Source organism: Eleginops maclovinus, chromosome 17 (assembly GCF_036324505.1).
Source record: "Eleginops maclovinus isolate JMC-PN-2008 ecotype Puerto Natales chromosome 17, JC_Emac_rtc_rv5, whole genome shotgun sequence".
Taxonomy (NCBI): Eukaryota; Metazoa; Chordata; class Actinopteri; order Perciformes; family Eleginopidae; genus Eleginops; species Eleginops maclovinus.
Window position 1 is genome coordinate 12627409 of NC_086365.1, and position 288358 is coordinate 12915766.

The following is a 288358-nucleotide window of genomic DNA, read 5'->3' on the forward strand; positions in this document are numbered from 1 at the left end:
GCTTATTAAACATCCATAGTCATTGAGTGTAATAGAACAAAATGCTAAATGAGTTTTAATACTTAGGTTTACAATATTTATTTGATTGGATAATTAGTCAAAATTAAACGTGCTTTACTATTAATTGATGTCAACAGAAATGACGAGGCAGTTTATCACAGATCCATTTAGAGCCACCCAAGGATTTAAATGACTCCTTCGTCTTGAGGCCATTTATCCTCATATTGAACAGAGTGAATAATAATTTGATGTTAACTAGAGCTAGTGCAGTTGGTTGATGAATAGATTAGCTGATCATTTGAATATAAAATGTGCCACAAATGATGGTTGCCTCTTTGTTGGTCAAATAAAATGGGCCCAGATTCCTAAAACGTGAATGAATGTATCTCTTAACCTTCTATAACAGCTATTATGTTTGGGTCTAGGACTATTGATTAGAAAACGATAAACAATAGATGATTAAATAAGTCATGATGGGGTCTAGAGTGTTCTAAATATGTCACAGACCAAGCAATATATCAAGTATAAAGGAATAATGTGCCCAAAACAGTGACTGTCAGTGGTCCCATTTTGAAAACAACACATATGAGTGGCCTCAAACAGGATATATTTTTAAGTGTTGGATTAGCCTTAACGATATTGTATCCTCATTAATTAGCAGGGAAATCTGTCCTGTTTGCTGGCCACCCCATCTGGTAAAGCCTTTCTAATCCTAGATTTCCACCAATGTAGAACAGCAGACAACATTACCACGATAATTATTTCTCTTTGTCAATGTGTCTCTTACGTCTATCATCAACCCTTACCAAATCGGATGATTCAACATCTTATTTATAGTCTTCTGAAAATGGAGCGGTGCTATTTTACAGGCAAGGAAAGCTTTTAACAGAAAAATATTGATCACAAAATGGAAGCCGTAGCCTAAAAACCTCCTCAAAGATACAATTATCGTTAATGGTAAAACAAATAACACAGACCCTGCCACCCTGTTCGAGCTAACTGCAGCGACTGCACAATAAAGCAACGCTATAACAGTTAACCTGACCGCATTACACTTCTGGTAATTGTGATTACTAAAGAGAGAAGCCAGAGCGAGGTGAGGTGAGAGCCAAACGCTGTCGGCTGAATTACAGACTCCGGCCTCTGTTTCCAGGGCGCGGATCAACTGCATGGCCCACAATGAGGAACCAGTGCTCAGGGAGGCCGGCTCAACCTTGTTTATCAGAATACTCTGGGTGCAGCTTATTAAAGTGCCCAGCGTTTTAAAAAACTAATACCTCCTGCTCTATCCCTCCAATGGACTCCAGCGAATGCTGGGGCTAGAGGTTGTGGAATGAACCCTTGGCTTGGCTTTGCCAGCGGGGCAAACTGCAGCCTTCCTTCCTTCTTGTATTTATTTATTTTTCCAACATCTCCCGTGGCTACTGATGTGAAGACTGTGAGGTTGATGAAATGAATCCATTTCTCTCTGTCCGTGTTCTCCCCCTTGATGCTTTCCATTTCATCCACTGTCTCCCTTTGACTTTTTCTGGTGATTTGCTGCGTGCTCTCATAGGCCCGAAATATCACAAGCACCATCGAACACATCTGTTCCGTAAGAGGCAGTTACATACGAGACATTACACAGTACACTTCAACTGAGAAGTTTCCGCCATAGATTGGAGAGGGAGGAACATGAATGATTCGATGGTAAAAGGGAGACTACATGAATAAGAGATATGTTAGTCACATGCAAGAGGGTGCAGCGTGGGTCTTTTTGAAATACAGCGTGTGATTCCTGTCTCAAATATGTGTCATAAACTTGTATGAAGATATTTATGGGCAATTCAATCCATATCTGTTCCTGAACAGCGTTTCATACCTTCGCCTCACCTTTGATAATGAAATGACAATGTGCTACAACTCCTTACCAGTGTTATTACCTGAAGTATATCCTTTTCCTACAATACTGGAAACAGTTTCTGGCTCTTTATCAATTGTAACTTAAACAAAACTAGACGTTGTTTATGTCCTAAAAGTACTTCTTATACCTAAGCAAATATTACCTGTATCTCTAGTTGACAGAGTTTTCCACGTTTAACTTTACAGTATGTTAATCATGAATGGATTCAAAAATGAAGTTGTCAAATATGTATAGCCCACGTATTCAGACAAAGGTTGTGCCCATATTTGGAGTGTGTTAATAGCACCCATTATTTAGTTGGACATTGTCAATACTAATATAGTGCCCTTAAAACAGAATGGATAAAGTCAACAGCTCTTTAACCACTGACTGCAAAGTAACTATATCATGCTAAAAAAATGGAATGAAAATGACGATGATTCATGAGTGCTGAAGTAGTGAATGAATGAGACATTTTCAGTCTGTGAATGTCATTTAGAAATGCCACAGTAAGGACGTGTGGTCACCTTGTGTAAATGCGTGTGTCCATAAGCAGTTATTTTTTCGTTGCATTTTGAGCCTTCGTGTGTACACTAACATAGCCGTTTAAAATATGCGTCGCCTGGCTGAATGCAGGACCTGTTTTTTCGATAAGTGTTAGCGTGCAGGTTGGTTGATTGCACAGATTAATTATGTCAACACGTTAATGTATTTTCGCTTTGTCGCTGTCGGTTGCTGCGTCCTCTGACAAACAGGTGCAAACTGCATCTGTGTCAACCGCTCCGTTTGTCTGAGACTCACTGCAGTGTGTGTTATTGCCTGCCCGTTTACTTGTTGCCATGGTGACTGACATATTCCAGTGTCTTTAAGCAGCTTGCCCTAAAGGCTAATGCTTAAGCCCTAGGATGTCTGCCATTTAAGAATATTAATAAATCCTTCTCTTTAACCAATAATAGACTCACTCGGCTCACATCCGTGTTGAATGCCATATTGTTGGAGCACATTGCTGCATCCCCAGAATGGAGTCCTAGAAGGTCAAGCAGATAAAAATCCGGGGTTTTATATCTTGAAAGGATCATGAACAAATGTCAACATGCGTCAGTTTTCCTATAACAAATGTCAATATGCCAAAATACTTCTCTTATGAAATTCCCTGATCACATCTGGTATCTGGTAATACTCACACCGCTTCTGTCTGTTTGTCTTACACAGGTAGGAATGGAGTGGGCTGCGGACTCTGGGAGCTAGTGACGACAATCAGTGAGGACGTCCATCTTTAAAGGAAGATTATCCATGGATACCTATGAGTGTGCTTAACCAAAATCCTTTGAAGTATAATATCGGCCCGTCTTCTTTTCCCTTTTTTCCACCCTCCCACCTTTTTCGGGTCTGTCTGACTGCAGCCTTGGCCCTCTGAACCCTGACACCCCCAGGCAGCCTTGAGTGATTGGTCATTACGTCCAAGGGCGTCTACACAGCAAGACAAAGAAACCCCAGGGAGCCCTGCTGCAGTTGGTGGTGGCGGTGGCAGGGGCGGTGAGTCAATCGCCTCAGCAGCTGCAGCAAATGATTCATTATTTGTGAAGTTCACAGCTCAGACCGCTTAATCTACAAGGACCAATTTCTAACTGGAGGGAATCGGTCCAATATGAAGGACGTGTCATTCGTGGATCGTCTCTTTGTCGGCTTGGCCATGGCCTCTTTTGTTGTGGCCACAGAGGAGAGGCCTGATTGCCCGAAGCTCTGTGTGTGTGAGATTAGACCCTGGTTTTCCCCGAGTTCGGTGTACATGGAGGCGCAGACAGTTGACTGTAATGACCTGGGACTCTTTAGTGTGCCGGAACGATTACCGCTAGGCACACAAGTACTATTACTGCAAACAAACAATGTTGTCAGGATTGACAAACCCTTGGATTACCTGGCCAACATCACAGAGATTGATTTATCGCAAAACAACTTATCCTCCATCAGCGACGTCCACCTGGGGAATCTTCCTCAGCTGATGTCCCTTCACTTGGAGGAAAATTGGATACGAGAGTTACCTGACCAAAGTCTGGCCAAGGTGGCTAACCTCCAGGAGCTATACATGAATCACAACCTCATCGCCTACATTTCCCCAATGGCTTTCCAGGGTCTCGGCAACCTTGTGCGGCTCCACCTCAATTCCAACAAGCTTAAGGCCATTAAAAGAGAGTGGTTCGACCCACTGCCAAATCTTGAAATCCTGATGATTGGCGAGAATCCTATTCTTTCTATTGACGATATGAACTTCCAACCTCTCAGTAATCTCCGCAGTCTTGTCCTCACCAGAATGAACCTCTCTCAGCTTCCTGACGATGCACTGGCTGGTCTTGATAACTTAGAGAGCATCTCGTTCTATGATAATATATTCCCAGAGGTGCCTCATTCTGCCCTGAAAAATGCAAAAAATCTCAAGTTTTTGGATCTGAATAAAAACCCAATTGCTAGAATACAGAGAGGGGACTTTGTGGATATGCTGCATCTGAAAGAACTGGGGATTAACAGCATGCCAGAGTTGGTTTCAATCGACAGCTTTGCCCTCAATAACCTCCCCGAACTGACCAAAATAGAAGCCACCAACAATCCTAAACTCTCCTATATCCATCCGAATGCTTTCTACAAACTACCGCGGCTGGAAACCCTAATGCTAAATGGCAATGCGCTCAGTGCCCTCCACAGGATTACCGTCGAGTCCCTCCCAAATCTCAGAGAGGTGAGCATGCACAGCAACCCCATCCGCTGTGACTGCGTAGTCCGCTGGATGAACATGAACAAAACCAACCTCCGCTTCATGGAGCCTGACTCACTGTTCTGTGTGGAGCCCCCAGAGTACGAGGGTCAGCATGTCCGACAGGTGCACTTCAGAGAGATGATGGAGATTTGCCTGCCACTTATCTCTCCCGAAAGCATGCCCGGGCATATTAAAGTACAGAATGGTAGCTCAGTGTCCCTCCATTGCCGAGCCTACGCTGAACCAGAGCCGGATATCTACTGGATCACCCCGTCTGGCACCAGGGTCCAGCCGAACACCGTGTCCGACAAGTTCTACATGCACCCAGAGGGGACTTTTGACATCTATGACATAACAGAAAAAGAAGCTGGTCTCTACACGTGTGTCGCCCATAATCTAGTTGGAGCTGATCTTAAATCTGTTTCAGTAGAAGTGAATGGATACTTCCCCCGACCTGCGAATGGCTCTCTGAATGTCATAATCAAATCAGTGGAGACAAACTCCATCTTGGTTTCGTGGAAGGCGAGTCGTGGCACCCTGGCTCCCAACATTAAATGGTACACGGGGTCCGATGCGAACCAGCCCACCACCGCGTTCACCACCAGGGTCCCCTCTGACGTCCAGGTCTACAACCTCACACATCTCAGCCCCGCCACTCTGTACAAAGTCTGTGTGGATGTCGGCAGCATCCACTACAACCATGACACCAAATGTGTCAATGTCACCACTAAGGGATTAGAGCTGGCAGCCAAGGACACAGAGAAATGGGACGCAGCAGTAATCACCGTCTTTGGTGTGCTCTTGGCTGTGATTTCAGTGGCCTGCCTGCTTATTTATGTCTCTCTGAGGAACCACCACCTTTACGGGGATGTAAGGAAATGCGAGTCCAAGGCTCCGCTGACACCGGCGGAAGCTAGCGGAATGCACTCTCCTTTCTTTACAAAGCTGTGGGTGTCGGGCAAAGGACTGCCAAGTGGAGTGAACGTGAAAGCCACAGTCATAAATGTATCTGACAATGCATTTTAAGAGGCGCAGCTTTGTAGAGCACCACACACCAACTACACTGAATGGACTAGTCTACAGGCAGGGGGGGACAGTTCTGTCGTACCGTTTCAAAAAGGCAAACCCGCTGCTGGTCCCCGGCTCTGGCAAATTCTTTTACTGGACAGGGATGGAACAGTTTGATATAGACTATATGCGCTCTCCCAGTTTCAACCCCATGCTGATGTGATGGCTTTGTGACATCAAATCAGGCGCACATCAACCGACAGGGGCATTTACTGCAAAACAATATATTTCACTATCATCCATACAGTGATGCAGGCAGAGGAAAAGGAAGCGGAAATGATGATGGTCAACTCTCTTGTAATTGACTGTTAAATGTGTTAAGAGTTGTGGAACTGTCCGTGTGGTCCCAAGCAATACCGTCTGTGCTTTGTCGAACATCCATAGACGAGTTAGAGATACAGTAATAACACCTGTCTATTATGGGAAAGGGAGATTTAGTAGAGTAGACAAATTACAGTGACTATGGTGTAAGCCTTTTGATGAAATATAAACCCCCTTTTTCTATTTAAAATGGATTCTTGTTTTTTTCATGGAAATATTGTTATATATTCTCTATTATGTTGATGTAATGACAAATCCTCTGTATCCGCACCGTTTAAATGGGTTTTAAATTAAGGCAAGGTGCAGACTTCTTTTGATTACAACGTCACATTAAGCTTAATGAAATTCAGCTTCAAAATGAGTATCCAGGGAGGACATTTGCCAAATGGCTGTTTATGCTGTGTAGTTCTCATTGCGATGGTGACTGGGAAAAAAAGAAAAAAAATGGACGAAAAAACAAACATAAAACACGTTGATTAAAACAGAGGAGATTCATGTGTCGTCTCCTCACGATGCCCTGGTAAGTGCCTACAACAAGAACTACATGAGGTAAACAGAGAAGACGAAACAGCAGAACATGGCCATCATTGCAGAATCACAGCTCCGGTACTTTTAGTGGAAATACTTCCTCAGTATTTTTAGCATACATATTTTAAGAAAACATTTCGTTGTTGCTTTGGGTGTAAAGTTAAAAAGCCATTTTTATATTAACTGTACTATATGTGATCAATGGGCACAACAGACTAATTAAGGAAGTGCTAAGAAAAAAATAAATGTCATTGTTTCTTTTACAAACAAGTCTACTTTTCTGCTCTGCTTTTTGTTCATATGTGCATTATTTCCTACCTAAATGCCCGGTGTATATACTCCTTTCTTTTCATTGTCTACCAACCCTGGGGTATTGTGAACTTTTATAAGTGACATTTCAACTGCAAGCGTGTACTAGAAAATATTTATTAATGACCAAGCACTACAGAGGGAGCCTTTCCAGTCAGACCACAGGGGAAAAGTCAGGAGACTTCAGCTGAATGGTTGAATGGTCGTCCTAACCCTGGGAAGAAGGAAAAAAAAAAACAGTAACAAAAGAACAGAACTCATTAGCCGCCTCATTAAGAACATGTTCGTCCTTTAGCTGGTCTGAATAACGTCCCTGTGCTGCAGCTATAGCTGTGCCTGTGCTTAGACAGGGACACAGCGTCCCTATGACACAGAGATAAAGTACAGTGCTGAAAAGTCAATGCAGGGTGGGACCGAGCCCAGGCTAAAGCTTTAGGACTCACATTTTATTTGTCTTACTGAATTATCCAGCACACGGAATATTTCACATGAGAAAGCCAAGCATGATGAATGGCTGTCAGGGCCAGAGTGACAAGGCGGATTTATCAAACGAGGCCTGGCGCTCATACATCAGGCCAGCCTTCAGCACCATGGACAGAGGCTTTTAGAGCCGGGCAATCCGTCAAAGACAAAGGGAGTTAAAATATGACGCCGTGTGCTCCTCAGGTAACGCTCCAGTCAAACCGGGTCTATCTCTTTGCAAATATGAGCTCAAACACAGACGCAGAAACAAGCCAGACATCGAAATGCAACCGTAGACAAACAAAAGCCATCATTTGTTGACTACACTGTAGAAGTAGAAACAACGTGTTATCACAGGGACTGCACAGTTAATCTAAATGTTGCAAAATCCTAATTGACTCAAGCACAATATTTGGTAGGCTTAATATTTGAAAATGTAATTCTTTAATTCTATAGCAAAACTTGATCATTTTTTATTGGGTATTGATCCGGATAAAAATAAATTAATGACAGTGATCATTACACAAATAATCAGTCAAATCATTCAAAAAGTGTTCTAAATCATGCAGCCCTAGTAAACACACACACACACACACACACACACACACACACACACACACAATGAGTGTGCATGCCTGGAGAAACCCAACATGACAGCAGAAGAAGACTCTAAATGAGTTTACGGACAAAACATGTTTCTGTGAGATTAAATCCTCGTGGATATTAGCCATATTGTCCTCCCTGTTTTTTTTTTTTTACCACTCATGATTTGATTACATACTTCAGTGGCTAAGCTGAATGTTATCCAGCCTATCCTACTGTCTGTTCCAATCTCATGCAATTCCACTATCTTGTTTTTCTAACCCCCCCCCCCCTCCGATCGCCGTCCACACTCTCCCTCCTCTGGCACATATTTTGCGTTGTGTAATAGCTTTTTGTTATTTTGTTTTAATTTGTGCATTCATAGCAACCTATATAAAAAGGGGAAAAAACCCCCCCCTCAGGATTGAACTTCAATCCCATATGAAAAGAACCAGTGAGCTGTCACCGTTTAATCCGCGGTGAGGACGGAAAAATTACGCTGAATCTTCAAATATTTCAAATATTAATACAGCACCTTGTTCTATTCAAAAACAGGCATCTGCTCTGAGGCGGATATTAAAGCGTGTTCTGTAAAGGCTTATATAGATGGGTGTTCCTCCTCGTTACATGTTCATTTGAATTTTACAGGATCATTGTCACAGGGCCTGACTGGAAGCAATTTCAATCGTGTATTTATTTATTTTGGTTTTAACAAAAGGCACTTATTAAGTCGGTGACTGGCAGGTCATTTTCCTTTTACATTGTTATGTGGAAATAAATACAGGACATGTTCATTTGTGAGCCTGCTCAAATGTGATACTCAGATTTGTTAAACACTCTTCTACTTGTCCCTTTCATGTAGTGTGTTATATAGGTTTCGTGCATGTAAATGGTCTGCAAAGGCAAAAAAACCCGTTTCCTCCAGAGGGTTTCTCTCCCACACACTCCCCCGCTACAGCACAGGTAGTATGAGACAAATAAGGCACTTTTTTGACCATTAAAGCATGGAAACATATCACAATAGAGGCAAAGAATACACATATCCACCTAAAAATGAAAAACAGAGCTCCTTTAAGCATATGGGAAGGGACTATTTACACATTACACAAATGGTCTTACTCAGAAAACGGTCGGATTTATTATAAATGTTCTTCTCTCACCTTTTTTAAAGCATCAATTAAACATTTCCTTTCTGTGATGAGACAATAAAAATAATAACTATAGCACTGCAAGGGCTGCAGAGAGCAAACACAGGTCACGCTGCTGCGGGCACTTTTATACGTTTGAATTATCAGCGTATTAAAGTTACAAACTTCCACGTAGGTCAGTGGGTGTAGCTACAGGCAGCAGCATTTAAATGAAAAGTGAAACGTCAACACGCATTTACAACCCTGCTGCCAGCACTATGTTTAATGGCGATGCTTGCTTTTAAGTAGCTACTGGAAGGAACAACAGGATGACCCATGGGTTGCTTTCAGTATAAGAAAGGTTTTAGCTTTTGGAGTTATATCGTCAACCTTTTCAATTAAAGCATTTTTGTTTTGTTTTTATCTCATCACCTCCCGATGCGTTTACACTGATGTGGCTCTTGATTGCAGGTGAATATCTCACACACACACACCACGTATCGTCAGCCAGATGTCCCCGGTGCATGGTCATTCCGAACATGCATTGCTGTGTATTTCTTGAAAAGTAGAGACAGAATGTCGCGACGGATTTGATACGGCTCGTCAAAGAGCAACCAGTCGAAAGCCATTTGTGTATGTGCGTTTCTGCTCTGCCTGGCCTCTGCCTGTCTCCATTTCCAGAGCAATCACTCCCGACGTGCAGCTAAATATGACAAGTATCGCCCCCGAGTCTCTGCAGTGCATAATCATGACCACGTGAGCATGCGCACTTACATTTATAACTAACCCCGACGCACACCCGATAGAGTGTTTGAGTTGAGATTCAACATTTACGCACTTCCCTTTGATTTACCACTTGGATGACATCATTATAATTCCAAATGCAAAATGAAGCCTCTCATGTTTATTAATCGGACATGTTGAAAAATAAGAGTCAATAGGTCTTAGACTGAATATTCAACATGGATTAAATGAGGAAATATTACACCACAAAGGGCTTCTCCGCTAATTGGAAGCCTTTTTCATCAATTAGATGATTGGTTTCTGTGGCTACTGATGGATTGCTGCCTCCCTTTGTCTCGGTGCTATTTCCCTTATGAAGTCATGCAGCCGATCGATGACTAATGACTTATTCACATGGATGTTCTCAAATTAATGACGGATTGGGATTGAGGGGAGAAAAAATACAGCATACGCCTAACGAGACAGGACATGGAGGAACACCCTTTTCTTAGTAGGTTTGGTAAAGCATCAACAACCTCGTGACACAGATGCAACATCAGAATCATTAGCGCTACAGACGCCATCGATATCCATGGCAGCGCGCATTAATCATAACATTAATGTGCTGTTGTGCAAAGGTGGAAGAGACACCTCCAGTTAGCGTCCCTGGGTTAGCGAGCAGGCTTTACATCTGTGAACATCCTGCTGCAGGCGGATTTGAGTTGGTTATACGTTGTTATTGCTGGGTACAACATAGTACAAATATTATTTTCAGAAGCACCCAGAAATGCAAATTTACTCACTGCTAATTACGCACTGGCCAAATTGACAGAGCATCGGTGCCAACAGTCACAGTTTTTCATAAAACAAGAGGAGAGTTGGAGAGGAGGATATGGACGATAACGGGGAATTAAAAAGCTTTAATCGCAAATGAGTTTGAAACAGTTTAATTAAAAATACAGAAACAACTGGAAGTAGAGGTTCTATACAAACACCTTTTATTTTTGCTGCCAACTCAGTACTATTTCATCTTGTTTTTGTCCTTAGAGGTTCTCATGAATCACAACTGCCAAAAATTGCAGCTTAAACGTTAAAAGGCTAAGGGGCGGGACATCTCTAAGCAGTTGACCAATCACAACAGAGCCGTCCAGCTAACCAATCAGAGCAGACTGGGCTCTGGTTTCAGACAGAGGGTGAAAAGAGGTGCTGCAGCACAGGCAGTATGAGAAAAGAGCTTTCTGAACATTAAAGCATGGAGACATGTCCCAGTAGAGACACAGGTTCAGTTAAAGGTTTGATTGGTTATTCTGAAGACTTTATCCATTACAAAAGGAAAATGAAACACATTGAACTCATATCATTGAATGTCATGGCACTATGGATACAAGCAGTACATTTTCATGGCAGCTGTACAGTAGTTAATTTGAAACATGGGAACCACCTTCAACATAAAATAAGACGGGACCGAACCCTCCGTAAAGCAGATTCATTGCACTGTTAAATTAAACAAGACATTAAATTGTATGATCGGTTTCCAGAAGTGAGTTCTGCTTTAAATAGTTTTCCTAGAATCCATTAAATGACCTCACAATGACAAACTAAATCTGATTAATATTTATTATTCATGTGATTGAATCAACTGTCAGAAACATTTTGATGGATTCATCTTTTTGCTATAAAATTGGCGGGGTTACTTTTGTCTTGATCTTGATGCAAAAGGTCACGGAAGAACAGATTTATTCCCTTAAAAGATTTATCATTGTGCTTGCCTCTATAATAGGAGAACCAGATTCCCCCCCTTCTCACTGTTTAACTTGTATACATCTGGTTATTGGTATTCCATATCTCTCTTCCCATCCTCAAGAAATGCAAAATAAAATACATTTTAGCTTCCCAGTCTTTGCTAAGTGTGTTCAGTACTACAGGAACGTGGCAGCACAATGACCGTAATAAAAAGGCTGCTCTTTCCTCATAACGGGTGGCCTTATTCTTTGATGTAATGATGGCAGCGTTGGGTGGAGAGAGGGATGGATGTTATTAGATGGGGGTCGAGGCTCACTAGGGGGCCCTTCGGCGGAGCAACACATCAGTGCAGATAAAGTGCCGTTCCTCTCTGCCTCATATGTTTGACATTACTGCTCATACCTGCGCACGCTAATTCACACCCACGACACTCCTCAGATTGTGCCTTCAGGCCTCCATGGTAAAGCCTTCTCTGTGTGCGTCTTCCCGCTGCCTGTCAGATCTGTTTACAACGATATTTTAAACTTGCTCTGAAATTGAACACACAAATGGCGGCGGTGTACCATCAATCATCCACCCATCCCCCCCGGTATGTGTGGATGGAGGCTCCGCGTGACGCCATACACTGTGGAGCAGCATGTGGCTCGCAGTAAGGTGACACGAAACAAGATTCAGTTCATTACATGCTTCCCTGGAAACCACAACAACAACAACAACAACCAAAGCCCTGTTTTTATTCTTCATTATCTTTTTGATTATTTTTTAGTTGATATTTGTGTTTCTGTCTCCCGTTTTCCTCTCATCTTCAGATAAAACAAATCCCCCAGTTTAGATGAGATCACTGCAGAACTGAATGACCGTTTCATATTGATGATAATTGTGTTTTACATAAATTAACCGTCTAGATTATTTGCAATTGAAATAAGGAGAGCGGCGTAGTTAACAGCCTGGCAATCTGCTCTTCTCCATAATGCACGCATCCAGAATGATGTTTCGACTGACTGAAAGCTGTTCATCTATGAAATAAAAGAAACCGAGTGACCTATTCTATTGTATTATGTTAATGGCGGAATTAGCAGCAGACTGTGGAATACCATCACATTCATTATTGTCCCAATAACAGATTATTCTCGAGGCCATGTTACAACATTTTATTCCCAGTGGGGGAAGAATTGTTTTGGTGAGGACCTTCTGTGGAATATGATAAGTTCAGAAAAGCAGAAAGTGTCAAGAAAAAGCTAAAAAATGAATGAATATGACTAAAAGTGCTTGAAATGTACTCTGTGCGAGGAGCTAGTAGAGATTTGCGCTATTTGTACCCGCTGTCAAAAGAATGAAGCGTTCCCCAGTCCTCTGAAGTACGTCCAAAAGAACATGGGCAATAACGAGGGCTTGGCTTCTCACTCTCATAGTCCTGGAGGCCATTAGCAGGAAAAAAGCTCTTCATCCTTTCGACGAAATGACTATCTTTGTCCCGATGGCCCTTTTTTTCCCCCTTGGAGACGCTTGTTGCCGAGTTTCTCCCGCTGGCTTCAAACAGAGGGTGTGAATGTACCAGCCGCTGCTCGTGACTCTCGGTGGAGGATTAGCAAGGTGAGGAAGTGTGAGGGGTTGTTGAGCCTGAGTCACAAACATGAATCAGACGGAGAGAATGAGGAAGGATCCAATCAAAGGAACGAGACTTCTCATAGAACAAAGTCAGGAAGAGATACTCTGATACGACTCAACCAAAGCCACATCAGTGTGTGTTTCAGGTCGGCAGCTAATTGAATGGATGCCTTTATTGTACGAGGTAAGACTCAGCAACACACTTATTCACCTGATACTTTAACATCCTTTTTCTCACACTCTGTTTTACCCTGAGCCAGTGCTTCCGCTCATCACTCATACAGCTGGTTGATTTCTTGTCATCTTTGCCCGCGCAGTGTATTTTCATAGTTCAACAGCCCAAATTGGATATTGTTTATGATGCATGATATTGAAAGCCGTCCTGAGGGACCGGCGACAGCCTCGTCGACTGACTGAACAAGCTAACAAACAGATCCAAGTGATTTCTGTTGACGCTCCGAGGCATGTAGCTCCCCGAGCACAACGAGGGGACATTCATTCTATATTTATGCCACCACTGAAGTGTCAGAAATATTGATGACCCAGGGCAGAAATTAGCCTGCTAGTCGAAATAGAATAGTGCAAATGCAGGTTTTTTTTTCCCTCTTCATCCCGCGCAGCGCTTTCAGTCTTTGCAACACTCATCAAGGAACCAGAAATTGTGACTGAACAAGCACAAAGCCCCGACACACTGGATCATTGTCAGTCTAAAATTAAACTAAACACATCTGTCATTGTGTGTCCCTAATGCACAAAAACGCTGCAAGGTTATAAAAAGTTACTCGCCTAATTGAAGTAACACAACTTGCATTCTGCTTCTGCCATTCGGGATCTGTCACTAAATAGAAAAACGTGGAAATAAACAAAGACTAAATTGACGTTTCTAACTGTGATTCAGGCGGGGGGAAATTGTTCAGGGTTCAGGCGCACCCGGCTGAGTTAGAGAACTCTAATTCAAAATCACTTCTCACAGGCCCCGGACATGTAAGTAAAAGATGAAAGCATTGATTCTTGTCTTGGATCGATTCCTTTATTTCCTTGACTCAAAGTTCAGCGTCGAAACTCTTAACCTCAAAACAGCCAGGCAGGGCAGAGAAAAACCATCAAAAAAATAACAACGAAAAACATCGGCGCCCCGGAGGAGACAATGGCAATTGATCAGGCATTCGGCGAGAGAGGTGGCATCCCTCCTATCAGATTCATTAGTTTTCCGGCCGGTCTGACATTTCCATTTGCACACTCCAATTGACAAAATAAAATACCCGTTCGGCTCTCATCCCTCAGCACCACGCCGGGTAATCACTCCTCCACTGCACCACACTCTCCCCCACCCCCTGCTGTTCCTCCATCCTTCAGAGTGCAGCCTCATCATGACAGGGTATGAAACATAAACAGAAAGTATGTTTTTTTTTTTTTGTGCAGAGGAGTCCGCATGCCACTGAGCATCCATTCAATCCGAGGTCACTTAAATCACCTCAGGGAAGGGCGCACTTCAACTTTCCATTTTGCTCCCATCACCACCTCTCGTGTCTCTTTTTTCTGTCTCCGTCGGCCTCTCTTGCTCATCCTGCATACCTAAACAACTCCTCCGAATTGCAGCCATCTCCTAGAATTATCATCAGCATCTCCCTGCCGGCCTATTGACTGGCCACACACTCGCGGGGAGTCTCTCAGGCATCCATTTCATTTAAAACGCAACTTTTTGACTCCTCCACATTAGGGGTCAAACAGGCTCCATTCAAAAGAGACTCGGAATGGAGGTAAATTATACTAATTGAGTGGCGGGAGTGAAGGGAGTGTGGCAGAGTCTTGGAGGCTCCGTGAACCCCGACAACCTCGGGTTTTCATAATGATGTCTTTGCTTAGCCACATGGAGACACATTGGCTGATTATGCAGCAGAAACGTCTTGGTCTCGCTTTTTCTTTTTAAATCCCATGCCCCTCAATCGCCTCCTCATCCTCCCAAACATCCGTCACATTGTTGCCTCTCCATTCTCCTTCGTCTCCTCCTTTCCATCTTACTCCATTCTAATATACATTCATCCTCCCTCCTCTCCCTCGCCATACATTTATCTTCCCACTTTCTCCGAACTCCAGCCATTCGGCGCAGGCGGTGGCAACACGCTGAGAGACTTTGGTCAGATCTGATGATGCTCCTTTCCAACGGTGGCATTTAATCAATCCAAATCTTATTTTGGGGATGAGCAGAGAGGAAGTTGTTTTTTTCATGAGCTGCTCTATAATGGAATAACACAGCCAGAAGGCCAGGTCCTTCCTCACCAGGGGGACTCCAAAGATTGAGGTGATCGAGTTATTCGAAGATGAATTTTGAATACTGCGTAGCTAGGCTAGCAGGCTGCTCACTAAGTCATCAAAAATTCGGTAAAACATAAATATGTCAACTTAAAATGTAAATTAGCACGGGAAATAGCTAATATTGCTTTGAAGCGGGGCTGCTTTGCATAAAACATATGAAGGGAATTTAAGGGATTGTCTTTCTGAGTATGAATAACAGTAAGCAGTAAGAGAAAAACACTGTTTATACAACTTTTGTTTTGCCGTTTTCAAAGGAAGGTATTTCTTAAAATATATCCTAGATAAAAGATAAAATATTTGGAGACCAGTTGACTGCACTAGAAGCAGGATTTGGGTTAAGCGAGCTAACTTCAGGTTTAACTCTGGGTCAGGTTATCTTCAGGATAAGAGATCAACTTGAGTAAAAGCACCGCCTGCTGACCAATCAGAGCTATGTGTAACGCAATTGTGCATTCACAAAATGTGCAGTAAAGAAGGATCCAAGTGTCCTATCTTTTTCCTTAGACTCCTCTCAGGGACAGGAAGATGGCGGAGCTGTGAGACTGCAGGATATGAACTCCGTATCAGATGCACTATCTGACAGGAGATGCAGCCTGATAGTTCTCTCACGACAGATGAACGGTGGTCAGGTGTCATACACACACCAGCACAGGATTCCTCTCACACACACACCCACACCCACATCCTCACACACTATGACTACAGATCAGTATCAAGAGCCTTTGCTTGAATCAAAGTAGCAGAAAATACTGTGAACCCTGGTGTAAGTTTAGATTATTTACAGTGTGTTATAAATGTAAACTATAAAGTGCATTGCATTTTGTGAACTTATTTCTGGGTTTGTGTGTAAAATATCAATATGAAAAGAAACTGCAGAAGAATGCATTGATTCAAAAGTGGAATTCTGCCTCTTTATTGCAGTAGGAAAAAGCAGTTAGCTCACTTTAAGCTGCAAATGTGGCATTAAATTAAAGTACAAGGAGTTAAAATGTGCTCGAAAGTGCAGTATCTGCTCATACTGAATGTATGTGCAACACTTTTACTTTCAATGTCAAATATCATCTGTATTCCCGACAATAAATACTAGATATTGGCTCTTTAGATGGGAGGCTTGGTTATTTCAGTATTATACTAAATCCTAAACAGTAGCCAAATCTAACTACACACAGGACACACACATCAGCATGCTCGGTATAAGGTCATACTCCTGCCATTGCCCCTGACCAAGGAACTGGCTTTAGGAAAGGTTTTGGTCCCCTCGCACTGCCACTGCTCCTAAATAGTTAGGACGGGTCAAAAAGCAGAGGACGAATTTCCCTAAGGGGGTTTAATAAAAAACTACTTGATACAAAGAAGACCAAAAGTGCAATCGTGCCCGTAAAGCTCGCACAGCACGCTCCCAGATTCACACAGTCTGATGTGGCTTTGACTGATGGTGATGATGATGACATGGCATTGGGCAGGTCATGAACACAGATGGTGGACACCTAGCGATTTCTCTGGCTCGCTGTGGCGTGTTGGATTAGGAGCCGAAGCCTGAGTCCTCGGGAACGGCAAGTTCAGAAAAAAGGGAGGGGAGAAAAAAACTGTAGCCCCACAGATTAACAGAACAGATGTTCTCACCTCCTCCATCACTGACAGCCGACTCATGATGACTGCAGAGGAAAGCTAAGTTTGGACTTGACTGACAGCCGTACAATGACTAAAGCTAGTCTGTGATTGTGTGAATCAAATGGAGTCTTTATCTAGATGGAGCTCCTTGAATTCCGGGTCTCAATGTAGCTGCATTCACTCTCAGCAGGGATCCTTCAGGCTGGCAGGCACCCAGCTAATAAACACTAAAGCATTACATTGCTCTCCCACTTTCATTTGAGGAATAAAAATAAGATAATAAATATGTGCAAGACTCTAACCCCAACAACTGTGTGCACGCTTGTTTCATTGATATTACGCCACAGAGTGGGGTTCACAGTGCCTGTGTTTTCTCAAGACACAGCGCGTACAGTCACCAGAAAGAATAGCAATGACCTTTGTTGTATCGATTCTGGCTGAGGTTGCTTTAGGATGGGCAGTGGCTTGTGTGTGCCTCTGTGTGGCACTGCTATTTGTGGCTTGGCCTTTTTGTTGAAATACAAACATTCCTTAAACAGAAATAGCCATCATACTTCTATTAGGTTGTGAAACGCTAGACAACAAGAGAAGCTCAGGAGAAGCTTTCTCCAAGTGTGGCCCAGGACTGTGAACAGTGACATTTTCAAAGAATGCTCACTTCAATTTATAAAAAAACTGCTTTAAAAAAAGGGGCAGCTTTCTCTCTTATGTCCATACTCTATCCACCTAGCAACACTGTAGGTATCAAGTCATTATCCTAATAGCCATTATCAAAGTTTCCATCCATCCAACCATTTATTCATCCATCCATTTGCCCAGGAACCCTCAAAGAACCAAGCTTTCTATTTTCCAAAATATCCATCCATCCATCCATGTAACCATCTGTTTGTCCATTCGTCCATCTATCCATCAAACCAAGGAACCATCTGTTTCGTCAATCCCTCCATCTATCTGTCTGTCAATAGGTAACCATCTGTTCATGAATCCATCAATTCGTCCATCTATGTATGTAGGCATCAGAAACCAACCATCCCAGTATCCATCCATCATCTATATGTCGACCCATCTACTTATCTTGCCATCTACTCCTCTATCCGACTTACACACCAACCTATTGGAATGAGATACACGAGCCATGATGATAGTTTAAGGGAAATGAAAGAGCCGCCATTAACAAACCAAGAAACATCTCAGTGCACATGAAGAGACAATAAAGACCATTACTCTGCTACTTTGCTCTTCTGTGATTATGCTGTTAATTTTGACGATCGCGATGGTGATGAATAACACATTACCATTAAACGCCGAGGCACACTGTACGATGTGATTCAACATCCTAATGACCTAGATAGAAGATCTGAATAAACCCAAACAATGAGGCAAAATGTTTAGGAAATTGCAGAATATCATGTTCAAAGTGGCGCCTTTTGAAATAGATTTACAGTGGGAGCAGGAAGTAATGAAAACAGTGGCAGCGGAGGTGTGTGTGGGGGGTGGGGGCTATAATGGGCTTCTCAGATGACTAACCAAAGGTCCCTGGCACTGTGCTGCTAATTAGTTTGATTCACCAGCCGTGCTTAAAGCATCGTGGTTTGTTGTTTTGCTATTATTTTTTTCCCATCTTGTGTTGGCGTCCACTCTTTGAGGCTCGGCTAAGTGTGCCATCTGAGGCCCTATGGAGAGGAAAATCAGAGCGGGGCCCACCCTCAGTCACAATAAATAATGTTGTTTTCTTTCCTCCGTGGTGTAAAAAGATTTCGGAAACCAGAGTAGCTTGAAATTAACTTTATTATAAGAAAGAAGACAAAGTTATCCCGTTTAAAAGGGAGTAAACACAGAACAGGAAGGGCCAAAAGAGACTGCAGGAACAAGATGTTGCAGAACACTTTTCCTAATAAGGACACTCTCAGAGCTGGTACACGTTGTCCCCAATGTCAGCGGTGACAAGGCGACAACAATTATCGAAAGAGAAGCGAAGGATTAAATCCATTATTTACTTTAAAAAAGGCAGAAACTGTGAAGTTCTGCCATGTGGACGAGTTCAATAAAATTCATCACCTTTGTCTAAAAGCGGGCTGTAAAATCAATGGGGTTTGGGCTCTAGGAGACTGGTGGTGGTTAAATACTGGAGTAATCAATAATGTAATAACCTTCACAGGGGTATGTAGCCTCAGTAAATACACAAGCCCTGTTTTTATACTTGTATTTAATGCAATATTGTGGCTTTTGGACAATGTGACAGAATAATTTAATTACTTTAAATAAAACTTCCTTTCAGTAAAAAGGAGATTACAAATATTTGGGATTCGGTTCTGCTTTGCACCCTTTCCCATAAACTAATAAAAGCTTTATTTGATTATGTTTATCATTTAAGCAATATGACAAATGTCATGTAAAATCTGTATTTTTCTGACAATCTAGGACTCGGATGTTGACTTAAAGACCGATGATGTGAAATTCCAGCTTTAAATGCAGTGTTATTCAATGAAAATAGACCCAAGTTTTTAAGAACAGTGGAGCAAAAAAGTATTTAGTCAGCCAGCAATTGTGCAAGTTCTCCCATTTAAAAAGATGAGAGAGGCCTGTAATTTTATCATAGGTATACCTCAACTATGAGAGACAGAATGAGAAAAAAAAATCCAGAAAATCACATTGTAGGATTTTTAAAGAATTAATTTTCAAATGATTGTGGAAAATAAGTATTTGGTCAATAACAAAAGTTCATCTCAATACTTTGTTATATACCCTTTGTTGGCAATGACAGAGGTCAAAGGTTTTCTGTAAGTCTTCACAAGGTTTCCACACACTGTTGCTGGTATTTTGGCCCATTCCTCCATGCAGATCTCCTCTTAAGCAGTGATGTTTTGGGGCTGTCGCTGGGCAACACGGACTTTCTACTCCCTCCAAAGATTTTCTATGGGGTTGAGATCTGGAGACTGGCTAGGCCGCTCCAGGACCTTGAAATGCTTCTTACCAAGCCACTCCTTCGTTGCCCTGGTGGTGTGTTTGGGATCATGGTCATGCTGAAAGACCCAGCCACGCTTCATCTTCAGTGCCCTTGCTGATGGAAGGAGGTTTTCACTCAAAATCTCACGATACATGGCCCCATTCATTCTTTCCTTTACACGGATCAGTCGTCCTGGTCCCTTTGCAGAAAAACAGCCCCAAAGCATGATGTTTCCACCCCCATGCTTCACAGTAGGTATGGTGTTCTTTGGATGCAACTCTGCATTCTTTCTCCTCCAAACACGACGAGTTGAGTTTTTACCAAAAAGTTCTATTTTGGTTTCATCTGACCATATGACATTCTCCCAATCCTCTTCTGGATCATCCAAATGCCCTATAGCAAACTTCAGACGGGCCTGGACATGTACTGGCTTAAGCAGGGGGACACGTCTGGAACTGCAGGATTGAAGTCCCTGGCGGCGTAGTGTGTTACTGATGGTAGCCTCTGTTACTTTGGTCCCAGCTCTCTGCAGGTCATTCACTAGGTCCCCCCGTGTGGTTCTGGGATTTTTGCTCCCCGTTCTTGTGATCATTTTGACCCCACGGGGTGAGATCTTGCGTGGAGCCCCAGATCAAGGGAGATTAGCAGTGGTCTTGTATGTCTTCCATTTTCTAATAATTGCTCCCACAGTTGATTTCTTCACACCAAGCTGCTTACCTATTGCAGATTCAGTTTTCCCAGCCTGGTGCAGGTCTACAATGTTGTCTCTGGTCTCCTTTGACAGCTCTTTGGTCTTGGCCATAGTGGAGTTTGGAGTATGACTGTTGAGGTTGTGGACAGGTGTCTTTTGTACTGATAACGAGTTCAAAAAGGTGCCATTAATACAGGTAACGAGTGGAGGAACAGAGGAGCCTCTTAAAGAAGAAGTTACAGGTCTGTGAGAGCCAGAAATCTTGCTTGTTTGTAGGTGACCAAATACTTATTTTACCGAGGAATTTACCAATTAATTCAGTAAAAATCAGACAATCTGATTTCCTGGATTTCTTTTTCTCATTCTTGTCTCTCATAGTTGAGGTATACCTATGATAAAAATGACAGGCCTCTCTCATATTCTTAAATGGGAGAACTTGCACAATTGGTGGCTGACTAAATACTTTTTTGCCCCACTGTATACTGGGTGTTGCAGCAGTTCAGTAAACACATCATTTTAAAAACAGTTTTTACTCTTCTGCTGACTTTGGAGTTTACCTTCCATTAGAAACTCTCTTTCACAGAAAAGGAAATGTGCTTGGTTAGCTTCCCGGGACAATGACAACACCCAAACTGATGTCAGTGGCCATGTTCGCCCCCGGAGCCCATCTCCACCAACAAGGACATATTAGAAATGGAATTCTGATGATTTGACAATCAGATAAAAAACGCATGCGGCGCAAAATAAATGCTCTATAGAGCCGAGCAGGTGATGTAGGGACTGCTGCGGTGCATTAAGCGACACATTTAGGGAAAGAGCTGCTGCATCGTATGTTTTCAGTATTCAGCGGAGTGGAGTTTGGTAAAAAAAAAAAACATATGTACCACCTGCCTGAGAAAAGGAAGACGCTGTCAGTCAGAGCTGTGAGGAAGAGCAGCCTGGGAATATACTCGCATCACTGAAAACTCAGAGCAGAATAACTCAGTTTGGAATATCTTAATTATATACAAAATCTTAATCAAAGACCGGCACTTTTTCACTTGACAAAGAGAAGAAAAAAAAGGAAAAGAGAAATAATTTAACTGAGTGACAAGATGAGGAATAAAGGTTTTTTATTTTGTATATTGGTTTCCCTTTTGCATTGCTACTCGTCGTCTATGACACAAAAGCTGTGTAATGAAAGGGTAGATGCTTAAATGGATCAGCAGGTGACAGCTCTGGATGTAAAGGAGGAAGGATATGATATGACAATCAAAATGATGAAACTGCTACGGAGAAAGAAACCAGGAATAATTACTATCGCAAATATTGTCACACGTTCTGATTTGTTGTATTGGAGAAGATCTGGCTAACAAGCACATTAGCTGCTGGCTAATGAACCAATCTCTTTTTGTCTAACTTTCCTAGGAAGACATTGATGTTTGATATTCCCACTTTTACCCTCTCCCCTTCCCAAACATCCCCGGCTGCTATGGGGGAATCTCATCTGTCTCTCTCTTCTCTTCACTGTGCAGTCATATCACCCTGACCTGACCATCCATCTTCCGCCATTCCCCCTCCATTACCGAGTGTTTGTTTGTGTGTTGGACCCTGAGCTGTCTGGCATCGTTGTATTTTCTCAGCCCGAGAAACCGTCCGTGTTTCCCCTCCGACAGGCCTTGAAAGCGCTCCAGATGCGCAGAGATCTCTGTCTGGAAAACGTCTGTTTGGTCTCGTGTAATGGAGGAACAGAGCGGGCCGAGAGCATCGAGAGGTCTGCCTCGCTTTCGGCTCACAGTTTATTGCAGTTGATGTATCTGAAGACAACCGCTGACAGCTCCGCAACCCTTTGAACCGCACATCAAAGGATGACAAAACGCTGGGCACTGTGTGGCAATTTGATGGGGTTGAAATGAGCCGCCGCCATCAGTGGACTATCACTGATCTGAAAGTCTAAAAGTTTATGGAAAGCCTCTTTTATCAATTGCCATTAAAAATCTATTTCAAAATATACTACTCAGTGACTCGGCACTCAAGAAGGGAATATTGCCACCCTATGGACAGTGACCTGTTTTGATTGAAAGTAGAACGTTTCCTTGACTGGCACAAACTCCAAGCACATTTGCATGATGCTAAGCCGTCTCACTTATCAGCTGCTGCACGAACGGCTGGATCTTAACTTTAATGGTTTTAAACGTACCAAGCACGCACAGGACGAAATCCTTTCTGGATCCCATTATGCAAGTGTGTGCCTAAACACTGCGGGGGAAATAAAAAGGTGCCAGAGATACGTCTTTCTGGCATTGTCAGTTGCACGGTAATCTATTCCAAACATTTACAGAGACGCTCTCGAGCTGCGGCTAAGCAATCATTTGCTCCAGCACACTCTGAAGGATGAGAATTAAGATCGAATCAGGATGAACAATATTATATCTTGTAGCATGTTTTTACTCTGCAACAAATCAGGGCAGTATAGCACTAGTGTATGTAATAAAACAACACTAGAAGAACTGACTGCGATTTTGATGATCCATTAATTGTATGGATTATTTAAGACAAAAAACTCTGTTTCATTATTTTTCTATCATCGTTAAATTAAGATGTGTTGGTTTTGGGCTTTTGGTGAACAGAACAAGCAGACTGTACATGTCCCATATGGTTTAAGATTGTATAAATGTTTGGTTTTTTTAAATTGTAATGGGAGAGAAAAAATATACAATAGTAAAAAATAAACTAAAACAAAAAAAGGTTTGTTAGTTGCTGAAACTGCAATTAAGGCAAATGAGGAAATGCAATTGTTCTTAGAAAGGACACGTCTGTGTATGTGATAAAAACCTACCAGATAGTAGGAAGTGGAGTTAGTGTACATTTGAAACTTTTTATTGAAGTCATAAATAGAATTGGCGTGTACGAGAGGGACCCATTGGGGATATTCTGCATTGTAAACTTGATTGCCATCTGCCAATTATCACATTTTTAACGTAGCTCTGTTTATAATGATCCTGCCAATGTGAGCATTAAACTGTCTGCAACAGAAACCTAGTGTTGGAAAGCCAACAAGCCTTAACATACTTGCATATGTCACGGTGAGACTGACTTTATAGCGGTTTGAACTCAAATGAATGCAAACTCCGATTGAAAATTCTCCCCCACTCAGCGTCTGTGGAGCATGCTAGCATACTTAAACTCCAGCGTGCCACATCATATATCATATCTCTGATGAACAAACAGAGATAAGCATACCTACCAGTAAACCAGGAGCTAATGCCTGCAGTGGGCCGGGCGCCAGCTATATCAATGTCTGTCTTCCTACAGTACATGTGATGCAGCTGAAGAGGTAGAGGAGCAAACTCTGCCTGCATGATCCTACCCTCCTTTTGTATTTACTTTGTGTATGTGTGAGAGCGTCCGTCCCAGGGGATATGCCGTCTCTTTATTGTGGGTAATCATGGGTAATGTAGGAGGACAAAGGTGCACAGTAGCATAACAGCAAGAGGACACTGACTTATAGCACCTTCATAAATACAGATGTGCAAATATCGTATTGACGTGCAAGCACAAACGCAGGCGCACACACACTGTTAATACACAGACGGATATTCACACAAATGTAAACGCTCAGTGGGTAAAGGAGGTGTGTATTACAGCTCATTGTGGGCCCTTCTGTAAACATACTCTGCTAGTCAAGCATGTTCTATAGCATACCATCCCATCAGCTGTGATCACTGTGAGACCTTTATGTGTTAATCCGAATGGAATGGAAATCAGATACTACACCGCATGTGTGTTTACCCTTGTGTGTACATACTGTTTGTGCTATCGCTTGAATGTGTGTGACGCCCCTCTTCGTGGAGTACCAGTGCCATCTCAGTGTGACCATGTGTTTGTATTTCTATCCAGCTAAGCAAAAGCAGTTCAGCCTGCTGGATGTAAAGCAATTATGAAACGCATATGTGCAAGAGAGCAGCTATGGAACAACAGTGGATGTCTTTTTTTACTTTGCTGATAATGGATCACCACGGGCTATTTTTCATTTTAACAAGGCAGCAGAACTATCCATCCATGAGAAGATACTACAAGAACATACACTTGTTTGCACACTAATGTAAATGAATACATGTGGTGCATGTGGTTACATCTCACTTAACTTCATGCATGCTGGTTAGCTTGGCTAAAGCAGCTAGCCTTGCTCTGAGCGGATGCATGTAATGTTATTCTTTAACCTGAGGAGAGCTAGCAAGCAGAACTATTTAGCTTTAAAAAAGGAGAGTATTAGTTTAGCTTAGCATACTGTAAAAGCAGGCAGAAACGGCTAGTCTTTGTTTCACCTAATTTCACAAAAATGTATCACAAGCATGTAACTCCTGATTCCTGCTGACATTCCTGTTAAACAAATGAGTTATAATGTGTTTATTGGTAAACTTTAGAGGTGGTGTTAGGCACATTTTAGAACTGAGACTTGTTGCACTAGTCGTTTTGGCCTTAATGCTAATCTAAGATAACAGGCTGCTAGCTATAGCTTCATATGTACCCTACTCCTATGAGTGGTATTCATCTTTGAGGCACAATGGGTCGATAAAGCTAACCTTACAGGGACACATAAAATGAAATTAAGAAGAGACCGTAATGTTTCCCCTGTCACTCATCATGTAATTTGCGCTTTACAGAAACACTGCAGGAAGTTCAACACCAACATCGAGCATGTCTGATCTGGCCATACAAAGAATAAGGCAACAGCGCTAAATGTACATCGCGAAAACATCTGAAGAAGAAAAAAAAAGTCAAATTGATTTCAGATTGATGGTTAGTGAAAGAACAACGTCTTATAATGTGGATTCGCTCCGTAAAAAGGTGACTATTTCACTCGTTTGCGCTTGTTTTAAGTGGACATTTACTCTCCAGTATCTAAACCCCATACATCCACAGCACAGGAAGATGATAATCCTTTGCCCCCCCCCACCCCACCCCACCTCCCCCCTGCATTTGAGGTAAGGGAATTCGCAGGCAGCCTCACCAGGGGACACAAAGCTCCCCAGGAATAAATCACACACCCACACAATTTTCTATCCTAACACCCCCTTCTTTATCCTTTTTTCTCCATTCCCCTTTCCATTTTCTCTCCCTACCCCGCCTCCCCCCTTTTCTTTGCTCTTCTGGCTTTGCTCCACTTCCTGTTTTCATCATGTTGCCACAACTCCTTCACTATTGCTCATTCTGCCTTTATTCTTCTTAACATGTCTCAATTTTTCTGGGTTTCCACTGTTACCTCTCCTCTTCCTCCTCCTGCTCCCTTTGTCTCCCTCGTCCTCTTTCTCGATCGCCCGCTTCCTCTTGCAAATTTACATCACACCATCCTTTGTATCAAACTGCGAGAGGGTGAGTAACCGCCTGCAGAGTACCGCATGGGTGTTGAAATTAAAGTCAAATTATTATTCACTGTTGATGAGATTTTGAGGAGAAGGGGTCAAAAGTGGAAAGAGACAAATAGGGGGGAGAGGACAAACAACTAGGATGAGCAGTCAGAATTATTTAGGAGAAATTACCAGTAATTGTGCGTGCGCCAAATTACTGTATCTGTCCGGATGCAGAGTGTATTTGCGCCGCATGTGTGGGTGTGAGAGTGTGTGAGGGTACTTCTGTGTGCACATGTGGGGCTTTAATTCCAGCCTCACCATCTAATTACTTAAATTGTGCTTACAGGCCTTATTGTACTGTACACTTTCCCTTGGAGAGCAATACCCTGTCTTCCTGCTTGCCTGCTGCATTAGCAGGAGAAATAAGCACATTAGGCAATTTTGTGCTCCATAATAAGTACTGCACCTGAGGGATGTTTTTGAGTAAAAATGTCTGGACGGAAAGGAAAACAGCTTTCCAGTCAAACTGCACGCTGTCTTTCTTTTCCCTTCTGTCCCTGATGGCTGGCACCAGCAGAGATGATTTTCTTGATGGAAAGGCCACTTGTTTTTGTGCCGGTCACCCCTCAGCGCTTACTGCTCTGTAATTTCACAATTATTAGTAGACAGGACAGGTCACCCTTCCAGGAAATCGTTTGTTTCAGCTTTCAGGTCAAATTGCTTCATGTCACCTAAAACAAAAGCACTTAAAAGAAAACTATGGGATTTGGGAAGCCCATTTCTATTTTTTACTCATATGGGTGTGTAACGATAGGTTTCCATTTCACAGTCATCCAGCCTTTTCTGCGCATTGGACCTGCAGCTCTAGCCGCATACAAAAAGTATTGACATTATTTAAAGACGACAGAGTATGATGCTCATTTTTAGGTTCATGTCAGTATTAAGCTGAGTTTAGAAGCTTTAAACACAAGGATTTTAGCCTTTGCTGACCATTTACATGCACAAAAACCTATATAAACACACTACAGGAAAAGGAAAACCCCCCAAGAGTATACTAGGGTTTAACTGACCCTGACTGTTGGGTGGAAATGAAATGATCCTTGGCTAAATGCATGCATTTGCCCCAAAACCTATTTTCTTTACTTATATGGCAATGATTGCTGCTGTAGAGAACTCAAGGATACAATTTGCCAATAAGCTAAGACATGCAAGCATAAAGGAAGGAAACAAAAAAAAGAGCTGATGAAAGCAGCACATGGGGACTGCAGCTGTGTCGCCGACAGGCAGTATCTCTAGTCATTTGGAAGAGAAATTCCTTCCCTGATTACCTATAAATTAGCTGTCGTTGGCCCATTTCCCTTTTTTACATAAAGAAGTGTTGTTTTTAGATTGCGTTGCCATTAAGTAAGATGAATATTGTCCCGGGAGCCCGTCGAAAGGAAGACCATTATGATGTGAAATATCCCATTCACACGTCTGGTAATCACCAGGAGCGCAGCTAACGATACTAGACACTTGAACAAACACAGAACTCGATGTACATACGAAATGTAAAAAGACATATTCAAGGGCCCCGCATTGCTGGGGGACTTCCACTTCATTAACTTTAGTAAGGGCCTCGGTTTGGGCGGGTTGTAGGAGGGAGGAGTGTCAACACGTCGTGGACGCATCTAATGAGGCGAGGCGGCAGGATAGAGAAAGTGTGTGTGTGTGTGTGTGTGTGTTTGTTTGCGACATAATCAACGGTCCCCGGGTAATAACAAAGATATGAGCTGATGTGTGGGTAAGGTTTGATTTTAACGTAAAACATTTCCTCATCAATATTTCTCTCAGCACCACGGTGTGTTGCGGGAACTTTCAGATGGGGACGATAAGTGTCTCTTTGTCAACACCTTTATCCAGCTTCAAAGCTCCTTAAGGGGAAATTTAAGAAGAACAACAGGAGCATTAGGGCTCAAGTGGTTAAACTAACCTTCAGCTTTCACTGTCAAAGTTACAGTCCTTTGGAATTATACCATCCTGCTGAATATGAAACGAGACTGAAATATAGGCACAGAGACTCCTCTTTCAGAAAAACTGCAGTTTGTATATGCGTGTCTGTGTGTGAGCAGAGTACGAAATTTGGCGTCGTCTGAATAAAACATTTCCCAGGGGCCTCTCTGCTTGGCGATTTTGCTGGGGGAAAGCCTGGAGCATCTTTTCAGTATCACCCCAAGAGAGAAGAAGAGCATTCATGAAAGGATTAAATGAATTTTCGCACTCTTTTCTCACCGAGTAACAAGAGGGCTCAGCACGAGGAAGAGACCGGGTGAATAGATGTGTGTGTGTTTGCGTATTACTGGCCAACGCTGCCTTCTGGATTGTAGCCATGGGGCAATATTTCAGCAAACACGTTACAGCATGGAGCTCTGATCAAACGTCTCAGTTTAGAAGTCGTCACAGAGGTATCTGAGCAGTCAGCTGCCTCGAGTAAACTGCTATATAAGTTGAGCATTAAAGACAATGTCTTAAACTAAATATCATCAAATAAACCACGAGTTTAAAAGGATGTTTCTCCCTTTTATTCCACATCAAATCATCCTCTCCCATCCATGTGCATTAGGAAGATCAAAGATAAGATTGAAGAACGACAAAAATCAAAGGAGAAAATGCAATATTTCCAAAGGGCATGTTTAAGGTTTTTCTGGCTTTTAACTTCTTTGCTAAAATACCATAAAAACAACCAGAGGAAACTACTTTGCTACTACTTAATACTGTAAAACAACACATTTCCAAGCAGCGGATAATCACAAAAGAGCCGGCCAGCTAACCAATCAGAGCAGACTGGGCTCTGGTTTCAGACAAAGGGTGAAAACAGGACCTGCATCACAGGCAGTAAGAGAAAAATAAAGAGCTTTTTGAACATTAAAGCATGGAAATGTTACAATAGAGGCATAAAATACAAAAATAAACCTGAAAAATAGCACAACATGTCGTCTTTAATGTGTGCTTGCCTCTTTAATGAAAACGGTTTTATTGTTTGTCTTTATCTGTAGTTTCTCTTTGCCGTTACGATGTCATTTCGCCTCTGAATTCTGATTCTGATCAGTTGCATCAGCTAAATGCTAGCATGGCAAAAATGGTAACATGTGGATGTTAAGCAGGACTAATGTTCACTATCTCAAAGTGTTAGCATGCTTACATTTGCTAATTAACACAAAGCACAGCTTAAGCTGGTGGGAATGCCATTTGTTTTTCCCGATTCCAGGATCAATTAATTAATTTTAAAACAATTATGGCATCAGAGGAAAAGCTAAGGGATTACCAATGGTATTACACAGCAATCCCAACTTGTGTCGTTGAAATATTTCAGTCTTCTAATGAAAAATAGACTGAACATGTGACACTGCCATCTGCATAGCCATGTCACCAGTATGGCCAAAAAGCTGCTTTTACAGCAAGAGTACCATATTTACTTGTATAACAGCTCCATTTGACGCCCTGACCAAATATATCACACAAATCAAGCAGTAAATTGCAATGTGCATTCATTGTTAGCATGGTTAAATGTGTCTGTACAAACTGAAGAGCATCTGGAGCTTTTAAAGACACACTGAGGTTAAACATTAGGTTTCAAATGACTTGCAGTTTGTCCAAAATTAAAAAAAGAAAGAAAGAAAGAGCAGATGGTTTTTACATCAGAGCTGAAAGTAGGATGCTGAGTTACTCCCTGTTGCGTGTTTAATTACAACGTGATACAAAAGACCTGCTGATGACACGAGGAAGAGGAGGAGGAGGAGGAGGAGGAGGAGGAGGAGGAAGTGAGGAAGTAATAACACAGGCGATAAAGCCATCCAAGCTCCAGTAAATGTTGACTGAGTGTCCTTGAGATCACGGTGGAAGGCAGAGGAGTGTGTGTGTTCATAACAGACTTTGTGTGAGCTCATGTGTGCACACACACAAGTCAACATGTGCCTGGTGGAAATGAGAGGCCAAGGAGGATTCACAGGCCACAGAAAGAGTGAGATTCAGATAATGGCGCTAAACAGGTTCAAAAACATCAGATCCCAATGAGTGACCCACTTTTCAACGCTGTCTTCAAATGTCTCAGTCAATTATTAAATCACGCTTCAACATGAAGTCTGAAAACATGTGAGAAAGAGATTTTAATTAAAACTATTGAATGCTTTTGTTCTACGGCTCAACCTCACACAGCCAATTAACCCTGGGAATGAAAACACTCACTGTAGGCAGCGCAGCTGGAGTAAACAATAAGTGTTTGTCGAGAAAACAATAATGTTTAAGGGTGAATAAAACTGCAAATAATATAAAGCTTGCCTGTGTTTGCTCTCTCACGCACACACACTCCACAACAACAACGAGCCTGCAGGGTGTGTTTACTGTAAGCAACTAACTAATAATCACTCGGCACATGTGCACATGCAGATAAATGAGCATCGGTGTTTGTGCCCAACATCCACCGCTCACTCTCAGCTGATCGCCACCTTGCATCTGTCCTGAAGGACCCTGCAGGAATACCTATGTGTGTTTGTGTGTGTGTGTGTGTGTGTGTGTGTGTGTGTGTGTGTGTGTGTGTGTGTGTGTGTGTGTGTGTGTGTGTGTGTGTGTATAGTGACAGGAGCCCGCCACTATGTTTATCCCATAATCCGCCCTCTAAGGGCGAGTGTGCTAAACACAGATTGCACTCCCCATGATATCTACAAGGGCATCGTCACCAGCATGCACATATGCAAACACACACACACACACACACACACAGCCAACCAGACTCGCACATTAACACACAGATTTAACCGTTGGGTGGCCTTGAGCAACATCAGGCAACTTTAAATCTACCTTATGTTCATTTTCAAACATATTGAGGATTTTTGGATTTCAACAAAAGTGAATTAAAGATAAAATAATAAACAGGAACAACTGTGTCACACACACACACACACACACACACACACACACACACACACACCTGGGTGGCCTTTAGCAGCATCTGATCGTTTCATTCAGCCAATCAATGCTCATCAGCCCAAAGGGGGTAGAGGGGAACATGTGCTTCTGACACACACATTTCCTGTCCCTCATGCACTGCCTGATTACACACACACACACACACACACACACACACACACACACACACACACACACACACACAAACACACACACACACACACACACACACACCAAAGATCAGGAGTAATGAGGGATTTATATGCAACTTCCTTATTCGGAGAAAAACAAAAACACAAGGGCATTCGAGGATCGCGGCTGTGAGCCTCCTTTTGAGCTCAATTTCAGGTGTTATGAATTCATTTTGGTCATTGTTCTCACTCGGGTTTCTTTCAGCTTTTGTAAATCTGGCCTGTTTTCGTTTTCAAACAGAACATAAAATGACTACACTTGTGCACCAAGATTCAATAGTAGTAGATCAGTCCAAATGGTGAAGAACGTAGTGCAATTAAAGTGTGTTCAAACTGAAAACTGTACTGTACATGTGGCCCGTGTGAGATTAATGAAGGCGTTTATAACCCCTACTGTTCCGGTATGAGATATATTCACACACGCACAAACACACAAGATGATAAGGAAATGTTCCTCTTGCTCATTAGAGCATCTCTATCCGGAGGTTCTGCCTCCTTGGGCCAAATGAGCTAAGGGTGAAAGGAAGTCTCTTTCCGTCTTGAAAAACCTCAAAAGCCCGGTCCATGTTTCCCACAATGCCCTCTTCTTCCTTAGTTTGTTCTTCTTTCCGCTTCAGCAAACTTCCTCCACCATGCCGTCGTCTGTTGATACATTAACTATGTGTTGTACAATGCATGAACCACTCAAGATTCCGTCTTTTCTTCATCTGAAGCCTTTCATCTGCGCCTTCACCTGCGGGGCCTCTGTGATCCCACAATGACTCAAACATTTACAGACCCCAGTTGGCCTAATTAGGCTAAATAGAATATCTCAAGAACAGAAAGGGGATGCTTTTGTGCCTACCGACCATAAAGATGCTTTATGAGTAGTTGGAGTTTTTCAAAGACAATTTACCTTAGGGCTGTTCTTTTCCCTAAAAAGGCCTTTTCAGCTGCGCTCAGAGAGGGCCATGCATCATCCTGCAGAGCTGCAGAGAGCTCCAGATGCCAGGAGGCTAATGTTATCTATCACATCACGTCTTTGAATCTGTATTATTGAAGTCTGTGCTTCATACCGAGACCCTGAGAGACCGCACTCCTGCAATACTGAACATGCTCACTAATGAGGGCTTCCAAACATCAGTGTTTTCTTTGCAGTTTCCCAAAGTTGACGGAGATGTACTGTACATATAGTTGGCTTGGAAATTACCCACTTTATTGTTGAGTGCAAGATGAAAAGATCGATATGCCTCCCTTATCTATACACAGAAACTGAAAGAAAAAAACGGCTCTTCAAAAGTTCTTGTACACTTACGCAGGATATCTGCTGAATACTCTGCCCATGTATTTGTGTTTATTATATACTCAGTTCTTTGATCACAGCGGGGCAAAGAAGGTTCAAGTGTATTTTTTCAGGTGAATCAAGCTCTGAAGAGGCTCCTTTTCTCCGTCCAATAGCAGTCCCAAGGTTAAGGATGACGAATCTACCCCAGATCGGCATTGTTAAATCCCATTCCCCCGAATACAAAGAACAGCGTGCCCCTGTAATACGCACAAAACCGGAGGCCTTCTGCATTGTTCAGCAGATACAAAAAAAGGTACAGAAAGACTTAGCTTGCCTTTTGTCCGATTGGTTAAGTGATTTTCACTTTCTCTGGAGGTCAACGAAAAGGCTTGCGGATGATCATTCACTAAAAATAAAGAGCGCTGACATGATTTACTTCTGATCCCCAATTACACGCACCTGTCTCTGCATGTTACGGATGTTTAATTGATGATGAGTGGAGCTTAGTTTGACGCATGCATAACAGAGGCTGTTATTTGGGAAGAGTAATTAACTCATGACAACAACAAGCACTTCTTCAGTGATCAACTCCGGCTGATACGAACCGCACCTGCTTCTCTTTCAGACTGTGTGAACCACGTATGCAATGTTTGTCAGTATGGAAGGTGCATAGCTCTGTGTCTATGGATCCATATGATTTATTTACACCAAATCCTAAAGCCTTAATTCGCTCCAAAGCCGGAATCTAGATGCAGCAAAATGAACTGAGCTAGCTACACCTCTACATGGGAGGTTATTCAAGAACCTTATCGTACTTCCATTTCTATTATTCGGTGGTGAATGCGAGCATGCTGGCAGCGGCTCCCACTCTTGTTTATTTGCCTTTATAGATTTTCTTCTCCCTCTACCTCTCTGCTTTCGCTTTTTTTTTTTTTGCCTCTAATGGAACCCGGCATTGTGCCACCTGCCAAATTGTGGTGGAAGAGAGAGGAGAGCAAAAATAAATACAGCGTGTGTGTGTGTGTGTGTGTGTGCAAAGGTAAACAAAAAGACAATGTGTCTGTATGTTGTGGACTCTCAGTGTGTTATTCTTTCGCTGCTGTCAAATGAGCTCAGTGTAGGAGAAAAAACCAAAAGAAGGCCAATCAGCAGGTCACGGCTTGGTTCTGGCGATTTGAAACAAAGCAAAGTCTGATTGAATTGTCTTGTCATGTCGCCCCAGCCTGGTGTTCTGTTTTTAAAAAAGTTTAAAGTGACCCATTGTGGCTGAAACGAAGCCATCACGATCAATTAAGTGCTTTTGCGTGCATTGGCTTGTTCGCTTAGCAAAACGTCCACATTCTCGGTGCTGAGAGATGACGGGGAGTGGAAGCAGGAAGCCTCAGCAACACAAGTCAGTGAGTTACAGCACAAAATAAATGAGTGCTCTGGGTTACATTTCACAAGATGTGGCAAGCAATTCTGGCATATCAAAACACTAAAACTGTGTACTCCTCCATAATGAATTCTTATTTAACTCAAATTAAAATATAGATTGGCTATACACAAATGTGACTGACATGAAGCTCAACCTTTTCACGCATTTAGTCTAAATTAAGATGTATTTTGAATGAATGTGAATGTTTATACAGTTTGTTATGTAGAATATGCTTTGATGTATTCGTTTTTTAGGTGATATTTGCACCATTATATCTATAGTTGTACTATATTCTGTATTTTGCACTGAATGGATTACAAAACTGCTATTTTGTTGAAGAAAAATTGAAATAAAATGTAAAATCAATGACAGAAAACAAGATGATATTTGCAAAAGAACTGCAGAGAGTTTTTCAGATCTCTTCCCAGAAATGAGTCTCGACATGTTGAACTTCACAAGCCGGCAAAACAAATATCTTCAGTCGGCCACTCCACTCCGCTCTCGTTATAATGAGTGCTTGTAGGGCCATCACCTCTCAAAAGTGACTCGCATCCTGATGACCACTGCAAACTGGATGGCCACTCGACTGGAGTACAGTAAATAGGGGGGGGTGAGTTATTTTATTTATTCTCTTTAGCCACGGAATAAAAGCCAATTATTCTGATACATCATTCTCTGTTTTGGTGCCATAGTTTCTTCTTTGGGGGCTTTGAAAGGGATCTGATTTTGATGATGCATTCAGGTACCCATGTGAGTATTGTTAAGCCCTTACGGATGGTGCGTCTTTTTTGTGAATTAGCAGTTTGTAAACCTTCATGGATGGTAAGATCAAATCACCGCACCGTTCCTCATTTTGCTTATTGTCACTTCATATCATGTACAGCGAGCAGTGTATTCAGAAACACTTTGTGAATGTGTGCTGAATGTACTCGTATTCAAAGCAGCAACATAATGCAGGCTCATTATAGCGCACCTGGGGCGAGGGAGATGTGAATACATACTCATTTGCCTTGTCTCTACGTGTGTCTTATTAGAAGTGTGTGTTTTTCTGTACAATGGAGGGATTGAAGGGTGTGATGTGTTTGAAGCGTCCTCATTTTGCTTTATATTCCCCCACAAACATCGTTGAAAATTGAAATACAAGGTGTACATTGTGTGCCATTAGTCAGAGTTCCTGCACACAAAAACAACAAATGGAAATCCAAGCTGAGGTTGTACAGTGGATGATAATAACTAAATCTAAATAGCATAAGTCTAAATATACAGTGTGCATTCATTAAACCTACTCTTCAGAAAGTTATACAGTATAGTTCTCTGCATATGCCATCGACTGTGTCTTAATGCATTATTCAATATGCGTTTCTCTAAACTCTACTTTCCCACTGGGAGCAATTTACATCAAGTATCTAGTAAAAACTTGTGAAATGACCGTGCAACTTTGGGTAATTGTTATATGTATCGTGATTTATGAAAATAATAAGTCTGCAAACAAGTTCATAATACAAATGTAAAGTACCATTACCAAGCCATAACCATAGTGTAGTCAATATGTCCGTTTCCACACGGCACAGAGACTATACACAATATTAGTGATTGCCGATACACTACCCACAGTTCATAGTCATTATTGAAACATTGACGTCAGATTTTTAATGTCTAGGTGCAAGTGATTGATTTTGGCAGTGCACTGTTCTCCAGAAGTATTTATCATCCTTAGCTCACTAGCTAATTAAGTTCACTAAGTTAGCTCCATGGTGAAAGTGCTATCTAGCATGCCTAAACACTCCAAGCTCGTAAAAAAATAACATCACACCAGCAAAGATCCAAATAGAAGTTGGGGAAATAAGAAAGCAGTTTTGTTCTTGTACATGAATGCCACAAGCTCACCAACCAGAGCTACGATTGTTCAATCCCTTACAGAGAGCGGACCTTTGGGCAGTCAGCCTTTTTCAGTCGTGCAGCACATACCTGGAACACTTAACCCACAGAACCAAGGAACAAAACATCTCTCCAGTCTGTCTCCAAATCTGTAAGAGAGTGGTTACTGGACAATCAAACATAAGGTCATAAACTGGGCTATAGGTCATATCATTTTTTTCATATTATCTGTGCCTATGTTTAGTATATAAGGGCTCTAATTTACTTACTACTTGAATACTGGCTGTAACTTTAATACGTAATACTCTAAGATTTGCTGCTGATTGCTGTGTCTCTCCTACGGTTCACATTGTTTTCTATTGTCCATATTTAATGCTGTTTTTTTAGGATTTAGCCTTACACTGTAAGACTCCCTTGCACTACACCATGGCACACATCCTCCTTGAGAACCTTAAAATGCACACTGAATCACAGGGTCAGGCCCTGCCACTGCAAGCCTCTTATGCCTATACTTCTTCTATTTACATTCATGTGGATTTTTATTGAGTGTGTTGTCTATAAGCTACTGGAGACCTTGAATTTCCCTCGGGATCAATAAAGTATCCATCCATCCATCCATCTATCTAATTGAGCTTATGTGCTTTAACATGAGTGCAATGGTGCGCATGTGTTTGTTTTGCCTGTGCTCTTGTATGTTTTCTTTAATGCCTCAACGTGCAGATGAAAATATGCGTTTAAGACTAAATCTGGCACATTTACTCAAGCACTCTTGTCGATAATGTGCATTGTCCCTTCTTCAATAAATACTTAAAATAAAATATCGTATTTTAAACATTAGCCTCGGAAAAAATGCCCGTTTGAATTACTTTACCTTTCAATGACAATTACCTATCTTCCTATACTGACGCACACATGGAGTGTTGATTAAATGATGGCTAATCAGAGAAAGTCATTAGGATTATGATAGAAGCTGCTTCAGGCCTTTCTGCTCAACAGATCTGAGACAGACATTAAAGTAGCCTCAATCTTGTCTTGCTGCGGTCCTATTTGCTTATCAGAAGACACATTCAAATCTCCAAATATGTAAAGATGTACAAACAAAAACAGAGAGATGAAAAACAAAGAAGGAGCGTTAACTTTCCCCAGAGTCGACAGGTGTGGATGAAGAGCAGAGAAAGCAATGAGGGTGGGGGGGTGGGGACCTTTAACCAGCCAAACAGATCGTATCAGAGCGTTTGCTTGCTTGCTTCGGGCCCTGAGGTGCCATCAGATAGCAACAGATAAGAGTGTGACAAGGTAAGGCAGCGTAGGTCAGGACATGATGGTAGGGGGGGCAACAACAGTCACTGCTGGGGAGGGAGATAGTTGAGGGTCAAAGAAGAAGTGGACCACCAAAGCTGAAGCAGATTTACCAATTCTGTGGCAACTTGCTAAGGAATTCTTGTATTTGATTCAATAGTGAAAATGTGAAAAGGGCGGAAAAGTGAAAGTGCATTTGAGCGGCAGGTTTCCTAATGCAACTTGACAGTTTGCTTTCTTTAAACACAGAAGCCATTTAAATACCGACACAGGATTTATGTAGGATTAAGGCTTCTACAATGACATTTCGGGGCAAGTCCTTACAATCCAAGGCTTCAGTTGATTGGTCTTCAATTGCCCTTCTAACGTAATCTTGATGTCACACATTGCTGCAAGGTCACAGGAGTTGCACTTTTAAGCCAATCCGCGCAGAGGCCGCGTCTCTGCCAAGCTGATTCTAGCAATCCCCATTACGCACACATTGTCATGCGTCGCCGCTCGGCCTAAATGAGTTACAAAGGAAGCAGGGGAGAGGAAACATTAGCAGCAGTCGGATGGACTGGATGCATAAAAATATTAGAGAGTGATTTATGGCTCATGTCCATAGCCGGTTCCAGGCAAACAGTGCTGTGTAAGCAAAGCCCCTTCCGGCATCTCTATCAACCATCGGGGTACAATAAGTGACAGATGGAGACTGGGAAGGCGTAATCTTTCAGCATCAATCAAGGGGAAAGTCTACCTGTGAGATACTGCCACTCACGGACACACTGCCAGACTTCAAAAGCTCCTTCTATTCAGGCCCTTATCTAAAGTCGGCAAAAAGCTCAAACAAAGGAGAAGTGAAGACATGGAGACCCCCACGAGAATAGAGTAGTGCTGTGTTGTCTTATTGGCTGACCCGGAAGTTAGCAACACAGTGAACAATGCTACATATTTTTTCGAGTAGGACAATCTTCACCTATTAATACCGTTTCATGTGTTTGGAGGCATTCATACATCACCAGAAGTCAAAAGCTAAAAGACGAACTACATCCCGGTCACATGACTTCACCTCCCCGCCGCCAAGCTAAAGGTGGCCAGTGTTCGGTGTGCTGGCGTTCAGTAGTCTCATTTAGTTGTTAGCAACCCCCTGTTTTTATGACACATTGAAGCTTTTGGAATTCATGGGCAGGGTGTTAACTGATGTATGTTATGTCGTAGGACAAATACCTCTTAAACCTTCGTGTCAAACCCAAAATATGCTCAAAAAACGGTTGGCTTGGATAGGAAGGGGAACAGGACTGGTAACATAACTCATTTAATGGAAGGGACTTGCCTGACTCCATAAATCAAAAAACCTGACATAACAAGAGCTTATGAGAGTAAGGCTTTATGGTAATGTGTGCTTTTACGAGGATTGAAAACGAATGTAAATCAAGGATTTTAACCTTCTTTTAGTGGAGTAAAAACAAGGGGTTTAGAGGAAAATATGACATGTCCAATGTTTCTCTCCATGTTAATTTGCAATTTTTGGTTCATTGATGGTAAATAACGATAAGAAACAAAGGGTTGCAGTGCTAGTAGCAGTGCCTGTAGCTACCTAAAGACCCTGAATGAACTGAATTGGTCAGGATGTTCAAAATGTTAATAATTGGCGGTTATAAAAGAAAAAGTCAATTACTATAATGACACTTTTGTCCTGTAGAAAAACAAATGAGTAAGTATAACAGTGATGACTGTGATTAGGTGCCTAGGAACCGCAGAGTGATTCATATGAAATGCACTTTGCAATAATCGGACACTCAGGAAGTCTGATAAACCAGCATTTTGCATACCTGTGATATTTAAACTAAATATTCCACCTTGGAAAGCCAATAATTGAACAACAATTCCCCCTTTCAGATCCGTTCCTCAGAAGGAGAGCTGCCTTGCTTCAGCACCATGCTCGGTGGCTTTGAATTGGGCTTTTCCCCACAACAGGTATGGTACAGAGTGACGGATGTCGGCACAACAGTCTGCCTAAAGCTATCCGTGTTGCACCCCGGGGGTAAAAGCCAGAGGCAGTGGGTGCTCTGTTGGTGACAGCTCACAGAACAGGGGTTGGATGGTTTTGTGTGGGACAGATTTCAGTTTAGTCCGCACCCTCTGCCCTGCTACTGCCTCCAGGCTGTAGCAGCAAGCCTCTTTTTGTTTTGTTTATTCCGCTCGCCTCCTCCATCTCAGTGCTGCCTACCAGTCTGCACATCCAGGCAAACAGCACACTGGCCCACCCTTTTGTTTCCAGTTGTATTTATTTTTTCATGACCTGGATAGTTGCTGGCATGTGTAAACGGGTACTTGTGGGACTCAAAAATGTCTTAATCTTCCCCCTCAATGTGGAGTTTTTTCAACTTGCTGACACTGAGCTGCAGACAGTGTCATCACAAGACAAGACCATTGAGTGTTAAGAGGAACAAAGTTTCCCGCCATACTCAAATACAAAAGTGAATATAGCAGTGTATGCAACCTTCCTATCTGTATTTCTTTAGGCACATCACACCTTCTTCACACCTCTGCGTTACTATGGCAACATTTTGTAGTCAAAGGCTTTACCTACAGTGCTATATGCTCTGGCCCTATCTCCAGGCAGATCCAGCCCTGTAATTGTAATTGCCCCTCAGTGCATCGGTCAGTCTTTGCACCCCGCGGCTCTGGGCCTCGAATCACTGTGCATATGCTCGCTCGCGCGCATATGCACACAAACACACAGTTATTATTAGTGGATGTATAGTCAAGAATAGAACTTCCAGGGAAGGAGCGAGTTTAAAGGAGGCATTTCAAGCTCGGTCTCAGCACAAGGTCACAGTCTGCAGGCAGCAGTAACGGCTCTCCGTCTCCCAGGCCCATTTAACTGACTGATGCTTTTTGACATGTCGGAGCAATCGAGCCAGTTCACCCCCAGGAGGCTTCAATTAGGACCAGGACTTAATGCGGCAGAGAACTTTGCAAAGCCCTGATATGAGGCTACAGCTGGACCCGAATCAATACGGAGAACATGGTTAAAGGCTGTTGTACAGAGCCGCTCGACAATTTGGGGCTGATGCAGATAACGTAATGCTGCTTGTGTCGGTAGCAGATGCGTATTTTAATCAGTCTCCAAGTTGTCTTTTGAGGACAAATGTCTGAAACCTTAAAGGCAATTAGATAATTCTCAGTGAAGAAGGAAGCAGGTGCGTGCGACTGCTCGAACATGTGCTTATGTTGAAAACACACAAATTGGACATTGCTTCAGCTGCACCTGTGATGATGACATAAAGGAGAGGAGCATGGAGTGACGACCCCCCCGGACAGGCCCATTTCCTTTTAGGAGGCACGTGGTTTAGCCGATGCTCCTATATAACTGCCACGGGCACCTTGCAGAGACGCTATGTACCTGATTTATGGATAAGATGCGTGCGGGTTTACACTCCCTCAGGGAGCAAGCCTATTTGATTTTGTCAGGGGCAATTAAACAGCCCATGATGGGTCTTTCAAACTGTGATCTGATGAACTGTGAAGGCTTCTTACAAAAAAGAAGCTTGAACTGGGATTTATGTTGAATGTAAGTATTGCACTTATTCCTCATATTTGCATCAGCAAATATCAAAGTTTTATCTTCTCCATTCTTGAGTATATATTACATCGCTTTCTGTTTTCAGCACTGCAGTGAGTCGTATATACGGGCAAAAAAAGTTGGTTTGATGAAAAACATCTTTGAAGCAGACAGACCTTGAGGTTAGCTGTATATCTTTCTCCCCCCCCCACCCACCAACCCCCTCACAGTGCGAGTGCATCATTGTCTGGGCTGTAGCAGTCAGAAATGACAACAGAGGGTGACACTGAAAGGTCCCGGAGTTCAGCTGCCTGAAAATGTCACAGGGCTGGCTCTGACAGAACGCCACACAGGGAGAGGGGAGAGGATGTGACAAAAACAACAACCTTAAAATGCTACAGATCTCCCTTTCTCTCACACACACACACACACACACACACACACACACACACAAATGTGCATATTCGCTTACTGCATCCATCGGTCAAATAAACAAACAGAGTTTCTACCCTTTGGTGGTGAAGAGTAAAGAACGGCAGGTTCTGTAGAGTGAATTTCTTTCTTATTCCTGAGTTAACAAATAACGTGCTAATTTCACTGCAGATTCAGATTCTCAAATGCGAGGATTTTCTGAAAAATAAAATCAACAGAATTCCTGAAATATGCAGAAACAAAGTGGCCAAATAAATGAGTTAACACATCATTTGTTGCAGCATGTGTTGGAAATGAGCACACATTAAGATTTTGATCAAACTACCAGCAACAGGGAAGGGTAAACAAAGGGAGCATTTATGAAATGATCAAAATCCTCTCTAGAAATGTCAACTGAGGGTGCTGTCCGAAAAAACAGCCATGTCTCCTGAATCGTCTGACAGGTTTATTGGCCGATTATATTTGAAAACCACTTTGAAGTTGTATGCTGCCACCTGTTTTGGAGTCTGTATTCACAGAGTGTTTGCCAGGTTGTGTTGCAAGAAAAAGGGAAGTAAGAATGGATAATCATGAGTAAATAAATGTTAAATGTAGAGTTAAAAACTTAAGAGACCCCATGCACAGCAGTGCTTCTCTTCTGGGTGCCAGCTGGTGCAGGGGAAACCAGAAGAAATCAAAAGTCACATCCTCACTGGAATCAAAACCATTTTATCAAAAACTGTTACAATTTAAAAACTGAAAAGGAGAAAAAATAGTTCATTTAATCAATCCTTTTTCTTTTTTAATGGGAAAAAATATCTATTAATTAGTTTTTTTTAGCAAGAATTAAGCCGCAATAAAATTAGCAAGCTTGTTACAATTCAATTCAAGGACTTCTCAAGAAATGTTCAGGCCTGCATCCCTCAAGTTTTTTTTATATTTCCAATCAGCCATTACTCGCATCTCTGTGCTCAAACTAGCAGTCACTAACTTTAGAGTGCACCCATAGTCCAGCTCAGTCAGTAGGGGCTTGGACTGGGAATCGTAGGGTCGCCGGTTCAAGTCCCCGAACAGACTTGAAATATGGAAAGTGGACTGCTTCTTGGAGAGGTCCCAGTTCACCTCCTAGGCCCTGCTGAGGTGCCCTTGAGACCGGGGGACACCTCCAATCCCCCCTCCCCATTGCTCCCCAGGCGCTGCACGATAGCTGCCCACTGCTCCTAGTACTAGGATGGGTTAAATGCAGAGTTTCACTGTGTGTGCTCTGCTGTGTGCATGTATGTGACTAATAAAGAGGGTTTCCATTTATCTATCTATTCTGAGCTTAACGGTAATTGCCTTTTAATGGCCAAGAATATATATACATATGACTACATCCACTATTCCTTATAAGCGGGTGTATAGACAAAATATGTGGCTGGAAAAAGGATACACTGGATACTATTCACATGTGTCCCTTAAGAATTCAGATATCCTACAAAATTGTGATTGCAATTTCTTCTTGATTGTGAGTCGCTGGGATTAAATAGAAAGACAACCTTTGGGTTTAAATAATATCTCATTTTGAACATTGCAGTAAAATGTAAATCTTGTAATATTAGGGGCTATCATGATACCAGATAGCATACGGTCAATGTAGCATCCTCTTTTCAATCAGCGGCTCCCTTCCAATATCCATAATGATGCACGATGGCAGATCCGTAAAAAAAAGAGAGAGAGACAGGAAACTAGTTTCTGATGGAATATTTAAATTTCACTCGTGCTGATTAACCGGGCCCAGTGAGAGGACGTGCCACTCCACCGGATGTATCTCTGAATGCACAGCAGCCCGCAGATTTTACAGAGTCTTAGTTCTGAGAGTAGAATCGTCTTAATAGTGGCTTTAAAAAAAAAAAATCATCCCTTCGAAGTGCACAAGCCTGGTGTATGAAACATGAGGATTCATCAGGGCTTCCAATCCTTTGATACGCGACTGAAGGAAGGAGAGGGTAAATCAGAAACATCTCTCCTCATTACACCAGCCCCCCCTCCTGCACCGCTGACAGAGTAACTCATGTCCTACCTCCACCAGTCGCCTCGCTCAGTGTGGCATCAGCACGTCCGCATGAGTAACTGTAGCTCTTCCCCTCAAGACAAAATCAGTGCATCCGATTGGCCACGCACGTCAGCATCACCTAGTGTGAACACAGGAGATAAAGCAGTCTGAAGTCTGGCCAAGTGTTGTTTTTCGACCACAAATATGATTATTAAGCGATTTTCCTCTGGGTGACGACTTTCTGTTTCAGCTCCGGATCTGTACAGGCTGTCGACCTTTGTCTCGTCCTCGTTGTTCCTCCAAATTTTGTAATATGAATGTAACTGCCTGAAGGGGAAGATTATCCTGCTCACAGCATGGAAATATAGAAACCTGCAGAATATCTTCCGGTGAGCTGTTGGATGTACAGACTTTGCAGGACCGTTAAGAGAAAGATTAGAATGCAGTTATAATTTTCATCCTTTTCATGCTCTCATTTCTTTCCAGATTAGACTTTTCAATGTCCCCTAGTCCCAAAATTGTAGTACTTTGTTATGCTTTGTGGATACATCGTTATGATGGATGGGCCAAACTATTTAGAAAATGGGAACCATGTTTAAACAAAGGGGCACTTTTATTCTCATTATCAGGATCATATTTGTATTTTTGAGCTTCTACTGTTATGTACACACTTTAATGTTAATGAGGGAACTTTGGGATTTAAGCCTCTGCAGACCATTTACATGCACTAAAACCTACAGGAAAGCAAAAGCACATCAAGGCTCCTTTAATTCTTTTTAATCAAATACCAATATATTCTCAAACTACGAGATCTGGGTAAGATTTAGACTCATATTTAAATAACACGGAAAGAGGACACACACCTTGCTAAATGGGTTATCAAATTTATCCTGGGACTTTTTTCCTCCACCCTCAATGTTTAAACTTTCAACAAAAGGAATTTATTAAGTTCTTACAAAGCTTTTGTTCTGGAGACACAAGCTAAATACACTGAGGAGGTTTAAAATATTATGGACAATGACAGGAAAGACATGTTCTAAGCTTTTAGAAGAAAAGAAACAAGACGGATCAGTGCAAAGAAAGGGCAAGAAGGGAATTAATAGGTTCGGTTGAAACTAACCAGGAAGGGCTGATTCAACCTAGTTCCACACGAAGGACAGGAAGCATTTCTGCTTTTCATTTTCAGTCCCTAAAGAAGAGAGGAACCAGAATTAGGTTCATTTTAAAGCATTTAAGTTAATATAAACAAGATGTGACCACTACACCTGAGAGGCAGTTTCACAGCAGACATTTTGACTCATCATTTACTCCTGTGACAACACTGAATTAGAAGGCATTTGTATACTTCATATTCCTATACGTTGGGTGTTTAGTTCTATTAATACTTAGCATTTTTCTATTTGTGTTAAGGCAGAGACAGTACAGTTAGGGGTCATATTGCTGTAGGTCTGCTTTATATTTTCACTAGACGCACATTCCAATCAGCCCAAACCCTGCCTGGAAGTACTCATGAAATTGGGTAGCAGGTGTATGAATGCAGCCATATATCCGGGATTACGTAAAGAGAGCCTCTCGCACAGATGCTGCCAGCTGCAGCTGCCTTTTACACAAGTACAAATAGACAAACACACTCACGAAACACACACACGGCTGAGAGGTTTCCCTGGTAACCAGAGGCCAGGAAAGGACTTGCATTGAGCGACAGTGTTTTTGTGTGTGTGACTATTTGACCACATATTGAATCTCCCTGCTTTAGGAATTGATCATTTTATCCTAAACAACGACCCTGTGAGCACAACGGACCGGGTCCACGCCTGAGGAGTAGCTACTGAGAGCTGGCCAATGGCCAATTTAAAGAAGATATGTATAGTGTACTCTCGAAGACGGTGTGTATTCAGCTTTCAATGTTAGTTAAATGATGTGTTATTACGAAGCGTTATTGTTTTACATTACATTTTTATCCAAAGCGACTTACAATAAGTGCAAGAAACAGAGAATCAAAGTCCGAACAACAAGGAAAGTGCAGATATATTCACTTCAAGCAGGTCCTAACATTGTAAGTGCTTGTGAATTTGTTAGAAAGGCCTAAGCTAACTCTATAAAGTGCTTTTGATTCTATTTAATAATAATAATAATAATTGACTTGCCCATGTGCAATCAAAACAGATGCGTTCAGGCAGTATAACCTTCAATACAGAGTGACAGTATTGGAAGGGGGGGGTGGAGCTTTGTAAATGCACCTCAGCTTGAAATACAAAGCAGACGGCCATTAGCTTTAGGGAGGAGCTTTACAATTGTTCACATACACTCTTAGTGAAGGGTAGGAAAACATTTAGTTGGATCATTATAAAAAGGCTCTCATATTTCTTCTCTCCATTAACTCTGTGGTGGTAATAGCATTAGGTTTACTTACCATGCATATTGAAGATATGCTTATGAGCGTTCTGATTAAAGATCTATCCCTGATTCATATTTGGTATTTTTTTATAGAGTTTTATTTTCTCCTAGGGCTAGGGTTTAAAAGATTAACTCAAAAAGCAAATTAGATATTTGTGAAAGTATAAAAAAACTGTACACTCTTGTATGAATCCAACAGCTTGAGTGCTTTATTTTATGATTACTGAGTTTATGATAAGCGCGCTTCCACAGATGTTATCTTCTCACGACACGGCAATGCAGATGACTGTCACAGCATGTGCGGGCTTCTCAGGTATCCATTTCCATAAAGACACATTATGCTGGAGTGATGAACAATCATTTGCACCCAAAGGCGCTGCGGTGTTAATTGGAAGAGCTGTTGCTATCCTGGAGTCATAACTCTGCCGCAAGAACAAAAACGTGTCGATACCGTTACCTTTCACAAACCGTCATGTGCTTAATTGTTAGCTACGAGGAAGAGCATGTGTCAGAGTGAGAGGAACTGAGGTTACAGGAAATGAACGTTAGCATAGCTGGAGTCTAGCTCTTGTTAATTTAAGACTATCAGGTTTGCTAATTGGTTTTAAATGAAGCCGTCTCTCATATGCACACACAGGTTGAATGAGTGCAGCGTGAACTTGGGGATAGAATCTCATCCTGTCGCCATTTTCTTAACGTGGAAGCCGAGCACAAGTCGTGAGCTGTCAACTCAATCAGAAGCTATCAGTCAGTGCGCCTCACGCTCGCTGTAAGGAGAGAGAAACAGCATCCCCCGGGGAGACTTTCACACAAGTGTGCTGAGTAGTTTTACAGTGCTTGCAAAGAAAGTAGGCTTAGTAACTGTATGATGGAGGTATGTACACGCTCAGATCCGTCAGTATGAACAGCTTTTTCCCAGAGGACTACATCCTTCTTGATAAAAGTAAAAATACATCACACAGTCATGTTATTCCAGCTTTGGATATCTGGTGTAAAAGCAGCTTTAGCATCACGCATTGACTGTTGGACCTCATAACAAATGCTCTTTTATGCGGTTAGCCTTCACAAACAAATGGGACCTTGAATTTCTAAGCACCAGGTTTAAGCAGCATCAAACACCCCGACTGCATGTCAGCTGGAACAGGCTTTCATCAAAGAGCAGGCATCTACAATGCACAAAGGGGAAGAACATGTTATTTTCCCTGCTTGAAAACGCGATTGCGCCATCTCTCTTGAAGTTATTTTGATGAAGATGATGGTAAAATAATATCAAAACGCCAGTGTGCTCTCTGAAAGAATTATGGCCAGATGTATTTTTCATAACCTTGGTGGTAGTGGGAAGCATCAAATCAAAGCGTACAGTCCTGATAAAGCTTATCACATCTGTAAACACGAGGCACGTTCAGAGCTTGGACTGATACTGTCAGCGTATGAAGATGTTGGAAAAGCACGCTTACATTATCTGAACATTTAAACCCCAGGTGAGAAGGGGAACATGCATTTACCATGGGGTTTTGACAAGTGCGGTGCTGGGTGTCGCTTCCACAAGTGTTCGGGATGAATGTCTTGATCAGAAAAAGGGGGAGGAACAGGAGGCTGGGAAAACAGCTTGTACAGCCGCTGTAATGAGCCCCAGCTTTGGCAGAGTGGCAGCGCGTTATTACTCGTCTAAGTAAATGTATAATTGAGCGAGTCACTTCCTCCCCCTGGTGCACTAGACTGTGCCGAGAAGACAGACACGTGTATTTGAACTGAAATCTCGTAAAAACCCAGATGAGTGACAGGACAGCTTGGGATACTGGGATGCTTCTAACCTTTAAGGCATGCAGAGAAAATGTAAAAAAGGGAATAAGCAGTTCTTGTCTGATTTAAAGTATATTTCCAAAAATCCTGAAAACTTGACTTCCCCTGAGGAGGGTATTAAATAAAAAACTGTGAGATCAAACATTCCCTGCTCTTTCAATTAGATGCCATTCCACTTGAGCCTACTTGATCTCTTGTGTAGAATGCCATGTGTTGCAATTAGTTTGGATTTAGTTTGTTTTATTAAAACATAGCCTGGAGGTTGCGTGGAGAGTCAGCGCATTGATATTCCCGCTGACTTCTATCTGGAAGTTAAAATCATTAAACTGAAGCTCTGAGCTGCGATCTGACGCTATGTCTCCAGCTCGATGCCAATCAATACTCTGATGGTACACAGCTGACATTAGGATGTGCAGTTTCCCCGCTGATGGATGAGGAAAAAACACAAGATATCTTACTCTTCATCACAGCAGCTTGAGAACTGAGCACCTCGACATTATGGAGAGGGGAACAGAAGGTGCTTCATTTCCACAGTGCTTTCTGCATCATTAACGATGGCTGTGATTAATGCTTTACATCCACCCAAAGCCCCACCTGTGAGAATGGCAATAAAGATGATCATTTGTCGGGCCGCAGCCAACTTTCATTCCTGCGCATTAGCAGAAAAAAAAGAGATGCACAGGGGGTTAATTTTCCCTCACACCTGTACTAAAGTCACCACTGTCGTAAATATTGTGACTTTCTAATCAGCAATTTGGGTGACAGTGCAGAAGGGGCACACAGTGGGCGTGTTGGCGGGGAAAATAGCCCTGCATCAATTCCCCCTTTTTCTGCAGACCTCTTCGCTGTTTGCAGTCCGCCCATGTAATCCATCACGGAGACATTAATTATGTACTAGGCTCTTCCAGGACAAAGACTCTAATGAAGGGCCTGTCAACACAGGCCTTTCCCGAAAACAGTGCAGTCACGGAGGTGTGTGTGTGTGTGGGGGGGGGGCGCTGCTGCAGCTGCTGCTGAGCCCCCCACTCTGATCTGATCTCCAAGAGGAAAGAGAAACTGCATTTTTAGCACCTGCGATGTGATAACTCATGCTCAGTGCAGACCTGCAAAATGCATACTCTAATAAACAGTAATGGAGGGGGAATAGTTACTACCAGACAGGATTCATAGTTATTACAGAGGAGGGGGGGTATTTTCCTTAGTATGTAACAAATTTGTCATCATTTTCTTTTCTGAAATGTATGTTACTAGATTATTTTGACACAAAGGCTGCAGCAGTGGTTGCTAGGAGTAGTTAAAATGGAACTCCACATGTATTGTCATGTTTTATAGTTTCTAGCTAGGAAGGCAGCAATCTATGGGCGGCAGTGTGTATAAGGGCGTGGACTTGGGTCCTAAGGGTCGCCGGTTCAAGTCCCGATTGGACCCCCCAAAAAAATGGGGTGAGCTAGTAGCTGGAGAGGAGCCGTATCCTCCTGAGCCACTGCAGAGGTGCCCTTGAGCAAGGCACCAAACCCTGAAACTGCTCCCTGGTGCCGGGTACATGGCAGCGTCCCTGCTCTGCCACCTCTCCTGCATGTGTGGTTGAGTTTGTGCATGTATATCCTCCCTGTGTGTGTAATGTGTATGTAAACGCAACAGAGTGGGGAAAGAAATGTCCCCGTACGGGATAAATAAAGTATATGTTCTTCTTCTACAATTTAGTATTTGTTCGATTATGTATCTAGCGGCTTTCAAACCGCACTCAGATTCATCATTTAAAAAGTTACAAGAGGAAATATCATTATTCTCCCCAGCTGTGACAGATCACCGAGAGGCAGTTCAATACTGATTTAACTGCTGCTGGTTGTTCAAATGGAGCGGATTCTATTACCTCAAAAGTTAATGAAACAGTGAGCAGCTCCAGCTTCATGCACTTCTATCCTCAGCTGCAGATCCAGCAAGACCAAACAGTTCTTCTTAACACCCCCCCTTTGTATGTCGCCACTTCTGTCTGCTGTCAGACACAGAACATAAATAACAGAACAATTATTGCTTTGAAATGCTATTATACTCCACATATTATATCACTTCATAAATACTTTACTGCAGAATTGGATTGCGCAATCATTTTTCTATCAACATTTGTATTGTATTTAAAATACTTGAACATTAAACAAATATATTAAACAGCATCGTCTCCAACAAGTCCCTCTTTTTATTTATATACAATTCATTCCACATTTTTAATTAACTGTTTGTTTTTGTGTTAAATGTACAAATTCTATAATGAAAAAAAGACAGAAGTAAACGTTTTTCAAGAGATCAAGAACCCTTGTGATGCTTATTTCTCAGTTAGCTTACAAATAAATAAGTCATCGCTGCAGAACTCTATGAAACAACAAACAAGGAACAGCAACAGGACACTTATCTGAAACAAAACCATCATTTAGGAGTGGTTGCTTTAACCTTGACTGACCTTATCAACAGTGTCTTAAACAGGATGTGTCCCTGATCTTTAAAACATTGGTCCCCTCCGTGCCTTTACAGGGCCGTTAAACAGCCTTGCTGGGGTTGAGCTACATCCTTGAGGGTACCTGGATGGTACCACCTGAGAATAGAGTTAAGCCACTTCACACTTCTCCCTTCAGCCACTGCCATGACGGGCTGTGACTCCGAGAGTCATCTAAAGCTGCATGCAGCAAGATTTTCTGTGTCATCCAACTCCTGATTTCTCCCGACGCCAAAAGGCCTTTCTCAAATCAAACTGCATCAAAGGGTCAAAACCACCAAAGCTCTCTTCAAGCTGCCGTTTCCCCCCCGAGTCTTTCTTCTCATCCTCTGCTGTAAATCACACCATCTGCATCGCAAGCACACCACCTGGAATTTGAAGCCACCTTGAAGAAGAACCCTTTACGTTTATTTGCCCAGAGGGTCTTAAGGAATATAGAAATCAGACGGTAGCAGATGGTCTTAAGGTTGCAGCTGATATGATTTTAGGAATTTAAACCAGATTGAGATTGGGATCAGTTAAATCTCCGGTTGCAGCTGCTATTGTTTTTTTCTTCCCGTGGCAATCTGCGCTCTGCAGGGACGGGAGGAGAGCTAGCGAGGAGAGGTTTTGCTCGAAGATAAATTGGGTAACCTTCTTCTGTCATTAGTAATACCTTTTCCGCTGGCAGAGGGGTGATGGAGGGGAGAGAAAGCAAGAGGGGCGGGATGAGAGCCAAGAGTCAGCGGTAATTAGCCATGAAACAAAAGCCCACACGGCTCGGTTATGGCTCTGGTTTCACACCTCGAGCCGTCTCTCCGTGCCTCCGAGGCTCGGAGCTCGACGTGGGCTGCTGCGAGGTGTCCAGCTGAAACGGAGAGCAAACCCGCAGCAGCGCCAGTTCAATCCATCACGCCGCCTCCGCACCACTGTCTCATTCTGGCCGACTGGCATGGAGGTGCTTTGTCTGGCTGACTTGTCGTGCCTGTCTGGGGCCACATGGATCCCACCAGAGTCATGAGTGGAAGCTGGTGTAAATCACAGGTGAGAACGACTCAAGTAGCACAGCACGGTTCCTTTATTTTGCTCATTTGTTGTGTTAATAGTTAAATAGAAAGTTAAGAAGATAAATAATTAGAAACAGATAGTAACAGATTTTGCAGAGGTGTAAATTAGTCTGCATATTTAAGCAGTAGTATAATATATAAGGATAGGATGGTAAATGATGACTGGACTTATAAAGCACTTTTTCCAGTCCTTACGAACCCAAAAAGCACTTTACAAACTACATGTGTTCATTCACACGTCATTCATACAGAGTAGTGCACCTTGCTTACATTCTCTCACACACACACACACACACACACACACACACACACACACACACACACACACACACACACACACACACACACACACACACACACACACACACACACACACACACACACACACACACACACACACACACACACACACACACACACACACACACACACACACACACACACACACACACACACACACACACACACACACACACACACACACACACACACCATTAGCCATTGGGAGAAAGTCAGACTTAAGCATCTTGCCCAAGGATACATCGACATGGGATCAAACCTTCTGCTTGAAAGTTGACAGCACTCCCCTCACAGTCACAGAGATGGCTAGGATTCTGGGAGTGGAAGGGATGCGGGCTGTAAAACGAGGGAGAAAGGCAAGCAGGAAGTGACTGACGTGTCCGCGCTGAATAAATGAGGAGCAGGATGTCCCCAGCTGTTGCAGACTAAACCCTGATTAAACTGTTATTAATCAGCTGAGCCCGGACGAGTCGCTCCGACATTCATCAGGTTTTACCTGCTCTGCAAAGGCCAGAGATACAAAACCACTCAGAAGACCGGATTAGAGAAGGTGGACCAATCAGTCTCGGTGTTAAGAGATTATTTCTAACGCGCATGTCGGAGGTCTTGAAGGGGTCGAACTATTACAAAAAAATGAATATTTGTACTACATGAACATAAGCAGTGTCTGGTGGAGATTTTCTTATGCTAATGTCATCTGCTGTCATTTTCTCCTCCATCATCCCTGGGCGCATGCATGTCAAACTGTTCAGTAGCGCACTTAATCACGACACTGTGAGACTGTACCTTCCTCTCTCCCTGCACCGGGGCGAGCTGTACGTTTAAAAACACCCTCTTGTTGTCACCTCTGTTATGTTCATGCCATTTATTTCCCCATCGAGTCCTGGTGAGGGTACACAAAAACCTGCCAGTTACTTCAGTGGTGCACAGAGACAGAAAGAAAGAACGGATTTATGGCAACAAGGCCGTTTTAGCTGAAAACACAGATAGAGCGATGTGGTTCGTAGTGATGTCACAGTGAAACGCAGGAGACGGGACGTACGGGAATAAACACGCTCGTGATGATGGCTTTACAAGGGTTGTGTGAAAGATCTATGAAGTGTGGCCGCGCCAATATGGACTTGTCCATAAAAAATAAACTGAGTGAAATTAATTCATGTAAATGATGGGTGAAGGTAAGGTTTAAGGCCCCTCGAGACGTGGCATTTCATCCATTTCTCTTTTTTTTGTGGGCACTTTGACATAATTGCGAGCTCTAAATCTATGATCGGCTCGTGCGAGCGCAAAACTCACAGTGGCGGCTGACATTTATGGAGGGTCACCTCCCGTGGTATGGTATAGAAGGGTGGGTAAAGGTGGTGGTGGTAGGGGGGAATTAAATCATATGTTGACCCGCTGAAGAAAGGTGAGGATTAGCCGGAGCGCATGGAATGAACAGAAAATGACAGGTTGAAGAGGATGAGCATATGAAAGTGAAGGAGCGTTTCATTAGAGGCTCTGCTATTGATTAAGCCGGGCAGAGGTGGGGTTTTCACGGGCTGCTTGGGCTTTTGTGGAGCAATTTATTTCGCAGCCGGCAGCAGGCGGAGAGGATCCATCCTGCAGAGAAATGAAGCTGTTGGCGGAAGAAACCCGAGATAAGACGGTGAGGATGGGGGGGGGAAGAGAAATGAAACACAGACGGACAGATATAGATAGGCTTTTTACTTACTTGCTTTAAACTTTACACAAGCAGCGAGGGGGCTTTTAACTTTAATTGACAGGAAAGAGGAAGGGGAATCAAGAAAACCGCTTACAAAAAAACAATAGTCACACTCCTACTTATTGTCCGTCAAACCGGTTATTGGCTGAAGCTTAACATTAGATCTCCTGGTTTTAATGTTCAATGAGTAGCTTACAGCAAACATGTATTTAAAACAAATTAAAAGCATTTGTAGGGTAAGAAATCAGCATCACAGCCAATAGGAGAGTGTGTGTTTGTGGGGTGGGGTGGTATGATGCTCCTGGCAGAGCAGTCTCAGCAGCTGTACAGTCTGTGAGCAGCAGCAGCAGCAGCATCTGTCTCTGCGTCTGTGCCCTTTAGTCAGCTGCACATTCGCTTCCCCCTCCATCACGAGGGTCCCTGTGACGAGGCTTAAATCTGTATTTTAACACACACACACACACAAAGGAGGAGTGTACTGTGGGGAGCTGATGGGGCAGCAGTGTTTATATCAGGAAAGATCCTTACATTCGTCAGGTTTATGTTTTTTTTTCGAGGAAACGGTGATTGGAATGTAGGTGGGTAAAGATGAGTACATATTCTGCTTAGTTTCAAGTTATTATTTGAATGTTGTGCCTCTACTGTGACATGTTTCCCTGCTTTGATGTTCAAAAAGCTCTTCATTTCTCTTACACTTCCTGTGCTGCAGCATCTGTTTTCACCCTCCGTCTGAAACCAGACATCAGCCGAGGGGAAAAGAGTGTAAACAAAAGCAAAATGAGAGAATCATGGGAACGGCAGGCTGTGACCCATTATTTTTAAGGTGCGCTTCGTGAAAAAGAAAAAGAATATCGCCCTCTGCGCAGAAGGCATGAACACAAAGAAGCAATCAGTATGTGGGAGGAAACATAAGGAGGAAGGTCTAGTGTTGGCATGCTACATGTTTCTCCTTTGTGACGGTTCCTAAATGTTAAATATTGATAGGAAAAAGCATGCTGCTTATCATGTTACTGTCATAATAGAAATGCAGCTCTTCACAATGCGCCAAACACTTGTTAAACTCTTCAAACTTAACCTCAAACATAATAATTCCAACAATAGCATGGTTTGTTCATAAGTGGTAATGCATATCTTATCAAAAATGCACTATCTTGTAACAGTCACATATTAAAAATAGCAGTGTTAACTTAAACGCAAGGGGGTACTGGCTCAGAAATATTATTGGAAAGGGAAATGATACAAAGAAACACACACAGTTGTTATGCTTCATTCATATTATTAGTGATATGGTTAGTCTTTCTGCCAAACCCCAAAAACATATACAAAGCTCAAAAGCTCAACAGAAATTGTCTTTAAAGCCCACTCCAGGCCCCCATAGTCCGTTGAAAAAAACCAGCGAACTGAAATGTGGATATTTTATAATCCACAAAGAACACGGAAAGAAAACGATCTTCGGCCGATCTCACCCTGTGTTGCAGAGAGTAGCTAGTCCTTTGATCTCAGCCCGATCGTCCTCTCCACCGCGACGTGTGACACGTGGGCGATGCAACATCCAGTTTAGTGTAGCTTCGTTTTCCGCATACACACGCACAGCGAAGAATGACCATTAGACTGTTGGATACCCGCACAACCACACTCACGCTTCCTGCTCCAGAGAAGCTCACAACCCACCCGTCTCCTGAAGACGCAGCCCCTTAAAGACTATTGGGTGCGCCGTAATAGGTGAGCAGGCAGGTGAGGTACCTGCAGCCCCATATACTCACACACCATTTACAAGAGTGGAAATTATCACTTCAGCAGCAAGGTAATACACAGGTACAATATTTCTTTAAATACCATAGTTTCACATGCATTACACATTTTTTCCTTGCTGCTCTGTTTCACTCCATGACACTTTGCTCAACGTGACAGCGTCACAAGCTCACGAGTGTTTCTTGGCCTTGGCACTTGTCTGCTTTGTGAATTAGCATAAATATGAGTTCTTTAAAATGCCAGTGTGAAATGAGGCCTCCTGATGAACTCATCCCAGGTTAGTCCATAACATTTATTATGCAGGCAGTGAGTGCACTTCACAACTCCGGGTTTGGCATGTGAGGCACGTCTGCATGCATCTGTCCTATAGAGGAGCCCACGTGATTCACACACATCTGTCCATTTGCATGTGTAGCATGTACACAGACATTTGGACCCATGTAAATGTGTGTGTAAGCTTGTTTGCAGACACATATTGCACAAATACCTAATGTGATAAGTCCATTAGTGTAATAGAAGCGGGGGTCAGAATGGTTTGAATGTGCATTCATGGATTTTCACTGCTAAAAACAATGTTTCCTTTAGAGGAAAAACATGGTAGAAGACAATAAATGATGCATCTGGTACATGCAAATCATCATTAAGCTGATAACTAAATTGGTTATTAAACAATTCTGTCAATTTAAAAGCCACATGTGTGGATTTCTGCTAAATCACAGGAGGTGCATGGTGAGAATAAGCTACATAGTGGCAAAATGTATGTCTCATTGCTTCTATTTTTCAGTGCCTGTCTCTATTGACTCCCTAGCCAGAGGGATTAATGGGTCACGACCCACCCTTAAGGCAGTTATGGCAGTCAAATTTGAGCAGAAAAAGTGAAGGGTTCAAGCCTCTCAAGACAGTGCTTATTCACAGGGTAGGATTACGGCCGTTCCTTGGGTTCTTGGGTCTGCCGGTCTCGGAGGGAGCCCGGGAAGAAGTGCTCCCTGGGTTAGGGTCAACTCGTGTTAGCAAATCCCCTTCTGTGGAGGTTCAGCTTCCTTTAATACCAGCTACACATTTTTTTAAAATCATATTAGTATATATATATATATATATATATGATATAAAGAGTCTACAGCCATGCTAACATGCTAACAATGACAGTGCTAACATGCTGATGATTACCTGTTAACCTCAAAAAAATATGTAGAGGTCTTATTAGTTTGAAAGTGTTTGAAGAGATTTTTTAATTAGAAGAAGTAATGATCATTAATTCCAAATGAGAGACCTAGAATCTAAATTCCGAATACACCCATCCTGAAGACATGGTGTTTATAGACTTCAAGCACTTTCAGTATGACAGAATTAAATGTAAAATGATTGTGACTTATTTAGAAAGTGACTGTTTCTAATAGTGAAATGGAAATGACACTGCTGATGCTGGATTCTTCATCAAGTAGATCTTTTAAAATGTACACACATCCTATTTTGAACGACAAAGCTTTAACCAGTAAGATATCTTTCCCCAGGCGGTATTTTTTGCAAGGACAAGGGTAAGCTTAGCAAAGTTCTCCCCCAACCTTCATAATTGTGATTGGATTAAGGAATACATACACCCTTGACATAATTGCTTTTATGACGAAATGAGGCTCCAGCGAGACTTGCCTGCTGAGCCGGCACAGCGTGGAGACGGAGCTCTGCCAAACATTCTGTTTTATCTGCAAATATGTCCAATTACAGAAGACCCCTTCAACCCATCCTGTCTCTGACTTCATACTGGTCCAACAATATTTGACTCCAGCTGGAGCCGGATCCACTTTGTGATCTGGATCACAGTGTCGGTGTTACAGATGTGGTGCTACTTCCTCTCCAGAGTCCCCCCTTTCTCTCACCGTCCTGCGCTCACTACCATGACAGACAGCTGCGCTACAGACGGAATCAGATCGACAGTGCGGTGTTGACACGGATGAAGGGTAGCAGTCACTCAAGAGCAAGTGGAACATTTTTCAAAAACTTGTTCTATGGTTTCACACGGAGGATTCTCACACACACACACACACACACACACACACACACACACACACACACACACACACACACACACACACACACACACACACACACACACACACACACACACACACACACACACACACACACACACACACACACACACACACACACACACACACACACACACACACACACACACACACACACACACACACACACACACACACACACACACACACACACACACACACACACACACACACACGATGTAGTGGTGCAGTGCTGGAGGTAGTGTTGGACTGAGTAAACATCACTGGCATGAATCATCAAACAGCATTGAGACAGAGAGTTTGCTAGAGTCTCAGTTGGGTCACTCAAACTGAAGCGCTTGGCGACAGCGTCTGTGACAAAGTGAGATCCCAGTGTTTTGGGGGAGTGTGTGTGGGGGGGGGGGGGGGTGGTGTAGCATCCAGAAAGAAAGATGCAGTGGAAAGAAAAACAAGAAGTAAGTACAAAGGGGTAGAAAGTAAGAAATGTTTGCCACTCCAAGGCATTGGGTTTGATCTCAAGAGGAGCTTCTCGCTAGAAACTAAACCACCACAACCCTTCCCCAGACCCTCCACCATGCAGGGGCTGAGTCAAACAAGGGGAAGGAGTGGGGGGGGCGAAGATGCAGCGAGGGCGAACCCACGGCAAAGTATGATTTATAACCACTTCTCTCGCTCCGGTTTCCACTCTCCCTGCATCCTGTTGCGGGGGTAAACATGGCTGATTCCTCCGAGGAAACGTATTCAGCCACCCTCCATCCATACCTTAACGCCCCCTCTCCCCCTCCCTCCCTTGTCTTTTAGCACAGAGATCTATTTGTGCTGACTCCTTAAAAGGCCTCGGGGGTGTCACTTGGACAGAGTGGATGGGCCTAATTGCATTTAGCAAAGTGGAAGCAGATCTGTACAAGCGTAAATGGATTGAGCGTTATTTTTTCTCTGGCTTTATTCAATCGTGCCAGTAATGCCCATCTGTCACTTTGTGGGCTTTCAACATTGTCCTTTATTTAAGCGAGTTCAACATGTATCGTATTGACTAGCAAATGCCGGCAATCCACACAGGCCGTTTAGGGAGTGTTTTAAACATCCTGGAGCCGGCCATTTAGCGGCTAGCAACAACATTTTTGACACTTTCTATTTAATTGCAGGGCTTTCATTCATTTAGTAGCGAGAGGAGAATCATTATGATTCCCTAATGTCTTTACTTTCACCGCCGCAGAGTGGCATTGTAAGCAGAGCAACAGACGCCCACTCCGAGCCCCGGTCTTGATTAGTGCTTTTCAGAATGGAAATCGATGTGCTTGATGTTCATAAACTGTATTTGATGATGTATAATTCCATCTGTATAGAAACTCAAATCTAATCAACCCTCAAACACAGGCTCTTTGTTCTAATGGTTCAATATCAAAGGTATGGCATCTGGCAGATCCCCCGAGGTCTCCCAGCTATTTACGCTACACAGAGGTTTCGGGTTATATGTAATCTTTATACTTCACGTGAGAACAAATGACCTCATGGAGTAAGGGTTGTAACTTAAAGCAGCAATCCTTACTTGTATCCAGACTCTGATGGAGCCAATAGAAAGAATGGTTTCCCTTCAGGGACGTTTATTCTCCTTTACCAGTGTGCATATGTTTAAGTTTGAATGAAGACAAATTAACATGAGCAGTGCATTAAGCCTCGTGGTACAATGCTATTTTAGTTTTGCAACGAAAAACTTGAGGTGTTGCACACACAATGTCAAGGTAGCCTAAGGTGTCTATCATAACACAATACAGAAGCTGTGACAAATGGCCATGATAACTCTTTTTTGTTTGGTTTGAGTCCTTTTCGAGGAATTAGCAGGCCACAAAACACACCATATCAAAGAGGTAAAAAACTGGTAACATAAAAAAATAGTACTTTATAGAAAGGCGTTTGATCTGACACGTCTATAAAATCACAAAGTTTGAATAAATATCTGGAAAAGAAAGCACCTCAACTTTGCTTTTCGGCCCGTTTGTTAACTTTCTGACGATTGTACAACACCTTAGGAGGCTTTTTGTTCACACAGTCATCCTCCCCTGTTGTTCCTCACCTGTCCACTAGTCGTGCCTGTTGAGTTTCCCGCCTCACCTCATCACCTGCCTAACCAGCTGCTCCTGCCCCCCTCAGTGTGTATGCAGGACAGATGTTTTAATGACCATCCGCCACCTTCCATCCCTCCAGATTCATTTCCCGGTCCTCTCCCTTTCTCATTATCAACTTCAATCATGCCTTTTTGACCTATAAAGACTATTTTCCCCTCCCAACTCTGCCTTTTTACTTTGGCTCTGTGATTCAGCATTGCACTTCCTCGTCCTATCCACCCCCCCTCTCCAGCTCCCCTCCTGTGTGACCTTTCATTGTGTGCCTTGGCGGTCTCCATCTTGGTGGGTGCCATTGCTCCGTGTGAGGGTGATAATGACTTTAAAATGAATGTGAGGAGGCAGACGGCGGGAATATATTACAGAGCAGAGTAAGGGTATGGCTGGGAGAGTAGAGGAGCGGAGCGGCAGGAATGAAGTTACAGTACACAGAAGATGTGTTGGTTAAATATATCGGTCAGCGAGTGATATTTTGAAAGGCCTCCTACCCGCTTTACAAGTTATCGACAGACAGTTCTTCAAACAATGGCTAACAGCGTGTGACAGCGGAGGTTTTGCCCAATATCTGACGTTTGATGGACTGACTGTCTGTGCTTTTAAAATATAATAAGCGCTTTAAAAGGATGGAAACACTTCCATTATGCCGTTCAATGCATCGTATGTGATTCTCTCTAGCCTCGTCTGGAATCCATTCGCTGCTCTTAGATCATTGGAGAGCACCTGTGAGTTCATGTGACTGACAGACTTGTAAGTGTTATAATAGCACAGAATTACTGCTTGCTCAACCTTGAATCGATACTCTTCCCCTCTTGAAACACTAACCAAAGCCATTAAAACGCGGACAAATCAAAGAGTACATGCTATGATACTGAAGCCTGCAGTGAGGGGTCAAACATTGAGCGGAGATGAAAGGTATCAATAATACATTCAGGAGGGATGATCCACACTGTCCCATCACATTGGGGAACAGGTGTGATGCCAAGGAGGCTCCTGTACCGCCGCGCAAGGCGGGTATATCTGGCATGTCCAATGAGCAGGTGTTGTGTATAATTCATCGTTTTCACATTTTCATGTACAGGAGCTGACGGGAGAGTGGGGTTTGAAGCCTGCTGGGGGGTCTCTATGAAAAAAGGATTGCCAGCCTTTTGGCTCAGTGTGGCGCAGGTCCCTCAGCGGGAATGTGTGTGTCTCAATGTGTGTGTGTAAGTATTCTGAAACGTGTCTAAAATGTCCAGTTTTGACAAGGACTTTTTGGACACAGTGGAATCTGCTTAAGTATGTAAATCACACTTGTCTGTTAATCAATTCTCCTTGCAAATGTCATCCTCAAAAAGGAACAGCTGAAGCCAAAAAAAGATGCACATAAAGTAGAATACTGGATTAATCCACAGCCTCGGGGGGGGGGGATGGGGTGTACGTGAACCCACTGCCAAACCCAGATATCAATTTGGTCTTTCCACCCAAACATTTTACTTTCAAATGGGAGAAAATCTGCACCGTCCAAAAAAAGAGGAGCAGATATGAAATGACAATGATACCACGTTACAATTTAAATGTGCTCAAGCCTCCATTGATTTGAATTATACCAGATTACATTTCGTCTTAGTCAGCAAAAATGGATTCAACAGCACCACTTGAGGGAAAAGCACAGAATATCTTGTTCACTTAATGGGCGATGTCTCCTTTAACAGGGATGAAACGAGTCGTTGATCTGCCACTCATATGCCTGGAAGCAATTCTGGACCATAATTGTTCGACTTGAGCCGTATTTTATGATTTCTTCCCAAGGTCCCAAAGCCACAGACACAATTCAGTGACGGTGAAATGTATTTTTCATGCGTGCCAGAGCAGTGCTAAAGCAGAGGTTTGATTTAAGCATTTAAAATGGATAATAAATATTGGATGAAACTTAAACGATACGGAATATTACAATGGGTTGTTTTTAGAGTGTAAAAACAAGTTGCTAGTAGAAGAGAGGATTAGAAGAATCTGCAGCACCCTTTGAACGTAGAGAGCTTAAAACACCTTGTGATTTTCAGTGGTTTCAGTCTCAAGCGTTATGGTTTTGGTTCACTGCTCTTGTGGTAAGGTTTTTGGGTAAGAAAAGCACCTAGCATCTAAATTAGCAACTAACTGGTGCACATATTGGAATATTCATCTGGTACCACGCAGGATATTTATGTTAGGAGAACAAAACAAAACGGAGCAAAAAGTTAAGTGAATGTTGACTCTGGCATTCACCAGGTGGTCAAAAACTCCAAATGGATGCTTTGTGTCTGAATGGATGTGTTAAATGGCCAACATATCATATTACGTTGAGGCAACAGTAAAGAGTCGGCCGTTACACACAGAGCGCTGCCATTAGACGTAAAGGCCAGTGGCTGTGGTAATTGGCAGAAATGCTTTAAATCCACATTTCAGGCCTGTGTGTTTTCTGCTGCTAACAAGATGATAATGGGGCACAGTGTGACAAAGTGGAGCTGACGTATCTTGAAAATAGAATCGCACTTGTTAAGATCTAATGATTGGCATAATTACCCCCTATTACGTTGTCCAAAAAAAAAAATCAGTCAGGCATACTTGGAAGATGTTATGGGAGTAGTAAAGGGCTCCTCAGAGGTGGTTTTTTAAGGAGATTCTGGCCTCTGCTGTGCAGAGAAAACGTCCCTCCTGCCTCAACGCCACACATTTACAGAGTTTAAAATAATTGGTTTGTTAAATCTACTCTCTTTCAGAATCCTCCAGTATCTATTTGAGAAGATATAGTGTGAAAAATCCCCTTATCATGCCTCTTATGCGCCTTAGTTTTGTGCAGATCCCGCCGAGTGATTTGAATGGGATCAGACAGCTACACAAACAATAATTAAAAGCTTGGTTAAGTTTGTTCTTCCTGATTACCAGTGAGGTTGTCTCCTGCATGGAGAGCAGCGCCTCCACAACAAATGTCTGTTGCTATGCATTTGTGATGATCAAGGCTTCATTCAGAAGCTGCCTCTGTCCTTCCCACGTCACGACCCACAGTCGTCCAAGGCCTCGATGAGTAAGGGCCAGTCACTTCACAGAGACAGATGGTAATAGTCTAGTCAGTCAGGGACTCACAGGGCCGTGTATTTGAAGTTCTCTGTTGCGCAGTCATAACAATATTCAGTCCAATGAGGTAATACATTTTGATTGGTGGACATAAGGAACATCAAGAGCCTGTCAGGGATGAAGCGCATCTTCACGAGGCCTACATCAGCCTCAGTCGTCTTTCATGGCTCTGGGTAACAAACGATGACAGTATAAGAGCAAAGTCGGTATAAATGCCAAAGGAGACATTTTATCTCCCCCCCTTGACCTTCCCCTCCCTCTTTCACTTGGTTAAAGCCTTTTTTTAAAACATTTATTCTGTAATTATTCCCTTTATTTGTTTGTAAAGTGTCTTTGAGCACCAGGAAAATCTCTGTAAAAAACACAATGTATTATTATTATGAAAATATATTTTCCTAAGGCCACTCGCATGTGTGTGTGTGTGTGTGTGTGTGTGTGTGTGTGTGTGTGTGTGTGTGTGTGTGTGTGTGTAATTTGTATCATTTGCAAGTTATTTCTTTACAAAAGTATTCACATTTTTATTGTTGAATTAAATATTTACTCACACCAATCCTTTCTGCACTATTTTTCTGAAAGGTTGTTTTTCGATCAGACATGTTTCTTGTTGTTTGAAGGAAAAGGAAATTGAATTTGCCAGCCACTGTGTCATTTATTAAGTAGATGAGATTACTGCCGAGTCACATTTGAGGAAATAAGCCTATTTTCAAGATTTTGGGCAGAAAGCCCATTTTCAAGGTGTTGCCAAAATCAAACAACCTAACAATTTGGAAAGAATAGCTTCTGCTGAAGGGGATCGTTTACTTTTAAATCAAATGTTGCTGAATTTCTGTCCACCAACTGGGACGTTACACAATCGTGTATGTAAAAGCAATCATGCCTTCTGTCTTTGTTGTTGTCCCGGAACAAGACATTGAACTCCTACCTGCTTAATCACACAAGCAGTAGATATGGATGTCAGCTTACTGTCTAAAATGTAAATATGCAGTGGGAGGAAAAGAGGGCCCGTAATCCAATAAAGCACAGTATTCTCATAACAGCCTACACTTAACGCTGATGCTAAAAAAGAAGACGAATAACCTATGAGGCAATTTCCCTTGGTATTTTTGAAGTCTGAAATCACAAACGGCTTGATAATTAAAAAGAGGAAACGTGTGAATCCTAATAAACGCGTCTTCGCCGAGCGTTACAATCCTCCTCCAGTTGTCCTGAATGTGCATTGTTCTGCCGTCATGTGGAAAGACTGCTGACGTATCATTGGGAGGCTGTATTAAAATAACAATGCTATCCAATTTCTCGGAATGATACACTGATCACTCTGTGTGTGGTCAGAATTGAACGTTTCTGAAATGGGATATTTGAGCTGACTGCATCGCTGTCAGTGAAGGCAAGAGCCGTTCATAAATCATTCCTTTGACATTGCTGCTTCATTACTCCAAACTCCCTCCCCCACCCCCTACCACCATGCTCTCTCTGTCTCTCATCTAAACTTCATAAACCCTGTCAAAGCTGTTTGGGTTGTGTGTTAAAAGTGACGCACAAACAGGGGGAGAGAAACCACAGAGGATGGGAGGGAAGGAGGAGAGTATAATCTCCTCAGCATGGAGCTCTGTTCCACTCACTCTTATGATAATTACCTCTTGCTAGCTTTCACCGGCTCCATGCCTGGGAGTATGCAATGGAACTAGCTTGTCATTTTAATGCCGCTGCCCTCTGTGAACACATTCAAAGAGCAGATCATTGGATTTTTTCGAAGCTGCCACCGAGGCCCCCCCCCCCCCCCCCTGTGTTCACCAGAAATGTCAGCTTGATGGATTTAAGTCAAGGTCAAATTTGAAAGCTCTGATTAAAAAGTGAGTGCTCGTATGGATCAAATGTTGGGAGGGGGAAAGCAACACAAGAAAAAGAGAGTAGCAGAGGAGAGCATAGCACTCCTTTTCAAAGACTGCTACATACTAAAACACCAGCTTCAGGCCAGCAGAAGGGAATGGCCAGTGGCTGGAGGACAGGAACAGATCAAGGAAGCAAGGAAGTATGAGATACTTGAAAAGCACACGTCAAAAGTGGGAGCCTCTGTAACACTGCAGGCATTTCACTACCTATGACTCACCCTCATCCAGGGCTGGATTAACCCTGAAGAGGATCCTCAGGCAAAGATGAGCTGTGGGTCCCACTTGAGCCCCCCCTCCACACACACATGTTGCACCGACCCAGTTTAAAGTCCTTGAAACTACCAAGTGTTTATAAAGAAGAGTTAGACATTTTCAGGACTGTTGGCCATTTGGAAAGTGTTGTCTTTGTTGTGGCGGTTCAGGTTGGTCCAAAACAACCATGGCAACTCATAAATAGGTAAGGTTGGGTGCTGCAATAGCATTGTGTTATACCAGAACCGGAGAGTAGAGAAAGGAACAGAACTCTGGGGAAGCTGGCTAGCACTGTCGAGGACACAGCTGCTTTGTCAGTAATGTTCAGACTCCAGAACATCAATTAGTTTATCTGCGATTTTGTCAGCAGGGTAGGGCTGCGTTTGTTACTCGGTGAAGATTGTGTGCCACTGTACTGCAAGCCTAGCGGTCAGCCACGTGTCGTGTGAAGTAAGGAGTCAGGTGTTAGCTGTAGACGTAGCAGTTATTTGTCGGCTGATAAATGCTACAACTCCTTAAGACCCAAGCCACGTTCCTGTGTGACCACTGCCACCTGCTGATTAAAGGGAAGGGGGTTAGCCCAAAAGCTAGCAACAACTCCAGCTTGCTTAAAGGGAACCAGCCATTTTTCTATTAATAACAACATGCTCCTCTGAGTTTTGCTCGCCTTTAACCTATTTTAAAGTATATTTTTGTGACAGTTTAACAGATAGAATTAAATATTCACCATTTGTATTATATTGTCGGTAAGGGTTAATCCTCACAAATTACAGGCAGGGGTGAAAAGCATTATTCTACTCATAATCTGCACTTACTGTTTATTGAGTTTACGTGAGGGGATTTAACTTAATAGGAGAGCTCAGCAAAACGAGCAATATCTGGAGTGTCCCATATCAACTTTATACAAGTTCAATCCACTGCAGGGATTTGCCAGCAGTAATGAAACAGCTCAAAAAGTTGTTATTTTTTAAGAGCCTTGGTGAGCCTGGAGGGGCATCACCACCGGGGTGTGAAAGCGCACACTTTGTCACTTTATAGGGTGGGCTTCTAACAAGATTTTAAGGCTGCCAGAGCAATTACAGGGTGTGTCGTTTGCCTAAAAGCTGTGAGCAGGCAGGAGGAGGGGAGCTGTTGTTGGACACGGAGGGAGAAGTTTATTTAATAAATGCACTACAGCTGAATTTTTGGTAAAGTAAAATGTGAATCAATACAAATGAGTTATGCACTACATTTTTCACAAAAAGTACATATCACGAGGGAAAGTAAGAAGCAATCCTATTACAGTGACATTTCAAAACCAGTGCGCTTATCCAGCACTGGCTATAAGTGATTCATCTCCTGGAGATAACAGCAAACAAATGTTGCCCTGATGGTAGCTGTCCATGGTGCTGAATATACCCATGGCTGCTTTCTCTCCCTCTCTTTTCTTCCTACCCTCTGTAGCTCTGCCTGTGTCCATTTGCCTGGGGCCCATGTGTAAGCACACATTGCCAATGTCACTCAAGCCTGTCAAAGCAAGGCTGCGGCGTCCAGCTCCACCGCAGAGCGACTATAATGTCTCAGTCGGGTGAAATATAGGCAATCGCTGTGTGCATAGTGTCACGGCTGGCAGTCAATATGTCCTTTTTACTGTTTCAATATAAGCCTTAAAAGTCTGCTGGCAGAAGACATACAACAACATCGCCCTGACCCTTTCAGATCCGTGTCAACATGGCTCACACCAGCGTTGGCCTTTCCTATCAAAGACATACATCAAGCCCTTCCCCTATCTTCATAGGATGTAGCGGCCGATGTGATTGGGTGTCTGGAAGCCGTTCAAGACAGTGGTTGATTGACAGCCCAGCAGTATGGCAATCTGGGAGATATACATCCCGCTCAACAGGGAACATCTTCCCCTCCTCCAGTCAAAACATGCCTGGGAAATGAAGACCAAGGAATAAATCTTGGAAATAGCCCCATGTGCAAACAGAGTAATAGATATTGAACACACACTCATTATGCACGCACACTCGAGACGTATGTGCATATGTAGATACTGCATACGCAAGTGCGCATGTAGATTTTATGACAGAAGTGTCGGCACACAGACACGTCGTCCCCGGAGTCGCGATGTTAGCATGGCTAAAAATATCTAAACAACAACAAGAACATATTATTATTTAAATTGATCAAAAAGTGTTTTTTTCCCTTCATAGCTCTGTAGAATAAAATGTCAAAAACCTCAACCTGAAACATAAATTGATGCAATCTTTGCTTTACAGAAAATCCCTTTCCCCGTGTTACGTGTTTTATTTCCCCCCCCATGATTGCATATTGTTTTTTTTCAATAATTCAATTTTTTCTAGCTGTGCGAGTACACGCCCGCTGTTGATTTTATCCACACTTATTCATTAACTCATCAAAGGCTCTGCTCTTTTATCTTCCGCGGTTTCGGAGGCAAAGCAGGCTCTTTGTTATTTCTAAGAAAATAATCCTTTGTATTCACGGCGTGGACGAACAATCACAACTAATGAAGTATTACTGCGCGAGAAGAGAAAAGAGAGAGATGATTTTAATTTAGAATGTGTCAACAGTTTTTGAGAAGCATGTCAAAATACAGCGAGCGGGCTTCTTATGGGTTGATTGTTTTTTCTTCAGCAGCAGAGGAAGCTGTCACTGTAATATTAAAGACTTCTGCTGCGTTTCACACGTCACAGAAAACATGGATCCCTCTTTGCTTATGGTTTCTTTTTTAATCTAGTACTGTTTCTAAGAGTAATTCAATGTCGCATTGCTCTAATAAGGACATTTTATGGCTTTATATAATATTAATTTCACACATTAAAGGGGGGGCCTAGGGCTCAGGACTGTTTCGCTGATTCTTATAGTGAGTTTAGAATTCTAATTCTAGTTTTCAGTGGACTAATTTAATCCTAAAATGCCCCTCTGGTATATTGACATCAATTAAATATGTCTGAAAGTTCAGCGCTCTGTCGGGTTAACTGTGAACGATACAGAAGCTGAGCGCTAGGATTGTCTGGGGAGGCAGATTGAGGGGGTCAAAGCTTTATCCAAGGGGGGGCAATGATTAAAGAAAATCCCTCTGGAGGAAACTTTGGGATTTAAGCCTTTGCAAACCATTTACATGCACAAAAATCTAAATAACACAGTACAGAAAAAGGGGAGAAACCCCAAAAGTAATTTATTTCCTCTTCAATAAAAGGAGCCTGCTAACAGCTTGGATTTCTCCTTGATTTTATGGGGGACAATTCAGAGAATAAAAGGTTTTAATGGCCAAAGATTTCAGTTTTATCATTAAGGATTTACTGTCAGTTGTTTAAACCCTCACCCAGCAGCATAACTGACAGTTTTATCAACCTATTCTCATGTGAAAGTATGCCTCTACTTTTTATATATCACATTCTCTCAAGGTAACATTTATCTCACAACATAATGCTCCATACCCAGATGCTGGTATTGTGAGGAGCGTGACATTCATCATCCGATCTCTCAGCAATATCAAAGCTCAGAGTGCCACTCTCTCTTCCTCTTTCTTCCGTTCTTATAACTTTCAGATTCAATGTCATGAAAAGCCTTTGCGATAAATTGAGAAAAAGGATTTTTTGGGAAGATGCATTTCCTCCCCAAGTCCCTTTAGGTAACATGAGAAATCAGCAAGATTCAATTATCTTCCTCTGAACTCGGAGCTGCCAAGGAGACTTTAACAAATTGAAGATGGCTGGGTTTGATTCAGGCAAATGGACTGAATTTCACTCAAGTATTTAGAAGAGGTGGTTGGAAGGAGACGGACTGTATCTTCCTCGTGAAAAGCTGCAGATATTATATATCACTGAATAGGATGAGGCTTTCTAGGCTCAAACTGTTTGCAGCATCAACGGTCCTCCTATCGAGGAGGGAGGAGCGCTGCATTTGTTCCACTGACCGCGCTTTACATTTTTTCTTCCCATGCAACATGACAGCTTTGATGTAAGGCCTCGTCTTCTTCCAGTTTAATAGCTCCGACTTTAATGTGGAACCAATATCTTTGTCATGGTGGATAACACACTTTCTGTAAAGGTAGGCTTTCCTGTTAAAGCTAAAGCACACGAACCGAGGATTTTTCATGGAAAACCCCCGAAGAGATAACCTCACACACACACACACACACACACACACACACACACACACACACACACACACACACACACACACACACACACACACACACACACACACACACACACACACACACACACACACACACACACACACACACACACACACACACACACACACACACACACACACACACACACACACACACACACACACACACACACACACACACACACACACACACACACACACACACACACACACACACACACACACTTCAGCAGGTGTCTGGGATTCTATACATCTAGGTCAGTTTGGTGACCTCAATAGAATAGGTGGAGATTTTCTGGGGTAAATTAATCTTTTTGCAGTGTATTCCAGTCTCACATATTTCGCTTCATGGATCTATGTTTCTACGTAGAGACTTGTGTATGTATGAATGGACACATGAGAAAGTTCCAAGTGTGCAGAGATAAATAAAAACAAGTGAAAGGCAGTGGAGCAGACAGCACTCTGTGTCATGTCGGATCCAGTTTGCTGCCGGGGCCCTGCTCCTGCGGGGAGCAATTTGCTTGTTTCCCTCCAGGCTCCGGCAGCGGTGGCATAGCCGACACCTCCTCTCGCCCCGAAATGAAGAAGCCTCTGCTGGGGAAATCACCTCTCAGTTTGGCCTCTCTACTCCTAGATCCCTCATCTCCTGCGCCGTAACCTCTGAAAGCACCCGCCGTGCGACCATTACCCAGGCACTGGGGCTTTAAGCAGGGGAAGATGGATCTAGAGGCAGTCCTTAGCCAAAGCCCCACACATCCCTCCTCTGTATTCCACACCATTACTTGTCTAGCCGGCTGCCTAGCTTTCCTGCCTCACTGATTTTTTTCCTTGTTTTGTTAGCCACTACAGTACGTGGAGTAAAAAGATATAAATATCTGGAGGCGTGAGCCACATCCAATAAAGCAAACTGATGTGAAGGGACTGTGACAGGCGATCACACCATTTGAGGACTGTGACAGCGATTTATCCGCTCAGTTAAGGCTGGTAAGGCCTCAAAGCAGTCCACTGGAACCAGAGGACACATCAGCACACTTCTGGGTAAACCTTTGTGTTTGGGGGTAAATGCTGCATCAGTTGCACAATCGTCCCTGGATTGTTTTTGACTCCACGGTACAATGTGTGACCAAGACAATGGCAGAAAAAGTTGGACAGTTGCTGCTGAATAAATCTGTCTTTTTCAAAATGACTTCTGTCACTGGCTAAGGCCAATTAGCGGCTAATACCTTGATATACATTCCTTGCGCAAACAACTAATTATAAGAAACCATGGCAAAACAAAGCATGCGGAGTAACTTTGATCTGCTTTGTGTGGAGAACCCAGCAGGTGGCCCGAAACAAAAAAAACAACCTGAAAGGGAATCGTTGCCCTTCCTCGCTATCACACAAACAAACCCCTGTCTCTTATCTCTCGGGCCCCAAAAAGCAGCTGCTCTGTGTGCGCTCAAAAGACGACACATCAAAACCACGCGTTTAAAGCGGACCTCAACGGTGCCGTTTTCAGGATTCTCTAAAGAACTGAAATGACTAAGCGTCTCACGCTGCGATTGTGCTTTTTACGTATTTTTGTAAGGACAAACTGTAAGAGGCTGCGATTTAGGCAGAGTTGTTAAATGTCAACACATCCATTGTTGAGGCACGACAACAGATTTATCCATCTGTGTGTGGAGGGATACAACGCTTTCTTTTGCTGGAATGGCTTATTTAGAGGCTACAATGGACTGACTGGAAGGTGTTTTTATTGCACACATCTCAATGCATATTGGCTTCTCCCCCCCCCACACACACACACATGACAGGACATATCACTCCTGGAAAATGGTTGAATTTGAATCATGCATAAGTGGACCTTTGGGAATGATCATAATTGCGACAATCCATGATCATTCAGTATCTCACACAGAGAGAGGATCAATTAAACTATGGAGTAGAAATGATCGACACAGGGGGCTTCTAATAGATATTCTGTGATGCAGTACCCACGTAATATAGCCATCACCTCACAGGGTGCTCCTTATGTAGGTTTCTAAACATGCCACTGTAGTCGTGTTCATGTCCTCTTATGTTCCAGTGTTGTTTGCCAGAATGTATAATGTGCTGTCCAGATTCAGAGGGGCCACAATAATGCAGAGTGGCCTAAATTATCCTAAAACAAAGAGCAGGCATTGACTCAAAAGCTCAGTATTCCATACAAGGCTCAAACAAAGAGGTAAGATTGATTAAATAATTATAATCCTTCAACAAAAAACAAGTAATTAAAATCCTAGTGGCCTTTTGTATGAGTGCACCAACACAGGCTGTGGTACAAGTGGAAGTAAACTCAGCATCAATGGGTGCAGTGAACGCATCATAGGGCACATAAGTATCTGATAAGACGTGCTGGAATCATTACAGAAGTGTGTGTGTGTGTGTGTGTGTGTGTGTGTGTGTGTGTGTGTGTGTGTGTGTGTGTGTGTGTGTGTGTGTGACACTGTACATTTAATAACACGAGACAACTGCTGATTTTGTCTCTGAACAGCTGATCTGCTCAGAGCGCACTGATCCCGTCACTCTCTCTGTTGCTTATTCACACTTTTCTTCAGCCACATATGACATAATGATGCTTTTGGACCAACTATTTTCAAACGTGTTAATTGCACTTAAAACACGGCCTTTAGCCATTTGCAAACAGTAGGGGACCCCAAAAAATGACCACCTGTGGGCCCTGGTTAAACCTATCATCATCACTGGATATCTGTGAGGGCAAACCATCCTCCACTCTTCTCTAACGTCTATTGAGGGGTCAAATAATATTACAATTACCGCTCTTCATTTATTTTTGTGGATGCCCATTAGACACTACAATGGTATCAACTACTCGTTGTGGCATGTGCACCATGCCTCTGTAACGCCGTCCTACCCGAGTGCTTTGAAGTAAAAAGCTAACGTCAGCACGCTTAATAACTCACAATGACACTGTTGTCATGCTGAGGTAAGGGTATGTAACAATGCTCAACCTTGCAGTTTAGCTTGTTAGCATGCCGGTGTTTGCTGATTAGAACGGAAAGCACAAATAAGGCTGATTAAAGAAGTCAATCGTTAACCTTCTGGTGGTTCAGGAGGAAAAGTCAGAGGATAAACATGTATAAGGAAACATTGACGTCTGGACCAAAGTGTATATTAATCAATGATGAGTAACATATTCCAGTATGAACCAAAGATGGAAACATTGCCATCTCTATAAGCAGCTAGAATGGCTCAAAGCCCATACTATTAAAGCTGTGACCTCCTCTAGGTAGGGTGCTTGGCAAACCTACAGTACTTTTGTAAGCCGTGGTTCACACCAAGAGTGTGTGTGTAAGGCTTGAAGTATGACTGAGCATGCAGAAGCATTGAGGAGGCTTAAAGCTGCACACAAAAACACTAATGAAAGAAGCCAGGTGGAAAGTGTAAGCACAGTAGTACTAATTGACCTGACAGACACCTCAAATGTGTCTCAGTGGAGAAAACGGGTTGCACTGCTGAGCTCAGGCGTGTGTGGCACCATCATTTGTCTGTCTGATGGCCTGTAGCAGCCTCTTTTTATTCCCCCTTTCGGTTTTGAGTCTTCAAATATTGCCTCTCCCCCTTTGTGTCCTTTTTCTCGTCTGCTCACCTGTCATTCAGTGCAGCCCCACTTCCATTTTTTAAACACCGAAATGCATCGTTCCATTTCAGAGGTTACCACTCAAACCAAATCCCAGCAGTGCTGTCCCAAAAAAGCCTCCTCCATCAGCGCAATCTAAGTGCTGGAGCGGATATCGGAGTGTGTTGCTTGACCCCCTAAAGTGGCAAAAAGCACGGTGGCAGCAGCACATAAAAGCAACATCAGCACTCTGGGCCACACTGGACTAATTCCTTAGCACAGCAGAGTCAACATTGGAAATAGCACTGAGAAAACAGGAACGAAAGGAGCCGTTCTAAGGCCGGGTGAAGATGGATGAATTTGTGTTTCCCGGATCATATTGAAGATGCAGTATTTAGATATCAACATCTGTCTAGCGTTATTTTTACATTAACATGTCCAAAACATTTTATATCAGAGGATTCCCCCTCAGCACAGTAACACTGAGGGAGTGTGTACTCGTGCGTTTGCAGCACACACCTCTTGGGGCATGGGGGCAATGAGCTGGCAGTAATTGGGTTTGATTTAATGCAGTAAAGTATCCAACGCAGCTGTCATGCTAAACAAGATTGTGCACACAAGCACTATCCATTTACCTCTGGCATGAATGCGGCATCTCCAACGTACTGCCTCATGCTCTCAATTAAAAGCTCCGGGAACGCACAAGTTGTTTGTTTTATTACCTTTCATTAACTTACAATATATTCATACTTTAACTGTAGCTACTTAATACATGCATGGAAAACATGTTATGTGATTTAGTAGGACAAAGATTCACGTGAATGTAGATTTCCGTTCGGGTACGTTTTGGATGTATCCAACAAGACACTTAAGGAGTCCTAATGCCACGCAGATCACATGGGAGGAAACAGCGCACATTAACTATGTTTTATTAACGTTTTTAAAGCGACTGCTATTTTGTTCAAGTCAGTTGGAAGTTATAGAAGAAAACAGCAAATCATTTGGGACTCCCTCTCCCTTCTCCAAATGTAAGCCAGCACTACATTAATTGCCTGATTAATCATTAAAAGAGAATCCACATTTTTATGAGAAACAGCGTGCAGGTTGTATTCAACTACAGCAGCTATGGAGCGGCAGGTCAGCTACAATAACATCATCAATGTCCATTCAGACACATTAGGATGTCAGAACCCTTCTGCGTCTCTCCCCTGTGAGCTGCCATGTTGAAGAATACATGTCTCCAACACGGCCCACTGTCATGTCAACACTGATGCTAGCATCTGACGGAGAAATGGATTAAAGTGTGCACACAGCCACAAAGACCTATGCATGCAATTTATTAGACATGTGAGCACAGAATAATGCAGAAACCCTATTGAATATTGTGTGTTTGTAAATCATGAAAACGCAGTGAGCGCAGGACTACACACATGTACACAAACAAGTATTTCTTTATCCAGCCGTTCCCGATTGTGCAGCTTGATATCCGCTCAACCTTGTAAATCGATCCACGGAACAGAATTTCATTTTCATATTTCACGTTTCAATGGGGTCAGAAGCCCCAAAGCACAAACAGTTCCCATCTACCTCACTAAACAGGTGCATACATCACGCAGTGACCTTTTTGTGGTCCAACAAGCAGAGGACGGGCGTAAGCTTTACTGTCCCGGGGCGTTACCGTGTGTGCGCGTGTGCACGGCTCATGTGTGGACCACAGACTTCAATACGGAGGTTTAAAAAAGTGTTTGTTTATTGATGCAAGTTTTACATTCATCTACAGACAAGATGTACTGTTAATGTAGGCTGCCAAAAATAACATATGCTAGTTTTAAATCTGTCTGAGCATCCCGCTTTCACTTGATAGAGGTTTTTGTGCATGTCAATGGTCTGCAAGGCTAAAATTCTCTCCCACACACTCCCCCCCCCATTCCTCCCTTCGACTTCTTTTCACAATGGTACACTCACACTTTTGTTGGACAGTGCTCCAACAAATTGTACGTGATAAGCATCTCTAAGCGGTTGGCCAATCAGAACAGAGCCGGCCAGCTAACCAATCAGAGCAGACTGGGCTCTGGTTTCAGACAGAGGGTGAAAAGAGGTACTGCAGCACAGGCAGCATGATAAAAAATAAAGAGCCTTTTGAACATTAAAGCACGGAGACATGTCCCAGTAGAGGTGCAGAACACCAATATGAACCGGAACATTTGCATAATAGGGCCCCTTCAATGCGGGACTCATTTTATTTGAGGAAATTGCACACTTTCCCTTTTACAAATGAACAGTTGAGTGCATTAGCAATAGAGACCCTCAGTGTTCTTGCTGCTACAACCTCACTTGAATGTGCAGGAGCTAACAAACAAATGTGTGACTCACATTACCGAGTCAGGGCTGAATTGATCATTATTCTATAATTAGCATTTTCCCAGAATTGTCATTTGTCTTACTACAAGTTACTTACTTTTGTCTTTAGTGTTGTTATTGTTGTCTTCACTTTACCTCTAAATATCCAATACATTTGGAATATTGTATTGACTTGGATGAGGCCTCTTCCTGCACACTTTAAACCTTTTATTATTCAGCCTCTTGTATTAGTGTAACTGCCCCAAACCTCTTTATTCTAATTCAAGACATTAGAGTCAGTGTTGATGTTTAACTTTGTTTAACCATCCAAGATGTGCCGGGCCCTGATGATTACAAATCCCTCTTTCATCACTTCATTCAATTATAAACAGCTTTAAGGTCCATTAGGGGATATGCAGAAATACAGTGTGTGACTCTTCACATCTTAAGCTCCTTATTTTTGTGAAGAGTCAGAAGCCAATTGCATAAAAAAACATTTGTTTGTTTTCATATTTTTAACCCTGACACAGCAATAAAGGGTCTGAGAGCTCATTTTATGGTGATGCTCTTACTATAAGCAATCAAATCTAACAAGATAACAGTTAATAACTTTAAATCAACTTCCTGTGTTTGTGTCTGTACGCCTCATGCTGGTATCTGGTTGTTAACTCAATTTAAAAATAGGATGTCAAATATTTATGTGCGCAGTTATGATTTAGTAATAGAGTTGCTAGGCGTCTGCCAATCAAATCTGATCAAAGATATAAGCTGAGTTAATAATAGACATTAGCACATAGCATATTCACTTGAGTTGTGAAACAGGGACGGTATACCCTTAAGTATAACGTGAAGATCTACACATATTTACAATCATTATTCATAATATTTTCCACAGCCATTTGATGCAGCTTCCTCTTCATTATCCATCTAATCACTTCATCACAGCGTTTGAGTAATAAAGACTGTAAGACAATCAGACTGATATAAGTGGAGGGCGTCTGTATGCACACAACACAGCAATGGAACTCGCATAATTATGAAAATACCACTAGATCCCAATCTCAAAACACCATTAATCATGTCCGTATGGTTAGACCGTGTGTTATTTCAATTTCCTCGTGAAGGGCTCATTTGAGAAGCAGAGCTAATCAATTGTGTCTCATTATCGCCGCATAGATCTGTCTGTGGCACTGCATGCTGCACGCTGATATTGACAAAAGACTGATACTTTAACTATTGAGTGCTTAGGGAGAACATCAGCCGGCTGGAATACTACTGCGCTAATTCAACTTCACCCGTCAATGGCATTGATAATCCAGGGTTCACCAAGCCGGGGCTGATTATCACTCTAATTCTACCCTCAAAGCCATTAGCAGAAAGTAGATAGTAGTACTCTAAGACTGTACTTAAGTATCATTTGGAGCTACTTCTGATTTCCCTGAGTATTTTCATTTTATGCTAATGCTACTATACTTCTACTCCAACATATTTGGGAGGCAAATAGTGTATTTTTTACTCCACAACATTCATCTCACAACCTCAGTTACTTTTTAGATTCAGATTATTAGTTTACACAAAACATAAATTAGGCATTTGAAGACCATTTACATGCATACAAACCTATAAAACCAAGGGGAAACCAAGAAAAGCTGAATGAGACCCCTTTTAGTGTGTTAGCTAGAATTTGCTTTGTAATTAAAGATGCCATTTTTTCAAATAAATGTGACTGTCTCTAAACAATTGGATACATAAGGAAGTGCATTAATCATCACGGCAACGCTTTAGAATTGGCTGTTTAAATTAGTCAAGAAAATAAACAGCACATGGCAGCAATACTAATGAGACTTACCTCTCGCTGGTGCCGGTATTTTAATTAGAAATTGTTGTTCAGCATGCTTTTAATGACCCTGTTTTAATAGAAAGCTAAATTGTGTACATATTTCTGCAAAGCCACGTTGAAGCAGTCGAGGGAATTGGAATAATGGAGAATCAATGGAGCAACATATTGCATGTAGATGTTCATAAAAATGGCTGTAAGGGAGAAACCGCCTTGCTGCTTGTCCATTCATTTCATGGCTAAGGAGCTTTTGTATTCATTGAGATTGTGTACAGTATGCGTGTGTACCCAAATTAATAACGCCTTTAATGAGAACTTTTTTCCCCCCTCTGATGCTTGATCAACAAAAACCTTTTGCAAAGTCAGTGACCTATAAACAATCAGAGGCTTTTCCACTACTTTTCAGAAAGATATTGTTATTAAAAAGTACTGTAGCTTAAAAGTCAAGAGTGCAGCGTCTAGACACAGGCTAAGTGAGATGGGGAAACTATTCGCATTTCCTGTCACAGTGGCTGGCAGCAGACACATTTAGGGCTCGTCTGCGAGACATGTCTAGCCCTTTATCCTTGGCACCAATTGCTTTCTGTCCACCATCCCCTGTGAGGGACAGTGATCCCATATTCGAATTAACATGCCATCCACTTTGGACTGCCTTCTGTGGAAAGAACAAAAGAGGCGGGGATGGGGGGCTAATTTAAAAAGCAGTGTGGTGGAGGGTGCAGGAGATGCATCGTTGTGGTGTTTATAAATATCAAAACAGGATCCTCTGCTCATCTAGGTAAGCCATCCTTGTGCCGCTCCAACAGGCTGTGAAGGATCATATTAGTGTGCGTCTGCTGCCTCTCATTTCACACCAAAAGCCGAGCAGCGATTGGATTTTGTGCCATTTAGAGTCAGGAAGTGCACAGACGATGAGACACAGTTGGCGCTGTTTGGATACGTGATCCGACAGGCGGAAAGGGAGAGGAAGTGTATTTACTCATGACACGGGCTGCGTGTGTTCAGCATGTGACGACCTGTGCACTTAACTCATGGGCATATTATCATGCTTCTGCTGGTGACAAGGTGTGTGTTGCCCACGGCTACGCAGCTCCAGAGGTGTGTGGCATGATGGGAGCTGGCTGACAGGCGGGTGGGTAGCCGAGCGTCGGGAGAGAAACCGCAGCCAGTCGTATCGGTGAGCGGGCGAAAGCCAAGGTCCAATCGGATTCCTCTGAGCATGGGGAGGGAAAGGTTTCGCTTTTCCAGCATCCTTCAGTCATGCCGAGGAACCACTTTCACACAAAAATGACAAGCTCTCTCTTCCACATTATGTAGACGGCACATGACATCCCTGTGATAAACAGACGTGCGTTATTGGAATCGAGAATGCTGCACTTGAGGTGTGTCACAATTTTACAAGAGATAAATCGATCCCGGTTGCTGCAGGAAGTTTATTTCTACAAAACTATTTTTCTGTTTATTGTTCGAGCAATACAACACATAAATAGTAAGTCAGCAACAACAGTTTTTTGACAAGTAGTAGTCCCCGAAATGGAGGTTTGCATGTTTGCTGATGTGCCGGTAATCCTGTTTCATGCTCTCATGGAGAGGAGTCGCACCATCATCCCCAGGCATGACAATCCCACCTACAGCAGTGTGTCAAGCAGCCTCCGCAACACCAGTATGACTGATGTGTTTACGCATGCTCTTATCATATTTACCCCTCGGTATCATCAGTGCATCCTGCTCAACATTTACAGGAAAGTGACTCAAACTGTCAAGAACAGTGGTGCATTATTTGAAAACGTGGGGGCAGATATACTGCTGCGGCTACATTTTTCTTCATAAAGCAGATATTGACTATAAACCCCACATCCGGGGTGTGAGGAAATAACATTAATGTGGTTTGAGGAATGCATGCTGCAGTTTTGGATAGTCGACTCTCTTCTCTGAGAGTGGGCCTAAATGATTCTGAGGATGGAGCGAGGGGAGAATTCAATCACACCTACACACTCCCATTGGGGCGAAATGGAGAATGAATGGTAGTGTGGGAGCCATCCCTTACCGCATGATGAGTGTGACTCTCGGTGATACATGAAAGCCCAAAAAATGTACAGCGGAGAGGTCAGCCTTCAGAGAGAGACAAAATGATGTAGGAGATATCAGCGACAGTCGAGGTGACACAAAGAAAGACAGAAAGATATCTGCCTAGGAGAGGAGATGGAGGTGGAGTGAGATAAAGAAGTGCGGGGGGGGGGGAGCAGTCTATTGATGCGGCTGCAAATTTCCCCCTGGCCAGCTCTGACAAAAATGGATGACTTTTATGAAGAACTTGGCTTTGTATCTCCCATCTCATATATCTTTCCTAACAACGGAAGGCCATCTTTGTACCACTCGTAGAAAGAGAGTGCTGCACTCCTCTTATTCTGAGGGGGGGGGGCTTTGAATGTGGGACATTTAGCATTAATGCTACAGTAACCATAGCGCACATTTTACCGGTGTTGTTCAAAAATGTGCTGTAAACCTTTTTCCTGTAAACTGATAACCTACAAATGCTTTTTCTTCTGAAAAAGCTCATCTCCTGTATCTTTATAAACTGGAAGATATCGCTCTATTTGCAACTTGCAGGAGGGTTGAATTTTTCCTCAATTAAATGTTGACTTGAAGAAAAAAAAGCTATGCTAATCATTTTCCCTGATAACCATAAAGGATCAAATCAACATTTTGTCAATTTATCTCCAAATACTTTGTGGTATTATAGTATTACTTTTTAAAAAAGGCACATATTTCCTTAACAGCAGGGTATGCTAGTCATTAGCAAACAATCAAGAGACAAGATAAATGTGTATTTTGCGGCACATTATTCGATTTTCAATGAGCTACTGAATATTTTTGCCTCCAGCAAGGGTAGCATTGACTTAAATACATATCATTACTAGAACACGTCTACCAATGTTTTACAAAACAATAAAAGCTTAAGGTTTGATGTGGCCAACTTTCTACAAAAAGAGACTTAAGATGGGCCTTGAAAAAGTGTCTAGTTACAATAAGGTTGAAAATAACATTACATTATTTATTGTCCTTGGAATATATTCAAATGTAGTCCTAAGAGAAGATGGAACCGAGCCAAGTTTGCTAAAATTGTTCCTAAATTATTAAACTCAACAAATCTAGCTACATACAAACTCACTATTAAGAGCTTTAAGTTATTAAAGGGGCCCTATAATATTCATTCAGGTTCATATTTGTATTCTGTTCCTTTACTGCGGCATGTTTAATATTTTAAAAAAGCTCTTATTTTTCTCATACTGCCTGTGCTGCAGCCCCTCTTTTCACCCTCTGTTTGAAACCAGAGCCCAGTCTGCCCAGATTAGCTGGCGCACTTTGTTGTGATTGGTCAACTGCTTAGACATGTGCCGCCCCTACATCAAGCATAATAGGGCCTATTTAATGAATACACCGTAATCCATGACAACCAAACTCTGCTGTGATAAAATGTAAATATGTATTTGCTTAGTCCTCCTTTGTCATTATTTACTATGAACAACATGTGTATTTGGACTCTAGTTTAACAAATGTCAAATAAAAAAGCTTGCATACAGACAGAAATACCTCTTCCTAATACCCTCTAATTATGTTGACTGTTTTACCCCCCACAATCAATACAGCTTGGACAAACTCTAATCTCTTTCCCCCACGCTGGATTCTTAGCCCTGGACGGTTGTACTCGCAGCCGGCAACCTCTGACCCCAACCTGCCACACATCCACCCCCCAGGGGACTGTCATGGCTCTGCTTCTCTTTGTACTACATGCTCCTCCACATCCCAATGACAGGCCCCATAAACCACCTTGGAAAACAAGATAGCCCGGCGCCCTGCTCACTGGAAGGCCTGTGGGATTGCCGTCAGAAAGCGAACAAGGGGCACCGGTCTGGTCATGTGTTGATCAATAATGTACTCTAATCACCATCGCAATACCTGTCACCTCTGTTTCTGAGAAGACAACAGAATAAATAGCCCAGCCTGGATTTGTTGCTCCCGATGATGGATAATGGGAGATAACGTCGCATGGCAACTGTTCTGAAGCGTTCACACACCGAAGGGTCTCCGGCACGAGCAATTCCTACTCTGAGCCAGGATGTGTATTCCTTTATTGACAGACTGTCATTGTAAACATCCTCCTATAGCTCAAACTGACAATAAAGCAAATGAAATGTTTCTTTTCTCTTCATGCACTCGTTTTAGTTTTGTGCACAGAAGCCATGACAAAAACTGTGCACACTATATTCCCCTTCGCTGCTGCTGTCAACATAGAGATCGCCTGACATTACAACACACTCAATTAATATCTGAGGCTTCGGCTGGATAAATATAATAAGTACTCTTTCTACATGCGGGCTGATTTGTGCAGCTGGTCACGGCATGAATCATTCTGTCCACCATCTGCGGATAAACAATTCATGCGCTTTGAAAGCAATGTAGGCATCGGAGACCTTGAAAGAAAAAAAAAGTCATTTATATTTAAAAGTCTTGAATACTTAAATGCAGGTTACATCATGCAGAGGCTGAATTCTCCATGTTTACAAAAGAGAAAACACACAATGTCTTTGACTACAGTGAAAAGCCAGGTGGAAGGCAATCTAAAAACACACATCTCAAAATCATTTCCGAGCTGCATCCCACCTGTCCTTCAGTGGTGTTTATCGAGTGTAAACAACTGCCACCAAGCATGTGAATATAGAGAAAGAATACCCAAAACACAAAAATGTCAAACAGCCGTACATCTAGAGCAAATCAAAACGGACGAGCCAAAGCAGAACATTTAGCCTCCTGTGGCTCTGTCTGCCTCAGAAAAATCAGTAACGGCCAACCATGGTAATGCTGGAGGGACTGCCTGCTGTCAGCCTGAGACGAGCACTCACAGTTTCTACCACGGGTTCCACGTGTTCTGACTCGCTGTACCCAAAATGAGCTTTTAGCTGCCCGCCTGTCGGACAGACGAGAACACCCTGTTTAAGAGCTGACAAAGAACTGGACCCCCAGCAGGAGACGAGAGGAGAGGCAAACATGGATTACTCCCAACATTGCTTTTACTGCACTAAGACTCGAGAGATATTTTGGGCTATTTAAGACAGAATGATATTTCCATTTGTCAGTTTGTCCTTATTAAAGAATCATTTGATTAAAGTAGGTCAACAGGAAAATCAAAAGTCGAAAGTATACAGCCATGCTAGCTTTGAGCTAAATGCTAATGGCAGCATGCTGAGATGCTCTTAACAACACCATGCTGATGCTTAAGATGTATTATGCTCACCTTAGCTCGTTAGCATGCTAGCATTTGTAAATTAGCAATTAAAACAAACACAGAGGCTGACAGGACACTTGGTTATGTAGGGTTTTTGGGGGGGTAAAGTGTTGTTACTGTTCATCTTGTGGGGCCCAGGGAAGTGTGAAACCAAATTTCATAGCAAAAACTTTAGAGAAATTTCTCTCAAAACCATTGATGAACCTAATGGTTGTGTAGACTGTATCCTCTGGGGATCATGAATGTCTGTACAAACCCAACGAACCATCTCATACTGCTCAAAATCTAGGTACATGTCATTATATATAACGGTTAAGGTATAGTAGAGTAAATTCAATGAATCAGTGGTTTTAAATAACCATACGGAGCTTCATCGCATTTGATTATGTAGGCTACTCCTTTCAGCCGCACCACATATTACCACACATTCATTTATCATAACATATTTGGACTAGCATTTCAAGTGTACCATGTTTTATACCAGCCTGACAAAAAAAAAACTAAAATAAAATCATACAAATTAATAACAGAGTAAAAAAGACACAGTTTTCCACAGGTTTTGCTTATATTTCATTTCAAAAAGCTGACAAAATACTGTACAAAAGGCACATAAGTTCTTCCTCCTCCTGGTTCAGGTTCCCTTGCATGGCAGCTGGAAATGCAAGATCACCATATGGCGAGTCCAAGGGACAAGATTAGTAGCGCGGTAGAAACCTTATTGCAGAACCTCTGGTCAGTTCTACTTTTGAATGGTTTATATTGTCATATCACCAGGTTAAATCAAAACCATACACATAAAAGGTAAAACCAACAGACCTTAGTACACTTCCAAACTGGCTCAAACAGAACTTTTGCAGTAAATAAAGAAAAGGAACGCCACTCATGACAAATTCCACTATATTGAACATTAGTAAAACACGCTCTCAGAGTGATTGGAAAGTATGTCATTATTAAATATCCTTTGTTGTTCAAACAGCTGCACCGAATTCAGATTTGCCAAGGAGAATGTATTCCTTGACAACTCCATTAAATTAATTAGCATGGATTAAAAACAATGGAAGCAGAAGCAGGGACTGGAACCCCTGTTGTTTTTAATAAAAGCCAAGTTGTACAGACTTCTTTCTAATGAAGGCAAAGGAGCGCACGTCTGTTCTCTTTGTGATGTGCATGGAAATGGCTTGCATAATTCCACTAACGAAAGTCTGCCGTTTAATTAAAGACAAAAAAAATACAACTGCCTCTTTTTCCCCTTTTATGACGGTTGAAAGGGTTTATAAAAGTATTGTTAATGAGCTCTAAATGGCCACGAAGGCCATTTTGGAGTTGAAGGAAAAAAAGGAAAGAAGTCACTGCCATGGCCGGTGAACGCCGCCAGGTAAAAGCCTCGAGGACCAATTACTGAGCGGGTCAGCTCACAGCAAGACACACAAAGGATGAGAGTCACACACACACACACACACACAAGTATCAGCACACCCTGCTAGTAGCTTAGGGGGACTTTTTTTATGAGCTGCTGTGTGGCCAAAGCACCAGAAGACCTGTTTCTGCGGGCAGTAATGTGCTGTGCTCAGATCTGCTCTGAACAGGCAGTTCGGAGCCAAATGGCCACGGGAAATATCTTCAAAACTCCCGACCGCAGTGGATGATAAGGAGGCTTTGTGTTTCAGAGCAGAGAGACTGTTTATGCTCTCTAATTGGGCTGCAGTCTTTAATTTCATCTCTCCCAGCTCGAGCAGTGTTTTACTAACAATTCGTTCTTAACGGTGCAATCCTTCCGAGTCTTGTACGCCACCCGTAAACCCCCCCTACTTCCCCATCCTTCTGCTCAAGGACAGCAGGGAATACGATAAAGCAGGGCAGGGGGGAAAAAAAGGACAGAAACAATGATGGCTTGAAAACCAAAGGGTAGAAAGGGGCTCCGAGGAAGAAATGGGAAAATGTAGAGAGTTAATAGAGGTTGAGAGGAGGGATTATGAAAGAACAGAAGAGAACAAATGAATTCCACACTGTCCATTATACCAGACGCTCTGTGGTGCAGTGCCACAAGCCAAATGCCCTATTTATCCCGGGCATAATTACACGGCAATGAGGCCCTGCTGATGCCCGATGCGAGGTTAAGTCGATAGGTGACCCAGATTTAAAGCAGCCGTGTCCTGTAATGGCATCTGCAGTCAAAGAGCCTTGCCTGGATTCCAATAACCCATCTCATCTGTCATAATAAAAATGTTGCTTGCAATTTGCGCTGCCCACTCTCTCCCTCGCTCCCCGCCTCTCATGTTCCCTATCCTCACCCCCTCTCTCTCTCTCTGACTCACTTTGTCACCTACACACTTGTGTGGACACACACAGCGGTTCAGTGCTAATACTTTATGTCACTGGGCTCGTATCGATTCCGGAAGAGTATCCACCGATTTAATTACCCAAGCTGCGTATAAAATACCCCACCGACCAATCATTATGCTCCGAGCAACACGAGCCAGCGAGGCTTGAGGTATCTTGCCTAACAATCCTGTTAAAGCATAAAGCTTTTAGTGCTTTTGACCACACTCCAGAACCACTTGTATCCTTGACCTCTTGTCTCTTTCTTTTTGCTCGCTCTCCGCTCCCTCTGCCTGCCCTTTATGTCCTCGTCCACAAACCTTTTCTCTGTCCAACGATTGTTTCCTTCTTTGTTATGATTCAGTCACATCAAAGAACTCCTCTGGTATTAGTTTAGTCATTTTGCTTTGTGGAAAAGGCAGCGGTTGGATATAGTGAAGAACATTACCTCCAAGTACTGTTGTTAAGTTCAATTTGAAGTACTGTGAGGGATAGAAAATCTCTGTGGAGGGAACTTTGGGATTTTAGCCTTTGCAGACCACCCCAAAAAACCTAAAAAAGGAATGTAAATTGAGTATTTTTACCAGAATATTTTGATGATTTTAATGTAGGCTTTCAATGGTAACAGTATGTTTTAGTTACAATTGAGTATAGGTACTTTTACTTGAGTTAAAACACCTGAGTACTTCTTCCATCTTTGGGAGAATGGTTCTCCACTTGTCATAAAATGTACTCAACCTCTGGCCTTGGGGCTCTGGATGGAGCTTTTAGAGAATGACAAAGTACACGTACGAGGGGAAGAGGATCTGACCAAAGATTACGTTGAGTAGCATTAAGGCAACTGGAGGACAGTGTTGTTTTTTATGAGCTTTAGCGATTTAAGGAACTGAAAATATTTGCCGGCCTCTGCTGTGTTTTTGACCTTCCGTTTCCCTTTATCTGTCTCTTGAGAGTCCCTCAACTCAATGACATTGGAAAGCTGAATTGCTGGAGTGGACCTTCAAGCCCAAAAAAAAGCCTTGAATGTTGTGATTAAACAGTAGGATTCCAGAAGAGAAATTAACTTATTCTAACATATCTGTTGTCCTTCAGTGTGCTCCTTTTGATGCTTTTAAAAATAAGTTATGACTCGCTGAAGAGCTGCCAAAAGTTGATCTAAGTCTTGAGTCATTTCTGTCACTTAACTTGATTTTTTAAGATCTATTTTAGATACAGGATTTATAGATGTAATTGTATTAAGTCTGGCATTCTTTCCTGCTGCCACTCTTCGTTGTAGCTGGATTGGTCAGAAATGAGCTATAAAGACAAAGGAACATGACTCAGAGGGAAGCATTATGTAAGGAAAAGAGCTCAAAGCCTTACGCAACCGCCCACACTGACCTACAGCAGTCAGAACAAAGAAGTTGAAGGAAAAATATGTGTCCAAATATCATTACCTGAAATGCAGGAAAACAACCCAATTGAATCTTATTTACCACAACTTTATCCCCGAGGTGATGGCTGTGCAATTTATCAGCCCGTCTGAGATGAAAGACAAAAGGAAAGTGACATTTGTGCTGTTGATTTTCATTTCTGTGTAATGAGTTGACCCGTATGTCTCCATTTGAATACATTGTGAAGGCTGTCTCTCCAGGGCCAGTGAGGGAAGGCGCATACAAACACATTCTTGCTGTTCTGCATCGGTCTCAACCCGTTCCCCTTTCTGTTGACGTAGATCATTTGGTTGTGACATTGTGATTGAAGAATGTGTGATAAATGTGATAAAGTATCTCAAATCAGCGCCGTTATAGTTTCACTGATTGACAATTCAAATAGGCCTCTTTGATGATTCAGACTCACTTTAAAGACGCTCCTCCTGACTCACCTAATACGACAAAATTATACTTAATACGATGCTACTATCAGGTTTTCTAACAAAAGTGCTCACGATTCTGCAAAAATCAGTTTCACTAAATACCCAGATTGTTCAAGAAGTTGTAATTATTTCTACGTGCTAATTATTAAGTTTTATAAACACCTCAAAAATATGTTTTCCTTGTTTTTAAGTCATCAGTGTTGGTACCTATCCTTCCTTATCTGGATTAAGAGCTATTTAAGTCTACAAAAAGGTTATGGAACAATGCAAAAGACGTATGTCCAGTAAATCTATAAAAACAATGATTCAAATAACTAAATGCAATATGAAAAGGGACACCAAGGGACAGCCAGTGACTACCATAGAGGTGCATTTAGCAGCTAAAGAGTCAGATATTTATCCTAGGAGTCAGTAAAGACCCATGTTGCTCTGCAACTGCTGGATGTGTAAATAAGTTCCCCATTTCCTCTTAAAATGTGATTATACGTCATAGTTACACCCACAGCTTGTTTCCACTGCTCCCAAGTGGCCCATAGAAAATCAGGTCTAATGCTGCCGTTTAATGGTCAGCATCATATATTTATTTAATGCTGACCATTTTGGCGGGGGTTTCATTAAACTGGCTGATACTGTGACAGAGGAATGGCTTCGAGCGTTACCAGGAACACTAAGCTTCAGGGGCCAATTTACTGTCATTTGACATCTGACAACGGTCCCCGTCCGCTGTAAGATGCAAAGTCATCACTGGCTAATTGGGCTGCAAACGGTAAGAAAGCTTATTAGGATCTATTGTCTAATGTGGACAGCCAGTGTTCACCGAGCTAGCCAAGCTGTGTTTGCGAAATCACTCCCATCAATCTCTCCTGAAACTCCACAGTACGGTATGTGTAGCAGGGAGAGGACAAGAGGAGAAGCACGGCCAAGTGGAGGTGGAGAATGAGGGAGGAGGAAGTGAAATGGAGTATCCTCATGTTGGATGCAAACCTTTGGAGGCTGCTTTAAACTGAATGGTGATTTTTACGGAATCCCAATATAGCTTTTAGCATGTAAATGAACACCGGAGTCTTTATGTGTGCATCCCACGCCTGCATCTTCATTTTTCTACATCAACATTAAGGTATTCCCGTGTGTTTCCCTGTCGTTTAAGGAAACAACATGCAGATCCAGCTTAATGCATTGCTAGAGAAAACCCAGGCTGAAAGAACAGATGTTAAAAACACAGAGGGACACCAATCTGCCAATCAAAAGTAAGGCAGTATTTCCCTCCCTCTGTTTCCCAGCAGTCAGTCTTTGCCATGCAGCGCTGGGGGAGTCATTGTTTGTGCCCATTATAAAAAGTTCCGGCCCTCACTAAGCAAAAACAACGCTCCTCAATCTTGACAGCAAATCTTTACTAAAAGCATAAAATAGGAAACCTTTGTTCCTGCACAAATGCCAAAATTATGCCAAACTCATGAGTAATGGAGGCAGGTTGCAGGACCCTGTCACTCTTTGATCAAATCCATTTTAAATGGTTGGCGGAGCAAAAGAAGGCTTTATTGGTGCATATTGAATAGTAAATGTGGTATTTGTTCTATTAAAACAGGGGTTAATTGGCCTGTCAGACCCTGGTGCTGACTTTGTTACAAAGCAAAGATTGTGCTGAGTCATGCCAGGCCATAACATTCACTCTATTCCCAATAAAATCTTTGACCTTTAAAAAAAGTAAGGACAATCACAGAGTAAACACTTCCTCTTTTTTTTAATGTAAATGTACAACAAACAGTGCTGCAGTCAGTTGTTCTTGACAAAGCAAGCCGTTTCACCTCGCTCATCCTTCTCTGCCTATTCAGCATGTGAGGAGGGGGGACAGCGATAAATCAAATTCCCCAATCCTGCTGCAGTGCTCCACAGGTCCAGGAGGACAGTGTCCACTTCCTTACATTAATCTTTTAATGGACTCTCCTTCCTTCTCTTTGGCAGCTGCACTTCCCCCGACAGGTCAGCAACGATTGCCGGGGTCATTAGTCCTCTGATAGGCTGAACGATAAGATCAGCAACAACGGGGACAAGGTGTGGGAGAGACAGCGCTGAGCTGGCTACACGGCTCCGGGTTAAAGAGGAGAGTCGTCTCTGCAAGGTCGTTTCCAGAGAGGGGGAGACAGCTGGAGTAAATTTAGCTCTGAAGAGCAGTGTCTGGGCTTGTGTTGCAGTGCTTCATTGTAGATAGATACTGTATGAAATGCTTTAAATAATTATTCTTCAGTGAAAGCCGTGTTACACTGTGGGGAAAGTTTGGATAGAAACTGAATAGATTCAAAGCCTTTCAGTCTGCGGCAGAATACTTAATGCATTAACTTTTCAAATCTGCAGTGCTGGCCTGCAGATGAAGGTCGTCTTTGAATTGTATGACTGAGTTCTCTGGTTCAGATCACAGCGGATAAGGCTTGAAAAGGCCAGATTTTTCTCTTAATGAGCCCAGAGGACAGCTTTTCATAAAAACAAAAAGGAAGAGATAAGAGGAAGGATGTTTGTTCTCCAGGAGAAGCTCTCCGGCTCGTCTTCTGATACAGTTTTCACAGTCGACCGCAGCCCAGTTAAAATTAACTGCACACACAAACAGCTCAATCCATATTGTCCGAGGGGAACAAATGGGCTGCAGTTGATGGGTTGATAGTGGATAAATGTATTCCTTAATCTACACTGGGTTGTAAGGGTAACTGGGTAAATGTGGCCCACTACTCACAACAAGTCCCTTGAGAGATTTTACCAATTGCCATTTCAGAAATTAATTCAGTGACCTACAGTAATGTGGATTTCATTTGCACACTATTTGCTGCCAGACAATTGTGTGTGTTCTGTATTTCCTCCGCCACTAAAGCAGTTGAAAGTATGACAAACATCCAAAAATGGACACATGCCAGCCAACAGAGTGTATGAATGATCTGTCAGTCCCTGGGCTTTAGGGCGGTGCATGCCGAATGTTTATCTGGTTGTTTAAAGCTTTTCTATCTGGGCAGTATTGGAATGTGACGCAGTAGATTTATAATGCTCAAGTAGTAACCACGTACATTTATTTAAGTACTATACATAAAGCTGGTGCAACTAAAGAGAAACAGTAAGCAAACAAAGCTCATGACTATTGTTAGTATTCACAGATGTTCGATTTAGGATATTCCTTTCTGCTTAGCTTTGTGAAAGACTGGGTCTGGGTCCGTATATAGACAGGCAGTTAAGTCGACCAATCATATCACGCAGGACGAATAAAAAATAATTGGAAGGTCGTATTACCAGCCAGCAAAGGGACAGATGCCGACATTCTACTTTCAGGCCAGAGCATTTTAATTATTGATTGCTGTCGGGATGTAAATACAGTTTTAACAGATTCAAAAAAATAATATCAATAGTGAAAATCCCGCTCCCCCCAGCTTTAATTGTCAATTTGACGCAGTGTACTTCTTTGAATATTTACATTTTATTCCACCTGTTTTCAGAAGTAAACACAACTTTTATTGGAAACTAGTTATATTGTAGAATAATTATAATGATGCTTCATTACATTACACAAGAAGGTACAATTATTTTCCTTTGACAAACTTCAGTTGATAACTAATAATAAGACATATTTAATAGTTGTAAACAAATAGTTAAATGATCCCTTTCACCATTCCATGTGACATACACATGTTTTAATTAAATGTCTGCCATAGGGTTCAACGTATTTACCCAGCATAAAAACAGACATGCAGCTTTTATGTAGACTCCATCCAAACTTAAATTCTGAAATTAGTTTTGCTAACTCCTCCCTTCCTCTGAATCAAGAATTTGCACAATGTCACCACATGCAGTTATTAATTGCCTCCAGATAAGGGAAGCAGCATGCGACCTAAACACGTCTTTTTGCACAAGATAACATTTATAAAGAATCTGATGATGTGCCTTCTTTTCCCCGAGTAATTATACTATAGCAAATAACCAAATTATGATATGGTTTCTATAAAAGCCAACCCAAAACCGCGCACACACACAACACACGAGTCAGATTTAGTAAGCAGCGTGGGCTGTTGAACCGTCACAGCTCGCTCTCATGTTATTATTTTAGAAGACACAAAACACTTGGACTGATTAGTTCTGGGAATAAATGATCTCTAATTAGGCTAAGTGCTTCAGTGGGAATATTTTAAAGGAAGAGAAGTCCTGAATGCTTTAAACACAGAAGTATGTTCTGTTTCTTGTGATAGTGAGAGGCAGAGAGACGGAGAGGGGCTGTGTGGGCGGTGTGGTGTGTGTAGTATTCAAATTAACTTCCTTTTGTAGTTTGCTTAATAAAGCATGAATGGCTCAACTTAAAAACTTATTGTGAAAGTGTGGGATTGGTAAGACGGAAAGTTTGAGGATTTGAACATCAGAAATGATGTAATAAAAAGGGCAGATAATATATACTACCTGGGAGATCAGCTTTCTCTCACATTGAATCACTAATTCCTGTGAATGAAAAAGACTGAATTCCTTTAATAATTAATTATGCTCAATTTAATCTTGGAAATCAATGCCTGGGATAATACACAGGAGCGATTTAACAGTAGTGCTTTGTACTGGCACGGGTTTGGGAATACGATACATACAGTGTCATTTTACACGGGTTATGATTGGATATGCTACGACATATTGTGTTACTGTTGGCAAAGCGTTGTTTGAGGGATGTTTTTAAAGTAAACACTATATGGAAAAAGTCCTAAATAAAACGAGTTTGAGTTTTTCTGTGCAATTAGAACATTGGGATGCATCTATTTTGCTTCGAACATTAAAGCACTACGAAAGAGGGCACATATGAATGCAATTAAAATAGAGTATTGAATCAGTTATTCCTTGCAGATTCATTAACATAAATAGTGTTTTTGAAAGTATCTCAAAACATTACATCACCATTTTAATAAAACGTTCTAACCTACATTGAGTTTTGCATCGACAGTTGCCTATAGATAACAAACCCTCCAAAGTTAACGTGTCCGACCTCTGACCTTCTGGAGCTCCAGAAGTTTAAAAATCTGCCCACTCCACAGCGCTGACTGCTTCTTATCAACACATCCAAGAAAAGACTTTATGTGGAATAGAAAAGGTGGATGTTAAGAGACCTGAATTTCTTACCAAACAGCTTATACTTTGAATGCACCGATTCAAGGACAGAAACAAGAGAAAGGACGTGCTGAGTATATGACTTGAGAACAGTATACCATACAACCATATGAATAGGAATTTTGAGAACGTATATGTCAGGGTCCACCATAGAAAAGACCTGATCATGGTAGGATTTCAGTTCCAAGTTTCCAGCTCCAGGCTGTTTGGAAGAGACAATAAACCATCAAGTTTTTTTGTCTGTATAAAAAACTTGCAATTCCGTTAAAATCCTGCATTAACAAGATTCTTTTTACTCTGATTGGATCACAAGTGACTAAACCGTGAGAACAATCCGTCCCAGAATACTGGAAACAACACTAAAGGCTTTTCCTGTTGCTTCTAATAGCACACGGCGTAAATAGCTGTCTCAGCAAGCCCGTGCTTTGCCAGCCTGTGATTTCTAAGGAAGCTTCCATTACACATCAAAGCGAGTGAGGGTGATTTATTTATCTTGTAAACACATGCGCATTACTAATTACGCCGCGCATCACCTTAAAAGAATTCCACCTCCATCAAAGTCACGACTGTTCGATAGAGAATGATTTCCCCTCTTTTCTTCTATTCTCTCGCCAGGACGGGATTAAAAGCTGGTTATCGCTCAATTCCTTTAATGTCGCCTCTCTCACCGCTGCCTGTTTCGAGCTAATTAAATTCTTCCAGGGCGACGCTGTATTGGTTGGCTGACAGGTAACATTATAAAGCGTGACCTTCCTGCTGTTGTTATCCTTCTGACAGCTTAGATATCCTGCTGCTGGGGAGCCGTGGGTTGAGGACAGTCCCCAACTTTTCACGCACGAGATACACCTTTCAAGTCGCGTCAAGTCACAATGTGTTTGTTAAGCAAATTAAATACAAATAAACTTGTTGGGATTTACATGAAATTGACAATAAGCTATTTTAGTGTCTGTCTTTGCATGCATATAATATACAAACATGAATATAGAGGACAAAATCTCAGCCTCAATAAGGTATTTCTAGATTGCTGACAGAATTGAGTAGGAGGCAAAAGGAGCTGCTGTAGAAGCTTCCATAACAAGCCAGGCGCGCGCGTGTGTGTGTGTGTGTGTGTGTGTGTGTGTGTGTGTGTGTGTGTGTGTGTGTGTGTTGTTACAACATGGTTTCTCTGTTGGTTACTCAAAACCTAAACAAGAAAAGCAGGAAAACACTGATAGGTAACTTATCCAAAAACAAGTGCTGTGAATTAAAATGCAATTGCATTAAAGACAATACAAATGTGCACCTACTCCCGCCTGACTGAACCACTCCATTGGACTCCTTTTGTTTACTTTTGCAAAATAGTGACATCACTACGTAACACTCGTGCTTCTACTGGCTAGCGCTCCAATACATTGTACGTGGGGGGGGGTATCCTAGCATTTGGCCAATCACAACAGAGCTGGCCACCTAAAAATAAAGCACTATATAAACATCTGTATGTAGACAACTCACAACCGTGGCACAAAACACACATGTGAAGCGTAATAGGGCCTCTTTACCAGGTTCAAGATTCATCGTGCCAGTTAACGTTGAGTTCCCAACCAAAAACCTCATGTTTCCACACCTACATCATCACCATTACCTCCGTCGACACCCATGCTGGAGTGTTTTCACAGCGATCTCCCCCCTGCCTCCTCCTCGTCGTGAGTGTTTGTGTTTCGGCTTGCCTGTGTCAGTGTTTAATGCATGAGTCCAATGTGTGAGGACAAGCGAGCTCCATGTTCAATTGTCCGTTCACCGAGCTCAGCGGGGTGTGAGGGCCCTGCGGCCAGACAACCCAACACTCTGACCGGTTGTCAGACTTCATTTCAGATCCTCAAATAATGTCTTGTTGTGCTGCTGTTTGCCAACAAAAGACCAGAATTTTAAGAGTGGTTATTTCGAGACGGGTGGAAGGAGAGTTCTGACTTGAAAAGTACACGTTGTTGAGATCCCTTAACATTTTTGGTAATGGTCTTTTCCAATACCAAAAATAAAAACCTTGCAGATCCTGACTTTGCATATTCCAATTTCCTTGGTTATACACCTATAATTGTGATGATTGTGTAAGTTAATACACACAGATTCACCAACATGATATGTATGCAGGTTTTTAAGAAGACTGTTCAAGAAATATTTGAGTTCGTACATGTCCATTAAGTGGAACTACAGGATAAAAAGGAAGGGAATCTGAGTGGTCTCCTCAATAAGAAGCTCCTCCTGAAGACAAACAGGCTGGAGCCGAGCATTCACATTATTTTAAAAAGTAACTTGTGAACCTGATGACTCGGTGTGACTGCTGGGTGAAGAGCGAAGAGGACAGAGTGGCATGCACAATGACGCAAAAAGGCAGTGGGAACCCAGAAAATAGAAGGCTGACTAACATTCTGACAGAAAACATTGCCAGGATTGTTCTCCCACTAAACATTTGTGCACGAGAACACGTCACAAACCCAACGTGCCAAGCTCTCCAGACTGGCACTGAGAAATATGGAAAGTATGAAATTGTCTTCATGCTTAGTTGCACATGGTTTCTCAAACCTCACAACCGAGGCTGCCTTTGAAAATGATGTTTTAGGCTTTTTTTTTTTTCAATAATGAGATGAGATTTTCCTACCCTTTTGAAAGAACTAACGTTAATTATTTCCAATGAATAGGAAGCAATTTATACCCTTGGGTGATAAAACAATAATACCGTAAACCATGAATTTACCGACTTTCACCTCATCATTGTGCTTCATTAAAATAGGAAACGGTCCAAATGCGTTGTGCAGTTTGGTGTGTGAGAGGTTTTGAAGGAGCTCCTGTCCTCCAGCAGCCAATAAAGCACTCAACCAATTTACGGGATCATTTTCCGTGACCTCTGGTGGCAAAATACAAAACATGGAATAACTGGCCTTGACACGGACCTATCTGAGCTACTGATTGTGGCCATAACGTCTCAGTGCTACACACCGAGGGTGCTACGCTAATGGCTGCTGAAGATCCACCAGCTAACTTTAATTAATCTAAATGGAGATAAGGTCACGGGCTGCGATAAAACATTTTTCTCCAGATGTAGAAAATTAGTTACCAAACACACAATAATATTGTGGGTTGCTTTTTGACTTTAACTACAGAAAAAAATGCTACACTCAATTGGAAATAGGCCGGTGGTGGTGATGAACTCAAGGGGAATTATCAACTGATTGCAATTCCCCTCTAAGCACCTTCCAGCTCTAAGTATCTTCCAGTTCATTACTTTGCTCGTATGCCACCTAAACAATCCTGAACTGAGTGGAAGGCAGCTTTTTAAAATCACAAAGCTAGAAAACAAACACTGTACAATCCCTCAAGACACTCCATTCAGCAGGCAACAAGCTAATGCTGCTTTATGTTGCCTTTAATAAACAGCTGATGTCCAACAAAGTATCCGTATTAACTTTGGATAAATGAAATGTAATATAATCTAATGCATCTTTATGAGCTGTATATGTCTTGGTTTGGTTGAGTGCCTGTTGTGCTGCTGTCAAGTGGTAAACAACTACTAATAAAACTAAATGATTTGCTGCTAATTTATCTGTAATTGCTCCCTTATGCCAAATAAGTGATAAGTAATTCTTACATTCAAATTGTTTATCCTCCATAGGTGGAAACATACAGTACATGTCTCAAGTGGAATGTAATTTGGGGCCATTAGTCAATATTTTTTCTTTGGCATAGGTTGTGTTTTCAGCTCATATTAGCCAATGTGTTTATTTTGAAAGAGCAAGGCTGAGGCTTTACCTATTTTTCCCTATTGGCCCCTATTCCTGTTCTATCAATGCTGGTGAAGGAGCTGCTGGTCGGGGCAAACTGTCGTCTCGTGTTTGCTTTGGTTTTCCCGGCCTTATGCTAAATCATGCTCACATTGTAGTGATCAGATAAGATCTGCGACAAAGCATATCCACTCAGAAACATGTTGTGTTTTGTAGACTCAACACTGAATCATTTTCCTTGAGAGCTAAAAGTGGAAAGCCTTTAAAATCTCATTTGTCATAGTCTTCCTTTCTTGAAGCACAATATGACTACTTGGCTACATATCAACACGGGTGGGTAGAACATATTGAAATGCCAAACACTTGCAGCTCACCCACTCTGGAGGTTTCTGAATTTAAAAAGGAGGATTGGGCCGGGGCTGTGTTTTGTTGTCGTTTTTTGATCTTGCCTGCTGTGACGCCTGGTACCCCCGACGGACTTGGCTCTTGTAGTTCTCTGCAAACTTCTCAACTTGGCATGATGTTTACTAATTAAACAGTTAGGTAACACTGGCTTGGAAACCGATGCTAAAAAAAACGGAGTCCTCGCCACAAGAGTCTGTCCGCGGAGAGTTGTGTGAGGAAGCAATAACAGCAGAACGTTTGGAACCATAGAAAGAGAGTGTGTGCATGTGACGGAGATATATGGCTTATACTCCAGCCTTGGAGATATGGTTCCATGTGTGTCTCTTCTTTCAAGTCAAAGCCTTTCAAAATATGTGAAATACCGCAACACCATTCAAGCACACGTTCCGTGATTTCTGTCAGATTACCACACACGGCGGCAGAAACACCATGTAGCGCTGCTGCATTCAGAGGCACTTGAGTTGACCTCACACACAAATTCACCCCACCTCCATTTTGCACCTAATGCGGTGCACTAAAGCTGTCTGAAAATCATTACCTCAGGGGTCTTACTATTTACAGTTGACTCTCTAACCCTTCCCTAACCCCCCTGCCATTCCTGCAACACAACTCCGGGATGCTCGTCTCTCCGCCTCTTCTCCTCTGCCGCCTATCTGCATGACGGAAACACTCTTCTGGCGGCGAGCTCCTGCAACACAATTCCTCCCCTGTCGATATCCTGCTGCCTCCGTCACACCTCCGTCCATCTGTCTCTCTCCTTCTGCCGGTCTCTCTCCCTGGCGGCACCTTTTTTAACTCGTCTCCCTGCGCCCCCCTCTTGTATCCTGTCCGTCCTTCTGGCCGGCTGATCTGTGGCCAGGATTGTTAAGCCACCCACCACCCCCCCACCCCCAACCCCCAACCCCCCACCCCTTCACGCCACAATCACCTTACACCGCTCCTTCCATCCCTCCACCCAGTCCATCTTCATTCTGGGCAATTTCCTTCGCTCTCTGCGGGAAGGGTCTCTAATGCAGTTTGTAGTGTGAATGGTTCTCACCCTGTAACCCCCCCCCTCCTTCTTATTGTCACAACCCATGACACCAGTCCTTCGCAGCTCTTCTCTCCATTTTTTAACTCCTTCCGTCAAGTAGGGGACGACACCTTAATCTCTTACAAGGATGCTGTTTTAATTTGGTGTTTACATGGATGGCTAAACATACACACACACTTTACACTCTTGGACGGCACCACACAGCAAGCACCCGGCAGCTATTGACTGGTGACAATGGCAATAATCACCTACACTAATCCGTTTAGAGCCTTGTCATTGTTGCTAGCATGGCACGGGGATTGAGAAGGATTGCGCTGGCTCTCGTCGATGTGAGAAATTCTCAGCGGAGCGGGCGAGATGTGTCAAAGTCGTGCTCAGAAACCTTGTTAAACAAAGCTGATGTGGCAATGGATTGGTCTAAACAAACCAGGAAGTAAACCCACCCCGCCGGTGAAACACTGCTGTGACCTGACCTTCTGCTGCTGAACCAGCACCATGTCAGACCTGACCTTTACAAAAACCTATGTAAAAAGGACACGGTAGTGTCTGATACCAGAATATACGGCTTTGGACAAGAGAACAAAATGACACATATTACAGAGACTTTACTGGTACAAAGTGAAATTCAATAAGCATGTTCCAACTGGTCTGCTGCTCTGGCTCTGATTGAATAGGCCTGCATTTAGATCATTTTTGATTTTGCAGATTGTGAACAATGCCTACAATTTGTTCGATTTAGCAAATCAGAGGAGAAAAGACGTTCCTCTGTTCAATCTCAGTTGAGCTGGTCAAACGCTGAAACATAAAGCAGATGCATGTATATATAGATCTATATCTATAGATAGAGCTATATCTATAGATATAACTATATCTATATCTATAGATCTAGATCTAGATACAGATATAGAGATCTATATATACATATATATAGGTATGGCAAACAGCAGGAAGCTGTATATATCAGTTCTTACGGTGTTTCAATATCTTTTCCTATATTGTTGAATAAACAGGATTGATGCTTTTAATTATATTCTATTTCAGTAAATGTAGCTGCAGAAAGGTGAATGAATTTGTACATTAAGTGCAATCTATTAGCGCGTTCACTACTTCCTCAGATAGCAGATGTTACTGTAGGTTTTCTTTACAATAATAGAAAATGTATGAATTCATGTGAATCATTTATCCACCAGCTTTCAAACCCACGTCTATGTGCTGCATTAATATTAAACTAGTATTCATACGACACAGTGGCACTTTGGTTCCCTAAGCGTACAGTGATATCGGTTTACAATTTCTAATTCAAAGGTTAATCCTTTACTCTTCCGTGTGCCCCATATCTTTTCAGTGTTGCCTCTGTAAACTTGATCAATAGACTGCCACAGGCTTTGTATCCATCAACAAATAACTATGCAAATAGAAATCAATGGTCCAACAACAGAAAATCAATGGCTCCACCAATTAAAGCCTGGCACCTTTCCTGCATGGCCCACAGGCACTTTCCGAAAGGTGCCATACACTGGAATAAAAAGGGTAAAACGTCTCAGTGTTGGCTCAAAGAATAGCATGCAAAGCAGAAGTATTTTACTCCTTTCTTGTGACCCTGATCGTTACATCACGATGATATCAAGAAATACAATTGCATGCTTGAAGGAATCAGACAGGCGTGATTGTTCTCCTGCAGGCAAAATGTGAAGCGGTGTTCTGTGCAGACAGGCTGTTCTTAGCTGCCTTAAGGAAGCCCTTATCCGTCAGCATGATCATTATCCTCATAATCCAAAAACACTCAGGTCATTGACCTTCTTATTCAATTGGTTTACTGTTTGAACAAATTATACAGCTCATACCCTTTCAAGAGGTTTCAAGCCATTGGGAAACCCTCAAATAATCATGCAGTTACAGTCATGCAGACAGGCGGTGGGCAGCTCACACACACACACACACACACACACACACACTGATACGCAGTTATGATTCAACCTGTTGCCCTAGCAACCACATGAAAAATGGCCACCAAGGCCTGTCATTTACAAAGCCCTGTGAGAGGTATTTCGACTGCTCGTCTGTGGTGATGGACAGTAGCTTAGATCTGCAGAACCCCACGGACACAAATACAGCTGCAATACTTCCTCACATTAAAAGGTGCAGTCCCGCAGCATTTCCTATTAATTACTTGGACTGTGGCGACCTGCCATAGAGTGATTTGTTCTGCCAGTTTCATAATGAACTGAAAAAAACTCACTAAAGTAGGCATCATGTGCAAAACACTGATTTACACAATATATTTATTCAGCAAATTGTATGAATAATATAAAGCCCATTTAATTCCAGTACAAATAGTGATAAAAAAAGAGACTATTATTAGCAATATTACATAACCGTAGATTTAACAAAGAGGCAGACTCACTAAACAAGATATACTGTGAGATAATTTACACCCAGCAATTACTCCACAGACTCCATGATGCTTTTATCACCACTGAAGACACACCAAGGACTTGCCGCTCAGAAGGTGTTTCTCCATATTTCACTGAGCTATGACAACTAATTGTGACATGCTCTCAGCTGCGGGCTGCAGTAAAACAGATGCCAAAGCAGCAATGAGAAGAGACGGAAATAGCAGCGTTTCACATCAGAGCCCGTCCCCGGCAGGCTGGAGATTTGAGATGGTTTTCAGAGATAGGCCGGCAGCAGGGTCTCAACCTCCCTCTTGCATTAATCATTGTAAATATCATCTCAGATAGGAGACCGCAGGTGGAGGCTGGGGAGCACGGAGGAGGGGAGGGCTGAAGGTGAAGGCTATAGGGCCAAGATGATGGAAGTTGGATGGGAAGGCGCTTAAAGGAAAGAGAAAAGGAGGAAAAGGGAGGGCTCTGATATTGAAGTGCCGGCTGAGGTGATGGGTAATGAGGATTGGGGGCAAGATGGTTAAGAGGTTTGGGAACCATGTTGCTCAGGGCTCGAGGGTCCTTAACCTATTTCTATAAGGAGAGGGAGCAGTCTGGAGCCTTGGACATAGGGAAGTGGAGGACCGAGTATAGATTTAGATCCATGTCCAATTAATTAAACATTATCCCTCTGACCCACACGTCAGGTTGTTGTAAGTAAGTGTAAAGAGAGGTCAGCACTTTGTGATTAGAAATAGTTAATTCCAACTTACAGCACAAAGAAATAAGAATGGCAATTAGAGAAAGGTCATCACCACTTTTTGAAAGGAAGAGAATAGCAGCGTAGCGCTATAGTTAGATGTTCTGGATAAGTGTCGGACTATACATTGAGATAAAACAGCTGCTATACTTAAAATGTGACAATTAACTAAGGTTAACATATTCACTTAATGAGAGTCACTTCTAGTTAACAATATTGACCAAATATCTGCTGGATGTGTAAAGGCTACTGATAAAGCTATGATGCATCCACAGCTTTGTTTCTGGCCAAAGTTGTCTAAAAAGCTGTTTTTACAGGTAAAACCAATGCATTTGTGCACTTTTATCTTCAATTATAGTGCTTCTGTTCTCATCAAGTCATGGATGATGCTGCAGTGTGGAATAATAAGTGGTAAATGCAACAATGTACTATGGTAATACAGTAAAAACCGAGCCAAACCAAGGATACCGCCTGCGGTCACATGGGAAGGATTGCAGCTTGATGGTGACTCTCTGCTTGCAGTCATTTTAATTATTGACAAAATAAAATCTACTTAGGGAATAGAATGTTTCCTATTCTACGACGACCATTAAAAAGTCCAAACTGGACAGTTTGTTGAGCTTTCATTGCATGCGTGTCTAACGATCAGAAAACAGGCTGCACAGACAAGCAGTGAGGAGAAAGGTCTGTAAGTGAATATGAGTTCTATTTGTTGGAAAGCTCTGTGCATGGCCCTCTGACACACACACACACACACACACACACACACACACACACACAGTAGCTTTAACAAATAGCTGTGGCCGCTGCTGACAATCCCCGCAGTGCAGAGAGGGAATAATACGCTGTGCATAATAACTGTCCCTCATCAGCGCTCACTCATCATAGCACTGTATCGCACACTCACTCCCCCCTTCCCTCCTCACATTCCCCTGAAGGAGGAGGAAGGGGGGTTACTAAAGCAGAGAGGGGCGAGCAGCGAGGCTCCCATGGGGGCTCGCTACAGGATGGAGCCATTATGCGGAAATAGGCTCGCACATTTCAGGGGCCAAAAGGGGGCATGCTTAAGCAAAGAATCCCCACTATTCACTTTCATAGCAGAGAGGCAGACATGGAGTCCTTAACAATGTCTCACACGCACACACACCAGCATGCACTCAAACTGTGCATTGAAACCACTGATATTGCAGCTCGCAAACCTACAAATTCCCACACACACATACACTGAGCAGGACAAAAGAGACCTGAAATACGCGCCCAGGTGTTTTACAGCCGCTATAGCTTCCCTTTATTCAGTGGCAAATCTCAAATTACCATGGGGTATTCTACTTCCTGTGCACATTTCCCTGCTGTTGAAAGAGTGAATGAATCTGTTGGGTGAAGGCATTTTCATTATTCAATGCTGCCGCAAATCAGAAACTGCCTCGGCGAGAGTATTATAATGGCATCGCTTCCCCGTTCCCGCTCTCAAACTTCATCGCTCTCAAGACCTATTGCCAACATGGACGGTTTGTTGTATTTTAAAATGAGGATTAAGATTGAATAATTTACGCAAATGGCTCGACAGCTCTTTACAACGGCACACACACACACGGAACTCGCTTCAACACACACTGTTACGCTAGATGGCTGCAATCTCTGACTTAAAATGGATCAAATGAATGTTACTTTACAGTTCACTTTGTTCTATTGGAGCCGCATACATCATGCATTTACTCTGACATGATGGGCAGTAATAAAGTCATGATCTACTGCGGGTAATGAGGCGCTTTGAGTGAAGCCACGGCTCGCTGGGTTCATTACTAAATAACCTGATGATACGAACGACTTGCATTTACTGGGATGCCTTACCCAAATACAGTCAATACACTATTGCTTCTGACCTTCTGAATAGTAAAGTAAATACGGTTATGGACGTCCCTGACAGCAAACCGGCCCTGTTATGTCCATTTTCCGGTTCATATTTGTCCCTTTACTTTGACCTGTTTAGTGCTTTAATGTTCAAAAAGGTCTTTATGTTTCTCATACTGCCTCTTTTTCACCAGTCTGCTCTGATTGGTTACCTGACCTGTCCGTTGGGATTGGTCAATTGCTTAGAGACGTCCCGCCCCAAGCATAATGTACTGGAGCACCAACAGAAGGACGAGTGGTCGGTAGTGATGTCACCATGTAGCAAAAAGTAAAGAAAGGAGTCCAATAGAGGCGTTTCAGGCGGGGGAGTACACACGGGGAGTAGGGAAAACCCCCCCAAAAAGCAAAATAGGGCCCCTTTAACACTTCCTAAAAGATCAAAACACTACAGTAGACTATTTAAGAGCCTGGAATTGGAAATACGATCTCTTGGTACGATCTGTTTGCCAAGTACAGAAATGCCCAGAGTAAATAAAATGCTGGAAATGCAGAACGTGTTGCAGTCAATACAAAAAAATAAAAAAATGTTAAAGGTTATTTTTTGCCAAGAGAGTTGTAGTACTAAGACAGATCCAAGAGGGTCAAGGACACGGTTCTGAGGCTGAAAGTTTTCCCACAGCATCTTAAGCAAAAGTGCCTGCAGGGAGGACTTTTCAGTGGAGCTTCATTTGAACCCAGGACATTTTTCCTTGTCAGAAGAAGAGAAGGCCCTATTTTTATCTTTCCTTCTTGTTCAATGAACCCACAGGGAGTTTATTTGCGCTTCCTTGATCTGGGCGGTATGGTGGGTTTAAAGGGATCCCTGTCTTTTTTCCAGAGGAGTCTAATGCCAACTTCAGAGCACGGCTGCTATTGTGCTCAATGTGTTCTGTAAGTGTACCAAGCTTTCAAAATATTCTTTTTTCTAGCCCTTTATCTTTAAGCTCACATATTTTTCTAGCTTCAGTTTCTTTTATGGCGTTCTCAAAGCACAATTGCATTAGGTCACCTTTAAATAGTCAATTTGTTAAAAAAAAGTCCCAAACAGCTATGCTGCTTATTGGTATAAACCTTGGGTTTAGAAGTAACAACGGGAGGGATGCAATTCAACATCAATAGAAAAACTAAAAGCTTTTTTCACAAATGAAAACACTAGCATAACCCAATCCACTGAACCGTGATGTGCCATCTCTAAACACTGCATCCTGTATTCACAAAGGATTTGGTTCACATTTTCAACTCCCCACAGTAGTTCTCTATTCCCATTCCACTCATCCCCCATCCCGCTATATCCCACTCAGTTCTCCCTAAGCTCAAGGGGGTATTGTTCTTCCAGACTGGAATCGTACTGGAGATTTAGAACTCGGTGGATTAGAGGAGGCAGTGTTGTCCCTGGCGGCTGTTCCCTTTTGTAGAGCAGGCCCAAAAATATAGGTCCGAAACCGCCTGAGGATAAAGGAAGCGATCCATCATACAGGTTGAGAATCCCACTTGCGGTCAGTTAAAAGTATGGTGTATCTGTATTGGTGTTGCGAGTCCATGGGCTTGAGCAGATACAAAATAAAACGTCTTTTGGCATTTGGCAATGTAATCTCTATTCATCTCAGAGGATTTAATGCAACACGGGCACAGATCCTCTGAGAATCGGAGAGGAATTCACACATGTCTGATGAAGAGCATAGAAAATATCACACCACAATTCTGAAAACATTGTTATACATGACCCACATGGCTCTTGAGTGCAGGTTTCACTTGCATTTGCGAGTCAAAACAGATGTGTGTGCGCTGCAAAATGTATTTAAGTACTAATACCTAAATTAGTGTTTACACTCAAGGTCGAGAACAATAGCGATAAAGATGGTCACTGCGCTGAAGCAATGCCACTGAAAAAATAATGGGATCCACTCGTCAGCACACAGGGTCCTCGACACCACTTGTTTCACAAAAGATAAATAAATATGCATTTCAGAAAGGCAGCGCGAGACCGAAACGAAAAAGGCCATGGCAAAATGTTTCTGTACGCTCCTCCACTGACGATAGGAAATATCATTTTAACCCACAGAGAACATTTTCATGGCTCATTGAAAAAAGGACAACTTTATGTACTGCAAAGGGCAGAATCAAGCAGGCAACTGTATCACGGGGAATCCTCAGCATTAAACGAGATGCAGAAACACGGTACATCACGAAAGCATGCATTGACTGTCAATTTGCTTTTGGACCATTATATCTTTTGTGTTTTCCTTCAGGGATGTCTCCAAGGCCACATTTGATGCAGGTTGCCCAGTGGAGGATGGCGGGTGGATGAGAGAGTGCGTGTGTGTCGTTCGGTGCAGACGGAGCATTCAATGGGGGTTTGATTTCCCACCTGCAGAGCGAGGCATGGTGCCATATAATCCCAAACCACTGTATGCCACACAAGCTCGTAATCACAACCAGTTATAACGCTTCCCTCGGAAAATAATAAAGTGACTGCTGCGAGGCGACAAAGTGTGTGTGTGTGTGTGTGTGTGTGTGAGAAAGTAAGAGAGGGAGAGAGAGAGAGAGTGAATTGTGTTGGAAGAAACTTGTTGGAGGAAGATTGTATCTAAAAATACATTTAAAAAAGGTGTTCAGGTATCAGGAATAATCCCATTTTAGTATAAACCAATAACATAGTGTCTTTAAATTGCATCACAATGACTTCATTTCATATGGAAATTAGATTATTATTCGTATCGATGTCACATGGTTTTCTTTTTATAAATATAAACTATTTTTCCTTTTGGGCAGCCCATGTTGTTCAAGCTTGGAAAATGTTCTCCCTGGGAATACAGTTAGCATCAAGCAAGTACTTCTTACTCTACAATGTAAAAACAGCCAACGCTCATCTTTGTTTTTTCTGGATCAGGGGTTCCCGCCGAACATCCGAGCTTGATGAGCTCCAGCCTGGTAAAACTATTTAAAGGGTTACACACATCACACCTAAAGGCTGCTTAGAGTAACCAGCCATCTCCTGTCTCCTGCAACAAAGCAGCTTTTCCGTAGCAGTCGGGGATTAAACTCTGACATATGATTTCCATGGTTATTACTCAGAGAGCATTACTGTTCTGACTGGTCCGACGATTGCAAATGGCAACCGTCCAGCATCCCAGCAAATTCGGAAACGTGTCATAAAATATATCTGTCGCTACAGTTTTAGTGACACGAGCAGAGAGGCTCTATGGCTGCGTATTTATCCAATCATTTCACACATTTTCTGTAAAACGAGCCATATAGCCTCACACGGTTGTGTGTAGACTATTTGGGGATGTTTACTGAATATTTACAGACTTTAAGAGAGAGCCTTCATGAGCACTAAACAGTCAATGTGCACACTGAGGATTGGTGAGGTATTTAAAAAAGGTGTAATATGGGAGTAGGGAATGTATATTTAACAACAACAACAACAAGAACTGTGTGAGAGGATACTGTGTCTGTAATGTACATATAGACAAAGCAGCACTGTTATAGTGGAACTTACAAAACGAAGAGACAGAAAGGAGAAAAAAGATTAAGACTTGAACAGAAATCATGTTTTTGTTGAGCTGAAACATCAGGCTGTCGAGTAGCTCTTATGGCACACTTGCACCTTGTTCAGCAGGATGATTGCATATTTAAAGCCCCCATACTGTTTTTATTCTGCACTACATAATACAGTTGTCGAAACACAACCTGCGGTTCTAACACTTTAAAAAATGTAAAGCAGCTGAGCTCATTTGCATCTATAGTTCTAGTAAGTATATTACTCCGCTTTTAAAATGGCCATGATGCTACATTTTGTGCCGTTTGTGGTTATTTGCAACAGACTTAGTACAGTAAGTACCCTCGTTTGTCTTCTTTAGAGTCACAGACTGTATCTGGTACAACAATCTGAGGCCACACCAGGGAAATAAATAAAAAGAAACAGGACTGACCCACTTAGAACACTCCGTTTCCTAATTTCAATATCAGATTCATCATGTGATCTGAATGTTTTTCATATGCATGTTTGTGTCACTACAGCATATCCAGCTTGGGCAGAATTTTTCCCACAATACCCTCCACAACAAGCCCTCAGACACCACCAAACAGAGAGGCTTCAACAAATATGCAAACAAACACAGGAAAAAACAACTGGAGGTGTCTGGCAGCGCACCGCAGGATGTGTGCACAGGGGACAGAGTCATATGAGGTGGCATGTGGGAAATCAAAAATTCAGAGAGAACCAAGTCACGCAAAGACAGACGCAGACATCACCACACCCATGATTCCCGCTGCAGCACGTGAGGCTAAACCCATGGAAAGCAGCTGAAAATGTGGTATGCAGCAGCATGGGGATGAGTAATGCATGTTGAAGGCCGTCTTTGGAAGCCCTTGGAAGGATGGATGTGTGGCAGCTTGAGGCCTGGTGATCCGTCTTCCACTGTCGAGATTTATAAATACCTGAGATCTGACAGGGAGGACAGCTCCTGGAGACCGACACTGCCTATGTACGATAACACAACAACAACACACCTGTGCTCAAAAACACACGCGTTCTGAAGAGTAAGTGTAAAAACACTCCACAAACACCTGCGCGCTGAGCTTCTGTGGCGCTCTGCTCAGAGGCACTTTTTATTTTAAGACCACATGCTTTGAGACAATCTTTCAAAGGAGATAGGGTTCAGTCATTCCAAATTGACTGATCAATCTTCATAAATGCCCTTCCCACAAAATCAGATGTTTCCCCCCCCCCTTCTCTCCATAGGACAGCTGTTAAAATGAGCGTGTCCTTATTCTCCACCATATGCAGTTACATCCAGAGTCGTTTGTTCCTTTCTAAAAATATAAGTTTGGGTCAGAACAGTCAAAGTCAACAGTCTTTTTTTTATTCTTATAAATGGTGCTAATTATCAGTTGATCTAAACTAATGATGTGGCACAAATTAAGAGGAATAATTACGCTTTTTTCCCCCCTCACCCGTTTTGCTCTCAATGTGTCAAAGCGGTGGCCTAGTTGTCTCATCAGTGTCTCTGCCGATGCCAGTGTGATGGAGGTTGTCCTTAAGGGTTTAAGTGTGTGTGAGGGGAATGGAGTGGAGAAAGAGAGTGCTCAACTAAGCTTTCAAAAAAGAAACCCAAACTCGGGTGCTTAAGCATCCATAGCATACCATCAAACTGCTCTCAAGCTTCAGAGAAGAGGAGAAGATCCACCTTATTGGCAGCGACAACACACTGTGGCGCTGATTGGTTGAGTCATGGGAGGAGTATATTTGAAAGCAGTATACATTTTTAGTTGCTGTAGACTTATAGAGGACCTATTCTGCTTGTTGTCAGGTTCATATTAGCAGTTTGAGACTTTACTGGGACATGTCTCCATGCTTTAATGCTCAAAAAGCTCTTTATTATTCTCATACTGCCTGTGCTGTGTCACCTCTTCTCAGCTTCTGTCTGAAGCTAGCTGTGATTGTTTTGTGTCCCCTAACTGTATTAAAACTCACTCTAATACAATATAATTTAACTGGATGGTAGTCGTGCCCATAACCACCTGCAAAAACTTCATTTGTTACACTTTTATTTTAGTATAAATTAAGCATCCTTTGACAATTAGTAAACTTTAGTAGTGGCACAGAGCAGATTTTGTACCAAGGTAAACTAACAAGGCTGCCGGTTGAGCCTCATATTCTTCCTGCGGACATGAATAGAACACATCTCCTTACCTGAGTCTCAGAAGGAAGCAAATAAGCTTGTATCCTGAAATGTTAAACTTTTTCTTCAAATATGAAGCTAAACCCAGAAGGGGAATACTCCTAAGTGCTGGTATTTTGGGATTTGAAATCAACAAACATATTATTAGCAGTGTTTGAGCTATACAGAACGTTTTCCTGGAGGTGGAAAGCATGGCAAAGAAGTGCAAAAGCAAATGGGTTGTGTAAGAGGTGTACATTTCACAGCAAGCATACAGTGGTTTCCCTTAGGGAGGGAGAGAAGTGGGCTTTGAGTGCCATTAGAGGGTGTGTGGGTGGCACAAGGTGGGGTGCCATCGGGAAGCCTACTGAGCTGTGCAGTGGTTATATGGCCATGGGGGGGGCTCAGATCTGTTTAAAAACGGTTTGGCTTATTCACCCTGTCCCCTCCACCATGTGGCCCGGCTGCTTATAGCCAAGTGATCTTTCTCCACCCACTCCACTCCACTCCGTAACACACTGTCCCCTGCAGTTTATTTTCAATTTCAGCCCAGTAGGCGTTCTTTCTGTCCATTATCATTTAGTCTAGCTCTTTTTTTTTCACACACTTCTTCTGTTGCCGGCCATGAATGCAACTTGTTTTGCTGAGGAGGCATTCAATATCCTTTGTTATCAAAAGCTTAATGTTTGAGGAACTGGCTTCCAAGTATACAGGAGAATAGTGTGTCCAAATCTAGGTTTATATACGGAGAACTGCGATAGGGGTGAGTTTACCACGCCTGGTTTCAGTCCATAGGTTCCAAGCAGCAAAGTGGAGCCACGTCAGACTCATGAGGCCAAAACTATTAGAATAACAATTGGCATTTGAAACCTAACAAGGGAGTTCATACTCTGTTGTAAACCAGAAATCAGCAGAATACTGTATCGCAAGGATCGGTATTTTCTATCTTTTTTAGCTCCTCTAACAACCAGCATCGATTGTAGCTAAAAATACTACACCACATAAAGTCGATTTTATACAATGTCATTACACTACATGGCTACACATTTGTGTAGTTGATTCGGTTTGTTGAGGTGCATTGATCTCAGACTAGTTTTGTCATTTTTTGTGGAATACTTTTGTATTTTATAACAGCCATGTACGCGTGCCTATGGTCACACAACTTGTTAAATACAAACAGATCAATACAAAATCAACACTGAAATGTTATATTTTTTTTTTGTTAATTGTCATGTAGTGTATCAGTTTTCTGTTTTTGGAAAAAATATATATCAAAATAACTGGAAACAGAAATGATTTGTCAGGATTCCACTTATTGTCCACTTTAGTGCGTCCCCATCTCCATTTCCTAACACTTACACAAACCCCACACACACACACACACACACACACAACCCGTCTTGCAGCCATTACTTCTCTGGATCTGATTCATGGAGTCTTGCCTCAGCTTCAGCTAGCCTTTTAACTCGGTGTTTTCCGGCCTCTCAGACAGCAGTGCAGTGCATCCACAGCAGCAGCACTTTAATTAAACTTGGCTACTAAATTGCTTACCGTCTCCCTAGACGTGTGTTCTCGTTACCACTTCAATACTCTCCAATTTTTAATATGAGGCCGTGGTTCCTCCCATGGTATCAAAAGTCGACTTGAAAATGAATGCCTAATATTTTCTGTAAAACTTGTAATCATTTATACCGTCCATATGACATAAAGAGCTGATGATATAGCTTGCCAGGTCTCTCGTAACTAAAGGTTAAATAAATTGAATTATAAGCGCTAAACAATGTATGTCATAAAGCAGTTTATAAGCTTGTAAAAAGTGTAATTGGGAAGTAAAATCATGGCAAGGCTTATGGAACCTAATGGGAGAGCTTGCATCATATCAGATTTTACTGTATTTGTGATGACAGATTTGCAAACTGGGTCTTTCACGTTTTGCTGCTTGCGCTTTTATTTTTGTTCTTGCACCGTGCACAGGTCTACCTCCGTAATATCCTTAACCCACACACCAACACCTCCAGGCATGGTATTTACGTGTTGACAGCCGTGTCAAAGCTCAGATAAACATTGAGACGTGAACCTGCATCCCAGCCCGAGAACAGAAACGGTGTACAAACGGATCAAGTTTCCTCCGCTTCAGGATGCTGCATCTAAACCCGTCACACATCGTTTATTGTTTCAGGGTGAGAGGAAATCTGCAATCTGAGCACACAAGCTCTCTTGTACTAAATATTTCATTGACAATAAACAGTGGTGTGATTGATGTGAAGCCGAGTCAGTCAGAAAGGAAGGTCGAAAGAAGAAGAAAGAGAAGACAAAAAGAGAGGAGAGAGGTAGAGCAAATTAAAAATACATAGACACAGAGCATCTAGATTCTGCTCTCCGTGTCGCTGCAATAATAGAGGTTTCGAGGTCAATGCATGCTTGAAGTGAGAACACTTCTTTAATTTCACACATTAGGGCTTGACCCTTTGACTCTGACTGCTTGTAATGTTAAAGAGGGGGCGGACATTACAGTACTAGAAGTGAGGACCAAGCTCTCACTCCTCCATACGGTTATTTAATTACTCCAATCAGATCAGGGTGAGCCCAAAACAACTCCAGATTTACAACCCTGCTAGGTATATTTAGAAACACAGATTTGCATATCTCTGTAGGGCGCCCTTCCCCCATGATCACCTAAATAAAGTCCTTTTTTTCCACCTTCTCTTGCTGTGAACGGACTGAAAGATGGCAGCATTTCAGAGACAGAGCTCCTCAGAGATTGAGGCTTTATCCCTCTCCTGTCGTCATGGTCACTCTCAAACCAGGGCTGAAATCCCCTTTCACTCACCAGTACAGTAAGACTCATGAATAAAATATACGGACGAGCAGGAATAATAACGCAGGGGCCACGACGTATTAATAGAGCCTTCGCATTCATCTGTGACTCGCAGTCGTCCTCCTAAGGCCGACCACAATTACAGTTGAAATTAATTCTTTCAGGAATTAGAACTTTTGTAATATCCTGGGGAAGAAACACCAGGAGTTTTTCATTTCAGTTCAATAGAGGTCCAGATATTAAAAACGTCCGCCGAGCAAAGGTCTTAACCTGATGTCATTACTGCGTGCCACAATCAATATCAAATATAAAAAACAAAATACATTTCTTTATCATTTCCACGTTGAACCTGTTGTGCACTTGGATGGAAAACAAATAGCTATCTTTACCATCTGAATAATTGATCAGTAAACCTACAAATTGTTCTAAAGCAGCCCTGCCCAACACATTCTGACGTAGGAAGCATGTCTGAGTGGATGCCAGTGCGTAGACGCAGTGTTCATCACGTGTATGCTCAGGGATGTGTGTGTGTGAGTGTTTCCATGTGGCGATCTCACCAGTCACAAGAGGAAGAGAGAAAGCTCTGGGACCAATTTCCCCAGTCTGTTCATTACTGGGAGCACGGTGGGGGGGAACAATACTACACAGCCCGCCAACTTTATTGGCTGCCATTTTTCTCTCAATCTCTCCCTTTCCTCTTGAAACACTACAGCGCGCCACCCCGACTTCCCATAGCGCACCACTGCACGCCTGTGAAGCCGAGATTGGTTGCAGTGGGCTCTCCAAGGCTCCAAAGCTGTCGCCGCCGCCTAGAATGTTTTCTCTCTGCCTCTATTTTTCATCTGTCATGTTTCTGAGAGTGGAAATAAACCAGACATCTCGGTTTGAGTTTTTTTACCACGGTATTGCATGTGGGTGCCGAGGGTTTGAAGTTGGCTCCGGAGAGTGGAGAGAGAGGGAGACAGAAAGACAAAAGCAGAGATACAGCAGGCACTTGAAGGATGCTAATGCACCAAGATAGCGGTAAATGGAACTTGAATGGACTCTCCTGTCAACGACTTGGTATTTTAAGTTTTGTTTGCCTGGTTGCTCATGCATAAATGTATGCATATACAACACAATGCATATTTCATTAAAAGCAATGACACTTAACAAATAAAAAACCCTGAAAATATGTCCGTGGTTATGAGCGAGACACCATGCAGTGAAGCAGAAGATGTGATTTGTATTTCGGAGGACACACAGCTTAAATTAGATGGCTGATGTACAATAATGATACTATATCAAGCCCATGCATGCAGCCTATGATGGATCCGAGCTGAAAATGAGATCTCATTTCACATTTCTTGCAACACTTATTCTTAGTGAGCGGGAACACAGACAAATAGAACCATCAGATGGAAATTGATCCTTTGCATGAATAAGTTTTACAGGCAGCTCACAGATGGGTGTGCTCACAGCAGCGTGTCGAATAAATCAGGTTTGTAATGGCCCCTACTGCAGGCATGACAACAAGTCTAAAAGAGGTTCGGTGCCCCAAATGGGCTCATGGAGCGACCGAGGACACAGCGTTTCTCTCAGTCAGATGCTGCCTCTTGAAAATGAAGGATATTTAGTAAGTTAGTCTCCAAGGACCCAAATGTTTCCTTGAACTGTTTGCTTTCAAGAGTGAATATCAATGATGTGTGGGAATTACAAGCTGCACTGGAAAACAAACATCTTTGAAATTGCAATGCTGAATAAGACACTTTACTGTAAAAACTTTTTCTCGTCTTCAAAAAATCGCACTTCTGCTTTTATGGACGCGAGAGATGGATTCCCAGGAGATCTGACTGTCGACACTCAATGCAAATTGTGTTGTGTTTCGTTTTTAGAAAATGTTTAACCTTGCATTAAATAGCAAATACAGTTAGTGAATGTCACACACAACACACAAGTCAGATTCGAGTCAAATGTAGCTTAATCAACACAAGTACAGGGCGATAATGAAGTCTCCTTTCCTGCCTGTTTGTATTTGCACACAGTGTTTGGTCTTTGTCTCCCCCAGCAGAGATCTTTAGCTGAATATTAGCCTCAGTGCTGACTGGGTGTTTGAGATTATGTCTAGACTTGTTTTCGCATTTCTGCCAAATGACTGTCATTGTGTTGAATGGCAGATATAGGGAGCTAATACACACCGGGTGAATTAGTATGCCCCTGCAGCGCTCAGGGCATTTTGTCAAGACGAGAGGTGATATAAGAGGGGGATTAATGTTGCAGTTTCCCACTGACCTGGGGCTCCACACCCCCCGCACAGAGACACACTGCCCCCTCCGGGCTGGTAATGGACTTTCAACAATTTAAAGGGTTTTTTCCAAGTGACTTATCTAGATTTGCAGTGATGTGGCAGGATCAAAGCTCTCGGTTCTGTTATGAGTATCATTAAAAGCCATGTGGGGGCTGATGTTAAAAAGGGATATTACGGCACCTCCAGTTCCAAGCAATTAACACCCTGATTACATGTTTAATCTGGATTTGAATACTCAGCCATGTTAACTCCGAAGCAGCGATCTTGGATTTGAAATGTTGAGGGTTTTTTCTGTCTTATCTTCTACTTCATAGACTCAATGATGAAATTAAAAACTGCAAATCATCAGAGCCCAATGTGCTCATTGTGACTTCAAGCAGGCTTACCTTAACCTGTCAATCTTTCCCTAAAGGTATCAAACATTGATACTTCAACATGACCTACAGGTGATGGGATTTTGTATCTTAAAAAAACTAATGTTCAAGGTTTGCTTTCTGACTACAAACGAATCATCCCTTTGCCACAGCTGTATTCGAAAAAGGTAGTGGATTGGTTTTCTTAAAAAGTAGGAATGCCACAGAAAGGAGGACCAGTGATGAGGGGCAAATTCTTCCTCTCAATACCTCTGGACCCCTGCCACAATCATTCTAACAAGGCGTGCATTGAGGGAGAGCAGAGAGAGGAAAGGTTAGTGTTGTTTAAAGGGTGGATTTTCCAGCTAACTTGAGTTAAAGGTATTCATAAAGTGCTCTTAATGCACAGGTTTTACACCCGATTACTTCACAGAGGACAGGGGGCATGAATAAAGATGAGAAGAGAAAAATGTTAGGATACGGGTCCTAGATTGTGTGTGTGGTTCCACTTTTACTACCGTAACCTAATGTTAATATCTTTCTAAACTTGGATGCTCCCACTACAATTCCCCTCCACTAAGAGGACTGCTTTGTCTTCTTGTTACACATCCCAGAAACATTGTGTAAGCCATTGTTTCACTGCTTTAGTTTTGGATAATAAACAGCTGTATTTCATGTACCGCAGGAACTCCTTGTCCCCCCAGGTCAGCAGTTTTAGGGGTTTTGTAGCCGTAAAACAGAACCTTTTCTGTACCATATACACTGCAAGTTAGCTAGGGGTCAATCGTTTAATGTGGAGGACAATTACGGTTTTGATTGGAGCAAAGAGAATGCAAATCCTTGTTTTCCTGGAACGGAAGTTTAAAGCCCATGCATCCAATAACCAACAATAATTGATTTTGGTTTTATTCTTGTTTTTTTAACAAATCAAAGCCAACCTTTTGCAGCGGTCAATGTGACTCATGCTGACTTATACCTCACATTGCACTTCAGTACACAACCTTGCAGCTGTTCCCAAAAAACAGAGACGTAGCAAACCTGAGGCAAGAGTAGACAAAAAGAACCTCTTGGAAGTGGATTGTTTTGAGTTTATCTAGTTAAATTAAACAATACAGAGAAATGGGAGCAAAGGAATATCTGCTGTCAGTTTCATTTACAGGAGAAAAACTAAAAAAATGCATACATTTTTGCATTTTTGAGAGTCAAATATGAGTTTACTGGCTCAAAGCAGCAAGGAGTGTGTTGTACCAGCTTAGGCTGTTAGTTTCGGCGAGCTCACAAGGTGAAGCATGTCTGTAAGCTACTGTAGAGTGAAAGTCTTCATTTTCCCACAACAAAGAGATCACTCTCCGTGTCCACCGATGCATGAGATGGTTTGGACGGTTTGATTGAGAGCACTGAAGGTGATTCAATACTTGCTTGTTTGCTTGCTGGCATCGTGGTGTATTAGAAACGGATATCGGGTGTTAAGAGATGACTCCTACACGAGCACGTCCCGACTTAACCTCCTCTATGAACATGGGAATTCGGAGAGAGCTGAGGACTGTGAGGTTTTTTCAGTTTGGAACACGAAGAGAAGGATCCTTTGAGCGAATGTTCCTGGGAATAAATCAAGCCTATTGGATATTATTCATTTGAACTAGGAAGAAAGGGATACCAATTGGCTCTGTCTTGTTTGGGTAACGATGACAAAAGGTCCATCGGATACCTGGGAAGAGCGAACGTGAACGGCTTTGATCCAATATTTAAATCTGTTTAGAATGCTGATGTTATACCTCTTGTGGTATGAGAAATCCAGCACCCAAGACACGTATTAGTGAGTATATTGGGGAATTTAACTGTGTTTTCAGCTTTCAAGTATATGTATGCAAGGGAATAAGTTGAGGAAATAGTACTGCATTGCTGCACACACCAATCCAATATCACCCCAATCACTCTTAAATAATTGATCATCCAAATAGAGCTTTTAAGTAAACTGGGGAAAAGTCCTGTATTTTCTTATATCGAAGAAAAAGAGATATTAAAATAGAAGTATTATCCCCGGTGTCATGCAGCTCTAGTATCCCTTTAATCTTAAATCATGTTATTAAAACAAAGTACAGTAGGCATCCATGCATGACGATCTTATACCTTGAAGTAGACTCATTTACCACAACTCAGCCGATAAGGACATTAAATACTATATTCCTTTACAGGGTTGTTTTCCTACAAACTTGCATACTGTCTGTCTAGCCTCATATTTCTTGGCCTTGCTCGGTCTGCAATTATCCCATTCTGAGTCAGCCCTGTCCATGTATGTCAGCCTAAGGGGCCTGTTTGTGGAAATGTGTGTGTGAGTGTGCATGCTTGACTTGTGTGTGTGTGTCTTACCTGGCACGTGCATAGTATGGCTCAAGACCCCTTGTGTGTGTGTTGGTGTGTGTGCTTGCATCACTCCATTGGTCTCCTCACATGGATCTGTACTACTGATGACTGAACCGCAGAGTGGATCTCTATGAGAAGCTACGTTTTTATCCAAACATATATGTCTAACAATGCTTTTAGGGATTGGAGGCAAACATATGGTGTGCTTTTCACGCGATGATCAATGTGTGCGAGAAATCCCACGAGGAATACCTCATGTTTGAAAAGAAATCAGCACGGAATGGACAGCCGGTTTCTATAGACTTTTTCCACCATGTCTTAGTCTTAGAATAAAGGGGAGACTCGTTGCCTATTTGCATTTGTGCAATTTAATATGAGCTACCTTTGAGCTATAATACATTTTAGCCTCAGACGAAGAGGTGTTTGGAGCAACACTCAAGAAGGTAGACAGCCAAGACGGTAGAATATATTATTTATATATACCAACACAGGCTCCCTCACAACAGAAGAAGAAAACGCTCTATGGACATTATTAACCCTACCTCCAAGGCAACAAAGCAAAATACACTTACAGATTTTTCTTTCCCATCATAACAAAATGTATAAAATAAAACCTAAAAAGCAAAAGAAAAACAGCTCAGACTGGAAGAACATTTCGAGGGTGCAGACCTCGGCTCGCCAAGGCGCAACGCCCTATCTCACAATGTTAACAAAAGTGTCAAATCATGTGTGCATCCTCCCCGTGATCTGGAGTCGCTCCGAAACATGAGGTCTACCATGACTTTTCAAGAGCTGAAGGTTTTCTGTACTCCCGAGGACAAATAAACAAACCTAACCTCCATGGCAAAGATAACAACAAACGATTATGACTCAACGATTGGATCAAATGGCTCGCATTTCAGAAAGGGAAATCTAGTAATTGTTCAGCCACTAAACCTGTGCTTAATGTGAAGGCAGAAGCCAATTACGTGGTTGTTCTTTTGGTAAACATGTCATGGAGAACCCGGTGTTTTTTGTTTCCAGAGAAAATAGTCCGCTCCTTCCAAAGAGCTGCTCCTTCTCATTTGGCTGTGCACATTTGTGAAAAGATGCTATTAACAGTTCATTCTGCCATTTCACCAAAGACAGAGGCCTTTAAACACACCTGCATAGCCAATGTAGACACAAGCTGTTTTAATTTGTAGGATATACATGCGTTTCTCATACACACACACACGAGCATACAACTGCTCACACCTTAACACAAAAGTGCGAACATGAGACTTCCCAGACCATTTAGATTATGCCTGCAAAGGAAGTGTTGACAGGGAGCTACCAGTGTGGGACCGACAGCGAGTTAATTAACAGGCACATTTCCAGCTCCATGAAGATAAACAACACCTGTAGGTGGAAGAAGGGGTGTGTGTGAATTCAAGCTCACACGTACAAAACTGGGGAAAGCTCAGAGATCGTGAACATGTATCCGAGTACCACACGGTTGATGTATGCAGCACTTGCAATATAATCGGCACTTTTTTATTTCCTGTATGCTATCGCTATCTTCTGGAGTTTGAAGTAAATTACAGGGCGAGATGATTCAGGGAGTTATTTGCAAAGTTGATTCTCTTGTGCTGTGCTTTAATGTATGCATTTTTGTGTTGGTGTTCATGATTTCCAAGAGGTCAACCAATTCTGGCGAGTTTAACTCACTACATTGGAGGCAACAAGCTCGAAACAAACGGATGCATCGAGAGCATGATTGCGCACAGCCAAAAACTACATTAATTGGTTACCCATCACACAAAACAATGTCAAGTCCAGAGGGTTTTGCTCCTTTGCAAATAAAAACCCAGCCTTTTTTTTTTTTGTACAAGTCACGGATTACAAATTGGTGTACTTTCCAAACTGAGATGTAGTTATAAATATAGGTAAAGGTTTTCACTTTAATTTCTGCCGTTGACTCTGTGCCCTCAATGTGTCTAATGAGAACAAACGAGCTGTTTCTCTGATGGGGTCAGTGTGCTGTGCCTGCTGCTCTATCCGGAGGAGAAAACACATCTCCAGATCCATCGTGAAGGAAAAATAATTGTAGCTCCTCCGGGTGTCAATTAATTTTGATGATGAATAACTGTGAATGTTTTGACACCGCTCTGTTCTGTATTTGAATGTGAAACCATCCTTAAGCCTATTGTTTCTTATGAAATATTGATTGCGTCCAAATATTTTTCTCAAAAATAAGGATGCTTATATTAAAACCAGCACATATCGTCAGATATTATTTTTTAAAAGGGAGCATTTGTATTTTTGATGCATAACAAAAGGAATTGATATTTCAATAGGTTTAAAAAAGTTCCTCGGAGTACGTTGTAAAGAATAAAGGACTCTACAAATGCAAATTGATAAGGCTGTGATTTTGTGGTGTGAATAGAGAGCCACATCACATTTTACTGTGAAGAAAATTGTTTATCGGCCCCTTTGCAAACAAAGAGCAGCTTATGAATGGGGGGAATTACAGGACGCTGCATTCAAAGCAATCAGGCCCTTTAGATGCAGACACCATGCTAAATGATTGAGTTCCATTCTTTGAAGAGTTCTGCTCCTCTGCCAAGATAACGAGGCCGAGCCAACGCAGTGTAAAATCTGCCCGAACATCAAAATCTATAAAAGCGCCACACTCATTTATTTCCATTTTCTTTTCCTTTCTCTTCATTAATGCAATTCAAATAGAACAAAAGAACCGCAATCCATCACACATCACTGGTGTTTAAGTGGTGCACATAGGCAACTGGAGTTTTAAGTCTTGTGAAACCTTACATACTGTGAAATCAGCATCATTGACAACAACCGCTCGCAGCATGACCCGGCACAAAGACAAATCCCGTCTGACATTACCTCTAGATTGGAGTTCATCGGTCTTTAAAAAAGGGGAAATGAGCCAGGCAGTGAATGTATTCATTTCTGCACCGCAGGTGGGGTGTACTATGATATGGCTTTCATTTCTCGGCAGCAATCAAATTTGAGAGTGGAAATAGCAACAAGCATCCAGAGCCTGCTGGTAGCAGTGTGCCTCGCAGACAAAGACGCCGCTGGTGCCCTGCAAGCCGCACGCTGCTTTCAGCGGCACATGATGCCTTCACTGAACGGGCATAATAAATCATCTGCTGCAGGAGAGATAGAGAGAAAGGGTTTAAGAGGGGGGGGGCATAGACAGTTTATGAGCAGGATGAAGGCAGGAGGTGTTGAAATACAAAGATTCAAAAGAAAAGCAATGGGAGAACATTTTTTAAATACAAAAGCAGCCCGTACGGGAGCCTTTATTCTCTGTTTTAGATTGGGCTAGATTCTCACCATGGCTGCTCTCTCATACTGTCCTCACCACACAACACTTCCGGGACAGCTTTTAGCTAGCAATCCCATCGCAAATGAGAATAGAATATTGATGGTAGAATCCAGCGGGAAGCAGTCTTTAATGTCATCTCTATGCAATGTAAATTAGCCCTGTTCTATTGGAGTGAGCGTGGACAGGAAGTACTGCTATATTTAGGAGGTAAGTTCTCTCCCATGATTCAACAAGAAGCAAAACAATTCACATTTTAAAAAGGTTAGCCCCTCCGTAGAGAAACATGCATGTTGTTTTCTATCGCCTCACATGAGGCAGTTCCTACTCTGCTTTGCGATGTCAGCGTTGTTTACTGCACATCTTCAGAGTTTGACACAGTTAGGATGGAAACAAGCTTAAGGTTCAGGGATAATCCCCCAGAGAGACACAAAAAAAGAGGAAGATTATGAGGGAATGATGAAAAACTGAGTAACATGCTGAAGGAAAGCAGTGTTTCGGCTGTGTTTCAACATAGGTAAGGAGCAAAAAAGCAGACTTCAATCAAATGCTTGAGTACAGTGGGTCTAAATAAGAGGGGGGTAAGCCTCTGTTGTGCCTGATCCAACTTTGATTGCATGCCATTGCCCTTGCACAGCTAAAAAAAACAAAAAACAGCTGAAACATGTAGGCCCATGGAAATTCTCTGTCTGGCTAGATCCAACCCAATTAGCCTATGTTGCTCACTGTCACTGTACGACTACCCCGGAGAAACAGAGGTGGGCAGAAGAGAAGCCATCTCATGTGTTAGAATGAGACCTGATTTAGAACCTGTCTTTTGTTCTCTTCCAGGCAGAGAGCCGACTATTCCCACTCGACGCTGCCGTACATATTGCACAACCTGCTCAGAGGGTAGCAGAGGAGTACGTGATTCCCTCTGCAGTTCGTCTTTGATTCACACCCAAATCTGTATCGACACATGCGCACAAAAAACGACTATTAAACATGCCCATAGCAGTCAGAATAAATCACAGTTAAATGGGCACTTCTCTAAGCCGTGCATATATTTACAAGACTTGTCACTTGCACTAGAGTTTAGTTGATGTGCATGAAACATAAATAGAGAGTTAGCTATGAAATACCATAAGTGCCTCATGGGCACTGTAAAATGGCACCTCATCCGCGCTACACGGCTGCCAATACTTGCAGAGCACACACGAGAACACAGATGTACACTCACACCTCCATTCGTCAGAGACACACACTCACAAATCACCATGAAAATGCCCTGCCATTACACCATACTGTACCACACACACACACACACACCCCTGGGCTCGCTGTCGACCCGGCCTATCAAGATGCTACACTGTAGGATGTGCATTGCTCGAGATGGTGGGCAGGACGTTTTCTTTTATTGGCCTGCCAGGAGATGTCATTGTGCTATCAGTATGAATTGCACTTCCGTGGTGTCACACATGCTGGTTTATTGTAGCGTGACTGCCAACGCTAGAGTGCATTACCCTCATCTCTCGCTGTTGAAAACATCAAGACCTCGCCAGCCACATGAAAGAACGGCAGCAGGTATATTTAATTATTTCATGGCGAATCAAACGCGTACGCTCCAGGATGGGTATGGAGTTGATGGCTGTTGATGCAACCACAATGGACATGTGTCTCCATCTTTGTCATGCAAGTACACAGAGAAAGATATCCCCAGTGCGGTCACGAGCTGTTGAACAGGTCTCAGTGAAGGGTATTTTATTTTAGTGTAGGTGAATATTGTTGCTATCATGCACATGTATGCATGACCTGATTGCACTGAGGTAAACTAGACAGTGAAGAAGGTACCTGAATCAAATATGGTCTCTAATATCAGATCCGTTTTTAAACTGGAATAATTAAGACTTAGTTAACGTTTCAGAAAAGGCACTCGAATGGAATAGTGTTTTAAATTGGAAATTACACTTCCTCGTCAAACATTGCTCTCACTTTATAGCACAAGCGGTGACATTAGCGGCTCTGTGAAGCAGTACTAGAGGAGCTTTTAGCTAAATGAAACTGCTAACCCATGCTGATGTAGCAATAGCAACTACCTGTGCAGTGATAAGATTTGGTTATTACCTTAGTTTATATATCATTTTTTTGCTCATTGTGGTCATAAAACTAAATATTGGAAACGCCAACGATCATTTCAGTTCATCTAGAGGGGAAAAGCCGGGGTATCGAATGTTACGCAATCCCTACAATAGTCTTCAAGATATTTCAGTGTGGATGAAAGTGGTTGACCAATCGGCTTAGAGAATCCATGCTGCTAGCATTGTTGAGCAGAAAAAAACAGAAGAGAATTTGCCAGAAAGCTTTCTAGTGTGACATTCCCACTACTTTTCCTGTCTGATGAAGACACAGCACTTAATCTACATTTGCTCACATGACAATACGTAAGGCAGAGGAAATAGAAAGGGCCGCTGGAAAAGACAATCAAAGGATCGGATCAGTACTGCACTAATCTCATTGCCATTTAGACCAACATTGATTTCCATAGGAAGGACTCCCGGCCTCCAGGCCTCCTCAGCCCCATCGTTCAGAGCCCACAGACTTATTCAATAGAGCTAAAGGCCAGGCTGGTGTTTATAAGCGAGGTAATTAACTTAGTGTCTCGCCATGCTAAGTAGCATCCCATTCAAATCAATCCAGTCACTGCGGCCAGCTCTACAGGGTCACCTTCCTGTTACCGAATGAGGGCAGGAAGTAGTAGAAGACGGTATTTGGCATACATTTTGACGTTATGCGTGTTGCAGAATTTGGTGGTGAATTTACACGGTTGAAGTGAAAGTTCAATAAAATATAGACAGATGGGTTGATGAGTGCCATTGGCGAGAATGTGAAAAAGGATTGTATGAGCCTCTCCATCAAACACTGAAGAACTGGCAACATCAATAACAATTGGAGTGACAACTGAAAATACAATTATTTTATCGTCTGCAGATTGTTCTGATCTTTTTGTTTGGCTCCATGCGGGAGAGGAGCCAAGCAGAGCAGAGAAAGACTTTTAGAGAAAGCTTTGTCAGTCTTAGAAAATAAATAGCGTAGCATTAAACCCACAGCTATATGATCCATCCATTTTAAAAGTGTCGCCTTTTCCAGTGTCAAAAACTAAACAACAAACTGATGTGCGCGGCCTTCATGTGCTCACGCTAACCTCTATACCCTGAAATATGAGCGATGCAGAGTCACAGACAAATGACACACAGTTTGATAAATGACCCGAGCAAGGAGGCCAGCAAAACCTCAAGAGAATAAGGAAAACGCTAGCAATAGTGGCACTTACAAACAATAATACCTTTAAAGACACCAGGTTTCTGTTGTTTCTATTAGAACTGGATGGGTTTTATGTTTATTCATCAAAACAAATGGGAATTGATGCAGGAAAGACCCAAGATCAAATGAAAGACAGAGGTTCATTCCTCTACAAATGGATGTCCACCAATTGTCTGTGCTCTGATTTGTTACAGGTTTGAGGAGTACTCCCTGTGATCTCACCCTGCATCTTCCCTCTCATTTGATTTAGGCAAGGCAAGGCAACTTTATTTATATTGCACCTTTCAACACAAGGCAATTCAAAGTGCTTTTAGGAACAATTAGGTGGTGAATTCGGCCATCAATGCCACGGGAAAAACATTTTTTACCCCACGGGATTCTGACACGCAGAGTCTAGAGATTCGACTTGCTCGATATCTCTCAGGTGTCTGCAACTCATTGGGACACCTGTCAGACCGTGCCTTTGAAAAATCACACACACAGGGATCAGACAGCGGAAATTAAGGGCTAAAATTGTGTTGCGTAAATGTACTTTACGGGCTGAAAGGTCCTCCAATCTTACTGGGTAACTGGCAGTACTGTAAATATGTCCCATTGGTGGGAATCAGTGTGAAAGGCAGCTAGCAGCTGGTGCTTAGCAGGGTCCTGCTGGCCCAAGCCCACAGCCGCCCCGGCTCACTGATGAAGACAGATGGATTGAGCCACATCCCCGACGCAGGAAACAGACCCCCGAGCCGACAGATTAGAGCCAAGCCTCCAATAGAGCCCTGATAGCCCACTGAGGGAGAGAGAGCAGACTGGGCAGAGGACTAATGCTTGGTACTCAAGCGCCTCTTCACATGAACTTTTGAACTAAGAGATGGTATAGAAGGAGGTCGGATCTACGTCAACGATTGAATAAAATGCCAGAAATTTAAGAACGATAAGGAAAGTAACAAGGTAAATAAACCTCAACCAATTTACCAAACCAATAGCTGATAGATAGATAGATGCTACTACATGTATAAATACTACCCAAACTATGGAACCTGGTTCAGTATGAATGTGATAAATCCTGATGTGTGTCTACTTGCCTACCAGAGAAAGGTCATTCTCAATAAATGCTATTATTACAATGAATGCACTTACAACAAAAGAACAATTTCAAATGGGCCGGTTTTAAAGTGTGGGTGAGATGTCCTCATTTGTAAGCGGCTATAGGAACCCGCTATATGTTCAGGGAAATGCAGTTTGTTTTGTCCTCAGGCTGATGGGTTAGCATCTTTCCGTTGATACTTTATTATCTCCGTTATGGCTCAAGATGCGAGTAGCTTACATTGCTGGCACTCTGACAACACCCAGCCGCAGCGCAGCTCATTATTTCTAAATGCACCATCTTCGCTAGCGTTGCTTTCTCTTGCTACCGCTGCTTCACTACCCTTCACTATGAAACAATACTAATATACACCAAGTACTCCATATGCATTGATGCAACATGTTATAGTGACCTTACGAGTTAAACATAAGGACAGCGATGCTAATTCATATGAAATGCAATAAAATAAGATATTAAAATGAATTAACCGAGACAGTGTCGACATATTTGGTTTCAAGTATAATCTCTACCAAAACAAGGCACTATTCCAAACAAGCATGCTGACATTAAGTGACCGAGAGGGTCAGAGGTGATGAGAGCTGCATTAGCCCGGAGAGGATATATTATTGATCGCTAAAGCCCCTGCTAGGTGTGTTACAGTTGGCTCTGGGGCGTCTCTGATTGACTTAGCGTGATGAGAGCATAATTAAGACTGCAGCACATTAACAGATGGCCGCAGTATCACACAGAGGGAGTTGGAGGGATAGTTCCTGGTGTGCTTATTATAGCATGCAGGACGACCTTACCAAAGCATCTAGAACCAGTGGTACAGTATCCATTTACCATAGAGGGTAAGCACCTTTGAAGAGGTAAGGAACACAAACAACAACCACTTTGTGAAGCATCTTGTGGGTTGATGCACACACTGAACAAACAGAGTAGTGTGCATGCATTCAGGTATTCAATGTGATCAACGTGCTGTTTATATGTACAGCTCAAATGGATCCACGCTGAGATATGGCACATTGGTGTCTTCCAATATGCCCGCCAATGTGTGGCCTTGACTGTTTTACCACAAGCGTTTAGAAATTACAAAATGCAGCGAGCTCACTGAGCGTCGCAGCATGATCTTAGAAAATGTGTCTTTAGCGGGCTCGACTACTACAATGTGTCTTCAGCAGGCTCGACTACTACAATGTGTCTTCAGCGGGTTCGACTACTACAATGTGTCTTCAGCGGGTTCGACGACTACAATGTGTCTTCAGCGGGTTCGACTACTACAATGTGTCTTCAGCGGGCTCGACTACTACAATGTGTCTTCAGCGGGCTCGACTACTACAATGTGTCTTCAGCGGGTTCGACGACCACAATGTGTCTTCAGCGGGTTCGACGACTACAATGGTCTTCAGCGGAGTTAGACTAAGCTCATAACAATGCTTCTCAGGGAGGCAGACTGCAGAGGCTAATGCTGGTACTCAGCGCCTCTTCACGATGAACTTTGAATAAGATGGTATACAAGCGGGTGGTTACTCAACGATTGAATAACAATGCCGAATTTAAGAACGATAAGGAAGTAACAAGTAATAAACTCAACCAATTTACCAACAATAGTGATAGGATAAGCTACAATGTATACTACCAAAGACTGGTTCAGTAAGGATAAACCTGTGTGTTCACTTCCTACAGAGAAGGTCTTGGCTCGAATAAATGCTTTTTCAAGCGAGCACTTACAACAAGAACAATTTCATCAGGCGGTTTAAGGTGGGAGAGTCCTCATTTGTAGGCTTAGGACCGCTATTGTTCGGAAATGCAGTTTGTTTTGTCCTCAGGTGATGGTTAGCATGTTCGTTACTTATATCTCGTATCGGCTCAAATGAGTCTTACGTTGCTGGCACTACTGACAAACTCAGCGCAGGCAGCTCACGTATCTTCTAAATGCCCTTCTTCGCTAGCGTTGCTTCCTTCTACCGCTGCTTCACTACCCTCACTATACAACGATCTATTCACAAGTATCCATACTGCATGATGCAAATGTTATGTGACTTCACGAGTTAAACATAAGACAGTGATGTATTCATATGAACTGGATAATAAGATTAACAATGAATTTAACGAGCAGGTCGACATACATTGGTTTCAAGACATCTCACCAAAACAAGGTCCTATACTCAACGACTGACACTAAGTGACCGAGGGGTCGAGGTATGAATGCTGCTTACCGAGAGGTTTTGATCGCTAAGCCTGCATAGTGTGTTACACGTTGGCTCGGGGCTCTACTGATGCTTAGCGTATGACGAGCATAAATAGACTGCACTTAACAGATGGGCCGACAGTATCACAAGGAGTTGAGGGGTAGTGCCGTGTGCTTAAATATGCATCGCAGGACGACTACCAAGGCATCTAGACGGGTCAGTACCATTTACCAAAGGGTAACCTTGAGAGGTAAGGAACAACACACATTGTGAACAGCTGGGGTTGTGCACACTGAACAAAAGAGTGTGTCAGCATTCAGGGTTTCAGTATACAAGTGTGTTTATGTACAGGCTCAATGGACACCTGATAGGCACATTGTGTCTTCCAATGCCGCGCAGTGTGGCTTGACTTTACAAAGCGTTTAGATTACAAAGCAGCGAGCTCACTGACGTCGCAGCTGACCTTAAAATGTGTCTTCAGCGGGTTCGACACTACATGTGTCTTCAGCGGGTCTCACTACTACAATGTGTCTTCAGCGGGCTCGACTACTACAATGTGTCTTCAGCGGGCTCGACTACTACAATGTGTCTTCAGCGGGCTCGACTACTACAATGTGTCTTCAGCGGGCTCGACTACTACAATGTGTCTTCAGCGGGTTCGACTACTACAATGCGTCTTCACATGTCTCTTTAGAAGCTGGAGTACGGGAGTATCGGGTTTCTGTTGTTCATAAAATATCCTAACAGGAGTATTCCTTTATAAAGAACTGAAGGGAGGACACAATACATTTCTTCAGCCCTCACATACAATAAACGTAATTACCGTGTATGTGGCATGTGATAGTACCACACGTGGAGAAGGGCTGCTAAATCAGGAAATAGACAGTAATGTCCGTTACATAGCCATGTTTGTTTGGAATTTCATTACATTAAACATGTGGTTTGCTCATATTAGCTGTCATAAGCGTTGATACACAAGATTCAAAAGGGCTAAACTATACATCTATAAACCAAGTTGTAACACCAGCTTTTAATCTCCCCGTCTTCCAGGGAAGGAACCTTGGGGAGCCGATGAGAAAACACAAGTCACGATTTAAACCACATACAAGTTGATGACATGACCAGAAAAATCAATAGGAATTCCTTCAGAGAGCCCCCCCCCCCCTCAGAGCCTCACCGACAGAACAAAGGAACAATTCAGTGCCGTCTAGCTGGAGCGGTAATAGCCCAGTAAAGTCATTCTCCTGCAGGAACCAAACCATGCGTGCTCAAGCAGTGCATTATCTTTCCCATGGCTAACCCCCTGCTGGCAGACGCCGCACACCCCCCCACCCACCACCACCCACCCCACATACCCAGGTGCTATTGTAAATCCTGACAGTGTTTTCTTTGGAAACACAATTTACAATTTGAGGGCAGTGTAAACAAGCAGTGGAATGGAAAGTTTGAGTAAAAGGCAAAAGAAAAGGAGTTTCTGCTCCACTTTTGGCAGCAGGTTAGCTGCTGTAGTTGAACTCTGCCGAAAAGTCATAACCACTCTGTAAATTTCAGGAGAGTTACATGCAGCTGCTCGTAGCTTTCCAGCTGCTGTTAGCTCTGATGTCAAGCTCTAAGTCAAGGGTCTGTATGCCACAAAAATGATAATTATTGGATACTAGTGCATACAATTCCTAAATATAAAAATCCATTCAGAAAAAAACCCTAACCCGTTTTACCAAACAGATCCTTTTCTTTAACCTCAATCTACAAATGGTTTTGATGGTTCGAAACAAATGTACACTGCAGTTTGCATTGTGAAACGTGCCGCCTATAGGTTCCACTCAACCCCCTTTTTTTTTGCATCTTTTCATGCAACTTCTAAATGACTGATTATTCTGTAGTCTGTCTGAATGCTGCTGCCTGGATAAACCCATGGCTTTTTCTATGGAGTTAATCTTCTTGTCAATGGTTTGTTTTTCTTTGTGGTGAAAAATGTTTGGTGCCAAATATGAAGGAACAATAACCAGTTTAGCTAGCACTGACATGGCTACACATTTTAAGTTAAAGGCTACCTTAACAACAGTAGAAACATGTCAAACAACCAAAGAAAAGCCCACTCCGAAACATTTACAATCTGTCACTGCATTCATCACTTTCATTTAGCTGACTTATTACCCAATATATTATGTTAGTCCACTGCGTGGGTAAATTAGACATGTTATACTGTGTAAAACACGGACAGACTGATGAGGCAGAAGTGCTCATTTTCTGAAATAAAATGTATGCATTATGCCACTGAGATCGTATGACAAATGATTGCGCTCTACAGCTAAATTACAGATTGGCTAGCAGACACCAAGGCAAGAAACAACATCCTACAAAGGTCACGCTCCCAGAGGAAGCTTGGTCTGTTCGTTTTTAACTTGGAATATTGTCCCAATTACATCACTCTCCACAGCGCAATTCCCCTTAAGCCTTTTTACTCCAACTCGAGCTTCTCCAGCACAAAGTACTTTATACTGACAGGGGTTTACTTCCCCACTGCCCTCAGAGTGCCATCCTTCCTGCCCTGAGCTGTAACAGCAAACCCGTACGGGGCCAACCCTTCAAAATCTCACCTGACCTTATGTGTATTCATGTGTGTAGGAGAAACCAGAAAGGCCTCTGCACACTGGAAACCACCCAGGCAGAACTAAGGCGATCACCCAGGAGAGCGGAGGCACACAGAGCCAAGCATTTAATTTAACATACACCCCCACAGACAATCAAGGTGGGTGACAGCCTCACGTTAGCTGAGGACAAAAGATTACCTTTTAGCAGGGGTCGTCTGATGCAAGTGTTGGTGCAGCTGCCCTCTGCTCCTGCTGGCAGACTGACGGGGGTTGGAGTTGAAGTCGTGATCGAGGACCCTCGGTGGGTACGAAGGCTTAGTAAACAGGGTCGCCACTTGCTGACCTTCAGAGGAGGAATCACTGAAAAGGAGAGGGTCGTATGATAATGTGAGAACTGCTGCGGAGTGTTTCAAGTGCTGGATAAGAGAGTCTCCAGACGCATACGGCATGGGCCGAGCATACAGAGCAATATTTAAATATTTTAGGAAAAATGCTGTTACAGGTACAGTCTCACAGAAACAGGAACAGGTTTGCATACAATAAAACACAGTTAAAGAACATAAGTTGTAAGAAAATGACCAAAAATGAAATAATTATTTAAAAAATGATGTTTAAAGAACCATTATACGATTAAAATATAAAGAACATAAAATATGAATATACCACCTGTGTTGCTCTGACTTTGCAAAGATGTAATCTGTTACAAGTACATCTAGATTATATACGTTTACACTTTATACTCTTTCTTAAACGTGTAAACATCTTTATGAATCTAAGCGTGTATATGCTGTACTGGCTATTATTGGATTGACAAAAAAGGGGCTTTCTGATCAGATTATTCCTTTAGCACCGGTTAGTATTTCTTTCTTTTGCAGTCAAACCTAATTGGCCAAAAAATGTGATAAAGGATAACTGCTTTTAACTAAAGTTCAACACCGTGCTACACTTTCCTGGACACAGATACAGGACCACTCTGCAGTAAGAAAAACAGTACGCAGTTCCCAGAATACACATGCCTGCATTCCCTTGATCGCTTTTTGTCTCGTACTCTTCTTCAGCATTCAAAGCATTTAAAAACTAGTCGTCAACTCCTCATTCAGCTGAGGCAATCGTCTTCCTCTAAGGACAGCAGGAGTCAAGAAATTAAACTTCACTCATCGTGCTATTAAAAACAACCTGGAGTATTTGAAGCTGTCAGGTTGAAACTCCCATAAGCTGCTGAACACAACAGAGCAGATATGCGAGTGGAGCAGAGAGATAAAACACGGCATCTATTCTTACGAGTCCTCTTTGAAACTTCTCCACAGTGTGCCTCTGAGATGGAGCTTCTTTACTCCCTGCAGAGCTGCTCCAGCATCTCCTCTCCCAGGAGAGATTTGCAGAGTGAGACAAACACCTTGGCTTTCTCTGCGGCTGTATGTTCTCCAAAACTCGCCCCAGGCAACTTTAAATTAATACCTAGCACTGCCTTTCCCCTGATAATTGTGCATCATCACCCATGAATGCTACAATCCGAGGATGTTTAGTGCTTTTTTAATAGGGCTAAACTGTTCTACAGTGCTGGATATAATGAATGCTGCATCTTTTAGAGACATCTCTGCAATTACAGGGAGCTCTGCAGGTTCATAATATTTACATGTTATTACAGCGCTGTGCCTTCCAGCTACGGTTCCTTTTGTTGTAAGCAAGGAAGCTATCTGTGCTTGCTTACAACCAGGACACGCTTTGTTTGCTACCACTACAAGCAGAACACCGCTCTTCTCTCAATAATGGGCAATATGACAAGCCTGTGAAGGTTCATAAGCGACAACAATACACCAAGGCTCGCTGAATGGCAGAGGCATGTCATTCCCGTCGCTGCAATATGCGCCCTCTGTTGCAAGGAGACTGCGATGAGCCGAGAATTCATTCCTGACATGATAATTGCTGTCAAATTACAGCCGTCCACCAACAATTATGATGGCTGCTGACAGGTGAAGTGTGCTCGCCTTCCAATCACCCCGCACCGCGTGTTCGTAGGCTGGAGACTGAGGGAATACACACACACACACGCACAAACACAATTTACTATTGTTCAAGGTCCCTCGGTCAAGCAGCAGTGTTCCATTAACACACAACTGTTGTGCTGGTTGGGTTTTTTAATGCTATGAGATGAACAGGGAACTTCTCCCTTGTGTAAATGTGTCTTCTTTTATCACAAACCAGTAACTCACCAACAGCGGCTGTGCCACATGTGCACCAGAGGGAGATTTCTACAGGCTTTAAAGGCATGGCAGTGGATGCCAAAAGGATGATAGATATATGAAGAGGAGCAGATTAACAATTGGGCCAATTACATCTTTATGTAAAAGAGATTTGTGGCGGAGTCTGAATACCATCTAAACGAAAAGGACATGAAAAGGGTCGCAATTGTATGTAAACCATTGTTTGGTGTGTATAAATAGTATCTTTGGTGCAGCATAACCCAAATACTTTGAAGTGTTGTAAGAGACTATTATTTTCTGACCTGAAAGCACACGCAAGTAGACCACATTGGACATTAATTATACAGTACATGAAGGCCAAAATAATATTTCAATAACAGGACATTCCCAAATTAGACATTTTGACTAGTGCTGGAAAAGAGCACAGGTGTTCCTGATTACTTTAATGAGCGGGTGACTAAATGCTAAACTTAATGGAACTGCGCCATCATTAATTACAAATGTGCTTTTCCTACTGTGCAGGTCCAAATGTCTACTGTGAAAATTGCCCATTTGTACCTTTATGTCATAGATATTGATCTTTCTTTCTTTCCAAAAACAAGACTACAGTCACAGTGTTCATACACCAAGTCCAGCTAGCTGCTCTGAGCGACAAAGGGATGCGCAATGCTCATTTCTAGCAGGTTCGTTAGCTTATCGTGTTTGTATCTTGTCTAAATTAAAACATGTTTGGGCATTAACCAAAGTTTTGGACTATGAAAATGGAATGTCAGACCGACATAGACACGGATTTATCATAGTTTTAAGTATAGCCTACTGCTTTTTGCAAAACAATAAACTTGTCATTCATAGTTTCCCTATCAATGTATCAAGTGGCGGGTTTTTTTTCTCGCCTATTCCAAATAATTTCTACACGTTTATTATTCAATGGACACATACCTGTTGTTCTCCTGCACTTTTACTGCTTAATTCCTCGTTTGTAAGCGCTGTCAAATAGCTCTCGACCAGGTAACACACAGGAAAGCCTCTCATGTTAGCCATGTTTTCCTGAAGAACCAATTCATTTTCATTCGGTTTTATTTAACGGTTGTTTTATCAACGTTTATAAATTCAAGCTTATGTAAAAGACAGCCTTTGTCATGGGTGCTGTGGAAGGGTGGACTGGTGTCGACAATTACTATCTTATTAAAAAGAGACACTTCGTCGCCCAGAAACTTCCGCCATCAACTGCAGTTGATGACAGCACCTGCGACGGTTACCTGGTAAACAACCAATCAGATTTCAGCTGACAGCAAGACCCACGTGGCATCAAATGTGTGTCATTCTAAGCCCCGCTTCCCTGGTTTGAAGAACTAACATAACATTTGAACATCTCGTTATTTCCCTGATTTGTGTTACTTGAATAGACCCTTATCCTGTTGTTAATGATTGCTGTTGTTTTTTAAATAATTGTGATTGTGTTTTATTATGTAAGATGTCATGTTCTATGCTGTATTTGCACCATGCAATGTTACAACTGAAAATAAGTGCCCTGGAGGTTTGTAAATTACTCCTGACTCCTCTCCTAGGTGGTGGAGAGCAAGGATAGTACTACTGTAAATCTTATAATTTCAAGTATGAAGAAACCTTTCTCACTAACGAAATGTGCTTTCAAATGGTGATGGATATACAGTCATAGGGTTCCCGCCCACATTTGCTCGTCCTTCTTTAAATCACTTTCTTTCTAGAGTAGAAGTGAGCCAGAGTCAAGCTATTTGAATTAATTACTCGGGGTACATTATTTCTTGTCCTTTATAAACTCTGCAGCACCGGGATAGTGATTTGAAGTGAACATCGAACACCTGATGAAATCACACAAATACTAAGATGCCAGGTCTTATAACGTAGAAATCAGTCCAGATGTATTACATAGGGCAGTTTATTGAACTTGTAAATGTGTTAGGTGTCATTATGCATGACCTTAGTTTTTCTACACTCACAAAACCATAAAAGTTTGAACATTTATAATAATAATTTGCTGCTTCAACATTACATTCAAAGCTGTAAATTGTTATAGCTACATTTTGTTAAAAACACAATATTTACATTAATTGTAATACACAAATTGTATATTTGGCATACTTACATTAATCTCATCATATAATTTACAGGTTCTCAAGTACTGATTAATGTGAATATTTAATCTCAAAAATTCACAACAAATCAAAAAGGAAATTAACCATACAAAAATGTAACATACAAACAATACTAAAGCTAACCCCCAACCCCCCCGCCCCAAAAGATATTGGTGCACGGAATAGATTTATGCCCTCTATTTTACAAAACAATGTAAAAATGTGCTTGCAACAGAACACTTACTTCACTGCAGCAATGCATTGTGGTTGACCTGAACAACTTCATATCGTACAGTCAACTCACGTCCATCTTTTTAATCAAACACAAAGTAAATCTCAACTGTACAAATATTTGACAATGATTAGTTTGTAAATATTTCTTCAATAGAGTGTCAGTCCTTGTGTGTTTAAGGTGACGGCTGACAGTGAAGACTCTGTTCCAATTACTGCTTTGTCAAATAGAGAGGTCATGATAACAGTTATGGTCACAATCTTGTTTGTGCTTGTCTCGTGTTACAGTTTAATTTGGACTTTTGGGTAAAAATGTGAATTCTTTCTTAATAAAGTATTTTTCCAATTGTGTTGATTTCAGACCCCAGTTAAAAAAAAGTTTCTTTACACCACATTGTACATTTTCCTTTGGCACAATACTTGGTAACCCCACCTAAAGATCTGTTGTCATGTACATCATGCAGGAGGGATAGGGTGTGTTCACATAAATTGCAATGGTCAAAAGGCAAAGCATGCAAATGCAACAGTTTTTCCTCGGTTTGGTCCTGACCCATGATTTCATTATTAATTGGGGACATTTTTGGTAAGTTTTAAACTTTTTTTCTAGAGAACAAAGGGCAGTAGAGTGGTTTGTAAAGGTGGCAACTTCCCACTGAAAACCTCTTTTGTCTTCTGATTTATATAAAACAGTGTGAAGTTAAATAAGCCTCAAAATTGTTGTTACTAAACTTTTAAAATTGCTGCTTGAAAAAGGTACTTTTGAATAGAATTAATTTTAAAAGATGGCAGCTTTTTTTCTAAAGGAATAGTAATTATTTGTACCATTGCTTACGTGGATATGACTATGGGAACACACCCGTATCTACTACACTTTACTGAAATGCATACTCGAGGTCTCTAGCACCTTTATAGCCATATAGTATACAAATGTACTGAGTCATAAAAAAAAAAAGAAAACGTGCAAGACTCACGGATAAAAGACTCTGTTTCCAATACTTAAGGCAAAAACAATTCTCATATATACCAATATACATATATTTGAGATTATTACATCTATCAAAACTGTGTTTTTCTAGTGTGTTCTGGTAAACATATGTTGCTTGGTGACCTATTATACATACTAGAGCTAAAAGTGCGGAATGACCAAGTCAAAGTCAATGCCCTCTAGTAAATACAAAAAGAAACTGTCCTTGTTTGGCAGTTTCTTCAGTCGTTCTTTTGTCTGCCTGTTAATCTGTAGGTCTTTTATTGGAGTGTAGAGCAGGAATGCCAAACTGAAGATCACAAATAAAAACAAGTGAGTGCCCAGTAGAAAAGTGCAAAATACGCCAGTGTGTTTCTTCTCCAGACCGGCCCCACCTATAGCTGGGACACCTTCCTGGGCAGAGGCCTTGGTCTGGGGACTCGAGGGTCGGAGGTTCCGTCCAGCTTCATGCTGCCTGTGCGGAGCTGGTGAGGCTTGGGTGGCAGGGCGGGGGGGTCCACCTGTGGGGGGATGGAGAGACTGTGGGGCAGCGGCACGGGCCTGCGGGGGTTGTTCCTCTCGTACACGCTGTAGGGGGGAGGCGTCTTGTTCTCTCTGCGGATGGGCTCGTCGGAGCTGCTGGAGACGGAGTTTGGCATGGTGGAGGGAGGGGCCAGCGGGTGGGGCAGGTGGTCGCCTGCAGGCAGCTCTGTGCCCGACGCCTCTGACACGCTGCAGCGACTGAGGGACGAGATGCCGCTGCTGTAGCTGCCCGAGAGCACGGGGGAGCTGGACACCAGGCTGGTGGACTGGCACTCAGTGGGCGAGGGGGTGAAGGGTGGCACTGTGGTCTGGTGGGAGAGAAACATGAAGATCAAATACTATTTCTTTGATTGTAGTAATTCACAACCTTTTTGACTTCTTACCCCTTAAAATGAATTATTATACATGTTTGTATTATCAATTTTTCAATTGAATAGATTCTAAAACGCTTATTTTTTGCAACCATTAAAGCCACGCGTTACTTGTTTCAAGATTTTCTCTGGTAACAGTAATGTGCTGCTTTTCTTCTTCTAACAGTGTCAGCAAACTCAAGCTGCAACGAACGGTTATTTTAATCATCGATCATTCTCTAATTACTTTTAATCAAATGGTCTGGTCTATAAAATGAATTGTGAAAACTGCACATAACACAGTCTGAGAGGGACAGACATATTATAAATGGTTGATGAATATAAATCCTTTTCAATCTTTATTAGATGTACAGAAAGCTATTTGCCTCAAAAGCAGAAACTAGAAAAATAAATGCTATTTTTTCCCGTGAAATAAATGGGGGATTTTCAATTCATGGAGTAGATTAAGCATTACTGAAAATGAAATCAATTGTCAAGCAGTTTTTTCTCAATACTCTGTAAGTTCTCTCTAAAGAGTGGATTTGTATTATTTTATTCTTATTATCTTTATTTTAGAGAAGTAAAAGGAACTATAATTTCCCCAAAAACACATCATTTAAAGCCTTGAAAAAAACAATATGGCATTATTGAAGAATCATGGAAAGCATGCGGCCATATTGTGCTGTCTCCAACATGTGTGCTGACACAGCCCTGCAGCAACGATAAATACTTCACCAAAGGGAGAGTCGGTGAACAGATTGAGAGGGACAGGTTTTTACACTCCATCAAGCGGCCCTGTGCACCGAGACGAAAAAACACAATATGCCCCCCTCAAAAACACCATCACTCATCAAAATGTTTTTCTAAGCAATTACACCATGCGGCCGTTATATCTGCTAAAACTTAATTGGATGTAGTCGAGTATACAATTGATCAGTAGGATTGTATTGTTCATGCTACGCGGGGCACGCATTAAGAGATGTATCCATTTGACATGCACGACTGGAGAAACCCTTTCTCACATGTGGGCCGAGCGTGATGGAAACCCATGTGTTTAATAAAGTGCCGACAAGCAGTTCCAAACTCCTGACCCAGTGCTCCAGAGAGAAGTTACCACTGAATATCGCTTCTACACTGCAGCACCATGTGTCATCTGCAAGTCCTGGGCTTTGTGGTGTGGTAATGGGCCCCCGGCTACACTGACTGTGTGTGTTCGGAGTGTGTGCCAGAACATGTGGCCTGCTGCAGGTCCACGGAGGACCCGTTTCTGGCTGTGCTCTGATGGGCAGCATGCTACCTCGCTCCAGGCCTCTTCTACTGCCATACACAAACGTGCCGACACGCACACTCGCACGAATCTGATTGACAGAGCATGCTGAGTGCTGAGCTGTCACTCAAACCTTGGTTTCCAGACTCTCACGCTCTTACACACACACACACACACTCTCCTCACATGTGAGAAGACACCGAAACGAAGCAGAGGAGCTTAGCATTGTTGCTTGTGACACAAACATGATAACAGTTAGCAGTGAGAAAGCAACTTTTTACCGGTTGTTAAAAGCTCAGTAAGCACCTGGTTAACCTTTCCTGCATGTTTTCTGCTTCTGTAAACTGGTATTAACCACAAAGATGCTTTTTAGAGACCAATCAGCGCTAGGAGACAAAGTGAGAGTAATCTGTTCAACTGCAAACAAATATTTAAATATCTTGAGGTCAGAGGTTGCCAAAAATTTAGCACATCTAAGTTTAGAGACGCTGAAGGGAACAATCAGTACAGCAGACAAGCCTGTCTCGTAGCAACAATACTAAAGGAACATTACAAATAGGGGTCAACCTTAGTTTGAGTCACTGACCAGTACATGGAGTGAAGTCGAATAAATCCACCCGTTTTTTAATCAATATTTTGGCGAGCAAGCCAGGAGCCATCCTCTCAGAGTTTGATTTAAGACTCAGTGGGTGACACTTGGAGCCTACCAGGTTTACATTTAGCTAATACGATGATAGCCCTCCAGCAACTTTCGTTTTGAGTGCTCTTTGGGAGAGCTGTGTCATAAAAAAAAAAACAGTGTAGCGGTTAGCAGCTTCACTGAACACTAATGCAAAGCTCCCAGGCCTGGGGTTGACACAGAGCGGGATAAAGACCCTGGAGCGGGCCGGTAAGATGTTAGCGGTGTAGGATAAAGTCCTCCCAAGGCTGTCGCTAAGCAAGGTCAGGCTGTCTGAGGGGAAAGAGAGAAATAAGACACTTCAAACGGACAGAGGAGGCGGGGGACAGCAACCAACCTTTTGCGGCGATCTGGAAGCGGAGACGGGAGACTGCGACCTCATGTTTTTAGCCGAGGAGCCTGCTGACAACCAGAAAAGACACAGAGGGGAAAGAAATTCAAATTAGGCAACCGTTTACTTTCCTTTCACCAGGATGACACAGCGTGAGTCATGCAAACATTCACACATAGAGCTGAGAGGGCCAGTGGCTGCCTTAAAGCATCCATGAATCAAATGTGATGTTCTGCAGGTCTGCCTTAAGCTGTTTCTACATCCAACAGCTGCTACTGCACGGTGGAATGAGGGCGAGAAGGAAAGTGTGCGTGGGGACTTCATCTGCTTATTAGTCTGTTGTGTAATCCACTATATCAGAGCGCACTCGGGAATAAGTCAAGTCTATCGCATCTGTAAATAAGTAAACAACTAAAATACAGTTTGAGTTGATGGTGGGGAAATCTGACGTTGAAAGGGAGAAAGAAGAGCCATGAATTGACTGGAATTTCAATCAAGATCGACTTCAGAGAGTCCTAAGAGACATTCAGACAAGCAAATATCAGCATTTCAAAGCCCTTTAGTACAGAAAATGTTGTTGCCATCATGTGTGTGGGTGATACTAGCAGCAGCAAGCCAGGAAACAGTAGCTGAGGGCCTCAGATTGGGGAACAAAAGTCATAGTAGGAGGAGGTGGAGGAAGCACCAGGTGTCAAAAGCCGGAGTGGAAAATTAGTACCATTCTTCATGGGAGAATTCACGCCGATCGTTCCACATTACCTGAGTACGGTGGCCTAGGAGGTACAGGAGGGCATTGCAATTTGCCCAGAGAGTCAGAGATGGATGGAGCGCCCACTTTGACACTGTCTAGGCTCCAGCTACTGAACATGGCTCTCACTTATGGCACACAGAAACATCACAAGTCACTTCAACAGGTTATGGGATCACACAGGACAACACATGGTGGGATGAATGGAAGCAGACTATCAGGGGTTGGTGATGCATTCAGAACACATGTGGTTCTCTGGAGGGAAAACCCTGGGTTCACACGAAAGGGAAGAGGGTATACATTGCCTGAGATGGAGTGGAACATAAGGTGTATTATGTAATGGCTTCTGATGAGTAACAAGATCCAACATTATCTATCCCTAAAGAGCTTTTGGTTATTTTATACAACATGTTTCTGTATTTCCCCATTTTATCTGTACTCTTGTTAGTGTGCAGGGCTGAAAATCTGGATTTTGGAGATCACACTTTAGATTTGCTAGCCTCCTTTGTTTTTGTTATCCAAAAACCTGAGCGTAACATAACTCTGGGAGACACAATTATTCGTTCTGTTTGTGAGTGAAACCGGTGCGAGGATCAATTCTGCCTCCTGTCATTAATAGAAAAAAGGAACATCGGTTTCGATAGTTGATTTTTCCTAGCTCACTTCTTATCCCAGCCCTTACCCTCGCTTGATTTTCGTTTAAGTTCAATGTGAACTATAGTCAAGTGGGCGTTGTATTTTAATACCTCTATATTTAGCATAGGAAGTCTTAATTTATGGTTGAAAGCAGAAGATGTGACAAACAACACTTTCCTGATCGCAGGTATTGTGTAAATTTTCGCACCTTACATCGTTGTCGTGTGCGTGAAGGTGTCATGTCACCATATTGTGGCAGTTCATCTATCTCTCACATGAAAAGGTGTGTGCTTATGTGGGAGTCACAAGGAAGCGCTCACATCCCCACTCTTCCCTCTTTATTTAAAGTGTCTCTTCCAATCCCTCCTAATTATTTCAAAAAGTGAGTGTGAGCATGAAAAACACCCATGTGCATTTTACACTTACGCAAAAGTTTGTAAAAAAGCAATCAAAATGTTCAATCTTTCCTTCTTTTTTCACACACGGGGGGGGTTAGCTTTCAATCTCAATTCACAGGAATACCTTCTGCCTGAAAATCATGAAATAGGCATCTCTACGCGTCTTTGCTGAGCAAAATGGCAACCAGGGAGCTCACGTGATGGATATGAATTCATACATATGAATGTCACACACGTCCATCATTGCTGCGGGAAAACTAGCTGGCATTTTATTACTTTTTCAGGATAAGGGAAGATGAAAAGCTGTGTTCTAGACAGGCTGTCTGGTTAGGAGTCGGAGGAAAATGGAGCCCAGCATCTGTGGGTGAGTATATGTGTTTGTGTATCCTGAGGAGCTAACTGAAGCAGCTGTGTGAAAACAAACAGTCACACACACTCTGCATGTCTGGATGGATGACCCCCAACGTGATAAGTGTGTGTTCTTTGAATCTGCTTGAATAATTGTCAATCATAAGAGCGGTAGAGACACCGTAATGTTTTAAAGGGGCCCTAATATGTCATTCTTTAGGTTATCTATCTTTGATGATAGTATTTTCTATGCAGGGTCCTTGCTTAAAAACTACAAAATAATACAAATAGAAAAAACCCTGCACATTTCACTTTATCATCCTTATTCCGCTGAAGCAAAATCCCTGCAAGGTGAGAGTGCATTCGGAGGGGTTAGATGTGGATATTCCTGAGCGCATGGAGGAGGAGAGTATAAAATAATAGGATAAATATAGTGTTTTACCTTTGTCTGGTGCTGAGAGGTTGGGGTCACTCCTTGGTAAAGTGGTGTCGCCTATCTGATGAGGAGCAGCTCTCTGCACACACAAGGAAGAGTCCAAATTACAGTCGAATACATACAGAGGGAAACGTGAAAGGTGAGATACTGTAGATAATTGAATAGTGGACTGTTCAAATATATATCAAAAGGTGGGATTTTCTTTGCTCAGAAATTCAATAAAATCGACAACAGATTCAGGGAAATGGTTTGGAATGACCTTTGAGTCCAACTGTGTGATATTTCTATAAGAGTGTGAGCATCCCCCCTCTTTACACACACAGGATCCATGATTCTAATAATCAATTTGTATCTAAAGCTGGAAATAATCACGAGGCCTCCTTACATCTGTAGACTTCAAACGATTATTCTGATTCAACACAAACAGGGAAAGAAAAACAGATGAACTGTGAACCGGGCGCTGCACGGTAGCTGCCCGCTGCTCCTAGTACTAGGATGGGTTAAATGCAGAGGACTAATTTCACTGTGTGTGCTCTGCTGTGTGCATGTATGTGACAATAAAGAGGGTTTCATCCTCTGATTCTTCTTCAAGAAGCTCGAGATGAGAGGCCTTGAGAAACAAACACATTATTGTCTGTTACATGGCGCCATCACTGAGGCAGGAGTGGGTGATTGCGTTACATACTGCCCTTCAGCTAAGGAAGATAACGCAATATCCTGCTCTTCTTGTTGCCGCTTGTTCTTGCCGGACTGAATGTTTTTTTGTTTCCATTTTTTCCCTCAAAATGAGGCAAAACCTGGACTGCCGCTTTTGAAACAATGCAAATCTCAGCTCATGGCACGTGTGCTCGTCCAGGAGGCATTTTTTGCGTAGGTAGGAAGTGAGGAATTCAGTTTGATACAAAGACGACCTTGATTTCTGCCCTACATTATAAAGAGCAAAGTGTGAAAGATGAATGGAGTTTTTCTTGTTCCAATTAATGCTATCACACATTTCTTAATCTGAAAAAAAGGGTCTTTGTAGATAGCTTCTTTAGAAATACCTTGCAAATAAAATAATAATGCTTGATGAAATATTTTAATGACTTTCAAAAACCCTGCCCCCAAAATTGCAGAGGAATATAATTGATTTTTTCCATGTTTTTATTGACTATTTTATAATTGAATGACATGACATTGTATGGTATTTATGCATTTGTATTAATTGTTTTATTTAATATTTGTATTAATATAATCCACTGTTAGTTATTGTTATTTATTATTATTTTTTCCCTTTGTTGAATTATAGTCATTTTGCTCGAACTTGTATCTTTATGATTTTTATTAAAAGGTAAGGTTTAGTGAGAGTTAATTTGAAAGGAAAATATAGAAATAAAAATGTGATCAGGCCAAGTGAGCACCGTTAGAAAAATGCAACCATCTGAAAGAGAAAGTGAGAGAAAGAAAACAATACTCCATTACGATCCTGAGAAAAACAACAACACCCAGGGCGGGTTTGTCCATCTGCTTACAGTGTGGACAGTGTTTTCCTCGCTCTGTATTCTCCAAGTTGCTTTATATAGAAACACAGACGGCCCTCAATGCTACAAAACCCACTAGCCTTGTCCACTGTTGCCATGGAGAAGTAGATTTGTACTGAAATCAACAACACAGCAACATGGTGTATTATATTGTTGTGTGTAAATGTATAATAAGATTTCTCCACACGGTCATCTTCAGGACTTTCCCGCAGAATTTAAAGCATGGTGTCTTGCCCAAAATGCACCTTGGGATTTGGGCTTTAGTACTGATGATCCAACCGAGTTACACGCAGTGCTTCACCTATGAGTCACATCACATTGTCTACGGAGTAAAAAGACCCGGAATAACCAGCATTTAGGCCTGAATTAGCTCCTCCTAGCTCCTATTACTCTTTATGAGGAGTGGAGAACTCAGGAATGAGTCCTAAAACCAGGAAATGAGTCAGCATTTCACCACTTTCAGTTACCTCATATAAAATCAATGTTCTTTTGGTTAAGACAAGCTAAAGAAATGTTAGTACATTAAATATATCAGTAACTACATCACTAGAATGTATTTACTTATCATAAAGCTGGCTAAATGAGACCACTCAACCTCATCACACCAAACATAAGCCGGCTTTAGCTTAGCCGTGTTGACTTGAAATAATGCAGCGATGAAGTATTTCCTTTGTAGCCTAATGTTAGCTTTCGACTTTCAATTTGCGCTTTAACAATCAGAAAGTGGAGTTAATATGTGAAAATGAAATGTTCTTTTCTGTAATATACCAAAATCCAAAGGAACAACACCATTGCTTAGGTTGAGGGACAGCTTGAGCGAAGCTAACATGCTAACTTTTGGGCCGGCCTTGAAAAAGAAATACATCATCAAAACACTGCAGTGGGTGTGTAGGAGAATCTGTGTGTGTGTGTGTGTGTGTGTGTGTGTGTGTGTGTGTGTGTGTGTGTGTGTGTGTGTGTGTGTGTGTGTGTGTGTGTGTGTGTGTGTGTGTGTGTGTGTGTGTGTGTGTGTGTGTGTGTGTGTGTGTGTGTGTGTGTGTATGTGTGTGTGTGTGTGTGTGTGTGTGTTCACCTGTGCAGGGTCCAGGGGGTTGGGGAAGATGGCGCTGACCGGTCGCTCTCTCGGCGACAGACAGGCGTTTTCTCTGGAATGCTTGTGTTTCTCTGCCATCTGGGGGGACCCTGGAATGGCAGCGTGAGGTGTTAGAGCCCTAGCACACACACTTAAACACACAAAAAAGCAAGTGTATCACATAAGGGGCCAAATAACAGCAAGGTGTTAGACTATTACCCACAAACACTGGCAATCAGGAAAGGCCAATCTCTTTTCTCCCTCCAAGACTTTCCACCATTCTTTCAGCCTCACTAGCTCTACGACATGATAAATGGCCTGCCTTCTCCACACACACACACACACACACACACACCCTCCCTCCCCTCCTCACATAGACTGGACAATTACAACACACACAGACACATGCTAAACCTTGACACAGAAACATCCGTTAACACATCCCAACACAAAAGCCCACACAAAAGCCCCCACACACACACACACGCACACGCACACGCACGCAGAACACTCGCCCTCATCTGCTGTTAGCCACTGTGTAGATCTCGATCCATTAGCGCACGTGATAGCACTCGGAAAGGCTATCATGCGAGTATGAGATACCTATCGCTGGCTCTCATTCAGATAAGACCACCAGCAATAACTCTCGGCAGGCTTTATGGGTAGACAGAGGCCACTTTTATAAGGGCGCCGCCCGCTGCTAGCTTCTAGCCAAAGGGGAGTGTATAAACTTCCATAAAATCCCTGATATCGCCATACTTTTTATGATGTAGATCAGGCAGAAAGGCGCTTCAACACGGCGAGATAATAGAAGGCTTTCACACTCCACCCCGTAGAGGAGGGGCCCGGCTTGTGCTGGACTCTTTATATCGTGTTGAGGTCCAAGAGGAATACCTCACAGCTGCAATCATCTCAGCATTTGTCTCCAGCCCATTTCATTTCTCATTTTGTATTCGCTGTAACTTCCCCATCTCTTTCCTTTTGCTCTCTTCTCCCACCCCGCGCTCCTCTCCTGCTTGTGTTTCAGGCGCTGTCGTCTAACCTTACCGACTTTATCGCAACGTTTTTCTTAAGAGAACATTGTGTCAGTGAAAGGTCAAAGGTTCAGTCCCCGTGTTCAGAGTGAGTCCAGCTGAACCTCTGTCCTCTTCCTCTGAGCTAACAGCCTACAGTGTAAGACACTGTGTAATGAGTGCTTGCCGGAGAGCTTCTGTCTCACCTCTGGCACTGGAGGGGGCTGAGCTGGTGACATTCGGCGAGGCTGAGTGGTTGGAGCTGAGGCTTGAGGTAGACGGACTGGGCTGTAGGTGGGAAGACAAAAACAGGAAAAACACATCACTGATATGAACCAGAAAATTGTGAATCATTGTCATATGTTATGCTAGAGCTGGTCAATATCATGACATAGCGTCTATATCGGGATATGACACTATATTGGATTTCATTATATCAAGTGTTGTTTTTCTTGGTCTATAAAGCTGCATTAGGTGACCTTTTTAAAACCTACCACATTGTTCTCTCCATTCTATAATTTGCTTTTACCTGCTCGGTCATTAAATCCAAGTTACTATTGATTAGGTTTTCTATGTATCCTCTAGCCCCGCTTCAGCTCAATTATTAGCATGTTATTTTTCAGTTTCAGCCGTATAAAATGTGGTGGTTTCACAGGGGGGGTTATGTTGGGTCGACAAAACGGTTAGAGCTCTATATTTCCTGTACAGACATGAGAACAAAAGGTAACCTATAAAAGAGAAGCCAATGCAGAAATACCTTGAACTTTTTCTCAACTGAAGTGTTTCTGTTGCACTTTATCTTGCTTTTAATGTTTGTTTTTGTAAAGCACTTTCAAATACCTCCTATTTAAAATCCCATTCAAATAAATTCACCTGGCATTGCCTAACCTTGTTTAACTTTGCAAAATTTCTCATATGTTCTATGAGAAAATATCCCTACTTTTGACTTGATTTATTACCTCAGTTTACATTTTCTTGTGCATTTTAGGGTCTTAAAGGCTCATTTTAAGCCTTCTTCAATATACAATCATTTGAAAATGATGATCTGATTTAAAGTAAATAGATGAAGATAAAGCAAAATTAATCCGCAATGATACCCGTTTGTAGAATCATTGTTCAGCGTACTTGATTTATATGATAAAAGCTATGAGGTTCAAAATTAATATTGTCATAGCTCCAGTCAGATCCCTGACTACAGCCCTTTTTCTCTCTTGTGTTCGTCCCTGCCTCCTGCTATCCGAGGCCTGCCAGGTGCGCCACACAGCTTGCCAGCAGTTGTCGACAGCTTTCTGAATTGGCCAAATCTAGTTTAGATTACTGCCCAACTCCAGCAAGCTGCCTGGACGGACAGAACAAAGCACTGCGTCTTTATTTGATACAATCACGACAATTTGCCTGTCCGGACAAAGCTTTCGGAATGAGAGGACAAAAGAGAGAAAGGGTCAGAGGAGAAGAAAGAAAAGAGGGCGGTTTGAAAAGTATGTCAACACACAGCACGTGAAATCTGCAGGGAGCACAAGGGCAAATGTTTTTCTTTAGGATCCTTTGTGTGGAAAGGCATGAGAGGTTCCTGCATGTGTGTATGAGGGGCAGAGAGGGACATTACCTGCATGTTGAAGACTTCATCCGAGCTCTCCGACTGCCCTGTGATGTTACTGACTTCATTGGAGGCCTGAGACGACAGAGAGGACGAGGAGTAGCGGTTCACAGCAGGGTAGCTGGGGAAACTGAGCGAAGGACAGAGAGAGGGATTACGGTCAAGGGAGACAGAGGTTTATGGGATTTAGCTTCATTGGCTTTCAGAGGTTTGACTCACCAAAAAAAAAAATTCAGGCAGGCCGGGGAGGGGGCGGGTGGGGAGACAGAAGTGGACAGAAAATGTCAGATTATAAGAAGATAATCGATGCAGCAATCACAGCATTTCATCAAATGCTTGTCTGCCAAAAGTGTGAAAGAAAGGTTAGAGAACAAACGCAGTCGTCACTGAAAAATGATTTCTGTTAAAAATAGCGCCTTGTTTTTGTGTCCCCGGAAAAGAAATCAAAACTCAAATCAAAAAGTAAAAATCGTGAAATGTCACCAGGAGACTGAGGTGTGTATGTGTGTGTGTGTGTCTGTGTCTGTGTGTGTGTGTGTGTGTGTGTGTGTGACGTGCATCCCGACCAACCCCGCTGGGATCAGACTGTGGAGGCAGAATGTCGCAGGTAGACAGAGTGGCGGGGTCAGTGAACACATCAAAAACACACACAGACACACACACACACACACACACACACACACACACAGTGCTGGCTCAGGATGAGACACAGAAATATCCCTGTGGGTGCCAGCCAGACAGCAGCCCCCCCCCCCCCTCCCGAACTTATTGTTTGCGAAGATGGGGAACGGAAGAAGGAGGCGAGTTGGGGACATGAAAAAGTTACAAGAAAAGAAAGGATGAGATCAAGACAGAAGGGGAGAGGTTTTTCCAGGTGATTTTTTTTCCATTCCTAGGAAAGAAAGACAAACATGTAAAGTAAAAGATCACCACCTCCGCCTGGCGACCCCTCTGCCTCCGTCGGGGCTGATGATGTTGGGCACCGAGTTCCTGCATGTTCGCGGGCTCCCGTTGGTGAAGTGCACTGGGCTCGCACGCACATACGCTGGGAACTCCTGATGTTGGAGAAAGAGGAAGTGCACATGATTAAATGCTTCTTCAAGCCAGCGTGAGTTATGTAAATAAAATACGCATGAATGCAGATCAAAGGTGGTGTGTATAATGAGGGGTGGCTTTCTCAACCGGGGACAAAAGGGGGTCCTTTACTCAGAACAGTCTAAACACAGCGGTGGGGGTTCTATCGTGACTAACAGCATGCACTCCCGTCAGAGGTTAAATCATTTCTGTTTGACTTGATGTTTTAATCCCTGGTTGATTTTTTTACAAAGGAGCTTACCTGTATGCCGAGGCTGGATTTCATCAGATGGAACTGGTCCACTAATTTCTTGTGGAGAGGTCTCATGTCCTGGGGGACAAACTTCTCGTGCACAGCGAGGCCATACTCCAGGATGTGTGCCTGCAAAACAAACACTGGTGTTAAAAACAACCGAGATGGGAGATAAACATGAAATAAAATGCTCTAAGTCCTTCTTCTTCCTCCTTTGCTCCAGATATGATTGCTTAAAAAATCCCTACAATTGTATAGATTCAGTGTCTTTCCACTTCACATATTTAACTAAAAATGGTGTTTTGTTTAGCCACGTTTTATGCAATATTGTATAACGTCTTAATCGGTCATACACATCTGGAAAAAATATGGGTTAACTAAGCTAATCACACCTGAGAGAGGGAGTACAACTGGACAACTTAATTGTTGTACAGGAAAACCTACAGTAATATATGCAATAAAAGTCCAGATCCTTGCACCATTTGTAACGTGTTTTTATTCATTTCCTGACATTTAAAACGACTTATTAGCACACACACTCCACGTAAATGCAGACCTGTTCGAACATGAGTTCTCTCAGCCGGCCGATCTTCTCGCCGTCCTCCGGGTGATTCATAATGTAGTCCTTCACGAAGAAGGCCTGCGTGGAGACAAAATGCACAACATCTGTTATTCACACACCGGGAGCTGGAGCGGTGGAGAAGTTTTCTGCACCGCCGTGTTACCTGAATCCCCCGCTGGGCTAACACACTGAATTACCGTCCACACATTTTGGTAAAAACCCCTGTTTAAAAGAAAACGTTCACAAACAAACTGAGCAAACAAACAAACACAGTAAACTCACATCCAGCTGAAATGGAGTGTAATGCTCAGTTGTGTGATGTTTTATAAATATGAAGTTCAGGGACCAGGAGAAAAATGATACCAAATGCTGGATCAAATGATTGATTTAAAAGCCAGTTTTCGCATAATGTAAAAAATCTTAGATCAGGTATCTTCAGAAACATCAGCCTGTTTTATTATAGGTTACAGACGGCCTTTTCTAATTGCTTTTCCAGACATTTCCTGAACAGATGAGATGCTTTTGAAATGATGATAACCCATATTTGTGGCGTCCATGCATTAAACTTCAATCCCTTTGCCGTTTACAGTGCCATCAACACTTGTGATGTGTCTACAGATTATAGCAAATCCTTTTCAATCTGCATCGGAATACACAAAGAGGAGAGAGGCGGCGCGCCGATGAAAGGCCCCGGCTCACAATCTGCTTTCAGATCTGCCACAAAAATAAGGGACTTAAAGGTAAAGGGGGAGTTCGTAAAGGAAAAACATCAGCATGGTTCCCATCCCAAGGACACGACTGTTTATCTCCAAAGAGACAGAGCCAGATGACAAAGATGCTGCTTCAAACACACAAACGTAGATCCCTGTCGGAGAATGCATTCAGCCCGCAGACTGTGAATCCTCAATAAAAAAGGAATATTATTATTCCACACAAACATCCTCCGATTGCAAGATAGCATGTATTAGTATGCATGCTTTCACAATCCCCTCTTCCTAACCGTGCGACACAGATGGATACAAATGGAAATATTGCAGACGCTATTATGCTCCTTATGAGCCATGTACTTCTGATACTTTGCCAAGGTAGTAACTCTATAGGAGAGAAGGGCTGCGTTTCAGCAAATTCCATCCAAGGACCTCTGGAAAAGGCGGCGAAAAGAATCAATAGTCTCCTACCAATGATGGAAATTTTCTGTCGGGTTGCAGGGAGTGAGTCGTCGCTATGGAGGAGCACCGTTAATCATTACCAAAGTCCAATTAGAGATGGAATGCTTAGGGGGGAATAAATCAGACGGCATCCCCCCTCAAGGGTTTCAACTCAAACTAAAGCAATAAATCTGAATATTAATAATGACAATTCCTCCTTCATTTGCAACCGAGCAAACCTCCACAGCTGTCAATCGGCATTACATTTAAATGAATAGACATGTGGTGCGTTCTGTCGGATGCTGCATGCAACACCGTGCAAAGAGTGTGAAAGCAGATAAAGTTGGTTTTATTCTAATGTCTCACTCAGTGTTTTTATCTTTAGTATTTCTTGTTGGAAAATGGTCTCCTTTTATTTTTAAGGGACACAACATCAGGGTTTTGTCTAAATCCGGTAACGGGGGCGCGAGGCCCTCATACCAATGCCGATTTTCCCCCTAACATTTTAAAGTGACGCCAGAAAACAATATTTCTGTATAATAACTCCCAAAATATGAAAAGTTGGTCGGTCTGCCGGTGGACGAGTGGCAGGCAGCAGGCTTACACTGAAACTGTGATTTCTGAATCAGATCGTTTCTTTTACTCTCCTTTTTTCTGTAGAGGAAGTAAAGAAAAAGTAATTTGGGATTTATTTGTTGTTTGAGGTGCAATATATGACTCAGCAGCTTTAAGGCATGCCGAAACTATTATTTTCCGCTTCGCTCTAATGCATTATTTTCACCAGAAGTGGGCGGGGCCGTTAATTTGGCCGGAAGTGACGTTAGCGCCCTCATACCATATCTAGACAACCCCCTGAATATTATGTTTGTTCATCGTGGCTAGCATATATAGCTATCTTGATTTAAAATGTTTTTCATCCCACCTTTAATTTATTTGCGCAAAAAATAATTAAAGGGGTCCACTTAGAGATGTCCCGCCCCTTTGTCGGAGCGCTAGCCAATAGAAGCGCGACTGTTACGTAGTGATTTCACAATTACGGGAATCAAAAGAAGACAAATTGAGGCGGTTCAGGGGGCGACTGTGGGGGGGGAAAACTCTCTCTTGAGTGAACTTAGGGATTTTAGCCTTTGCAGACCATTTACATGCTCACAAATGTATATTACACGCTACAGCAGCACTTGTCCAGCAGTCGTCCAGCAGTGGCTCAGTCAGTAGGGGCTTGGACTGGGAATCGTAGAGTCGTCGGTTCAAGTCCCCGAACAGACTTGAAATATGGAAGTGGACTGCTACTTGGAGAGGTCCCAGTTCACCTCCTAGGCCCTGCTGTGGTGCCCTTGAGCAAGGCACCGGACACCTCCAATCCCCCCCTCCCCATTGCTCCCCGGGCGCTGCACAATAGCTGCCCACTGCTCCTAGTACTAGGATGGGTTAAATGCAGAGGACCAATTTCACCGTGTGTGCTCTGCTGTGTGCATGTATGTGACAATAAAGAGGGTTTCATCGTTTACAGGAAAGAGCATAATAGGGGCACTTTAAAGAAACATTAGAAATGAATGCAAATAATAAATGCATGATGTCTTCAAAAAGTGTTGGACAGTAAAGTACTGCTCATATGCTGAAAATCGTTCCAAAAACATTTCTCTAACAAAATAATGGCATAGGTGGAAAGCACTTCAGCGACCCTTGCAACTCCATCAAGAATCCTCGAAACCTTAATAGGCTGCTTCAACAAGGAGGCACGCTCCTCTGCACAAACACAATCATGGAGACACACACACACACACACACACGCACATATATACAGTATGTGCCCCACACATACACGCTCCGAGTGGAAAAGGGAGGTTGCTATGCGACACGAGACTGGTCGCTAAGTCCACTCAGTTTGTTGCGGGTAAAAGCTGGGTTTTTTTTCATGGAGCTTCTCCTAGGTCTGTGCCGTTTTCGTGCAATTGCCTACTGTCGAGGAGCTTTTGGCGAAGGAGTAGATGCAAATGTTTATCAGAGGGATTGACTGTATTCCAGTTTTCCTCTACCAATCTGTGTGTCTGCCTGTTACCACTTCAGCGTATAATACAGCAGCTGAATAAACACTCCCCTCTCATTCATTCAGCCATTATTGCTCATCCATCTCTCGTCCTCCCACTCCTTTATCCTCAATCCTCTGACATGACCCCTCTTTCTCCCCACATCCATTCTTCCATCAACCTCTCTGTCCCTATTTCACCCATCCATCTTATTTTCCCCCGCCTGCTTTCTCCTCGTCTATCCATTCCCTCCATCCATAACATTCAAAACCTTCACCCAGCCGTTCATGCGTCCATCCATCCATCTGTTCCTCCGCTCCTCCCCGCGCAAAGCGCTCTCTGTCCATACTTGGCGCCGTTAAATCCCACCTTCATGCATCATCAGGCAATCCATACGTCATGCTACTCACTCCTGCCACCTTCTGTAAAACCCTCCAACCTTATCCTCCACCCATCCATCCCAACGTACCTCTTGGTAGCGGGCCAGCCCCCCGTTGACGGCGGCGTCGATGACTCCGTTGAGGCACATGGTGAGGGGGTTGATGTTCTGCATCTGCCGGCTCTGACACTGGGTGATCAATGTGCGTAGTTGCAGGTTCTTGTTCTCGATCACCTCGATGGCGTTCTCCAGCGGGCTTACCTCCACCTGAGGAGAGGCAGGTTGAAGAGAGTAATTATTTAAAGGGCCACATCTTCTGTAGCTCTGAAGGGAGTTTTCTAAAGACTAACTTTTGCTAAAAGATGATCCATTCAGTCAACATTTTTTATTAAAGCCGTAGCATTAGCACACTAACACCTTGAGATCAGACTGAAACGTCAAATATTTTTTGTAGGACACGTTAGTAATTCATTTACACATTTTGGCCACTTGGGGGCAACGGAGAAAAAACTATAGACACAATTCTGACATATAATGGTCTTTTAAATTTTAGGAGGATTTTTTTTTTTTAAAGCAAACTGACTTATAGACACTTCCACAAGATATGGGGAAACATTCACGTTCATTAAGTTGTTTTTCTACTACATGATGAATTAAATCCAATACTTGCTTTTTTAAAGCTCTATATAACGGTCACCACCAACACCATCATTTTTCCATGAAAAGAGATTTCCATTAACTTATTACTGCATAAAAACATGTTGTATCCATCTCGCATTAGCACAGTCTCTCTTTTTGTCCCACTGTCTCACACAAAGCCTATTCCTCTTGTTAAATAGAGCTTTTGATAGTGCTGTATTTTATAAGCTATTGCTCTACACATCATAGAATAACACTTATTTCACAATCCACAATTTCACACCGCACTCGGCAGCGATGCGCTACAGAACATGTGCTTAAACCGACAGAGACACTGTGCTGTGTTTTGCATGCGCTGGACCAAACCACATTTAAAGTCCTCCCACACTTTAGAGCTGAATGAGAGGATGGGAAGCTTTGGAAGGGATTTACGTGGTGCAACAGACTTAAATATGATCCAGTATAAAAACACAGGATAAGTATTGGTAAAAATGTCCCAATATAATAATCGATTTTGGAATCAATTGGATGTTGGCAAACAAAGCAAGGCGATTACAGTTTAAGCACAACATCATATCTATCCAAGAGAGGACATTTAATGTATCCATTAGCCCCAGAGTCATGATTCAGGTCATTATTGCTGTTCAGTGAAACGACTTGAATCAATATTTGGCTATTGCCTGGTGGTCCTTTAAATTGCAGCCTGCAAAAGCGTATTACCCTTTATTGTGAGATGTGTGTTGCAGTTATGTCTCTATGGTTATTCCATCAGAGGTGGACATACTCACCAGCTCTCTCTTCTCCACTTCAAACCAGCGGGAGATGCCTGGAAGACTCTGCACCAGAGTCAGGGTTGTCCTCTCCACCCACAGGCTCTGCAGGAACACACAATGAAACCGGTGAGTATTAGCTGAAGCACACTTAGCTACTAGCACACCTTCTCTGGCACGATTTACTGACAGATGCATAGTTTGAGGAAAACATGTATGTGTAGCCAAACACCCACTAGAAGGTGTAGGTCAGGTGTCATGTCTTATATCTCCTCTCATCAGTCATGTCCAACCTCTTACTCATTCAGCCAGCACGCTTGTCAATACGCCAGCAACCCACAAGGTTATACTGACAGCACGTAAACTACAGCAACTCTAGCATTCCCGGCAGGCTATTAGCAAACAAGAGTCAAGCTACAACTTTGACTTGCAGCTAAATCATTGGAATTGGTAAGAGTATGTTCTATTAATTACACTTGTTAAGTTAACTCCCATATCATTCAAAAAAGTAGTTTAATAAACAACTAAGCATTACTTTTAAAACCTTATTTGGCTTTGTATATCCTTTCTAAACAATTAGCTTTATTTAGCCTTTCTTTAGCCCTTTTCTTAGCCTTATGTAACGTTATTTATCTTTAGTTAGCCTTGTTTTTTTACATTTTTAACCTTTTTAAACCTTATTTAGTTTTAGTCTCTTGTATTTTTCTTATAGGAGAAGTTTTGATTCTGAATCTGTGAACAAGTGAAAGTTTGTCGTTGAGAATTTGAACAATTAAATTTAGCGGCAATAATATTCGGATTACATTTCAATTCATACTTATTGATGGAACAAATAGACTTCCAAAAGCGAGCGATGCAGAAGTATAACAAAATGTTGTTAAGAAACCTCTGGAAAAGCATTGGTAAAAAGAAAGGTTTCTAGCTTTAATCAAGTTTTCAAGGTCAACTTTAAATCGTATCTCATGAGTCTCCATGAGGATGTGCTCAGGCACAGCAGTGCTTTGAGCTAAATGCTAACACCAGCACGCTAAACATGCTGACCAGTTCAGAAGTCTAACGTTCAAATGTTAGTTTAGCATGCTGACATTTGCTAATAAGCGCTACGCTAACTTATTTAAGCTTATTTTAGAGCCTGGTGTCTTGCTCAAGGACTCTCCAGCAGAGCAGATGAGTGCTGACAAGCCGCATCGATCCCTTGTCCTCAGGTTGAAGAAGGGTCGTGCGCCTCACTACACAACCTGGCTGCCCCTTATTGATTTTCTGCTTTTTAAGGCCAAGAAACCCACCTGAAAAGCTCTAGGAAATAAAAATAATAAAGTTTAAGAGTAGGAATTTAAAAGGAAAAGCTGTTGAATATAAAGGCTTGACCTTTCTGCAAACAACTTGTTTTCTGCACATGGAAACTTTTGTGTTGAATTTTGTAAAAAAAAAAAGGAGTTTTCTTTCGACTTTATTTCCTGGCTTCTTCACCGTGCAAAGGTTTATCCTACATAATATTCCCACCTGAGGGCCAGAGATAAGCAGCCTTGATGGAAATGTGATATCGTGATTAAATTTGGCCAAATAGCTTTGATGGAACTGAGATGAAATGAGTGTGTGTGTGTGTGTTAATATTAAATATGTATGAGCATTAAACTGTGACAGGGTCTTTATGGTGTTTAAAGTGTGTGCAGCTGCGTGGGTTTGCATGTGCAAGACAGAAGCGGGCGGTAAAGACTTAATTTGCACGGGTCTGGCTAGTACCCGAGCATAATTACTGATGCCGGAGTCACGATGAATAAAACATGCGCTACACGCAGACTAATACCTGGGCAAAGGTTCAAACCATCATTACCTACACAAGCCTATGATCGATGAGCAGTGTGGAGAAGGAACAAAATGAAGCTTTTTCACATGGAGCTGCGGTGGAAAAATGCTAATGATCATGAATGTATCATTTCAAAGTAGAGAAAGTATTCTTTTTTTTATCCCGGATCACATTTTGCAGCTACTCCAACCTTAAAGTTCATTATCTAAAATCTCCATTTCATAACTTCTCAAAATGGATGAATTGCGTGAGTGAAAAAGGGATGAAAGTAAAAAACAAGCAGAGAAAAGTTGCATAACTGTGTGTGTGTGTGTGTGTGTGTGTGTGTGTGTGTGTGTGTGTGGGATGTGCTTCATGTGACAGCAGCTGCCTATCTCCCTCATCAACGTCCTCCCCCGCCCCCCCCCCCCCACCGTACCTTGAACTCATTCTCCTTGTCTTTGGTGCCCTTGTGAAAAGGCCGGTCATATCTGAACCTCCAGATGTGATTGAACTTGTAGAAGCTTTTGATGTTGTCAGGCACTCCGTCTCTCTGCAGCACATCCTGACTCTCGGGGATGGGGGTTACGGCGTAGATCTGCAGGTCTGCGGTCCGGAGGTTAAGGAAGGAACGACAAGAGTGACACGGGAAAGCACTGTAGATAAAAACTAACAAGGAGACTTCAGTGATCGGAAAGAACATGGGCAATAGCAGACACTCTCACACAGAGGACGAACACCGACAGGGGTTTTATGGGGAGGCATGCGTCTTCAAGGTAAGTATATTAATCCTACATTGTAGGTTTTTTTTTCAAAGAGTCACAATACCCTGCCAAGGATAAACATCATCAGAAAAACATGAAGAAAGGGCTGTCAACGTTAAGGCTTGCTATTTAGTTAGCACGTAAACAAAGAACGTCTTGAAGTTTGACGCCGCTTTCTCCTTGTTCAGTGGTTTTGTCGATGATTAACGAGGCCCTATTAGGCTTTTTGGAGTTGTCCCTTTCCTTTAATGTGTTATATACAGTATATTTGTGTGCATGTAAATGGTCTGCAAAGGCTAAAAACACACCCTGCCTGAAACGCTTCAATTGGACTCCCCTGTTTACCTCATTAACATGGTAACATCACTATGTAACACTCACGCTTCTATTGGCTAAACCTACAACACATTGCGTAATAGGCTAAGGGGCGGGACATGTCTAAGCGGTTGAGCCAATCACAACAGAGCCGGCCAGCTAATCAACCAGAGCAGAGGGCTCTGGTTTCAGACAGAGGGTAAGAAGAGGAGCTGCAGCACAGGCAGCATGAGAAACAGAAAGAGCTTTTTGAACGTTAAACCATGGAGACATGTCCCAGTAGAGACACTACATACTGATATGAGCATGAGAATAATATGTCCTGAGAAGATGTTGGCTGAGATGTTTAATAAAAGAATCATCCATCAGATATCTCATCGTGCATTTCTTCCTCACCACACTTATCAGTTTTATCTCCCTAAGTAAAGGTATATAGTGTATATAGTACAGTGTGCGTCTTGTGTGTAAAGAATGACAATATTTGCCGTTGGAGGAAGACATGAGGTGATGCGGTGTTTTTTCTGAGGCTCAGCCCCCCACCGACTTGACCCGAGAGAAATGAATTTGGACAGCTATTGTACATTCATTCATATGCATGAGTGTTTGCAACAAGGATATACAGATGGCTGAGCAATCTGAGAGAGACTCTATTAGTTAGCGTTATGTGCAAATAACGCAGCGGTGTGCTAATTCATTCAGAAGAGCCCTGTCCCTCTCAGTGAGGGGATCACATACAAGCAAACATATCACATGCATGCATAACAACAGCCACTTACAGAGCATATTTTACATATCCTCCATCTGTTTCTCTTTCTCTTTATTAGCGCTGCTCTCCAGAGTCGTTGTGTCATTATGCCTCTCTCTCCCTCCTCCCCCTATATAGGCCAACAGTCCCATACGTTAGAGTGAATAATTCAAAAGGCTCCCATATTGTACATTTGAACGCTGCATTGATTTATGCAAGATTTGGTTGTAGGACACAAAATGAAGTGGATTACAAAAACTCATTTGAGAGTCTCATGCACAGAAGCTAATATATAGTCCAACACTTCGTACATATTCTATATTTTCTATTGCCTATCATTTTTATAATTTGAATTTATGTAAATCAATGCACTATAAATGTCACAACCCTAATAAAAGTCAAATGTAGTATCATGTTTGATTAGCGTCTTTATTAAAAGAGCATATATTTGATTGATGTTAGATTTTAGCATTATTTAAGAAGAATATTAAAGTAACGCAAGACGAGAATCCCTATAAAGTATCTTAATGTTTCTAAAACTGCGGCAGATCAGAGGGTTATCTGCCAGTATTTACACTGACACAACACAGGGTGAAAAGGTAAAGGGAACTTTGGGATTTTAGCCTTTGCAGACCATTGACATGCACAAAACCCTATATAACACACTTCACGAGAGGGAAAACTCAAGGAAGCATAATAGGGCCTCCTTAAGGGGTGTGTTTTAGCACATCTTTGACCACAGTCCTTATTTTGCTATTGAGATTCTGTATGTTGCTCGTAATATGCAGAACAGTGTGTGTGTTCCTGTGAAAGAGCCTTAGATCATGACAACAAATAGCTGGAAGGAGGCATGGTGTGTGAAAGCAAGCAAGAGCCTCATTACAGGTAATTGTGTGGATGTAAACACAAAGCTGGTTTTGTGATAGCGTCAATACGTCTCCATCCTCTGCTGTTGTCATTTTTTATGCATTTCGACAAATGTATCTACTCATCATGATCCGATTTACTGTTTGCATGTGTCTGTTTTTATAGCAAGGATACACTGAGCGTCCGCCTGGTATATGGTCTGGTCCGGCTGGTTGACGTGCTGCATGGCGATGGCGTGCGGGAACTCGTTGAGCATCCGCTGCTGAAAAGCCTCCAGCCTCTCGTAGTCATGGCCGCGGCACACAAACTCCTTATTCTGCAGAGGGGAGGAGGAGGAGGAGGGAGAGGACAGCGTGGGGTTATAGTGACATCTAGTGGACGCACGTTGCAACTACATCATCTGAATGCAAACTCCACCAAGGACGGGGCCTGTTACATCATTAAATAGCTTTGAATAAGAGTAGCTGAATGTCACCTCACACTGGAGGAGTGTTATGTAAGAAAAAGTTCATTCTTCCTGCAGGTCTATTTTTTAACTTTGGAGAGCATTACTTTATTTAAATTGCCCTTGACAAAGAAAGGAATATAGAGCCTTCTTTACCCGTAAGAAGAAAGGGAACTTCTTTCCGTAGAAACCCACTCTGAAGAATTCAGGCTCTAGTCTTTGCTGGTCCATGATCTTGTCGTAGAGAGAGGCTTCCATCATCTGGGGATGGAGAAAAATAACAATATTAACAATAAACCTACAGTGAGGATGTGTTGAATTGAAGAAAAGCATATTCATTTTAAAGCAGATGAAATAGCAGGTGCATAATACGAATAACTCTAGACTTTTTTAAAGCTTTTTTCTCAGTTTCTTTTTATTTTTATGACACCATTTTAAAATATCAAAATACTTTTTATTTTTAGGACAACTTACCCTCATCTTGCTCAGGTTCCTGTAGTCATAGTAGCTCTCGTATTGGTCAGCCAGTTCTCTGCACAGGATGATGCCATTCTCCCAACACTGAAGACAGACACAAAAGTCAGCAAATATAAATATTAAAAACACCAAAAAGAAGCTCACGCCTTTCGGTACGATTTGGATTAGTGAATATGAACAGAAGGCTTTATCTGCTGAGCTGCATCTCCCCCACTGGATGGCACTGCCGAGTCACCAGAGAGTCTGATCTATCCTCTTCATGCAGGTACACGCTGCCATCTTGCTAATTAAATAAAAAGCTTTTTCCTTTCCTGCTGCCTTCAGATCCCCGCGCGGCGGCACCGGCAGATGGCATGGCTCGTGAATGTGAAGGGAAATTGGACTATGAGTAACGAGGGGAGCGGCTTTAACGATTCTGAGGAGCTGTGTTATTTCATCAGGGAGGCTGAAGTTTTCTTTCTGTGTGTGTGTGTGTGTGTGAGTGTGTGTGTGTGTGTGTGTGTGTGTGTGTGTGTGTAAGCTTGGAGGGATGGTACAGCTCCGCTTCTCTCTGACAGGGCAGAACAGTAGCAAATGCAGTTAGGATAAAGACATACCATCAGAAGCAGTGGGAGGAAGACAGGAAGTAATGTGCTTCCTTAGCATGTGAGCTACTTCCTTAAAAGCTGCATAAATCCTGAATCAGCTGAGCTAAAGTCTGTTCATTTTGAGCTGCTGCATAAATAATGCAAGTGGAAGAATTAAATAAAGTAAATGTACTCAAGTCTTGTACAATTTTGAGGTACTTTACATATGTTCTGTTACTCTATACCCAGAATCCACTACATTCATTTGAAACTTTAATTGAATAAATGGATATATTTACTAATCATTAAAGGTTAATATATCTAGCAGTAGCATTTAAAGCCATTTCAATAATCTCCACCTTTACTGTGAGGAGCATATTTACGTATCAATAGTCATAATCCAGAAATTGATTATATATTATTACACGGCTTAGCTGGAAACTTGATTCTGATTGGTCAAATTGTACATTTCCTAATAACACGCCGCTGCTAACGAGAATAGTGACTAAGGAGGATCATGAAAGAGAAGGAAAGCGGTTAAAATTCAGAGCGTTTGGACGTCAGAGAAATCAGAAGAAGAGAGACAGGAAGTAAACACCAACAGGAACAGGGTATGGGCTCTAGCAAGACTTGTTAATCGAAAAGAACATCAGACTTGGACAGCTTTATAAACCCATTTATAAATACAATGTAAGTAGTTCTACATATTGCCACGAGTGCTGAAGGGAGGAAGAATCTTCTTCTGTTTAACAGTGAACAAAGTAGAGTTTGTAAAAAGTATTTGATATTCACCTTCCCCCTGTCGAAGTTCTGCACGATGGTGAGGTGCAGGTACTCCTTTCTCTGCCACTCGCTCTGCATGGGGTAGTTGAGGAACTCTCGGAGCGGCCTTTCCGACCACTCCAGTAACTCGTCGTACAGCAGCAGGGTGTACGATGCCTCTGTGACACACACACACACACACACACACACACACACACACACACACACACACACACACACACACACACACACACACACACACACACACACACACACACACACACACACACACACACACACACACACACACACACACACACACACACACACAGTCAGTATTTATGAGTATTTGATAAAAACCACCCTCTCCCACACATGCAAACAGCCACACACTCACGTACCGGTGTAGTTTTGTGCTTTAAAGTGCAGGTCGTACAGTTTGTGGATGTAGCGGATGTACATCTCCTCTTTGTTCAGCTCCGTTTTGTAGAAGTTCTGACAGCAGCAGCGGCAGCAGCGGGAGGTTCAGGGAGGATTAAAGACAAAAGGAATCACGTAAGAGAAAGAGGAGGATATGCAAATTGTTCCGTAGTAGAAATGCTAAAATAGATTTCTGCTGTGGTGACTTTCGACCTATCTGCCTACACACCCAGGTACTCTTACAGATGGCTGGAAAAGGGCTATAAAATATATGAATCTGAGACATTAACAGTGTATCTATCTAACAAATAAGGAATTCAATTATAGATATTAGCCTGAACTGAAGGAATTAACTATACGATATTTCATTTTTGGATAATCCTTTATCAATAAAAGGGTGAACAATGCTAACTTCTGTCTGAGAATTAGCTTAGCATTAAAACAGCTAGCCAGGCTCCCATGAAGAAGCATTCAATTGGTTAGATTGTTACAAATCTGGTTTTGTTTAAGCCAAAAGCAAGCCGTAAATTAGTCACCAGTGATGCTTCAAGCTTGAGCAGGTGTAGACAGATTAAAAAAAAGACATCTACTCACCAGTAAACTGACTGTGCATCCAATCTTTTTCCCATCCACTTCTCCCAGCTTCATACAATCCCTGTGACGGACAAATCGAACACATGTAACGAACTGAATTCAAACGGAATTCATCCTGAGAAAGCATGTGTGCACTCGTCACCTATAGTCCAGCAATCTCTCCATTAGGCGAGTGACGGTAGCGATCAGAGAGATGCCACTCTCCCTCCAGGTCTCCCTCTCAATCTTCTTCAGCAGGCTGCAGGACAAGATCGAGAGATGTCCAGATTAAAACAGACAAGAGATAAAGGAGAGCAAATGGGAACGGAAAAGGTGACTGAAGGGAAAAGAAAGAAGAAATTACTGCAAAAGAAAAAGGAGGCGAAGCAAAGTCAATCGCACCTATGCTTGTTGGCCTCACAGAAAGTCATATAGCTGTTTCGCCAGCTATAGATTTGATTAGAAGTGATAGAATATACACTTTTTTAGGCTGAATTTACACCCTTCCGCTGTTCCCCCTCACACACGAACACAGAGAGAACAAAGAGGAGAGCGTCTTACCTAGGGTACGGACCAAACAGAGGAATTCTACTCCAGGCGGGAAGCATAGGCGGAATAAATTAATATTAATACGATTAATATCAGCACACACTCACACGGGTAAAATTAAGGGGTTAGTGGATTAAGTAGGAGGAAAGAAAAATGTAATCAAAACAATAAATCAATTAAGAAGGAAGAATAAAAGAAGGCGTATATTAGCATAAAACTAAACTAAACTAACTCCTCGAATCATGTACAGGCAGTTTGATAATTATATCACATTGCACGATATACATTATTTATGTAGTTGTAATAATATGCAGTGATGTTACACTGTTTTCTGCAATGTATCACAAATGGTGGGAAATAGAATGATTGACTGTGAAAGACAAAGGGACAGTTACGGTAGATAATCACACTAAGATCCACATCAGTATGGTAGTAGAAGAAGGTGTGTGGATTGGAAAGAATGGCTTCATTTATGTTTTGGAAAGCTACGTTGAAATGTAGTCCTTTGTGGAGGAGGACATCAAAATATGAAGAGGCAAGACACACACACACACACACACACACGAACACACACGCGCATGCAGGAGTGCAAACCTGGAGACACAGGGACAGAGCGGACTGGCCACAGCGGAGGTGTGAGTGAAGATGGAGGTGGAAACTCATCACTTACCTCATTGTTATTCAATTATCAGTTTATTCATTAGAAACAGTTATGAAAATGAGTAACTAACCACTGCCTATACTGTACTCATCATCATATACTGTATTCTGTTTTTATGACACCAAACAATACAAATTTGAGACTTTCATAAACCAATTTTGCCATATACGGTGTTGTAGGGACGACAAAAGCTGCCGAAAAAATAAATAAATAAATAAACAATTTGATAAATTAAAAAAATGGATAATAAAAGCTGCCGAAATAAATACACACAAATAAATAAATACAAAATAAATAAACGGATTAATTAATTAAAAATGATATTAAATTCTCCAACAATTACATTAAAATAAAAAGTAGACATTTATTAAATGAGAAAAAATTGACATAATTCACTGTTTTTATTTGCTTCCTGATGTATGATACCTTTATAATATTTCCCCCTTCGTATTTACTTTCCTTTTTGTAATTTGGCAGCCTTTGTCCTCCATAGTTCGGGTATCAATCGAACAGCTTAACGCATATAAGAGTGAATTCAGATAACGGAGCATTAGCTCAGCATTAGATCTGTTATCGGTGCTCTTTGGCTGTTTGGGTTACAGGCTCATTTCAGGCGGAATACTGCTACATGTCCACTTACAGATAAGGCAGACCTTTACTAAGGCTAAGTGGGAGTCACAGCTTCCTGTCTGAAGTAGCCTTGTGTGGTGCTGCATCACGTCGGCCATTGGAGTCAACAAACAGCTGTTCCAGTTACAGGAAGTGTCCTGGTATTTTGAACTGGCCTCTTTTTTGCACCGTAACTCTGATTTTACAGTTAAGATAGCTCTTGAGTGGCTCTAGTTTATTTATGTTTTATATTCAGTAAAGAACCAGAATACTTCTCCCACCACTGACTATGAGACATATTACAAAACACACTGACCAAATCCCTCTTCCTTTAAAAACCAGGGGAGACAGATGGAAGTATATATGTCTCCACTTGTCTCTTATCCTCATATTTCCTCTCTCTATGGCTGTTCCTCTCTCTGACTCACATGCTGTTGAAGAGCTCCCTGTACGTCTCGTCTCCTTTGCCCTCAGACATCAAACTGTCCAGCTTGTCGATGAGCTTGGCCTCCACCTGTTAGGAAAAAATAATGCTTTTAATCTCAAAGAAGGGATTCAAAGAAGTATGGAGAGAGACGTTTCCGATGATCGATGCATGTGAGGGTAAAACTTTTGTAACTTGGGGAAAGATCATCTACTTTGATAAGCTGTACCTGTTTGAAATTGCCGCTGCGTCTCTGCTCCCAGTCCATCATGTCGTGGAAGATGGGGATCATGACATTCCTGAGATCGGGCTGCGGCACCAGCGTCACCTCCAGGAACGGACCAATCATGGCCGGGATGAAGTTCAGCTTGTGTTCCCCTGGAGGAGAGATGTAGGTCAACACGGAGGTTAAGCCCTCCCATTATCCCTGAACACAGCAGACTGTTTACTTCAGAGGCAATTTAGCCAACTCTGGAAAGCCTTCTACTTCTCCTCGAAAAACATCAACTACTACAAGCAGCTCCCATAATGTGGCTTACGTGCACCAAAGTCTATGGAAATTAAAGTGGTATAATTATTCGTGTCTGGGTTACTTAAAATCCTTGATTGTTAGTGTGTATTGACATCAAATAAAACAAAAACAAAGTGGCTTCAAAGTGTTTTTTAAATTGGACAAAAGCTAGAAATGAGAATCCAAAATTGGAACGATCCATCGCCTGAACAAAAGGTTGTCAGCGCTCAGCTGGTTGCCATGGAGACACATACTTGTTGGCATTAGGAAGAAAAAAAGTCTGAGAGCGTTTTGGTTCCCATCATCTCAGAAAGAGAGGAAGAGCACAGAATGTTTGTGTCTCCACTTTCTCTGATGGTGGTGCGTCACACGGACATCAGAAACAGTGCTGCGTCTCAGAAGAGGAATAATTATAGATGTATTTATGTGGCTGTAAGAGTTCCTTCAACTAGAATAGAAAAAGAAAATTGTTGCTTTTCCGGCTTCATTTGCATCTTCACCCACCAAGAGATGCACATTTTCATGTTCATATTTGCATTTTGTGCATCTACTGTGACATGGCCAGTAGATGCACACGCACAAACACCTACATAACATAATACAGGAAAGGGAAAACCGCAACAAGCATTTCAGGGCCCCTTTAAAGCATGTGCACACGTCAGAGTGACTGAAATGAAACCATGTGCATTTAAATGACTGAATCTTACCTAAATTCTGCCACATGCCGAAGATCTCACAGCCCATCATCACCCTCATGTCTCCGTACCTGCACGATAACGCAACAAATAAATACAACACAGGGGAAAAGCAGCGAGAACAGCATTTAAACTCATTACAAAAAGTCTGTGCGTGTGTGCGTGTGTGTGTGTGTGTGTGTGTGTGTGTGTGTGTGTGTGTGTGTGTGTGTGTGTGTGTGTGTGTGTGTGTGTGTGTGTGTGTGTGTGTGATTTGGACAAAGAATGGGAGCAGGATACAGAATACAGCATTTGCATCAAAACCTACTTTTCCAGAATCTTCTTCCTCTTGGAGGGAGAGAAGGACTCCAGCTGCAGACAGGGCTGGTTGATAAATATTACTGACAGGTAGAAGTACGAGTCCCAGACCTGGAATAACAGCAAAGAAAAGAAAATGGCATCAAGTGAAATGTAAGTGGTTTGGACAAAAACACATCTCTAATTGTGTGTGGAAGCATTCTTCGGACCTACACACGCACATCACGGAGCAGCCTACCTTGTAGTCAAACTTGTCGTTGAGGAAGTTGGTCCTCAGAGCGTCAGAAAGGTAGAGGACGGTTGTGATAATGACACTGAGGAAAAGGAAGAGGAAGACAAAATTAGGAAAAGAGGGGTATTGTGTGAGCTACCAGGGAAAGGCATCACCACCAACTATTTACAAAGTATTTAAAAGGCCCATTGTAGGATTCAATTACATTTTATTTAAAGTAAGAGCACTACATACAAAAATCCCCTGCTTTTGACAAGTAGAACTATCTACATGATATCAGTTTGCTTCATTGGTACCTGTCTTTGTACCTCCACCTGCTGAAAGGTAAAATCATGTCTCTTTGGAAACGTGAAGGCAGCTGACCTTTCAAAAGAGACTGTCGCGAGGTGGAACACACTGTCCACGGCTCTACACACACTTTCCGCAGAAGAAATCCCTGTCTATGTGTGCACGTTTGTGGTGTGTGTGTGTGTGTGTGTGTGTGGTCTTACTTGTTGGTGACCAACCGCATGACGGTCCAATCTTTGGGAAACATTTCTGGTCGGATCAGGATCCTGAAGACTGTGAAGATCTGAAGGAGGAAATCCTGCGACACCACAGAAAAACACACACATCGGAAACTCGAAACAATAGTGTCAGGCGGGCCAGAGTAATTCTAAGCTTGTAGAGTACGTTAAAGCAGCCTCTGCATGTTGCTCACAGGTACTTAAACAACATGTTTTGATCATTATTTCACATCACATGTTTGTAATCAAAGGGTTAGAGGTATGAAACTACTGTATTTACCACTGTGACCATGTCATGTACTTAAAGGGGACATATTATGCGTATTTCCAGTGTTTCTACTATACTTATACTACAACATGTTTACATTATCGATTATGAATCACATGTTTTTACCATTTACCTCCTGTCTGAAACGCTCTCTCTCGCCTTTCTCTTTGTGCCTCCATAATGTTTTGTATAAGCATTGATGGTCAACCCTACAATGTTGTCGTATTTGGTCAAAACTAAAGCGAAAATCCCCAAAACAACAGTTCTTTTTTTCCTCTCTGCAAGATTTAAAAGTGGTACACACATTAGCCCAGAAATGGCAAAAATAAAAACCGATGATGCTAAAAAAAGAAACAATCTTTGGTGGGTATGGTCTGAGAGGAAGAGGAAGAGAAGCTGGGATGTGAAGACACAGAGAGGACAGGGTGGGGGGGGGGGGGGGGGAGCTTACCCTCAGGTTGTCTTTGCTGCTGAAAGCCTGCAGCAGCTGCTGGTAGTGTCTGTCACTCATCTGTCGCAGAAGGGCCAACAGACACGCCACAAACTCCCCCTGACAGCGATGAGCATCAAGACAAGAGAAGAAGAAATACATTTTAATGCTCTGAGCTACGAGATAATCATCAGGGCTGCTTTAAAGTACTGAAATTAATTGTGCTGTTGTAGTTTAAGAACAATTATGGTGAAGTCAATACCAAAACCTGGTGCTATTAATCTTTATAGGACATTAATTGCCAGCTGGTAAGAATTTACAACATCAGTAGAGCTCTATCATAAGAAGAACCCCCTCTCATTATTTCCCTTTGTGCTGCGTTGTATAACAAACTTAATTATTGCTGTTAATGTCAGATCCTGTAATTACTCCTGCACATTTCGTCAAGTCCCAAAACAATCACATCGAGCTGTCAAAACACACATACAGTGACATCCTGGAACTGAAGTCTCATGGTGGGGCCGGCAGGCTGGGGCCGGTTGCTTATTTCCAGGATGGTTCTCATCAAATCTCCCAGCAGGCTCTCCACAATCAGCTCCACCTCTTCCGAGACCACCGGCTCCTGCACAAAGGACGGAAAGCATGAATAACAGGCATTAAGGACACTCTTTAGAGGCAAAGAAAGACCTAAAATGTCACGGTGACCCTTCAAATAGTGACAAGGCTCTCTCAAAGTTACATAACTGTTCCCTTAAAGTAACTTAATTTGGATTCTGTGATCGACACGTCTTTGTGCAGTCTCAAAGCCAAAGGTCGGCCCCTTTTTATGTTGTAATCTTATTTATCTGAGGTTTAATTAGTCTTACACCACTACGTTTGGGGACTAATAAGATGTTTGAAAGCTAAGAAATCCAGGAAAATGGTGAAGAATAAAAGGAGATGGAATACAAAGGAGAGGCAGACAGTTAAGATCAAAGTGACTCAAAGAGAGAGGAGGATACACTTGTGTGTGTGTGTGTGTGTGTGTGTGTGTGTGTGTGTGTGTGTGTGTGTGTGTGTGTGTGTGTGTGTGTGTGTGTGTGTGTGTGTGTGTGTGTGTGTGTGTGTGTGTGTGCCTCTAGTTTTTCCCCCTGACAAGACGGACAGGTCTTGGCTGGAGCGATAATGAGAAGGAGCTTCAGACTGGCACATTGGCTGCCACTCCTGTCACTTCCCTTTAGATGTGGTGCCAGTCAGTGTGTGTGTGTGTGTGTGTGTGTGTGTGTGTGTGTGTGTGTGTGTGTGTGTGTGTGTGTGTGTGTGTGTGTGTGTGTGTGTGTGTGTGTGTGTGTGTGTGTGTGTGTGTGTGTGTGTGTGTGTGTGTGTGTGTACGGACTACCGGGCCACTAGCCTGCCCCTCTGGCACAAACAGTGCAAATTCCAGACAAACACACACGGCCCGAAGTGACTGCCATTCCGACAATGCCCACTTCTAAATTGATGGGTCTCATTACTGACCGGCATGGCTTCCAATGTCGTTGTTACACAGACTAATTGACCGTACACATAACAAGGCAATCTGCTTCTGCAATGCACTGGCGAGAAAAATGGCTGTCAAGACTATTTCCTCGAGCTTTGACTGCCTTTAAAGTGATTTCCCTGTTATAGTATGGTGGAAATTACCTTGCATAGTCCTGTAAAGAAGAAAAATGTGTACTAACTGCACAGGAGACATCTACATACATACATTACCCCAATCGAATAACAAACACTTGATTTAAAATCTACTTTTTATATTATTTTGCCATTTAATCCCCCATAGATGTAACCCTGTGAATGTCTCCGCTTAAGATAGATAGAATGGGAGGATGAAACCCTCTTTATTAGTCACACAGCAGAGCACACACGGTGAAATTGGTCCTCTGCATTTAACCCATCCTAGTACTAGGAGCAGTGGGCAGCTATTGTGCGGCGCCCGGGGAGCAATAGGGAGGGGGGATTGGAGGTGTCCGGTGGCACCACAGCAGGGCCTAGGACGTGAACTGGGACCTCTCCAAGTAGCAGTCCACTTTCCATATTTTTCAAGTCTGTTCGGGGACTTGAACCGGCGACCCTACGATTCCCAGTCCAAGCCCCTACTTACTGAGCCACTGCTGGAAAAAAGGATGGATTTGGCTCGTAAATTGAATCCCTTTACCTCCGTCTTACTCACCGTGGTGCCGTTCTCCTCCTTGATGATGAGGGACAGCATGCTGGTGAGGATGCGGGCGCACATGACCAGGTCTCTCTGCTCCTGCATGTGCGCCTGGAGAACCCGCAGCACCACCGGCAACAGGATGCACCGTGACTCTGCAACACACACACACACACACACACACACACACACACACACACACACACACACACACATGATAAAATATAAGGGGTGAACACAACATGAGTGCACAACAACTCTTAAGCAGAACTAAATTAATCCAAATGTAATTCTTTGTGTAACATTAATATCATTTCTTGATACGTATATATTCTTTGGGAGCATCGGGGGAAGAAAATCTTGACAGTAATTGGCTTTATCAAATCAGAATAACGGTTGAGTAAGCTTACACATACAGTTAAGAGAATGAATACATGAAGACAGTAATTGGAAGTTGTGAAACAGGATCAAATACATCCGAATATAAAAAACTATTTTCTTCTTTTTGTTTTTTTTTACAAGGAATACAGTCATAAAAATGAAAGTAATATGACATATACAAATAAATATGTGCAATATATTAAATATTGTAGCACAATACAAGTACACACATCATTTTTATTTAACTTCTTACATTCATTGAAATATTTGTTTTAGATTTAGTTTTATTTGATCATTTATTTATTGGACATCTTTACTTCAACTTCAAATGTTTTTAAATAAATATCTTGATTCCATTTTATTTTAATTTGATCTTTTTGTTGCATATTTTTATACAACCATCTTAGGTTCATGTAAATATTTTTAACATTTTTTGTATTTATATTTACTTTATTTAATTCACGAAACCCATTTTGATATCAGCCTTTTACTAAGAACCACAGTGAGCGATGGATCATTATAATACGGACGGGACGGGGGATGGAAAAGTCTGGTGGTGCATGATGCACGACAAACACACAGAATCACTGATTATTGCCTGAATTTTGCAGATAAACATACTGGTTTTTGTTTGTTTGTTCGTTTCCCTCTGTGCTGTTTGTTTTTCCTCTAAGACTTTTTGGTGTGTTTGTGTAAAATGTTCACACATCTTTCCGAGTTGGGTTTTCACTGCGATTAGAACGATGTGTGCGTGTCAAACTGTGCGTGTGTGAAAAGGTCTTCACCTGGGTTAATGTACAGCTGGCTCTCCACCGTCTTGGCGATGCACTGCAGTTTGACAGCCTCCAGGCAGTCGGCGTGGACGGCGGTGGGCAGGCTGCCCAGCGTCTCCCTGACGAAGCCCGCCACCTCCCGCACGGTGAAGATCTTCAACAGCTCGCCGTACACTGCTGGAAACGTCCTCAGGAACACCGCCTGGACAGATCAGAGCCATGCTCAATCATTTGGAGGCAATATGCATCCAAAATTAGATTGGAATCACTTGGAAAAGCGATTATAACTACAAATAATACTATACAGAGCATTCCCAGACATGAATATGCATGTTTTATACCGTGTTTCTGCAGTCATTTTAATACATTTGCCACAAAATCAGCATTGCGTAATGTATATTTAATGACTATTCTCAATGAAAACTGGAGAAGTAGAGTGCGTTAAGCGCTGCAGGGGCTTAGGGTAAAATACTTTCTTATAAAATGTCAAGGAAAAGGCTACCGTCAGGAAAGAGTATCCGTATTCATGCAAGTCTTTGTTTACACAGAGCAGTTTTGTTGGGAAAACAAAGTTAAATATCGATAAATCACCGGCCGAGACAGGATTTACTCCTCAGTCTGAGATTATGCGGATTCAATTTAAAGGCTGCTCCAGTGGGATTGCGGTCTTGTTTGCAGCCCCCCGTCTGATGCTCTTTCTTCCTGTCAAGTTCTGTCGCTGCACAATTGAAAAATGAAAATCTAGAGACGTGAGTCACCATGTCCCTTGTTCCTAAAAATATAAACACTTTGTTTCACAGACACAGATGTTTACAAAAAGGGCAGATTGAGAAAGAAAGGGACCCATAGTCGAACTTCACTGTGCATTTTACGTTTATATTTCATTTGATGCGCCATTCTTGAACACTACATGTATATAACATCCCACTTTTACGTTGTGCTAGCTGTAATTTAGCCCTTTAATAGTGTTTTATCGTCAGATAGTTTACATACGAGTATATTCACGGTGCAGCTTTTATATTTTCACTCTTTTAGCTCAGTTGTATCTTCTATTTTGAGATGTTTATATTGTATAATTGTTCACTTGTTATTTCAGTAATTGAATATGTTTGAATTGCATGATTCTCTATTTAACATATGAATTAATGTGCACGTGATGTATTAGGAACATGATGATTATATCAAAGGCAATTAATGTTTCTGAAAATCTGGGATAAACAACTTTTTTTCAGTGCAAAACCTCTTAATGACAATTACCTTATACATTCGGATATCACTGTGGCAAAATACAGCCTCTAGTAGTACTTGAACAACATTCCTGTGTGCACTCACTGCTCAAAACCTCACATTATCCTGACAAAAACTCAGGTTAAAGGTGCTAAATTACGCGTAAATGGATTTTCTGTGTTGACATGTCATAGGTTAGCATGGATTAGCATTAGCCTAGCCTGCTTCTTCCCACAGCTTGTGTTGAGAATGCAGATTAAAGGAGATCAGGAGTAAGTGGAGCGATGGAGTGGAGCTTTTTTCACGCGGCATGGAGAAGCCCCGACCTGAATATCTAATGCTGCCTGACTGGCCTTTAAGTGAGGTGACATAATTACAAAGTGACTGGAGACTTTAATACAAGTCTGTCAGTCTCTTGAGCAGAGCCTTTTAATTGCAGCGAACGAAAGCTGTGAAAAGAAACATCCTGATGGGAGTAATTGAAAAGACGAGAACTATTTTCGCCCGTAATGCTAAGACAAAAGATGTGTTCCGGATGAGGGCTCTTAGCCAACAAGGCAATAAAGGAAATGAATTACTAACATGCTTTAGGGAATGAACGCACACATTTATAGGCAGGTTCTGTTTTGTCTGAGAGCATCCTGGGATTAAATTGAGTACAAGGACTAAAGAAAAAGGGGAAATGGAGAACACAGAGTAGGAAATAAAGCAAATCAAAAAGGAAGCAGATCAACACACAGGTTCTGGAATGCAAGTATTTCCCAACAAGTGTGCACAAACAAAGACCACACAAGCATCTGCTCTTGGCGTGTAATTAGGATTATATTTGGCGTGTTTAGCTTGTTTGTTTTGGTTGGCTTGTGCAAATCAGTGAAGGCGGCTGCCCTGCTGTGCAGACCTCCCAGAGGAAATGGAAAAGCTGCCACAGAAACTTCTATTCCCACTCCAGGCCCCTATGGCAGCGTGACATTCGATTACAGACAATTTCCGAAAACCGTCACAACTGCAATATCAGCAGACAGGGAACATAATGTGGTGCGTGCGTACCGACAGGGGCAGGTGTACGTGTGATTTCAGAGGATTTGAGGACAGAGAGTTGTGTGAAACCACACCTGGGTCTGTGCGACGGGACTGGTGCTTTTGTTTTCCTGCGACAGGAAGAAGCGGATGGACATGAAGAGCTCGTGGATGCAGACTCGGAACTCCTCCTCGTTCTGGCCTCCGGTAGCCAATGAGAAGAGCCGGCGGGACTGGATGATGTACTTGAAGATGTACTCGCTGGCCTGCAGGACAGAGGGGAAGAAATGGTTTTTACCATCAGTGATGAGACGCCAGGCAAACACACTTCACACGTTCAAGTTGCATAATCTCTAAAGTGGAAAAGCCAAAAATACGCTTGGTCTTAAGTTTGAATATTTCCATCTTTTTATCAATTTGATTATTGATATTTCAGTTCTGTAAGTAGGAAGTCGTCATCACATACACTAATATGTTACAACTAGTTCCTTTCTTGCAAGAAATAAACACATGTAACCTGATTATTGAAACTCAATCCGGAGTCGAGTGAGATTTTTCTAACATACCTGATCAGGTTTTTGGAGTTTGTGCATTTTTCATGATGTTCATACATTTTACAGACTAGTTTATTGAAAGCCTGACGAGATCAGGTTGGCCTTAAATAAAAGTACACTTGTAATGAAATGCAAATGACTGAAAAATAATGGCAACCTTTTTTGATAATAGATCAACCGTTTCCAGATTAGTCATTTTGTTGCAGAAATAGAAGAAAATGCAGATTTTCCAGAAAATGTCCCCAAAAATGTAAATGTCCTGCGTTCTCCCCCCCCCTAATTTTAATATCATATTCAAGTTAATATCTTTGTGTTGTGGACTGAAATACCCAAGACATTTACAGACATCCCCTTTGACATTGAGAAATTTAAATTGACAGTTTAAACTATTGTTTTTTTTAAACTGGAGCCTGTCTAAAGGAAATGTTGTAAGAAAGGTCTGATACAAAAGACACTGTATAGATACGAGGACACATCTGCAGTGCATCACTCATCCATTATTTACTGCATGACAGGGCACCAGTCACTCCTGCTGCAGAGTGTTCTGTGAATGATAAATGGGAGAGCACGGAGGAGGGATCATGCTTCTATGACACCACATCTGCAAGACCCATTACTATATTGTGAAGTGGATTCCCAACACCGGCGACGGCACCGCATTTCTGCTGATTAAAATTGCATGTAGCGTCAGAGCGTAAGAAGGGGAGCGGCGGAGCATGCATGGTGAAGGGATGTATTAGCAAGAGTGGCAGCGATTGGGAGTGTCTGTTTGTACCTCTGGACACTTCTGAGTTGATGGAGTGTGTGTGTGTGTGTGTGTGTGTGTCCTCCTCTGGTTGAATGTACATGTTTTGGAGAAGACGCCTCACCTTGAGCACTTGCTGTATGTGATCCTGATGTTCTGCGTCAACAATGCGGTCCACGTACCACTTCAGCACTTTGATCAGGTCCCTGGAGGAAACACACACACACTCAGTATCACCACACACACATACACACACTCCTAGCACATATACAGTGGGGCAAAAAAGTATTTAGTCAGCCACCAATTGTGCAAGTTCTCCCATTTAAAAAGATGAGAGAGGCCTGTAATTTTTATCATAGGTACACTTCAACTATGAGAGACAGAATGAGGAAAAAAATCCAGGAAATCACATTGTAGGATTTTTAATGAATTAATTGGTAAATTCCTTGGTAAAATAAGTATTTGGTCACCTACAAACAAGCAAGATTTCTGGCTCTCACAGACCTGTAACTTCTTCTTTAAGAGGCTCCTCTGTCCTCCACTCGTTACCTGTATTAATGGCACCTTTTTGAACTCGTTATCAGTATAAAAGACACCTGTCCACAACCTCAAACAGTCATACTCCAAACTCCACTATGGCCAAGACCAAAGAGCTGTCAAAGGAGACCAGAGACAAAATTGTAGACCTGCACCAGGCTGGGAAAACTGAATCTGCAATAGGTAAGCAGCTTGGTGTGAAGAAATCACCTGTGGGAGCAATTATTATAAAATGGAAGACATACAAGACCACTGCTAATCTCCCTCGATCTGGGGCTCCATGCAAGATCTCACCCCGTGGGGTCAAAATGATCACAAGAACGGTGAGCAAAAATCCCAGAACCACACGGGGGGACCTAGTGAATGACCTGCAGAGAGCTGGGACCAAAGTAACAGAGGCTACCATCAGTAACACACTACGCCGCCAGGGACTTAAATCCTGCAGTTCCAGACGTGTCCCCCTGCTTAAGCCAGTACATGTCCAGGCCCGTCTGAAGTTTGCTAGAGGGCATTTGGATGATCCAGAAGAGGATTGGGAGAATGTCATATGGTCAGATGAAACCAAAATAGAACTTTTTGGTAAAAACTCAACTCGTCGTGTTTGGAGGAGAAAGAATGCAGAGTTGCATCCAAAGAACACCATACCTACTGTGAAGCATGGGGGTGGAAACATCATGCTTTGGGGCTGTTTTTCTGCAAAGGGACCAGGACGACTGATCCGTGTAAAGGAAAGAATGAATGGGGCCATGTATCGTGAGATTTTGAGTGAAAACCTCCTTCCATCAGCAAGGGCACTGAAGATGAAGCGTGGCTGGGTCTTTCAGCATGACAATGATCCCAAACACACCGCCAGGGCAACGAAGGAGTGGCTTCGTAAGAAGCATTTCAAGGTCCTGGAGTGGCCTAGCCGGTCTCCAGATCTCAACCCCATAGAAAATCTTTGGAGGGAGTTGAAAGTCCGTGTTGCCCAGCGACAGCCCCAAAACATCACTGCTTTAGAGGAGATCTGCATGGAGGAATGGGCCAAAATACCAGCAACAGTGTGTGAAAACCTTGTGAAGACTTACAGAAAACCTTTGACCTCTGTCATTGCCAACAAAGGGTATATAACAAAGTATTGAGATGAACTTTTGTTATTGACCAAATACTTGTTTTCCACAGTCATTGGAAAATTAATTCATTAAAAATCCTACAATGTGATTTTCTGGATTTTTTTTTCTCACTCTGTCTCTCATAGTTGAGGTATACCTATGATAAAAATTACAGGCCTCTCTCATCTTTTTAAATGGGAGAACTTGCACAATTGGTGGCTGACTAAATACTTTTTTGCCCCACTGTATGTGTGTCACTGGAGTCAGCAAATAAAGATGAGGCGAAATATTGGCTCGTTTTGGAGTTAAAGACAATTGAAATTTGAATTTGTAAAGGGTTTTCGTACATAGTTATTGAAAAACAAACACTATTTGTGATCTGATTGACCAGAAAAACAAGTAGAGATCAAGTGTTTTGAAGAGAATCCTTAATCCCGGAATGTTTTCATCAATTTCAGAAAGAAGTCCAACCATTTGCTTGTTTTTCCATGAACACAGCTGATTCAAATGACACAGCTAAGTTATTTTATCTAAAAATGAGAGAAGGGAGCAATAAGAAATGTCTTGTTACTCGAATAAAACGCTTTAAATCTAAGGGAGATATTTCAAAAGGGAGGCAAAAAAGACGTCAGATTACTGAAAAGGAGGATTTTCAGGAGTGGATGGTACCCTATTAATAACTTCAGATAGTTATATTAACTGCTGTGTTATTAAATTAAGGTCTGACACTTGGAATCAAAGAATATCGCTTATTAAAGAGTTTAAAGGGGATGGATTTGGCAGCAGAATCCATGTGGGAGTATTGAAAAAAGAGAAGATGGAGCCAGCACGGTATCTCACAGGTACAGAGAGTGTGAAGAAGACAGCTCGTGAGAACAGGAGGTTGTGAATATATGGGAGGAGGAACGAGGAGGTAGGAAGGAATATGTTCCCCCTTTCATCAGCCAGGGGGCACCATAGGCATTTCGTCCACACTTGTGTTGACTAAATCTCAGCTCTGACACAGGCCGGCCTCTCCGACTGGCTGCCCGTGTGATTCAGCGAGCCGTTAGAATACAATGCAATCAGGGAGGCTGCACTGTTGGACGCTCACAGACTGCAACGCCACATACCTGTAGGACAGGGCTCCGGCAAAGTGGCTCTCGATGTACGTGTCCATGACGGGTTTGAAGTGCTGGAATTTACTGTCCTGGAGGAGGTTAATGATATGCACCTGAAAAATACAGAAAACAGTCCTTAACGTTAGAAGATTATTTGAGGTGCATTAAAGAAGCTTTAATAGCTTTCTGAAGGGTGAAATAATCAAGGGTTGTTATCATTCCATCAAATAGAGATATATCATGTGATTAATAAATAGATACATCCTAGAAAAACACAATTTAAGTGATGCTATTTTGTTAGAAACCTGCTATAGACGGCAGAAAAAAAGGTTTTCAGCTTCAACTTTTTGTTTTGGGACATGTCTCTATGCTGTAATCAGAGCCCACTCTGCTCTGATTGGTCAGCTGTTCTGTAGCCAATAGAAGCTAATGATGTCGTTATGGTACATAAGTAAACAAAGGAATCTAATGGAGGCGTTTCAGGCCAGGGGGGAGTGTGTGGGAGAGAATACACGTCTATACTTTATTAATAAATTTTGATTCTGAATTGCAGCCAATAGGAGGAAGGGTTAGAAATGAGAAAGGTCAACCGTGACACATTAGCGCTTGTGCTTCATTTTGAAAACCTTAACAAGTCAAAAAAAATAAGCGCATTACACAGTTTGACTCTCACTTCCTCTCCAGCACGATGTTGGACTTCAAAACATTTCAATTAGGAAAGCAATGTAAGATTTTAAAGAGAGAATACAAATTGAACAGATGTCTATTTGTTTGAGAAAACATCCAAGCTGAAACCATCTCGACAGTGGCTGCTCTCAGTCTTCCATGTTTCCCTTAACGATATGCTGAAGATAACTCCACATGTCCGACTCGTTGGATTGATCTCCAAATCACAAACTGGCCGGGCCTCTTTATCAGTGATAACGCCACGCTGAGAGTGTGTTCATGTGTCAGCGTGAGACGGATGCAGAGCGAGAGAGAGAGAGAGAGAGACAGAGAGAGAGAGAGAGAGAGAGAGAGAGAGCGAGCGATCACAGGCATCACTCTATCGGCGCAGTGCAGCGTGACCGGGGTGAGATGGGTTTCTCTGTAGTGTTACATCACCAGATCTTTCTCTAAAATGCTACGAGAGCCTGCCGGACAGGAGGAAGTGAGTAAATAACTTACCAAAGAGTCGAACACCTTGAGTCCATATCTCTGAGAGCTTTCATCCAGAATCCCAAAGAGAGTATCCAGGGTGTCCTGTAGAAACTGAACGAAAGGGAGAGCGAGCTTTAAATGAACTGGAACATCTTCTCAACCTCACCTTTAAAAATGAGCTGAAATCAAATCAGAAACAGTCAATACTACAAAAGCCAGGATAGCGCGAGCAAATCAGTCCCGAGGACCGCATTTTCCGTGCACCTACTTTGACAATCTCCGAGCCATCGATCTCCTTCAGCTTCGAGAGGCTGTCGTTGATCCTCTCGGGGTGCGCTCGCCACTTCAACAGGTCCAGCATGTCTCCTGGAGAAAGAGGATAAAGAGGCAAATGTAGAGAGCTATAACAGGAAAATGAAGGAGATACAGGAATGCAGGATAATGCAAATCGCAAAGCATCAACCCGCCCTTCAATTATCGCCCCAAAACTCCACAGAATCCAAACAAATGATGACATTTTCAAGTGCGGATGGATAAAAAGTCATTTTCCAGAGCTGAGGTCCCCAGACACGCGTATGAATAAAACATAAGCCTCGAGAAGAAAGTGTTTTCGCTGTCTCTTCAGATTTTGTTCAACCTGAAGTGTGTCACTTTTTTTCACCAGCGGATCTGTGTGTGTGTGTGCTTGTGTTTGAGGGCATGACAAATATTTTCCCACATCTGTCAAGCACATTTTGACATCAAAAACTCTGCAATACTTTTTGAATACATTCAGCAACAAAACCAAACGTATACAGGAAATTACCAGCCTGTTGCAAGCAAACTGTGCCTGTAGCCTTTCTGTTTATACACTCTACTGTCTGCTTAATGAGGTTAAACATGATTTATGTTTCACTGTTCTTCAAGTCTGGTACAACAGCGATAGGGTCTGCTGAACCAACAATTGGAAACTGAAATATAACACATTTCACTTCAAGTCACAGTTTTTGGCATGAACAGTTCTACAGTATACATACCCTAGCACTAAAGCATGGTACCAGCTAGTCTATAAATAGTGGATTACAGCATGGATTGGTAATCTAACAGTGCTTTACAAAACACCTTGCCAGTACAGAGAAACAGCCATGAAGGTAATAAGATGTATCTATATGTTCTCTTTCTATCCATACACAGCTGTATCTTTCTATCCGTATATTTCGATCTACCCTTCCATCCATATCTACATCTATTTATATATCTACTGTACATGTACTTTCATCTATATCAATACATCTGGAAGTACATCTATCTATATATCTATAATTACATCTACATCCATCCGTCTATACATCTTTGTGTAGACCCATTTATATCTATCTATACAGTACGTACATCAATCTATATCAAATACGAAATAGGGCAAGCATTTGAGTTTCACAATGTCAATCTCTGGGTGTAGTTTACCGTTTTGTGTGAGCTTGGTGGAGCAGAGGAAGCTGGTGATCCAGAAAGACTCCTTGGGGGCTTTCAGCGTCTGGTTGTTGGACGGCAGGTTGGCCTTGGAGAACGGCTGCTTGAGGTAGCGAGAACACTCTGCCAGGCTGGTATTCTCCTCACACTGCGCAGGGGAAGAAGGAAAAGCAAACATTTCACCTGGCAGTGAAGATACAAAAATCTCCTAGACTTCTATACATTATCAGAACTTGGGTTGTAAGCCAATTATATTAGAGAGATTAAGCTATATTAATCGCACATCGGTTATTTTGGGGGAATTTAATGCTGCCTGTATGCCTGCTGCTGAGGCCTCTTTGAACTACCACACAGTTTGGACTGATTCTACTGTGTCTATTTTGGGTCTGAGGAGAAACTAGGCCATGCCAGCTTCATTGAGCTTTTCAGAAACTTCCATCTGGCATGAAAACGGAAACCTTTTCCCCCCTCTCAACGGTGGGAACACGCAGGGTTGTCCTCTAAAACAGGCAAAGGACTAAATCTGGACAAAGACACGAAGAAAGGAGGTTTTTTTTGTTGAAAATAGTTCACCAGGAAGATAGATAATCATGCTTTTGGTCACTGTTCTGCCTCGCTGCCAATAAAATGTATGCATGCTTCCCTGTGCTCTGCAGAGCCTGAGGTTTATGCACACACCCTCCGCCTGCAGCTGAGGAAATCCTTGTAGTCTGCAATTATTCTCAATTACACCCAGGACGGTCTCGCAGCACAGTAGCTCTTAACTGGGGATGCTGGCCATTTTATTTGCTTTGATTTTGCAAAAGCAAAAAGTGTGAAAACAGTGTCTGCAAAAACAGGTCTGACGTAAACGAACATGAAGGTCATGCTAAATAAAAATAAAGACAGTGTTCCTCAAATGAAATGAGTATGCATCCAAATGACGTTAACACTGTCGGTTCAGTTTAAACACGCAGCTTGAAAATGTTACGTGAGTGGATGTGACTCATGGACTCTGTGAGCTGCTCTGCAGCCCGTGGCCCCGTAACAGTGTTATTACACAATGGCCGCATTTGGAGTGGGTTCACGAGCTGCAATTTGCCAAACTGATAGACCTATTCTTCCTTTCTGTCCACCGTGAAATCGTATTTTGTTTTATTATTGCAACCATATCCTTACGCTTTGGTCGTACTCTCAGCTAAGAGGAATTAGAGGTGCTTATTAAAGTGCTCCATCAATATTTAATAAAGGACCCAAAGGTGGCACTACTTGGAGTAATACCAGAAGGCATTGATGGAAGAGCGAGGAAATTACTTTTACTAATATTAGTCATAATAATAACACCTGACCCAATCGATCAGAAAAGGACATATTTGCTGGGACGATATATTTATTAAAAGGAAGCGGCCTGCTGTTCCAATACAGTGAAGCGATTCAGTTTCCCAGAGTCTTACTAGTATCTCCCCTTATTCATATATATATATAATAATGTACCCATGAAGCTGAAATAATTTAGTTTTCAGTCACATTCCTCTTTTAATTCGGGTTTAATTTTCACTGATGTGTTTGGAAGAGATGATCAATACAGTTTTGAGAAGATATACACTTTATCTATCAAGAATTAATCACATTGTCACAATTATTTCATGAGAAGAGGTACAAAATATGTATTCCAACGTTATGGGCAACAGTGTATATATTTGTTAACTATTTGACTTGATATGAAGGACAAATGGAAAGTTGAAGTAAAACTAAGTTCAAAACGTCTTTATTTTAAGGCCTTAAAATGGCAAATTGATAAAAGCCAAGTATCTTAAATGTTCATACAATGCATATTACTCTCTTTCTATTGATGATATACCAATGCATTGAGAAAAGTACAATTATCCTTTCCTATTGCGTCACATTTGAGGAAATTGCACATCCAACTGATTGTATACTGCAGTACAGTAACCAAGCATAGTCTGAACACCCTGTAAAGCACAAAGTCAATTCCATGCCATGCTTGTGATTCAAAGTCTTTGAGGAGAGGGTATGAAGGTTTTACCTTGTGGATAATGAGCTCATGGGTGCCATCTGGCAGCGTCCTGCCGTCCTCTTGCATCAGCGGCACAAAGGAGTAACCAAACAGTTTCTTCTCTCCCTTGTCTTTAGCTGTCAAACAACAACACATGGCGATGAGTCAAAAATACTGCGTGAAATGAACAAAACTATTGTTGTGATGCTGGTTCTTTTCAATGTTATGCAATGCGTTTAAAAAGATATACGGATGCTCAGTCTGTAGTGTGTTCATTATTCAATGGTTTAAAATCAGTCCATTGATTGGTTAGATATGTAGAAATGCACTAGCATAAGAAGAAGCTTTTGAGTGCAAATAATTCAGGTTAGAAAATCACTGCAGATCTTTTTCAAGAGCAAAAATAAGATGTTTTTAAGTAAATCTTCGAGGGCCTGATTAATGCGGGCTGCTGTTTTTTTAAGAAGCTTTCCGGAAGCTCTGGGTACAAATTGTATCATGAACATGTGTAATCCGATTTAAGTGCTGCTTTAGCAATAATGTGCTAATCTGCGCACAGCGGGAAGTGAGAAGTGTAGAGGTAGGAAGTTTTCTGTTTCCTTTCATTGCAACACACCACTTTAAGCAGCATCTAAAAGGCCTGGGTTTCTGTGTGTGTGTGTGTGTGTGTGTGAACAGGCTCTTATTTCTGTCTTGCTATGCTATGATTTGGAGTTTCCACAAAGAAAGTTGTCGCCTACAAGACTAAAAACTTTAGCTTTTTGTTGTGTGTGGTTCTTTTCAGACAGGTGTTCCTTATCTGTAACAGCTCATCGCCTCGGGCACTAGGAGATTAGGAAAGATTAAGTGGTACTGTGTGAAACTCGGGCTTAGCTGAGTTTAGCAGACCAGGTAGAAATCTCCTTTAACCGTCTAGTGAAAGAAAGAAATAGCTGCTCATACGGGAAATTGACAGAGCGTACCTATTAACAAACAATCAGCTATAACAAAACAGAGTACTGGATGCTGACGCTCACTTTAAGCACCATTTAGGAACAAAACATGGCTGCCCACAAGCAAAAGAACAATAACCGAGTACAAAAACAAGATGGAATTGTAAAGCATATTCCTAAAAATGGAGCTTTCCGTTTTGCCCTGATTGAAACTGAGTGTCTGCTAATCATATTTCTACAGGCAGGTTGTCGCTGAGTTTGAGAGCCCTAATAGTTTGTATAATACAGTTCGTTGTCACCACAGGCTGAAATTGGGCTCTTAATGTGCAGCCCTTGGGTAGCGATGGCAGCCCTGAGAGCAGTAATAAGGCTAACATATCTCCTGCACACAGACACACAGCCTCCCAGCCTCGCAGCAAACGGCATTATAATATCAGCTTCCTCTCTCTGCAGCCCAGACAGAGGGAGGAGCGGATGAGAGAGCGCAGTATTTTGGTCGTAATTAAAGTTTTGCCTCATTAGGAGGTGAGAAGTTGGGACAAAGTAGACTAATTATGAAAAGGCAAAAACAAGTGCACACTTATTCACTTGGACGTTGTGTTTTTTTGGGGATGGCGGCCGCCTCTGGGCTCTCTGGGAAAGTGCATTATTGTGCTTTTACTCCTTCCTAACAAAAGAGTGTTGCAGTCATTACGATTGTTAAGGCTGACCTGGAAGTGAGCTTTGCAAAGGCTTCCTTGACTAAAAACAATGGGATTTTTCCATTGAATTTTGAAATATTGCCACAAATTAACTCCACTTTATTATAGATGAAGTGTAAAGGGATATCTCAATTGTTTTTTAGAATTGAGAGGTAAATAGCTGGTGTAATGCAATAAACAAACAACATCAAAAAACATCATTTTTAACACAAGTAAAAGCTTGAACTTTTTACCAGTGTGATGTTTAATTAAATGTGTTATGTCGAATGTTAGCTTGTGTTAATCACCAAAAACGAATTCAAAAAACCACTGACAACCTTGACAGAAATGCAAGAATGCTAACTCATTTAGATAGGGAGTAGGATTCCTTCCTGCGCCTCTCTTTATCTCCCCTTCCCCATGTTAGTTCAATAGAAACCTCAGGGATTATATAAGTATAAGTGGTTTGTTTCTGTTAACCACAGACCTTAATTTGGGAATCTAAACCATAACTAATTCCAAAAACCATTGGACACGAGGGAACCCAGAAATGCCAGAATGCTAACGGAATTAGCGGTAAGAACTCATTCCTGCACCTCTCCATATCTCCCCTGCATTATTGACATGAAGAGAAACCTCAAGGATTTCATTAATATATAAAAGGTGATCCACGCTCCTGTTTAAACTTACTAGAGCAGTGTCGGAACTCAAAGCGGACGTGGGACCCTCGAAACATGTCTACCGGGATGGGCAGCTTGATCTGCTCCGCCCAGCGGGGGCTGTTGTTGTGGTACAGCACCAGAGAGTGGTACTCATCAGCACCTGGTTCACCGGCGCCGGCAGCCACGTGACTCTGAAAGACAGAAAGAAAGAAGCGAGTGAGTAAGACGAGAGTCAAAGGGGGAAGAATGAAAATAAAAAACAGGAAGTGAAGAGAGGAAATGAGAGGCCAGATTTAAGGATTAGGCAGATTTGAATTACACAATGACTTAATGAGTCAAACATGAAAAGAGGTGAGTGTATTAAAAAAATATCCACACATGCAAAAGTGAGAATGACATGGTGTGTGTTAATGTGCGTCAGACGGGTGCGTGCCATGTGGTAGCAGCAGGGTTATATTTGAATCTATTTTCTGTTCAAGGCCGAGGCAGCGCAGGAAACCACAGGAGCAGAATGTGGCAGCGCTGCACCAGAAACGGGCAAAACACGGGAGAGACACTCAGCTCTCAACTGGGTCAGCCATATTTAAACGAAGAGTTTGGCTCCAAAATAAGACACCAGCTATTAGGAAAACAAACGGGGATACTAAACTAAAGGCTCTAATAAGGTATTTAATATCATGTGGTTAGCTGTGGTAAACAACATTTGGCTGAGTAATAAAAGTTACCTTGAGGACCTGTCCATCGATATCCAGCACGTACACGGTGATCTCTACGTTCCTGGCGACGCTTTTCCCACCCTTCTCAAACTCGCCTTTCTCCAGCGTGATGTAAAGGTCATTCCTCATCTCTCCTGCAGGAACAGGAAGGTAACAAACCAACAAGGCATTGATTATGCAGAGCATCAGGCATTATTAATGATCGTTCAGCAGCCTGATGAAAGATGTTGCCCTAATGCTTCATGACAGGCGGGCGGACAGCATTTGGATTAGTGGCATTTAATGAAATATTTTCTGCTGACGTGATGCCTAAGCATGAGTTATGACCTTCCACCACCAAAGGAAACACGATTGAAATCTCCTGTAAGTTCTGTAAAATCTACATCCTTTGATTACAGAAGCGTAACAAGAGGGAAAGCGCTCCACCTTTGCACTCGTATAACATTGTCAAAGAAAATCGATGCAGATATATCTTTTCATTTCACACTTCCATCTTCCTTTCATGAAAGCTGCTGCATACATTACCCACAATGCAACACAAACCAATAGAGTTTTCGTAGTGTAATATGGAGATGAGAAATGGGCTATAGATATATGGAAGACACCCTTTTTTCACACATCCACACCCCAAGATTATAAATAGTATAATTTATTTGAGTTTTCGCTCTTCAGCCCCAACCAAGAATCACTCCATTGACATCCATTGAGGTAATTAAATTTATAGCACCACTTTCCCCCTTCTTGTATAGATTCATAATCCCAGGATATGTAAATTAATTTCAAGAAAGTCCCTTTAATAGACTTCTTTTAATTCTACATGCATACAGTTAACTATAGAATAGAATAATACACAATGAAGAGGAACTTCAGATAGCAAGGTGTCAACGTTCTTCCTCCTATTGCCACAGTAATCCAACAATAGCCATAAAAAACATCAGCATGGTAAATGTAAGTGCTTAAACAATTATCTCAGTGTCACAACTCTGACAAATAACCCTTTTCCTAAAGCTGGTGCTACAATCTGTTAGGGAAAATAATCCCAAGAAGTAATATTCTACATCTTCTTGATATGTTTGCAGCTGAATCTACAATGACAGAGCCTGGCACACATTTATTTCCTGCTGTAGGGGGAGTGGAAATGTTGCAACGCGTTCTGGGTAAGCGAGAGGACAGGCCAGTTTCCTCTGCAGCCCGGAAGTGGTCACACAAATGGTTAAATTGCTTCTCTATATAACCTCTGTAGTGTGTGTGCACATCATATCTCGTTCTCCAGGGTCAACATTGATTTTCTCTCAACAACAGTAGCCATGGCAACATGTGGCACCATACAATGAGTGTGGAAGGCAAATATATAAGGAGCATTTTCAATAGGAGAAAGGGAAGTGGAGATGGGGAAAAAATACAGATACAAATCAGGAAGAGAGACAGAAAAAGAGGGGCGACGTTTCTTTAGCCTAAAGGCAATCTGACAGCGGGAAGTGTGAGAGCACTCAGTTTTAAGGGGTTGTAGTGAGACAAAGACAGAGCACATAAATCTGTGTTAGAGAGGTGCTAGGGGACACACAGTCCGTGGTTCCTCTTTATCCGTGTGACCAGATAGCATACCTCACTTGTTTAAAAGAACGGCTCCTTTGTGGGAAGAGAAAAGTCCCTTGATGTCCAGACAGAAAGCTAATTCAAACCCCTTTTTCTTCCCTTTCTAGGCTTTCTTCCACAGTCTATGCTGACATCTTTATTTCATCTTACATTCAAGTGGTTGTACATTTGTTTCCACGGCAACAAGACCTTATCAAGCTAAGCCTGAGGGTCTCTTAGAGAAGAAAGCTATATAAGTGATGCTTTTCTACCTGGAACAACCTTATTATTTTATCTCTCTGAAAGCAACCTTAAGTGGAATTCAAATATCTCGCGCAATAGGTTGTCAAGTGTTACCAAGGCAACCACATTAGATGATATAAGGGCAGGTCAAAGTACTGTACAAACATTAGACGATACATCAGACTCAGAGAGGTACCATATCATTTCATATAGTAATACATTATGTATGACTCTTCCGGATTGATCCCCAGTTTATGAGTGTGCATTCACACCTGCTGCCTGGTAAGTCCCACTTTCGTATACCTGTCTAATGAATAGGAAATGCAATGCTTTATTTATGTCTTCAGCAGCACTTTATGGGGAAAGAGCTACCGTGCTCAGTCCAGGGTGGTTTTTCTATCAGAAATTGTGAAAGTGTGAATGTCAGTGTGAATTTGTTTGTCATCTATATGCACATTAGCCTTGACACCAAATGTGATAGATAGGATAAGTGATTTCAATAATAAATGGTCAGAATAACCACCATGGGAAAGAAAAACAACTTCAACAGGAAATGAAAGACAAGTGTGTCAGTGCAAGCACTTCTTTGATAGCCTCTCGGATGTGTAGTGGGGAAAACACCACAGTTAAGCACCAAAAGTGTCCGCAATACATTGAATATTGCAGTACTGAAGTCATTAGAAGATCGGCTGACTCAGAACCTCTGTTGAAACCAAAAGTAGAAGTAGAAGCTTAATATCAATTTGTTTGAGTGTGAATTGACAGTGAGCTTGTTAATGGTGACCTACCTGGCATGATGACATCAGAGAAGCCCAGTTTCCTGGTGATAGACACACCCCGCGTGAAGAGGACCATGTACTCTCGCCTCAGCTGCTCTATGTCACCGTGGAGGAGCTGGAGAGCCACCGCCAGACCTAACAAAGAATACAAAAAATAACAACATTAAACATCTGAAATATATAACAGCCTTGATCTTTCCTCCCTTACCCCTTGGCAAAGCCACTCAATAAAAAAGCTAGAATTATTATCATGAGCCTGTTCCCAACACAATAAACCATCTTTTAATGGGGAGCTAAGGAAAAAATAGCATTCTCAAGGGACTATTTTCAGTTTTATTGCAGTCACGTGGAACCACACAACTACAGTTATACCAACAGCAATGCTTATGTATGTTATGAAGCATACACCCCCACATACAGTACATGAACCAAAAACGCAAACAGCCTCTGATTCACCCCAACTCTGTTTTATTAGGAGGAAATCCTACAGGAAAGCTGTTGCCTCAAATCAATATCCTTACGCAACAACTCCAAATGTCAGCTGGGCTAAATTAATCCGACTTGTATTTAGAGCTCCATAAACATTTGTCTTATGTCCACCGTGCTTGTGTCTGTCAATGCTCACGACAAGGGAGAGGCAGATAAACAAACAGCTTAACAGCAAGGGAGTGTGTAAGAGACATGATGGTGATGATTATTATTATTGTTGTGGATGTTTTTCAGGAGAGTTGGGAGGCAGTGGTGAAGCGGTTCATTAGCGGTGAGAGGTTTCAGTCACGGAGAGTCAACAAGGCAACGTGACTTGTTTACAAACCAGATAGCACGATGCCAAATCGCACTGCATTACAATAGGCATAGAGCAGCCAAAAGGCTGGGAAGTTGAAGAAAAAAAGTGTTTAAAAGCAAAAATGCTAATATGCTAACACTCCTTAGATATGAATATAAACTTATTTTGATTAAGCACATCCCCAAGCTCATATAAATTAATGCTATTTGTGACATTGGCCTATCTTTCTAGCCACTATCAGTATTTGTATTGACCTCAATAGCATTACAATTACCATATTTAAGGTGTTTGAAACTAAAAAGGTTGTGGCTACTGCTACTCTGCTAACTTTAAGCTAGCTATCTTTAGTGGGAGTTTTAGCTAATCCAATTTAGCTGCTGCAACCCAAACTACCATCCTCACACGTAACTAAAGTTGATATCTTTCAATTACAGATGACAGCTAGAGAAAGTGTTAAAAGGACATTTAGCTTTAGGTTAAGCTTAAGCTAGCTCAGTAGCTAGCGTCAGTTAGTGTGGTGTGGTTCAAGTGTTTACATAGGTGTAGTTACAGTGGTTTGGCTTGGTTTAAGGCTTTTGTAGTTCCTGAACGTTTACATCCCTTTGTTATACATTATACATTTCTATATTGTAATACTTTTCGTGTAGTAAAACAGACAGTAAAACATCAGAAGATGGTCTGAACTTTGACCAAAAGTGTTGTGGTTTAGCTTTGTGGGGCAGTGCACAGCTTGAAATCTTGAAGAAAATCTCAAAAAACAAACTGTGACAGATAACACAAACAGACCATCAGTGTGTCGTATGTTGGGAAATGTAACAGTTGAAATGAGAGTCCCATTATGTTTAGGGGGGTTTCTTTTTACCTGGGCCTCATCTGCATGCCCTTTCATGTTGATAAAGCCCTTAGCATTTATACACACACTCACATCGAGGCTCCACAAAATACTGCTGGGCTACAATTAGGCAAACCAGCATCATAGTTATTCTCTCCAGTACATGTAGCTGACTGTTAAAAATTCAACCTTTGATGCCCTCAGCCCACCCAGTGTGCCTCTTCACCAACTCCAAAAACAGAGGAAAATAAAACTCAAAACAAAACAGTGGAGTTGTCGCAGCCTCTTTTGTCACTGCCTACGCTCGCATGGAGGTGGGAGCTGAATTATCTACGTGACCTGACTCATGCAGAGCCAGATTCTTATGAAACCCCTTCTGTTTTGGATTACATGAAATCAACATCACCGTGCATCATCTCCCTCTCTCGTCTTTTGAATTACCCCAAAAGCCACCCTGACCCCTGAAACAGACAGGTAAAGAAGAATGAGGTAGCCACTAGTCCTCATGTGAACAAAATACCTGTCTCCCTGCCTCTTTATTACCCATCAGCCCAGCGTTCTTTATATTTTGAGGGCATTGCATTTGTCTCTCCCCTGCTAATTGGATGCTAATAGGAGACTTATGGCATACTGCCAGGTCTGTTTAAAAGGAGAACCACACAGCGGGACAGCTTCACACACTCACACTCACACACACACACACACACACACACACACACACACACACACACACACACACACACACACACACACACACACACACACAAATATGGCAAGGTACACACAATAACAAACACTGATGTACACACAAACACACTTTACGTTATCTCACACCACTGCACACTCAGTTTAATTGCCCTCCTGACACAAAGTGTAATAAATTGTCGCCCTTAAATTATGTATGGTGTTCCATAACTCCGGCACGGACGTTTTCACGGGGACAAAGTGGAGAGGAGACACCGACCTGTTTGCTAAAGATGAAATATTCTCTCCAGTTGGCACATTCGGTGTCAGGGCTAGACAAGCAGCTCAAGTGTTATCTCCGCAGTTATGTTGCTCTGCGGTAGAGTTATTGCCCTTTGGGAGGAATTGACTTTTCAGACAAGGATGTACCCGGTGTAAAGGTCCGGCCAGTGAAGCTGTGCACAGCTGTTCTGGATATACAGGGAGCAAATATGCGGTTTCCTGGATTTAGTTTTGGGTTATTGTTTGGGATATATTTCCTCCGCCCATAACTATAACCCTGTTTCTTCTGCCCTCACTGAGCACAGGCCTGCAACCTTGGGCTTCTGCGCTCTCAGTGTTTTGTCTCCTCACTTTGCCTGTTTTATCTTGCGGAATGTTGTTTATTCTCTCAGAACCAGCTAAATACACAGGACCAGGGTGAGACGTCTTCAGAATTGGTCGGGCAACCGCTGTGTCAACTCACGGCTGCAGCGAATGTTTTGTTAATTCTCCGGCCGTTAACTGTTGCTGTTTGCCATCAAGTTCCAGCTCTCCCTGTGTCTCTCTGAGTTTCATCTGCATTGCCTTTCTATCACAATTAACACCAAACTTGTGTTTGAAGAAGAAGAAGAAGAAGAACAACAACAACAACAACAACAACAACAACAACAACAACAACAAGATGAGGAATTAATGAATTTGGTCCTGAGAGATGAATGGTGCTCCTAGTAGATTTAAAACAGTTATTCAAAATGTGGCATATATCAACTTTTCTCTTAAAATAAAAAAAAAGCAGATAAAGTACACCTTGTGTTTTCTGCTTAATATCTTAAATTCATTCATTCATTCTAGAACAAACTTTTCCCTTCCGCACTTTGAGTGAGGAAACACCGAAGCTAATCAGCTGTTCAGCTTGATCAATGCCTTGAGCTGACAGCTCCTCAATAACTCACATCCAGGAGTCTGTGATATAATCCCTTAAATGTGCTTATGATGTATGCTGTGTGCATACTAATGTCAAAGGAAAGCAAACACATGGGGGCCACTTTGATAAAAGAGTAAGGCACCATGCTTCTTCCTGCTAGTAATGTTATCTCCCTAATCAGTGTGATTAATTGTTTGGGATTACAGAATGCTTATTAAAGCTTGAAAATGTCATCTATGACGTTTGAAACACTAACAGAGGAAGCCACATGTCTGAAGTGTCATCTAAGGAAGGTCTGAACATCAACAATGATATCCATCTGTATAAAAACTGATAACAGACTTTGCTAAAACACCAAATCGACAGTTTAAGCTGCGAATAAGGCTGATGTAAGAGCGTGATAACGATTGTTGTTGGGCTTCAAATGAGATAAGGGAACTGGTAAGTAAGTGGTTGTGTAATAATTTCTATTTTTATCTTCTTTATCAGAAATTATTCAGCCTTTGTTGTACTTATCAGCTCTGCCCCTGACGTCTCCATCTGTTCACCAGCATCATATAGGACTCTAGCTGGAAGCTGTGGGGCATTGCAGTGTGAAGATGCTGCTCGGATAACGCTCGCTGTGTATAATGGCTTTCTGTCAATCAATTTAATTACTTCTATATGCAAGATTAATCGCAAGAATTCCAAGTCCCGCCGTTGTGTGACTTCTCGAGTATTTATTGGTTTTCTGAGGGGAAGGTGAGACGAGGAGCTGAGTCAGTAGATCAGTCTCACAGATACCAGACATTCTACAAACCTCTTCTCCCTCAAACAGTTATCAATATTCTCTACGGAGCAGGTTACTTCTCTAAGAATATGCATGATGGAGATGTAAGAATGCAATAAACCCACACAAAATCAATACTTCCTTTATGAAACTAGCAGCAGAGTTGGCAAGAGCATTATCCAATAGACTCCTCAGACCTGTTGCTGATTGCTTTCTGTTGCCCTTTGATGCAAAAAGCTGCTGCTCCACCACATTGGATAATATAGTTGGAGTCTTAATTAAAAGCTTATCCTCAGCTTGAATTTTGTTTGCACATAAAGTTGGTAATAGGATTCATTCTAGCGGCTAAGTCTGATATAAAGAATTACAGAACAAAACTATTCACCTTTCTTTGAGGTTTAAAGAACTGAGTGTTCCTGTTGCTACAGGAAACTGCTGATGCTGTTATTGAGTATGGTAAGAGGTGGGCTATTTATAAAAATCATCCGAGTGCATTTGCAACAGCAGGCTTCCTGCAAAGAGGACGCTGTAAAGACTGATCAGCTCCCTTAAAGAGGAACTTCAGTCCGACCAGAAGCTGAACATTGCACAGTACCAGACTGCTGATGCAACTGAGAGGATTACTTTGTGAAAGAAACAAGCCTGCATATAATCAACAGTTAACCAATCCCACATCTCTAAAGACACCTAGTAGATCCACTTGTCTAATGTGAGGAAGCAAAATCAATGAAACACGTGTGGTTCTTACCTGTGTTGGAGCCTGACAGGTTGTATCTGGAATTGGCCTTTTTGATGAGGTTCTCATGGATCTGGTGCCACTCACTTTCTGTGTTACACCTGAGACAGAAAGGAGAGAGGGGAGGAAATTCATACATACTCATGATTAATCACAAGTTTCAAATACTAGAATTGACTTGTATTTGGTGGGGCGATCAAACAAATACATAAGAGGTGTTGTAATAAGAAATGTATAACAGACTGGTTGTATTATTACTTTGTTGTAACATGATTTTCAACTTTTGGCATGAAGTCCAAAGCGTTAAGGTTTCCAGATGAATCGAGAGCCTCAAATTATTTTATTAGATTGTTACACTTAAATGAACAGTGTATTTCACTTAAATAAATAAGTGGGACTCACGTAAACAGCCCTTTATTCATTGTCAATATTAAACTAGGGCAGGCGGAGTGCAAAACAAACTCTTGCAGTGTTTAAAATGACGTCTTGTCTGGAAAACATTCAGCTCAGAACTTTAATGCTAATCCGACTGAACGCTCTCTGGTGTTACTGCAGGTATGAAGGAAGTGTTTGTGTTTCCTTTCAGCTAAACGTATGTGGCCAGTTTCTACCCCTCGGGGGATGGTATATTGAGTTGGACCACAAAGCGGTTTCACTCTACTTATAAGAAAAAAAGAGAACAGACAAGAGGCTTTAAACTACAACAGAAAAAGGTTCTAAATCATAAACGTAAAGTGCTGTATTATTTACTTGGAGAGTACCAACTAACAAGGTAATGACTTATATCATGTGCTGGTTCATCTTAGAGTGAAAAAGTCATAATGCTTTGCATCCTGTCCAAAATTAGCTATGATGGACCTTTAAAACTAGTTTTTGAAAACAATGTCTGGTGCAGTTCATGAAGAAAACTAAATCCTTTCATAGTCAATGTTTTATAATGAACAGACAAGGGAATCTGTGAAGAAACTAAATCAGAATCGCCATTTCAAACTAAACCAATCATGAGCCACTATCTTTATGTCTATCTTTTCAAACGCGAGACTTTAATGATGAAAAACTGGTTGTTTACAGGGACTTACGCATAAACCTTGAGCAGATGGTCATCCTTGGAGTCAGCAGTGAGGAGATCCGCAATGCTGATGACAGCACAGCCAAACGGCCGTCTGTACTGCACGCTGCACAGATTCTTCTTTTCCCCTGCTCCCATCCGCCCTGCACACACAAATACACATTTCAGCAGTGCTATAAAAGCCCAAGAGACATAAAAGACTTGTAGTAAAATACAGAAGCAACCTCCCACCTATTCTTATGATGTGCACAACGATGTAGACGTCTTTTCTTAGATCACTGCTTCCCAAATCCTGAAATTACAAACAAGAAAACACACTTTAGCAATCATGGTAATCATGCTACCTTCATAGCTCTTAGTTTTGAAGGTAATTGTGCGTGACTTGACTGTACATAGCTTTAATCTGCTCCCAATAAATCCATAGTCATGTTTTGTACTCACCACAAATAGCGTGCATTGTCTTTCTGTCTTCTCTGGCGACTTGGGCAACCCGCTCTTATTCAGCTTGACAAAGAACCTTTCACTGTACAAATGGGGAGAGACAGAGGGAGAGGAACACACATTGAGATGAATGGGCCAAAGAGTGAGTGTCATCATATACAACTGCATCCAAGCCACGGCTCACAGGAAACAGAATACGGATTAGAGACAGTGTCAAAAATGTCAAGTTCTGAAGTGTGGGCACCGGAGAAAACACTTCAAAGTTAAAGGCTTCAAACCAGAGCTGTCTGGAGCTGAATATAAGGCAGGAGAAAGACAGGCAGAGACAGAGGGATGGAGGGAGAGAAAAGGATGTCTGAAGCTTGAATTACTGAACCAAATCCCCAGCACAGCATGTCAGGAACATATCCGACAACCAGTACACGTTTTAGCCCAGAAACTGCAAGTTCAGCTAAAACGGGGATGGGTTACAACAAGACATGTACAACGTCAATCTTAAAACTGCTTAAAGCTCGTTGTCATAAATCATGTGGTAGTGACAACGCTACACTGTCACCATAATGAGCAATTTAATAAAGACAGAAAAGTGGAAGATGAACCTGATAGAAGCTGGTTAAAGTCAGAGAAACAGTCCTGCACGTGTTTTAATCTTAAAATACAAAAATGGCACTTATGATTCACAGGCCGAACTTCTTGGTTGCTACTGCATGTTATTGTACATGACGAGGAACAGTTCTGCGACCTATGAGATGTTTGGTTTGACATTGTTTGGCATAACCCCTGCTCCTGACCCAGAGGTTAACATCACAATGACTCATTTGACAAAAAGCAATGGGATTTCTCTTTTGGATTTTGGATCATAGCAGAAAATAAGCCCAGTGACTTGCATTGCTTTATGGTACTATTAACCTATTGTATCATATTGACACCAATTATGAATCTTGAAGTCTATATGTAATCGGCAGAAGTAAAAAGCTAACGTTATACGGCTATAAAATAAATACTTTGCAGTAAGCGCTGCTACGCTAAAGGTGGCTAACGAGCAACGAAAAAAACCATTAACATTTGAAGGGGATTGGCCTTGGCGAAGGGCCGGCTTTCCGACTGCCTTTTCTAGTTTCCCAGCTACTTAATCTGACACAACAGTATTGGACACATTCACATGCCCTCATAATGGAGCTAAAGGCAGAGTAAAAGAAGCAACAACATGCTTTCAAACCGACCGAAAACGTCGCTCTAACCAATAGTTGTTGAGACATTGAGACCCCAATCAGGAGCGAAATCCCACTAGCAGCATTACAACAGAAGGAAAGTCAGGGAAATCACCACAGTCATTGGGATTCATCTTCTGGGAGTTAGATACATTCAAATGTGTTTTATCTGTTACGGCAATGTGTTCAATAGTTGGCACGATATTTCAGTTCGGACCAACATGGTGGACGAAGTACATTTTCTGGCTTGCCCGAGTTAGTTTGGATAGTTTGCGCGTACTCTACAGTGCAATTTTAGAGTATGAAATTCAGAATGAACTTCAATAACCACTCTGGCCTCAAATGCCCCGCCTTCGTGCAGGCGAGGAAATGAAGTGCATGTCGGGCGAAAAACACAAAAAAAAGACGGACACACATCTCCTTTTCATTCTCTTTGTACCCCGTCCTCTCTCTGTCTCTATCTCACTCACACGCTTTAAAAGAGAGGCAGAGGAGGCCTCCTGCTGGGCTCGTCTCATCCTGGCTGGCGAGCGGAGGGCTAATCCAGTTAGGTGACTTTCACAGCCCGCCGATAAGCAGAGAGAAAACCTTGTAATGCACCAGCGCCTGACAATGAGCCAAGTCTCTGGCAAGCTACAGTAGCCCTATTCACACAAGAGCAGACTTTACCCCGACAGATCCTACACAACTTCATACTACATATGGCTACAATGGATTAGGATGTTCTATAATAGTCTGAGCTACTAAAAGCTGTAAATACACGAGCTTTAGAGTTGCCATGATGTAAATAAGAGGCGGCTTCCTGCACTGTAATTCAGTGTTTTGTGTATGTAGGGCAGTGTGCACCCATGTAGGAATTAATTAAACTCCTCGTGATTAATTATATAAATGTGCATGATATTTCATACATGTATTCCTTCAGTACAGTTTTTCCTTTTATCGCCCGTATTGGAATGAGTCGATTGGATTTGAATGCCGTCGTTCCTCATTAGCTGCACTCTGTAACTTTCCGGGCCATTTATCCAGCCATATGGAGACGGATTCCTATGCATTAGACATGAGACTTGCTCACTTTTTTCTCCCAACCCTAATTAGTGCTCCATTGTTGAAACCCCAACTGCCAATTAACAGCCACTCCTGCAAACCACGGACACACGTGCACGTTTTTTTACGCTCCCTGCCGCTGAGTTTTCTCCCTCACAGCTGCAGCGCGTTGATCAGCCACGCTGAGAGGACCAGTGTCCTCCCAGTGGGACCTTATCTCCCTCTATCACCGGTCACATTAACATAATATGAATGGCCGATTTCCCCTCCCCTCTGGGACCGCACGGCGCTCCCTATTCCCTCTCCTGGTATCGATGATTGCGTTAGGAGCTGTGCACTCACCCGACGAGGGGGCGGTGGGGGGATGGGGTAGCGCCTGGTGTGTAAAATACTGGCTAAATTAACTGCCACTGTTGCTTTCCTCCCCCTCGCCGAATTAAAACCCCTAAATCTACCCCTAGAGGCCTCGTAGGAAAGACTGGAAAATGCCAAGACAGGGGAGTGAACAGGTAGGGAACACACAACCTACCAATTACATTTGTCAAAAACACACTCTGCTGTCCACACAGTAATAACACACACATGTCCGGTGGAGCAGAAAGAGCAACACGATCCTGTGTGAGCATGGTACAGTATGCCACAGTATGTGTCCTGCTGGAATAGCCAGACAAGGAGCCTGTATTCAACACAAAGAAGCTCCCATGGTGCACAGGGGCTGCTGCAGTTGGCATGGTACTGAGATGACTGGTCGGACCCCCATCTGGTTTCTGATACACACACACAGACACACACACAGAAACCACCGGCACAGAAGGAAGTGTTGAAATGGCTCCACGCCAGGCATCTTGCGCAAATGTGTGTGCGTGTCTGTGTTGATGCGTGTGACCAGACAGTGAGGGACAACGTTGGCGAGCTGCCATGGCGAGATTTTCCTCAAAGACAGAAAGGCACAATGGTTGAGACCTCAGATTGCCTTCTTTCCCCCAAACTCAAAAAGAAAAAAATGTAATTAGCCCATTCAGGACACACAAAATACATCAAAGGAGAGCTCTGTATATCTGTTGGTTGTTATATTGTTTAATTATTTGTATTTTGTTTCAATAGGAACGCAAACTACGCTGTACTGTAGTGTGTGTTGACTTTCTGTGAGATTTCTTCATTGTTTACAACATGTTTACTGATGATTTAGCTTAACAACTTAAGCCCTCTTCATTCTGTTTGAGAGAAGCAGCAGTGAATCCATTTCCAATGCGTGTTCACTTCAAGTGAAACTTAATGTTATACCACTAGAGTCTACAGTAATTACCCACCTAGACAAAATAAATAGAGGCTGGGAATCGTCTGGAAAATCATTATCGCTAAACATTTAGACAAAAAGCTGCAGACTATTTAGAACACTTGGGCATAATGTGCAGATTTTGTGTTGTTTTAAGAAGGAATATGTATTTTTAGCCAAATTGAAGATGCAGCTTAAACTTATCTTTCCCTAAACTTGTTATAATATCACCTCTGTGCTGTTATTCATACGACAGATGAAACCAAATACTCTCTATGCAAGGTTTAAAAGAAACTCAGGTCAACCAAGTTCACTCAAAAGTTGCATTTTTTGCCAGTGATGTGATGAATAATGTATTGGGTTTCAACAGACACACAAATGGAGCTATGCATGCTGATAAAGTATAATCAAACAATGAGTCCCATCAATGTCACCCTTATTCCTCTGATGTGACCCTATGGGGCGGAGAGTCAGCGTCAAACACGAGCGTGACTTATCAAAAGAAGTTTCAGTGTTGCCGAGCTCATATTTCAACCCACTCGCTTCCCTTGCCTGACGAACTCACTTGTTTGCGACATGAAATGGAATTTCTCCGCTTTGAACTCTGAAACCGGGGAGTTTAAACACAGTCTTTTATTTGGCCGACACCCCGTCAGGAGGTCGTGGGTGTGTGTGTGTGTGTGTGTGTGTGTGTGTGTGTGTGTTGCTGTATGTGTGTTGCTGTGTGTGCATGCGAGCGCGTGACGTCCGCAGACTCCCGGAGGGAATAGGCTCTTTTATGTGGACAGCAAGGACACTTTTTATATGGCTAAATAGCACGGCCTTGCCCACTTTTATGTGTCCAAGTGCGCTTTAACAACCTCTTTCACTTAATTCATCTTCATGAATATAATTAAAGCACTCCTCCTGACAGAGGGAGGAGCCATTTGAAATGTCCCCCCTGCAATCACTGAGCCACCTCACTTACATGGCCATGGATGGATGGATTGATGTGGATACATGAGCAAACATAATAGCTTTTGAGGGTACGAAACAACAAAAGCCACCTCACTTCATGTCACAGGGATAAAAGTTTTCAACCTAGGAATATTAATGAGGTGCATTTTCCATAAGTTCTCCATTAGATTAAAAGCTCATTTCCAGGTTCATATTAGTATGGAGTGTCTCTACTGGGACATATGTCCATGCTTTAATGTTCAAAAAGCTCTTTATTTTTCTCTTACTGCCTGTGCTGCAACTCCTCTTTTCACCCTCTGTCTGAAACCAGAGCCCAGTCTGCTCTGATTGGTTATCTGGCCAGCTCTGTTGTGACTAGGCAACCACTTATATTTGTCCCGCCCCTAAGCCATAGGGATATTACTATGTTGAAGAAGTAAACAAAGGAGTCAAATGGAGGTGTTTCAGGCAGTGTGTGTGGGAGAGAAACTCCCTATGGAGGGAACTTTGGGATTTTAGCCTTTGCAGACCATTTACATGCACCTTTATAGAACACTACAGGAAATGGAATACCCTTATAACCATGGGCTTCTTTATGGGGTATTATTTTCTCGTTGTAAATACCTGAGTGGCCGGTTCTCCCGTCCATCATAAATATGGAAGAAGACTTCTAGCTCCTCCCCCAGGTTGGCGCTCATCAGACTCTTTACGTGGACAAACAAGTGGTGGGTGCTCGCGGGTGCAGGGGTCTCCTTCTTACGATGCCGGTGTTCCATCTGCAGAGGAGAGCAGAACACAATTACAGCTCAGTTTCCTAATAGTATTCCGCACACATTACAATTATACATGTGCTGTACTGTTTGGACATAGGACTGAAGGGTTGGATTTGGGAAGGTTAGGAAAAACAGTCAAATCTATAAGCTCTAAATCCCAAAAGCTCTCCAAATACACTTAATACCAGGGAAAAACAACATGTGGTTACATCTCGTTTAATACCGGCCTATCACATTCCAGAGCTGCTGTATTTAGTGAGTTTTCCGATCGGAGATAAATAACATCCCACTGAGACACCTCTCGGCTGGGAGGAGCTTCACTGCAGATTTGCATATATATTTGAAGACTAAGGCTGAGATATAGATTTGTTGATATAGATCGAGTTAATATAGCGTGTAATGTAATATTGCAGACTGTCAGCCGCACCAGAGGCTATGATGTGAGGGTTCAAACTCTATTTTCTGATCATTTCTTTGTTGCAAACCAGCTTCAAAACAAAGAAATGGGACCCAAGAAGCACATATTGCTCTATGCACAGACACGCATGTATAATTTCAGAAGTATTTATACTTTAAAATACAAACAGGAGGATCCTATTCACTCAAACACAAACTAATTTAGCACCAAAACACGTTCTTCGTTTATTTACCTCCAGCTTTTATCTTTTGGTAGGTTAATTATTTTCTTGACACATAAATAATAGTTCAATTTGCATCCCTTTAAAGTGCTTGCTTAATCTCAGAGAAACAGAAGCACCGAAATTCACACGGTATATGGATAGTCAGACGATGCAGCACAAAGTTGTGACTGTCAGGGCAGTGTATGATATTACATGCTATATTTAGTCGATCTATTTCAAGAAATATCAATAAAAGCTCACACAGCACGGTGATGTGTTGTAAATACCATCCAGATCATAACGCACATTGCAGCTCTGTTTATGAGAGGTTCATCCTAATCTGTTGTCAACATCCAAAAATACAAGGGCAAACACACACATACACACCACACACACACAACAGATGGCCAGTAGAGCCATTGCCAAACTGTGCCCCGCATTCACTTCTGTGGAAGGATGTATAAGGAGATGGGGAGGGGGAGAAAATGGGGGGGGGGGGGGGGGGGGTGAGGAGTGAAGGAAAGGAAGAGAGTAAAGAAATTGCGAGGACAAAGTACCGCGAAGAGCTGCCAGGGAAAATCAAGAATCGAAAACTAAAAAGCGTAATTGCTAATGATTTGATTTTTTAGCATTTTGGCGTCAAAGGTAGATTTTGATGGGTGGGAGTGAAGAAGCATCCATGCGGGATCCCTGTTGTTGTTGTTGTTTTTAAAGGATAGGTCAACATTTTTGGACATACGTTGACTGCCTTATTGTCAACAGGTATATAAGAAGATCAGGTCAACTCTCTCGTGTCAGACTTAGCTTAGCATAAAGAATCGAAACAAGGTGGAACAGCTAGCATGGCTCTGTCCAAATGTACCAAGCAAGCGTATCTTAAGCTCACAAAATGTTTAATCTCGCTTGTTAAGTCTGTGGGTGTAAAGACAACAATTTCTGAATACTATTCTGGATTATTTCTCGGCAATGACCAGTTACTTCCTGGAGTTACAGCCCGTTGTATGGTCAGGCTAGCTCTTTCAACACATTTCAGGTCTTAATACTAAGCTAAGCTAAGCTAACCATTTTAACTTTATTCTGATGTTTTTTTGTAGTAACTGTTGGAAGGAATTTGTTTGTCTTGGTCTGATAAGTTAATGTATACAATTGCAGTAATTAAAAATGGGAAAACCTTCTTACAAATGTACCTTTTGTAGATAAAAACTCAATGTACTGCAATCACTTGTTTAAGGAGGGACCATATTGTGTCAAAAACTTAAACCTTAATGACAAATAATGTGCAGAAAATCAAATGTTGTAATGGCTCTTTCCCTACATTACAGATACGCTGCCCTGTCTCGGTTGAAGTTGCCATGTTGCATTCCCATTTGACAATATTGCTTTGACCAGAGGGCGACTAAATGCTACCTCAGATCATCTCAAATGTGTATGCCATGCGAAGAGGAAAAAGTGACTGCCAAAAGGGTTAGGAAATCAATCTAAAATGTATGACCTATAGATATAACCATATGAACATTACACCACAAGTCATTAAACAAGTGCAATATCTGTCAAAATGATGAATGTGTTTTGTATCGTCCTGTCTGAGATCCCAGGAGGAACTGGAGAAGGATCTACTGTAACAACTAACACTGATTTTACCAGATCCCTCATCCTCTACACAACAGGGCAGAGCCGTGCTTTTTGGCGCAGAATGACAAGGTCTGGAAAGGCCTTAATTGATGCGGTGGGATTTTATTACGAGGTTATTTTCAGTGTGTCATTTAAGCTGCCCGAGCGCAGCAGCGTGTGGCTTTTATGACAGCTTCAGCATGACTAGACACAAAGGATAAACATGCCCTGCTGGCAACATAAAACTGGGAGAGGACCAGATACAGCTGAACAGAGAGCATGACCATGTGTGTGCTTTCCAAAACGTCTCATTATTGTTCACCCGGTAATCTTTCCCTAAAGGGCATGAGTCAGCTACAAATGGACTGTCACACAAGCAGCTTCGGAGAAACTTTGAGTCTTTTTACCTCAGAGCTTCCTCTTTTCATCCCTCATCTACGCTGTTGGGAGGGAGACCCTTGTGACACAAGAGATGTTACTGTATCACTTAAGTAATAACTGAAGTCTCAGAGGAAATTTTACCACCACATGTCCAGGCCTGAGCTATCCATCACTGCCGCCTGATCTGCCGGCGTTAATGAATACACCGCTGCGGGATCTAGACTCCGCTCACGCTCAGCACCGGACTCCAGCACTCCGGGGAAACCAAGCGAAGTTTAAAGCCCGTTTTTGCCTTTGCTTTACGGACAGCTTGAGCAACTGAGCAGACTTTGCATGAGACTGGGGAGCCAATTAGGGATTTGATTAAGGTTTTCTCACTTTAATGATACAAATGAATTGCTTCGAAGTATGTCAAGGCAAGTCGACAAAAAAAAAAACAGGACTGAGTCTCCGTAGAGAAGCTTTCAGATGATAGGAAGGACATGGTATCACTGGAGTATGTCCTTTAAGCATTCGCCCTCAGGCTATGTAACGCTTTGACCAAGCTGTTCAATTGAGCTTTTCTTTCCAATTGAGAACAAATTTGATTAGATAACACCAAGCATTTTGTTCCTAAAGCTTGTTTTCAGTGCTAATAGTCCAGACCAGTCTTGTGCATGGTCAGAGTAAAGCAAACCAGTAAAGTTGTGGGTGGTAAAACCAAAACAAGGAGCTAAAAAATGCTAACATGCTACGTTGAGCAGATGGAAACGGCGGATAATTCACTGGGGGTGAGCTTTGAATATAAGTTATCGCCAAAAATAGTTGCTGCTAACTCATTTTGGCTGTAGTGTCACAGAATAAATGTGGTGAAAGCATGTAGAGAAATATCTTTTGTAGGCCGACCCTGAAGTTAGCATCACAAGAGCTCCTCGCATAAATCAATGGGATCTTTCCGTTGGATTTTGTGAAAATCTCTTAAGCTTCACAGATCTTATTTCAGGCCGCTAACCAAAAGCAGTTTCCAAAAACCATTTCACCTCAAGAAAAGGGAACTGGAAGTGGCAAAAATCTGTCTATAATATGCCTTTCTGAAGTCTTCTATTCAGTGCACTGAATGTCTCCACTTTATCCGTCTCATTATCCTTTTAATTTCTCACCGGGCAGATATCACATAATTCCTTGACATCATTTAGCAGTAAGGGTATATTTTCCCACAGAAACACCCCCTTGCCGTTTCAGCACACACACACACAAACCCAGGCATACAACCACACCAGATAATCCCCGTCTCAATTTAATTAAGCCACAACACAGCGGCAGCACACAAGACAGAAACAAAGAAGCTGTTCCCACAAACAGAAATCGCACTGAAGAATATTCCACTAATTTGAGCTCGATGTGACGGTGTTTTTGTGTCTCGGTGTTCGCGAGTGTGTGTGTGTTTTTGTCTGTGAATGCCATTATCTTGTCTCACTGTAGGGGAACTGCAGTCATTTGCTCATTTTGCACGCCATTTAATAGAGGTGCTTTCATCCTGCCGTGCCTGCTTTTGTTTTGACTAACAAAAAAAGAAACAGATGGATTAAGAGCCTCAATTACTCCTGCGGAGGGAATGCCGTCAGTGTTTGTGTGTGTGTGTGTGTGTGTGTGATACAATTCTCCTCGCGCTGTATGAGGGCAGAGAAGTGGTTGCCACGGTAACAGCGGTTGGGGCTCGGAGAAAACGGGAAGGCGAAGCAGGGAGCAAACGGTCGGTAGAGGAAGGAGAGGATGAGCGTAAGAGTGGTTTGGAGAGAGGAGGAAGAGATTCGGTTACACAACTATACTTAATATTTCTAACGCTGCCATTAGCCCGTTTAGGGGCCAACGCTGAAACGGAGTTTATGGAAATATCTAAACTAAGGTGATAGAACAATCACAGAAGCTCGAAATGTCTCTTAAGTAGTGAAACTAGCCAAAACGACTGGAACCTTTATCTAAAATATGGAAAACAAGCATAATACGATACGTTTCCTTCAGCCTGAACCCCGTGAGTGATGTTATATATAGTACTTTAAACTTTGTTATTACTGTTTATAGATAAATAACTGTTATTAGAACTTCTTTATACTATATTATTTTATTTGTTTTATCGTATTTGATTTTTTCCTTCTTCTGTTTGGATAATTATTCTTATTTTATTTTTGTTAAATAATATTTAATTATTTGTATTTTATTTGATCTTTTATTGCACATTTTAATTATGATGTTTTTATAATGTATTTTTATATTCGTATTACATTTTTTATTAGACTTAATTTCCCCCAGATAAATAAAGTATTCCTGATAAAAGAAGCAGCAGGATTGCATAACTGATGAGTCATGTTGTGGGCTCTTTCTTTCTTTCTTTCTTTAGGGAAGCAGGATATTTGTTCAAACATGGTGTGTAAGACAGCTAGGTTAAGCAAGGTGCCTCCATACAGAGTGTTTTCAACAGCTTATTTGTTCAAGAGATGCTAAAAGACGCTATTGGATGACATCAACAGATATTCAAGGCTACTTTTAAGCATCAGTGAGACCAAAGTCTGAATCAGAAATATTCTATTCATCTTCAGCTAACATGAAAGTGCTGAGGGAGATTGTGTGATCAGATCGAAAGCTCCCCGCATAGATGAAATTGTTTGGCCAACTGCGGTTCCCAAAGTCGATTAAACTTTTTAAGAAATCGTGGATGAGAAGTCCTCACAGAGCTCAACGGAAGACGAAATGTCAATCTGTTATAAAGTCAAAATCTCCAGCTAAATCCTCGCCTCCCACCTCTGTTTCCCTGACCTTTAATAAGAGTGTTGTCAATGAAGAAATGCTTCTCATGTCATCACTGAACTTTGGCTAATAAAAAAACATCTTCTGTACGCATCACTACGAAAAATCTGGTTTATTTGAAGCGACTGCAGCAGCACTTTGTCTCACTGAAAGCTGATGCACTTGCATGATTTTTGCTTTCTTGAGGTCTTCATGGTTGAACGCACTTATTGTTAGCTGGTTCGGATGAATGCAATGTAATTCACTGAACGGACAAGTTGTAGGTCTGGCATTTTGACACCCTGCGTAGAGTTTATCTTACAAATAGCTCCTGACACGCTAAAATAAATAAAAGCATTGATTTGAACTACCTTTTCTATAAACAGTATTATCTGTTCAGTACAACCACACATCCAATCACCACCGACTACCTCTTCCTACATGTATTTACTCTAAATCTTAGAAATATCAGGGTTAAATAAACAATAGTGAGCTTGCTGAAACATGACCAATCCTACATAAAGGCAGAGGCAGATCAGAAGTGACAGTTATTGTTTCCCAGACGGGTTTATATAGCTTCATCTTATATGAGGACACTTCAGAGAAGCAGATACTTGCTCTCCTGATCCCTTTATGACGTGTGACTGAGTATAAAGCGGTGCAATATTGCGCGGAGGGTTAGAAGGTCACTCACCAGTCTGTAGAGCTCTGTGACGCTGATTTCATCGGGGTCCACCATGCTGAACTCCCGCCTGGGCACCAGGTCCAAGCAGAGTTGCCTGAAAGATTGAGACACAAAGAAAGGGAATTAAATACAAATCAGACACATATGAAGACCATTTGTTTCCTAGTGTGTGGCGGGGGAAACAGACAAGGTCGCACAGAATGTCCTCTACCCTTAGGGAAGGATGAAAGAGAAATGTATTCCTGCTGTCCCCTTTTATCCTTCTTCCCCCTCTCCTCTTTTTTTCTGTCTTATCTTCCTCTAGGCTGGCCCTATCAGCGGACCAAAACGGCACGCTGGTGTGTCTCCTTGTCAGCAATAAAAGAGACAGACCTGGTCAACCATACAACAGCCCACAGCGAGGGACTGTCCACACACCTCTTCACTAAGAAGGTGTGTGTGTGTCAGTGTGTGTGTGTGTGTGTGTGTGTGTGTGTGTGTGTGTGTGTGTGTGTGTGTGTGTGTGTGTGTGTGTGTGTGTGTGTGTGTGTGTGTGTGTGTGCGCGCGTGAGCAGAGTCGACAGCAGGGGAACGAAGGAGAATGAAGGGGAAGGATATAAAAAGAGAATGACAGAAGTTGGGAGCTCTTTTTTATTTCACCCCCATGGCATGGAGAGGAATGAGAGAAGAAAGAGGAAGGGAGGATAGAGGGAGGGCTGTCGGTGTGTGAGGGGGGGGGGGGAGTGAAACCTGATTTAGTGAGCAGGAGTGTGCCTGCAGGGATGGTAAGTGACAACAAAAGACAGAGGAGCAAGGAGAGTGAGAAATAAGAAGAAATGAGTGAGTGTTGCAGTGCGCTCCAGCTTGGAAGACAGACAGCTGTATGAGATATTCTCTATTATCACAATTTCCATATTTTTTGTGGAGGAAATGTGAGATTAGTTTTCCCAGCTATGTTTTTTTTTAAGTGTTTGTGAAGTTGAATTAGTTTCAGTTGTGCAAATGTGTTATTAGACCACACTGGGCTTTTTCTCACTTACTACAAATATGATTATTTGATTAATAATTATTTGATGACTGTAGTTTGATTAATGGTCAAGCCAGGTACAAAAATAAGAAGTACATATATATTGAACTGTCTGCGGGTTACCCCTCACAGTGAACATTAGGTTTACTTTATCATGGAAGGATACAGGGGCATAATCTGATTAGTAGATCTGAGCAGAGGGGGAATGATTTATTGGCGGTGCATTCAAAGAAACTCAGACATCCAGGATTTCAGTGTCATGGAGAAGCAATGCAGCGATCCAATAAAGAGTATCCATATCGGCATGATGCTGACCTTGTCAAGCAGATCAAATATCTATGATCGGGCAACAATAAGTACATTTCTACATTGTCAATGTCATTATAAATTGCAGTGTTTCAGATCAGCGCTCTCCTCGTATCTCATTGGTCAGAAGTCTACTCTGTTCTATTTTAATTTTCCAAATTTCTCCAGGTAAAGTGTCTCAAATCCAGGTTGAGTTTCCTGAATTGCTAAAATAGTTCCTGCCATTTCCAGGGCCTTGTACTAAAAACAGGAGTGAAGCAACCAATTTTCACATCCCTGACATCGGAGTTATTTCATGAATGCACTTAAAAAGGAGAACTTAAAATGGTTCTGGTTCAACCAATGATTTTTCAACAACAATATTGAACAATCCTGGGATGGATTGCTGCTTTCTTCTCTAGTCACTGGCATTATATTTTCATAAAATACATTTAAAAGCTGAATGGAACCCGATGGTCGAGCAGAGGGCAGAAAACCAATCCTAAAACTACTGTAGTAGTAACTGATGAATGATTAATGACCTGAAACGGAGCAAAACAAACATAAAAGCACAGATATGGTCCTCTGAGACGGAACAATCACACTCACTCGTTGCCCCAGTCCAATCTGGCTGTGATGTGCTGCTTGACATCCCTCATGCGGTCATGGGTGAGGTGGCCGACCAGCACCTGCCTCCTCAGGTCCAGGATTTCATTCATCACGTGCCAAAGCCGGTGGAACAAATCCCCTTCATTCTTCTATGGCAAGGAGGGACAGAGAGGGAGAAATAAATGTGGAGGAGCACCGAGATGCATTTAGGGCCGGTGTTTGAAAGGAAATTGACAAGAAAGGATGAGGAAGAGGAATAAAACTGAAAATGCACGGTCGCATTCAAGCCCCCAAAATCGAAGTAACACTCATTTGGAGGAACACGCAGACGGAGAAATGGATCTGTGTAAATTAGCTTCAGTGTCCTGCTGCTTTTCGCCACAAATGTTACACTTTGGTCTGCAAGAATCCATCAGCTTGATTTAATCAGCACCCCAGATAGTTTAATAGGACACACACACACACACACACACACACACACACACAACAAATCCAACTAATGAATGTGTATGAAAAAAAAGCATTGAATGTTTTCGGCTTTTGAATTACCCAGGTCCGAATTAATTCACTTCATGAAAAACCTAAAAAGGGCAGTTTGTTCTTATTAGTGAAGTTTAAATGAATGGAAACTCGTGTGTGTGTGTGTGTGTGTGTGTGTGTGTGTGTGTGTGTGTGTGTGTGTGTGTGTGTGTGTGTGTGTTCTTACCACATAGAGCTGTTTCCACATGGCACCCCAGTCCCGCAACGTGGAGGTCATCTCTGTGATGACCGAGTCTTCCACAGGGATGACCGTCTCAAATTGCCTGCAAACACACACACATAAGGGTTATACGGTGGCCGACAGGTGCAGACAACTTACAGCGGCCCAAAACCTTTTTCATTCAGGGCGACGCACTGCAATTTAAAAAACTATGCATAAAGAAAAACCTCATATCTGTGCAAATGAAGAAACAGCTTCACCAACTTCAAAGCTGCAAGAATATCAAAACACGAGGGAAACTAGGGGACACTCAAAAGTGATGCACACAGCTGGGACCGGAGCGCTTGTTGACGATCGGGGATTCTAACGCTGGCCAACGGTCACTGGAAAGTCACCTAAAATTGTGTCTGTTTGTAACAATGTGATCGCATGATATTATTGCAGATCTGCTGTAAGCTAGCTAGCTATCAGCTAAGCTAGTCATTTCAAATATACTCACAAAACACTAACTCTGACAACAGTGGCAGATGGCCAACTCTATAATCCCCAAATGTAAACAAGCACTCAGCTTTCAGTGAATGCTGCACATGTTTCGTCAGGTTGCTGGTGTTTCTTCATGTGCATGTGTTTTGGCACATCTGTGTTTTTACATTTGCATCATTTTCGAGGGTGCAGCACGATTCTCCGGAGGGAAGTATTTTGGCCGTTGCAGCGTGTTTGCACCTCTCGGCCACCGTAGACTGACACCTCCGAAACGACACAAAGGACTAAAAGTAGAGGAAAAACACGGCATCACTTACCCTTTGTTCTTGACGTGGGCATTCTTTAAGTGGATGTAGCTGGACGGGAAGATGCCCTTAGAAGAGAAAAAATGAGGTTAATGAAAAGTTCTTTAAACTCAGCATGTCTTTCAGTTAGCGTGCACTAAAGATGCAGGTAATCAATGAAGTGTGTTTGGGGGTTAGAAGGAGGAGAGCACACAAAGAGATAAAAGCACAGAGCATTGGGATTCAGGAGACAAAAAAGAAAAGATGAAAAGTGTGTTTGGTGTGTGTGTAAGTGCGGCATAATTGACGCTAATAAACTGCAGTTGCTCCTTATTGACTCCGAGAGATCAAAGCAAGTGTAAGTATCTGAGGATAAACGCAACACCTCGCACACAGAGAGACACACTTATCGCATGCTCTCCTGCACAAGAGTTTTTAAAAGTCACATCTATTACTGTCAGTCTGGTTTAATTGGTGTGGTGTTGAGAAAGGACTGGGTTTTTATTCTTAAGCAAGTAAGGATGTAATGGTGTCTTAATGGTGAGAATTATTCTCAGTAGTCAAAAGTTGAGAATAAATGTCAAATGTGATGTTGAAATGAACAAAATACAGCTGGAATAATACCAGAATTAGTCATCACAAGCAAAACACACACTCTGAAAACATTGGCTCACCTTGAAATTTGGATTCTTCAGGATGAATCCTCTGAACCAACCTGCAGAGACAAAAAAAAAACAGTTGTAATTCCCAGCAAGTCAGTATGAATAATACAGGTGAGAATCTTCATGACCGGCATACACTGCAGGGCACACAGGGAGAAGAGCTGGTGAAAAACAGAATGGAGTACTATTGAGCAGAAGATGCATGTGTGTGTGTGCGTGTGTCTGTGTGTGTGTGTGTGTGTGTGTGTGTTTGTGTGACACTGTGTGCGAGACATTGTGTGTGATTTAGTGACAATGATCCAACCCTTCCGAAAGTGTCATAACAAGCCCTCCAGACATGTTTTTTTCCATCTCAGTATCAAATGGAAAGAGGACTGAGACATCCATTGCCAATAAAAATGTCAATGTTTTTTAAATAAGTCATAGAAGCACTCAAGAGCATTGAGTCGTTTGCAGTGACCACAGGCTAATGCACAGCGGAGTGAGGCTGGGAAATGTGTGAAACCTGAACGTCTAGCTATTTGAACTCGCAGGTGTGAAAAGAAAGCAGAGATGAAAAAAAAGGTGAGAAAAATGCGGCTTGCATGTGCCAGTGATCTTCACATGCCATTAGACCCTCCAATCTGGGCTAAGGCCAAATTAGTGACTGATGCTTTTTGCAAATCCCAGCACTGATAGAAAAGATCTAATACATTTGTATCAGAGGCTTTGAGCTGATTCTCTTTCCTATGCAGTCATTGTAAGTCCCTGCAGATAAGAGCATTAGCTAAATAGCTCAAATGTAAATGCGTTAGATTATTCTAATCACCGCTGGGTTTTGCCAGAGCGTCTGAGGGTAGGATTTTGTCCCCGATTTAGTTTTTGGCATCAATGGTCCGAATGGCGTTGAGTAATATGTCTGAACTGTGGAACACGAGCTCAGTATTTCCTACATGAGTCATTTTTCAGTACCAAAGGTTGAGTCCTGTGACAGCTTTCTGTAGTGGAGGATAGCGACACATGTGTAAGAAATGTGTGAGTATACGTGACCAATGTTTTCAATCATTGATTCTCGAAACAGGGGTGTTCTGCGTTGGCCAGAGGAAATGTAAAGATTATGGATGGATGGATGGATGGATGGATGGATGGATGGATGAATGGGTGGATGGATGGATGGATGGATGGATGGATGGATGGATGGATGGATGAATTTGGCTGCTAGAATAGGCAGACACCTTAACACCATCGTATGCTGTGAATAGGAATGCATGTCAAAAATCTAATTAAAATGAAATAGTAGGCTAAGTAAAGTAAAGGATAAACTGTGGAAATAATTGGATTGGATGTGATGGAAAACAGTTCAAACATATGCTGTCACTTTTGAAGTAGCATTAAAGCAAACTTGACTAAATTGATCCAAAATCTCGACCGTAATGCAAGTTAACCATCATCCACTTATCCTACTTAGTCAACCACGTACAATGTGTTGGAGTACTAGTGCGAGGGTTACGTAGGATGTCATCATGTATTATTGTAAGTAAACAAAGGGAGTCGAATGGAGGCGTTACAGTGTGTCTGGACGGAACTTTGGGATGTTAGTCTTTGCAGACTATTGACATGCACAGAAACCTATATCACACACACTACAGGAAAGGGGGAACCCTACAAAGCATAAAAAGGCATGCAATGATCTTAGCCAAATGTATTCAACTCTGTCAGAAACTTCAAGGAAGAGTCATTGACGTGCCAAGTCGAAAATCAATTACCGAGGCGGATGGAGCCCCACATGTCGGCAAGGACACTTTCAGGTGATAAGCTCCTGTGTTTCTGAAGTGTCAACAGTATCAACATGAGGCAGAGCCATTAGTGTGTCTCCTCTGCTCTCAGCTCTCCTCACTGCTGGCAGGGTTTGGATTTTTTTTGTCCCTCCCTTCAAGCATTCCACTGGCTGTACTTCCTCTGGGGCATTTTACCGCAACTTCACAACACCCGGGCCGACTGCTCGCCTCGCTGACTGTGGAGCTAGAACAGTGATAGAGTTCTGGCATCGAAAATAAAAGTGAAAAATAGAACAAAGGGGTTTAGTTTTCCACATTTTTTTCGCCATGTCACTCATTTTCTTTCACTGTTTTGGCATGTAGGGGTGTTTTGAGGAATGTTAAAATGTTAGGAAATGGTCAAAAATGTCCTTGGATTTGATTTTCCGATAATGTAGAATAAACAAGGAACATTTTAAGCAGAAACGATAGCACTTTTTCTTTCATAACGGGACCTATTTGGTAATGTTACATATTCAACAGTCTTTTAATACATGATGTATAAATTCTGTTTATATTTGGTGCATAGGCTAAACTGTGATTGCGGGTCTTATTGGTTGTGCCTAGATGCTTACCTTAAAGAGCTTGAAAGATATGATACAGGGGTGTGTGTGTGTGTGTGTGTGTGTGTGTGTGTGTGCATAACTGCTGCTTATCTGCGCTAAGGTGGGCACGAGTGTGCGTCTTTGCCGTGGTTATATGATTTAATATCATTCTAGGGAAATTAAAAATAGGGCCTGAGGACAGAAAATGAAAGATTGTGAATACCGATCAGAGAGAGAGGAATCACATTACAGACAACAAAAGAGACAGAAAGGAAGAGAAAGCAAGTAGAGGAGAAAAACAGACTCAGCGTGGGCAGGAAGGCGGGAAAAAAAAGCAGCCAGACGGTGTTGCAGGAAACTGTAGCACAGATATGATTCTGCTCATTTTGTGTGCACACACCACAAACCCACAAAAAAAGATATAGTCAAGGTGAAATATGCCTGGCTCACTTAAGAACTGGCCCGTCTCAGTCCATTAGTAAATTAATGGTTGGTTTTGAACCGCCAGCTCCACCAAGTTAGCGATACAGCAGCAGTACCACAAACTATGTTTTCATGAACATGAGCTTATAGATATAGATAGTTTATAGATCTTAACTAGCCAATCTTAATTTAGACAGTACTGTCAGCAAACTGCCATGTCTTACACTGTGATCACTTGCTCACTGGAATTGACAAAGGCCACTGTTTGCTAGCTATTTAGCAACGTTATCGTTCTAGGTACGAAATAATTACAGCTCCATTGACCCAATCAAATCAACAGTAGCTCCTTTTCCACAAAAGTATAATAAGTAACAGTCTAGTGAATGTGTTAAAACATTTTAAAAACACATGTAAAACTTTTATTTGTAGGGTAAGAAGTATCCAGCATTTTGAGCGGGTCTCAGTTATGCAAGTGAAGAAAAAAAAAAGAAATCTCGGAAAAAAGTCAAACTTTTATTTTGAAGGCCAAAATGTCTAATGCTGCGTGTGCAGTAGCCTTTCTACTGGAAAAGTCGGAGTAGAGAAAGGGTTTTGAAAACTGCTGTCATGTAGTGATCAAGGATTGGCTCCAAGTCTGTCTTTTTATTTCATACAAAAGATATGTGCTATACTGCAGTGGCTCAAAACGTTGGGTCGTGATTTATTGACGAAGGAAAAGGTGGGTCCTGAGGCTTGACCAGTTAAGAACCACTGAATACACTGAATATTTGAGTAGCCAATCAACACTGTGCAGGTTGTAGAATTAACGTACTGTGAATTTGGCACGCTATGATAAACGTACTAATAGGGAACAAAGCCGAAGCAGTGCCTCCCATACAGCATTATATCTGCACATCTAATGGGAAAGGAAGTGTTACTTAATTAAATGAAACTGCATGTGTTCTCTTGATGACTCAGCAAATGATTCCCTTACATTTTTGTTGGGTACAGAAAGCAGTTCATCTGAAAGTAATGTACACATACTATGTTTGCATTGTACTGTACCTTCACATTTCTCCAGGATCTGCACCGTGTCTCCGATTTCCAGTGGGAGGCCATGCTGGACAGTCCCTCGGAAACTGGCCAGCACTACAAGAAGAAGAAAGAAGAACAAAAACACCCACATTGGTTATTTTAACATTTGAGTGCATTTATGCAGAGTTTGAGAAAGATTTGACACAAAAAACAAAACCCTTGACTACAGAAAATAACAGAGAGAGAGAGAGAGGAGGTGCAATCGATAACCTGTGTAGGTGAAATAAAATCAGAGCTTATATAAATAATACAACATCCCGGGATTTCTGCAGAAACAGCACACAAAGCAAACTTACATAAATACATTCTGTGTCATGAAGAAGCTATCAATTGAATCTTTTATTCAAAAACGTAATATGGGCATATTTTGAGCAATTCAACACCACCTACACATGGGTCATAAATCATTTCGGGTGATGCAGCGATAGAAGGAGCAGCTTGTTTTTTGATGCACCTTGTATGGTCAACCACCACGGCACATATTTTCCCCTAATACCCAGTGGAAAACCTCAACGACACGTACATGTGGTAAAATAACTTTCTCCCCACGTTCTGATGACATCAAACAACCTGTTCCTGGAACTCTGCTTATGTGATAAAAGCTTTTAGAGTGGATGGACAAGAGCAAAAATAGTTGTGTAATCCTTCAGGGGTCAAATATCCAGAAAGGCTTTTGTTTTTGCATGTTTTCCTATCATCCAAATCAGTCAAAAAGTGATGGAGAGCACACGTAAGGATGGATTTAAAGGGATTCCTACCTTACTTTTGGGGCTTTACCCTTTCCTGTGTTGTAAATATTTGTGTGCATGTAAATGGTGTGCCAAGTCCCAATGTTTGCTCCTGAAAATTAGCTTTAAAAAGAAGTCTAGGGGGGTTGATTGCACTCCAGTTATTTAAGACTACTGGTACAACATGCAGTTTTGAGGTTGCACGACATGGTTCTTTATAAAGGAGCTGGAGAACTAAAAGAAGTTGCATTATGGGAAGTGTACGATCCACGCAAGACGGGATACTTCTGCTTCTGCCACACCACTCTTTCCTAATCGGTTTTATGCGAGTCCCTAGATTATGAAAGTGCAATACTAAAATTGCTGAGTACTGAGAGATAAGGAAGCAGAGAGAGAAATGATGAAGGTGTTTGGAGAGTGTAACAGCAAGCACGGAGAGTGAAAAGCTGTTACGAAACAGAGACCTATTAAAATGAGTTTGGACTCTGTTCTGAGATGATGTAACAGACATACTGTGGGAGATTTCAGTTTGAACATGACTAACATGGAGACAGTGATGGTGCATTAGCAGTGAGTGGTGCTTTGCAGAGTGTAACATCCATCAGAAGTGAGTGTCAGCTATTCAACCAGCTCTTTACTGCGGAGCCTGACACACACACAGAGAAATTAACCCGCACCGTTAAACCTGCACCGTACAAATGTCCACACACTTACAGAGGCAGAGCATTTACACAAGTAGCTTATTCAGCCATGTATGCAAACACACACACACAGCATGCATGCATTCACAGGAGGACACACACCCAGACAGCTTTACTGGGATTTGGAGTGGAAATGTACAACAAGAGTCGCCGTCATGCAGAACTGAGAGGAATCAGCTGGAGTGTTTAGAGGGAATTTCATTTCCTCTGCCTTTCCAGGGCTTGTCCAGTGTACCTGAACGCACCGTCCGAAACAGCACTGAGAGAATTTCCCCCAGCTGGAGAGGGATTATATTTAATCCAGCACAGATTTAGAGACAAAGCGAGGTGCACCGGGAGATCTAGAGTGCAAACATCATGGGCACACAGGTTGGGTTTCATGGACTGTTGACCACGTAAAGACGCAGCACGGGAGGACACACACATTAAGCATTCAGTAAATCCCCAAATCAGATTTATTCTCCTAAAAACCAAAGATATTTTCCTTTTATGGAAACATTTATAAGAAGTTTAGGTGAAATAATTTTAAAACAAAGCACCATCTGAATTTATGGATTTATTTGACTTACAAAAAGCTGTATTCACTCGACTGCCAGAGGTGTTTAACTTCTTATTTTATATATATATTGTTGGCAGAGTAGCCCACTACCCAGGAGAGCGTTCATTGAATTACCAATGCAAACGCTCTCTTATGTCGACATTGAGAACAGGTCTGCTGATGAAATCAAACGGCAGCCAGACGTTCTGTGCCGTCTAAAACTGTGTGTGTGTGTGTGTATTTGATTCTGAAGCTTCGACAGCTCCTTGTTATCCCTCGAGCTGCAGAAACACTATCTTTACAAGGGATTTGTGCACATCTGACTTTGTAATTCATTCAAAGACCAACCGCCTGCACGCACACACACATGGAAACCCGAAACTTGTCTACTTTTTGTAATTCAGTTCCCCTTTGCACACACATAGGCAATCGCAGCAAAACACCCTCACAAAGTGTGCCCATTGCATGAATTATCCAAGTGACTTTCCCAGCTGCGGTCAACTAAATTATTCAGATTCAAGTCTGCTGTTTTTATGGGTTTTTTTTCTCAGTGAAATGAAAGATTCCTGCCTGTCAATTTACACGCAGCTGCTGTCTGTCAGACCGTCTGTCTCTAGCTGCCTGTCAGGCGTCTGTCAGCCGCCTAGCCAAAACAAAAGTGCGCTGAGGAGGCAGGGATGGTGCTTACACTTCAGGGCGAGGATTTGTTGTTGTGTTGAGAAGAAACTTGATTTGTTGTTGTGTTAAGAAAACATTTTGAGAGAGATTCCTTTTATGGCCTTTGACCAAATGCCTGCAGCAACAAAAAAGCAGGTGGAATATCCAATGACTTTACACACTTGTGCACACACAAACATGGCACGTCTAAGTGGGTACCACTGCGGCATGAAAATCAAATTGCATAGATTGAGCAAAATCCGACCCGCTGATTCTCCGATGTGACATGAACACACACAAACACTGTCTGTCTTCCAGATGGCCTCAAAAGACCATCAACTCAGCCGCCAAAAGGCAAACTGAGTCCTTCTGACACAACCCAAACACTCACAGATGATTCTAAGTGACACAAGTCCAGCGGGTCGAAGCGAGGACGATGCTATTCTTAACCACACCATCGTTCCTAAACTAGACATTTCATAAATATGGCAGCCAGGAAGAGGCATGTACACATGAGTAAACAAGCAGAAAACACAACAATGGAGAGACACAGACAGGGGGGAAACTATGTGCACAGTCGGTCTTCTCAGGAGAAAACAAGAGTGGTGAGGGAATTGAAACTGACAAAAGCATCAACAGAGGAACACAGTCCAAAATAAAATCCAGAGGGTCTCGGTTGGAGGTTTAACGCTGATGCGGTGTGTCACTGGGTCTTCTTACCAGGGCTAACATGGCAGCACACATCTCCATCACAACTCTACAGAGGGTCACTTTGAGATTCTCAGCTCGTGGCAACGTCATAAAGAGAGCAACACTGAGAGCAAAAACTAAAACTTGAACGATCCAAATATTCCCTGACAGCTGAAACTAGTTTTTATCAAGTGGTTAACCCAGACAATTTTCATGACACGTAGACTTTGATGAGTATTATTTATTTAAATGAACAAAATCTAAATGTCAAATCTATTATGAAACATCTGTTGATTACTTTTTTTCTCATTCAAGCCAAAACACCCAAGTTTTGTCCTCTGCGAGACGGCCGTTTGAGAATTCAAATGTCCCGATGTATAATGTGGTGAAAATTATGCTAAAGTAAAGTCAATGTACTCAATATGTTGTCTTGTCTTGACTCAGAATCACAGAGGTCATGCACTTGGCAAGAGTCTGGATGTCTGAAGAGCGCTGCCCCCCACCCCCCACCCCCCGGAAGCAGAACAGTTTTGAACAGCTGTCCATCTGGCCAGTGTTGAAACATCCCATCCTTCCTCAACGTTTGGAAACGGTGTTAAAACCATCCTAAATATGGTATTACTGAGAGACATAAGAAGGAAATGTCACCATTGTGTGTGCAAGCATGTTCCAGCAGTTCACTACATACATGTGATTACGCAATAAAACCAATACAATAACTAAGGGTCTCAGGACAGCGTGTTAACATGTGTCTATTACACGAGTAAATCCAAGTAGGCTAGCTCTTTTGTCTTCCTGTAATAAATAATTCATGCACAATGGGTACTTTCCACAAGTTCCTTTAAGATCTGAAAAGGTCACTTCGGGCTTTTGCAAAGTTGAGTGGGGCAATTTTAATATTTACCAGGGATTGTGATTCATATTTGAAAGGTTATTGATAGCTTCATCAATAATGAAAAGGGTTTGCAGCCCAAACGTGCACATCTGATCAAAGTCAAAGGTTGAATTTCCATCCTAAATGTGCTTTCACTTTGGCTTGAATGAGAATTGTATGCCTGTTGGTAGTTTGCAAATGCATTCTGCTGAGTAAGTCAAGATCCCTGGAAAGCCCACTGGCTCAGATTAAGCCTGCATGTGTTTTATGCTGCCGCTTGCAGTCAAGGCCTGTCAAACAACGTTACATTTGGTTAGCTCTTCCCTACGTCTTAGCTCCAGAGAAGAACAACAAACACCGCCACAGAATAAAAAGAAAAGCCAGCGCCTCTTCTTGAAGACTGCTGGATGAGGCAGGTATACCGCAGTGATCAAAGCATTATGTTGCTGCTACACTTAATTTTACCCTTAATTTGACCATAAAAAGGAGAGAAAAACACCTCATAGCCCAGAGCTATTAGCAGCTTTTTTATCACATGGCAAATTTCATTCAAAGCGCTTGTTAATTTGCTTTTGAACCTCATTATCCTGACCTTTTCTTCTCCCCGACTGATCTAACAATGATTCATATGCACTATCCCCTCCCACATGTTAATTATACAGCATTTATGCCATTAATATGCTAATTTGTCAACACAGCAACTAGTGGGGCTCCGCTGGCCCCCATTACTGCGAAAAAGTGAGGATCGTGAAATGTAATTTGTGCGTGAGTGCAATTTTAAACATGCGCTGACACACACAGGCAAACACACATTTGTAAGATTAAAAAGAGACTAATGAGTTGATTCAGAGGAAGAGATATCCAGAATGGGGAAGCAATGCTATTTGCTGTCCTATATCTTATGCATTCACAAGGTGAGTTCTAAAAAAGGAGCCCCTAACACACAGAACTGAGAGTTAACTAACACTCATAAACCCCATCACATCCTCAAGCTGCAAACACTGCGTGCTGTACATCCACTGACCGAAAGCATAACACGGTCAGAACCGCATTTGCTAAACCGAAAGGGCCTTTCATTCCAGCAATGTGACTCAAATATTCCTACTCAGACCAAAGCTAGCTCAACTATGTTTTGTCTTAGCCAACTTCATGCACACTTTCCAAAGACTTGAGGCATTTATCGTTCTTTGTGGTGAGGTAATAGGGGAGAAAAGTCATGTCAAAATACCGAATAGTGTCCCACCGCCTCATGTATTCAAGGCATGTATTCAGTGACAGTGGTAAACAGCACATAAGGACTTGTTTAGGGATCGTGTACAGTAAGAAACCCACAAACACGCTTTTATGCGTAAAGCAGGCATGCTTTCCACAAATACACACACACTCACATGAGTGTGACAGAGCAGCAGAGGTATCTGACGGCTTAAGTGTGAGCTAGAGGAAGATTAAGTCAGCGTGTGCACTCATGTGCATCTGCAAAAAGGTGATTTCTCTGCTAGAGCTAGGAATGCTGGGAAGTGGCATCATGCATTTTAAAGCAGGGGAATCAACGGGGGTCGGGCGGCGGGAGAAGAGAGCAGGCAGACGGATGAAAGTGGCGGCGCTGAGGAGGCCTTGAACTGAACTTGGCAGTCGGTGCGCACACACACACACACACACACACACACACACACACACACACACACACACACACACACACACACACACACACACACACACACACACACACACACACACACACACACACACACACACACACACACACACACACACACACACACACACACACACACACACACACACACACACACACACACACACACACACACACACACACACACACACACACACACACACACACACACACACACAGGTCTGATAGGCAGCGCGGACAAAAGCCCAGGCTGACAGAATCACCCAGGAGGAACGGCTTTTCATTTGGCTTTCTCCATTGCAGGCCTCCAGGTTGCTTTCTCTGCCTTTGTGCGCGTGGAGATAGCAACCTCACCGCCATCCCAAAACCGCTCACTAGCAACAATAACCCAGGAGCTCTCAAAGCAGAGTTGTGTGAGAAATGTTATTACTTTTCTGAAATGGCTGCATGACAAAAAAGTGCTCTTCAGGGCTCAGAATCTTTTCAGCAGTCCCTCAGTGTCATAGACTGTATTTCAAATGTCATACCAACAGTATCAGAAGCATTAAGGAAGTCAAAACTCTGCAGATGACACACACAGACACACTGGGTTTGCTCTCTCTCAATAAAGTGAGGGGTAAAAAGTTTTTTACCAGCCATAAAGAGCAGAAGAGCACTCAGTTTGTCCTGCTGGCCTGAGCAGGAGAACTCCTAAATGACTCAGATTAAACGGAAATATAGGTCAGTGCTTTAAACCTCACCTCATCCCAAGGCTTTAATCTGACTGTGTGTGTGTGTCTGCATGTATTAAACAGCCGCCTGATGCCAAAGTGTAGATGAAATGATTGCTATAATCCTCTTGGCAGAGGTTACCTGCATACATTTGTCATTTGTATCAAGTATTTTTGCGGTGATAGTTTGCACACTTTCTTAAGCAACTAAGATCTTTAAGATATCTTTATCCAAATCCTCCTCTCTAATCCCATATCACTTTCCTAGCAGTTTATCTCCTTAATACTTCTGGGATAGCTACTCACAGCCAATGAGGTGCATGATGACTTCAGGGACACTTCCTGTGACTGGGTTGAACGGCATTTGTTGCCAAAAACAAAGCAGCCCCGAATTCCAGCTCTCCCCAGAGAACAAGAGGAAGCCACAACAATTCCACTCCAGTGTTTTTATGCCTGTAAATTAACACCCCAGAGTGCAAATATGAAGAAAAATGGGTCATCTTCATCAGGTATGTTGCACATTTAAAGCTGCACTGTTGGGTTTAAAGGGCCGCTTCAAAGAAGAGGAACAAACGCACACAACACGGCATATTATCTTTTCAGATTCATGAGGTTTATGTGTTAGCAAAGCATACTCCCATTATAAATTCAGACACAGAGCAACATTTGCATTAAATCAAGCCAAAAAATACCTCTCCTTGTATCTCTGTGAATTCAATGTCTGGCTATTTACTGCTGCTAAATGCTCCACTGTGTACCCCAGCTAGTTGCTAATGGTGTCTGTCTGATGATGAGTCCTGGTAAAACGAGTAGAGAGAGTTATTTCTCGGTTGATGAGAGCAGCGAGAGTGATCAAAAACAATAAAGGAGCTGGCATAAACACCAAAACAATACGCTGAAAGAGACTCAAATGCTCTGTAGAGCTGAGGGGAGCTGCAGAGCTGGATGAAAACTGTTATCTAAGCCAGTAAACAAACACGGCATGGACGCCAGAACTACAAAACAATAAACCAAACTCATTTTTGACACGGTAGAATTATCCTTTAAATATTAATGCGGTCACTATCTTCCACAAGACCCGAAACCGCACTCATAAAATATCTATTCTCTCTCTTTCTAATGCTCATAACACTCTAGATGCAAATGCTAGGAGCTGCAGCGTTGCAGAGTGCTGATTTTCCAGCAGCAACTGAAGTCACACTGACACTGGTGCCTACACATCCTCCCACCCTGCAGAGAGAAAGATGGAGAATGGAGGATAAAGGCTAGGATATACAGAGAGGGAGAGAGGAGGGAAGTGAAGGGTGTGGGTGATGACAAAGCAATAACAACAGAGGAGAGTGATGGAGGGAGGATGTTGAGGACAGAGATAGATAAGTAGCCTGCGTCACTGACAGATGAAGCAGAAAGAAGAAGGCAAACATCTGCTTTCCTTCCTCAACGGTTAGAAGTGGGAGTGTCAAATGAAACCAGACATCAATCAGTTTCTCTCTCATTCTGACTCGCCTCATTTCCGATCTCTGCATCTCTCTTTCGTGGCAAAATGAGGTGCGACTGACCTCTAACTGCACTTCAAGCTCTCTTCACTATGCTAAATGACATCACATTATGCACTTGCAGATGAAAACACAAAGGTGCGCACCAAAGCTGACCGGAAATCAACAGTGAATACGTGCATACCTGTGAGTTAAACACACATATCTTCTCCATTCACATAGGACACTTTGGCAGGTTTGTGTGTGTAGCCGTCTGACATCACGTCTCACTGACTTGACATCAGCAAAAGACCCTCACACAAAAACACACACGCTTGTTTCCACAGCTCCGGGCTTCATCAGCCGGGCCCGCATTGAGGATGATGAAACGATGATGAAACTAAATCCACCAAAAACAGCATCTGTGGTTCTTATCTCCCAGCTCCAGTTCAAACTCTGAAGGAGTGGCCTTTATAAAAATGCAAAGAAAGGGAAAAAGGTGCCCCAAGGTGAAGCTAAATCAATCGGATTCTTACGAGCAAAGCCGGTTAAACCAGTGCAACGGCTTAGTTTTTATTTGTGTTGTGCATCTGTCAGGAGACTTAAAATGGGAGACAGCCTACAGCTACAGCCTCAGGTCTATAGATGCACAGACACTAGGGGGATTTGTGCTGACTGGGGAGCAGGAGGATTGGGTTGGAGACAGACAGAAAGAGAGACAGAGAGAGATGGCAAAACAGTCAGACTGGCAAACAATGCGGTGGAGAGACACAATAGAAAAGACAGGATGAGTGGGGGAAACAGAAAGAGAAAGGGAGAGGGAATCAAAGAGGGAGGCAGGAGACATAAGTAGCTGTCAGCGTCTGAGTATCTCACATCACTTTGTTCGGCCTTGTTCAGTGTGGCAGCTCGAGGGGCAAAGAGAGATGCTCCCTGTCGGCTCTCCAGCATGTTCACGCCGACGGCAGGTCCAGTGGAGAGAGGTGTGGACGAGGGCATGGAGCTAAACACTCGCAGTGGGTCAAATCAATCACGGGGAAGATGGAGAAGATGACAAGGGGGGGGAAAGCGTCGAAGGGCAACATTTTGTGGGTAGAATCGCTGGTTGATAATGCAAAATCACCACACACTTATACAAGATGCTTCAGACCTGATCCTTAAGTGGCATAAGAAAGACGATGGCCTCTTTGCTCACCACGAGGTTGTGCGCAGAGCCTTGCGGTGAAAAACAGCTCGCTATCATTTGTTTCGATGGTTAGGTCCCCGGCTGGCTTGCACCTCTTCATCCAGCTGTTATCTGAAAGCTGTATAAGGTGAAACTGCAGAGGCCCATCACACAGGAAAAGTGTGGGCGCATATCACGCGAGCATGTATTTCAGGTCAAAGTTGAAGCACGAAGTTGTTCTGCAATAAGGGATGGGTGTTTCCGAGACGGTTTGGGTTGTAGTTTTCATTTTTGACTTACTGTAGCTGTACTTTCAAAAAGCTTTGACCAAACTGGGACTTTTACTGAATGCTTAACGGCATTTGAAGGCCTGGGAGTGACACTAATACCAATTCTTTGATACCTTTTTTTCCATTTTTCTATTCAATAACCATGATTTCAATGAAACAGTCAGTTGCATAAAATGCCTCCACCCTGAACATTCAAATATAACTGTACAAAATTATACAATTGGGGGACTCGGGGGGTTCAAACCTGACATATGCACCTCTTTTTTTTTCTTCCCTGTCTATCAAAAAGTAAAAAAACAAGACAAGCTGTACAATGAGGTATTTACTGACCTATAAATACACAGCGCTTCACATCACCATACCACAGACTGTGTGGTAGCTGCTGCGGTAGAGTGCTAACTTATGTTGCATTAAATTGAAGAGCGCTTGTGGTAATGCACTACGAGAAAAACTGGTCTTTTTCTAAGAACTAGGTTCATAAAAATAATTACATTCAGGTATTGCTTGTATGTATTTGATTACTACGACCTTAAAAGGTTTCCAGTAATACTGTAGGCTTAGGGTATGCTGATGGTAATAATGCTATATCTCTCATTGAAATAGATGCTTTGTTTGTGGTGATCGCAGCTGATGGAATTAAACGTGCTCTGCACTTCCAACAAAATGTGCTCTTGCTTCTTAATCAAGCCAATGATTAAGAACTTGTAATATAATTGAATGATGATGAAAGTCAAGAGTAGCAGCAGTTATTCATCCCTCAGGAAATAAAGACAGTACAGCGACACACAACCAGGAACGATATGATTTCTGCTTCGCTCTGGCTCTCCTATAACTTTTTCCCTAGTTCATTCAAAGTCTAATGCATTTCAAAAATGCAGTCTTTGGTAAATCTTGCTTGTTAATATTTAATCAAGTTAAGTGTAAATTAAAAGCTTTCTTGCATTAGTAAATTGGAATGTTTTTCAAGCCTGAGGACGATGAATGAGCAGCTCAGTTTGAGGGGGGTTTTCATTCGTACACTCAGCGTGTGTTGCTGTGATAATGTGCTGGTATCATACCATTCAATTTATTCATATCAAACTGGACAGCTGGTACTTATCACCTCATTAAAAAAATATTTGCCCACCGCACTTTGGTGAAAAGCATGTTGTACTGCACACGTACAGAATCTCAGCATGCACACATGCATGACATTGCACTCATAGGTCTGCGGAGGCATATGATACACACAAAGCACACACATGATGCTAGCGTGGTTAGCAGGGGGGGAAGTCGGGCATCTCTGAGTCTGCACTGAGCCGTGAACAACCATATGGAGGCATTCTTCTTAGTGACCCCCACTGGATTGTTGAATGACAGTAGCCTAACATTTTATTGCACACAGATGCGGGGTGTTTTTGATTTGTTGTTACGGCAACATGCCACCACAACAGCCACCACCGCACATTTAATAACAAGGAGCCAGCCGTGACACAAAAGCCCACGGACGACGGATGAACTTTGAGCAACTTGATGGCGTACATAAACTTCTGAGCTAAAATTAAAACTATTGTTTTGACATTCCTCAGTGTAGAATGAGATCAATCCGTGTTTAACACAGAAATATACTCAACTGGTTCTTCTATGCATGTGTGGTTTAAAAAGGCCAGTAAGGCTCCCTACTGTAAGTCTCTTGGGTATAGGGTTATGGTGCTGAGAGCTGAGAGGGAGTGAAATGAAAAAAATAACTGCCTCACACACACACACACACACACGGCATCCTAATGCGCTTATACAATATGTATTTGTTTGCATGTGTTAAATTGTGTTGTGTGCGTTCACGCCAGCAGTATCTAAACAAGCTTAAACAACAGGCAGTGTTAACATGGTCCCTATGGGCAGGCCGGCTTCTGCCTCATCACCTGATTAGCAACCCCTAGATCAAGGGCGACACACGCACGCACGCACGCACCCGCACCCGCACCCGCACCCACACACACACACACACACACACACACACACACACACACACACACACACACACACACACACACACACACACACACACACACACACACACACACACACACAGAAGCAAAGGATAAGTGGATAGGTTAGCCTGAAAGAAGGGAAGAGTTGGTCGGATCAATGGGGCTTAATGAACAAGTGAAAATGAATGGACGAGGAAGTGATAGAAGAGAGAAGATCCAGGGGGGAAAGGACACAAGGGGTCGAATGTATCTTTGGAAGATGTGGTAGACGTCAACATTTAAAGACAAGAGTACGTAAAACTGGATGTTAGCATCTCGACAGTCTTCGACAGGATTTTGCTTTTCAGTGTTTATTATATGATACCACTGCTAAGCCAAAGGCAGAATCGTGTTTGGCCTAACGACGTTAAGCAGTCTCATTTAGTAACTTGTTAGCAACTGCTGTTTTTAAGACACAAAGTAGCTTCAGACATTCACAAGTGAGGTATTTACTGACATGTTTCATTAAGCTTATGTGGACCACCGACCATATATCAAGCTTCTAACCAAAAACACGCTCAGAAGAATGTCGACTTCGAGGCGACGGAACAAAATGTGGTAATGCTAACCTATTTTCTTAAGAAAATAAGTTGGGTAAGGATGTAAAGAAAAAGAGAGTCAGGGGATCCTTATATCATGAACGTTATTAGAGGACCATAAAGGTTTAAATTGAGTTCAACCTCATAAGCCATTTTCCTCTCCTTCCCCCTTTGATCCTAACACTTCCATTAGCGATGAAGCTGGCCGTTCATGTCCCTTTGAAGCCCGAGATCAGCTTCTTCAGGATAAATGACCCCATGCTGCAACCGTTAAATGCTAAGCCTCGTAGAAGATGCAGTAACTCGAGTGCAAAGTAAAGAGACAAAGACCAAGAAAGTGGAATGGAAGAGGGGTAAATTACTATGTTGATGATATGGTAGAAGCTAATTATAGAGTTCAAGACAATTGGAGCTATTATGTTACTTATTTAGCCTTGTTTGTTACAAACAAGATAAAAAACTAAAGGGGCATAAACGAAAAAGGCATCATAAACACAAGAGACGGAAGATCCCACTGGACCCAAATACTGTAGTCCTTATTCTAGACATAACTTCACATCCTGGCCGAGTAGCCTCCAGTCTGCCCCCATCCCCAGGAGATAAAACAAAGAGCTCTGTGACAATAGACACTGTATAAGAGAAGCGGAGCATCGAAGCATCAGTGAGTGATTCTAGTCACTGGGGAGTGTATGTAAAACTGGAGACTGAATGGAAAGACCACAGTGCTAGGTGCAGGTTGAGATGTTAGACATGTGGCAAGATTCACTGCGTGGGATCGAGACTCGGGAAGAAGTGCGCGATAACACGGACAGGACATGTGTGGAAATGTCACACATCCACTGCCAGACGGTGATAGCCTCCGTGCACAGCCAGGGTAATTGAAGACCCTTCACAGGAAGTGGCGGCGTCGAGCAACTCACGGGCAGACACATAGTGGCTCCGCTCAAGGACACACAGATGGCAGGGGCAACACAAGCCACTGAAGCATCTCGTATTATCATCTAAGCTAGCCAGTCAGTCAGTCAGTAAGCTAGTCACTGCTTCACAATAGCAACCACTCTCCAGCTTTCAATGTGTGCGCCTCCCTTAACATGGAAAAAAAGAGCAGCTAAGCTAACTACTTAAGGGGAAACCTGTGAAGCGTAGCATATTAGGCGAATCCAATGGACACTAGACTGGAGGGATACGTGATGGATGGATGGATGACTTGTTTAATTATAAAGAGATAGGCAACACCATGGGGCTCAAAGAGTGGGCCTCTGAACCCTAGGCCGCCCAAAGAAGTCCTATATTGGGTTTTCAAATTATGGTTTGTTTGTATTGGAACTTTTTTGGGGGGGGTCTGGAACCATTTTTACCATGCTTTGTGGATGTGGCTTTTTTACACATCTGATCTAATTATTAAATGTTGTTTTCAAAGTGTCAATATAGGAAATGTCCAAAGTCAATGACTAGTTCAATTGTGTTAAATAATCATGACTTCAACATTGGCCAAAATAATCTAGGAGCCCCCAGTCTGAGCATTGTTGTGGTACAGTTTACACATTTAAGACAGAGATAAATAGGGAATTCCTCAGTAAATCATGAGCAATAATAGGTCCCTAAACACATGTATAGATTCTGTTCTGGACAACTTGTGATAAAATCCAACATTTATAGTCCAAATGCATTCTGCAAATCTGTTGCCAATACAGTTTAGTATCCTAATAGCCTCTAAACAAAGAGGCATTCAACAGTGGCAAGTACAGGGCGTACCACTGGGTTTCAGGCCATTGTTAGCATCAGCAAAAGTTTGTAAGCTCTGCCCCAAGTCTTTCCGAGCTCAGCGAAGTAGAACGGGGAGAGAAGGCTATTTAATGTGGAGGACACAATGGAGCCGCACTAACAATGACAAGATAGCGACAGGGATGAATGGCGAGTGAACCAAGAAATATGACAAGTATGGAGCCCGTCATGGAGCCCAAGCCTCAGAATAAAAACGAAATGTTTTCCATATGGGATGCATTACGCTTTCCATAAGCCACAAGATATGGAGAATGACTGCCTGAGTGTGTGTCCAGGTCTGTGTTGGCACTGGTTCTCATTCTTTCCTATAAAGCAAAAATGAGGATTGGATTCCAGGGCTTGTTAGAGTGCCAGTTGAAACTTAGTCAGATCGATAATGGATGTCATGCAAGCGCACCGAAATATGGGCAAGTAATGGGGCTGATCCGGAAACCCTGATTTACTGGAAACCATTATAAAATCTGACGAACGTTCAAGGTCTCATTTGAAAATAAGTGAAATCCTTTGTCGTTCAAAGTCTAATGGCTTTGTGAGGGAAATGGGTTTCCTTCCTTCTGCGTGCTTCAGTCACCTTGCCTGGCGCTTCCTGTCAGGAAATGTAGGCGTCATGTAAAAATTCCAAGAGGTGACTTGTTGCCCAGATTTGCTTTCATGTTCATCCAGAGTCGACATAAACGAGACTGAAATGTAAACAAGGGCGGGCGGCCGGATGCAACTGATTCCAAAACAGCCATCTTTAGAATGAGCGCTCTGTTCCCCTCAGCACTGTGCTGTACTGTGCATTTGGATGTATGGCCCGTGTGTGTGTGTGTGTGTGTGCACGTGGCTAAACATTCCTGCGGGGCTAAGGGGTTCAGCTGTCGTCGGGGCTATTTTCCTGTGCGCTGCATGCCATTGGTGGATCAAGGAGGATTATTCCTGGGGTCGGAGAATTTGGGATTGGAAATGGAGAATAAAAAAATACGAGAGAGAATGAGAAATAACCACCGTGGTTTGGAATCTACCAGGAATCAAACGCGGGCAAAGAAAAGGGACTTCGGAGTGGGGCTGTGTTTGTCAAAGCAAACCACGAAGGAAATCACACAGCCAAGAGCTACACTGAGCAAGAGACACACACAGGGGGAGAGAAAGTAGCCACTCAAGCGATTTGGAACCACGAAAATAATTAACCGATACTACTCAACTGTCACACAGGAAAATCCCCAGTGCCTGCTTCAAATTTCGCTTTAGCTCGAAGAGCCACTTCACACTTTGCCTTAATCTTGTCCATTACTGCGGCGACATCAGTGCGAACAAAGAGGAAGCCCCTCCAGTTCATTTTGTAACGACTCTCACCCTGTCAGGGACCCCAAATGAATGAGATTTCAAACTCCCGTTCACATCCTTAGGATCAAATTGGGAGGAGTGGCTATGCTAAAATATTTTAGATGCAGTAGAGAGACAGAGGCAGGCGGACACTGAAAGGGAATGTCAAAGTGACGGCCGTGCCCAGCTAATTTGCTCCAGTCCACAAAGACAAAATCAATGGACTGGAGTAAAAGTTGGAAGGGGGGGCGAGCAAAAAAATGTAAAAATAATAAACGCCCCAGTTTCCTGATTTAGGTCAACTGCAGGCGTGTGCACCCTAATGCTGTCTGTAATTAAATTAAACTGGTTAAAAAGTCTGCAGGAGGCGTGAAGTTGAAGGGGAAAAGAAGGATGAGAGAAGTGGGAGGGGATGAGGCTAGAGTGATTAATTTCATCTTTGTTTCTCTCCTCCCACCGTTCCGAGTGAACACGATCTCGCAAAGTAGCAAGGTAGCCTAGAAAGGACACACACACACACACACCACACACACACACACACACTATAAAGATTCTAATGAGCTACAGAGAGAGTTCCTGAAACTCAAACGGGAGGATGGAGACACACTGGGATGATACTCTCAAGAGGAACTCCACGTGGAACATCCATTGACAGCCGGTCAAATGGCACCATTCTCTCCGCCTTGCTATACTTAATCTCATCTACATCCAGCTCTCTATCGCTTTTCAATTCTCACTTCCTTCAAGTTTCCCTTCACTTCCTTTTATGTGGGATGCGATAAAGGAACTACCAGTTCATGCTTGGGAAATTAAAGCCCCGATTAGCTACTATCAGCTTCAAACGCCTACGCAGTAAAGAGCCTGGGATGTTTGTCTATAAATAATGATTTATGGCTGTTATCTGACATTGATCACACATTAATTGGATCAAGTTATACACTAACCATGACTGATTGTCACAAAATTGACAAGATTAATCCCTGATTAGGACAAGATTTCAAATCTATGTAGAGCTAGAACTATTCAAACAAAGAGATGAGTGACAGAAAACTAATTGACATTTTTCTGCCAAAATTGCCATACATTCACCAGCTCCAGCACCCCAATTATGAAGATTTACTCACCCTTATTACTTCATTTGTTATAAAAATGATCATATTTGGGTTTCAGACAAGTGGTAAACTGATTGAGAAATGATCCGGAGAATAATCAATAAAGAAAACAAGCTTTAGTTGTAGCCCTCACCCCATTGTATGCAAGAGTTAAGTATTAAATGCTGCAACCGATGCATAATGCCTTAATCTACATAAAGCATCATGCAAAGCTCTGATACGTTAAACAAGCTCCACCAATCAGCTGATCATGTTGAGGTTTAGTTTCTATATGGTTAAAGAAATGAGGTTAGGGATGCAAATCCTAGAAATGGAAGCAGACTGACTGGATTGTGGATTTAATATTGATGTTATGATCTGAATGTAGTCATATTGGAGACTGGCTTTATACACATCTTTTCCTAGAACACACTCACTCACAGCATGTTGATGCAGAAGGCTTGTCTACAGATATATGTCAAACAAACAGTCCCAGCCAGCCAGTCACCCAGTTCATCCTAAGTGATGATAGTAAGGTTACTGGTGCATTAGGACAGCCTGTTTAAAGAGGATTATGGCTGTAGCCCAGATGAGGGTCCGGGGAGAGCTTACTGGTGACGCGTCTCCCACTGATGATGCCTGGAAACATATCCGTTCAAATCAATGGCCTGGTTTCAAGCGCAATCACCAACATTACCACACTAACCTTTGAACCAATACAAGCTGGATGAACTAGCTAGAGTTTATTACAAACTGTCAAATGGTACCAGGGATGAATCAGGATCAGGACAATCTGGATCAGGACAAAAAGGAAACTGCACTTTTGGTCGGAATTTTAAGCAAAGAGGACTTCCTATTCTGCTTTGGGGAAACAACAGCAGCATCAGCCTCCATGCTAAGACATATGTTAAAAACGTGTGCGGTGCAGCATGCTCCATTTGTATTTATAGCATCACCATACTCATTATGTCAGCACGCCACAGCAGAAGGCCCGAGCTAGAGAACCGAGAAAGGCACAGGAAGGAAGACAATGCTTCAACTCGGGTTTCTGTTAAGGCATGCAAGCCCCTCACATTTGTCCTGGCTGTGAAGAATGTGTTTTCCAATTAAGTTTATTTTTGAGGGTGATGGAAAAACAAAGTTGCCGGAGTCAACTGAGTAAACAAAGTCAGGAGGATGGGGGTTTAAGACAAAAGGGCATAAATCAGGGACTATCTTTTCACTACTCTTTCAACTTGTACTATTGAAGTAACATGAAAGCATCTGCCTTCAAAAAGCTCAAAGACTGATATAGGATACTTGGCTTTGTAATGACCATCAAGGTCAAAATGGCACTGCTGACGGGTCATTAGGCTGCAGATTAATAGGTAGGGGGATACATGATCCAAAAAGAGATTTCCCTTATTGATCCGTTAACAGCTTCATTCTCTGGGAAAATTCTTCTAGTTGGGTTTTCTATTTTTAAAATCAGATGCCCTTGGGTATGAAACCAGAAACCACCACAATGTTTTCTATCACTTTTAACGCCAACAAAACCATCTGCTGTCAGGATCTGTGGCAATAAATACCGGCAAAAGTGGGCATTTTCTCAATGCCATCAAAGCTTCGGTATTATTTCCATGCCAGAGTCTGTATATTTTATCTGAGGCCAGCGCTCAACACAAATTGCTTGTTAGCAAGAATAGCCGGGGGCCTCTTAAGGTATGAGAACCATCCGCTGGGAGGGAAGCTGCTGTACGATCCCGTTTTGTTCCGATGTTGTTTAGCCCACATAGCCAGCATACATACAAACAATAACTCTCCTCTGCTGTCATCTCTGAACCAACAGCCTGAGGTGGCCATCCGCTGCCATCGCCCAGACCAAGTGCTCTTACTCCCCGCACAAAGGCTCCAGCAGCGGGGGGTTTTCCTTCACATTTCCCCTCTCGCCCCCACACAAAGGGGATCCATTTCAACCGCTTTTAGCAGCACCACTGTCCGCTTTTAGTTCTCCAGACTCCCTCCCCTGAGGGTGTAACTTGTGGAAGAGGGGGGGAATGAAGACACCAGGTGGATGCTTGCAGAGAGGTTAGGCTTGTGGCCACTTCAAGCCATTCCCACAGAGGTTGGATGTTGTTTTTTTTGGTGATTCCTGGCATGGGAAAATAAACTGATATTGACCCTGGTGTCTGCTGTGTATCTTCAAGACAAATCTTTTCTGAATAGGATGGGTTTCTTACTTTAAAATGTGGATTCTTGTGGTCATTTCTTGCAGAGATTTAGATAAGAAAGTTGATATCACTCTCAAAATTGTGCAGTAAATAGGAAGCTACATGCTGCAGTCTGTTAACTTAGCTTAGCAAAAGGACTGCTGAGAGGGGGAAAACAGCTAGCTTTTTAAACCCGTTTTTTATTGAAAAGAACTAAACAGATCTTACGTGTTAATTTGTGGCCTTTACAGGTGATGCCATACTTGCCTTTAAGCTAGCATTCAGCCTTTAAACTTAGGTAAGCTAACCATCTGCTAGCTCCTTTTAAGTTTAGCCTGAAGACTCAACTACACCTGGTCACCGCGCAACACTTGGCAGGAGAGCAAATATGCATATCAACCACAATAACGTACTGTTCCTGTAAAAAAAAAAAAAAGAAGCATGTAGCACGAAAACTCTACTCCATCTCTTCTCTGTTAAATGGCAGAAGACAACCCAGCGTGCTGAATCAACTGAGGCAATCCTCGGTGCAATTTCCAGAAAAGGAGCACAAACAAAGCAAATCAACCCTACAGTGTACTGCGACGCCAACCTTTGGTGTCGCTAGAAGGAGAACTGAAAAAGGCCCCATTCAATCAACGATGAGCAGCAGGAAGAGACTACAGACAAACACAACTTCAAATAATCCACTGGTTTGGATATTTGGGGGCTTAATCATTCCAGACAACTATTTAAATAAGAAATTGGTTTCCATCTCTGCTTGGTTTGAAGGCTTTTTCTCTTAACTGGATAAACATGCTAAATGGGAACAGTCCCTGTAGACGGGTAAGGTTTGAAAAGAGGAGAAGCACTGTAAGAAGTGAACTGGGTCGCAGTTGGAGGTTTAGTCAACCTGATGAATTAAATAGACTCTCTGAGGCAATAACACTCTAAAACACCCACACAATTAATTTACGAATTCACAAGAGTTGCTCAGCTGAAGAGAACAGGCATTTTCAAAGCAATCACATTTTGGAGCTTTGTCACCGAGAGCTAATCTCATTTCAAAGTTGTAAGTCCTCTGTTCTCTTAGCCCTTAAACCTAAATGAAGAGAGCCCCAAATGCAGAATACTATGCATCCTAGGCCTTCTCCTTCAGTAGAATGAAGCTGAGCAGTCGTGCGCGTCAAAAATCAATTGCAATCGGCCTCAACACTTTAGTTCCATATGAGCAGCAATGAAAAGCCTCTTTGAAAGGCAACCTGACATTAAACTGGCTTTTCTGTGCGCGGGCAGAGAGAGGAAGTGAGGGGAGCTGACAGAGGCGAGGTGAGGAGGATGGGCGTTGGGCCAGCATCTCGCAGGTCGACGTCCGGGGCAGAGCCATGCCCTCATCTCGACTGCACAGCGAGAGCAGGAAACAGATCGCTCACACACACACACACACACACACACACACAGGCATGCATCTTAAAAGGGACAAAGATCAGATGTAAAGCCTGTATACAGTCATACACACACACACATTGTGCAGGTAATGAGACAGCTAACAGCAGCCAAGGTCGGAGAGGCTGCTGTCCAGAAAGCAGCCAGGCAGCAGCTGATCCTCCTAATGCGATCCTTACGGAGATAGAGAGAGTGATGGAGAAGGGAAAACAGTTCAATCTCAAAGAAGAGAGAGGGAAACCGATCAATGTCGCTCAGCCACAGCTCTTGAGACCACAGTCAATATACACTACTAATAACGCGTACCTGTGGCGTGTGTGTGTGTGTGTGTGTGTGTGTGTGTGTGTGTGTGTGTGTGTGTGTGTGCGCAAGCGTCTCTGTTTGCCTCGCGGATTTTCATGGTCAATTCTGGACTAAAATCTGTGTACACTGGCACGAAAGACCATAAAAAAAAGAAGATGAATGAAAGTGAGACAATTGACAAATTCACACTAGACAGGCAGAAGTTATCGGCAGCAGAGCACAAGGATGAAGTGTTAATCTTGATATCGCTTCGGCACTGTAGGCAGCATGAAAACAGCTGCCTCCGCCATTAAGAAAACACTGAGGAAAAAAAAAGGTACCAAGGCCATAAATAGAACACTCACAATGGGACAGAAACCTCACCTCAGGGAACATACCATCTGTCTGCCTGCTACACACTCGCACTTCAAAGCCATTGACTTATTACAGACATATCCTCCAAAATGATTGTTCTGCATACATCATGACTGTTTGCTATTGTCCCCCATAGTTACCGTTGCTACGCTTGTCAAGCCTTGTTTTTGTCCAATCTCTATTTTTGAAACATCTGGCACTTTATTTTCTAGCCACTCTTTTAGTCTGTTAATTTGACGTTAGCAACATATGTTAAGGCACATAACAAAGCACAGTTGATTCCATATATTGTACTTTTTTTTTGGGTGTTGGTAAGGAGCTAATGTTGTCTTTCACATGTCTATTCTAAGTGTTTGGGATGAAAGGGTTGAAATAAACAGTAAATTGATATTTAAAGCTGCTTTTGACATTTGGCATCCTTCCTTCTACTCTGTTACGTTACATTCTGCACCATCAACAACTTCAAAACGCATTTTTAAAGATCTGCTAAAGCATCTTTAATGCTTTATCATCTTCAGACTTGCAGTCCACTGAAGCAGCTGCGAACACAGAAAGATTAAATGTGCACACGGGCATATAAGTGCACATGCAACATGACACACACTCAGCTACAAATATGCAGGAATGCTACACAACAGGCAAACGCACACAGTAGCCTATCTGGGGACATCTGGGACAGGTGAGCGTGGATCCAGAGGAGGGAGAGGAGAAGGAGACACATGTGGAAAGGAGATAAAGGTGGAACAGAAGCAGCACAGATCGAGAGAAGGAGGCTACTGAAAGAAAGTACAGATGGAAAATGAATGAGTGGGTGATAGAGGAGAAAATAGGGTCATCACAGTGTGACCTGCTGTCCCTGGAAACTGTTCACTCTGCAAGGGATAGGCGAGGAGAGACAAATTGATAGAAAAAGACAGACAAGACAAAAGCATTTCCATTTAATAAAGGCAATACAAGACGAAGGTAAAGGAGAGGGGGAACAGATGCGATTCCTGGCAGTGAGGGAACAAACGGTCAACGTCGAGCCATGGCGTCTACAAGCTTTCCGTCCGAAGACCTTTCACCTTCCTCCCTCTGTCATGTCATCATTAATCCTGACCGTCGTCCGGCTGATAAACTCCTGACAGTGTCCTCAGTGGCCCGAACCGGACTCTGAGTCCTTTCTGAGAAACTGACCAGAGATGAGCCGCATTTTTCGAGGAAACAATTTAGTTTCTCGGAGGAATTTAGGTCATGTCCACAAATCTTTAGTCCCCCGTTGTGCCATTACAGCCACACTAAGCTAGAGATTTATATAACTTCTATTTGATCATTTAGAAAACTCTGCAAAGTGGATATAGGCCTGTAAATTATGTTGCCTGTGCTTTGCAGTGTGGATAGAACATCAGAGCTTTAAGAAAATGCTTTGAATTTGTCACATGTTTATATTTTAGTGTCAAAATGATGTGTTTTTTGAAAAGTTTTGCCCCTAAAACTTATTTTTCAAAGCTGGACAAGAAGTATAGAAGCATGTGTCTTTTCTTAATACCCTATTTGCCATGATAGCTTCAGATCATGACCACATTTAGATAAGGATAAGCAGAAAGCATTGTCAAAATATGTTGGTCACAAACATTGAAAAAGCTCATTTAAAGGATTATAATTGCACATTTTTGGGTCAAAAATGGACATGAGATGACATACATATCTCAAATAATGATATTGCTATCAGTCTCAGGAGTCCTGAATAGGTTGTGTATAAAACGTATGGAAAATATCACACATGCATGTATTAATAGCAGCTAGAGCGTGATCAGCTGATACTGATAATAAGCATAAGTGTGAGCTGAATGCAGTGACTGGCTATGTCAGCAGCCTCCAACCACAAGTCATTAGAAATCAGTGTGGTAACCGTGTGTGTAAATCATCACAAAACTAAAAACACTAGGTTAAGGTTCTGGATTGGTGAGGACATCATCATAAACCACAAAGGGTAGGATGACATGAAGTTATAGGCGGAGGAAAATCTGCCCTCTTGATAAGGGTCAATCATCCCACGGTAAAATAGATTACACTGCAGAGCTAAACAAAGAAGAGCGATCTGTACGAGTCTGCTCACATCCCCCGCTGTGAGTGTGTGAATGACAGTGTTAGAGGCCAATTCTGTATTAGAGACTTATCAGAGGTAATTGAAGACAGAGACAACCACGGCCATTAGCCCCTCACAGTTTTTAATTATGCATTCGTCCTTTAAGCAGGCCTCGACACTCAACGACCCACAAATAATGATACATCCTAAGCAGACTTCTCTTTTTATTGTAATGTTAATAATAAATGAAGCAGGCTTGTTTTAGTAACTTGAGGGCAAGCAGAGGTAGGCCTAGCCGTTACTGACTGGAGGATTATGGGGAAATGGAAACCATGAGGTCATTATGATGCAAGGGGTCACCCACACAAACGCTCACACCAAAAAAATCTATTTGCACTTCCTCTATGATCAATACATGCCTGGATTACAGCCCCGTTGCACAGATAGCTGATGCTGGACCAGTGCAGGCAATCCTTTTTTTTTTGGTTCTGTAAATGAGCACAAACAACAAGAGTCTCTCTGCGCTCTTCTCAGCCGCCAATCACAGTGAGTGTCACCGGCAGACGCTGTTCGTTTATGAATATGGCATGTCAGTCATTTTTTCCCCCGGCCAACACAGATGACACACACACACACACACACACACACACACAGTAGCGCCACTGATCAGTTAAGCTGCTGAATTCCTAATAGGACATATCCCATTAACCTCAGTCTCATAGGGATCAGGGATTGATATTGAGGAAAGGGAGCCACGGTCATATTACACCACAACACCTAGTCATAAATGTAAAGGATTGGGTGAAAAATCACAAATTCATTAAGTTTCTTGAAAGAAAACCTCGTTACTAAAACGCACTTTGCGATTCTTTCATTGTCTGATCTAAAAACCAGTGAAGAAGTGGGTCTCCACTCAAGAAATATAGCGGCAATTACCCATCGGACGAGCATTTGAAACCAATGCATCATGTCAAGCCAATGTGAAATAATGGTCGTTATAATAGCCATACGCATTCTGGTAAACTGGAAATCACTCGGCCATCTCAGAGCAGATGCATCGTCTCCCAGCAGCGAGTACGCTACACTGCTGCTGGAGTTAAAATGCAGAAATACTCTGCCCCCCCCCGCCCCCGCCCCGCCACCCCATCCCCCTGGCTGCCTGTCTCCACATCATACCTGGATGTGGACGGACGATTGCGGCATATTGGTTTGTCCGTGTCCCCAATGGGATTCCCACGGGGTAACCCCAGAGTGTGTGACAAAAAGCAGGAAATGATGTAAAAAGCAACGACTCTAAGAGATGACACAATTGTGTAGTTTTCCCTTTTGTCTCGTGTTCCTGGGTCTAAACAAACAGACACAATGTGCACAGTGCTCTTTCATTACTGAGGGCTCCATAATAATTAGAGCGTGGTTTAATTGAACAACACAGGCGAACGAGCGGTGGCATTTCTCCAAGTCTCAGGTCGTGTTTGTGCTACAATGGTTATTATTGTCAGCGTGAGTCAGCAATGAATAAATCGCCTTCATATGTCACACGTCCACGTAGATTCATTTAACCGTTGCGTGATGCACCGTCAGGAGCAGCTCTTATTTTCTGCCTCTGTTCAATTCACAGGGGGATTATCCCTCGGTCTCCTCCATATTGAATTATTGCATCGGGCGAGAATACGAAGGAGACGGGGTGCTATATCTGCCGAGGGAGACGAGGCGGCGGGCGAAGAAGCAATTACAAGCTGGTGGGCTTCACCTCGCCACGCCTCCTCCCCCCCCTACCCTGTCACATACACCGCCCTGGGGCTTGCTGCATTAGGGAATCATGGGTATAATGGTGGAATGGACTTCGGGGGCCCCCCTTCCAAAACAACCTGCTAATCCCCCGCGGAATAGGGAGGGGGTTAAGGCGAGGAGGGGAGAATTTGGGGGTAACAGGGCAAGGAAGACGCCTTGACAATGAGTCCACCCCTGACACGCGCCAGCACCCTCAACCACCTCCGAGGGAAGTTAGAATCCTCAAGGCCCGACATTGGCCCTCCATCGCTTCCGGAGCGGGATATTCAATCAGGCCTGTTTCACTCTCTCTAGTTTTCAAAAAAAATGTTTTAATGGTTGCGCAACTAAATCAAGCTTCTCCGGAATGCCACTTGCACGCACGCGGATTAAAAGCGGCTCGTTAAAACGCTTTAATTATGGGTCCAAATTATGATGAGCAATGACATGCTTGATTGGTTGTATCAGATGGCCTTAATTAGGAGAAAGGCCTCACTCTCTGTCTGTCTACAGCATTAACTCTACCAATGACACGATGCTGCCTCGAGTGCGCTGCGCTGTCAGAGGTTATTAAGTCAAAGTGTGCACGACTTCTGTGACAAGTTATCCATCATGCATTTATGGAGCTTTGGTTAGCCTTTTCACCAGCTACATCTCTGTGTTCAAAAAACGTGACTTTGATATATAGGACTCTCCGTCTAGTCTCAATCTAACGTCTCCAATTCCCAAGTGCATTCAGGAATCAGACATTAACGCGGTCTTGTTAATCTTCCAAACTTCTTGCTTCGGGGTTAAAAACCAGTAATCACTACACTGGTGGGCTAATGGGCGCCTTAATATTAACTCGCCGAGAGTCCATTCATATTTCATCAATGGCAGTGGCCCCCGTCCTGCCAGGGCCCCGCTTTCGCTAGCAAGGCGAATAGGCATCAAACGAAGCAACCTCCCAATTACACAGCGAGACGTTCAGATCTCGATTTGGCTCAAGATCAAATGTGCAAGGATCCAAAGATTTCCAAGGTCTTTAGTAGGGCCTGCCTCCCTGACAAAAAGGGGGTAAAATGCTCGGTAAAAGCACCTGGAGGTGATTTCAAATGGCTAGGGTGGGGACTTAGTTGTACCAATATTTGGATACCACAGCAATTGTACAGCATGGATATTCTTGGAAATAAAAGCCTAACAGATGTGGATCCATGATGTTAATTCCACTGAGGTGTGAATGAGAACGACTCCCAGTTCAGGTTGTGTATTATCACAAGATTTGGAGAAATGTGGAGAGCCGTTCCTCCTGGCATAAACTATTTAGGGTGAGATTCTGGGGATCAATAGACTTTGCTGGTGTGAGGTTATTTTGCCACAAGGATAAACATTTGGTTGCCCTTTCCCCCTGCAGAATATGTGTGCTAGGAGACAAGCTATTGGAGTATTTCCCCCCCTTTCCTGTTCTCTTTTCTATCCAATAAAAAGCACAGAAAAAATAACCTAAACGATTTATGTGTTAAAGATCAGGATGTCTGCAAATGCGTCTTCATCCCCCTTTTAACCCAATTTTCCAATGAATTTACTGAGCATATTTATAGCGGTTTTTCACCCCGACATTAAGTGTAGTATTTCGTAAAGCAGTTTTTATGATAATGGTCAAGCAACATGTCATACTTCTGTGTTGTAATGCCCCTAACTAACCTAATAATCTCTACAGTCTCAATTAATCCACTGAAACATAATAAAGTACTTCCTCACCAGACATGGATAGAGTATGTACAGTAAAATAAAAAAAGAGAGCAAGGGCCAGTCCAGCACATTAACCTTTATGAACCTCAGACTGAAAAAAAACAACACTTTCATAACAGGAAAACACCCCATTTCCTTCCTATAAAAAACACAAGCACCAGAAAACAAAGAAGTGCACCAATGCCAAAACACGTCTTAAAGAATAAATCACAGCTAATTAAATGAGTCTTATTGAGGAAAAAATGGGATAAGGACGCTTAATCCAATTAACAGGGCCCCCCTTTTGCAGTTTGGGGACAATGGCAAGTATTTAGCCTTCAAAATAAATGTCTTCCTTTTATCCAGCCAAAGGAACTTTGACAGGAAGGGATGGGTTTAAGATGCTAATTGGAATAAATCTATTCCGCCCTATCAAGATATCAAAGCAATGGGCTCAAGAAGACTTTGCCCTGCACTGGATTAAGTATGCAAAAAAATTCAGAGCGATTATACTATAGTGAATCAGGGTTTTAAGCACTTACATTGACACGGACAGGGAAGGGAAACAAGTCTATACCAGGGGAAAATATAGCAGTCAAGTGACAGAGAGGGCAAAGGCTAGTTCCTGGTTCACCGATTTCTGTTAATTGTTTGGGACGGAAAGCAACATTTAAAAGAGCCCAAGAAAAAAAGCCACACACAAGAAAGAAAAGCAGTGTGAGGAAAAAGGGAAATCTCTTATCATATCAGAGCTGTGGAGTAGTTTTAAGAGGTTTTTACAGGCCACTTTTTTCCTGGCATCCATGCAAAGATTACAGAATGATTATTGGCTGGTTTTCACAGAGGCTGTGGGATCATGGAGAGAGCAGAGCATCACACACACCAATATCTCTGGGGAAAATAATTACGAGACATTTAAGCCGCCTTTCAGTGCCCACATCTCAATAAAGCCTGCCTTTTCTGCGGGTAAAGGAGAACATTCCAAACCACACCAACAAGACGAGGTCTGTGTGGGATGTATTTTCTCCCCCCCTACATTTGGCTTGGGTTGCGTTGTTGTCGCTTGTTTGTCTCACTTCAGTGTTTGATCCAGAGCCCCCAACAGCCTGGAACAATGCACTGAGGGAGACACACAGGACCTGTCAATTGCCCAGTGCAATCTCAATCCCAAATACAATCAAATAAAAACAAGTCTATTTTTGGATTTGTCCTCACATTTGTGTTTTTCTTTTTTGGGAGAATTGGAAAGCGTTAAATAAAATTTAAAAAAAACAGACACAGGGACTGACTGGTAAGCAGCTGAGTTCCCATTCAAACAGAGAGAATAACACGAGGAAAAACAAAGCCTCTGAGTCCAGATCGTGCACAATAATTAACTAAGATAAAGAAAACAACAAACGGGGAGAAAATAAATGTTAATTTAGCAACCCATGGGGGGTCATAGCGACAACCCTATGCTTTGCAATGTGGCAGTCCGATGAAATCCCAGCTCTGGTGCTACCTTCCACAACAACAACACAAAATAAACCCTCACACAACAATTCAGAGGTGGATATCATCATCCCTGAAGCCAGTCACCTCTAGAAACCCATCCACACATGCCCTACGAGTGATAGTGATAGAGGACAGCAGTTTGGAAAACAGAAAGGTAATAAACTTACCGACGCCGTATTTTTCATGTTCTGTAGGTATCCACATGTTCACGGTCGGAATAGCAGCGAAAAGCAGAGTTTTGGTGCGGTGTAACGCATTCTATTGGTGTGCTTTCCTCCGGTCTGTAGTAGCAGTCATTGTTTAGGTTACGGGGAGAGAAAGCGCTGCTGCTGCTGCTGCTGCTGCTGCTGATCGTAGTGGTACGGTACGGAGACGTGCTGCCTTCAAGGGCTGTGGGAACTTTGAGTATTACGTGGTGGGAGCCCGGGTGGGACCCAGCGTAATGAAGATTGTCAGTAATTTGACAATTTCGTGACAGAAGGGGGCGGAAAACATGAAAGATATACTAATTAGTAATGATAAAATCGACCTTTTACTTGTTTTACTGTCAACTATATTTATACTATGTGCACTTAAAACGTATACCAGCTCTGGTACCTGCACATTTAATTGTAGTATTAACAGCGCTCACCTAGGTATGTACATTCACCAGATCAGTTTTTAACTAACGTTATTTCTAATAATACTGTTCATTCTTATTTTATTTGATATTTTCGTATATATGTAAAATTATGCCTGTGTATATCCCATGTGTACTATGTGTGTTTCTTTCTGATTGTGCTGCTATGACACGTGAATTTCCCCTCAGGGATTAATAAAGGTCAATTAGCCTATATCTTGTGTTCTCATAACAAAAATGTTAGTAGGCATATACAATTTGAACAATTTGGTGTTTATTTTAAGGCTAGTGATACTTTATCTTTCTAATCATTCTGTAAATTCACTACGTGTTCTGCCTACAGCACATGTTTAAGTTTAGCTAGCCCAATAGTGCACAGTATAATGGTGACATGAGGGTACTTTACATAATAAAACTAAGTGTTTTAAACTAAAAAAGTACTAAAAGGCTACATGTGATTCAGTGAATAGCTGTCACGACTTAAGGTAGTGCTTTTAAATCGTTCTGATAAAAATAGGAGTTAGCTAATTAGCCTAAAATATGTTACAACAGTAGACAAAATAAAACACGTAGGCTACTCTCAGTTCAAACACTGTAGCATGATGACTATTTATACAAATTAGTTTCTATATTATTTCTACTTACTGATACTTACTGACAGACCCTTTTGAGACCTTTCAGTTATACAGTTCGCAAAGTTTTTATTTTCCATTAAACTGAGATTCATTTGCAGCCTGGCTTATTAGCGTAACACATTGATGTCACCGTCCCAGGTAGTCCATGTCCATCAATACAAGGGTGAAATAGTTTAGAGACAACACCTAGAGGTCGTTATACCTCTTTGTTCTGCCACTGCACTGCAGAGTAATGGACTGTTTTATTTCTCGGCGTGTAAGAGGATTTACCAAGATGTTCAATTTCAGTTTTTATTATCTTATATCAGCACCACTTGAGTTTGCAAGTGGCAACTGACATTTAGAGGATCGGAGTGGGGAAGTCCGAGGTGCACTTGAACGCAGCGAGATCGCCAGCGCAGCGAGAAACGAGAGCAAGGCATTGTGGTACTTGTAGTATAACTAAGTGACGTCAATATAGATTTGAAGATCACAACCCGCAGCATCTTTCCAACTTAATATTGTTCTGTTTTTTTGGCATTTTTTATATATGCAGTTTGCTCAAATGAAAGAAAGGAAGAAAGATGAACTACTGTTTTCTGAGGATGCTCTTACATGTTCCACATAAAAACAATGCACATAATTTAACAATAGACCTAAGGCCCATCATTTTACGAAGGTTATTGTGCAGAACGTGACCTTGTTAAAGTGTCTTGGACTTGCAGGGCCTTCTACTGGGACAACTCTTGCATGAAAAATACATGAGAAGAAACAGAAAACTGAAGCGTGTTCCAAAGCTAAAATGAAAACGTTCAACACACAGCTCTCTGTAAGTGTGTACATGCCTGTCTTGCATGTGGGGGAGTGCATATACACCAAATGTCACACATTTTTTATGAGCCGGCTGTCCTCACCATCTAATAAATCCATAGCACTCATACACATCAGTTCTCCCTCTCCCTTCTTATCTGCCGGGGTGTAGACGGTGTTGTGTTTGAGTACAAAGGTTTCGGTAAATTCCCATTCTAATGCATGTTCATTTCCCATGCTTCAAATGATACATTAAAATGCTTTGAAGTGTCAAATGTGCCTCTCTTTTTTCTCTGTCTCATCACTAGTTCAGATGCCCACTAAAATACCTACCTTTGTAGTTTACAAGGTAAATTATGAATGGACGTGCCATGAAAAAAAGAAAGCAACCCGAGGCTCGCTGCTGGCTTGGTAGGTAAAAGTACATGCCGTGTGCTTAGGGCATCATCGGTTGCATATCATCCCCTTTGCAGCCTGTTTCTCTCACTGTACACAACAATACAGTATGAAGCCTTCAGTAAATGCCATGCCATACTACATTTAATTAAAAAAGCAGAACAGCAGATAGAGCTGGATTAATTTTAAAACTGGTTTCCATGCTGCCCTGTTTCATCCCCATACGGCCTCCTTCGATATTTCTGATTGGAGGGGGGGGGGGGGTTATGGGTGGGGGATTGTTCTACTCCACATATGAATAAATCATAAGCCGGAGAGCAAAGTAAGACAGAAACCCAATGGATTCATCCCTGCGAGGAAAGGAGATTGGAGCCGGCGTGCTCTTTTAGAAACTAGAAAGTAGACTATGATCTTTATCAGTGAATCGAGGCTCGGCTAGCATCCCATATTGGTTGTGATAGATGTGAAAAGTTATGGCAAGGTAAACAAGAAAACATGCGTGTGTCAGATAAGAAATATAGAGATACTAACTGAAACAAGTCAATAACCATGTAATTGATGATTGCAGGAGATTACAGAATCCCAAAAGTCAGTATGGATTCATCCTCAGGGAACCATGAATGTCTTTCACGGCAATATATCCAATAGGCTGATCGCTATTCGTTTCCCTAGAACCACTTTGGCTGGAAATTGTAATCCTCAGCGTATTTACAATGTCTCTGGTGTGAAGCCTTGTGACACTGTAAGCCTCAGACTGACATAAATAATCAAGTGGCAGCTGAAGATGGAAAGAAGTGAGGAGAGGTTTCGGAGGTGGGTGACCACGCTGTGAAAGGATTATCATGGAGGCCTGAGGACTGACAGGTCTTACTCAGTCTTTTGGCTTGGTTTCACCTTCCCTTTATCTCTTCATCTACCCTTCCCTTTCCTCTAATTCCATATCCATCCCACACTTCTTTCCTCTTTCTCCAGGTTTCATCAGTTCCCTTCAGGGTGCCGTAGTTGGACTGAAGATGATGGAGGGAAGATGGAGCTGGCCATTTCCAGATGGCCTCTGAAGATTGCTCAGCATTTCCGCCACTCAACCACCAGTCTCGTTTCATCTCTTGCCCACGGACGCATATAAACGACACATCTGTGACGCATACATCAAAGTGGCAAGGAGGAATACAAGAGATTTTTTCTTTGCTTTAGCATCAGCCAAGACACCAATGCTGTTGGAACATAATCAAGTTGTGTCTAACAAAGAAGATGCAAGATGACATGGTCAGTGATGCATTTTAAAGCCAGCATAAAGCTTTCAGGTTTTATTTCTGGTTCATATTTTGTGTTTTCTAAAATTCCCCCCTTTGGACATCAAAGCACTACAACTACAACCGGTTCATTTCCTCAAAAGTGAAACTACACATCCACTTTATTGGCCGGTTGGAGCAAAAAGGAGCCTGGCTTATCTCCAGAGACCACTGCCGATCACCTCCTCTCAGCACTTCTCAGCTTAGATTTAATTCACACCAGGAAGTGTAGGTCAGATGGGGGGGAAACATATGCCTCCCTCAGCTCACACACAGTAGGAAATATCCTCACCTCCAGTAGAAACAGGCCTCTAAATATAGCCATGAAAACAGGCTATGCCTCACAAGAAAAGCCTCTATGTACATTGTACCATATGAAGAATGAATTTCACAACCCAATACTTTTGATAGCGGATCTTCATTGAAACCGTGACCTTAATTACTTTGCTTTTCCTAGACAGCACATGTTCAGCATTGGCACGTTTACTGTAGCTTCGAAAGGGATTTGCACTTTCTATAGTAGGCTATGTAAAGCCTTCATATAGATATAATCCCCCCATAAAAAGCCCATGTATATTCTAACAGACATGCAAATATACACACACGGGCATAAAAACGTAGCCATGGCACGGCTTACAGCTAATGTCATGTAGACAAATATTCTATACATACAGTATATCCTGTAATTGCACTAAGCTAAAATACCTGAACGTATACACACTGTGACAAGATATATTTAATACATAAATGTGGAAAAACAAAAATAAATATCAACCTTAAACTATCAAATGAGTGCCTTGAGTTAAATAAAATGCTGACATCAGTATGCTAACATGCTCGCTACGACAACGCTAACATGCTGGTATTAAGAAGAAATTATGTTGTCAACAAATTAGCACCCTATTTAGCACAAACACCAACACTGCAGCTAACGGAGACGTCGTTAGCTTAGATTTTGACCTGATTTTATACTGAATAAAAAGTTAAAGGATGGTTAAAGTTGTTCAAACAACCCTGCTGTGTCTATGAATGTGTGTACCAAATGTCATAGCAACACATTCAATTGCTGTTGGTATATTTCAGTGTGAACCAAGTGTGGGCTGACCATCCCACGGAGCTAGCCTTCAAGTTACACACTACTGATCTTTCAAAACCAAAGTAAAAGCTACTGTATGTTTTGCCAAATATCAGAACAACATGACGGACAAACAACATCTGCAGATACTTGTGTCTCTGGTTGAGAAGAGAATATCAGCTCAGCTATTTTCCTCTTCTCTGCTGGGCCTTCACATCAATCCTTGTTTTGACTGGGTATAAAAAAAACCCTCCTCCGTCTCCCTCCTTAGCATCAATACGGAATGCACCAATGGATGATTTCGCATTGGTTTGATATGCAAAACCTAACTCAGAAGCGATGAAACATCATTCGCGGCACAGGAATTGGTCCTTCCACTTGCAAGTGTTCGCCATGGGAATCAAAAGACTGAAAAGTACAGTGTTTCCTCCCATGTTCTCTCTTATCAAGTTTAACCGCTTCTCTGATTCCTCCAAAACGCTTACTGTCGACAAGCTTGTGAGTCACAGCAGCCAGGTGAGATAAAACTGTTTTTTATAATCTGCTTGTTTCCAGCTGCCTTTTCCATTAGAAAATAAATTGTTGCTTCACCATCCACAAAGGGTTTCAGTTTTCAACACATTCCCGAAGATATGTGACTCCGATCTGGACCCTGATCTTGTTTCAGGATATCAACAAGTAGAGTTAAAAGGAACCTAATCATCTTCAAACCAACCCTCATCTATTATCTCCTTTAGCTTATGAAGTGGTCTTTCTTATCCTCTTTGCCTTGAGCAAGCCTCTGAACTGACAACCTCTTCAGCTGTCCACCAAATAAATCACACGGTCGTTTCCCACCCTGGCAACAAGACATTTTCATTCAGACACCTCTGCTGCAATGTGTGATTGTAAGTGGTCATCTAGGGTTAGGGTTTAGAAAACACTTGTCTGTGTGCCATGAAAAAGAGGCTTTACCTTTATCATTTCCATTCTTCTTATTTAGCCAAGATGAGGTGAGACCCTGAAGGCAATTTTTTTCCTGAGGTTTAGTGTGCATGCTAACTGCAGGCCCCAGATTGAGCATCTATGAATGTGCTTTTATGACTAACATGCTCTGCAGGGCCCCCATGTCCCCTGCGCTATTGCACAGTATGGGTGCATTATTACAGTATGCAGCCACCTGGACCCCAACACCCACCAGCGAACACACACACGCAAAAACACACACATTCACACACACTGGACAGATGGCTGTCATAAATGGCTATATCTGTTAGCTAGTTGAAAGCAACCCTTGGCAATGGCTCCCCTCCTCACACCGCCCCACATGCATGTTTCATCTCATCACCGCACACACACGGGAAACATGTGTCTTAAAGGCGCTCTGTCATGCTCATTTCCATATTTTTTACCCATTTTATACGTTTTGTGATCTAAAACGGGTCAGATTGAAACATTACAAAGTCACCTGAAAACTACTTTAGACCTCTAAATGTAGCTAACGTTAGACTAATTAGATACTTAGCTACAACTAATAAAAAACGCTGGAGATCAGGCAGAGACGTTTGTCATTTCAGCTGGTAAAAATCAACCATTCTCTGGCAGAAATGATGAACTGTTTTTGTCAACTACGCTCACTATCCAACCTGAAATCAGTTCTCAGAAACATTAAATGTACATTTGCTGTTTCAGCAAAAACAATGGACTTTCCAGGAATAAAATTAGCTACTGCAAAGTAAGTGATCTACACGTGGATTCTTATGAATACAGAAGTAAAAACTCTTCTGACATTATTTTCAGAATAGAAACTGAAGGGAAGAATAATTCAGAGTTATTATACTGTAAATAGTTTCCTAATTTGAATGACCGGAAATTGGCCCGAATATCATGGGTTTCGGTGTGAGGGTGCAGCAAGGACTGAGAGTAACCCATCGCAGATAAACACGGTATATTACAGAATCAGATTCAGAATACCTTTAATCGTCCCACGGAGGGGAAATATTCACACTCATGGAAACAGCCGTAGACAACATCAGCTCTCCAATTGCCTTTTGTTTTGATGCTATTGGAAAGAAGGATTCATGACCAGATTAAATAGCATGTAAGGAGACTATGTGCACAAACATGCAATCTTTTATTTCAATGCTTAGTCATCCGTCTTACTCATATCTGTAAAACCACAGACTGGCAGTATTCCTAGCAGCTCTCAGCTAAGTGCTGGTTGCTCTTTTTCTACTTGGTGTTTAGCTGTGCTGTCCGCCTGTTGGTACGTAGGTGTTGGTGTGAGGAGCAGTCTGTGCTGCGATGAGTCCACCCACCCCACCTACATCCTGTAACCCACGTAAAGAGGTGGTGTATAACATGCTCCATCGGGTGAGCTGATAATTTCTGCTTTTCCCATGCACTGGCCTCTCGGAGCATGAAGATGCCATGAGGGGTGTGATTACCACGGCTGCGTGTTTACATGGAATAATAACATAAAAACACGATGACAGGTTTAACCATAGCCTGTGACACCTGTGACAACATGCAGCTATCAACCTGAGGGGGAGGAAATTACACATTGCTATCGCTATCGCTTAGATTTAGCTGAATGTCAGCAGGTTATCTCTGGTATAAACATGGCTGCAAGGACAATGAGTTGATACCCATAAATATGAATTTCCATACTGCTCTGCTTACATTATAGGGATGACTATGCCATGTGACAAGTATGTGGGAGTATATCGAGGCTGAGCGAGAAATTGTGAGTGTTTTTGTGTTATTACTTAATGGTTAACAAACGGTACATTCACGTCACACATTAAAGGGAAATATTGTTTTATTTCTGAGTCTTTAGTCTTCAAAAGGAAAAGCCTTGGTATCACTGATATCAATCATATTAGCAAGGATACAGTAATTATACAAATGAATGCCTTCGTAAGTGTGCGTTTCTGGTGTTTCATCAACAGCCTGTGTTTTTTTGTTATTACAATGTTTGTGTGAGTGGGAATCAGAGCTTTAATGCAAAACTGTCAGCTGGGTAAATTTCTCATTTTAGCTAACTCGCTTGTTCTTAAAATTCTGTGGAGATTACACAAGGTCAGTGGATCTGTTAATCACATTTTGGTGGCTATCAAGATCTGGGATTTCCGACATTACGTGATTATCTAAGTCATTGTTATTATGATGAACTCATTTGTTAATGGGATGGTCTGATACCATCAAATCAACTTCATCTTCCAAGTCTGCTTTAATCAGTAGGATTCGTTTTTTTAATTTGCATCCACGCTTCAAAAAGACAAATAAACAACCACTATTTCTATGAGTGGATGTGAGGGTGGTAATGTGTTTGTTGAGGACGCTCGAGTTTTATAAAGTGGCTTAAGCCTGTCAGCAAAACCAGAAGCAGGAAAGACAGATCTGCCCAGATAAGTCAACGGAATTACAAATCACAGCAGGATATGAGAAAGCCTAGATTTACTGCCTCGGGAAGCTCCATCAGACACACTGTCTCACATGTTGTATACATACAGTATATCACTCACAAGTCTTTGTGCTGCATGGTCATAAACAAAACACCAGCATATTAAGAGAGGAGATTGTGAATTTATGAATTTCACACTGTCTAAAGCACATTTTTTCTGGCACCATTTCCGATGCCCTGACAATAGCATCTTAACCCGGTGAAATAATCAATGCTAATTTAGCTAAGCATGTGAATTCAAGTCGGTGCATGTTAATGCCTGTACCATCAGACTCAAGAGGATGCTTTTTGGATCATTTCGAACGTTCAACTGAGAGCTGTATCGGCTCTATCAGTGAACAAACAACACTTCAATCAACACTTGTCGATACTTAATAATTGTCCCTGAGAAATCCACATGAATTTACGTTGATAGATTAGCTGCACATTGATGACTATAAAACAGGGTTACAAGAAGAAAAAATGGGGTGGAAAATTAATGTGACAGAGTTTTATATACATATGTGTGTGGGCTTTCAGTGCAGTTACATTAAGAGGCAGATGAAAGCCGTTGGAGGAAAGATCTGTGCCTCGTGGCTCAGTGGGAGACACACCAGGCTTTACTTTGATAACCCTCTGACAGCGAGGTGAGAGGGTCTGAGCACTGCTGCTCCACTCACTACAGACAGGAGTGCAATATAGAGATATCCTCTACCAATTCTCGCACACACGGGTCTATTTAAAGCATGTAGAAACATGAAAGATATAAAAGACAGGATAGGGGGTTGGCAAGCCACAAAAAAAAGACAAAGGAGAGAAATTATGAAACAAACACTTTCGGTGAGAGGCGGAGAGAGAGAAAACATTCTGCCTCCCACATTAAAAAGCCTTCTCTTCCAAATGTCAGGGCCGCTTCTGTGTCAGGCCCTCATGCTTTCATTTGCTGTCCTTAAACCTTGATGTCTTCTGCAATCGGGGCATGCACTGCTCCTTTTTTTACGGTTAATATTGAAGATGCAGCTACAAGGCAATAATATATCAAAGGAGATGAACATTTCAGGCACCTGGAGAGATATACAGTGGGGAAACAGCAGCTATGCTCCCATGATAAGGATTTATTACCCCAGGTAGTGTATTCACTCAGACTCTATTTGTACATCGTGCAAGACTTGTGTCCTACATGGCTTACCACAATCTTGTTGAGCAAGGCGTCTATATATTTCTTTTAATTTGGGTTAAAAAAGAAGAGACTTTTTTGCAAGCTGTAGGTGAATTGAAACCCTTCGACACATTGAAACCAAATGACAGTTCGCTCTGTGGATGACAGCCCAACCTTTAATCCAGGAGATATAAAGCAACACTTCTTTTATTACCGCGGACATTGCTTTTATTAGACTTCCTTATTTCCCTAGAACACATTTCTCTAACTCTACGTCTCTCTATCTCCCTCTTTCATCTCTGGCCTTGACAGACAGAGCCGAGTCCCGGCGGATATTCTTTTCTCCTCCAACTGTCACAAGTGATGACATAACCTTTAAAAGCCCTTTGGCTCAGTTTCTTACATCAGTCTGCTCTATATTTCTGAACAGCACCCTGCCATGATTGCAGCAATTTTTCACTGAATGCTCAAGCCGGTCTATTATCAACCCAACATAACATCTAGCACTATAAAATAAAGACCAAATCAATAAAATGAGTGCAGAGCCAGGAAGTGGTGCGGTGGACCTTATTATTGTGTCCCAACAGAAATAAGCAGGGTAGCAAAAGAAGAAGCAACTATTTAAATACCACACATCATTTATTTTGAGTTAAAAGAAAACTGTAAATACTCATTCTAAAGGCCTACCAACACTTTCAAGACCGTTTAATCAATATATTATATCTGTTTTAAGCAAGCGGCGAAGGCAATGATACATGGAAGTGTCCTAATCCTCTATGCCGTCTAATTTCCAGCAGGTAAAAATAAATCACATTGCATAGAAGAGAAAATTACCTGTATTTTCACTTGATTTATTACCTCAGCAAACATTTCCCTGATGAGTTTATGTTCTCAAATGTTTTTTAAATACAGCATGATGCCTTTTTTGGTAAATGTTAGTATCATTAAGAGTAAAAAAGACAATAAAGGAGAGTACGCTTGGGGCGGGGCTTTTTGTGTGTTGCTAATGGCTGTTAGCTGTGACTTTCTGGAGTCTTCGCTGGTGAAGGGGTGACAACAAAACGTCAATAAATAGCAGCTTTTTCTACAGCAAAAGTAAATATTATGCTTTAATGAGTAATATTTTGAGATGTAGATGGGTTTAAACAGAGCCCAGCTAGCTGTTTCCAGTCTCTATTTTCAGCTAAGCTAACTAGCTGCTGGCAGTAGATTCAAATTTCATTCCAACACCGGAAGTGGTCTTGAGCTTCTCCTTTCAGTGTATGAAATGAAGCAAATATGCTCATTTCCCCAAATATCAAACTATTTCTTCAAAACAAATATACCGTGTTTGTTGTAAAGCCATGCATGAAGCTTATTTTTAGCCCGATAGCATTTATTTGATCCCTTATTAGGCCTCGCAACATGCTATGCAGTTGTATTTACTTAAAGTCAGAGGTCACACACTGAGAGTGCTTTGAGGTGATTCACCTTCATGCTGGAGCAGCATCACGTGACTGAATGAAGGAGGCACATACTGTAGAGGCATCTGACATCAAAACCCGTATTCCATGCCCTCTTGCCTCGGGGCCTTTAGTCATGTTGCTTTTGAAGATACGCACGCATGCCTGTTAGCAGCTCACATACATGTACGAATGCACACACCAAAATATGATATATGCATCTTTGATCTCTGTGCTGGCTGCATATATTACCAGCGTGGATTTGTGGTAAAAGCACCTTGGAGGAGGAGAAAGCTGGAAAATTATGAATTCTCCAGCAATTCTCTGGAGAGTTACGGCTTTATTATACATGAGGCGGGTGGGGGAAGGATTAGATCCATGGTTATCATTTTTCTGCCAAAGATTGTGTTTAAAGATAACAGTTGGCTATCAACAATTCCTGTCAAAAATCTTGCCATTTGACCTGAATAATTTCATCAGTGAACACATATTGCCTACAGTATTACAGATTACGTGATATGGTATTTATAGCTTTCAAAAGGCAGATTTTCCAGCCATCTCTCTGAAGAAAACAGCTTAAGAGATAGTATAGTGTCTACAAGCAACAAGTAGGGATATCTTTCTATTGCCTAAGCAAAAGCAAAGGGGGGTCCACACACATAGGATAAAACACATGCACACTCACAAACAGCCATCTGCCTCAGCGGGAAGTTACACTCCCTCAAACACTGTGTTAGAGCCCAAATCAGAATCAATAAGTGAGGAAGGAAAACAGACTCATGGGGGGGGGGGGGGGGGGGGGTGCTGAGAGCGAAACAGGGAAGCAACAGTATGGATTTCAGCATACTGTAGTAGATAAAGACAGACTCAGACTCAGATGCTGACAAGAGAAACAAATCTGGTGTAAACTTAACCAAGCTTTCCGTGTAGAGAAATCATGCTGACTGATTCATGGAGTCTCGTTAGCTGATAGCAGCCAGATAGCTAACAGAGTATCCAGCTGGGAGCAGACAAAAGCTTCCTCAACCAGCTGTTTACTCCCAACAAAAAGAGGAGCTTCTATAATTCAGACTAAAGTATGAGCCTGCACACAAGCAAAACAACACAAGCTGCTCTTGGGAGGGTTGCCCCCCCTCTGATGTGATACTGAGCTGAAATTGAGATGCACAACAGACAGTACATACTCTTTAATGCTGTTTCTAAGTCTAGCTTTAGTATGTGGATTTGCATGGAGGTACAGAAAAACTGCAGTTTCATGACATGGCGATAAAAAATGAAAGCTTTCATTTAAATAAACCATGCAACCATGCCTTACTATATAAAAAAATATGTGTATGCCATCACAAATAACTACAGATACACAGAGTGTGTGCTGTTTGAGTACCCAAGGTGTGTGTGTGCGTGTGTGTGTCTAGCTGAGGGCAGCAGTATTAGTGATGATTTTGGGGACTCAGGGGCCCAGTGCCCTGCTTCTGCCCACGGCCTTACTTGTCTGAGATCTAAGCTCTTTTTCTCACACACACACACACACACACACACACACACACACACACACACACACACACACACACACACACACACACACACACACACACACACACACACACACACACACACACACACACACACACACACACACACACACACACACACACACACACACACACACACACACACTCTCTCTCTCTCTCTCTTTGGGTAAAAAAAGGCAGAGGGGAGGGGGGAAACATGGTGAGACAACACTAGAAGCAACGGTGCAAAAACTAGAAGAACGTTGGATAATTTTTATATATTCATTAGACAAATTGTTGCATTTTTGCAAATAGTTACACTTTCTATTTTTAACATTTGCCATTTCCTCATGTTTAGCTCCTGCTTCACCTCTAGCCACCTGCTGGGGGTCTCTTTGAACTGCCTCACTCAGACATTCTGTGTACCTTAGCTTTTTATAGTTTTCTCTGATAGTGTTGGCTAGGGCAGGTAACATTACACCTTTAAAGCCCATTGAGACACTGTATGAGGCTGTACTATGTCAAATTGAGCTGAAAGACTGTGGGAAACAAGTAACAAAGTAATCCGTTACTGTAAATATGTAATTTACCTTGGGTTTCTGTCTCTTTGCCCATTGGCTAGCAGGCAGGCAGCTCCAGTGAGCACACAGTCAATCTGTGCACCGGACCGCCTCACAAACTCATTTAAATACTGCCCACAGCCTTTACGATATTTTTCTGTCTCTATCATTATCCGCATCTCTCCCCTGCCTTGGTTGCTTGACCTCGCTATGCTGCCTGCCACGACTGCTGCTAACATTTGTTTCTTTTAAGACTATTTGTGTATTCACAGCATGGCTCCTTCACCTTCCAATATTTATTCAATTGCAGCTTCTTTATTTCTCCTCCCCTTCTCTCATAGTCTTTATTTATCTGTTCACCCAATCCTCAGAGCTGCGGAGTTGCCAGGAAGCTCTGATTATTGCCCTCCGGCAATAATGCTAGCGCTCAGACAGAGAGCACGGCATGGGCTGTGTCAGAGTAGGAGATTAGTATGCCATCACGATGCCTGGATGCACATGCTGACTGAATACTGAATGAGCGCTCGCAGAGTGACATGTATAATACATATATACTCTAGTTTCTTTTGGATTTGTTGCACTCCTCATGCACACTTTAAGGTCATGCTTGTTTCACACCATCTGTCAATACAACGTGTCTGTGGATATTGTGCACAGATTCCATCCATCACTTCCTGGGTATATATTATTCTGGCTGACTGTGGCAGATCTGAAAAGTAAAGATTCGTCTTCAGGACAAATGCTATGCTGTAGCTGTAGCTGTAGAAATGTAAATAATAGTTCCAGTCTCTGGTACTTTTACACTGTTGTTTTGGCTTTGGAATAATTTAACGGAATAAAAACATATACCATTAGAAACTGTAGTTGACTGTTTACATATTGCATTGCACACATATATTGCATTGTTAGACTATGTTAAATATATACACAAGAAGAAAGTGGAAGGCCTTCATTTTTTAGCTGTGCTCAGCAGCTCTGTAGGTCACTCTGTGAGTCGGTTGTTGCACAAATATTTCCCCACCCTTTGACAGCCACAGTTTTCATCCTGCAAGGTTTAAATTTGGCATGAAGGTCGAAGTGGATTTTAACAAAAGGTGCATAACCTCTAAATGGATTCAGGTACCATGGCCAAACTCTTTCTGTTTGTCGTGAACTCACGGGGGGCATCATTGAACTCAGCAGAGAGTGTTTGTTAGCTTTAAAGGCTATATTTTCATATGCACAATAGCTACAGCAAAACGTTTCAGGCAATGCAAATCTTGAGGCTGCTCCTAAAGTGCAACACACAGTATACTCAAGACATAACAATAAATAAACAAATATGCATGCAGAGATGCACGTGGTAGCAGGTATTGTGACTTCCTGGCATTTTTTCCTTCATTTTCTTTCTCTAAATTTGCAGTTTTGGGTACCGTAGTCATTTTTAGCATAAAAACGTACCCAGATAACCACAAAAATGAACAATATCTGTTAGTATCGTTCACTCCCTCACTAGCTCCCTGCTTCATAAATATTTCATTTGTTTTATGTGCCACGGGTGTCCACCTGCAGTGTGTGAGTGATCAAGTGAACGAGGGAATTGGAGCATGGTGAGATGTTCAACCTGGGAGTCGTAATGAACTCCAGATGCTGCCCAACATCTCTCCCCAATTCTCTGTCCCTTTTTTCCTGCTCACACTGTCCTTATTTCACCCTACTTTTTTCTTCCATCTCTACCATCCTTCTGTAATGATCTTCCATACTTATGTAGTTCAGGGCATCCATGGGCTATGTTTATCCTCAGCTCCAGGTTCCCCTGGCGGGCAGGCGGGGGAGAGGAGAATACCCCCACCCAGCAGCGCCGCAGGTTCTCATGGCTTCAATGCATAACACCCTGCAGCGCACAGTTGGTGATGACCTACAGGAAGGAAAATAGCACCGAGGATGGGTTGAAATGGTAAACCCTTTATGGACATTATATAAATCTAAAATCTATTTGACTTTAGAGTGAATGATTTTGCAATCCTGAGAATTAACACGTATCTTCTTTCAATTCAATTTTCCAACATACTGTAAATAAGTTGTGGGAGTAGATATTTTAATTCTTCGTCATGTAACTCATCCCTGCGGTGACATAAAGCGTCACAACAGCACCACACTTCCCCCTCTTTGTGGTTACTGGGTTGCCAGGCAACTCCATGAACGTCTGCCTGGCTGGGTCCCTGCAAGCTTTTAGTGGCACATGCATTCCTCTCTGTTCAGCTTCATGCACCGTGTGCTTATTGAAAAACAAAAACACATTTACACACATACATACATACATACAACGTAAAGCTTTAAATCACCTGTGCTCTTTATGAACTTCTGGAAGTATGAGATGGTTACTCAGCTTGGTTATGTGTGTTTATCTATCTAGTGATGATGCAGAAAGGAGAAGTCTGAAAAGAGAACAGAAACTTCCCTGGACACCAGATGATGGTGTGGAGTTTCCCAACTCACTTCCTGGACAGAGAGTGCCAAAAGGATTCATTATGAGGCGCGTCTGCTTTGAAGTTTTGGTTCTTCTCTTTGTTTCATAGTTCATTGACGGCGAAAGACTCACATCACCGGCTATCAAAGAGTGTCTGATTTGGTTGTGAGATAACTTGTGAATGGTAGATCAGTGACGTCATACAGGAAGAGCGCAAAACTGTGTGTAGAAGTGGCTGGAAGATTTGAGTCCCCCTCCATTGTCTGGTCACTTTTAGTCACACAGACGTGACTTTGATAAATATAAATGTTCTTTTCCTGATGAGTGTAAATCAGATGTCAGAATCTTCTTGATCAACTAGCGCTACGATTTGAGCCTGATTCCGACTTGATTCTTGACCCATTTGAGGGCCAGATTGAATTTCAGCTTAACCAGTTGTGTTTTGCTGTGCTGTTTTATATTCCAATTTACAAAACATGAGTTGCCATCTCTTGATCTGAACAAGTGAATTATATGAGGGTTAGGAATGAGAACTGGTTGACATTTCCCAAAACAACTGAATGGACTCTAACACTAGACTCTGTATGCTCTGTAAAAACAAAATTACTTCAAATGTCATGCAGCAATTCAGTACAACAGACTTTCTGTGAGGAATAACATTTCTGAATTCTAAATTAAGAGGTTATTCTTTTATACATGTGGGATTTACAGATGAACGTGTAACAGCCATTGAATGACCCAGTGTGCTCTCTGTGATTTCAAGTATATCTTCGACCGTGAGTCTGGGTTATTGGTAAAGCTCCATGAATAAACAAACAATCAAACCACTGTCCCTCCTTTTCAGATGGAGTATTACGGGTTTCAAATGGATTCACACTAGATGACCTCTGTATGCCCAGAGCATTGAATTGCAGTGGATTGGTAAACAGAGGCAGCCCTCATAGCCCTGAATGGATGCAAAATCACACAAAACCACTGTCTGGAGTCTGAGAGATTAACACAGGCCGATGTTATGTTTCGTTAAAGAAATCACCTTTTACATGACAGAAGCAAGAGTTGCACTACAACAGGAGTGGATAAACTTCCTGCCTTCTCATATGTCTTTAATCCACATCTAGATCTGTATTACTCCAGGTAAACATAGAGAGGTTTAATGGAAAGCATGGGTCGACAGGTAACATGATATCCCAGTTTTTCTGTTCCCCACAATAAAACAGATAAACAGACAGGGAAAAAGAATAAAAGGTAGGGGTGATGTTTGTTTTTACGCACCTGAAAAAGCGATGCAGACAGATACAAGTGGAAATACAAGGCTCGCATATAACAATGAAGTGTGTAACCGCTGAGGCAAGTGCTAGAGATTTCCCAACAGATCGTCTGCCTGTTTTAATAGCCTTTGGGCCTCTTTACATGGGATTCTATTGTCTGGATGGCTGCTGCCCGCCCAGACACTGACAGTAGCATCTATTATTTTCTTTCAGAGGATTTTGTTAATGGTAGTGCATATTTGCTTCTTCCTACTGAACTGTGAGGCTGACAAATTGACAGAACTATAACTCAAATATCTTCAACCTCATGGTAAGAAGAATGTCATTTAAATGAATCTACTAGTTTCGTCTTCATCACTTTTATCTTCAAACAGTTCCTTCAGGTGACTGGACTAACCAGCTTCTTCCCGCATGAAGCTTTGCATAGAATGACAGAATTGATTTCAATTTGCTTTCCTTTTTACAATATTTTTTTCTGCAGTCTCTCCCACTGTGGAAGAAGGGATAAAATAGAGGAATTTCCTATTATAGGAAAGGGGCTTTTCTGAGGAAATGGAATTGAACAAGCTGCCTGGTACAGCTCAGCCCTCTATTGATTCAATGCCCAGGGCTCTTGGGCTATTTGTCGGTGGAAACCTGCAAAAAGGGACCTCGCATCCAAGTGGTTTGTTGTTTGTTTCAAGGACTTGGACAAATGAGCGATTGGCGCACAGCGAAATAGAAAACAATGTTTTATGGAACACGCTTTACAACAGGTGGAAATATGCCTGGTTGTCTGTGAGTTGCCTCAGGGGGGGATTGGTTTGGTTTTGCTGGTGTTTACAACATACTGCACTATTGAACCATAACTACAGGTGGAAAGTGGTGGCCACCTCCAGAGAAGGAAGCAGGTGACGAGGACAGAGCATAGGGCGCCATTTACCCCCAACGCAAAGCCACCAGAGACACAGCTAGCCTCTAAATGTGTTTTTAATCTTCTTAATCAGATCACAATGACATTACCTTATCAGTTTGTGTGGTTGTGGGACTTAATGGATTTTTCACAGAACGCAGATAAGCCTCTACCTGGAGTGCAAAACGCTTTCATGGCAGATTCTTATTCAGACTTCGAAGCAAATTGATGATCACACCTTTTGAGCAAGATACAAGGTAAAGCTCCCTTTAAAATAATATTTAGGGTTAACAGAAGCCACTCTAAAAATACTGAAGACGAAGCCGGCTCTAGACAAACATATAGTTATTGGATGACGCACTGGCATAAATATTTTGGAAATAGCTATTTAAAGAGAGCCTGTGACACGATGACGCTCTACGGGTGTTTTCGACGATCTTCCCCCAACTTTTTCTCTTTACTTATTTCATTTCACCCCATCTTTGATCGATTGAAATCAACATTAGGGAACCTAACAATGCACTACATCACAACTGCCTCTCTCGTTTCCTTCCCTCTCTGTCTGGAGGTTAATGGATTGTGATTGAAGTAGGAAAAAAAATGAGTCAGAAAGACAAATGTGCGCACAGGCATGGAGAGGTAATTACAATGACAGAAGCGTGGCCTTGCTGTCATATTGAGCTGTCTGATAAACCCCACTCAAAACAACAACAAGAGGGGAGAGAATATGGGATTCAGCCAGTGACTAATATGCTGTAATTAGAAGCTCTAATTTTGAGTCTTTCTGCCTCCTTCCAGATCAGAGCTGGAAATTAAATACATAATATGAATGGGAATTATGTCAGGGTATCCAAGCCAAGTGGAGACGGAGCCAAATGATACCGTGTGTTATTTCTATATAGATCAAAGTGCTGCAACGCATCGCAATAAGTTAGCGAAAAGACGCTTACAGAAAGCCTGACGTAGCTGATAATCGGCTTGCTGTGTCAGGGCCTTTAGATGAGAAGATAGATACCAAAGCTACAGCCAATTAGCCTAGCTAGATAGAAAGGAAAAAGGCTAGCCTAGCCGTCTTAAGTTGACAAATCAAACATCTATAGCTCAGTAATAATAACACTGTACCATTGATTTCTTTATTTTGTTAAAGTGTGAAATAGTTAAATAAGGAAAAGTTGTGTTTTTACAAGGGACACATTTTTAGTCTTAAGCCTAGCAACAAGTTCTTTGAGTTTCCTTGATAAGTTGCCAGTTAACCAGTAGAGAAACAAGAGTTGTGGTAGGCAGATTGTTTTACTTGCACACAGAACCAGTCATGCTTTATCAACCTGCTTCTAGGCTTCGTGCTAAGCTAAGCTAACCGGATGCTAACTGTATCTTCAAGAGTGCCCCTATCTTCTCGTTAAACTGCAGTATAAAAGTGAATAAGAGTATTTGCACATAGTCACATTATTTCATTGAACCCTTCTAGCACAGTACATAATGTTAGTCACATGTATTAATATCTGAATGTTATTTGCATAAAACTAACTGTAAAAAATGAAAACAATAGATGCTTAGAGGAATTCTTTCCACCAGTTGTTGTCAGGAAGTAGGAGAGCCAATTCACCTTCGGGTCTTGGCCTGTCTACAGTAAGTGAAGAGCAAAGGAAATTTCAGAGAGAACTGTTTGTGGGTTTTAATAAATAACACCTGCTAAGCTTTTAACATTGTGTTTCCACTAAGCTATTGTATAAACACCTGAGATTATTCCCTAACCTCGCTCCCTCCCCAACCCATGCATCCTCGCCACACATTGCTCCAGGCCATATCACTTATGAATTATTTAAAAACAGTAGTATTCCACATGAAATTAATATTCAGATATTTCCCATTATCTGCTGTCAGCTCCCCCGCCCTCCCTATCTGTCTCACTGCTATCGGTCATTTTGGTAATGATCTGTATTCCTGTGGCATTAGGTCGGTCAGGGCTTGTGCCCATTGATGCTACGTGCCATGCATGCTGAGCGGGGTTACACTGGGCTGCTGTGTTTTTCCCCACACTCTTACACTGCTTCACTGGCAGGTTATACCTCTCTCCTCGCTCGCCCTCTCCCACTACCTTCAATAATAACATCTGTCTTTGTCATTACTCAGTGTACAAATGCAACTTTTTTCTCAACCAATTTGGCTATTTGACATTTATATAGCACACTCCGGACCATTAGACGTTCAAGGATAGACACATCGCAGCAGTGAGCACAGTTCACTGACTCAATAAATTATGCATCAAAAAACATGTCTTGGAATTTCACTGGCTGTATTGCAGTGAGAGCAGTGTGCCGTTTGAATTACAAACAGAATGGCTCCCCCTAGTGCCAGAGACGGTTGTGAGGTCTCTTTAATATTACAGGCATCTATAAGTGTAAACCAGCAGGGAATTAGCAATGCTGTATTAGCATTTCAATCTTTTTTGATCAAATGCAATTAAGCAAAATCCTTTTCTATGCCTGCACTGCCTAACTCCCCGCTCTTTCATTTTGCACTCCCAGCAATGAGTGATTGGAGGCACTATTAGACCCACTGTATGAAAGAATACTAGCTGGTTGCAGAATTTCACTGAAATTGAAATCCCTTAACCCTCCCCATTGTGCTCTATTTGGCTTAAGGAACTTGAAAAAATTAAATGTGCTCCTTGGGGTCTGTGGGAGTGCTTGGTGGATTATTTCAATAACCTCCCCCGTGCATAAAGGGAGGAATGTTATTTATATATTTGTATTTGCTGTTATGCACTGTTATCAAATGTATGTATTGTATTTTTCCATAACTTTTAATACTTCCCTTCCCTCTTTTTTTAATGTATATACTTTCATCTATGTATTTATTTACTCATTATTTTCATATCTATTTTACACAGTTTTCTCGTCCAGTCGGTCCAGCAGTGGCTCAGTCAGTAGGGGCTTGGACTGGGAATCGTAGGGGTCGTCGGTTCAAGTCCCCAAACAGACTTGAAATATGGAAAGTGGACTGCTACTTGGAGAGGTCCCAGTTCACCTCCTATGCCCTGCTGTGGTGCCCTTGAGCAAGGCACCGGACACCTCCAATCCCCCCTCCCCGTTGCTCACCGGGCGCTGCACGATAGCTGCCCACTGCTCCTAGTACTAGGATGGGTTAAATGCAGAGGACTAATTTCACTGTGTGTGCTCTGCTGTGTGCATGTATGTGACTAATAAAGAGGGTTTCATCCTCCGATTCTTTATCTACATTTGACTAAACTACTTTTGAAAATCACTGTCTCAATTGTAACACCGTATGATGTCCTTTAATAAAAAAAACATAAAAATGATTAAGGAAAGAATTAGAAAAAAGAATTGAGCAGAAAATCTGGTATATTGTGTGAAGTGCTCCTCATTCAACCTCACACTATGTACTTCACACACTATGAATTATTAAAGCTGCAGATGGAGCAGCTGTGCTGTCCGTGTCCTGCACCCTCAGGGCTACATGAAGCCTCTTCTGGAAATGAGTATGGTCTTAGCGCTCGGCCATCTTAAGGGTTAAACTTGTTAAATATTCAAGACATCAAATTACTACATGCAGAAAATGAAACCCCCCCCCAAAAAATGATGTGGACCAACTCAGCGGTGGAAAGTACCCAAGTACAATTACTTAAGTACTATTTGGACATACTACTTGAGTATTTACATTTTTGAGGAAAATATTGTAGTTTTGACTCGCTACACTTATTTTTCTTTCATAGTATATATAAAAACATGTCATATACTTATGAGAAAATATGAAGTACTGTACTTCTAAAATACAAATTCAACACAGTATACTAAAAAGCATCTAAAATTGGCTGCACATTGACAAACTACAACATTAAAATGCTTATAATCCTGTTTTTGAAGGTGATAAAAACAGGATAATACAAAATGTTATACTAATATAACACTTAAGCAAGGCAAAACACCCAAAACACTGCCCACTGCTCCTTATAATATAACGGATTAAATCCAGAGACCAAATTTTGTGTGAGCTCTGTTCATGTACATGTGTGTGTGGCAAATAAAGGGGGTTTCATTATTGTTATATTGTTCATGTTGTTCATTGAAAAGCAGAGTTGGACGTCTGTAAAGAAGGATACTTCTAGTATTTTAAAGTAAAAATGTGGATTGTGTAAATGGCTCTGACACTTTTGCCGTGACAGAGCACCATTTCTCAAGTTTTATGCAACGTCTAATCTTTCTTGTTGTATTTAAATCCATAATCAAAGATTTTGCAGGTCACTCAGTAATGAGTTTTTGGTGCTTTTGTTTGGATTCCAATAGCTCGTTTTCTACTGAAATTGGCTGCTGAAGTGATTAAGCAGATACTAATTACTTTCTATGTCAACTTGTGTTCATGGTCAAATGTTGTCCTTGTAGAAGTTGTTGTCTGATGTGACTTTCTGGGCAGTATGTGCGGAAAAATTCTCCTTTGGCAGGACTATTTGTTTCTGTTTGGGTTAAGATCGGGGAAAAAAAGTAGTAGGAGTGCTTGTGGATCAAGGCAGATCTAAAGTGACAACTACACAATACAAATGCTGTAAGGAAAAATCTGTTGTGTCTGGGTTCAGCTCTGGAAACCGCCGAATAATAGGATACAAGCTGCATAAAAAGGAAACGTAGCTTTGAATTTTGTAAGTCTGATGTTTGTCAAGTATGCTCTGGGAAGAACAGTGCTGACAGTTGGACCGTGGGAATGGTAGCATGGAGGCTGCATCTGTTAGATTTTCCACTCCTAGAAAAAAATCTATTTCTGTGCCGTCAAGACAAATGCACGGTAAGGGAAATAACAAAAGCCAGAAAAGATAATTAACTGGAATGATTTAATCTCAGCTCTTTGTTAGGGGCCAATATATGATAAACGTGGATTATGATATAAAGCAGTCAGACTATTTAGTGCAAACTGTGGATGACAGAGGCTGTGTGACCTCTAAAATCCCTGTAGAGAGATTCAGCAAGATTTAATAGGCTGTAACAAGTTTGCTTTACTGACAAAACAGAATGTAAGTGCATATAATGTTACATCTACAAGGATAGAAACGTGCTGCACTTAAATAATGCAACATGCCAAGAAGACTCCAGACCCTCTCAATTTCATCCTGCTGCTTTCTACTGTCCAGAAAGCTTACTGATACACATTGTTCTACATAGTGATGAAATGTTTTCCATCTGGCTGCATTACTGATTCAAAATGCAAGCAGTGATTATGATCAATACCACTAACTGGATTTATTTTCATCAGTACACTAAAGCTGGTTGGCAAATGTTTAAACATTTACTGTATCTTCTAGTCAATCGTCCAAATATGATTGAACTCTAAAAAGGACCAAGGATTAGTCGACGACTCAATGACGGAAAACTGATTATTCTGATTATTGATAATCGCTTGAGTTTAAACCTTATCGATCTGATGTTTACTTGAAAGCCACAACCTGCATTAGTTGTCACACTTTGGATTACCAACTGGATTTTGTTCTGTCATTTGCAATGTTGCCTGGGAAATATCCATACTACCTCTGCCTGCATAGGAAAATAAAACACGACCGAAGGAGAGCTAGTTTAAACCTCTTTTTTATATCCCTTTCTTCTTAGTGTTTTCATTTTTTTGTCTCCATCTTCATTTTGCTGTAAACTTCCCCTCAGTGGGACGAATAAAGGTTTCTGATTCTACCACAAACCCTTGTTCCCAAAAATACAAGAACATGGCAAAAGCACAAACACAAGCCGACCCAAGCAAATGTTGGTCAGAAAATGAATTCGTTCTGAGAAGCTGTGGGTTAGTCATGCGTTTCTGTTATTTTGTCTACCTTACAATGGCTACAACACATAACGGTGTACATATGCTGCATGGCAAATGAACCCAAATAATGTATTGTTTTTCAGAGCACTGTATTCCTGGTAGGTTATAATCTCATTTTTCTAATGCAATATATAATAACAACATAACTGCATCAGAGCAAAGGGTCTATTGCATCACAGGCCTTTAATCACAGCAGCCATTGCATCCCAAATGCATCAAATGACAGCATGAACTGCATCAGGGTGTCCTTTCATCACCGTGTCAATTGCATTACAGAAGTATATCGCAATAATATAGGAACATGATCACAGAAGGAGAGCAATGCAAAGAGGCCTGTAATGCCACCAGCTCTACAAAGATACATATTTTATTCTTGCAGATAGTTGTAGAGGATGTAGTTGTTTAAAAGTAGAAGCATTGAACGAAGCATTCAGATCTGTTCCTTAAGTAAAAGTTGGAAATAATCAGGGAAAAGTTACATTTCATAAACTACATTAGCAAATTGGAAGTAAATACATTTTTGGTCAAATAATCTGACTTAATAATTTAATAAATTATGATTAGATTTTACTTTTTTATTCCAGTATTATTATCATCATCATCATCATCATCATCATCATCATCATTATTATTATTATTATTATTATTATTATGTAGTAGTAGTAGTAGTAGTAGTAGTAGTAGTAGTAGTAGTAGTAGTAGTAGTAGTAGTAGGGTAAAAGTATAACATGTAAAAACCCATCCAAATGAAAACAACAATTATAGATCCTCACAACGTTTACTGCTTCGTTGCTAAATGTATAGCCACATTTTATCCAATTCTGCACTTTGGTATTGTCCAAAAACAAACATTACACATGACTGTAAACATCATCGTGCCCTCTGCTCGGTTGCCAGCGTCACGGGCAGACGCCTGTTCCCGTTCCCGGATTGGTGGGCGATGCCGGGAAACCTCCTCGTGACATGTCAGCCGGTATAAATACTCCGAGCCGCCTTGTTTTTACGCAGCCCTGTTTTATGAGGGAAGATGTATCGTCTCGGCCATCAGTCTATCTCCAGGATCGCCTTCAATTCCTTTTTATCCGCTGTGCCACGGGAATATTTTCATTTTACGAGACAATATAATAAAAACTGGTCGAGTATTGGCTGATTTTTGATCAAAGTATACATTTTTCTGCACGAAAATGCCGAGGACTAAAAAGAAGAAAAGCAAGGGTAAGTAAGCGAGCGACCGCATTGCTTTGGCCTAACTTATCGACATCTCCATGCCGACGGTAGTTGTAGTTCATTTCTTCTTTTCAATCCATCTAATCGAGTTGGACGTGCATGCAGAAAGAACTACAAACGTCATAGGCTGGCCTACGTCAAAACACAAAGCTAGCTAGCCGTGGTCACACAAAGCGTTGCTCTCTCAAAAACGTGCCATAGTATGATGCTTTTGCCTTGTGATTATTGGCACACTACTTTACTGAAATTAAAACGAAGGTTTACTTCCCACAAGCCCCTAACCGATATCGCTACAAACAAGCTAACGTCAGCTAGCTTGTCAACTCCACACTAGCAACATAAGGTACTGCTTTTGTTGCTAGGTAAAGTTAATTTAAACAATCTGTTGACATTTGACAGTGTGAATAAAGCATTAATATACGAATTATGTGGGTCTGCAGATTAAATGCATTGTGTAAACTAACTCGAATTAGGTGAAGTGAGTTCGTCTGAAAACACTGACCTCAAATCATCTTTAGCCACATTTCTGACAACTATTCAGTCTGACTGAAGTTGGCTGACTTTAAGTAAGCATGGCTGGAAGATTTGTATTGATTAGTATCGGTTTATTATTGTCCAGCTACAGCAGGCAGATATTTTGCTCTCCAGACACCGGGGTGGAAAAGAGGCGGTGCCCGGTTCCCAGAATTTATCCACCGTGGTGGAGAGTCCACGTCAACAAACAGAAATAGCCTCTTAAGTGGATAAAAAAAGCCTTTCTCTAAATAAGATTTCAGAGACTTCATAAAGAATTGGTCATGGCTTAACAAGTCCTTTTTGATTCTTGGTTGTGTCTACGTGAAAACTTGTTCTTACAGTGCCAAAGTTAATGAAACAAAATTCAGAGGTTAGTTCAGGTCAGGCCATAGAAGCCTGTTGAATCTGCTTGCAGTGAACAAACGGCAAGGAAGTCCTTTCCCCCCCAAAATTCTAACTAATAAAACAACCAAAGCTTTATTGTTTTAAAAAAATAAACAGACTCAAGACGTTCACACCATTTGGATCTGTGATTGTTCACACTGTTCATGCTTTTATGAAAACCTCTTTTATTACTCACCATTATCTTACAACCATGCAAGTATTCTGTGTTTTGAAGGGTCTGTTTTACACAGGATTTCATTCCAATTAACAGTATTTTGATTAGTTCCCTGATACAGTCCTCTGATTAGGACTTACAAAGAACAATAGCTTCCTCCTTGTCCTATGTGACACGTTGTTGCTTCCTGTTGTGCTTCCTGACTGTCCCAATACAATATTTCCTATCCTGAACAGTAGCTGTGCAGCTGTCAGTCTCCCCCATGGCAAGAGCTTATTATGTCACGAAGTTCAGTTGTGTTAACCCGTGTCCCTTTAACGTGACCACGATGTTGTTTCCACTGTCAACACTTGTGTGGTCTGCCCTTGACCGCATGTGGCATTTTCATATGAGATAATAAAAGTACAGCAGGACAAGCTGTGCAAAGGACAAAATGCAGATTAGATATCTGCAGTGTTTGCTTGTGTACCTGTGAGCAGCTGGTGTTACATAATTGACTCTCTGCACTAATGCATTTTTATTTGATTAGGCTGAATTATGCTTTCTTTGCTTGTGTTTTTTTCCAGGGGGCCAGCACGGAAATGTGCAGCCTTTCAGTGATGAGGACGCCTCCATTGAGACCCTCAGTCATTGCAGCAGCTACAGTGACTGCGCCAGTGTCGCAGATGAAGGTATGTTTGTACACCTTTGCATGTAATTGTGTATTTTATGTCTGTTCTATGTGTGAGTACGCATGCTGTGAGTGTGTGTCTGTATGAGACATCCTTTTATGTACACCCATCATCAACAAGTAAAGCAACTTCTGGGAAAATGTTTGCTTAAAACCACCAATTTAGTTTTTTTCTTGAACTCAAAGACCATCCGTAAAATTTAGTGTCTAAATGTTCTGGTGTTGCCAGGTGGCGAGGCCAGTGAGGACGCAGCCCAGGAGGATTTCCAGTACAAACTGAAGGGGTTCATAGATAGCACGGTTGACAAGAGGTAATCAAAAGTTCAGAGTTATTCAGTTAAGTTAGAGACCCATGTGTCTAGTGAACTTGTATCAAAGTAGGGATGCACCAGCAGGGCCACTTTATTGTTAATGCCATGTCAGAATGAGTTTGTAAACATTACAGATGTCTTATTTATAATTTGACGAGAATGAGGTTGATACTGAAGGAGAGATATTAGCAGGAATGAATGAATGATTGTGTACCTGTTCAACTCAGTGCGAAGACCCGCCAAGGGGCGCTGGATGGGCTTAAGACGGCCATGGCCACACGGATCCTGTACGAGTTCATCTCCGAGAGGAGGATGACCATCACAGACAGCATTGAACGCTGCCTCAAGAAAGGTAGGAGAAAAGATTTTTTAAAAAAGAGATTCAGCCGTTGGATCCATTTGATATTTTTGAGCGTTATGTGATGCGTTATGTGATACCTTCCAGGAAAAGGAGAGGAGCAGCGAGCAGCAGCTTCTTTGGCCTGCCTTCTGTGTATCCAGCTGGGATCGGGCATCGAGAGCGAGGAGGTGTTCAAGACTCTGAAACCCATCTTCAAAAACATCCTGGCAGATGGATCTGCCAACATTCAAGCCAGACAGGCCGTGAGTACCTGAGAATGTTGGATATAAAGCAGTGCATATTATGATTTTAAAAGCAGTACATATTAGGATTTTATGACGTTGGTAGAATGCATGTATCTGTTAAATTGTGGTTTTTCTGTAATGTGTATACGTTGTGAAACTAAACCAAACTACCTCTCCTCTTATAGGTCGCAACAGGTCTGGGCCTCTGTACTTTAGTGGCAGAAGATGACATTCTGGTATGTTCTTGATCACTTTTGGAGACTAATTAGTCAAAAAGTCATTGCTATCCTACACTTTTTCGCATCAATGTTTGCATCACTGTAAACCGCAGTCCATATTTGATCTCTGCTACTTCCCGCTGTAGGACGTGCACGCTACCATGGAGTGCTTTGAGAACCTGTTCACCCGGTCCTACGCGAGAATGGATGGCACCTGTCCTTTGATCAGTCCCCAGACGAGCCAGCTCCACACCAACGCCCTGCTGTCCTGGGCTCTGCTGCTTACCATCTGCACTGCCAACCAGCTCAAAGACGTCCTGCGCAAGTAAGACCCCCTGTCAACCCTGAAATAAGTCTCACAGTGTACACTTTTTTAATATACTGCAATCCAGACCAGGATAAATGTTAAAAAATGTAATCTTTGTGACGCAGACACCTGCCAAAACTGCCAAGATTGTTGGAAAGTGATGACGTGAACATGAGAATCGCTGCAGGGGAAACCATTGCGCTGCTCTTTGAGTTGGCCAGAGACATGGATGCAGTACGTTTTGTTTTTTGTCAACGTCGTTCCCCTTAACTTAACTCATGTCTTAAGTGTGTTCTTTGAAATGAATGCAGCATTTCTTTCTCTTTGTCTCTTCAGGAGTTTGAATTTGATGACTGGGACGAACTGTGTGACAAACTGAACGCGTTGGCCACGGACTGTAACAAGCACAGAGCCAAGACGGACAAGAGGAAGCAGCGGTCTGTGTTCAGGGACGTACTCAAAGCGGTTGAGGTGGGTGTTCTTGAGAAAGGGACTTTCTTACGGAATGATTGAAGCTTATAATTCAATAATATGTTTCTCGATGTAGTTATGTTGCTCACATCCATCTTACTCTTCTAGGAGAGTGACTTCCAATCTGAGACCATTCGATTTGGCACAGAGCGCATGACCATCGACAGCTGGGTCAGAAAAAGGACATATGATGCCTTCAGGGAGTTTGTAGGCTCTGGGATGAACTACCACCTACAGGTTTGTTTTTATACCATTACTTAAAATGTGAATGCATGTGACTTGACTTTTATAGCACTGCAGTGTTGGACCTCTTTCCTCCAGCAACGACGCAGCACTAAAACACAATAGAGATCTGTAGTGCTGCCTGATGCAGGAAGACAACACTTGCAGCTTGATTTTAGGTTCATGTTAAGAAATACACAGCAGGAAGTTGGTGCATGGGGGAGCGTTTTAGAAGTGAAGATGAGACGATGGAACATATTTTAGACCACATTACTTTTAAAGGTCTCCTTAGTGAAGCTAGCTGTGGTTCAGATGTGTGTGATGATTGGTAATTCATTTCTAAATTCCCTTTTTTTGTTTTACTTCTCAAGGCAAATGAATTCATCAGAGACGTGTTTGAACTTGGACCACCGATGCTGGTTGATTCCGCCACGATGAAGGCCATGAAAATCTCCCGCTTTGAAAGGGTATGCACAAGTTATTAAAACCAAATTAATGGTTTTGTACGACGTTAAACTTGCCGTCTTATTGACGTTATTAACACTCTCTCTCTCCCGTTTCCAGCATCTCCACAACTCTGCTGCATTCAAGGCTCGGACCAAGGCCAGGAGCAAGTTCAGGGACAAGCGTGTGGACGTGGGAGAATTTTAACATTTGTACCTTTTCCACTTGTAATACCCTATTTATCATGGTTTCCTGCTTTTTAGATGAATCGTAAGACATTTAGTCCAATTCATCCTGGCTCAAAATCTGTTTCGTATATTGGGACATTCACTTTCTGTAGTTTTAAAAGGTGGCGCTATCATATTCTGTACTCTGTGGTGGACCAAATCCTTTTTACATCCTTTTTAAATCTATAGGAAGTGAACGTGTCATTATCAAACAGTAGATTTTGCGTTAAACTATCCACACAAGCGGTGGTGTTGTACATATAGTGTATATTTCTTTGCTCCTCATGTTAATAATCATTGTGGCCTTTTTCTTTTCATCCTAAGTTATATATATATATTTGTTAGAGTTAATCCTGCACTTAGGTCTAGTTAGTTCATAGCAATGTTGAGATGTATATTGTGATCTAACCCTTTGATGGATCTGTATTTTAGTTGCACTACCCAAGTGGGTTATTTCTGTAGAACCTGGGTACAAATATTGTGTTGTCCTTTTTAAGTATTGTTATGTGATTTGAAAGGGGTGAAATAAACACTAAAGCTGTAAGAAATGAAGTCCTTATTTCTGCTCATGTTTATTATACGCTCTACTTTAAAGGGGCCCTATTATGCTCTTTGTGGGGTTCCCTTTCCTGAAGAGTATATTGAGGTTTTTCTGCACATAAGTGGCCTGCAAAAAAACCCAAAAGTTCTCCATGGCTTTCCAACACATTGCACGGGAATGACTAAGGGGCAGGACATCTCTAAGTGGTTGACGAATCACAACAGAGCTGCTCAGCTGACCAGGCAGAGCAGACTGGGCTCTGGTTTCAGACGGATGAGAAAAATAAAGACCTTTTTGAACATTTAAGTCACAGTAGAGGCAAAATACAAATGAACCCAATAATTGACGTACAAGGGCCACTTTAACTGACATGACTGACCCAAGATGCATTGATCATTATTTCCCATAGCTGAAAAACAGCAATGGATAGTTATCCTTTAAAATCCTAGCAGATGCTTGAAGGTCATCTCGAGCGAAGGGGCAGTACAAATCTTCTGTATTGCTTCCTCGACACTACAAAGTGAAGGATGTTGCAGTCAAGGTCACAGAGGCATTATAGTGAGTACACCCGGTCTGTACTTTATAAGACAGGTTTGTCAGTAGTGAAACAGTTGAAGGAGCTCGGGAAATAAAGGAGGTCCTACCACATTGTACATTTAGTCCCCCAGGTCCCGCTCTGAGGCTGCTGCTTTTATAGGGCACTAAAAATGCTCCATAACAGCAGCATGATAAAGGTTAATGTGACAAAGCGGCAAATAGTCCCATCAATAATGCGGGCCGGTAGAGTTTGGAGCGCACACCTGCAATCGATGCGGCCTCCTTCTTCAGGTGGAACAAAATTACTTTCAGGAGGAAGCAGGGACATGGAGTTTATACATTTTCACAGCCTGTATGTGGCTCTTTCTCCCATAGGATGGTTGTGAAGTATAGAGGACTTCCATAAGGCTCTTAACAATCCTCCTCCCTATTTAAATCAATAGATGCATGGAGGAACACCATACTGGAATTTCTTCAAGTTTGGCACAAACATCCATTTGGACTTTGCTGGACTAATGTCAAAGATTTAAAGACCTTATCTATAGCTAAAGCATAGTTTTGGTAATAGAGTCTTACTGTCCCTCCAACAATGCAACATGAGTGTTTGGTGGAGGCACCAGGCAGCCATTCTATTCACGTAAATGTCTTGTAATTTAACTCGTCTTTTTATTACATCACTTTCTGTGCCGTTTACATTGTGACACAGCAGTCTGCATCCTCTCTGAGCCCAGCTTGATCAAACCCCAGCTAATTTTCCAATTTCTATCAGAGCAGACTTTTGTCTCCTGACATAAAATGAGAGGTTTTTGTGGCAAACTGAGGTATCAACAACACCTCTGGTTCTTCATGGACCAGTAAAGTCTCTGTAGCTTGAGAGAGGGGATTTGAGTGGCTTAACGAGCAATTCCACACATTTCTTCAACATGTTGTCCACAGCAGGTTTATTCTGGTCAAGAGCAAAATCCCAAACAGCAAGGCAGAACTGTTGGAGGATTTTGGATTTTAAAGAAAGCCCTTTCTTGAAATGTGCTTTCCTCTTGTAGGCCTACAGTAAACTTTCTCTACAACCCGAGTAAGTGATCGATATTGACCCATTAAGTCTGGTGTTAATATAAGACGGTAAATGATGAAGAATAGTATTATTAGATATTGTCCAGATGGGATTCAAATATGACTTCTGATGATTTTGGTCTCTGAGACTGTTACAAAAAAAGATAAAAGTCCATGCAGCATAACTCAATTTAATTTCCCATTTTCCTCCTCATGAAATTCGAGTGGCTATATTACCCAAAATGCAACTCAATTTAAGATGGATGCAGTTAATTGTATAAAAAAGGTACATATATTCAACTACAATTCTTAAATACACATAGAGGTGTTTTTCTTGAGTATTAGTAAATCTACGGCAGTAAAAAATACCCATTACTGCAGGCAATATTAATACAAAAGCACATTTTGATCATTCTTACTTAAGCAACTTTGGTGTATAGTACCCCTACCTAAGGATCTGAATACTACTTGAGAGAAACTACTCAGTATTTCTGTGAAACTGGATGTACAAAAACACAAATATATCTACAATATTCAAGGAGGTGGGTTTTTTATTCACAAGGTACTTTTTTTTAACCTTGGTTTCAGCCCCTGTAATCCATTGTTAATCTCAAGAGTATTGATTGCTACCGCTTTAAATCCTTTTCTCCGTTAAGAATTTAATATTTGCTGCTTTTGAAAAACCATATTAGTTTCAGTGTTGATTTTCAGAATTGAAACAAATTCCTCCTCCCTGCATTTATGGCTTCTCGGTAGATGAACATTATATTTGATTAGATCTCTACAGTCAGGCAGGTGGGAGGAACGAGCAGAATGCTAACGCTGCGCTGTTATTATTCATAATTCACCACAGCCTGTTGTTTTCAGGGAAAACCATCAATGGGTAATTAAGAGAGATTAATAAGGAGTCAGAGGCGTGATAAGGTATCTCCAGTTTAATCAATAGTTACTTTCATTTGTGTCGCTATGCACTCAATGCAATTTAGGACACTCACTGTTACATCGACTTACTGGTTAAGCGATTCCATCTGTGAGGCTTTGTTGGTGCAAGAGGAGAGAAAAAGATGTGGTATCTGCAGTATGCTTCAGGAGTTATGGGACAAAATGTAATATTGTTATTATAGTGGGTCGGATTTCAACTGTGAGGGCCCAAAGTCAGTATTTAAAGACCCCTTCCTGATCTAAACACCTCAACTGATGGCTGCTAGTTATGATTATATAACTGTGATGAGGATTGGGAGGATTACTACAATTACAAATGACCTGCACAAATATGTAAACAGGAACAAAAACAGTTATGCAACCTGATGACTTTCCATTACTTGCAATGCCAATAAATACAAGAGAAAATAAATATCGATAACCTGGATTTTACTTGAGTGAATTACATTGTGTGTGATTGGCTATGTTACATAAACACTGGGAGTCGCTGGTTGCCATGGCTAGTTAGGCAATCCCATGTCGAGTATCCAATCATTGTTTCACGCATTGGCAGCAAAAGGGGGCCTGGGGGCATGTTTGGCAGTCACACACACAGTGGAAAAAACAGTCACACACACAATTCCTTTTCATTAGCAAACCAGGTTAATGTATTTATTCCATTTGTGCGCTCCGGGTGTCTCAGCAGCTGTTACTGTGGCACCAGCATATAATTGTGTGGTGCCACCCACATATACCTCCCTCTATCACCCTCACATCTTCCTCTTCCCTCCAACGTCTCCTTTTCCTGGCCCCAGTTGCTCCCTGGAGCGAGGCGTGTACAGTAGCTATCATGATAAAAAATGGATGGAGAGATTAGCGGTACTCTGTCACCGGATGAGTGTTGTGTGTATGCCAAGGGGCTTGTTGTGACTGATAAAATGGCTGCTGCCTCTGATCACTTCAATTATGCTGCATACATATATCCAAAGCTGCAAGAAGGACTCAGATCCTTAAGTTAAAATACGTCATTACAAACAAAGTCTGCAATTTAATACTTAAGTAAAACTACAGAAGTATTACAAGCAAAATGTATCACAGGAAAATAATTGCTTGTTTGTTTGGTGCTTATTTACACGTCCGCAGCAAAGTTAAGCGAGAGACGTGTAAATAGAAAGTGAGAAATATTAATGTGTGTACTTGTGAAGTGAGACGAGGAGAAAATTGGCAGACTCCCAGGAGAAGGATATTAGCTGTTTTCCCCAAGTGCAGCATATTGAGCCATAAATCATTGGTCATACACTAAGTGTTTCATATTTTTCCTACCAATGCTGCATTCCACGTTTAAGGCATAGCGACTCATGTTCTAATCTATAGAGTCGCACTCAAGGCCTGAGGTGGAACTGCTTTCAATTGAGAATCTGATGAGGTACCATGTTTTTCTGTGTTGTTTTTTATGCTTTCATGAAGGGTGGATCGAATTACACTCATGAACATTTTAGGGACAGTTTCTAGTGGCTAAATTTGGGTTGGAATATATTTATTTTGATATTACCTATTTCTTTCTACCTCTCCCAAAGTTATACTGTAGGTAACATATCCCAAACCCTTGGACATAAACCCCTGACTGTGGCAGAAACAAAAATGTGTTGCTCAACCCTTATTAAAACCTGAACTTTGCCATTGTTTGTCTTTTAGAAGAGTACGATTTTTTATTCCAGAGGATAACATATTTTGCGTGGGGAACACAACACAAGGGTTCAAACAAAAAACGTAACACTCTATGTATGCCAGCGTCTTTATGCTCTGTAAAATTCTAAAAAGTAGTAGATAAAAACCATTGACGATCTATCGAATTGATTACAATCAACTGCAAAGATATCTATGTTATTCCATATTTTGCTAACTTAGTCCCTTAAGCTTCACTTTTTGTTAACTAGCACTACATGTCTCAGAGAGATGTTCATATTGTCTTTTGTTGTGAGTGATTTGCTGCTTGGGAAATAAATATAATCATTAACCAATCTATTCAACCTCTTATAGATCTCTCTCATGTGAAATGTCCAATCTCCTTGACAGCAGGAGTTGTAGAAATAATGAACAGAGCATTTCTGAATTATTTATTTAATACACAAACAGCAAAGGCGTCCTATATACAGTTTAAAAACATCATTTGTTACCTGCTGTTTATGGCGGGGTTCCTACCTGACGATACTCTCCCCGCTGCTGCAGGGAAATTACTTTTTTAGCTGCGGTCATTATTTATATTGCTGCTTTTCTAGAGCAGAAGAGAAATTAAAAAAGCACAAGCTATGAATCACGTCAACGTTAAAGCCCTGATGCATTTAGGCACAGAGTTCATCTTGCTCACATTGCTGTTGACATCACTGAAACGTACATAAGATGTCAGGGTAATAACGATGTCAAGGTGAGTGGGTGTAATTCTAACCGTCACCAGGTGGTGGCAGTTGTTCACCATTAAGCGCTCTGTTTCAACTCTTGAATTGACAGTAATCACCTCTGCACTTGCAAGTGAGTGAGCATAACTGATGCAACAGAGGATCGACGTATATGTTGGTGAATTATTTAGAAAAACACATTTTTTATTTAATTATTTTTACATTTTTACATTGCTACTTTTAATAACGGGCTTATGTACAGGCCAATTAAAGCTTCCCTTTTTGTAAGCGGATTCTTTCAGACATCAGATCTGTTTTGACCTGGAGTGAATGACCAGTATCAATCAGATCAAAGATCGATATCCCACCCGTATCATTCATCTCCCAGCAGACAGACAGAGCAAAGCGGACACCATATGGATTGTGGTTGTAGACTTGAAATAGAGTCAAGCGGTACACATTTGTCGTGCTGGGCGCAGATGCATTGTAGCCCCCACACTGTGTGACTCATAGCTACTGTACACTCACACACAGGCACACTCACACAAAATATGTACAAGTGCACGTGCGCGGTGAAACACACTCTCTCTATTTCTCTCTCCGTAATGTAGGCCAGTGACAAGCGCAGACCCCCATCAGGGCTGACAACTGTTCGCCGGATGATGCCACAGAGAGGAGGCAAGAGGCCATAGTTAAGGGGACGACACCTGTCTGTATCCAGCAGCATCACATCCAACACATACGGTACAAAGCAGATTACTCTTTTGATGAATATGTTAGATTCCAATCTCAGAATCAGGGTTTTTCACCCTACAAAATATGTGTAACAAAAAACTCAATAGACACTTGACTTTGGCATCTGAAGTCTGCACACGTGGGAGGCCCAGGCTTTATCTCCCTTTTTTTTTTAACAGTGTTGACTCACAGCCTGAAACACACGCAGCCCCTGGGTGACAGGAGGGAAGAGATAGCAGGGTTCCCCCTCCCTGTCAACTCCCACTGCCAGCAGCTAAGAACCAAACTGCAAACAGCTCCAAATAAATTACAATTTATTTTGTAAACGACAAAGTGCATTTTGTCAGTGAATAATTTCTGCATGGGTAAAAGAGGAGAATTCAGTTTGGTTTACCACAAACTGGGAGATGGTTAGCTTAGCTTCCAAAGGTACTGTTAGGTAGATTGTAGGCTAAGTGAAGCTAGTCAAACGCACAACAGCCCATAAAACTATGAGGTTTTTATTATTTTTGTTTCCGTCTTTAAATATTGCAATATATTGATTTAATATAATGGGTATTTTACTTTAGGCTAGCTGTTTTCCCCTGCTTTATAGCTACTCCCAGCTCTTATGTCTTAGCTTACAGAGAGCTAGATAACATCTTGTTCGTTTAAAAATAAATGAAAAAGTGTGTACATTGTGACTATTTCATGGCTATCTGTCACTTCCTGGAGTCTTGCTATCACTGTGTTGCACCAAAGTAGCTAGCTAGCCAACTGTCAGCATCCTATAGCGTTGTATAGTGTCTTTGTCTACTAACATCTACTATACAAACATGTGATATCATTCTCTTTTCTTGCTTTCTATCGACCAGAAAAAAAAGCCCTTTATTTTTGTGTTCTTTAAAGCAAAAGAAAATGAATAAATGAATGAGGATTTTAGATGTTGACCAAGAAATTGTCCAAGTTTTGGTCCAGTCATTACTGCTTGTCAACATGAAATCTGATTTCAGGTCAAACACACGATTTGTGAAATAATGAAGATGATACTATCATCTGCCACAGCCTGAGCTGTTTCTTTGATCCCTCGACAGTCGCTCGCTCTTGTTTGAAATGGATTGGATGCTGATTTTCTTTTATGACCACTGTGTTAATAGCCTGCAGCGCTAGTCTCACAGCTTATCTATATACTTTGAACATAGCCACTGTACGCTTCATCTTTCAACTTAACGACTCAACAAAGCGGGTTTTGAAGGATCCCACAGACAGAGAAATGTCTCTCCTGGCAGATCAAATAAAATGTGGCACATTGATCTTAGTCTACTCATAAAGCCTAACATTTCCACTAGCCTATGCTGGATTTTAAATTAGATTTTACTCTAACCAGAAGGGACCTTTATCTGTAAATCAGCTGTTGTACAATCAATTTCTGCCTGACCCAACTTGGTCGAATTTTTCACTCGATTCTATTTATGCAGGCACACACCTGTGTCTATGTACTAGGTCAGCATGGTGTCTTGCGTGTTTATAGGCGATCGTAATAATGAATTCATGAGGTCATCAATTAATCTGTCACTCATGGGATGAAAACAGCTCAGCGTTAGTCTCCAATGTACACAGTAGATCAGAAAAGATGTGGCAGTGTGTGACTGTGAGACGACAGCTCACACGCAAGATCTGAATACTGAGGAAACAGGACAGATTTTATAGAAACGGTATGAGCCGCACACACTCTCCTGGAGCAGCAGTGCACACATAGATGCTTTTCACACACACTGATGTAAAGACAACCCCTCATCCCCACAAACACACACACTTCGCTTTGCCGGTGTGGTTGTTGCCAAGGCTCAGCATGAGCAAAGTGATTGGTCGCCTCTGCTCATCACCGTAGGAACTCACCAGTTGGATTGGCCAGTTCTGTAAAGGAAGCTTTTCAAGATGTTTTGCCATCTCCTCCTTTACACCGCTGGATCTCTCATTACTCTTATTACCGCCACACACTGCTCATCCGATTTAATTAGCTCAGCTTTACAGAGGTGTTTTTTCTCCTTTTATTGCTTTTATTGGAACAGGCAAGAAAGTGTAATGGGGGGTGGGGGGGGGGAATCATTTTTCAAGAAAAGATCTATCCACATTATGATGTGAATGATGATTTTACCAAGGAATGATCACCGCAATATATTGATTCCCACTAGTCTTTGCATAGATGAGGTTAAGAGGGGGGTGATGTATTATGCAGTAGTAATATATGTGCAGCACATATATTACAAGGACATAATCCTGGAACAGAATATATATCCTGTGTAGAGCATAAGCAGCGCACACAGACACTTTCCTTGTCTGTGGTTTATATCTGTTGATAAGCACCAATGACAAAATATGTCCTCGGCTTCAGGGTGTGCACGCTTGAGTGTGTTTGCACGTCCACGTTGTGTGTCTGCAGCGTGCATGACTGCAAGCATGTGGGTGCACGAGAGTGTGTTTACGTGCATCACGCCTCTGGCTGTATGTGGCTGTGCGCGTGTGAAAGTGCGACGATCTGTGTGCACTGCTGAATTAAACAAGGTCACTCAGTGCAAGGCTGACTGCTCTGGCAGCCCCCCACCACACAAACACAATCAAGACAGATTGTCTCCACGTCCAGATAAATGGGCATATTCCTAAATATTACAAGTGACATCTTTAAATAGGATTACTGGATACATCTTGAAATGTTTAACCCTAAATGTCTGTAATGAAGCTAGTCAGCTGGTGATTAGCTTCTCTTAGCTTAGCATAAAAGCGGAAAGATGGTAGAAACAGTTATAATCTTTAGTGAAAATGTTCTAATCAACATTTCTGTGTTTTGTTCAAAAGTAAGAGAAAGATAAATTTTGACTTAACAACATTTCAGTTTTAATTAAAAATCGGCTAGTTTAATTGGAAATGATAATGTCTTACGTAATCACCAGAACCGAGCCTAGTGGTGTACTGCCTAACATCACAAAGACAAAACCTCACCCCCTCTCCAATGCAACCTTATCTTTATGACTATTTGTATTAAAGATGAACAGAAGCTAATTATTGTCAGTTAGCTGAACACCGTAAATATCTGTCCCTCTTTTCACCAGGCAGTCAGGGTTCAAATGTATTCCATCATCATTTTTTACTAGGGTCGTTTAAATGCATTGATGTTATTTATAGGCAGCTGTTTTCCTTTTCATCAATGCTGTCACTCCTTGCGTGTTTGCCGCAACTCCTCGTTTAACCCTCTGGTGACAGGAAGCTAGCTTTAATGAACCTTCTTTTTGAACATGTATCGAAAGTGTTTGTGGATCTTCTCTGTGCGTCAACGCCATGTGTGGAGATCTTAAAGAAATTCCTTTATACATGTACCAGAAAATATAACGGAATCTTTCCTAGAAACATCCATCACACCTGTCAGACAATCAATGAATTAACATGCGAGAGGTAAGACATGTTAATCACATACAATCGTAACTGAATTAGTATGCCTCCTTACACAGATTTTGGGGATAGATCTTTTTTCAGTGTCTGTGACCTAAATGGATTACTTGGTTAGTGCAAATATGTCTCGTAGCAACATCCTTTCTGTCCAATGACAATGAGTTACAGTATTTATGTATAAAGTTCTGCATATCAAGCTAACTGGGCCAGCCACTGCTGTGTAGCTTGAGCAGATTAAATGTAGATGTGCCACCTCAAAGGATTTCCTCTTTGCTTGGGTGAGAGTGGGATATAAAAGGCACTTTAAATAGGTACATTACACCAGGGCTAAAGAATGGCGACGGCTGTCAGAGTTTCCAGTGGATTTAGTGACAGCACAGCATTGTTCAACGTGAGCTGGCTTCCATTTGACACCTTTAGTTATAGCTGTGTCTCAATTTTTGGATACAGGTCTTAATGCACTGCCATGCCACGAACTCTCCTGCTAGGCTAGCTAGGTAGTTAGCTGGCAACATTATCATTTGAGGTAGCAAACCTTTACAGATAAACATTACAGCTTAATTAACACAATACCAATTCAAAAAGGTGGCATCTATTTGGCACTGGTTGGGGGTATGTTTATTAAATACAGAAAAATAACTCACATGTTTTACTTTTACTTTAATGGCTGGCCATGAAACTTCTGGCACATAGCCAAGTTGGCGATTATTGAGTGTGAGATGAGTGCACCATCCAGGTACTCATGATGCCATACTTTGCATCGGGATGCACTTATGCACTCAGGGTTTATCTAATATACATGCGTAATGCGTCTCAATTAGCATGTTCTGCACATACATGTGCTATTTTAGGAACCTGCTTGAAAAAAAAGGTGTCACTGGTGCATAATGAATCTGATTTAATGAATTGGTTCTGACATACTTCACAATTGCTACGATGACACATGACAAGTAGGTGCAAGACAGAAATAACAGGATATAGCCTCAAGGGTTCCCCCCCCCCCCCCAAAGAATGGATTGGGTGTTGTAACAGCTAAGGACAGCGGTGTTATTCTGCCCGGCTGCAAGACCAAACACAACTGTCGGTGTTTCTGTGAGATTTAGTTAAGGGGGTGTGAGGCAGATAAGTCTGTAGAGTCCCTGTTCAGGGTAAACCCAGTTTCTCTGTCTGTCACTTTTCATTTATGGCAGCTAAAGTTAACATGACTCTTGGCTGTCTCATGGTGTTGTTGTGAGCTGGGGTGTCACTGTCTTTGTCAAAAAAATAATTTCCTATTTAGTTCTTCAAAAGCATAAAGTTCCCAGGCAAATGCTCTCCCGTCACATCTCGTATATTCTTTAATAAAAGTGTTAGGTGATGGAAAATGAATCTCTTTGTATTCTTTCCTGGAAATGTACGGTTTGTCAGTTTTACACCCCCGCCAGACGGAGCTAAAAACAATAAATCTGGTAGTTTTTCAGTTTTGCCAAAAGCAGAAACTGCAGAAAAATAAGAGTTGATGCTTGTTAAACAGCAAGATGATGTGATGGGTTCATTCCAGGATAGTAGCTGCTCCTCCAGCCTGTCTGTGTGGGGGGGGGGTCAGAGCCAACACAGCCTCAAAAACGAGGTCAAACATAATGACACATTGTAAACAGAAGTAATGTGACTATTCAGTTACCCCCTCATGGAACAAGGACACTCCCTTGATGCTCCATTTTTTAAATCTTTTGAGGATAAATATTTAATTTGGTTTGGTTAGGATTATACCTCTCCATGTATCATAGACCTTAAAACAGTTTTATGATGGCTTTCAAAAAGATACTCATTTAGAGGATATGACCGTTCTTGGAAGGACGAGGTCTATGTCCTGAAGTGAAAGATGTTCACTTGCTGGGAGAAAAACTATGGCAGTAGACATGTAGATGGAACTGCAAACCAGCCTTGTATAATGCATATTTGTCACACTGATTAATATGGGTGTCATCACTAGCCTATCAATAATTTTAAATGGTATTTGCCAATAAAAAAGGGCTTTATAAGTGGTTATCGTTTCCATCTTATTTCATACGATGGGCCAAACTGCACCTACGATGTTGAAATATTTTAAACACAATGTGACTAAGTTAATGCAACAAAGGAATGGATTTAGGAATGGATTGCGGATGTTTAGGCTTCCAGAGCCATTATTCTACATCAGAGTTGAAACAGAGGGGATGACATGCAGCAAATGGTGCGACGCCAATGTAGCAGGCCCCTTCTGACCCACATTTATGAGGCTAATAACCACTGATAACGGCCATTCAATCAGCCAACGTTCAACCGGTTGAGATGTGTCACTGTATAAACATGGATCCCTCTCTGTATAGGTGTCTCAGCTGATTAGCAAGCAATCATAGTCAGCAACCATCAATATAAAACTATACAACAGTACTATAATAGCATGTCACGCACAACTATGAATCACCCAATGAAAGTCAAGTGGATTGGTGGAACACTGCAGGGAGAGTGATTACATTATAATACTTTGAATTGTTGGTTCTAGTTTGAGTCATTATACATTCAGAATACATATTACGATCATTTTCAGGTTCATTGTGTATTTTGAGAAACTCTTTCTGGCATTAACTATTGGACTTGGCTCATTTACATGCACGAAAAACTAAATTACGCACTTCAGGAAAGGGGAAAAAGCACAAAGAGCACAATAGGGTCCTTTTAAATAAGTTCATAATCTATTTACATAATTTGTTTCTGAGTGGAAATACTCCTGCAGTGCTATATAGATTTAATTTGTATGCAAATGATGAGCGAGCTATGCTCTTACTGCATATATAAAAAGGTGGAAGATAATGTACAGTAAATTACATTAAAAAGGAAAGTGCAAATTAGGACTGTATTTGTTCCATTGTCTTGATTGCAACTTGACATGTACCAATGTTTGTTTATATGCCTATGGGTATCCAGACATCAGCTGATTCCCAAATCCGAACCATCTGAGACAGCTGCACTCGCCCACTTAGAGGTTTTGTGTCTTTACTACCCTAGTTGTCTTGCTTTACACGTACATGTAGATTTACAGCTTGAGGCACAACACTCTGCCAGCAGATGGACACGATAACCCTGTATCAGGCTTTACAGCTCCACAGTTATCGCTTCATACCCTGCAGAAAACAAACCTTTTGTGTGTTCACAGTGAAAAAGCCCCATAGAATAAAAGAAGAGGATGATTCAAGAAATGAATGGATGATATTCCTATCTGTTATGATAAAAATGAACTGGTTCCTTTTTGTATAACAAGGTTATTTTCTCTCATAAATGAGTAGAGACTTTAAACAGTTCTTCTAAAAGCGATAAACGCTGAAGAAATTACATTTAAAGGTTTTCTGCTTTGACATAAACACAGCTTATCTAAACTGATGTCGCATTTATTGCTGATAGATTCCTATTTTTGATTCCTCATCTGGACTCTCAGGCTAATCAGTTATAAGATCGACATCCGTTTGGTAACATCCTGGATAGACATCTTTGGTATCGCCCAGTGCCAGATAGTTCCTGTTGGGTTTTGCTATCCTCAAGCAGTAGTACATCAGGGAGTCCACTGATTTAACTGACAGGCAAATTCCTTCTCACTATTCTGTCCTTCTTTGACACAAACTCAGAAGTAGAGATCAGCAGAATAAAGGAGATGGCAATAAACAAAAGTTTGAGGAGGACTTGAGATTGCCAGATTAATTTCACTGCATGACTTGCAGTTGAGAGTTGAGGCAAAAAGCAACCCACAGTATTGATTCATCCGGGCCAGAGATCACACCATGGCAAAAGGAAGGGTTGAGTTTTTTTTATCAGCAAAAGCTACTTGAGTAGAAAATGATGAGGGAGCAAAGATAGGGGTTTCTGTTCGGAAGACATGAAAGAGTCTTTTTTTTTGTGCCTATTTTAAAAAGGCAGTTCAGTCATAAACAGGAAATTGAAGAAAATCCCCAAGAAACACAAGACGTGTTTGTGTCTGAAGCCGAGCATAGAATTAAAAAGTGTGATGACATTCACGCTTAGAAAGGGAACGAACACAGAAGGGGGAAATAATCAGATGGGTGTTGTTTACTTCTAAAGGAAAACTAGTTAGACAATGCAACACCGAAGCAGCGATACAGTGCACACTCAATCATTCTGGGGCTGAGTGTGAGGCAAAAACACTTACTACACACTATAATTGTGTTATAAAATATAATATTCTATGTTTAATCATAAGGGATAACAAGTTTAAAATACTAGTATTTAGTTGTAGCATGGTGGGGAAAAAATCAAATAGACGTTTGGTCTTGGGATAACGACAGGTTTTTTAACATCTCAGCTTAGTTTTGATGAATTCCGAATTATTTGTAGAAAGTCTGACCATTTTTTATGGTTTACACATTACCCAGAAGCTTCCACGCCGACAGCCCTAATATTATCGTAAGGATTGAGATATGCCAAGCACCAAATGTGAAGCATCTATGTGCTTAAGAGAGCCGTAAGGACGACCATTACTTCTGACTTTAACGGCAACTCATTTTTGGTGCTCTACATTCTGATGAGTGGAAGCTGAATAAACACATGCAGCGTTGAATGACTCGGCATATAATATGTGGCGGGGTCAGCACTGTGTCAGTCTTAAAGATGCTAAGTAACAGCATTTCTCTAATACACTGTTTTTGTGATTTCAGGTGCTTGCACAAACCAGCGTATACAAACAAAGCAAAGAAAACGTATATAAAATGTCAGCAAACGGCACATTGTTAGGAATAATAACAATAGTCACCTTCTTAAGAGTTTGTTTAGAGAAAGACACCTACAAATATATCTCAAGCTGTGGTCCTGAAGGGGTAATAAAAGGTGCTAATAGACAGCAGCTCACATATGCTGCAGAAAATAGAGCCAATACTCATTATAACAACTCATTAGACAATGATAGAGGAAATTCATAGGACACTTTAAGCCAGATGTATTACACTAATAAGCTGTCTATTGTACATTAACTACAGCTATAAGTCGCATAACGATAGGCTAATGACTATGCTAATCAAACCAATTCTCTGCGTGATGCTAATTGCATTATATCATTTAAGTGCAATACACTGTGCTTTATAAAGCAGGTTGGATTTTCATTTTGCATCTGGGTATTGGAAGTGTCACACTGAGGCTAACTGAATTGTTGTGCTGAATATTTTAAAATGAGATGGTTTCGAGAAGTTGCACAAAAATGGAAACCTTTGCTCACCCCCGAGAGCAGAGTTACCATGGTGATGAGGACTTTCTGTGCAGAGATAGCTCGGTTGACACACAAAAGCTTCCGACTGTATGAAGGCTAATAATAAGTTGCAGGAAATTTTTAAAAAAGGGTCTTTTTAGTCTTCGGTAAATAAAGTCTGCTGCAGTGGTGTCATGTATAAGTCAAAGGAGTGGGAACTTGATTCCATTGAACAGCCTTTATAAATACAAAGGAAGCCAAACTTAATTCACACATAAGATGTTTAATAACATTATACATAAGATAACGTAAGATTTTCCATGCAGTTTTCCTATATAAGATCAGAGCCCGATTTTGGTTTTTGTCCAAATCGGGTTACTTCCGGCGTGCGCCCTCAAACCAAAATGCCGATTTCCCCCCCAAACTTTAAAGTGAAGCCAGAAAACCAAATTTCTCTCAGTCTTGAACTGTAAAAAATACTCCAAAAATGTAAGAATTTATATATCTTTTAAACAAGAGCAGGAGAACTTTGATAGTTGTTTTTGTTGGAATATTTGGCGATCTACACTTGTTGTCTCACAATACACAAAGAAGCAATACATTTCCCCCTCAGGTAGCCTCAGAAAGCCTCTGTTTACATCATATTTCCCCCCTTTTGCTCCGCTCACACCCTCATACTATATTTGTCTATAAAAAAACCTTTATTTATAACGATGAACATGAAATGAGCCTAATAGCCCCTTTGAAACCTTCTTTACGTGGCCTCATAAGCGCACTTATCTGTCATTATGTCGGATATTACATCTAAACTGTTCTAATCCAAAGTGTAAGACCTTATATCTGGCGTATACAGGGAGGATACAAGAGGTTGAAACAAAGTTTATTCGATGGCACATCCAATTGATTAGCATTTCCCACACTAATACGCGAACCAAGGAGCCAATCTTTTGTCTTGTGCATAAATCAACAAGGATAATCACATTATGAAAATCAGGTGGATGGGGTGCTGCTCCCTCACAGCCGAGGAGGAGGATGTGTTCCAGTCGGGGAAAACATGCTCCGTGACTAAATAAAAAAGAAACTCTGCTGATGTGCTATTTCAGGTGCCAGGAAACATCGGCAGCGGAATATAATGAGGCGAATCATAAGTCTCCGCTGTCACGTTGCCTCACTCACTCAATCATGAGATGTTAACCACATCCAACGAGCGCTCCTCTCAGCCAGTCAATGAGTCGCTATGACAACGGCTCGTGACAAGGAAAATCAGGTTTGATGTCTTGGGAAGAAAAAAAAAAGCATCAAAAAAAAGGGGGGGGGAGATCCTGAAAAGAGAGCGTGTCCACTCGAACAACGGAGCTTGTAGATGTGATTCAGATCATCTGTTTCCATTTTGTCAAGAGCTGATGAATAAGGAGCCTCCTTGTGTTATTCAGAGCCAATGAGCATCAGTGTCAATGGGATGTCAGTGGGATGAGTTTCCCTCCCTCTATTAACCTCTGGATGGTTGGCCGTGAACTTTGACCCCCGCAAGTCATTATCGATGCTTTCTAATTAGTCTTGTGCTTCCCTTTGATACCTTATCTTGTTATTCACCTCTGCGGCTTGTGTGCCCTTTGGAAATAGCAAAATCATTTCTTCCCGTGCCGTGATTTACAGTTATTGCGAGCCGAGGCCAGGCTAGGTAATTTGGAGATGAAAATGAGCTGGGACAGGAGGAGAGTTCAAGTCTGTAACTCATTTCCACCTGCACTTCCTCCTCCTCCCACCAATGAGAGTAATAACTCAAGTCTTTGTGTCCTCAGCTGACTACACAGCCCTTCGTTAGAGCCTCACTTCTCCGGGCTTGTTGGTCTCAAGGTTGTCCTTCTAGAGAGAGAATATGAACCCCAGGAAAAAAAATTGATCCGCGCATATCTCAGCCGAAGACAGTTGAGCTCTCCAGGATGCCGAGCGGAGAAATTTACACATCGAAACAATGTTTCCTGCTCAGGTGGAATTACACAGCGCCAAGTACATTTGAGTCACACTGCAGGCGCCTCTCAGATGCAATTCTGCTTTGAAAATGTCTAGAAAAGATATTGAAAGTCACCTGCAGAGAGGATCAAACGTTATTGAGCCAGGTAATGTGCCCGTTACCCAGCATGCCAGCAAACCGTGCAGAATGACCAAAAGGATATTTTGTTTAATTCAGCAGAAGCACTGTGATTAAAGGTGTAGGAGGTGTTTCTCTAGGCATTTCTTTGCACCATAAATATGCAGTGTATATAGTAGCACATCCACTTCTCATCCTATAATACACGGCTTCTCCTTCCCTTGTAATGATCGCGAAAAAATCTCTCCACAGCTTCCTCCCGGAGGTGGACATGAGGCTGTAAGTAAAGCCTTACACCTGGCGCAGGGGGCCAGTAAACATAGATGATTTGCTCCCATACGCCTTGAAATCACCAACCTTTTCCCCGAGGCTACGGAGGACAGAGTGTGTGTGTTTTTGTGTGTTTAGAGAGAGCAAAAGACAGATTGAGAGAAGATGAAGAGTTGAGCAAAGCAGGGCAGGGATGGTTGTCGGCTGCAATGGGAAATTTAACAATTGTACACGAGTGTTCTTGGGGGATGATGAGGACAGTAGTAGAGGGATGCATTCATCTGTGCTGCGAGTGTGTTTCGAAAAAAGGCAATAGTTAGATAAAGTGGATAGAATGATGGCTCTAGTAAACTAAATGTAATTGCTCACCTGGTGTATGTTTAGTGTGTGTGCGTGTGTGTGTGTGTGTGTGTGTGTGTGTGTGTGCGTGTGTGTGTAGCCCAAGTTAAATCAATTGCAGAGGATCAGGTGTTTCTCTCTCTTCACTATTTGATTAAGACCACTTCACTGGCAGAGTAATCAAACCATGCATAAGCGCACACACAGACAGACACAGACACAGACACAGACACACAGACACAGACACAGACACAGACAGACAGACACAGACACAGACAGACACAGACACAGACACAGACACAGACACAGACACAGACACAGACACAGACACACCACGGTCCTGTCAGATGAAATAAAGTAGCCCTTCCTAGGCCAGGTCTCCGGCCAAATCGATTACACATTTTAACCAAACTTATAAAATATGCAAAGGGAAATGCTATTGTTGCTACAGTTATGTGATTATTAGGAGTTGTTCATCGATGTTACTGAATTATCCAGTCTGAAAACACTGCTAAAGATAATTAGGGGCCCCTTGACGCTGATATTGCGAAAGATTATGTAAAGAAATGGTAGGGATATTATTTTTTGCCTCATATAATAATGTGAGGAAGGTTACATCAGATCAGTGAGGAGCGAGGAGGAGACGGTCTTTATCTTCTGTAACGTTTCTAAGATTCAGTGGACATTAAAGTCACGTGCTTATAATTTTGTCCCAAATCTTCAATATGTTTTTTCATATTTACACAATTTGTCTTCGTCAAATGAATATCTGAATAAGTGCATGAGATCGCACCTTTGGACGTATCCCATCATGTTCCAAATGTGTGTTTGCAATGTAAATGTAACAAACTGTTTATATTTACACTACTCACACACTACTACACTAGTTTGACTGACAGTAACTTGTATTTCACCATGTTTTAAAACGTTCAACTCATTAGTTATTACTTAAAGCAACCAATTTAAGGCAATCATCCATTTAATTAAGTTAGTACTTTTAACCATTCATCCATAACTTTAAGCTTTCCATTTAAAACCTGTATCCATTACATTAGCTTTTTAACAATTCTTTGAATTCTTTTAGCTATTTGAAGTTTGTTCAAGACATTTTGCTGTCAACCTTTCAACCACTTCTATTAAATATAATGGATAAATTGTTCCTACCAATTACTTTTGGCTCAACATTTTACAGGTATGTGTTAACGGCTTGCCCACACACTCTCATTTGCAACACGTCGTGTTCAATTGTTACAGCACACTAAGTGGATATAAACACACAAATTAGTTGTGCTTCTCTTCAATCTGTTCAAGCACCCATTGGAAAGTGCAGAAGTACCCTCCAGGGTAATAGTACCCCTGATTGGCTATTACGGATCTTTTTGACCATAGCAGGTAATGCGATGCAACGGCTAAAAAAGGCAAAAAGACCCGTCTCACATATATTATAATAAATTAGTGCTCAAAGGATAGAGAAGGAAATGTCCAATGATGGATAGAATAAGCCTTTTATGAGCCAGCAATAATCTGAGAATAATCTAACTAAGAGACAGCCTTCTCTGCACCTGGCAGGATCCAGGACAGTGGTAATGTCCTTATAAAAACACTGATCCATCTACAGTGGAATTACAGCCTTTGCTGTCAAACCAGATCTGGCTAGTGTGCGTGTGTGTGCGTGTGTGTGTGGGAGAGGAGCAGTCTGCCAATACTGCCATCAATATCTGTTCATCTAATAAATGCACAATCTTGCAAAATAAAAATTGAGTTTCATTCAGAGTCGCCAGCAGGGCCATATTGAAACATATTGATTGCCTGCGCTTACGCTTGCCTGCGGCGGCCAAGGACCCGTTGGTTTGGGGATGAGATGTGATCAGTGCAGCTGCCAAATGACAGCGGCGACAGCGGTGACACCGAGCGCAACTCAGCAGAGTTTTCGGTAGCACACTCGCTGGCACTTAACCTTGAAGCTGTGTTCAACTCACTATGAATTACGCCCTTGGGAGGGAGGGAGGGGAAGTGTGGGAGTGTGGGATGAGAGGTGTGGTGGAAGGGGAGGCAAGGTGAGATAGAAATACGAGAGAGAGACTGGCAGGGCGTGCATTTAAAGAGCTGCAGAGGGAAGGTTGTATAGGAGGAGAGTGTGTGTATTGAGGAGGAGGAGGAGGAGGAGGAGGAGGAAAGGATGCCAGAAAGGTCACTAGGCAAAAATGATGAAGTCATCTGTATTAGATTTTCTGTGGCTGCGGTCTGGATGAAAGCTGGCTGCTGGCCAGAGAGGTGAGCTGCCTGTACCTGCCGCCAGAGCTCCGCAGTTATCCGGATTCACATATAATTTTGATTCATATCTAGGGTTTGTTGAATTAATACTGCTTGTAAAAGTCTATTCCTAAAGTGTGGGCAAATTGCTGAGCTATTAGCAAGGATATACATAAAGCATTTATCTTTATGTTTAACCGTAAACTTCTTGGACATTACCTGTAAGTATTTTTGTCCCAATTTCCTGTGTGTGGAGACAAGATATTATACATTTACAAATAGTAAGGATATTTTCTGCCAATGTATTGTTATTAGTGGAAGCGCCATTGTCAAGCTAGACTCAGGTTGCTAATCTAAGCATAAGGGATTCACATAACCCCTCATGCACACCATTTCCGCCTGGCTGTCTGTTTGTCTCCATGTCTGTCTCACATGTCCTCAGAGCCACTTTGTGAAAATCCAATAATGGTTCCCAAAAAGTTTGGAGACTGTAGCATTCCTCCAGGGCCCTGCATCCACTCCCCGTTCCCCACTCAGCGACTGCTAAACCACTGATGCAACAAATAGGCAATCCACTCCCCGTGGCCCAGGACAGCTCCGACTCTGTAGCCTGTGCAGTGAAGTCTCTTCCCACTGCTAACAGAGGCTTCTTCTGTCATAGGAAGTACAAACAGGACTCAAACATGCAACATCATCTGGTTTGCTTTTTAAATCATGTTTATGTTTCATTTTGAGAGGAGAGGGTAACTGTTGCATTCAGGGTTTTTTTTTTTTTACCCACTGACTGACGTTGGGGACGAGATCTTTGTAAATCAGGAGATGTTTTTGAGGGTAATCAACTTACATCATTGTCCTCAAACTTGCAAAAAGCACCAATAGTTGAACCCAGAATTATCCCAGGCCCTAGCAGAGTGGGAGACCCAAAACCTAATCAGTCAAAAAAAACAATGCTACTCTCTTCTATATTTCTTAGACTTTCTGAGTTTAGGTTAAATTATGTATGCATTTCCTGTGAAACCGGCACAAGATTTGTACCATACGGCATGTTCCAATTCCAAGTCTAAGTGCTGAGTATGTCTTAAATGTCAACAACTGTACACGGAAAGACCTGCACACAGGAATAAAATGAAGACGATAAAACGTAGTCTCTCTTGTTTATAAGAGTGCAAACAGTACTGGTGCAGAATTCAACAGGGTTTGTTTAGTAAGATCCTCTTTGGGGAAAATAATACATTTATGTTGTGATATGCTCGTTTAACCTGTTTGTTTTGAAAGCTGTATTTTGTCCATTTTGTAATTTTGCACACACACTTTGATGAGTTGTAAGAGCATTTGCAGAACATTGAAAACTGTGAATGGAAAATTGCAGTCATGTCTTGAATTCTGTATAAAAGCAGAGTTTGTCTGGTTGTGTAATTTCCTATTCCACAAGCCAAATGTGGAGAAAATGAAATCTAGTTGAAGTAACTACAGTTCAAATGCAATGAGGGTTTACAGTCATAGTAGAAACTTCCTCAAAGGGCAACATTAGATTTGGTCTTGAATAACTGAAATGAAATGCAATTCTGAAGAGAAACTCTGACCCCAATCAGAGGGGCTGATTCATCTTTTTAAAAAAGGGGGGAAGGAAATGTCCTCTTCATCTAACAACTGCTTTAATGGAACAGAATGGACTGGGCCTGCTTTTCTTTGTAGTATATATGAACTGGGGCTGGCTGAAGATTAATGGTGAGCGTGTGTGCAGACAGGTGACGGAGCAGGAGACGGAAACACACTGAGACCAGTTGTAAAGGTAGAGAAGGATGAATCACATGACCGAGCTTTTCGGTTGATTTTTCTTCAGTCATGAATCCCCAACACAGGTGTCTCCACTCACTTTGCCTGATTCGACCCCCTACGTCACTCTGCTGTTTTGTTGCACCTGTGAGGGGAAAGTCACACCAGTCTCTGTAAATATTCTCCCTGTCCTTATTTCACCTCAATAGGAGCCTGTGTGTGACTGATATATTTAAGAATAAGTGCAAGCTCAGCAGACTTGTCAACATTGTTTCAATTTTGATCTGCCAACTTGCAAACTTAGCCAATAAAACAGTCTTTAATGCATACTGTGTGTGGGAAGTGGAGTCTGTTTAAAAGATAATAAATAGCTCACAAAAAAATGAAGGCCCCATAAAGCTCATTTTGTGGGTTTAACACTTTTTGTAATTAACAAAAGGGATTTAAAGTATTACTTTTTGAGCATTAGATGTGCCAGAAGGTGGAATTTTGTTGTTGTTTACCTTAGAAGAGAGCCAGGCCAGGGCTATTATTTTTCCAACCCAGTTTTGGGCAAGAAAACATATTTAATATAGCCTACTCTGACAATGTTGGCAAAGTAAAGACGCTGCATTGATGCGGTAGTAGGTGTGGTCAAATCTAAACGGGGAATGTACTGGAAAACACGCTAGTCGCAGCCACGCTAGCTTATCCCCTTGTTTCCCGTCTTTATGCTAAGCTAAGTAGGCTAAGTAAACTGTCTACTGGCTTTAGATTAATATTTAGCAATACTATTTAATCTACATATCTTTGGGCAATCAAAAGCGCAAACACATTTCCCAATTCTGTTGCTTTAAAAACAAAAGCATATGAGCATTGAACCGTCTCCACTTTTAGCTTTTTCTGAACACTGAAATTGGCAGCGAAAGGGTGCTTTTGTCCTAATAGTGAAAGAGATGTGGACGACAATGCCGTCAGAGGAGCTGATACAGCATACAGCTTGTCTTTTCATATTTCAAAAACGGAGAGGACAATCAGCTCCTGCGTAATCACCCATTTTAACACACTTGCCCTTAGCGGTGATCAAAATGCACCATGAGAGAGTGTTAGCACAAGCTATAAGAGTACCGCTTCCATCAGTGAGCTCTTATGGAGAAAATCAATGCAGTCAGGCCTCAAGTGGAGACTCTGAGGGAGAATATTTCAAAGTTTTCATAGTTGGGATTCAACCGATTCCCGAGCGGCCTCCCCTACAGTTCCAGCTCTTCACATTTCTAAGAGCTCTTTGCATAACTCGGCATGATTGGTTGTGATTTCTCGAGCAGAACCCAGACGAGCCGATGCGACACCGCTGCAAATGTCACCACGGGTCAATCAGCACGCTGTCAAACGAAAGCTACCAATTATGTCGCGACCAATCACGCTGCATGCAGGTTTGCGTGCAAATTAGGCACAGTGGACTTTTTTGCCCCCTAAATGTTTTGTCTGTTTTTCTTCAAATCATGGCTGCCATAGAAACTGAATGACTTCAAGGCTTTAGCCGTGCTGTCATCGCAGCAAGCACAGGGTTCACTTTCCTCCCTTTCCATATATAAACAACTGTTTGGCTACCCAGATAGAAAGAGAGAAATGCAGTTTGCTATTTCATGCTGTTGCTCAGAATGAAAAAAAACGAGTGAGAGTGCATCACATCACAGGGCTGCTGATAAATTCAATGCTTGGCAAAGTATCAGAAAGTGGAAACGCAGTCCACCAGGAGGCCACTCTATCATGCTGTCGTAAACCTCTATTACAACCACTGCCTGGGATTTTCTACAAGTATAAATCACCTCACTAATATGACCGTAGCATGGTGGCTGACTACAAGCCCCATAACCACCTCGAAAAGAAGAAGAAGAAGGGGGAAACACTTGCATAGAAACAACACCTTCCCCCATCCCTCAGTCCAGTCGTACTGACCCGAAAGGCAGAAAGCAATTTCAGCCGGGAGTACAAGCATTAT

General features: G+C 42.1%; 3 protein-coding genes and 1 long non-coding RNA gene across 11 annotated transcripts in view; 2 read left to right on the forward strand and 2 right to left on the reverse strand.

The window, feature by feature from the left end:
• Positions 1-6591, forward strand: part of LOC134878931 (leucine-rich repeat neuronal protein 3) — a 14949-nt gene extending 8358 nt beyond the window's left edge. Inside the window, exon 2 of the mRNA XM_063905113.1 lies at positions 3095-6591. Coding sequence (XP_063761183.1) covers positions 3531-5660 — 2130 coding nt within the window. The 5' untranslated portion in view covers positions 3095-3530 and the 3' untranslated portion in view covers positions 5661-6591. The remainder of the gene's footprint in view (positions 1-3094) is intronic.
• A 46312-nt stretch (positions 6592-52903) lies between these two features.
• Positions 52904-129972, reverse strand: LOC134878948 (uncharacterized). The gene is made up of 3 exons (XR_010167753.1): positions 129715-129972; positions 126770-126931; positions 52904-53169 (listed from the first exon to the last, which is right to left on the reverse strand). It is a non-coding gene; the product is annotated as an uncharacterized LOC134878948 (long non-coding RNA).
• A 705-nt stretch (positions 129973-130677) lies between these two features.
• Positions 130678-236091, reverse strand: dock4b (dedicator of cytokinesis 4b). 8 transcript variants are annotated; one of them, XM_063905677.1, is made up of 53 exons: positions 235909-236091; positions 208188-208271; positions 204392-204432; positions 203751-203806; positions 202957-203053; positions 202251-202399; positions 200360-200444; positions 194142-194293; positions 189051-189132; positions 188841-188901; positions 188620-188752; positions 187553-187641; positions 182556-182681; positions 179959-180083; positions 179262-179424; positions 176990-177096; positions 174958-175111; positions 173783-173880; positions 173542-173625; positions 172387-172487; positions 169771-169852; positions 168443-168613; positions 166116-166305; positions 164968-165104; positions 163264-163398; positions 162798-162896; positions 162064-162158; positions 161579-161654; positions 161351-161451; positions 161056-161114; positions 160067-160215; positions 159842-159927; positions 158156-158182; positions 157758-157853; positions 157616-157676; positions 157003-157096; positions 156632-156780; positions 155271-155357; positions 154953-155057; positions 154526-154667; positions 152100-152266; positions 149893-149979; positions 148556-148732; positions 144906-144989; positions 144359-144478; positions 143956-144077; positions 143032-143143; positions 141632-141713; positions 140413-140522; positions 137827-137899; positions 136014-136130; positions 135261-135322; positions 130678-132935 (listed from the first exon to the last, which is right to left on the reverse strand). In XM_063905677.1, the coding sequence occupies exons 1-53, from the start codon at positions 235943-235945 to the stop codon at positions 132480-132482; spliced, it is 5934 nt and encodes a 1977-aa protein (XP_063761747.1). In that variant the 5' UTR covers positions 235946-236091; the 3' UTR covers positions 130678-132479. The 8 variants fall into 8 exon arrangements, with proteins under 8 accessions (XP_063761747.1, XP_063761746.1, XP_063761745.1 ...); XM_063905676.1 differs by having other exon boundaries at positions 135261-135325; XM_063905675.1 differs by having other exon boundaries at positions 143032-143152.
• Positions 236092-260061: 23970 nt separating this feature from the next.
• Positions 260062-265384, forward strand: ifrd1 (interferon-related developmental regulator 1). The gene is made up of 12 exons (XM_063905629.1): positions 260062-260290; positions 261944-262048; positions 262277-262358; positions 262586-262710; positions 262804-262961; positions 263129-263179; positions 263308-263486; positions 263594-263702; positions 263805-263939; positions 264048-264176; positions 264533-264628; positions 264726-265384. The coding sequence occupies exons 1-12, from the start codon at positions 260260-260262 to the stop codon at positions 264810-264812; spliced, it is 1287 nt and encodes a 428-aa protein (XP_063761699.1). The 5' UTR covers positions 260062-260259; the 3' UTR covers positions 264813-265384.
• Positions 265385-288358: the final 22974 nt, after the last annotated feature.

What these genes read in the sequence shown, in the direction of transcription:
- ifrd1 (XM_063905629.1), top strand. Translation starts at nt 260,260, where the DNA reads ATGCCGAGGACTAAAAAGAAGAAAAGCAAGG. An exon ending in TAAAAAGAAGAAAAGCAAGG is followed by an intron (nt 260,291 to 261,943) that starts GTAAGTAAGCGA and finishes GTTTTTTTCCAG; the next exon opens with GGGGCCAGCACGGAAATGTG. An exon ending in ACGTACTCAAAGCGGTTGAG is followed by an intron (nt 263,940 to 264,047) that starts GTGGGTGTTCTT and finishes TTACTCTTCTAG; the next exon opens with GAGAGTGACTTCCAATCTGA.
- dock4b (XM_063905674.1), bottom strand. Translation starts at nt 235,945, where the DNA reads ATGTGGATACCTACAGAACATGAAAAATACGGCGTCG. An exon ending in TCAAGGTGTTCGACTCTTTG is followed by an intron (nt 172,488 to 173,541) that starts GTAAGTTATTTA and finishes TGTATTTTTCAG; the next exon opens with GTGCATATCATTAACCTCCT. An exon ending in GCCGGAGCCCTGTCCTACAG is followed by an intron (nt 169,853 to 172,386) that starts GTATGTGGCGTT and finishes TGTTTCCTCCAG; the next exon opens with GGACCTGATCAAAGTGCTGA.